Here is a 277,249-nt window from a genome sequence, read left to right on the forward strand (position 1 = left end):
CTCTTCACATGAGGTGGCCAAAGTATTGGAGTTTCAGCTTCAACATCAGTCCTTCCAGTGAACACCCAGGACTGATCTCTTTTAGGATGAACTGGTTGGATCTCCTTGCAGTCCAAGTGACTCTCAAGAGTCTTCTCCAATACCACAGTTCAAAAGTATCAATTCTTCGGCACTCAGCTTTCTTCACAGTCCAACTGTTACATCCATACATGACCACTGGAAAAACCATAGCCTTGACTAGACGGACCTTTGTTGGAAAAGTAACGTCTCTGCTTTTTAATATGCTGTCTAGATTGGTCATAACTTTCCTTCCAAGGAGTAAGCGTCTTTTAATTTCATGGCTGCATTCACCATCTTCAGTGATTTTGGAGCCCCCAAAAATAAAGTCTGACACTGTTTCCACTGTTTCCCCATCTATTTGCCATGAAGTGATGGGACCAGATGCCATGATCTTAGTTATCTGAATGTTGAGCTTTAACCCAACTTTCTCACTCTCCTCTTTCACTTTCATCACAAGGCTCTTTAGTTCCTCTTCGCTTTCTGCCGTAAGGGTGGTGTCTTCTGCGTATCTGAGTTACTGATATTTCTCCCTGCAGTCTTGACTTCAGCCTGTGCTTCTTCCATCATGTATGCCGCGTCTTTATCCATTCATCTGTCCGTGGACATTAGGGTGTTTCCATGTCTCTGTTCAGTTCAGATCAGTCGCTCAGTCGTGTCCGACTCTTTGCGACCCCATGAACTGTAGCACGCCAGGCCTCCCTGTCCATCACCAACTCCCGGAGTCCACCCAAACCCATGTCCATTGACTGGGCTATTGTTAATAGTGCTGCTGTGAGCATAGGAGTGCATGTATCTGCTTGAATTACAGTTTTGTCCCAGTTACCCAGGAGTGGGATCGCTGGACCTTATGGCAACTTTTATTTTTGGTTTTTTGAGGAACCTCCATGCTGTTTTCCATAGTGGCTGCACCAATGTGCATTCCCACCAGCTGTTGTCGGAGGGTTTCCTTTTCTCCACACCCTCTTCAACGTTTATCATTATAAACATTTTAATGGTGGCCATTCTTACCTGTCCATCACGCAGACTCTCGAAGAGTCTGGGCAGGTTTCTCGTAGAAGGCTGTGCTCTGTTTCAAATGCCGGTTGTTGTTATTTAACTTGTTCTTTTATCCTGCTTGCTGCCCATGACCTGAAGCGAGGTTGGGAGGGCTTTGGTGAGATCTAGGTTAAACCCTTTTGACAGGAATACCTCCTGTTGTGGCCTGTCAGGTTCTGTTCTTGGTGATGCTAAAGAGACCTCCTCATCCTGAAGGCCCGTTGCCCCCCCTTTGTAACTCACAGTCTGTGGGTGAGACTTCTGCACCTGGGAGATAAACCGCTGCCGGCAGCTGTCCCTCCGTGGTCTCCAGGGCATCAGTGGCCTGAGTCTGTCCTGTTGGGATTGCCACGTGGTGATTTTTCTCATCTGGACCTTCCTTCTACAAGTCTTAGCTGGTATTCTTCTGTCAGTAAAAGCCCTTGGCTGTTTTTAGTATCGCTCTTGTCTTGTGGATATTTGTTGTCATTCAGATGTTATAATCAATTACAAAATTAACAGATTTAATTACATTTTTGTAGACTACAGTAAGAGAATTCGCTTGCCATGAACATATGCCAGCTAAATGGTTGAGATGCTTGTTACACAAAAAATTCCTCTAATTTTTTTTGTTTTTTGTTTTGGTTGCAGTGCTGGGTTGTGGGGTCTTCGTTCCCCAGCCAGGGACTGAACCTGGGCCCTTGGCAGTGAAAGCTCAGGGTCCTGACCACCGGACCTCCAGGGAATTTCCTCCTCTAAATTGTTAAGAAAAAGAATTTTAAAACCCCAAAGACAATTAGACAAAGAATAGAACCAGGTGGACAATTCAGAGAAGAGGAAATGCAAATTGTTGATGACCATGGAAAGACACTTAGCCTCAGAGTAATCAGGGGAACGCAGATCTGAAGAGCAAGGTACTGGGTTCCCCCTTTAGAAGTGGAAACTGAGCTGATGACTTTTGATGCTGGTGAGAGTGGCAGAGTGGGCATTCTCATGTGTTGCTGGTGGGGGACTGGTCAGTGGGGGGGCGGGATTGCTGCCTCCTGTTTGGAAGGGTCATCAGGCATTATCCATGGACATGAAAATTTCATATTTTTCTTTGAACTCAACTCTTCTACTTTGGGGCATGTAACCTATGAAAAGAACATACATAGGTACACAGGTGTTGGTTACAGCCTTGCTTGCAGACATTAAAAAAAAAAAAGGAAGCAACCTGAAGGTCCTCAGTAGGGGGACTGGCTAGATGACAGATGGAACATACATACCGTGAAATATTGTGAGGCTTTAAGCGTGAGTGAGGCCCATGCCCATGGGCCGGGGATGGTTGCCAGCCCATTCCATGAGCAGCTGCTCCAGCTGCCCAGGCCGGGTGTTGTGGTGAAATGCTAAGTCCAGGTCCTAGCCCTGGGGCTCTGGTAGGGGGAGGGAACACTCATTCTGGAAGCTTCCATGTGAAGGAAAGAGAAGGGGGCCGAGGACCAAGGGCAGCTTTCTGAGCATGTTGTAAACGTGCTTTTTGAAAAGTGATGATATTTTAACATTTTTCTCTTTATTTCTTTGCACGGTGTCTTCATTGCTGCATGGGCTTTCTCTAGTGGTGTCTAGGCTCCAGGTTGCGTGACTTCTCTTGTTGCAGAGCATGGGCTCTAGAGCTCAGGCTCAGTTGCTGCTGCTAAGTCACTTCGGTCGTGTCCGACTCTGTGTGACCCCATAGATGGAAGCCCACCAGGCTCCCCCGTCCCTGGGATTCTCCAAGCAAGAACACTGGAGTGGGTTGCCATTTCCTTCTCCAATGTGTGAAAGTGAAAAGTGAAAGTGAAGTCGCTCAGTCGTGTCCGACCCTTAGTGACCCCACGGACTGCAGCCTACCAGGTTCCTCCATCCATGGGATTTTCTAGGCAAGAGTACTGGAGTGACTTGCCATTGCCTTCTCCGAGAGCTCGGGCTCAGTAGTTGTGGCTTATTGCTCTGCAGCATGTGGGATCTTCCCGGACCAGGGATCTAACCCGTGTCCCCTGCATTGGAAGGCGGATTCTCAACCACTGGACCACCAGGGGAGCCCCGGGAATGCGCTTTTATACCCCAAAATAAAATTCTAAAAAGGTTGGCAGAGTGCACATTTATTTGACTAGCCCCAGCCTGCTTTCTTCTTTCGGGTCCCACAGACCTGGGTTGGAAAGCTCTTGGGAGCCCTGCTCAGGCTGTGTAGTGACCCAGAGTGGCTGCAGGTGGGGGACTCTGGGCCTTCCGGGGCGGAGGGTTCAGCCAGGAGAGTGCAACAACCCCCCCACCCCCACCCCCTGTCCTTCTCACTCACCAGGTATTTCTTCCCTCACCCAGCCCTCATCCCTCACCCAGCCCTCATCCCCAGCTGGAACAGTCTTCCGTTTCTTCTGTTTCATTTTCTTTGTACAAAAGTAGTGTATTCTCTGCAGACATTTTAGGAAACAGGGTGAGACACACATTTCACAGACAAATAGAAAGAAACAGTAAAAAAGAAAAAATCACTGCAGGGCCTAACCACCAGAGTCGGCCTCTGTCATCATTTTAACATGTTCATTTTTCCCTCTGTTTTTTAAGACAGGTCCATGTTCCCTGGTGACTCAGCTAGTAAAGAATCCGCCTGCAATGCGGGAGACCTGGGTTTGATCCCTGGGTTGGGAAGATACCCTGGAGAAGGGAAAGGCTACCCTCTCCAGTCTTCTGGCCTGGAGAATTCCATGGACGGTATAGTCCAGGGGGTCGCAAAGAGTCGGACACGACTGAGCCACTTTCACTTTCTTTTCACTTTCTGTGTTACATACAATTTTGCATCTTACGTTTAAAAAAATGATCATAAGGGTTGCTGCTTTGCTAAGTAAAAGTCTCTGCAGACATCATTTTATTTAATTATTAATTTATTTTCTGGCCGTGCCACCTGGCACGTGGGGTATTAGTTCCCTGACTAGGGATCGAACCCGAACCCCAAGCACTGAGCCTAAACCGCTGGACCATCAGGGAAGTCCCCAGATGCTGTTTTAAATGGTTGTGCGATGTCCTACCGTCTGCAGACACAGTCGCTGAGGCCCTCACTTCCGTGTTGCTGGACACTCTGGTTGATTTCACTGTTTCAGAAGTGCTGGACTTCTTTGGGCCTCAATTTGTGTCCACGTCAGGGGGTCTCTGTTGGAGCCCCTGTGGCTTTCAGTGTGAGGGGCAGAGGGCTGAGCTTCTGGGGAAGGGGGCTCACACGCTTGCCAGCACGGGCCTCACGGACATAAACGTCATGCCTGTTAAGGGTTTGGTAGGTGAGAACTGAAACTTCATTTTTAATTTCTATTTCTTTAAGTCCTAAGTGAGAGTGAGCAATTTCCATGTAAATTGCCCATTTGTACTTGCTTTACTTTGTTAAGATTTTATTTATTTATTTTTTAAGTGACATCTGTATGCTTTGCATGCTGGCATGACGTTAGCATATTAGCATAGTCACATTTTTATCCAGGGGTTGATTTCCCTTTTGGGGGTTTCCCACATGGCTCAGTGGTAAAGAATTCATCTGCCAATGCAGGAGACACAAGAGATGTGGGTTCAGTCCCTGGCTTGGGAAGATCCCCTGGAGAAGGAAATGGCAGCCCATTCCAGTGTTTTTGCTGGAGAATCCCATGGGCAGAGGAGCCTGGAGGGCTACAGTTCACAGGATCCCAGAATCTGACACAACTAAGCACAGCACAGCATAGTCACGTTTTTATCCAGGGGTTGATTTCCCTTTAGCTGTATCTTCTCTTAGGGTTTTTTTTTAAACAATTTTTTATCACTTAGGACTTCACTTTTATGCCATAAATCTGTTGATCTCCTCTGTCTGTCCTTTAAATCCGAGGAGCCTTGTTGCAAATGGCATCTCTCAGGGCCTAGCACAGCGCCCCCTGCAGCTTGACTGAAGCTCCACAAAGGCAGACTTCATGGCCTGGGGGCTCCCCCCGCCCCAGCCCCCGCCCTGGCCAATCTGTGCTGGGGTGGGGTGGGGTCCACGTGGTTGGGGTGCGGGGCTTCTGGCTGAGGTCCGAGGCCCCAGGCTTCAGGGAGGAGGTAGGCTGGGTATGGCAGGCAGACAGGGGAGCACGGGCGAGGGCCCCCAGAGAGGAGGTGGAAGGGACCTGCCCTCGTGGGGTCTCCAGGTTCAGGATGGACGTTTGAGAAGATGGTTTGCAGGGACCCCTCCCACTCTGCCCTGCATGTCATCTGGCTGTGGCTAATGACAGACTGGGGAGAGGGAGGGGGTCCATCCGGGGCTCCTGGTGGGCTTTGCCCGTGGTGTGACTTCACGAAGCAGGGCGGCTCTGCCTGTGACTTTGACCCCCGCACCCTTCTCACCTCTCAGCCGATGGCCGCATGGGGAGGCTGCAGTTGGCCAGGCAGTCTCTAAAGCTCCCTCGGAAGTGGCCTCCTGTGAGCCCCACGTAGTCACCAGGGTTCCCTCGTGCTGTTTCATGGTGATGCTGTGGCCCAGGGACCCAGGCCTCGTAGCTGATTGCCTGGCAGGGCAGGGAGTTGCCAGCTGAAGACAGACGGGGGTAGAATTAGGAGGAAAGCCAGGTCTCCGATGCCCCTGAGGCATAGGCCAGGCCTCTCAGCCGCCGTGGAGATGTGTCTCATCACTTCCTACCTGCCCGGCGCCCTTAGGTGCGATGCCTCCCCCCGGCTCCAAGGATGCGAGAAGATCCTGGGCAGTGCTGGCACCTAGGTGGACAACGACCAGCTCCACAAGGTCATCTGTGAGCTGAAAAGAAAACGTCCCAGACATCATGGCCCAGGGTGTCGGCAGGCTGGCCAGAGCACCCGCTGGCTGGGGACCATGGCTGTCTCCACCGCCCCAGGATCTTCAGAAAGACGAGAAGGAGGAGCTGGAGGAGTCAGACATAGGGTTTGACTTATTCTACTAGAGTCTTGCTCCTCTGCAAATAAAACCCTTTTACTTTAAAAAAAAAGAAGAAGAAAGCCTGAAAACCAACTGCCAGGTGCCAAGGCTCTGATTGCCACTCCCAGTTCTCTGTGATATAAGCAGGCTGGTGGGACTGGGAATGCTTGCTGGTGCTAAGCAGAAAGTGTGCAGTTGAACTGGCTGCTTGGGGCTGGACAGTGGAGCCCCTGCAGGGTGGTGGGGACAGGGTGTTGCAGTGTAGGCCCTGCTTTTTTATCCTGTGTAATGGGAATTCAGATGCGTTTATTTATTTACAGGTTTATTTTATTGACATAGTTGATTTACGATGTTGCATTTCTGGTGAACAGCAAGATGATTCAGTTACACACATATACTCTTTTCATATTTTTTTACATTACGGTTTAGTACAGGATATTGCATTGATATTGATATTCCTCTGGAGGAGGAAATGGCTACCCACTCCGGTATTCTTGCCTGGAGAATCCCCATGGACAAAGGAGCCTGGCAGGCTGCAGTTCATGGGGTTGCAAGGAGTCGGACATGGCTGAGTGACTGAGCATGCACACCTTGAATATAATTCCCTGTGCTGTTCCCTTGCTGTTTATCCATTCTCTATCCCAAATTCCCATTCCTTCCCTCCCTCACCCTGAATTCAGATGCTTTTAAACTGTGGTCCATTAGACTCTCAAACTACCTGAGTCTTTATTCTTAATAGTGTACACTGACCCTCAGGCCCCCTTTCCTTGAGACCCTGAACTTATACATCTGTACTGGAGTTCCCAGGTCGAGGAGCACTCCTCTGTCTTGGAGCAAAAACGGTACAAGTATTTGAATACTGTATTGCATTTCCCCTTTATTAAAATATTTTACTTCTGTAAAGAAAAGATGAAAGCAGACTCATGAGCATGTTGATACTGCTGATAAAGGAATGAAGAGCTACGAACTGAATACATTTTAGAAACCTGTTGGACTGGAAGAGGCAGATTTTTAGCTCATGGGATTCGGCCGGACCGTTGTTCAGTTCTGAAGGAAGAGAACAACCTTTAAAGACAAATAAAATGCAGGACACATGTCTAAACGGGGATGAAAAGGCAGAGTGCCTCGAGGAGGCGTGCAGGTTGACCTTCTGAGGCCAGAGTCCCCTCGACCCAGCCCACAGTGAGGCCCACCCTACCCTCAGGGTCGTCAGAGGATTTTGAGGGATTTGGGGGTGCACGTGGTGTTCCTGTCCTCTTTGGGGGAAAGCTGCTGAAAGGCAGCAAACTTTTCTTGGCAGAACACATGGTCCTCAGTCGTGCTGCTTCTCAGCAGGGAGCTGTGTTTGTCTGTCTGGTCTCCCTTGGGGTTTTAGGGTGAGGTTAGGAGGCCAGTTTTTCTGGTAGTCATGTATGGATGTGAGAGTTGGACTATAAAGAAAGCTGAGCAACGAAGAATTGATGCTTTTGAACTGTGGTGTTGGAGAAGACTCTTGAGAGTCCCTTGGACTGCAAAGAGATCAAACCAGTCCACCTAAAGGAAACCAGTCCTGAATATTCATTGGATGGACTGATGCTGAAGCTGAAGCTCCAATACTTTGGCCACCTGATGGGAAGAACTGACTCCTTGGAAAAGACCCTGATGCTGGGAAAGACTGAAGGCAGGAGCAGAAGGGGACGACAGTGGATGAGATGGTTGGATGGCATCACCGACTCGATGGACATGAGTTTGAGTAAGCTCTGGGAGTTGGCGATGGACAAGGAGGCCTGGCGTGCTGCAGTCCATGGGGTCACAAAGAGTCGGACACGACTGAGCGACTGAACTGAACTAGGAGGCCGGTAGGGGGCGTACAGAGGGGACTGAGCCTTGCTCAGACTTGGTGGACAGGAATAAAAATGAAAAAACTGCTATCCAGTAGCTGGCTTGGTGCCGGAAGGCCTGTTTCCAGGTGGTCTTCGATCCTCCCAGCTTTCCATGGGGGAGGGGACGCAGTCCCTGGGGAGCTCTCTGACTCTGGCAGCTGGGGCAGAATTCCCCGGGGGGTCTGGCAAGGGGCTCCTTTCTGTGTAGAACCTTCCTCTGTGCTGGGCCCCTGGAGTCTATAGCGCCCGTATGTTTATTACATCCTCTTAAAGTTCTCGGTAAAGAATCTGCCTGCCATGCAGGAGACCCAGGTTCGATCCCTGGGTCGGGAAGATCTCCTGGAGAAGGGAATGGCTACCCACGCCAGTATTCTTGCCTGGAGAATCCCATGGACAGAGGAGCCTGGCAGGCTACAGTCCATGGGGGTCGCAAAGAGTTGGACACACGACTGAGTGACTAACAGTCGAAGTGCTAAGGAGGCTCCTTGGCTGGTAGATGGCCGTTTTCTCCGTGTGTCTCTTCACTTCGTACTCCCTCTGTGCATGACTCTCTGTGTCCAAATTTCCCCTTTTTATCAGGACACCAGTCATAGGGAGTGGGGCCCACCCGAATCCAGGAGGACCTCATCTCAGCTAATCCCATTTGCAACCACCCTATTTCCAAATAAGGTCACACTGTCAAGTACCAGGGGCTAGGACTTCAAAACACAGTTCTGGGGGAACCCAGTTCAGTCCACAACAGCTTTCATCAGATTTTCAGAGAAAGACATGATCCAGAAGGGCCTCGGGATCTCTGAGGTCAGTCTCTGTGGTCTCTTGGGGAAGAGATGGAGGGACTGGTAATCCACAGGCCTGAACTGATGGAGAACTGGCTCCCGGGACCGGAGAGAAGAGGGAGCCTGTGTGTACAAGCGTGGCCTGGGGCTTGGGGCCTCCAGCTCAATCCATAGGCCCAAGCTAATGGGGAACTGCTGAGGTGTCCAGCTGTATTGGCCACCTGCTGGATGCCAGCTCGGCGCCAGACCCTCCACAAACACATCACTGCATAGCAACTTCAGCTGGAAGGGGGATTATCCCCGGTTTACAGACTAAAAATCCCGAGACCCAGTGATGTTCAGGGGACTAGACAGATGTGGAGCCAGTAGTGGCCAGAGGCTGAATTTGCACCCAAGTTTTCTCGGCTCGAGAGCACATGTCTTGCCAACACACCCCTGTCCGTCTCCACTTTGGATCTGATCTCGACTGTGATTTATCTCAACAAACTGTCGCAGCCAGGGACCACTTTCATCAGCCTGCCGCCCTCCCCATAAGGGGAGCAAAAACCCGGGTGTGCAGTTTACGCTCAGCAGCTAAAGAATGTTCTTCATTCCTTCACTGACTCACTGATTCATTCAGAGAATCACCACGCGCCACCCGTGTGGCCCTGCTCGCCTCCCTCGGCTCAGCAGTCAAGGGGCTTCATGGACCCGCGTGACCGGCCACTGCCGGGGGTCCCCACGCCTTCCCGGGCGGCACAGCTGGCGGCCCCCTGGGCTGCAGGAAGATGTTTTGCTGCCACCTTGTGGTCAGGAAGACCCCAGCCGACTGTCAGCAGGAAGCTCGCCCTTGCTGGGCACCAAAAAGGACTTCCCCAGGCTCCTTGGCTCAGTGGCCTCAGCTGGGCGTGCCTCCACACTTATCAGTGGATCATCCGGCAAATATTTGAGAGGGACTAGGTACAAGGTTCCATGGGATTCCCGGGCCCAAGTCCGCCCTTCTTTCTCCCACCTCGGCACTGCCCCTCTGCACAGCGTGCCTTTGCAGGGGCTTTCTGTTTCTCCTGAGACATCCTGGGTTTAGTTGTCCCCGCCGCCCCCAGGCCACAGCTGCACATGCAGGCGCCCTCTTCTCTCAGGTCCCGACACCCAGTCCAGCACACCCAGCTCTAGAGTCGGCTCTCCTCCTTCTGACCTGCCTGTGCTCCAGGCTGCTCATTGCTCAGCCTCCAGGGACCCCTGTCCGTCCTCACCCAGGACCACGCCCAGGAATGAAAGAGATTGCGTCTTCAGTTTCCCCAGAACCTTCCGTGGGGTCTCTGTGCAACAGATTCAGCCTGGCATTTCTGATGACCTTAAGCACCAGAGAACTGACACGAGAGCTAGTTTTATGGGATTTCCGTTTGGTTGGTGTGGCCCTAGCCTAGAGCTTTTTAGGACTGTCCTACTTTCCTTTGGGCTGTGTTGAGTGAGCTGTTGGCTGTATCTCTTTGGAGTTGAGTCCTATGAGATGGAACACAGAGACCTTGTCCGTGTCCAGGGGCGGTGGCGGTGGCTGATGCAAACAAGGATGAGCGGTGTGCGCCTGCCCTGATCTCCTTTCTGGGGTATTTGTCTGGGCCGTTTATGTGCAGACCAGTGCCCTTCTCTATCTAATCTCCCCAAGTCAGGAAAGGTTTCTGGGAAGAAGTACGAAGGAGTCAGCCAGACGAGGAAGAGGAAGGTGTGCCAGGTTTAATTCTTTGTGGCTCTGCTGAGGCTTCGTTGCTGTGCCGGCTTTTCTCTACTAGCGGGGAGCGGGGCTCCTCTCCAGCTGGGATGTATGGGCCTCTCTTGTTGCAGAGCATGGGCTCTAGGGCGCACCGGCTTCCGGAGTTGGAGCACTCGGGCTCAGTAGCTGTGGAGCACGGCTTGGTTGCTCCAAGGCATGTGGGATCTTCCCGGGTTAGGGACTGAACCTGTGTCTCCCGCGTTGGCAGACGGTTTCTTTACCACTGAGCCCAGGGAAGCCCTAGACTCAGCATTTTGCCTAGACTGATTCTGCAGGTGCAGTGGGAGCCCAGAGCTGGTGTGTCCTCTGAGAATGGAAGGTGTTCTTTCACCTTCTGTACTGGGCACGGCTGCCTGCCTTCCTGGATCCTGTGTGTGTGTGCCTGTGTGTCTGTGTTTGTGTGTCTGTGTGTGTGTGTCTCTGTGTTTGTGTGTGTCTGTGTGTTTGTTGTCTGTGTGTGTCTCTGTCTGTGTCTCTGTGCATGTGTCTCTGTGTTTGTGTGTCTGTGTGTTTGTTGTCTGTGTGTGTCTCTGTGTGTGTGTGTGTGTTTGTTGTCTGTGTGTGTCTCTGTGTGTGTATATGTGTCTCTGTGTGTCTGTGTGTATGTCTATGTCTCTGTGTACGTGTGTCTCTGTGTGTGTCTGTGTCTCTGTGTGTGGGGGCCTTTTACTCTCCTATTCCATCCTGCTCCTCTTTGCCTGAGGGTAGCCAGTTGGGTTCTAAAGCAGCTTATCCCCCTGTTGGGCACCTTGTCCCCTGTCCCTCTTTAGTGGCCACTTGCCTCTGATAGCTGCTGTCCTGTGCGTGCATTTTCATTGGCTTGGGGAGAGGGTTTGGAATGAGCCGCCTTATTCTGTGAGGGAGGGGTCATCCCGTATGTGTGCGTGAGGGCAGACAGACTGATATGAACAAAGATAGGGAAGTTCGGCGTGTGAGGCTTAAACTTGGGAACGTGAGTCAGGATTCCTGGGTTGCATTCTTGTCTCCACGCCTGAAGGATCCTGGGAAGGGCTCTTCTGCAGAACCGACTATTATGTGGGGGAAATGTACCCCAGAGAGGAAGGCGCCATCCTCATCACCATTAATAACCAGTCCCAGGAAGAATCACCCCCCGGGGCCCCAGAGATCCAGCCCGGGACTTGGAAGTTTCCAGCTCAAGGTTCTGCAGGAGCACCCAGGATGGAGGCCCTGCCTTCCTCAGGCATTCCCCCACCCCAGCCCCCTCTGGAATGTGCCACTTTTATCTTGTACTTTGCTTCTGACCAGGACCGTGGAATTCTAAAGCTGAGAGGGACAGACATGTTGGGAGCTGGGTTGGACTGGGGCTGGAGCAGACCTGGGAGTATTATGTCTTCAGAGGGAAACGCAAGCCCCCCAACCTTGCCACTACCTAAACTGGTTTGTCCTGATCTGCTTGTGGTCCTTGTGGATTATGCTAAACTGGCCCATCTCCAGGACCCCGAGAGGAGTTAAACGGTTAGTGGAGAGCACAGCACAGCAACGACCTGCCCTCTGCCCTGTCCTGGAGGAAGCCCTGCATTTAATGAGTGCCTGGGACAGCCCACGAAGGGCATAGGTGCTTGGAGTCAGCCTCCCATAAGGTCTGCAGTCTGCAGCTTCAATTCTGCACTGCCTCTAGACAGGAGGAGGGGGAGCAGCGAGCTGGAGGAGGCGGGAGACTTCAGGGGCTCAGAAGTGAGTCACTCGTCAGGAGCAATACGGTTCAGGTCCCAAGGTTATCTTCTGCTTTTCTGCCGCCCTTGGGCAGGACAGCACTTATCCTAGTCCAGGTGATTTTATAGTCTTCAAGGAAGAAGATAGTCTCAGTCATTAACAGAAGAGCTGACTGAAACAACCAGCAACTCGGATTTGCAAGTTTCCCAACCTCAGACTGAGCCAAGAGCCAAGACAGGATCACCTCGTTCAGGCTCTGTGTTTTCCAGATAAGAAGCCCTCAGCGTAACTCCTGACTCATAATTTAGGCTTTTACTAGCTCCCACCCTGGTGGATTATCTTCTGGTTCTTCCCTGGAGAAAAGAGCGAATGGCCCGCTTCTCTCCAAAATCGAGCCCAGCGCATGGTGTGCCCAGGACTGTTATTTATTTGGCCTGCTCTTAATGACAGCTCCTCTCCTACCTGCCCCAACTGAGGAGGAGCCCTGGGCTGGAATTTCCTGTTTTCTGAGGGCTCGGGGGCCCCCGCCGCCGCCGTTCCCGGGTGTTCCAGGCCAGGCTTGCCACCTCTCTCGGTGCTGGGCTGGCTCCCGGCCTCTCCAGGTCTGGGCTTGCCGGCTTGCGAGGTGGAGGCGTTGAGGGACTCAGTCGGCCGACACCAGGTGCCCAGAGGCCGGAGGTCCGTGCGCCCCGGCCGCGGCCCCGGCCCGGGCCGAGCCCCGCGCCCCTCGCCATGGGCCTGGCCCTCGCCCGCGGGCCCTGAGCATGGAGCGGGGCTGGCCGCCGGCGGACAGCTGCAGCCGGGAGCGGCCCGCCGCCTGCCGCCGCGCCCTCAGCGTCTGCGACTCGCTGGACCTGCACGGCGCCCCGGCCGGCTGCGCCGCCTCCGCCCTGCAGGCCGCCCTGTGCGCTGCGCGCGAGCAGCCGGCGCGGCCGCGGAGCGTGTGCTCTGGCGGCCCGGGGCCGCCGCCGCCCCTCGCCGGCGCCCGCAGCCTGCTGCTCGGACTCCTGCGCCCGCGCCTCGGCCGCCGCGGCACCCCCGACGGCCGCGCGTCGGCTCCCGGGCCCGCGCCCAGCCCCGCGCCTAGCCCCGCATCCAGCCCCGCGCCGGCTCGCCGCAGTCGGCCCCGGGGCGCCCAGGCGCCGCGGCCCACCAGCATGACGTTCCTGGAGGTGAACCGCCTGGAGCTGGCGGCCGAGGCCGAGGGCGCGGGCGCGGGGCTGGGCCGCGCGGGCAGCTCCGGCTTCCTGCGGGGCGCCTCGCTCTGGAGCAGCCAGCGCTGGCAGGTGCTGCGCGGCGGCGGCGGGCGCAGCACCCCGAGCCCCCGGCGCGGCCTGTCGGCGCTGAGGAAGAGCTTCAGTTTCCGCCTGCGCCGCGGCCAGGAGATCCGGCGCGCCGAGTCCGGGCTGCTGCCCCGCGCGCGCACCCGCAGCGACGGCGACGCCAGCTCCCTGGGCGCCTTCCCCAGCCGCCGCGACCTGCTGCTGGGCACCGAGGCCCCTCGCGCCGCGCCCGAGCCCGGCCGCCCCCGCACCGCCGCGGGCCTCTGGAGGCTGCTCACCAGCCGCTTCCGCCGGAGGGAGCCCGCGCCCGCGCCCGCGCCCGCGCCGTCCGAGCCGCTGTGGAGCCGCCGGGCGGCCGCGGCCCCCAGACTCCTGGGCGCCCCGAGCGGTAAGGGGGCGCGCCCGAGCCTGGGTGTCCTCTCCGGTTGGAGTCCGGGCTTGAGGGCGGGTGAGAAACAAACCGGACTCCTACCGGGAGAGGTGGGCGTGCCGTGAAGGCGGGCGGGGCGCGTGGAGGGTCCGCCAGACGGGGCTGGACCTAGTGGATCAGCGCCCGGAAGGGTCTGGGGTCGCTGTTGGGTCCGGAGACGGTGGCTGTGGCAGAGGCGGGCTTCCCGGTGGGTCCCGGGCTTCCAGGTGGGTCCCGGGAGGGCGTCCCTCCCGTGGCCCTAGCGAAGTGGAATGAGAGCTGAACGGAAGGGCCCCTTTCTCACTTTTGGAGACCCAGGAAGGGGCCCCGGGACGGATGAGACTCACTCGGAGCCCTGCCGGCTCTGGGGGCGGGGAGGACTAGATCAGCAGCAGCTCTGGCTCGCAGGTGAGGCTCTCAGCTGCCTTTGGAGATGAGTTTAGGGACTGGACCCGCGTTGTAACTACTCTTGGAGGCGGCCTGGGGAGGGCGTGTGACCCCGCCCCCCAGAGCCTGGTCCCTGCGGAGCTGCCTGGAGCCGGCCCCAGGATGTCTGTGCCAGCCTAGAGGCTCAAGGAGAGGGCCTGGCCCTGGCAGGGGCTCTGGGAAGTGCCCGGGGTGAGGCAGGAGATGGGGATGGACTGGAGAGGAGGAGCGCTGGAGGCGGATCTCTGGGAAAGAAAGGGTGGCTGGCTCCTGAAGAGGAGGAGCCTGAGGAGGAGGCCCCGCTGGGAGGGGCAGACAGCGCCCTGTTGGACTGGCCTCTCACCAAACAGGGCCAGGTGAAGGGCTCCGCCCTCTTTGCTCACCAGGAATGTAGTGGGTGGCCCCACCCTGCGAGGGTGAGCTGTTCCTACTGGCTGCAGAGGCGGGCCCCCAGTCCAGCTTGGGTCTGGAGGAGACCCACTGGAGCGGCCTCTCACCAGGCGGGGGCGCCTCGCAGGGCATGCACGGTAGTAGCTGCCCACTCTGCTGGAGCGGTAAGAGGAGGGATCTGGTCCATCCAGGCTGTCACCCCGCAGTTCTGTTCGCAGAGCGCATTCTTGCTGCTCTAGGGAGCTGGGGCTTCCAGGCAGTGCTAGTGGTAAAGCTCCTGCCTGCCAGTGCAGGAGATGTAAGAGACGCGGTTTCAATCCCTGGGTCGGGAAGATTCCCCTGGAGGAGGGCATGGCCACCCACTCCAGTATTCCTGCCTGGAGAATCCCCATGGACAGAGGCTCCTGGCGGGCTAGCATCCACAGGCTTGCAGAGCGTCAGACATGACTGAAGCGACTTGAGCGTGCACAGGGAACTAGGGCGTGAGGGTGTTTTCTGGCTGTGGCCTTGCAAAGGGGCCGGGTCGCGGAGGAAGCCGGCGGTGTATGGCAAAGGGGCATGTGCCATCCCAGCCCTGACGGGTGGCCTTCTCTCCTGCAGACTCCTTTGTGAACAGCCAGGAGTGGACCCTGAGCCGCTCGGTGCCGGAGCTTAAAGTGGTGAGTGAGTGGGAGGCACAGGCAGCCCTGGGCTGGGGGTGCGGGCTAGAGTGGTGGGCCGGCGTGACTCCCCCGACCTCCCTGGCTTCCGGTCCCCTCCGTCTCTAGGCTCAGCCTCGCCCCGCGCCCTCTCTTCCCGGTTTCTCTTGCCTTTCCCATCCTTGGCGCTGGGCCATCTCCTCCCAACTAGATCAGCCTGTCCCGCTGTCCAGTGTCTGTCCAGCCCTCTGACCGCTGCTCCTTCCTCTCCTGCAGGGCATTGTAGGGAACCTGTCTAGTGGGAAGTCGGCCCTGGTGCATCGCTATCTGACGGGGACCTATGTCCAGGAGGAGTCCCCTGAAGGTGAGCGTTAACGGGCTGGCCCCGGGCCCTGCGGCTGCGCTCTGCCCGCCTCGTCCCTGTTTCCCGCTGTCTGTGCAGGGGGCTGCAGCTCCGTGTCCCTCTCCATCCTCCCATCTTCTCTGTTGGAAGCTGTGGGTCCCTTCTCTGTGTGGCCACCCCCCACCCCCCGCCGTGGTCTCGCTCTTGCGGCTTGGGGCCTGACTGCGTGCTCTGTCCTAGGGGGTCGGTTTAAGAAGGAGATTGTGGTCGATGGCCAGAGTTACTTGCTGCTGATCCGAGATGAAGGAGGCCCCCCCGAGCTCCAGGTAGCCCTGGCCCGTGGCGCCCCCTGTTTTTCGAGGTTCCCAGCTGGGACCCCGGCGGCCAGGAGTGGGATGGGGGTGGCGAAGCTCACCTGTGCCCAGGTGAGGGTGGTAATTCTGCTCCGTCCCCAACCCCCGCAGTTTGCCGCCTGGGTGGACGCGGTGGTGTTTGTGTTCAGCCTGGAGGATGAGATCAGCTTCCAAACGGTGTACAACTACTTCCTGCGCCTGTGCAGCTTCCGCAACACCAGCGAGGTGCCCATGGTGCTCGTGGGCACACAGGGTGAGCGGGCCTGCTCGCTGGGGCGGCGTGGCGGCTGTGGGTCCCCGTGCACCGGCATGAGAAAGCCTGGCCCCCAGCCCCCTGCCCTCCTGGTGCTGACCCAGCCCTTCCGGTGGGCCACCCCCGCTCCCCGACCCCAAGCAGGCGCCTCCTCTCTGCCCACTACATGCTGGGTCGCCCCCCAGCTGTGATCCTGCCGTCCGTGTGATGGCCGTGTCCCGCAGCACTCTTTGAGGTGGACACACAGAGAGGCTGGCTCATTTCCACTCAGTGAGTCGGCGGCAGAGCTGGAATGAGGCCCAGACCCCCATATTCTCGTGCTCCGAGGCGTCCAGCCCACTCCACCCTCTGACCAAACGGCCCAGCGTCAGCCAGCTGAGTCAGCCCCCGATCCCCCTCCGTCTCCAACAGACGCCATCAGTGCGGCGAACCCGCGGGTCATCGACGACAGCAGGGCCCGCAAGCTGTCCACAGACTTGAAGCGCTGCACCTACTACGAGACCTGTGCCACCTACGGGCTCAACGTGGAGCGCGTCTTTCAGGATGGTAACTCGGCGGGCGCCAGGCGCTCCCCCAGAGGGGGCCAGGCAGGCTCTGGGGAGGGGGCAGTTGGCTCTAAGTGGGGTTTCCCCCGCTTCCCCAGTGGGGTCACTGACTCTGCTGTCCCCTGCAGTGGCCCAGAAGGTAGTGGCCTTGCGGAAGAAGCAGCAGCTGGCCATCGGGCCCTGCAAGTCACTGCCCAACTCCCCCAGCCACTCGGCCGTGTCCGCCGCCTCCATCCCGGCTGTACACATCAACCAGGTGCGGCCAGCCTCCCGCGCTCCCTCCACCGCCCGCCCATCCCACCCCGCCGCGGCCCTGTCTCTCCATTCTGTCTGTCTGCCTGCCTGTCCCTGCCGCGTCTGGTCTCCCGCCTTGCGGTTGGTTTGAAAGCACTGGCTCGGGTCCCCTTAGCCTGCACACCTGGCCTGGCCTGGACCCCCCCTGTGCCCCGCAGTCCCTGCCCTCCCGCTCCCAGCTCCCCTCGCTGCTCCACACATCTCACCCTGCAGCCACTGCCGCCTAAGCATTTGCTCTGGTCAGCCGGGGTTAGCGCGGGCTCAGTACCCACCTCCAGAGGAGTCCCTGGAGGCCCGCCCCCTCCTCACCTGCCGGCCTTGTCCCCGTGTTTGCATTTAGAAGGGAAGCACACTACAAGGGCCGATGGCATTTGTGCTGCTTGGAGTCCGTTGTGGGGGGTGCCTGAGCTGGGTCCTGTCGTGTCCCTCCCAGATAACCCCTTGGACACCTGCCCGCTTCCAGGGCCTACTGCCTGATCAGTTCTGGGCCCTTGATATTCGGCCCGGGGCTTCTGTAACTGTGTTCCCGGACTCGGTCTCCCGCTCTGCGGAAAGCCTTGGGCCAGCACAGGCATGTGCGCTAAGTGGTCAAGTCCATGCTGCTCCTTTACTTCTTTGCAAAGGCCTCCCGGCCCCCAGCGTCCTGACAGCCTGGTGGGCTTTTCCAGGGACTCCCTCCCTTTACAGCTGTAGAAGATCTCAGGGCTCCCTTGTAAGAAAGGGAGAGCCGTACACAGGTCTTCTCCACCGTCTCTGATCCACTTGGCCTTGTAGCAGAGTCAGCTGTGCCCAGGGGCCCTTCCCTTCGTGGGGTGGCAGCTTGGGTGTTGGCCTCGGACCAGAGGAGGCTGCTGGGGCAGGGTGCATCCTCTACTTAGTGACCGTCCGGTGGGCCGTTGGGGATGGCCTTGTCATGCCGCCCATGGCTCCTGGAGCTGCCACCAGTGAACACCGCTGTGTGTGTGTCCCGCCGTCCTCTGCTTCCTCTGGTTAGCAGCCTTAGCAGCCTTAGTCGCTGTTTGCTCCCTGCCCAGCCCTCCTCCTCCCCGTATCTCACGCCCTGTCACACACACAGCCTGGAAGCCAGCCTCACCCTCCCCCAGGCGCCCTGAGCCCCACCCGGCCTCCCGCAGCCTCGGTTCTTTGTCGCAGGCCTGGGGAGCTCATCCAGGGTGACGTGTCACCTGGTGTCACGCCCAGCAGTGAGCCAAGACTCCGCGGTCTTGTTCTCTCCTGGCCTCCTGCTCTTGACTCCAGCCCTCTGCCTCTGATGCAGCTAGGGGCCCTAGGCAGGGGGTGGAGGGTGGGCAGCCCAGGGCGGTGACTGTGGTGTCCCGCGGGCCTCCAGGCCTTTGCTGCCCACCTCCTTGGTTAGCCTCCATAGGAACGGGCGGCCCCTCTGCTCTGCTCTGCAAGCCCCAGGCCCCCGGGTGCGGCTGCCCTGAGAGCCCTCTCTGTTCTCAGGCCACGAATGGCGGCAGCAGCGCTTTCAGCGACTACTCGGCCTCAGTCCCCTCCACGCCCAGCATCAGCCAGCGGGAGCTGCGCGTGGAGACCATCGCCGCCTCCTCCACCCCCACACCCATCCGCAAGCAGTCCAAGCGGCGCTCCAACATCTTCACGGTACGTGCCCACCCCTCCCGCCACCGACCAGGCAGGGCCGAGCCCCCAGCCTCCAGGACGCAGCACCTGCCCTCTCTGCATCCGCACAGACACGCGCCGCTCCTGGGGGGAGCTCCGTGCAGGCGTCCCTCCACCCCTCCAACCCTCCATCAGCACCCAGACTGTGATCCTCCTCCAAGCCGGCGGGACCGCCCCTCAGCACAGCCACACAGAGACCCTCCTCCCGGCCCCTCAGGGCTGTCCTGGCCAGCTGGAGGGCTCTTTGGACCCGTCTGTTCTCTTAACTCTGAGACACCCAGGATCCCGCCCTTGTGGACCAAGGCCCCGGGGTGGCTGGCCCAAGGCCGCAGGAAGCGGTAGATGGCAGAACCAGAGCAGGTCCAGGCTTCCCAGTCTGCCTGCACCCCACCCACCCCCCCGTTCTTTGCATCCCACCCTGCTTCCTCCCTGCCTGCTGCCATCGATCTGACAAAAGGCCCGAACGTCTTTCCCCAGGCCCCTGTGCCTCCCGAGTCCTGCCTCGGTTTCCCACACCCCCCCAGCCGCCCGCCACAGGCTCTGCTCTCAGCCTTTCCACGCAGACCCCCAGCCTAGGATCCTGTGTGCCTCCTGCCGCTAGGGCCCTGCCCGTCACCTCGCGGGGGCCCAAGCCTGCACCTGGCCCGCAGACACACTGTCCAGCCGGGGAGCTTGGCTGGACCCTCCCGGAAGTCGTGGGCCCGATGAGGTGGGTGCGCCACCCTGGGCAGACTTGCACGGGGAGGTCGCCCTGCCTCTCTGCGTCGCTCCTCATCCCGTTCTCCGAGCGTCGGGGCTCGGGTGTCGGTCGGTTGGTCCAGCCCCCGGCTAGGGTCAGGCCCTGGCCAGGCCCTCAGGAACCCAGCTCAGACAGAGCCAGTGCTCCCCAGGCCTTGCCCCTGCATCCTCGCTGTGCGCGCTTCTGCCTCGTCTGCCTGCCTGTCCCCTGTGGCCCTTCTCCGCGCCCTCCACCCTGCTGCTGCCGTGCGTCACCCGCCACCCCCAGCCCCGACCCTGCCTGGATTCACAGCTTCTCATTTCTGTTCACGCCTGCTGAGACACACAACGCCCCGGGCTGCTTGCTTGTGTGTTAACCCCCTGCGGCCGCCGTGGGGCACGTGGGCGCCTGGGTCTGCAGTGACTGCCCTGTGCCCGCGGTGCCCGCTCGCTGACGTCCTGCCCACCTGCTCCTCCCCACTCCCGCCTTCCTCCGCTGCTCGCCCAGCGCCTCCGTGCGCCCCGCCGCCTGCTCCTCCACGCTGCCTTCACGTGCGCCTCGCCGCCTCGCCGCGCCGGCCTCCACGGCACAGCCGCCCCTCCAGGCCTCTTTCATTCTTTCCATCTTCACTGTGGCGACCTGATTTTTTTTGTTTTTTTTCTCTCCATCGTTTCCATGGTGACCTCACTTGCGCCATTGTCCTTGAGGGAGCCTCCAGACGCGCCCGTGTCTCTCGAGGTGCCTCTCGGGACCTCCCCTTCTCATCGTTGCTGCTGGGGGTGGAGGGTGGGGGTTCCCCCCGTCCCTGCCTCTTGCCATCCTCTGGCAGAGCCATGCCTGCCCCTGTCCCACCCCCATGACTTTCCCGCTGGACGCGCCGCTGACGTCCCCCTGGTCTCTCCCCTGTGACTTAATGTCCTTGTATTTGACACTCCTCGCCCTGGTTCCCATCCTGGGTGGGGTGCCCGCCCCCCGCCCTCCTCTGGGCTCCCAGGGGTGCTCGGGTGGTTGCAGTTGGGGGGGCCTCTCTGCTGGCCAGCCTAGCTGGGACAGGCCACATGTGAACCGCGCTCCCCACGACTGGCTTTTCCGTCTGGGGGTGCAAGGTGCAGAGGCCACAGTGCCCAGGAGAGGCCCCCAGAGGGCGGGCACTGGTAGCAGAGATGTCCGTCGGCAGTGGCCCGCTCTCCCTGCTGGTCTGGCCGCGGCCCCCGTGGCCTGCTCCCTGGCAGCCTGGAGGAGCTGGGGGAGGGATGTGGGGCCCAGAGCGCAGAGCACCCCCTTCCCTGCACCCCGAGATGGACTGCCGGCCTGCAGCCTCTCCGCCGCCTCCTCCTCCTGCTTCTCCTCTTCAGCCGCCTCTCCTCCCCGGGCACCAGGGTTCTCTGCCCTCGCCACCCGCTGACCTACCGCGTGCGCGGCTCGAGTATAACTTGCCAAAAATCTCTATTCTTTCGATATTTGCAGATATGTGCCACTGTTTCCAACTTTTCATCAACAAAAAGGCCTTTCCAACTCCTTCCAAATTAGAAGACCAGGTGGTGACACACAGCACCTCTGGACATTGTCCCCCGTTGCGGGGCCGGGCCCTGGGACTGCTCTCAGATGAGAAGCGGCCGCCGTGCTCCCCACTCCAGAGACCCACAGGAACCTTTGTAACTAACCCCCACACCCCCAGGCAAGGCTAGGAACCGCTGGAGCGCCCCGCCAGTCCAGGCGGCCAGCCCGGCGGAACGCACGGCGCCAGGCTCTCGCCGCATGGAGAAGAAGGGAGCTCGGCCCCTGCCCCCGCCGGCCAGCGACGAGGCCCAGAGGCCGGGGCGTCCAGCGCCCGGCCGGCGGCCCAGCTGCTCCCGGGGGTGCTCCCCACCCCTCCCCTCCTGTGCTCCTTCCTGCATGGACTTCTCTGCTGTTCCTGCTCCGCTGGACGCCGCCGCCGCCGCCTCCTCCTCGCTGCGCTTGCCTTCCCCTCTCTTGGCAGCCCCCCACACACCTGTTTCCTAGGATCCGCTTCGGGCCGGGCTCTGCCCCAGGGACCCCGGCAGGGGCACAGGGCCTCCTCCGGCCGTCTCCTCTCTCGCTCGGGCCTCGCGGCCGCTGAGCTCAACACACAGTGCTGCCGCGTGTGGTGTGTCTGTGCCCGCGGCCGGCTCTCACTTCTGGACTTTGCTGTCCCCCCACCCCGGCGGTCGTGCCCCGTGCTGCTCCCGCCAGCCCGCAGCCTCCACCGTCCGCCTCTCCTGTCCGGGCCCCTTCCCTCCTCTGAGGCCCCAGCCTCCCCCGGCCCCCCGGGCTGCGCGCTCCTCACGCCCTTGGTATCTGTGTCCTCGCTCTTTTGTAAGGGGCGGGCCCGGCCCAGTGATGACCTGTGCTGCTCTGTACGGTCCCGTGTGTGAGAATAAACGCCCGTTGGAATACTCGTGGTCTTTGTTCCTTCCCAGTCCCGCCGTGCCCCCCGACCCCCTGCCCAGCCTGGCCCTGCCTGGCTGCTAGGGCCTGTCCAGGGGGAGGGAGGGATTCAGGGAGGGTGGGGTGCTAGCTGGGGATTTCAGGTGGGCAGCCGAACCCCTGCAGGCCCCAGGGCCCCTCTGACACGCCTCTTCTCTTCTCTTCCAGTCTCGAAAGGGTGCCGACTTGGACCGGGAGAAGAAGGCCGCCGAGTGCAAGGTGGACAGCATCGGGAGCGGCCGGGCCATCCCCATCAAACAGGTCAGCGCTCCCTTCCCCCTGGGGCTGGAGAGAAGCAGAGGGAGGCCCCGGCAATGCTGGAGGATGGCTCTGGAAGATGGGAGAGGCCAGCTCCCCAGGCCCCTGCCAGGCCTGAGCTGTTAACACACCCTGGGCAAGGATGGCAGGAACACTCACTGGGTCTGGCCCTGCCTGTTCACCCTCATCACCACCTGGGGGCAGCAGAGAGCCGCCCACCACCCTCAGCAGCTGCATTGATGATGGTGATTCTGGAGTTGCCCGCCCCTGCAGCAGGACTCGGTCTCCCCCACCTCCCTCTCCTCCCTCCCGAAAAAGGGAGAGAATTCACAAAAGAGCACTCTGAAGGGTATGAATTGGGGAGTACCAAGGGCTGGTCCCACCCTGGGTTCACCGGCCGAATCTTACCGGGTGAGCCTCTTGTGTTTGAAAAGAAGAAACTTAGTCCTGATATAGTCTCTGGAGTCACTGCCAGTAGGACCAGGGCACCCAGACTGCCTGTCCTGGGTGTCTCTGCTAGAAAAAGGCACTGAGTGATGGAAAGCGGTCTCTGGTGATGGAAGGCAGAGTTGCTTGCCGGTGTGCTGTGCAGGGCTGTAGAACCGCTGAGCTGGATGCAGTGGAGAGAGGAGGTGTCAGGTGAGAGCCTACTGGCCCAGGTGCCCCCAGGGACGGCCAGCAGCCTGGCGGTTAGCCTGCCGTGTCCCCAGGATGCTGCAGTTGGCAGCATCTTCTTGGGAGCTGGTGTTTAGAGATGCCTCGTGTCTTTGGGAGCCATGATGTCTGTGTTTGAGCTCAGAGTAGACTTGTGTGGCCAGAGGACCTGAGGTCAGCCTGGCCAGGGTCCTGCAATCAGGTCTGGCTGTCCAGTCTGGGGCTTCTGCGACCAGAATTGTGTTAGGGATGGAGGTTTCTGACCCCACGGTGAAGGGCCATGGCGAATGGAGAACCCTGGAAGTGTCTCAGGGCCCAGAGGACACAGTGGGGAGCACTGGGTGTGCTTCAGTCCTCCAGAAGTGTCACCGGAGGGATGCCCCACAGGGACCCTCCTTGGTGGGCGGGGAGATGGGCTGGGAGGATGGCAGCCGGCAGGCAGTCTCCTCCGTTTCGCTGTATGCACAGAACTGGCCCAGAAACCTGTTGATGGCATGTCTCTGGGGCTGTGCCAACCCAGGCCTCCTCGAAAGGCCTCTTGCCAGGCCAGGCAATGGGGACCTGCTCCAGGCAAGGGACTGTCACTCCCTGGTTTGTGGAGTGTGCTTTCTGAGTATACACACAGGCACAGGCAAACATTCAACAAGTGCAACGTTTCCCCCTCCCACCCATCCATCCTTTGAGATCAGTCTAGCCCCAAACGCACCCCGCTTTCTGGCTGGGGCCTGCCCTAATTTATCTGCTCCCTGAATCCTGCACAGGGAGGGGAAAGAGGGTCTGTACAGTGGGGGATGAAGCCCTGTGAACTTGCACCTGAGGCTCCAATCCCCCTGGAGGGGTCAGCGAGGTCACTTGAGGATCCCAGGCCCCCCTAAACTTAGGGATCCTCAGGAGGAGGGGCCTGGCCAGGAGGCTGAGCCGCCGCACCTGTCTCCAGCCGCCAGGGATCACACCGGGAGCTTTGGGATGTGCCTACTGTCGGGATGGGGCACCACCGTGCCCTCTCCTCTTGCCTGGGCTGGTGGCCATTCCTTGCGCCTCTCCCCGCTGCCCCGGCCGAGGCTCACCCCTTTCCCAGCCCTCCTGTCCTGCGCTTCTCCCGGTTCCTCATTCCTCCTCCCCCTGCTCCTGCTGGGAGTGGAGATTGCATTTCAGTTGCCATTTGCATTCCCAATCAATCCGGACTCCGCAATTAAGCCGGCTGGCGGAGCCGGGCGGGAGGCGGCGGGGAACGGGTCCTCTGGGGGCTGTCGCCCCCGCGTACAGCTCACATTCCGCCGCAGATTGCTTCCTGCGCCGCCGTGCGCGCAGCCGGCCTGCCCGGGGAGGGGAGCTGGCGCCCCTGGGGCGCGGGGAGGGCCGGGCCAAGCGGGCAGCCCCTGGCAGGTGAGCGGCGGGGCAGGGTGGAGCGCGGGGGCTCGGGCCAAGCCCCCCTTGCAGCCAGCCCCCCTTGCAGCCGCGCTTGCGCCGCCCCCGCCCCCCCGCCCCCCCCGTCCGGGCGCTCCTCCCACGCCCCCCGGCTAACGCGAGCGGAGCCTCATTCCCACGGTCTGGAGAGGGGCCGGTGGAGGCGGGGAGAGACTTGGGGCAGAACAGGTCTGCCCTCCTCCGCTGTCTGCTGCATCCTGACTCCTGACCTCCTGCTGGGGGGTGGGTGGGGGGTGCTCCGTAGGTGAGTCTGCGCTTCCCTTGCCTCCGAGAGGGAGGCCTAGGCAGTTTCCGGGACTTGGGGGATGTTAAGAGCTTGTGGGTGGCAGAAGGCAGGGTGGGGTGGTGGGTGGCCTGAGCCTGGGTGGACCAGGAGGGCACCCGGTGAAGGTGAAGGGACTGAGAAGGGAGCTCTGGCCATGAAGGGGTTTGGGACAGAGGCCCTGGTGGAATCTCTAGCAGAGGCTCAGGGAGCAGGTGGGAAGGTGGGGGGAATGGGCCGCCTCCCCTAGCCCCTCCCACAGCAGCAAGAGGAGCCTGGGCTGCCTTCTCCAGAGTCCGGCCCCCCCCAGTCCTCAGGGCCTGGGGTCCACAGTCAGCGGAGAGGGAGCGGCTGAGCTGTGTCCACATTCCTGGCCTGCGAGGGGATGGGTGCCACGCCCCCGAGGCAGGTCACCAGGGCTCCTTCAGGGACCACCAGACCGGAGCCCGCTGCCTTCCAAGATGTTCCAGCCACCCTGATGTCTAGGGGAGGTCTCAGTTCACGCCCCTAGTCTTCAGAAGCTCTTGTGAGGAAAGGGGACCAGCAGTGGCAGCGTCCTTAGACGGCCCCGCCTCCTCCAGCTGGAGGATGAGGGAGGAAGGGGTTAAAACACCTGTTGAAAAGTGGGACTGGAGGCCTCCACCTCCGGGCCCTGCTGTGGGAATCCCAGGCCACCTGCTCACCAACCTGGCCGTTCCAGGGCTGAGCCTTCTAGTAGGAGGCCTGAGCAGGGGAAGGTGTCCTGGAAGCGGAGTTTACCCACTCTCTGTCACACTGAGTCTTCTGACCCCCATTTCCAGCCTGCCTGAGGGCAGGGCACCCCCTCCTGAAGGAGAGGCCCTGGGCTCCTCCTTTGTGACCCCCTTGCGGGGCGGGGCGGCAGACGCTGGGGGACACTCATTGTGCTGCTCCCTCCTGCCACCAGCCGGGGCCATCCCGCTGTGGGGCTCTCCCCCGGGAGTGGTGCGTAGGAATCTCTGGGGAGCACTGCCTCTTCTCAGCACCCTGAGTTTGGAGAGGGGGCCCACAGGGGTGATGCTGGTCCGGGGGAACCTGCCGCCCGGGCCTGTCCGTGTCCCGCCCTGACCCCGGCTCCATCCTTGGCCGGTCCCCTGTGCCGGCTGCTGTTTCAGGAGCCAGCAATGGGCACGGGACCACCAGGGGTTGTCGTTAGGGGAGGGCAGCAGAGACTGTCCAGGCTGTGGGCGGTCTTCCTTGGTGGGGTCCTCCCCCCGCCCTCTCTCAGCACCTCCGACAGCCGCAGGGTCTCTGCTCACTTTTCCCCACCGTCTACCAGGGGTTCCCCCAGCGTGTTGCGGTGCCAGGGGAGGGGGTGTCAACGAACAACACTCCCAAATCCCGGACCTCGTGGGGCCCTTGTCCATCCTGGGGCCCATCCAGGCGCCACACCCAGCATCCTCTTAGCTCCCATGGGAGATTTGGTTGCCGATCTGGATGGCTGAAACTGCCCACTCCCTGCTTTGGGGAGACTGGGGTATTTGGGGGACATTCAGGTGCTTGTCTGCCCTCTTTTGGGGCTACCACAGGGGTTAGGAGGCCAGGGCCCCCTGAGGTCTCTGCGTTCCACCCCACCCCTGGAGATCCTGGGAGGCCGTCTAAACCCCCGCCTCCCATTGCGGATGTAGCCCCACCACCTGGGGTAGGGGCGCCGCCCCCACAGGACAGTGGTCCGCAGTAACTGGAGAGGGGGTCCTGAGTCCCGTGGATGGGTTGCTCCGGGCGGCCCTCCCTGGTTCAGCTTCCGTCCCGCATGGCATCTCCGGGCCCACACGCACAGTGACCGGGGAGGACGGGCGTGGAGGCCCACGGGGCCTGTGGGCACTGAGACCCTCCCCACGCCCTTTGACACGTGGGCCTGGCTCCCATCTCTGATGCGGCCTCTGTGTCTAGGGCATCCTGCTCAAGCGGAGCGGCAAGTCCCTGAACAAGGAGTGGAAGAAGAAGTACGTGACCCTGTGTGACAATGGGCTGCTCACCTACCACCCCAGCCTGCACGTGAGTGGGGGGCTCGCTGCACCTGGGGTGGACTGGGCGTGGGGGACCAGGCAGACGTGGAGCAGCTGGACTCCAGGGCTGGAGGGAAGCTCGCCTGAGCTCAGAAAGCCCTGCCCTTAGGAAAGGGGCCTAGCTTTGGGGGCTCGGGGGCCACACGGACCCTGAGGCCCAGTGCCCGGAAGCTCTGAGTCTTGGCTGGGCCCTTTGGAGTAACCCTACCCCCTGAGTGGTCGCCCCCGGGACTGGACTGGTGTGCAAGCTAGGTTCTCTGTCCTCCACTGAAGCTGTTTTAAGAGCTGGATCAGGCCCGTTTACATGGAGTTGCTCACATTTGGGGGGTGGGGAGGGGAAGGCGGTGTTGCCAACGCTCACCACACCAGGTGGGGGTGCCCCTGGGCTCCCAGGACAGTGGGGCACGAGAGGACAGTTAAGCCAGGGCTGCTGGGGGGAGCCTGGGGGCAGAACCGACCCCTTGGCGCGAGGCGCGTGGGGGCATGGGGCCTGGGCAGAGGGGTCCGGAGAGGGCAGGGCACGGTGACTGGGGGGTGCCCCCCGGGCAGCTCCCACACTCTCCCCCACTCCCCTCGCTGCGTGGCTCCAGCGCACAGCTGTCACTGGAATCCATCTCTGTCACCACCCTACTGCGGGCCTAATGAGTTCTCCCGCGAAGCCCCTCGAGCACAGCACGTGGGCCGGCCCCACCCCGGGCCCGGAGGCCCCCGGGCCAGTCTCAGAGGGGCCCCTCGCCCGCCCCTGAGTCTGCACGGGGGTTTTAGGGGGCCCGGCTGAAAGGAACTGGGGTCCACGCTCTGGCCGTAGCCCAGCCCCTCTGAGGGCAGCAGCCAGGACCCCGAAAAAGCCCACAGGCCTGGGGTGGGCCCGGGCCCTTCCCCTCGGCCTGGGGGGCCTCTCACTCCACAGAGTGGGAGCCAGTGCTCAGATACTGGCTTGGGGGGCCGGTTAGATGAGGGGCCTCGGCCTGGCGACCTCAGGGGCTTCAACACAGAGGCTCCTGGGCACCATGCTTGTCCCCACTCTGGCCTTCTGCTCCCCAAGTCCTACCTAGTCCGTGTGTCCTGCCGAGTCCATACATCCTGCCAAGTCCGTGCATCCTGTCCAGTCCATGCGTCTTGCTGAGTGCAGAGGTGGCAAGGCTCCCCACAGAGCCCCGATGAGGGGCACGGTGTCCTAGGAAGCATGGATGTCCCTCTCCCCACAACCCTACCCCCCGACCAGGAAGAGGACCGCAGTGTCCGCAGGGAGAGGGGCTGGGCCTCCTGGGCCCAGCGCCCACAACTCCTGCCCCAGCGCTTCCCGGCTGCGGGGCTGGGGGCCCATCTGCGGCCTCTGTCCCCCACCTGTGAGGTCCCCCTGCCTTCTCTCTCTGCTGCTTCCTCACTGTCCCCTGCTTCCTGCTGCCCTGGCTGGGACTCGTGCCCCTTGGGTGGCCCTGCACCCCAGAAGGAGGAGGCGAGGGCTGGGAGGGGGGTGTCTGGGGACAGGGAGGACGGGGCCCGGTGTTGTGTTTGGTGTTGGTGGTGGAGGGAAAGGGAGAGACCCTGTGGGATGGCTGTTTACACACACAACTTCCCTGGTGGCTCAGCTGGTAAAGAACCCGCCTGCAGGGCATGAGACCCCGGTTCAATTCCTGGGTCGGGATGATCCCCTGGAGAAGGGATAGGCTATCTACTCCAGTATTCTTGGGCTTCCCTTGTGGCTCAGCTGGTAAAGAATCTGCCTGTGATGTAGGAGACCTGGGTTCGATCCCTGGGTTGGAAAGATCCCCTGGAGAAGGGAAAGGCTACCCACTCCAGTATTCTGGCCTGGAAAATCCCACGGACTGTATAGTCCAGGGGGTCGCAAAGGGTTGGACACGACTGAGTGACCTTCACTTCACTAACTACCCAGAGAGCGGAGGCTTGGTAGGCTTTGCTGACTGCTCGGTCACCCAGCCAGTGGCTCACCAGTGACCTGGCCCCCATGACTTGGACTGTAAGAATCACCCAGAGTTTTCTGCTCAACCCAGGAGTGCCTCCCCTCCAGGCTGCCTGAGGGTCCCTGGAGAGGTACCCTTAGGGCAAGTTAGGCTGGCTGGGTGGCCGCTACGCTTGGGAACTGTGTGTGGTCAGTGTGCCGGGCCGGGATGTGGTGATGCTGGCTCCAGGCTGTCCCTGCTTTGCTAGGAGGTGAATCTAAGAGGCGGCCTGCTCCACAGGCGTGGTGAAGAGGCTGAGAGCGTGGCCTCCCCATCAGTCAGCCCTTTAGTCGCTGCCCTCTGCTTCTGGGCTCCAAGTGCACATCCTCCCCCAGCCGACGCCGGATGCCACGGGCACCTGGTCCATGCAGATGGCAGCTTCCCTGCCTGGTCCACGCTTCTCTTCTTGTCCAGGAGACCCGAACCAGGTTCAAAACCATGCTGACAGTGAGAGCACCAGTGAGGCAAGCCCAGGGTCTCCGTGCACGCCCCCCGGGGTCCAAGGTCCCTCCTGACGGAAGCTGCTTCGCTCCGTCCACTCCTCGTCTCTTCGTGTCCCTCCCTGGTGGCCGCCGAGCTCCTGTTGCCAGCTTCCCTGCCTCCCTCCCCCTTGGCCGTGTTTTCCAACCTGAGCAAACTTTCCAACCTGAGCAAACTTCCCAGCTGCCGGCAATGAGCAGGGACCCGCTCTCCCCGGGAGCTGTTTGCTCCCCTTGGAGGCACCCTCCTGTTAGGAAGCCGGCGGAAGAAGTTCCTCCGGGAACTCCGGAGGGCACACGCTCCCCCTACCAGGAGACTCAAGGGCAGGGGAGCTGGGGACTCATGTACCAATTGGCAGGCCAGTTGGGCTGGTGGGCCCCGGGCTGGTGGGACCTGAGGGGCGCGCGGAGGAAGGGCTGGTGGGCCGGTCTCGAGCCTCATGCCTGGTCCTCTCCGGGGCCCAGGAGAGCCCGCCACAGCCTCCCCCATTTTGCAGCCAGCGGAGCCATTCACACAATCACCTTCTGTTAATTCTATCTGCAACATCAATTAAATTGTTTGTAGAAACTAATTGAATGTGGCTTAATCACACATCTTAATAGCTTTCCACGCTCTGAACTCGTTGTTAATTCCAGTAATAAAACGAGATGAGAACGCTGGCTGGGTAATTAGCGAGGAGGCTGGGGAAGAAATTGCTGTTTGATGGTGGGTAATAAAGGCAGCCGTGGTGACCGCTCTCCCGAGCCGCCGCGGAGCTCCCCCGTTCTGCTGACGGAGGGAAACGCCCCGTCCGCTGCCGCCTCGCCAGCTCACCCACGGCAGTCTCCTTGGGGGGCCCAGAGCTGGTCCCTCACCCCCCGCCCCGGCTGACTGGGTGCTGGCCTGTCGGGTGGTCAGCGCTGCTTTCCCCCTTCCGTTAGTGTCTGGCTCTTTGGTCCCGAACGGAGTCCCTCCAAGCGGCTCTGGTTTCTTGGCCTGGGATCAGCTTCTCCCCACCTCCGCCCCGACCCGTGTCCCAGCCTGGGCAGCCCAGAGCTGTCGCGGGGCCTGGAAACTGTTGCAGCTGCTGTGACCTCCTTGCGAACTAGAGCAGCCCGAGCCCCGCCCCCGGGAAAGGGACGGCAGCTGTGTCTTCGGCCCTGCCAGCTGTTGACAGTCGTCTCGAGCTGAGATGCGACTGTGCGTGGGCACCCGGGATGGGATGCGTGCGGAGCCGATCGGAGGGCCGTGGGGGCCTGGAGTGCAGGGGGCCACCGGGACAGTGGGGTGCACCCTGTGTGCTAGGCAAGGCCAGAGGGCCAGCAGTGATGGGAATGGGGGTGGGTGGAGTTGACTGGGGAAGGGACCAGGGCATAGGGAGGGGCTAGGGCTGGGGACAGAGCCCTGGCAGCATTCAGCAGAGCAGGGGTGGGAGGTTGGGGGGGGGCCCTCCTGTGGTGGAGCCTGCCCTCATCTGCATCTCAGCGATGCTGTTCTGTGCTTCTGAGACACGAACCAAGCACCCTGGGAGCAGGGTATGCCCGAGGCCAGGCACCCAGCCCCGTCCCTCACCAGGAGGCCACGGATGCAGGGCAGAGCAGCAGGGCAAGGCAGGGCAGAGCTGCAGGGCAGAGCGCGCCTCCTCTCTGGCTGGTGGGGTCCCTGTGGTCCTTCTGAAGGACTTCCCAGGCGGCTCAGCAGTAAAGTATTCATGAGCAACGCAGGAGATGCAGGTTCGATCCCTGGGTTGGGAAGAACTCCTGGAGGCGGGCATGGCAACCCACTCCAGTATTCTTGCCTGGAGAATCCCATGGGCAGAGGAGCCTGGTGGGCTACAGTCCATGGGGACGCAAAAGAGTTGGACACGATTGAAGCGAGATAGCACGCACAGGCCTGGCTGGGCCTCCAGGAGTCGGTCCGCGTGCTGACATCGGGGTGCCCTGTCCTCCCGCTGGCCCCAGTGATTCCTTCAGGGAACGCCAGCCTGCTGGGGGCAGGAGCGGGGCAGGTACTGGGCTCTTTGCTCCCTCGATCTCACTCCTTTTCTTTGGAGACTCCCGTGTTCTCTTGGCTCCTTGGGGCCAGGTGACCCCTTTCTCCTCAAGGTCATCTCAGTCGTTTACAGGGTGAGGGTCAGCCCTGAGCCCCTGGTCAGCCCGCCCTGGTCAGCACTCTCAGTCGGCTCTTTTAAGCAGAGGACATTGTCCGTTTTCCCTGAAGCTGCAAGATGGGAAGGCAGGAGAACTCCTGGGGACAGGAAGTGATGTCCCGGTGGGTGGGGTGAGAGGGCTGGGACCTGGAAGGACACGCTAAGCCAGTGTCCCAGAGGCGCTCCTGACGACGGAGGAGTGGGGCCTGTCCAAGTCCAGCCGGTGAAATTCCCTCCAGAGTAAAGCTGGCACCACTGGCCTGGCTTCTGGCGCCTGGGGAAGGACTGCCCAGGAACTCGCCGGGGCCATGGATGAGGGAGTGGCAACCCAGAAGATCAGAGCAGTAGGGAGACCAGGCTGGACTGGGCGAGGTCTTAAGCAGAGGGAAGGCAGGGGGAGAGCAGGGGTAGGGCAGGGCTCCACTCTGCATCTCCCATCCTACCTCCTACCCTGCCAGGTGCCACCCCCGCCAGGGGCGAGGTGAAGACAGCAGGCATGATGGGGTCAGCACCCAGCCGCTCCTGCTCCTGGGGTCCCTCCCCGCCTCGTCTGCATGCAGCCCTCCTGGTGCTGACATGAAGGCAGGGCTGGTTCGCTCAGGGGCTAAAGAGGAGGTTCCTTGGGGACCTGAACAGGCTAGGCTTGAGTCTGGCCCTGTCACCTGCCGATTGTGACCTTGAGCAGGTCATCCGTTGTAAGGATAACCTGTTTTTCCATCTGTAAAGCGGGCACAGTAACACCATCATCCTGGGCCATCAGGACACTCTCGTGAGGCAGTGCGTGAAATAGAGACGTGATGTCAGCTGTCACACGCGGGACCCCTGGCACGTGGCTGGGCACCTGGCGCGTGACGTTAGCCCTGGTTACCGTTCCTGCCACTGGGATGTCCACTGGTATTCGGAACTGTGCACTTGTCTAACTGTTCCTCAGGACGGCAGAAAGAATCAAAGGCTTCCCTTTAACTATTCCACAAATTATCGTCAGGCACCAGGGCTTCCCTGGTGGCTCAGATGGTAAAGAATCCGCCTGCAATGCAGGAGACCCGAGTTCGAACCCTGGGCTGGGACAATCCCCTGGAGAAGGGAACGGCCACCCACTCCAGTATTCTTATCTGGAGAATCCCATTGACAGAGGAGCCTGGTGGGGAACAGCCCACGGGGTCATGAAGAGTCAGGACTGAGCAGCTTATACTCGTTCTAAGGACTGGGCGCAGCTCTAGGCTGTAAAAGTTCTCGAGGCCCCAAGTGGTGGTAGGAGCGTCTGCAAACAGGGCTGGGGTCCTTGGTGACCAGACACCCAAGGCCCGGGGCAGCCCCATCATCCATGTCCCCAGGGGCCTGTCGGTCCCTCTCCTCGGCTGTCCGGCCTCTCTCTGAGTCCCATCTCTGGTCAATACTTGGCCTCCTTTGCGTTGCCTCCTGAGCCGTCTTCCGTAAAGGAGCCCGAGCATCGCTCCTGGCCCGAGGCCCTCTGTGGCCCCTGCCCCGCTCCTGGCAGAGCCCCCAGAGCCACACGCGGGCAGACCTGGAGTGGGGGGTGCTGGGGGCTCCACAAACGTGGGCAGTGAGGGGAGAGGCCCAGGAGTCGGGAGGGTTGGGATGGAGTTTGCTGCAGAAGAGTGACCCGTCCTAATGAGTCTCCCCCGATCCCTGTCTTGTCCATGTGGCCCTAGGACTACATGCAGAACATCCACGGCAAGGAGATCGACCTGCTGCGGACCACCGTCAAGGTGCCCGGGAAGCGCCTGCCTCGAGCCACGCCGGCCACAGCCCCTGGCACCAGCCCGCGGGCCAACGGGCTGGCCTTGGAGCGGAGTAGCACGCAGCTGGGCGGGGGCACAGGTGAGGGGCTGCTGAGGTGGGGACGTGGGGCACACTGTGACAGGGGGGCCTGGGAAAGTAGGTGTCAGGGGGCTGCGCCCAGCCTGGGTCCTCAGGGCTCCGGGCAGGCTTGCACCAAGTGTCAGGCTTCAGGATCAGCCCAGCTAGCGCGTTGGCCAAAATGCAGCCCTCGTAGGGTCAGTAGGGAAAGTGGCCAGCGGACAGCCTGGCAGATCAGAGCAGGGACGGGTAGCCTCATGCCGACAGGTGGTGTCAGCGACCGGAATGGGGCAGGCGATGGGGCACAGGAACTGGGGCCACATCTCAGCCACGCTGGCCAAGCGAGCTGCCTGGGGTGAACCCCGTAACTGTCCTCAGTTCTGCAGTGCAGGGTGGGGTCTTTGTTCAGAGGCGTGGACGCCGCCCCGTCCAGCAGTCAGGAGAGAAAGACGGTGCGTGTCTGAGACAAGGGTCCCCGCCCTGCCAGGGTGCCACCCTGTCTGGAGGCGCTGAGGGGTCAGGGGGGTCAGGGGCACTGGCACCACTGATTGATGGGTGCCGGGCGTGCTTGCCCTGACGTTGAGATCGTGTTCGCATGTTACGGATGGAAAAACAAAGGTTCAGAGCGATTAGGTAACTTGTCTGTAAAATCCCCCAGAGGGGCTTCCTTGGAGGCTCCTGCTATGCAGGAGACGCAGGTTCAGTCCGTGGGTGGGGAAGATCCCCTGGAGAAGGAAATTCTTGCTTGGTATTGCTTGCAAGGGAAGCTTGGTGGCCTACAATTCATAGGGTTGCAAAGAGTCAGACATGACTTAGCAACTGAGTGCCCAAAATCCCACCAAAGTGGTAGAGGGGGGTTTGAACCTATATGTATGTGCCTGACTGGGGCAGCTCCGTGCTTCCGCTCAGCCTCCCCGAGCTCAGAACGAGGCCCTTGAAATGCGCAGAGTGCGCTAGTGGACGGAGGGGGCAATGGCACCCCACTCCAGTACTCTTGCCTGGAGAATCCCATGGGCGGAGGAGCATCCATCGGGGGGCTGCAGTCCATTGGGTCACACAGAGTCGGACATGACTGAAGCGATTTAGCCATGCTAGTGGACAGGTGAAGAGAGGGACGCTAAGGACAGGAAAACAAGAAAGATGGGCTGGGTGCTCGGAGCTGCGGGCGGGGGTGTGCCTGGAGGCGAGGGGGCGGGTTCGCTGGCCCTGGGACAGCCTGGGGTGGGGCCGGCCTAGGGCTTCTTAGGTGGCACCAGAGGGCAAAGGACACGGAAGTGGAGCCCTGCTTGCAGGCAGGCAGCAGGGGGGACAGCTGGCTGCTTCCTTAGAGCAGGGACACCCAGGACCCTGTGTCCTGCCACGTTCCCCAAAGGTCCCCACCTGGGGAGCGGAAGTGGGGCATGGAGCAGGGGTGTGGCCCACTCCCCCACGTCCCCAGCCGCACCCACCAACGGCTCCCCAGTGTCTCCGAACACGTGGCCGGGCCGCGCCCCCCACCCCCTCCGGGCCGCGCTCCCCCTCACACACACACACACCGCCAACGACCTCGCACACACTCACAGCGCCGTCTCCGCTCACCGGGCGATGTTAACAACTCATTATCTTTGTTACTGTAATTACATTATCCGCTGCTTTATGCAGAATTATCCTCCGAGGACTAATTGATGGCTCCATGTTTAATTCATTAATCATTAGCATCAAATTCGACAATTACAGTGCACACTGATTGTGGGATTGCAGACGTAATGAGGGGAGAATTAACAAAGAAAAGGGAAGGCAACCGCCATCCCTCGGGGTTTTGGGCTGGGGGGCTTGGGAGGAGGAGGTTTGGGCCTTGTAGTATCTTTGGGTGGGGCTGGGGTGGGGGAGAGTAAGACCTGGAACCTCGGGGGAGATAGCGAGGGGGTGGTGGGAAGTCCAACCATGAGGCTGCTGCTCCCCTGGAAGGTTTCCTGACCGGGCCTCGGGGGGCAGGGGAAGGCCACCCCGAGAAAGGCTGAGTTGGCAGGGACCTGTTAGGCGGAGCCGGAGGGGGCAGGATTCCGGAGAGCGGGGATCAGCATGTGGCTGCGAGGGGCTGGCCCACACGGGTGTTAATCAGCGCTTGCTGTGTGTCTGCTCCCGCCGTGGGTGTCAGGAAACACAGAACTCGCCCCACCCTGCAGCGTCCTGCGGGCCCCAGAGCATCGGTGTGACACAGCTGGCCTGTTCATTTCCCTTCTAGGGGCTTCCGCTCAGGGCTGCCTGGCCCTGGGCTTCTTGCAGACACTTGTTCCTTGCGCTCGTGGGGCTGGTCGGGGCTCCCTCCGTCAGGCTCATCCAGCCCCAGGGGTCTCTGCCCGTCATGAGCACCCAGCACTCGGCTGCTCGCCCCCACCCCGCTGTCCATGCAGACCCCTGGTGTGGCCGCTGGTCCTCAGACCTGCCGGCCGGCCGTGGCCTCCTGGCCTCAGGCCCTGCGGGATCTCAGGTCGGTGACTCCCCCCCCGCCGCCCGGCCATCCATGGTGACTGATGAGCCAAGGAGGACCCTGCCACCGGCCCCCGGCGCACCGTTTCCCCGGCTCCGCCGTCCTTCCCCCCGATGGGAAACGAAAGATTAATTTTCTGCAGCCCAACAGGATAATTACTAATACTAATTAGACATAATTACTTGAATTTGATACACTTATTTCTCGTCAGAATGGCAGCAGAGCTGAGGCACAGCCCACGGCCTGTGTGGCCTGGAGCACGGGCTTCGGGGCCTGACCAGGAGGGTCTCGGCTGTGATGGGGGGTCAGCCCCACTGTCCCCCTCCCAGCTTCTGGCTCTGCTCACAGGGCGGGGTGGAGGGAGGCAACACGACGTGTGCAGGGAATGAGGCGGGGCATGAGGTCTCAGGCCGGCCTGAGCCCCCACCCTAGTTGTCTGGCGAGCCTGGCACGGTACTCGGTGAACCCAGGAATGCCTCAGTTTTTTTGCCAGTGTCCTGTGGGCATTTCTCAAGCTCTGTCCCTACATAGCTGTGCTTTTAGGACGGCCTGTGGGCCACCCTTCCCCCGGGGCCCCTCCCTGTCTGACCCTTCCCCCCACCCCCAGGTACCCCCCACCCGGCCAGCAGCCCAGCCTGGGCCGGTCCACGCCCCGAGGGGCTGCACCAGCGCGCCTGCTCTGTGTCCAGCACCGACCCGTGGACTGAGGCCGCTGCCCTGCCCCCAGGTACGCAGGACCGGGTGAGGCCGAGAGGAGAGCGGGGTGCGCCCCCACCGCCCCGAACAGCCCTCCAGGGCTCAGCAGGGGGGCCAGGTGTGCCTGGGAAGCAGGGAGTCGGGGCAGCCAAGCCCGGGCCCTCGCCCGTGGCTGGCGCTGGAGACCCTGCCCACCCTCTGCCGGCCCCAGGCAGCGCTGGTGGCACTGGCATCGCCATCAGCCCCCCGTGCAGCCAGCTCATCAGCCTCGCCGCAGGCGGACGGGGAGGGAAGCGGGGTCGGGGGGGCGCTGGGGGCTTTGAAGGCGGGAAGAGGACCTGCAGACGAGATCAGGGAGTGGTCCAGACAGGGAGCTTCTCCCCACACTGCCCCTGTGACAGGCCGAGGCCCCTCCCCAACCTCCCCCCGGCCCTCGCTCTCTTTATGGGGGTCGCTGTCTGGACCTTCCTCACGTGGCTCTTCCTCCCCTTACCTCTCCCCTGCCTCTTCAGCGGTTGCCTCACGCTGACCCGCGTCCTGACCCTCAGCCCTGATCCATCAGTCAGTGCAGCTCAGCAAGGGTATAGACGGGAGGAGAAACCCCTCCCCAGGGCCGGTGCACCTGCCGCCTGCCCCCCCCCCCGACTCATGGCAGCAGAGCATCAGCTCCTCCCAGAGACCCTTCGCAGGTCCCCACTAAGCCCCCCGCCCCAGCTCAGACAGTGGGAGGGGCTGGCCAGTGCCCAGCCCAGGCCCCCCCGGGGATGGGGGGTGGAGGCCTGGCCAGGGCAGGTCACCGTCCAGGGCCCGCGCCGGCCTCCGTGGCCCACTCTGTTGAGTCTGGAAAGAGGCAGGCAGGCAGGGAGGGCGGGCACCGCGTGTCTGCTTCTAATGAAGTTTGACATTTAGTGGTGAGCGCCGGGCGGGGTGCGGGAGTCGGGAGCTTGATTAGCGCGCTCTAATTGACAGTAATTAGGCAGCTCCCTGATTGTCTCTAATTCTGCTATTAATTGTGAGGAGCTGGGAGTGTGATTGAGGATAAATTTGGTGCGGAGCTGCTGGGGTTTCAGCTCCCCACGAGCGAGTTCCTGGCCGCCTTCCGCCCCTCTGGGCTGCAGAGGCTGGCTTCCCCCTGCCTTCCCTCTGCTCTGCCTGAGTTTCCCACTCTCTCTTCCTCCAGGCCCGGGGCTCTGGGGCGGGGTGGGGTGGGGTTGGGGGGAACGGACGGGAGGGAGTCCTCCCCCTGGGCGGATGCCCCAGCTGTAGGTCAGGGTGCTGCCCCCTCCCCGCTTCCCACACGTCTCCCCCTCTCCCTCACCAGCCAGTGGCCCCGCTGAGGTGCTCAGCTCCAGCCCCAAGCTGGAGCCCCCCCCATCTCCCCACTCCAACCGGAAGAAGCACCGGAGGAAAAAGAGCAGCGGGACCCCCCGAGACGGCCCCAGCAGTGCTGCTGAAGGTTAGGGGGCCCCCCGAGGGAAGCCGGGGCACAGGAGGTGGGCAGGGGGACTTGGGGGTCGTCCTCCTCGAAACGTCACGCTCTCATACCCTCTTGTCTGTATTTGGTTAAGCACTTTCTGATAATTTCCTGTAAGAGCAGCTCCATAACTTCTGGTCATTTAGACCTGTTGTCTTAGGAAAAAAACTCCTTCTTCGGCCTAACTTAACCCCTTTCCTTGTGAAAATGTGGGCTTCCTTCGTTTAGTCTCTTAGAAGGTAAAAGACGGCAGGCTGCCAGTCCCATACCTCTTCCTGGGTGATACGGGCAGGACCTTGTTCCCTGAGTCTCTCATAGCGCCCGTCGAGTTGTTAAGCATCCGCGTGTGTTGGGCTGAGTCTCTCTCCTTAGTCGTCTCTGGGCAGAGGAACGCCAGCTCCTCCGGTATTTTCCGTAGGTTCTTCCTCCTAACTTCTCATTCATCACAGTGCTGCTTGTCTGGTTTTCCCCATGTCCTCGTCAAAGTGTGACTCTTCTCAGTGGCTGGAGCCCCTTTGGAAGTTTAACTTAGGTGGATGCACAGTTGCTGGGCTCTGCTCCCATGGGCAGGGGCAGGGCTGTGGGGAGGCCATCACTAAGGGAAACAGCGGCTTCTGCAGAGCCAGCCTGTGATACAGGGGTGCTTGGCGTTCATGGCCCGGGGGCCCATCTGGACCAGGATGATCAGGGCCGTGGGGTTCAGAGACGGTGGGGAGCGAGGTGAGGCGGAATGGTAGAGCCTGGGGAAAGAAAGGTTCCAGCTTTTGCCGTGAAGATGGTTCTGTTCAGGGCTTCCCAGAGCAGGAGCCCGGCCCCGAGGACTTCCTGAGTGGAGGAGCGGGTCAGTGTCACAGGGGCCACGAGAGGCTGCCCTGCGGAGCCCATGGCCTCGTCTCTGCAGCCCCCACGACACACTTCTGCTCGTCGGGAGCTGTGTGCCCCCCGGGGAGGGGTGGGGAGCGGGGGTGAGCATCAGGAGTGAGGCTTACGGGGATGGTCTGCTGGGGGCGCAGAGCCTGGAGCGGTGCCCCCACACTGCTGGGGGGTCACAGTTCAGCCCCCAGGGCTTGTGACCGCACACGTCTGCGGATCCCTGTCTGTTCACACGTCCCAGGTGGTCTGTGGAGGAAACGGAGGCTGCTCCCCACCCCTGCCCTCCCTGCCTGCCTGTGCCAGGGGAGGGGGAGAGGAGCCCGGCTCCCAGGAGCCCCACGCCGACGCCGTCAGGAATATTGGGTTTAATGAGCTGCAAAATGAGGCGGCTGCAGCTGACATGTACGGATGGTGCCCACACCCGCCTCCAACACCCCACACACACACGCACCCGCCCCCCGGCATTGCCTCCCAGCACCCCGGCGCATCTTCCCCAGACACTGGGCTCTGCTTTCTCCGGGAAGCACCCCTCTGACTTCCAGGCCTGTTCCTGGCCGCACCGGGACTGCCAACAAACCTTGCGTCCCCACCGTTTCCACCCAAGCTCCACAGGTGGCCGGGCTGGCAGACTGCTCTCTGCGCCCCCACTTCCCCCCTGCGGGGAGCCCCGAGAGCACAGTCCTCCAGGCCGGGACGGCGGGCGGGGGGGGCGGGGGGTGCTGCATGTGCACGCGACAGGGGCCCTGCCCTGACGGGTGTGCGCGCCCTGTGTGCCCGCAGAGGCCGAGGAGTCGTTTGAGTTCGTGGTGGTATCCCTCACCGGGCAGACGTGGCACTTCGAGGCCTCGACGGCCGAGGAGCGAGAGCTGTGGGTGCAGAGCGTGCAGGCCCAGATCCTCGCCAGCCTGCAGGGCTGCCGCAGCGCCAAGGACAAGGTGGGCGGGGGTGGAGGGGCGGGGCGGGGCGCTGGGGGGTGCCCCACGCTGGACTCCTGACTCACCACCCACCTCCATCCCTTCAGACTCGACTGGGGAACCAGAACGCAGCTCTGGCCGTGCAGGCTGTCCGCACCGTCCGGGGCAACAGCTTCTGTATTGACTGCGATGCCCCCAGTGAGTGCTGGGGCGGTGGGACTGGGCTGGGCGCTCCGGGCGGGGGTAGCTGGAGGGTGGGGGGAGTTCGAGGCTGGCGGGTGGCGCGGCTCCATCACGTCCTTTCCTCGCTAGATCCGGACTGGGCCAGCCTGAACCTGGGCGCGCTCATGTGCATCGAGTGCTCTGGGACGCACCGGCATCTGGGAGCTCACCTGTCACGGGTGCGCTCTCTCGACCTCGACGACTGGCCACCCGAGCTGCTGGCCGTCATGACCGCCATGGGCAACGCCCTGGCCAATAGCGTCTGGGAGGGGGCCCTGGACGGCTATGCTAAGCCGGGGCCCGATGCCTGCAGGTGAGGGCATGAGGCCCCGCCTGCCCCTGCTGGGCTGGGGGGCTGGGAGGCTGGGAGGCGGGCGGCTGTGACAGGACTGAGGGCTGGAAGGGTTAAACCCGGCCGTTACTCTGCTCGCCCGTGGGCCCCGGGGGTGCCCTCCACCTGTCACTCAGAGCCTCACGACAGCCGGCCCTTTCTCTGGCGTTATCAGCACGTCGGGGGCCGGGGCGGGGGGCGCATGCGCAGGGCCCTATGGGATGGTGGTGCAGAGGCTTCCGCTGAAGCGCCGAGATGCGGAGAATGGGTGGTAGATAGAGTTGTGCGTGGGCCCCCAGGGCAGGCCCCCGCCTCCTTTGTTCCTGCAGGGCCAGATAAGCTGCCCACCCCCGGCCCCCAACCCTGCCCACACCCTCTGCACCACCCGCTGCCCGCCACCGCCCTGGGTCCCTCGGGCTGGTCTTTGCTCTGTCCGGCCCCCTACCCCCCGGCTCGCTCGCTCGGTCCCCTGACCGCCCCCCGGCCTGGCCCTGCGTGTGCCCGCAGAGAGGAGAAGGAGCGCTGGATCCGGGCCAAGTACGAGCAGAAGCTCTTCCTGGCGCCGCTGCCCAGCTCGGACGTGCCGCTGGGCCAGCAGCTGCTCCGGGCCGTGGTGGAGGACGACCTGCGGCTGCTGGTGACGCTCCTGGCGCACGGGTCCAAGGAGGAGGTGAACGAGACCTACGGCGACGGGGACGGACGGACGGCCCTGCACCTGTCCAGCGCCATGGCCAACGTGGTCTTCACGCAGCTGCTCATCTGGGTGAGTCTCGGGGGGGCGGGGGGCCTTCCTGACCTCCCTGAGATCCGTCCTCCCCCCCGCCCCCCACCCGGGGTTGAACCCACAGCTTTCCTGCCAACCGTGGGAACGTGCTTCCTTCTGCAGTACGGGGTGGACGTGCGCAGCCGGGACGCCCGCGGCCTGACCCCGCTGGCCTACGCTCGCCGCGCCGGCAGCCAGGAGTGTGCCGACATCCTCATCCAGCACGGCTGCCCCGGGGAGGGCTGCGGCGTGGCCCCCGCCGCCGGCAGAGAGCCGGCCAACGGCACCAGCGCCTCTGGCGAGCTGCACCGCAGCCCCAGCCTCCTGTGAGCCCCGGGAAGAGGCCGGAGGGGCCAGGACTGACGCCGGGGCGCGGGCACCCACTTCCCTCCAGGCCCTGGGGGGAACGAGAGACACACAGGCTGAGACCCAAGGACCCGGGAAGAGTCTGGGAGGAGAGTGGACGGGAGGGTCAGAGGAGACGCCTGGAACTCCAGCCGCCGCAGGTGTTTGGCCCCTGCCCGGCCGCTGCGAAGGGACAGGATGCTTTGGGGGTGCTGTGAGAGGAGGGGAGCAGGACCTCACCCTCCTCCAGGTTCCTGCCTTCTCGTGCCAGCCCCCTGTAGGCCCCCGGACCTGGAGACGGGAGGCTGGGCGGGCCAGAGGTCCCATGTAAATGTGTACATTGCAATATTTATGTTTGTGTACATACTTGGTGTGTGTGTGTGATGAGCCAATAAACCAGACCGTGTGTGTGGGGGGGGCCTGGCTCTCGCCTTTCATCTCCCCACCCTTCCAAGAAAACACCCCCTGGGACTCTGCTTCTGCGTCCCTGTCCCCTCCGCTCTGCTGTACTTTGGGGTGCCCCTCCCCCCCAGCCTCCTCCGTGGGCTTCTCTCAGCCCCTCTCTTTCCAGGGATGTCGTTGAGTCTGTCAGCCGCCCCGGGAGGGGAGACTAGCCCTGTGCTTCCCACTGGAAGCTTGCCGCCGTTCCCCCATCACCCTCACAGAGGTTTCCCGTTGGCTTCCTTGTTTCCTCCGTATGCTGTCAAGTAGCCTTATTAATGCCACGCCTGTGCTGGCCAGAGGTCACCCACAGAGAGGGCAGGAGTCAACAGGGAACCAACCCCACAGCCAGACGTGCCGGGGATCACCACCCGGGAGAGTCTGAGGATGCGACAGGATGAGGTGGGGCTCGTGCCAAGGGAGAAGACACATCGCCGACAGCAGGACAGTCCCCTGGACTGCCCCCAGCCTCCCCGCCAAGCCAGAGGCAGGACCCGGGGCCCCTGCTTGTCCCTCGGACTGTCCCTCAGTCTCACGAGAAAGACGACCTGGAGAAAACTTCTGCATGTGCTCTTGAACTTGCTAGGTTAGGGTCCCCGCTCTTGAGGGAGCCTGCCGCCACTCTGCTGGTGGCCGGTGTGCATGGTGGGTGTGGCGGGCTGGCAGGCTCTGCGTGGGCACCTGCCAGGGGGAAATTAACCAAGTAAAGCTATTCAGAGAGAAAACCAGATTTTATTTTCTTCATCCACAGCCCCTTCCGCAAGGCAGATAAACGCCTTAAGCAAAGATAATAAGGGCAGAATGGAGACAGGGCTACGGGTATGTGTAAGATTGGGTTCCTGGGCTCGGAAAAATGCTAGCAGTAATCATCTCCTTAGGTTCCCTAAGGAAAAGAAGCCGCTTGAGAGGGTGAATAACTGCCTGGTATAGTTCAGGAGGCTGCAAAGGCAAAGCCAGAAAAAACAAAGGCAGGTGAGAGCCTTGGCTTTGCCAGTTCTCCTAGCCCGCCCCTCGCCCCCCCGCCCCAGGGCAGGGGCTCAGAGCAGGAGGACCTCTGCTCCTGCTCTCATCAGACCTGTGGCCAGGATTCCCGAGAGCACGGTGACAACAGATCCTGGGATCCTCGACCTCTCTGCCTGACCTCTCTCCTAAAGAGAATCTCACCCTGTAGGTTCCCTCTGCTGGTGAGTCCAAGGTTTCAGACAGCCTTGATCTAGATCAGGGTGGGGCTCGCCTGGGTTACATTTTTCTTGGCCTCCAACCTTCCTGGAATTTGGCCAAAGAAGAGAGAAGACCCTGGATGCGTGTCCCAGCCTGGGCGCTGTGCCGCCATGGCTCGAGACCAACCACAGCTCCAGGGTGCCTTCCCTCTGGCTGCCAGAGCCGCTGGGAGGGAAGGGCTGTCACAGTCCCACTGGGGGAGGTGGGCAGTGGACATGTGAGCGATGAGACGGCTGACCAGCCCGGAGCCGGGCCCCACAGCACGGTGCCCTGGGGCAGTGAGGGGGCTGGCCGGAGCTGCCCTTCCCTCCCCTTGCTCAACTGCCTCCCTCAGAGCCTTTTAATCTCAGTGGCTCAGGAAGAGGGCAGGTCCTGTTTCTTCCCAGGCGGGCCGGTTAACCGTGACAGCAGCTGCAGCCGGTTTCTCTGGGTACAGGACGGCAACCCGTCTTGCGAAGGCAGGGAAGCGGCCGACAGCTTCAGCTTGTCTCATTCCCTCCTAGACTACCCTGTGCCCTGCAGGCGTCCCTGGAGCCTCACGTCTGTCTGTCTGTCTCCTTCGTCCACCGCTCCGCTGTTCCTTAATTTGCTCGCAGAATCCCCACCCCGAAGCCTTTAACTCCTATCTCTGTAGCTTCCCCCACAGCACACACCCTCCCAGAACCACTAGACACACATTCCTGCCTCCTGCACTCTGCAGTGGCCCTCTCAAACGGAGGAGGATCTGGGGTCCCAAGCTTTGCAAACGGGGCAGGGTGGGTGGCAGGGGAGACCACCATCGGTGCCGTAAGCACAGAGGGCTGGATGTGGGTCTTCCGCTCCAGGCCCTCATGTCTGGAATGTCAGAGCGGCAGACGTGGCCTGAGCTGCCGTGTCCTCTGCACAGAGGACAGTTTCTGATGGTCGGGCTCCTGGGTGACGAGGGTGAGCCCGTGGCCTGCCCTGGGCCCTCACAGGCCTCACGGCCTCCACCTAGTCAGACATGGCCTGGACGCACCCCTCCTGAGAACGTGGGCTCCAGCACTTCACTTCCTCTCAATTCAAGAGCAAGTGAGTCCTCTACCCTGAAGTCAGAAGCAGCGGTGCCGGTTAGGAGCGTGAGATCTGGAGGCGGGAACAGTGGGCAGTGCGTGCGGGCGGGAAAGGACAGAAGCGGAGGTAGGTTACGTGGGGGGAGACGGTGAGTGCTGAAAGGGCACCTAAGGGTGCAGCGAGAGTTCCAGCTTTTGTCTCTTTGCACATCCTGCGCTGTAGACAGGCAAGGCAGTGCCCGCCCTGGGGCTGGGAGGTTAAACTGAGGCTGGAGGAGACACAATCTCCCCAGTCCCTCTGAAAGACAGACAGACCGAGGCGGAGAGCTCCATATATACAAACTTTACACAAAATAAATAAGGAGCTGTGACCAGCTTGGCAGGTCTCACCCTGGCTGCCTCCCACCCCTCAGAAGTGACTCTAGGGCATCAGTTGAAGGAAGGGGGACCCTGCAGGTCCGAGGTGACCCCTTTTAGTCCCAGCAGCTCCTCAACAGTGAGAACCCCTGAAGCCCAGGCCTGGGGCCTCTGGCATGGCCCCGGACCCAGAAAGGGTCCGCATCTTAGGTTGCCAGGAGGGCCCCCCAGAGCTGTGCCAATTGCCAACGGAGCCCCATCTGAGGGCAGGACCGCGGTGGGGGCCCCTGTGGTCCCCAGAGCCCAGCCCAGTGTCCGAGCAGACCCGTGCCTCCCCAGGTCCCCCGGGGGCCCCTCAGGGCCGGGCCCCCTGCTCCATCTGTTGGTGCTGGCTCCTCACGGCAAACCTGTTGACGTGCACGGGTATAGGAACCACAATCTTGGGGTTTCTTACGGGCTCCCCGGAGCGGCTGCTCACGTTCCCGGCTTTGATGCGCTTCCACTTGGCCCGCCGGTTCTGAAACCAGATCTTGACCTGCACCTCGCTGAGCTTGAGGGCGTGCGCGATCTGGGAGCGCTCGGTCAGTGAGAGGTATTTCTTGCAGTGGAACTCCTTCTCCAGCTCCAGGAGCTGCTCACTGGTGAAGGCCGTGCGGCGCCTCCGGCTCTTGCCTCCAGGGGCTGGGACTCCCATCGAGGGCGCCCCCTCCTCCGCTGCGGTCCCCAGGCCGCCCTTCAGCTTCGGTTTAGGTCCCAGGAGGGCCCCGGGACCCCCGGCAGAACTGTCCAGGAAGCCATCGTCCTCACTGTCCACGCCTGAGCCCTCTTCCTCCTGCTCACTGCCTGCCTGGTCTCCTGCGGGTGCCTCCAGCTTTTCCTCATCGGAGCTGTACACCTTCCCCTCTGCTGCGGGGAGTGGGGGCCAATGGGGTGGGGGTGGGGTGGGATCGGGATGGGGGGAGGCGGCACATGGAACCGGGGCCAGGCGTGGACAGCGTGCCGGCCGGAGGAGAGACAGACGTGGGGGGGATGAGACGAGGACACACAGGCAGGCAGAGTGGGAGGAGGTTAGGGAAGACAGAGATGGGAAGAAAGGTGTTAACCAGCAGACTTCACTCCAGCAAGAGGGCCCCATTCCCAGGCCCCGGACACCTCGGCCCCCACGCCTCAACCTCGCTTCCCTACTGCTCCCTCCCCGGCTCTCTCTACACCCCAGTGATGGGCTCCCCACTCACAGACCGCCCCTCCAAGCCCAGACCCTGCAGCTGCTTGTAGTGATGAAACAGCTGGAGCCGGGCTCGGGATCCTTTCAGTCGCTACAGGCAGGCGTGAGAACGCAGGAGGATTCACTTTTGCAGGACAGAGGAGGCCACCTCTGTTCTCCTCCCGGGACTCCACACCTCACCTCCTGGGAAGAGCCACAAAAGCCTCTCTAGTCCGCCCCCCCTTCCTTCCCTTTTTCCTGGAGCTGGGAATCTTCATCTCGTTTCCAGATGGAAACTTCGGGGTCATGTGATTCCCTCCTGCCCCAAAGTGGGATCCGGGAAGAGTTACCCAAGGACCCGAGAGTCAGGAGGTGTCTGTACCCTCACCTCCCCAATTCTCCATATCCGGACCATGAAGCCCAGACTGGGGAGCCCTCCCACCACACACACCACCTTCTTGATGGCCAGGTTTTTCTTCCAATCACTTAGCTCCCCCAGGACCCTTTCCAGCCTTCATTTTAAAAAGATGCCATCTCAAAAAAAAAGATGCCATCTCTTTTCCACCTTCCCTCTTTCCCAGTCAAGGCGGTGAGAAGCACCAACAGCTGCTTTCTGCCCAAGTTCAGAATCCTGGGGACCCTGAGCTCAGTGTCAGCTGAGAACCATAGGGAACACGGGAGGCCGAGGAAGAAATAGAAGTGCAGTGGGGGAGGGAAATACAGAGAGGAAAGGGGAAAAGAGAGATTCTGGCTCAGTAGGCTGCTGTTATTTGTAATCACAGGCATATAAACATTTTAACCCATACATAATTCTAAAATTTAATTCCACCGTTGCTCGCGTCACAGCGACATCTTTGTCAGAACCGCAGATAAGGCATGACAAGTGTTTTTTAGTGTTTGAGTTTTACAAAATCCCTCGTTTTCTGCCCAAAGGACCAATCAACAGGGGAACCACACAAAGTCAAAAAGAAAATCGACTGGTAGAAAGGAGAACGAGAAGAAAACATTAACCTGTTCACTGAACGGTCAGCCCCTCATCAGTGGAGCTCTCGGTGTGCAGGTGGGGGCGTGTGTGTGCACATCACCACGTGTGTCGCACGCACACTCCGAGGTCGAGAAGGTGACCCCGCTGACATTCTTCCTAGACGGGCCGTGTGCGCGCGCGCATGCGCGAGGCTGGAGTGTCTCCACGCTCCCCGCGGGGCGGCCCTACTCTCTCACCCCTGCCATCCGCCTGCGTCCCCGCACCGGCCCGCTCACTTTCAGCTCCCTTCCCCGACCCCAGAGCTGTCCTGAACGGATGCCATCCGCACCTGTTCCTTTTGTTCAGGAACCGCGTTTGCATTCTCCTTAGAGGCCAGGATCCAGCCCCGCCCGGCTCACCCACACCGTCTCAGTCCACGCGCGCGCGTTTCCACCCCGCCTCGGGTGGTGTCATTCCCGGGCCCTGTCTCTTCCTGGAGGGCTTCCTGCTTCATCCACCATCTCAAAGCTCACGTGGCACACCCCTTGACAGCCTCACCCAGGCCTTACTGCTCCCCTCGAAGGTGGGCTTGGTTCTCTGACAGCCCACCCAACTTCACCCACCTGCGCCCACCGGTGACTTGCCTCTCGGGGCTCACCTCCCAGCACCCCGGGCTTTCTCCCTGACCTAATCCCGATCCAAAATCGGTTTAATTTCTGCAAGACTCACATCCCTGGGTCTGTCTTTCATGTCATTAAGGGCCCTTTCCCAGGCCATCCCCACCTCCCCAGAATGCAAGTGTAACGTCCGGTGTCCCAGGACTTCTGGACCTTCTCAAGAGTCAGCTCCTCCCAGTCTGAACCCCTCTTCCTTCCCATCTCAGGTAGTGCTAATGCCCCCCACCCCACCCCCGTTATTCAGACCAGACCTTCACTCCCACCACCTATGACCAGCCCACCAGCAAATCTCAGTAAAGCCGCTGCCCAACTGACTTCTCATCACCTTCTCTGGGTCCATCTAGCCCGAGTCACCCTCCTCTCTTGCTAGTTCATCAACGTTTTCTCCTGCTCTGCCCCTCCCACCCCATTCCCTGCCCTTCCCCTGGGTTATTCTGTTTGGAGTACTAGATTCTTCACCTGGATTCTGGCACTGGCTCAGTCCCTGTCTCCTTCAGGTCTTTATCAACGAGACCTTACCTGATCTTCCTTTTTAAAATTAGACCTCCCTACGCTTCCCATCTCCCTTCTCTGATTTACTTGTTGCTATGGTATACGTAACCAACTTTATCCATTAATTTTTATTGGGTTTTCAGGCCTCTATCATGCACCAAGTGTGTGGCTCCTCAGACGCCAGACCTCCAGGCCTGCTCCCAAGGTCTCATTTCCCCAGTCAGGGCCGCGTGTCTGCCTGCACTCTGCGAGCCTTGCAAACACATTCCTAGGTCAGCACGGTCCTGCCCATGGGGAAGGAGGCTGCGGGAATGCGTCTGATGGGGCCGGGTGCCATGCCGGGGTCACCTGGACGAGGGCACCTGGCACCTCCCATGGGCCCCCGCCGAGGAGTGGCGGGCTGGCCCCTGACTTGCCAAATGCCGAAGTGGGGAGCAAAGCTAGCTCTGGCAGAAGGAAGTAAACAACAACAGGATGCCTTTGCAAGCAGTTGCTGGGCCGCCCCGCGTTAGGGCTCCCCAGGAGAAAAATGCCATTTTGGCCCCTAGGCCCGGGATCCAGGTGGGCACCCAAGGTGTCCTCCCCGCAGGATCCGAGCACGGTGCAGACAGACCTAGACTCACGAGCTCTCTCCTGCAGAGCAAACATGACAGAACAGCCGTGTGAAGGTTGCCTTGACGTTCCCTGCGAGTGTGGGAGCCCTCCCTGGGTGCAGGACCTCAGGCGCCACTGCCACTGCAATATGAACTCTGTTTTATTGGCTGACTCTTCCTACTAAAACATAAGTTCCATGAAGGTGGGCTTACCTAGTAGCTCAGCTGGTAAAGAATCCGCCTGCAACCCAGGAGACCCCAGTTCGATTCCTGGGTCGGGAAGATCCCCTGGAGAATGGAGACGCTACCCACACCAGTATTCTTGGGCTTCCCTGGTGGCTCAGCTGAGAAAGAATCCGCCTGCAATGCGGGAGCCCTGGGTTCGATCCCTGGGTTGGGAAGATCCCCTGGAGAAGGGAAAGGCTACCCACTCCAGTATTCTGGCCTGGAGAATAGTCCGTGGGGTTGCATAGAGTCGGACATGACTGAGTGACTTTCACAGAATCCAGGAAGGTAGAGATTTATATACATATATATATATATATATTGTACTGCTATATTCTCAGCATCTAGAAAGTTATTTGCACAGAGTAGGCACTGAAAAAATACCTACTTTTAAAATTTACTTTTATTTGGCTGCACCAGGTATTAGTTGTGACATGAGGGATCTAGTTCCTTGACCAGGGATCAAACCCAGGCCCTCTTCAACAGGAGCACGGAGTCTTAACTACCAGACCATCAGGGAAGTCCTGGATAAGTATTTGTTGACTGAAAGAAAGAAACTACTCCCGAGCACTTTCTGATTCTCTCTCTCTGTCCCTCCTTTCTCAAGACTCCCCTAAAATATTCCCTACAACCCTGTTTCTCTAGCCCAGCTCCGGACATAAGACATCCTCTCCATAAATATTATTCTCCCCACTTTCCAGTGAAAGTGAAAAGTGAAAGTCACTCAGTCGTGTCCGACTCTTTGCAACCCCATGGACTGTATAGTCCATGGAATTCTCCAGGCCAGAATACCGGATTAGGTAGCCTTCCCTTCTCCAGGGGCTCTTCCCAACCCAGGGATCGAACCGAGGTCTCCGGCATTGCAGGCGTATTCTTTCCCAGCTGAGCCACAAGGGAAGCCCTAGGCCCTCTGATCTCAGAGTCACTGAAGAGGAATCCGTGTGCAGTGGGAATAGGCAGGATCTTATGCTAAAGGAAATCAAGGGCAACCACCAACATCATTACTAAATCCTCTAACTTTTCATTTCTACTTTTCAAAACATGGTTTGCAGTAAACAACAATAGTAAGAAAAGCTTGTTAAAAGCCAGCCCAGTACTGCACTACTTTAACCAGATGCTACAAAAGGGCATAAACTCAGATTCAGGGCTTGAAGGATGAAATCATTTAGCACAGCTCCAAGCACCCAGGGGGTGTCTAATAAATCTAAATTGATGATGACTGAGATGAGGTTCCCAGGTTCCAGATCTGGCAGGGCCCTCCTGAGATCACATCATCCATCCCTCTGTCTTCACACAGATTCTGTGAAAGCCCACACAAGCAGGCCACCCCCAGCACTGCTTTTAAAGCCATACGGAAGCACAGGTTCACAACCTCTCTTGGTTACTTGATCCCAGTGGGATTCTGCGTGGTTGGGGAGGGGGGAGGGAAGAGGTTTTCTCTGAGCCTTTATAATCATGACATTGAGGGGTCTGATAAGCAACTCTTGGAAGGAGATGGCAGGGAAATAGAAGAGAGCAACAGAGAAGGGAAAATACTGCTAGCTCTCAGAGGAGAGGGTCTGGGACAGTGAGTGAGGCTGGGGGAGGCGGGGCAGACAACCAGGGGCAGAATAATCAGATGATCAGTCAGAGAAACTGAAAGGGCTGAAAAGTTTAGGGAGAAAATAGGAAAAAAAATCAGGGAGTTGCAGGGGGAGAGAGTAAAAAGCCTTCCAAAAAAAAAAAAAACCCAACAGATGCTGCGCCCTAAACACTGATGGATTTGGAGCCCAGCCACTTGTTCTTTGATCCGCCAGCACCGGGAACACTTTAGAACTCAAGACCCAAAGCAACTCGAAACATATTTCAAAGGACTGGCTGAACAACAGAGCGGTCCGACCCTTTACAACATCGCAGTCCGGAAACAGCCTCACTATTTTCTCATGAATTAGCTAAAAAATTAATGCAAACTCTTTTATCGAATTCATAACACATACTAAATAGTAAGCGTACTCAAAATTGCACATAGAAAAACGGCTCTGACTGAAACCTGACAGAAACACATCTTGTTGATAAAATTTCTATTTGCAAAATTTAATTCAGAATAATTGAACCTGGTGGATAAGATGTTCATAAAAGTAAATTTCTAACTGCAGATCCTGTATAGCTGGCTGATGTGAACCAAAAAATTTGATCAATAAAACATCATTAAAAATTTTACATGGGAAATAATGATCTTTGTGAAAAAATTTTGGGCAGAAGGAAAAGTGTTTCATTGGGAACAATCTGGCTGTGCTAGGTAGGATGGCCAAACAGAGGAGGTCTGTCCTTTGTGAGTAAAAGTGGCATTACTGGTTATGTAGGAGAACATTGATCTATATGTAAAATAGATAATTAATAAAGATCTACTGCATAGCACAGGGAACTCTACTCAATACTCTAATTACCTATATGAGAAAAGAATCTTTAAAAGAATAGATTTATGAATGTGAACTGAAGTGAAAATTGCTCAGTCATGTCCAACTCTTTGCAACCTCATGGACTCTACAGTCCATGAAATTCTCTAGACCAGAATACTGCAGTGGGTAGCACTTCTCCAGGGGATCTTCCCAACCCAGGGATCAAACCCAGTTCAGGCAGATTCTTTACCAGCTGAGCCAGAACGGAAGAAGATTTATGTATATGTATAACTAAATCTGGACATGGAACTGGACATGGAACAGCAGACTGGTTCCAAATCAGGAAAGGAGTACATCAAGGCTGTATACTGTCACCCTGCTTATTTAACTTACATGCAGAGTACATCATGTGAAATGCCAGGCTGGATGAAGAACAAGCTGGAATCAAGATTGCCGGGAGAAATATCAATAACCTCAGATATGCAGATGACACCACCCTTATGGCAGAAAGTGAAGAAGAACTAAAGAGCCTCCTGATGAAAGTGAAAGAGGAGAGTGAAAAAGTTGGCTTAAAGCTCAACATTCAGAAAACTAAGATCTTGGCATCTGGTCCCATCACTTCATGGCATCTGGTCCCATCACGTCATGGCAAATAGAAGGGGAAACAATGGAAACAGTGAGAGACTTTATTTTCTTGGGCTTCAAAATCACTGCAGATGGTGACTGCAGCCATGAAATTAAAAGACACTTGCTCCTTGGAAAAAAGCTATGACCAACCTATGCAGCATATTAAAAAGCAGAGACATTACTTTGCCAACAAATGTCCATCAAGTCAAAGCTGTGGTTTTTCCAGTAGTCATGTGTGGATATGAGAGTTGGACTACAAAGAAAGCTGAGTGCTGAAGAACTGATGCTTTTAAACTGTGGTATTGGAGAAGACTCTTGAGAGTCCCTTGGACTGCAAGGAGATCCAACCAATCAATCCTAAAGGAAATCAGTCCTGAATATTCATTGGATGGACTGATGCTGAAGCTCCAATACTTTGGCCATCTGATGTGAAGAGCTGACTTCTTGGAAAAGACCCTGATGCTGGGAAACATTGAAGGCAGGAGGAGAAGGGGATGACAGAGGATGAGATGGTTGGATGGCATGACCAACTCAATGGACACGAGTTTGAGTGAACTCCAGGAGTTGGTGATGGACAGGGAAGCCTGGCGTGCTGCAGTCCGTGGGGTCGCAAAGAGACACGACCGAGAGACTGAACTGAATGGATAACTAAATCACTTTGCTGTTCACCTGAAACTGACACAACATTGTAAATCGACTATACCCAATATAAAATAAAAATTTTAAAAAGAGCAACACTGTTTTCAGCTTGCTCCCTATGGGAAGGTCTATAGTCTGTGAAAAGTCTTTCTTTATCTGTCCAGGGGAAATGGCAGTGGGGCAGCTTGTTATTAGTAAACATCACGTCCTCCTGGTAGATGCTATTGTCCTGAAAAGCAGAAATCACAAGGTTTGAACCAAGATTACTTGTAGGGTCCACTCCAGGGGCATTGTCCCTCTGCAGAGAGCAGCACTCAGGCTTCAGGAGCGCCCTTGCAACGAGTCTTCCTTGGGAGAGGATGAGAAGCCCTAACTTGGGGCCAGAGACTCCGTGGTAGGTGTTCTCCAGTAGGAAGAAGAAATAGCACCAGGCACATGCCCCCTAGAGAGGGGTCCACCGCCGCCAAGGTCCGCGAGGACGACAGGCCTGGGTCACGAGGCAGAAGAGTCCCCAGGGTGCAGAACCACCTTAGACGCCAGCCAGGGGAACGCACAGAGCTTCTGCACCGCCCAGCCCTCACCAGCCTGCCCCGGTCCAGCAGACACATAACCAAGTCACTATTATCTGCTGAGGAGCCTCTACCCACTACACTCAGTTCTCGCTTCTCTTCCCTCCATTCGAAGAGCAGCGACCTTCACAGGCGAGTCTTCCCAGCGGCTCAGTGGTAAAGAACCCGCCTGCTAACGCAGGAGGTGGAGGTTTGATCCCTGACTCGGGAAGATCCCCTGGAGGAGGGCATGGCAATCCATTCCAGTACTCTTGCCTGGAGAATCCCATCGACAGAAGAGCCTGGCAGGCTACAGTCCCTGGAGTCACACAGAGTTGGACAAGACTTATCGACTAAACAACAACCCTCACATGCCCTCACAACCCTCTCTGGACAACTACCCAGTTTCCTGAACACAGAAGGATGGGGTCAAAGGGGGGGAAACCCAGGTCATCTCCCCAGAAAGAGGCATGTGCACACCGCCTTCATTTCACCATCGCACCCAGTTCGGAATTATTTCTCTGTTTGGAGACGGTCCTTTCTCCCATCCTTCATGGCCACTGGCTTGCTTTCCATGTGTCTTTCATTCATCCTCACCAATGTCATGCCCCGCTGTGCTGCTAGTCCTTGCTATACTTTTAGGTAAAATAAGGAATATTCACTTCCTCTCTCTCTCCACTCTCCCCGTGACTCTTCAGCATTCTTTACTCCAAATCCACATGAGAACTTCCTCTGTGTCACTGTGGTCCAGAGCCCCTCCCACCTTCTTGACAAGGTCACAGAGACTTCCCCACTACCGCCTGCCCACCCCAAGCCTGGAGCTCCTTTCAGGGCATGCTAATGCTACTCATCGGAAAAGACCCTGATGCTGGGGAAGATTGAAGGCAGGAGGAGAAGGGGACGACAGAGGATGGGATGGTTGGGTGGCGTCACCGACGTGATGGACATGAGTTTGAGTGAGCTCCGGGAGTTGCTGATGGACAGGGAAGCCTGGCGTGCTGCAGTCCATGGGGTCACAATGATTCAGACACGATTCAGCGACTGAACTGAATGTGGTCACTGCCACGAGCACCCTTGCATGACCTTTAACCTTCCCAAGCAATTTCACACTTAGTATTGTCATCTTCATTGGAGAAGGAAATGGCAACCCACTCCAGTGTTCTTGCCTGGAGAATCCCAGGGACGGCGGAGCCTGGTTGGCTGCCTTCTATGGGGTCGCACAGAGTTGGACACGACTGAAGCGACTTAGCAGCAGCAGCAACAGCATTGTCATCTTCAAGCAACTCACTGAAGTAGAGCTGGCCTAGTAGTGGTAGTAATGGGAGGTTAAGCACCTTATTTTCAGGTGGAAAAAAAAATGAATTTCAGAAAGATTAAATGATTCCCCAGTCACACCGCTAGGGACAGAGTTGGTCCAGAACCCTGCTCTCCTAAGTCTCCAATCAACTCTTCCTACTCTTCCCAGTAAGCTGTCTTCCTCCCTCCACTTGGAGGAGAAGTCCTCCCCAGACGCTTCATCAGATCAACAGCCTTCCTATCAAAGCCAGTTTAGGTTTAGACCTGGTGCTTATCAGGACCACTTATCACCTCATCCTCAACATCTTCCCTTAACATTCTCGGAGATGATCCTTAAAATCGCTGCAGGAGAGGCATCGCTCCCCGAATCTCACCTTTGACCTGTAACAGGCCATTTCCCCCTCATTCTCAAGACAAAATTCCCACCTGATCTTTGTCCTGTTTGTTTTTTCCATTATTACTGGTTTGTATCATATCACCTGAACATGGACATGGAACAACAGACTGGTTCCAAATAGGAAAAGGAGTACGTCAAGGCTGTATATTGTCACCTTGCTTATTTAACTTATATGCAGAGTACATCATGAGGAATGCTGGGCTGGAGGAAGCACAAGCTGAAATCAAGATTGCCAGAAGAAATATCAATAACCTCAGATATGCAGATGACACCACCCTTAGGGCAGAAAGTGAAGAGGAACTAAAAAGCCTCTTGATGAAAGTGAAAGAGGAGAGTGAAAAGGTTGGCTTAAAGCTCAACATTCAGACAACTAAGATCATGGCATCTGGTCCCATCACTTCATGGGAAATAGATGGGGAAACAGGGGAAACAATAGCTAACTATTTTTCTGGGCTCCAAAATCATTGCAGATGGTGATTGCAGCCATGAAATTAAAAGACACTTACTCCTTGGAAGGAAAGTTATGACTAACCTAGACAGCATATTAAAAAGCAGACACATTGCTTTGCCAACAAAGTTCCGTCTAGTCAAGGCTATGTTTTTTCTAATGGTCATGTATGGATGTGACAGTTGGACTGTGAAGAAAGCTGAACGCAGAAGAATTGATGCTTTTGAACTGTGGTGTTGGAGAAGACTCTTCAGAGTCCCTTGGACAGCAAGGAGATCCAACCAGTCCATCCTAAAGGAGATCAGTCCTGGGTGTTCATTGGAAGGACTGATGTTGAAGCTGAAACTCCAATACTTTGGCCACCTCATGCAGAGAGCTGACTTATTTGAAAAGACCCTGATGCTGGGAAAGATTGAGGGCAGGAGAAGGGGACGACAGAGGACGAGATGGCTGGATGATATCACCGACTCAATGGACATGGGTTTGGGTGGACTCAGGGAGTTGGTGATGGACAGGGAGGCCTGGCGCGCTGCGGTTCACGGAGTCACAGAGTCGGACACGACTGAGCGACTGAACTGAAGTGATGATGTCACCTCACCACTCACTATTTCTTTTATTTAAAAGTTTATTTTCGCACTTAAAGAACAATACTGCCCACTGATGGAAACAGTTTTCTCTCCCCAAATATTTATTTATTCATTTGGTTGCCTTGGGTCTCAGCTGTGGCACTCAGGACTTTCGCTGTGGCTTTCCTCCGTGATACTGAAAGGGAGTTCAAGGAACATTCTTTCCTTCCTTCCTGCTTGCCCCTCCTGTTCACTCACGGCACCTCCTTCTTTGACCACGATTCTCCGTCAGCTGCCCAGGGGAGTGGGGCTGTCAGTCACGTTTCTCCACCTTCACAGTGACCTGGAGCTGGCTGATCCATACATTCCCATCTCCTGGGGACTTGACTCAAGCTAGTGAGTCGGTTGGACTTCACATGTGCTATGCTCCACTGGGGTCCCGGCCTGGGATTATAAGAATTTAGAGTGGCTTACACTTGTGCTGTCCCTTCCCTTTCATCAGGAGAAAAGGGGGTGAAGGCAGAGAGAGGAGCCAGACCGAGAGCAAGACAGAAAGACCCAACAGCACGGCTTACATTTTTGGATCCACGTGAATCAATAAATCTCCATTTTAGTTTGATTAGCGAAATTCCCTGAATATTCATTGGGAGGACTGATGCTGAAGCTCCAATACTTTGCCACTTGATGAAAAGAGCTGACTCATTGGAAAAGACCCTGATGCTGAGAAAGACTGAGGGGAGGAGGAGAAGGGGATGACAGAGGATGAGATGGTCGGATGGCATCACCGACTTGATGGACTTGAGTTTAAGCAAACTCTGGGAGACAGTGAAGGACAGGGAAGCCTGGCGTGCTGCCGTCCGTGGGGTCGCAAACAATTGGACATAACTGAGCACCAGTTGTCACAAGCAACCCAAGGAGTTCTGATTACAGACACTGCTGTGACTAGAAGTGACAGGAGTCACACGACTCCAGGGAAAGGAAGCCCCCTGCCTCTCTCCCACACTCTCCCATCCAAAATAATCTCCCCCAAGAGACACCCAGGTCATCCCTCAAATTACTCATAATAGTGCCACCTAAAATTTCACAAGTTTGAAAGTTATTTGGACTTTTAAAAACCCTCCTTAATCCATCCAGCGTGAATTGTTTTAACCCAACAGCCGTGTTCCTAACACTGAGCTGAGATCAGACGTAGGAGGGAACAGGGATTGTGATGAAGAAAGACGTTTTCTGTTCATCTGTTTGCTGCGTTTGGTGTTACATTTGCTTTGACAGAGAGAAAGGAAGAATGGGCTCCCGGGACACAGCAGAAAGGCTTTGGGCAGCCATGTCCGTGAGGTGTCTACACAGAGTTTCTCACCAACATGCAAGACAGGAAAACTGAAAAGAGGGAGAAAGAGCCAGAGACAAAATCTGAAATCTGCCTGTATCAGAGGCACGCAGTGTGCTCTCCAGGCACGCCCCATATAGGCTAAGTCCTCGGAATACAAGGCTATTTTACCATCACTCCCAGAAGTATTTGTCCTTTTCAGTTCAGAGTGTCACCCATCATCGTTTCCAGTAAAGATGCCTTTTCCAACTTAATCCTCAGGAAAGCTCCCCATCCATTTCAAGCACGTGAACAATACCGATAATTTCTTGCCCACCTATTACTTTAGGAGGCTGGAAAACCGCTTCTCATTTAATCTTCAGATCCATGAGGTAAGGACTGCTGCCCTTTATTTTACTGGTGAGACAACGGAGACTGCAGAGGTTAGTCTTCTGCCGTAGGTCACAAAAGAGGTGGTGCTGAGATCGGTATCCACTTGACCTTAGCCAAAAGGCTGAGAAGCGATTGAGATCGGTATCCAAAACCTGTGTTTGTTCCTCCAGGCAACACGGTCGGTCTCTCTGTTATCAGTGAATGAAACAGCGGCTGAAACCCACTGTCACCCTGTCATAAGTCCTGTACCAGGGACATCCCCGACGGTCCAGCCGTTAAGAATCTGCCTGTCAGTGTGGGGGACATGGGTCCGATCGCTTGTCTGGGAACTAAGAACCCACATGCCATGGGGCACCTAAGCCCGTGGGCCAAAACCACTGAGCCTGCGCTCCAGAGCCCACAAGTCACAACTACTGAAGCCCGACTCTAGAGCCCAGGCTCCGCAGCGGGAGACGTCACCGCGCTGAGGAGCCCGTGCGCCGCAGCCAGGACCCAGCGCAGCCGAGAAACAGACAAACAAAAATTACCTTTTAGAAACCCTGATGGAGAAATAGCGCAGGGGACCAAGGGCTGAGCTCACAGCACAGCTGTTCTGTTTCTCACTCACCGTGGGGCACTTTTTCCTTCCTCAAGACATCCGATCAGTCACAACTGATCTCTGACGTTTCTGGCCCCGATAAGATCTACCCCACCTTTTATCAAGGGTTCTGTCATTCCATACGACAGCTGTCCGTGGCCTCCACTCAGGCAACACAGCCCTGGTCACAGATGATGGAGTCTTTTCCACCCTAGAGCCCAGCCCTGATCCCACCCTGAGATGTGGGCATCCGGGTGCTGTCTCCTCGGCAGTGACCATGACAGCTCAGCACTGAGAAGTGGAGTCTGCCACCCTGCCGACCCCTTGCTTTTTTTTTTTGTGGTGGCTTTTTCCCCCTATTTTAAAGGGAACAATTCACTAATAAAGGTATCCTTACAGACAACAGAACTGTCAAGCTGGAGTGACCTTAGAGGTCACCTAATTCAAACCTCTAATTTTACTGATGGGGAAGCTGGGGCACACAGAGGCGTGGTTTGGCCAAGACCACTCTGTTTCCACTCCCAGGACCTGTGCATGATTTACGGGATAGTTGTCATCCATCCCAGCGCAACCCAGGGCTTTCCAGGTGGCTCAGTGGTAAAGAATCCACCTACCAGTGCAGGAGCAGAGGGAGAAGCCGGTTCATTCCCTGGGTCAGGAAGATCCCCTGGGGGACAGCTTGGCAACCCACTCTAGTATTCCTGCCTGGGAAATCCCCTGGACAGGGGAACCTGGCGGGCCACAGTCCACGAGGTCACAAAGCACTGGGCATGACTTACTGACTAAGCACGCACGCTAACACAAAGTGCTTCTCACCTGCAGTCTCGGGGTAATTTCATCTCCCTCCCTCCTGGAACACCTGCATCGCTTCTCTTCCCATTGCTCCCAGTACACAGTTCCGGCTTATCCAAGACTTCTGCTTTAATACCTGAAGCTCCAATACTTTGGCCACCTGATGTGAAGAACTGACTCACTGGAAAAGACTCTGATGCTGAGAAAGATTGAGGGCAGAAGGAGAAGGGGACCACAAAGGATGAGAAGTTTGGATGGCATCACCAACTCAATGGACAGGAGTTTGGGCAAACTCCAGGAGGTGGTGAAGGACAGGGAGGCCTGGCGTGCTGCAGTCCAGGGGGTCGCAAAGAGCTGGACACGACTGAGCAACTGAACAAAAGCTATCATAATTGTCAGTCAAGGAATTCATCTCCCACTGCCCCCAGCTCAGGAGTTTCCAGTTTCCCCCACCCTCATTTTCACGGCGTGCTTTCTCCACACAACCCTGGTCTCTGTTAGTCTTGGCACCACCCTGCCTTTTGCTTCTAATAAGACACCTCCTCTCATCTCTGGAAGAGTATTCCTTTCCCTTCCGTGATGGGAAGGGAGGGAAGCCACTGCCTCCTGATGACCTGCTTGCTGTGCTGTCTCTTCCGACCACAGCTGAATTCACCCGTGAAGGTCACTCTTCTGTCACACCAATTCAAGCTTCTCTTTTCCTTCTCACTCTCCCAATTAGCACTTCAAAAGTTCTTCCACATGACTCTAAGCTGTGACTTTCTCCAAGAATGAGTCTTATGGTCAGTGGAAAACCCCAGCCTCTCCTCTCCCACTCCTAGTCCAGACCTCCTGCATCACCACTGCAGCACCTGAAGAGGGCACTCTCCACTCCGCCTTGGTTTGGAGGCAGGGTACCCCCTCATTCCCTCTGGGAAAAACGTCTCTCCCAGGGAGTTCTTTTCTTCTCACTGTTCCTCTTTAAGGGCTCTCTTGTTTGTATGTCTACCCCACTACTTGCACCACTGCTGCTTCCTAACTCCCAACCCGTTTTGCCGCAAAGATCCTTCTTTCTCTGTTATTTCCAAGGCAAAAATCCCTGCCTGTAGCTTCTCCCTCCAACACTACCCTCAGTGCCAATACTTTGCTCAGAATATTACATTCCTCCTCCTTTCCAGTGAAAACATTTGGCCCTCCTCATTCCGATTACTGCCTCTCCCCCACTAGTCCCAGCATAGACTATTCAAGCCCATTGCACGGAGTATAAGAATTATGCCCCAACCTTCTAGAATCTAGGCTTCCCTGATAGCTCAGTTGGTAAAGAATCTGCCTGGAATACAGGAGACCCCGGTTTGATTCCTGGGTTGGGAAGATCTGCTGAAGAAGGGATAGGCTACCCACTCCAGTCTTCTTGGGTTTCCCTGGTGGCTCAGCTGGTAAAGAATCTGCCTGCAATGCAGGAGACCTGGGTTGGGAAGATCCCCTAGGGAAGGCAAAGGCTACCCACTCCAGTATTTTGGCCAAAGAGTCAGACATGACTGAGTGACTTTCACTTTGAGAAGCTCCAGTTCCCTAGTTAACAGCAGAGACCCCTCTGTCTTCCATCCCTCCCAAGTGCTGCCTTCACTGAGGCACGAGGTACCTCAATATCCATTCCAATCCTCCCAATAACATTCTCTGTCTCACCCAGGGTCAACCAAAGGTGGCAGCCTGAAAAAGCCTGTGAACCCCTTCTCAGAACAGTGCTTTTAGGTGCATAACATAAAACACATAGGATTACATTCGGGAGCAATTATATAAAATACAGTTATCAAGTATTTTAAATGTATCTGAGATATAATCATTTACATTTCTTTATCAATTCATTAAACAACAAGATGTCTCCAAAAATTGTTAATTTGTATGAAATATCTGTGATCTCTATTGGCGACAAAAATCTCAGGTACTGTGGACCCTGCGATAGTTTCTGGCCTACCTTCATAATCACAGGATGTGCCAAATTTTAGTGAGAAGTTAGTAGAAACGTAGACATGAAAATTTTTTTCCACATCCATAATTAACAGATTTCCTCACAAAGGGTCCATGAAGTCCATGTTAACAGTCTGACTTTAAATTCTGAGGCTAGAAAGCCAAGCTTTTAGTTCTATAAAGCTGCAAGGAATGTTAAAAATCATCTGAACTAAAACTTTTACATTATAGGGGAGGAAACTGAAGCCTACAGAAGCGATAAGATTTTGAATTTCCTATAGGGTCTTAAGGGGCTTCCCTGGTGGCTCAGACAGTAAAAAGTCTGCCTGCAGTGCAGGAGACCCAGGTTCCATCCCTGGGTCGGGAAGATCCCCTGGAGGAGGAAATGGCAACCCATTCCAGTATTCTTGCCTGGAAAATTCCATGGACAGAGGAGCCTGGGGGCTAAATCCATGGGGTCGCAAAGAGTTCAACATGACTGAGCAATAAACACAGTGTCTTAAGGGCTTTCCTGGTGGCTCAGCAGTAAAGAATCTGCCTGCAATGCAGGAGCCACAGGAGATGCGGGTTCAATCCCTGGGTCCGGAAGCTCGCCTGGAGAAGGGAATAGCAACGCACTTCAGGATTCTTGTCTGGAGAATCCCATGGACAGAGAAGCCTGGCGGGCTACAGCCCATGGGGTCGCAAAGAGTCAGACATGACTGTTAGCGACTTAGCACGCACACATGCAGAGTGTCTTAAAACTAATGTCATAACAGACACACAGCAAATGTTTCCTGAACTGAACTCAGTGACTTGCCAAAGCTGTAGAGCTAATGACTGACAAAGCTGAGACATGAACCCCTGTGTCACTCCTAAATAGATGTCCATTTTCACTCACATGAAGTTAACGCAACATGTGCCTTTCTATAAACGTCAATGGAGCAGTCCATTTCCCTGTACATTCTTCCTCAAAATTTCTAGGAAAACATGCTCTCCATCACTCCCAAGAAAAATCTCCCTCCTGTGTCTAACAGAAGTCTCTGGTTCCACATCACATCATTCTTCCCAGTTTTTTTCTCCTGTGAGTAGATACATTCCAACAGGCATAACGGATACCTGTTGAGAAATTAGCTGATGGTGCGTCTCCAGCGCTCCCTGGCTCCGGCCAGGTGCGAGGCTGACCTCAGTCAGCACTCAGACATCATGCTAGCCTCCTTGCCCGATTTCCGTTATTATTGCGTCTCTACTCAGAAACTAGTGAATCTTTTTCTCCGTTTAGTTTTAGAAGGGAATGCTCGCTACCTGCCATCCCCCTCCCAGGTTAGTCCCACCATGTTCTCTTTTCCATTCCGTCTCAGCCGCAGGTGGGCTTTTCCTCCCCACGCTCAGCAGTGGCGTTATCTTTCATAACTCTCGCTCTGTTCGCGTTGTCGACCCAACGACACATACAGAGTGTCCACCATCCCTTAACTATTTGTTTTCAGGCAATCCAGCCCTTTCCCCCCTGAATGAATCACTGCTCTGAAACCCCTCCAAATCAGTTTTCTCCTGGATTTTCCCAAAGGGACAGCTCTTTTCATCATTCCCTAGCACAGCACCCGCTTCCCCCACCCTCTCTATGACATGTGGGAGCTCCACATTCTCAAGTCAGCTTCGACAGCTCGGTCAGAGCTCACACACCGTCACACGCAAGACCATCTCTGCCCATCCCACTCAAGGCAGAACTCTCTTCGTGTCTTTTGGGGCCAACTGTTCTCTTCCCTCTGCATTCCTAACATCGACAGCTTCACTGCCCACCTGTTTCAAAGCTCCTTTCCCCTCATCCCATTCACAGGACCCTTCTCACAATTCTCTGGATTTGATATGTCAGCTATGGTCCACATGAGGCTACAGACCCTGTGAAACGTGGCTGGTTTGAACTTGAGGTGTGCTGAATGTGTGAAACACACACTGGATTTCAGAGACAGCGTGAAAAGAGGATATCAAACATCTCATTAAATTTTTTATATTGAATAATGCTGAAATAATATTTTGGACATGCTGGGTTAAATAAATTATAAAAATTAATTTCGCCTATTTCATTTTACTATTTGAATGTGGCTAAGAAAATTATTTTAATTACATAAATGACTTGCTAGATGGCACTGCTCTGGGTGCTTCTGTTGATTCATATTTTTAAATCTTCCCTGCTAGTTCAAAATTCTGTTATCACTCCTATTAAGACATCTCTCCCAGTCATCCACATCGACTGCTCCCATGCTCCAAACTTAGAATTGCTTTCAGGGTACCGCTTTCAAATCTTTTCTGCCCCCATTATTTCTGTACACGGTATTTCTCTTTGCCTGCTAATGTAGCTTCTACCCTGCCATCAAATCATAATAAAGTTCTGCTTTCTCCCTCATCAGTTCTAGTGGGGCGCTATCGGTCTCAACTCTCAGGAAAATTTTTAGAAATAGTCCTTCTAATTCCCAACAAAAAGAACTTCACTCACCACCCTCCAAATTGGCCTATCTTCACTGTAATTTCATTAAAATGGATAGTAATTATAAGACACTAGACAAATATAAATTAATAACTTCAGACCCATGTTACCCATTCACAGTAGAATTCCTCCTCTGTCATTTTAAAGATGCCGTCCCTTCTCCAAAATCTTCTGTAATGATGTTCCAACGCCATTATTTGCTCTAAGAACCTCCTTTACTTCGTGCTAAATACTCTAATGCAATTTGCCAAGTGGAGAGTTTGCTTTCCCACCACTTTCAGCATGGGCCATGTGTCATCACTCCTCAAACTGATTGTACGTCTAACGTTTCTGGAATTGCTTTTTTCTTTTCTCAACTCTGTCGGGGAAAAAAAATCAAGACTGGGAAGGTGGACGTGAGTGGCGAGGTGAAGACGAGCCGGGAGAGTTTGCACCAAGAGGGAGAAGCAGCCGCAGTCACGAGGAAGCCCTCCCATTCATTAACCGTGCAGCTTCCGTCTGAAATCTCGCCTTCCTGCTCAGCCCCAGAAGCCCCACTGAGAAGCCTTTCTGTGCCTCTCTTCCTAATGGGGGATGACCTTCACGCCAGCACCTCTCAGAATTCTGCCTCTGGGAGGTCTCCTTCCCGTCCTTCTTAGCAAAGAAATTCCTTGTCGTTACTCCAGGAACGGCAAACAGCCCCCTCTCCTGCTTCCAGCGTTCTCCTCAGGCGGTGAAGCCCTTCTCTTCCTCATTCTGTATGTAAATTCATTCCTTGTAACTCTCAATATTGACGAATCTTTAAAAAAAATTACTCCTAGCGTTGAAACGCTCCCCTCTTTCCTACCAGTATATTTATTTAGCTCCTTCCCAGTCGTCTCAGAACAGAACTCTTGCACATACACACACACTTCTGGTCCAGAAATGCTGCCCCCCTTTTCGTGGAGCCAGCGCGAGAAAGCCCTTGCACGCGCGTCTCCTCTCCTTGCTCGCACTCTCGTTGGGTGCTCTGGGTAGCCAGTCCGCTCGTGTGCCCTCTGTGCCTCCGTGGTTCTCTCCTGTTCTTTCCTTTGCTTTTCTCCACCCCCATGCCTGGTGTTACTGTCAATATTCCACCTGCTTCAGAAAAGAGGCCCCACTACACAGATGGGCCAAAACAAGAAGTGGGGAGGACCTGGAGAGCAGGACGAGGCGCTCGCGCCCATGCTCTGGGGATGTGCTGCCCCTGCTCTCCTCCACGGGGATGTCTTCCTTTCCCCTCCGGCCCTCATCTGTCCCTCAGGTGTCCACTTCTCCTACTGCCTCCAAACCCCTTTACCCCTCAACGCCACCAGCCTGGCTCTCCTTTCTGTCTCAGGACTCCCCTGTCCACACACGCCATGGATCCTTCCCTCCTCCCGACCTCCTGTGGATCCTCCCCACCCCACCCCCTTATCTTGTGGACATCTCCTCCCACGTTCCAGCTGCTGCTCTACCATTTCCTCTGGATCCTTCCCAGGAGATGCTGCCTAGATTTCAGTCACTGGTTCCTCCTGGTCCAACCAGATACAAAAAACCAGTGGCTGAGTACCCCAGAGCCAGAATGCCCAGGGCTAAAGGGGGAAAGAAGAGGAAGACAGACTCTAGAGCAGCCCTTGGGGTCCGGAAGAAGTACTGGCCGTTTGGACAATTCCAAGGAAGGCCTCAGGAACCCCTCCCCAGGAACAGCTCTCTCCTGGTGAAGGACAAAGGGGGCTCCTGGCTCTCCTTGTCTCCACTAGAGTTCCCCCCCGGGCCTCCTGGGTCCCTTCCACCTGCTAAACTGGATGTGATGAACGGTTAAGCAGAGGTAGGTTCATCCTGATGTTAAAGAACTTGAAGCCTCAGGAACACCACACTTGCAAGCAGGCCCTGTTTTTCTTAAATAGGGCCCACCCACCAAACTGCATAAGCTGTGAGTCTCAGCATACCTGAATCTGCCTCTGGAGAGTGAAAGCTTTTCCAGCTTCTAGGGGTTAAAGGTCAACAGGGAGGCCTGTTTGGACTGATTCAAAACAGGGTTGTTTGAATACACCTCGCCTCTCCCGAGAGGTGATCCTCCTATGGAGGATCTGAGATCCCAGAACGACCTCTTAGCTGAATCTCACTGGTTCCAGGATCTTAGCTGGATTATGGACTCCCAGGCCTTGGGGCCACACCACACTCAGCCCGGCCTTCAGCCTGTCTCTCGGCCTCCCAGACCACCTCAGTCCACAGTGCTAGACCCTTGCTTGATTTCTCCAAGGCTTGGCTGTAAATCCGCCAGTTCAGAAGCGACCTCCACACCCAAGAAACACACAGGTCCCCCCACCATCAGCACCACTTTAAGACGCTCCCTTTGCCCCTGTGTTCCCAGGGCCCGGCCAGGGGTCAACACCACCGTGTCTGCAGAAGCCCTTACTGAACTGACAGCTGCCCCACTGCCCCCTCACCCGGGGGTCTGGCTAGTGTCCCCAGGAATCCCACACTTGCAGCTTCTCTATTCAGAGCAGAGGAGCAAGAGGTTCTACAAGCAGCCTCGGGAGCCGGGGCCGGAGGACTAGACCGCCGGGAGGCAAGCCGCTAGTCTGGCCGGGAGCACGGGCGAGTCTGCAGGCTCTCTGTAGGCGGAGCGGGCGGCGGATCTGGGACCTGAAGGTGGCTCCGCACAACGGCGGCGCATCTGAGGCTCCGGGACTCCGGGGGCTCTGAGCAGGTGCCGGAGCTCCGAGAGCAAGCTGCCGCCTGGGACTTCCAGGAGGACCAGCCTCCCGCCCGGCGCCCCGGTCGGCCCCGGGCACTTACCAGGCAGACTTGGGAAAGTCTCGGAGAAGTGGGCAGGCGGGGGCGCTGGGGGTTCTGCCACTTTCTCCCGGGCGGGCAGCGGCTCGTCGGCGTCCAGCCCGCCCTCCTGGCGTCGGCCGCCCGGCTCGGGGTGGTTTCGGGCAGCAGTGGCGGCGGCGGCGGCGGCGGCGAGCTCCGGGGGCCCGTAGAAGGCGTCGGGCGGCTCCGCGAAGCTGGGCAGCGCGGTGGTCAGCGCAACCATCGAGGGCACGGCCTGGCTCAGCCCTGCGCAGAAGGTGTTGGTCAGGCGGCCGGCGAAGGAGGCAAGCGGGGCGAGGGGCGGGAGGCCGGCGGGCAGCGGCGCGGGGGCCAGCGCCTGCGGCAGCACGAGGGGCCGGTAGGGCATGAACATGGGGTAGCCGGTGTACAGCAAGTGGCCGGAGCGCGGCGGCGGCGGCCCGATCAGGGAGTCGATGGAGAAGGCGGTGCCCGGGCCCCCGCCGCCGCCGCCGCCGCCGCCCCCGCCGCTGCCCCCGGGGGCGCCCCCGCCGCCGGCTCGCTGCATGGTGCCCGGAGCCGCGGCCGCCCCGGGGCGCTCCCCTCCCGGCGCCGCCGTGCGCCCCCGCGGCTCGGGCGCCCCGCGCGCGCACGCCGGGCTGGCTGCCTGGCTCCCGGGCCGAGGTGGCGGCGGGGCGCGGGCTCGGCGCAGTGTGGCTCCGGCGCCGCGCTCCTCTCGCTCATAAGGAGGGAGGGGGCGGGCAAGCGGGCGGGCTGGGGGTGTCGCCCTCCGGACTCATCCATCTTCCTCAAATTACGCTTCACTTCCTCCCTCCGCCCGCAGCCGCCGCGCCCCGGCTCCCGCTCCCTCCGCAGAGCCCGTTCCCAGCGGCCCGGCCGGCCGGCCGGCCCGGGACCCCCGCCCGCCCCCCGCAGCCCAACCAACTATTATTAATGGAGATTGATGAGGCCGGACGTGCCGCTTTGTGAAAGTTTGCGGCCGCCGAGGAGGCAGCGGCAGCGGCGGGACCCGTGCCCCTCCCTCCGGCCCGCCCGCCCACCGCCACCCCCCGCCGCTCTGCCCACTCGGCTCCGGGCGCGGACCGGGAGGCGGGCCCCCGCGTGGACCGAGCGCGGGGTGGCGGCCGAGGCGAGGGCGTGATCGGAGCGCCCCCCGCCGCTGCCCCGGGCCGGGCAGCCGCCCTCCGTCGGAGTCAGGGCCAGTCCCCCAGCGTGGCCTGCCGCCCGCCCCCCGACGCCCCCTCCCCGGTCCCCCGGGGCGGACCACGCGGCGGGCGCCCCCTCGGGCGGCTGGGCGCGGACGACAGGGGGCGCGCTCCTCCACGGTCCCGCGGCTCTGGACCGCTCATCTGGGTATGGGGTGGGTCCTTTTCGTCCTCGGGAGATCCGGTTCACCGTCGCCCCCGGCGGCCCCCTCGTCACTGGCTCCCCCTCATCCCCCTCCGCCGCGGACTCCCTGGGTCCCTCGCCCTGGCCTCCGGGGGCGATTTCCTCCAGTGTCCACACTGTGCCAAGTACTCACCGTTCCTCTCGCCCTGCTCCCTCCATCTTTCCCGCCCGTTCCGTCCTTTTCCTCCCTCCCGCCGTCTCCTTTCCCGCCCTCCTTTCTATCCCAATTCCTATTTGATGGCTCCTGTCTCTCACTCCCTGTCCCATCCGCCTTATTCTATTTGCCCCCTCATTTCTAGTCCACATCGGTCTCTTTTGTCTGTCTGTCTGTCCGGGTTTCCCTCCCTCGCTCGCTCTCCCTCTCTTCCGCTATTAATTTTCCTGATTGGCTCCCCGACTCCCGCGCCGCTGATGAGCCCTATTCATTCCCGGGCCTGACACTCTCGACCTGCCCCGGCTGATTGCTGGGGGCTGGCCCCGGCAGCGCTGATGAGCCCCAAGGGTCAGCGGCGCTAATTATCCGCTAATTGCAGATGACTCTGCTCACTTCCCCCTTCTCAGACACGGGAATGGCGCGCCTTTTACCCTTCGCCCCCACCACTCCTGATTTCCAGAAGTAGAGTCGTCAATCTAGAGGCAAAAGTCACCGGGCTTTGCTGCTGGATAGCAGCCTCAGGTCAGTGGGCAAGAAAGACTTAAGTCAGGAAAGTCACTGGAAGAAAAGTGACCCGAGCCTCAGGACGGAGAGCAACCCTGGCTAACTAAATGAAGGTCGCCTGCTCACTGTCACTCAGGTGGGGCCAGGGAGAGCTGCAGAAGCAGGCGAGTTTAGGAAGATGCAGTCTAAATAGAGGAACGTTCTCTGGTTCCGATGAGGAGGAAAACTCACACTGGAGTCTCAGCGTTTGGACAGAAGGCAAGGCAGGTGGGAACTCTGGATCTCAGGAAACTTGATTCACGTTGGGAGTGTCGTGTTGGCTCGTGTCAGGCTGATGTATTCAAGTCAGCACCCTGAAAGACGCTGTCACCAAAGAAGGACAGAAGAGGGTGCGACTTTCTTTGGTCATGCCTGACTGGCAGTGTATCAGAGAGGTCGAGGGAGAAGGGTGTGGTTTCCACACAGTCCTGATCTGTCTCAGGCTCTGTCTTGAACCTTCTCAGAGATCGAATCTGGAGGGACGATGTCGGCATGGAGCCAGAAGAGGTGCCTTAACTCAAGTCTGCGAACACCAATCACCACTAAAATACAAGGACAATCCTTGTCCATCCTCCTAATGGTGTCCAGAACCCTTTGTAGAATGAACCAAGTACAGCATGGTACCCACGTGGAAGACCAGACTTCAAAAGTGTATTAAAATGTGAGAGGCCAGTACTCGCTCGGGGTGATGACTTTACAGAGTTGGGTAGATAATAGAGGCTTACTGACTTTTGAAAAATTACCAAGGCAACTTTTGGGCTACAATCACTGAAATTAAAACTGGATGAGCATTAATACCACCAATCAAATACAGCATGAAGTAAGAGCCATTTTTAAAAAGTAACTACATTCACCTTTTGCATATGTAAGAAAACCACCAAACACAAAATTCCAAAAGTTCAAAAGTATATATACTGAAATCTCCTCCCTGACTAGCCCCCCCCCAACTACTTCCCCCAGTAAAGGGCTACTTTAGTAAGCCTGTCACTTTTTGATGGGATGAAATGGATCATGTGTTGTCAAGGATTCAAGGTTAAAGGCCCTCTGATCTTGAAGAGGTAGATCATCTAGTTCAAGCCAAGAATGCACTGCCCAGAACTACACTCTGTAAAGTGGAATTCTCTGCTCAAGCTGTCACAGAGCGTACAGGCTTAAAGCTTGTTGCCAACAAGTCCCATTGGGCCACCAACTCTGAAATAAGGCGTGTGAGACCTCTGGGGCTTTGTATGGCTCTGGTGTAGTGTGTGTTTGTGAGATACTGTACTTGGTAATCCATTTTTATCCTCAATCTGTTCCCTTGCCATACTGGGGTCATGAAGTGTGACTTCTGCACAGTCCTTGATATTCAGTAGCTGACTTAGAATAAAACCCTCACATACATAGTGGCAACTGAAGCAGCCCATTTCCTTTTCTTGCCCTTTCATGGACTGTGGAACTGAGGCTGCATGGTAAATGGAAAAGAGCACTGGTTGGATAAATTAAAAAAAAAACCTGAAGTAAAGTTTCTGTTCTGACTCCTCTCTGGGCCATGTGATCTGGGCCCCCTTTTGACTTAACTTCTCCATCCATGAGCGAGAGCAAATAATATCTACTCTGAGTTTCTCACGTGGCACATTGGTAAAGAATCCACGGGCAATGCAGGAGACGCAGGAGAGGCATATTCAATCCCTGGGTGGGGAAGATCCCCTAGAGGAGGAAATGGCAACCCACCCCAGTATTCTTGCCAGGATAATCCCATGGACAGAGGAGTCTGGTGAGCTACAGTCCAAACGGTAGAAAGACACAACTGAGCGACTGAGCATGCACCCTGTCTTGTCAGAAAGTCCTGCCACAATCACGTGAATATAAGGAAATACCCTTCAAAATGAGTTCTTCCTTCACTAACTGGACAAAGGAAAGCAGAGTGGTGGATTATGGACGTTCTTCCTATCAGTGGCTCTCCAAACACAGCTTCTAACTCTCCCATCAGTACCAAGGACAGAAGCTGTCACTCTCAAACCTGAAGGAAGCTGCCTCCTTTCTTTACTGAGAAGAAAACTCTCTGGTTCTCCTACCGAATCCCTGGACAGACCCGTATAGGTAAGCACCTCCCCTCATCGTCTAAAATGGAACGCTAAAAATGCTTCTTTGGCTGCCTACGTGCTGACTTGTCCCATCTAACTACTCAGCAATTGGGGAAATTCTCTACGGAAGAATTTTACTTTGAATCTACCCTCTCTGTGTGTGCCTGTGTCGACCTCCTCTGTCTGGCCTCCCGTTCACGGACTAGGAACCAGCACCCAGAAAAAAAAACGAAGTACTCTTTTAAGTCAAATCCAAATACACCTTCGCCTCCCTCATTGGCGGGCGAGTGTCCACTGATGGTGGGGAGCTTCGGGCTCTGTCCGCGGGTACCCTCTGGTGGCAGCAGCGCGCAACTGCGTCACCGCGAAAGAGGCGCGGAGTGCTGCAGCGCCCCCTGGCGTTAGTTCTGGAGACCTGCGGAGAGCAAAGGAACAGCACCAGGTGAGCCGTCCAAGGGGCAGCGCGCTGGGCGCTGTAGAGGCCTTCACTGTGAGTGCACTGGTTGGGGCGGGGGACGGTTGTACATGAGGGTCTTAAAGCCTAGCATACACACGTGTAGTTTCATGTATGTTGGCTGTATCCAGGTACTTGAACTCTGCATATCGTTGGGTTAAATGCGTGCCGATTGTGTGCCGCGCACGTGATACACGCGGGTAGGTTGGTGGTGGAGAGGTCCGCGCTCCAGTGCAGGGCGGAGGCCTCACGGAGGCGTGAAATTGGTTTGGAGCAAACACATTACGGAAAGCAATTACCGGGGAGAAGTTCTGGGCCCGCGGGACCCGCAGCCAGGAGGCTGAGGAGGAAGCTCCCTGGCTTGCAAGAAGTGTTTGGATGTCTAACCCCAGAAAGGACCTTCCTAACACTGCCCTGCTAAGGGGAGAACGTGCGAAGCTGCCCAGCAGCCTCCTGTATTGACCACTCCACACAGCCTTTCTTCCGTCATGCCCTACATTCTTTAAAGGCCTCCTGCATGAACCAGTGCTCTCCAGATATGGCCAGAAATCCTCCCCTTTCTTACCACTTTTGGGGAGGCACTCTCATTTCTGCGAAGTCTTCCCAGGACCCCCTGCTGCTCCTGCTCTCCTTCCTCCTTCAGGCCCTCAAATCCTGCTCCCACAAATCTTTTGCATTCACGACATTGCCCTTTGTATCTGAACTTGGTATTCACACACTTGTTTCTCAGACTAGATGGAAAATTCTCAGACTTAGGGTGGCAGCAGGTCTCATTCACAGCCCTGTATCTAGTGCCTAAAACCTGGGACTCAGGAAGCACAAAATGAATGACGTGGATGCAAATGAACTAGAATTTCCATCAAAATGCGTAAACAGGACTTTCTCAGCAAAGTCGTCCCCTTGAGAGTCAAGATTCTCTTGGGACAGAGCTTTAAATATTTTTCACATGCAAACACATGCATTCTACCCTATTTATATCCCTAGGCCTGTCCTCATCCTTGGATTCCAAATTCATAGATTTAAATGACCATGTCACACAGCTTCTTTGCGATCTGTAATAGGCAGTTCAAACTTAACATCTCCCAAACAGTCTTTCTGACTCCCCTGCCATCTGCCCCTTTCTTATCTTCCCCACCTCAGCAAATTAGTCCCACCGTCCATCCAGTGTTGCTCAGCCAAAAAAAGGGCGGAGGAGTCATCCTGGACTATGCTTTCCTTCAGCCTTCCATGTCCACTCCATCAACAAGTTCCATGGAGTCTCCAGAAAGGATCCCAAGTCTCACCCACTGCTTTTCCATCTCTGCCAGGGCTCCTGAAATAGCCTCTGAACTGGTCTCTCACCCTTCCTCCCTACCTCTTCCCTGGCCCAAGCCACTCAGCAGCCAGAGCCATCTTTCAAAATATACATCAGTTCATGTCACTTCCCTCTCTCCCTCGCCACTCACGTAGCTGGCTCCTCCTTGTCACTCAGGCCTCAGGTTAAATGTCACCTACTCAAAGAGGTGTCCATGTCACCTGCACTCAGCAGCTAATCCACTCTTGGACAATCACCAATGAAACCCTCTGTGGAGGTCTTATCACTGTGAAATTTTCCCATCTGTTTGCTCAGGGTCTCTATCACCGTTGGAGTGAACTTTCTAGTGGGGACAGGAAAGCCAGGCCTTTGTGTGGCCGGTGTCCTGCCCACGGGAGGCCCTCAAACCCCTGCTGAACCAATGAATGGAGTATGGGGCGTTCTGCCCAGGTCCCGCGCTGCGATAAGAAGGGGCTCCCCGGGACGGGGGCGGGGGAGGCCCCAAGCCGTGAGTGGAAGCCGAGCCTGCCCCAAACCGCTTCCTGACCTGTTTCTTCGCCTGCGCCCACTTCCCCCGGGAGGGGGCCCTGCGGGGTCTGGCCGGGTCTGGACGGTGTACAGCCTAGGGGCCAGGCCTCAGTCAGCCCCCGCCCCGACCGCTTGTGGGCCTGGGCCCCAGGCGCGGCCCCTCCCGTCCAGCTGTCCCCGAGCCCTGCAGCTGGAAGCCCAGGCGGGCCGTTCAGCCCAAGTCCGTGAGGCCGGTAGGGAATCAGGGCTTCTCGAGGTCGTCTAGGACTTCGCGCCTTCGGTGCCCCTCAGGCCACGCCCCCTCCGCCTCTCACCCTCTTGGCCCCTCACTTTGCTCCCTCGCTCCCAGCGACTGGTGGGAAAAGGTGCGAACTCGTGGGAAAAGGTGCGCATGCGCACTCCGGGCCGCTAGGAAATCTGTCTGGCGACCCTTGACGTCACGGGTCACCGTGCACTGGATTGGCTGCCCCGTGGCTCCAAGCAACACCACCTGTGGTCGCAGATGGGCCCCTGGCTGTTGGGGCTGCCTGTAAGTTCTTTAAATCCCGCGCCTGCAAAGACCCTCAGGGACCCTCTCCTTCCCTCTTGTCTGACAGATGCAGAAGCTTGCGTCCAGAGCAGGGAAGAGACGTCTGTTCCGCAAGTGAATGGCAAAGCTGGGACTAGAACCCAGGAGTGTTAGGTCTCAGCTCAGCTCCTGGTTGAAGGAGAGGCCGGACCCAGGTGTACATCCGACCTACGGGACAGGCGGCAGGCAGAGTTGTTTTGGCTTTTCTAAACCTGCATCTTTCACTCTCACCTGGCCCAGGGCTACTGCCATGCTGGCTGCCCTGTGTGCCCACCGCCGGTTATCTTCCTGCCCTGACTTCGCTGCCCAAGCCTGGGGCTGCCTGTACTGCCCTGCCCCACGGTATGCCCGGCCTCATTCCACAGCCTCATTCTCCTTACCCAAGCCTCTTTGCTCCCCCATCCTCCTGCTGGCTCTTTCGGGCCTTCTCTGCACTGTCTCACCTGATGGCTATTCCCCCTCATTGTGGCCAGAGGGGCAGGTTTGCCTGGGATCCCTCAGTAGCTGGTGGAGGCCAAAGGAGGCAGGTGATAGAGCTGGCACCATGGGGCAGATCCAGGGGGACCCCATAAACCTGCCCGTCTCGAGTCCCCGTGAGCCAGCCAGCTCAGAGGAGGGGCTATTGGAGACAGCATCCAATAACACAGGCCTGCATATTTTTAATGTGGGCACAGGGTTTGGACAGTCTGGAGGGGGCCTCAGGAGACCCCCCCTCCCCCAGGAGAGTATATACCATTTGCCATGAGTCCTAGCTCTCTCTCCATCAGATGTCACTTGGCCACCTGGTCCATCTGCCTCTCCTGGGGGGAGTGACAGCACTCCTCCCTGTGGAGTTGGGCCTCCTGCTGAGAGGGACACTTCAGCCTGAATCCATTCAACTCAGTCCTGAGTTCAGGCATGTGAGCAGTGGGCTGGCATCCCCTAGGGTCTGGGGCATCTACTTCAGACTCTTAGAAGGCAATGGACATCTGGAGGGAGAGGGGTGGATTCAGAGAGGTCCAGTGGTCTGGGGAGTTCTGTCTGGGGCCCTGCCCCCACGTTTATCTTGCCTCGGACCCATTTCTGCCCCTCCTCCCACCCCCAGCGAATGGGAAGGTCCACAGAGCCTCGGGCTCACCTAGTAGAGCACATCCTCGAAATCCAGCTGCAGGTAGCGGAGCAGGCGGGGCGGCAGGGGCAGGCGGGGCAGGGCATGGGGCAGGCAGGCCGCCAGGTGGGCACGGAGTGCACAGCGGCTCAGATGCTGCAGCGATCTGGGTTGCCTCACCAGGGCGAAGAGGGAGGAGTAGAAACGACGGTGCTTCTGGGGGCAGAACGAGGGGCTCAGAGGGAGCCCTGGGCAGGGGGCACCTGCTTCTAAAGTGGGGGCCAGTGGGAGTCTCCAGGAGCCTCTTAGAAGTCAGGAGCATTTCAGGTATTCACTCTGAGTTTTCTTTTCCTTAGTAACTTCTGTGGGGGCAGAATGGGGAGGACCCACAGGGCTTCCCTTTAGGAGCTGGAGGTCTCTTGGGGCAGCTGGAAGTCACTCTCTGGGTGACTGTGTGTTCAGGGTCCGAGAATCTGACCTGCAGAGTTTCAGGAGGCACCAGGCCCACGGCGTCCTCAGGAAGCTTCACGACACTGTAGGTGTTCATCAGGACCTCAATGGTCCGTGGGGACGTGCACCAGCGCTCCAGCACCTGCAGGGGGCAGAGCTGCGTCAGTGCTCCAGGGGTTACCACACAAGGCTGGTACCTGGCCAAACAGGCCTGGTGACCAGACAGCCAAGAAACAGCTATTGTGGGTTGAACTATGTCCCACAAGAGATATGCTGACATCCTGATCCCAGTACCTAGAAATGTGACCTACATAGAAATAGGGTCTTTGCAGATGTAATCAAGGTAAAAATGAGGTCATTAAGGTGGGTCCTAATCCAGTATGACCGCTGTCTTCATAAGAGAGAACGGACACACAAGGAGAATGTCATGTGATGATGGAGGCAGAGATTGGAGTGATGTGTCTGCAAGCCAAGGCATGCCAAGGATTGTAGACACCCACCCAATGTTAGGAGACAGGCCTGGCACAGATTCTCCTTCTGAGCTTCTGGAAGGAGCCAACCCTACCTACACTTGGGTTTTTTGAATGTCCAGCCTCCAGAACTGAAAGGGAATACGTCTCTATTGTTTTAAGCCTCCCAGTTTGCAGTACTTTGTTATGGCCATGACAGGAAACCAATACAACAGCTAGTATTTCTACTGTGCATATTTATGCTAGATATTTTCTTAGCACTTTACGTGTGTTGATAATTCTCAGCCCTGCAGGTTGGACTATTGTTGTCCCCATTTTACAGACAAGGGAAGCTGAGGCACACAGAAGTAACTTGTCCAAGTTGTGGTTGCAGCCATCCGAGCCCAGCGGTGTGCTCTTTGCCCTCAACTACTACCTCACCCTGCTCTCCTGTCTGCCTCTACAAGGCTCTGTGCTGCATCTTCCTGGGTGGGAAAAGGGTCCCTGACCTGAGGCTGGAGCTCCTGAGCAGACAGAAAGATCAATTATGTACAAGGCAGAACCCGCTGGTGCCAGGGGAGGGATGGAGATGGGGCAGGAGTGCTGGGTGGTCCAGGAGAGAGTAACAGAGAGACAAGCTTGGGTTGTAAAGGTGAGGAGAGCATTTAAGAAGAAGGAAAGAGGCCAGCAGACACCTGATGTGGGAGTCCACCTAGGATCAAGCTGCAGCCAGATTCATTCTTTCATCCTTCATTTAACAAATATTTACTGAGGGTCACTCTGGGCCAGCACTGGGGGACCCAGCCATGAGGAGGAGACACAGGTCCTTGTCAGCTGGGAGCTTCTCTTTCTGAAGGAAAACTTGGGATTTCCCAGTGTTTAAGAATCCACCTTGCAATGCAGGGGACACGGGTTTGCTCCCTGGTCAGGGAAGTAAGATCCCACATACTGCAGGGCAACTAAGCCTGCGTGCTCCAAGAACACATGTGCCTCAACGAGAGAGCCCGTGCACGGCAATGACTGAGCCAGCATGCCACAACTAGAGAATGCACGCACCACAACAGAAGATCCCACATGATGCAGTGAAGAGCCCGCGTGCCACGAGAGCCGACACAGTCAAATAAAAAAGTATCAGAACAAAAAAGAAGGAACACACAACACATAAATAGCCACTTACGTATACGCCGCTACAAAGAAAACAGGCTCAGGGGCTAAGTGCAGTCAGGAGGGCGCGGTCCTAGATGGGTGGTCAAGAAAGGCCTGTCTGAGCAGGTGGCCTGTGCTCTGAGGGGCGAGCCATGCTGGGAGGCAGCTTGTGCTGGGCCACCGACCCCACGGTCAGAAAGTCAGCCGTGCACAGCTCGGACACACATCTGCTCCATGCCTGCACATGATATATGTAAGCCGAATCGTGCTTCAGCCACTCTGTCTCTTGCTATTTCTCAGGCAGGGGCCCTGGACCTTTCGTAACACCTGAGAATAGCTGAGTGCAGTCTCTCAGGCAGCGTTCCTGAATGTAACCCCCTCCCATTGCTCACACTTGCATGTAACACTAGGGTCTCTAACATCCTGCCTGCAAGGAAAGGAGACCTTTCTGCCTGGCAGGCTGGGAGTGCTGCATGTGCTGGATGTTGCCGGGCAGTGGGTGCAGAAGGAAGGCCTTGTCCAGGGAGAAAGCATCTCATACACCGGAGGCCCTCTGCTTCTGTCCCTGCATCTGGGCAGTGCTTACCAGAACCGCCACAGCTGGAGCCTGGAGCAAGCCTCTTGGTCTCATTCTTCCTTAGAGCTTCCGGTAGGTTATGTATTACTTTCCTGTTCTTACCTGCTGCTACTGCTTGCCATTTATGCCAGTCTCTCTGCCCTTTCCAGGCCACTCTGGGAGTGCCCTCTGCCTGGAATACCTGTATCTTCCTCCTCCATCTCTCCAAGCCCTGCCCATCCCAGGTCCCACCCCCTCCAGGAAGCCTCCTGCGGCTATTCTAACCTGCAGCACTCTGTCCCTTGTCTAAAGATCCCCTACATTGGGATCATGCCCAACAGTTTCCCAAGTGCTTTCATCTACATTATTTAACTTTAGAAGAATACTGGCTAACTGGCGAGGAGCAGTATCTCGAGGTTGGGCCTTGTCCAAAGGGCTTGAAATATGTGACTCATTTGTTCTCACACTAACCTATGCAGCAGGCATACTGTGACATCCCTATTGTAAAGATGAGGAAAACGGAGAACTGGAGAGATTGAAGCAACTTGCTGATGGTCACACAGGTAGTGTCCCTGGCTCCAGAGCCTGTGTTCTCAGTTGCCATCTAGCTCACGGGGTTGCTGGGAGGACTGAAGTCCACGCATCTAAGGTAACACCCTTAGAGCAGGTCTGGAGCATGGTCAGGGCTGTGTTTGTTTCTACAGTTCCCACTAAGTTTAGGTCAAGACTGTATCACACACAAGGAACAGGGGTTCAAAGAATCCCAGGACTTGCCTAGAGTCACATGAACAAGCATCGCAGCCAGACCCTGGCTCCAGTCTGAGCACCCAGACCAGTATGGTGGCTTCTGCAGGACTGGCTGGGGGCTGACAGTCGTCACTGGTGGGTCAGGGAGAAGCTCTGTGCTGGAGGAAAGGCACCCCATCCAATCCCAGAGCAGCTGCAGGTTGTGGGAGGCGAATGCCAACTGTTTGATCACCTGGGATGCTGTGGAGCCCAGATGAAGGGACGCAGGGGGCACTTTGCTGTGCCGGCCTGTCCCCAGGGCAGTGAGAACAGAACAGGGCTGCAGGGGCGGGCAGTGGTGTCCCAGAATATCCGTTCGCTGCTCTGCCTTCTTTTCCTACCCCCTTCCCAAAGGGGAATCATTAGCTGTCAGAGCCACTGTCAGATTACCGGGAATTGCTCCTCTCCTAATTATCTGGTGTTAATAGGAGATTAATTAGTGTTAATTGTTGATTTCTTGTATTTTCCCAAAGGGGAGACCAATCTGCCGAACTCTCGGGCTGTTTAATTATTTGGCCTTGCTTAGGAATCTACACAGATACTTCTAGGTTTGTGAGTGAAGGGGAGAGTTGGGGATAGCAGGGGAGCGTCCAGGACTGGGCGGGGCTGGATGGTTCAAGCCCAGAGGCAGGACGAAGGATCTGCACGCAGCCTGCTGCCCTACACCCATCCTGACCTAGCCCCTGTGAGAACCAGGGTCCCCACCCCGGGGTCCAGCATCCTCCGAGATATTATATAGCCCTCTCCAGACACAGCACAGCGTGGACAGGGTCCCCTGCCGGGGCATCGCAGCCTGAACCCGCGTCGGGGATGTTAATGTTAAACATAAGGCAGAGATTGGAAATTGACGGTGAGTGTGTTTTCTTTGGTGCCAGCGTAACAGCTGCTGGTGTCCCTGGTGCATGTTCTGCTAAGCTCTCACGTCCATCTGCAGATGGTCAGGAGGCCTTGAAGCTCAAGACCAAGCTTATCACTCTGCCCCGGGCCAGTGTTTCCTGTGACTGGAGTTTCTCTCTGAATGGGTCCCACTGCCAGGCGGAGCTTCCTAAACGCTTCATTCATCCGCTGTCTCCCCTGAGGAAGAAACTAGCCCTTTTGGCCCCCATCAGACCTGACTCCTCCTGTCTTTTCAGATCCTTTAGAGTCCCGCCCCTCAGTTCACATTCATCACCCACGCACGTATACACACACGCACATGCAAACACGTGGATATGCACTGCACGCAGTGGATATACCTGTGCGCAGGCGCACTAGCAAACATTTCCCCACCTCCTGCTGGTGTGCGGTTTGCCCCCTGCTGGGCTGTGCTTTCTCGACGAATGAAAGACAAAGTACTGACCCCGGTCTGGAGCTCCCTGCGTCCAGAGCAAGCTGGCGCACCGGCCGGGTCTCCCCCGCCCCCACCTCGCTCTGGCGGCCCTCCTTCCGGCCCCAGCCAGTACCTTGGGGAGAGCCCCTGGCCACACGCGGACCGCACCGTGGTTGAGCAGCGCGCGCACCGTGCGCTCCGGGCTCTGGGCCAGGGCCGCGGCAGGGCCCTGCAGCGCGCAGTGCAGGGCCGTGTGTCCCCCGTAGTCCATGGCGTTGGCGCCGACGCCGCGGGCCAGGAGCAGCTCCACGACGTCTGCGTGGCCGCGGCGACAGGCCAAGTGCAGGGGCCGTTGCCTATCCTGGTCGGCGGCGTCCGCGTCGGCCCCGGCGGAGAGGAGCAGGCGGCACAGCTGGAGGCAGCGGGCCGTGGTGGCCTCGGCGTCGGCGGGGGACGTGCAGCGGGCGTCACAGGCGGCCAGCAGCGGGGTCCAGCCTTCGGCATCGCGGGCATCGGGGCAGGCCCCGCGTCTCAGGAGGAGGTCCGCCAGCTCCACGTGGCCCAGCCGGGCGGCCACATGCAGAGGGGTCTCCTCCTCCTCCTCCGACCGACCATCCACTTTTGCCCCAAACCTCAGGAGCAGATCGGCGCACCTAGTAAGGGCGAGACAGCCGTGGGGGAGGAAGACGGGCATGCAGAGCTTCACCCCTGCACGATTGCTGGTGTGAGCAAAGCAAACCCTGGGGCACCCTTGGGTGGCCCTGGTGCTGTCTGCCTGGCACTAAGATCCTGGCAACATTCTGCAGCATCTCCAGTGCCCTCTCTCAAGCCCCGTGCTCTCCGCAGGAGAAGTGCCCTAAACCCTGGATGGGAGCAAAGGTGCCAGCAGCCCTTGCTCAGTTAGAACAGGCACCTTCTGCGGGCACCACGTGCTCTGACTTCGTTCATTCCCAGGGAGGGTTCAGATGAGGAGACCTAGGCCGTGAGGGTGGAGGGTCTTGGCGGGTTCACACAGCCAGTGAGGGAAGAGTTGGCATTCCAGTCCAGGGGCAGCAGGATGGTTGGAGGGCTCTGCATGCTGGAACTGGAGTGGGGAGGGGCCTGAAAGTGGGCACACATGGAAATTGGGGTGGTGGGAGAAAGACCAACAGAACCAAAATTGGCCAGCCAGATTTGTGGCAAAACAGTCCTCTTAGAAGATTGTGTATTACTACTACTGCAAGTAATAGTAAGGGAACTCGGTCTCTTTGAGCTCCAGCAGAGCTGTAGAAAGGGGATAATTGCTAATACCTAGACCCAAGAGGTTGTTGTGAGTGGCGTATGAGGCAAAGCCTGAAAACCTATCAGCTGAGAGTTCAAAACAGCGATGGGCAGCGGAAGTGGGTGGTATAGATGGTGATGGATCATGGGGCTTATTATATTACCCTGGCCACCTTTCTACCAGAATGATTAAAAAGTATTTACTTATTGATTTATTTATTGGCTGAGCTGGATCTTAGTTGCTGCATGCAGGATCTTTAAGTTGTGCTATGCAAACTCTTAGTTACAGCACCTGGGATTCCCTGATCAGGGATCAAACCCGGGCCCTCCGCATTGGGAGCACAGTCTTAGCCACCGGATCACCAGGGAAGTCCCTCCAAAATAATTTTTAAAATATGTGTACTTAATCAAGGGGCTTCCGTGGTGGTTCAGATGGTAAAGAATCTGCCTGCAATATAGGGGACCAGGGTTTGATCCATGGGTCAGGAAGATCCGCTGGAGAAGGGAATGGCTACCCACTCCAGTATTCTTGCCTGGAGAATTCCATGGACAGAGGAGCCTGGCGGGCTACAGCCCATGGGGTTGCAAAGGTCAAACATGACTGAGCGACTAACACTTTCCCTTTGCTTTTTTTTTAAAAAAAAAGGAATGATTATCACCAAGTGTGATCTCAGGGAGCTGGGCTGGAACACAGGGACTTCACTAAAAATGGGGGACTTCACAGAATGGCATTGTCCGATTCCGTGGCCACCAGCCACATGTGGCCACCAAGCACTTACTGGATGGCTAGTCCTGACTGAGATGTGCTGTAAGTGCAAAGTACCCACCAATTTTGAAGACTTGGTACAAAAAAAGAATGTACAATATCTCATATGTTCTTTTTATATTGCTTCCATGTTGAAATGAACATTGTGGATACATTGTGTTAATTAAAATATATTATTAAAATTAATTTCACTTGATTCACAGATATGCTCATATTCATGGCAGCATTATTCACAATAGCCAAAACATGGAAGCAACCTACATGTTGCTTCCTACAAGATGCAGCCTTCCTATATCATGCAACCTTCGTGATGACTACAAGCAGTCATCAATAGATGACTGGATAAATAAAATGTGACATGTTCCATGGAATATTATTCAAGCCTTTAAAAGGCAAGGAAATTCTGTTACCTGCCTCAACCTGGATGAATCTGAGGACATTATGCTAAATGAAATAAGCCAGTCACAACAGGACAGATACTGTATTATTCCACTCACTAGAGGTGCAGAGACCATTCCAGTTTATAGAGTCCAAAAGTAGAGGGTAGTTGCCAGGGGCTTAGGGGAGGGGGAGGGAGTTATTGTTCAAAGGATACAGAATTTCAGTCTTGCAAGATTTAAAAGGTTCAGGGGTTAGATGGTTCTGCTGGTTGCACAACTGTGTGAATGTACTTTGTGCTACTGAACTGGACACTGAGTAACAGTTAAGATGGTAAATTTTATGTTACATGTAATTTCAGTTCAGTTCAGTGGCTCAGTCGTGTCCAACTCTCCGTGACCCCGTGAATCACAGCACGCCAGGCCTCCCTGTCCATCACCAACTCCCGGAGTTCACTCAAACTCATGTCCACAGAGTCGGTGATGCCATCCAGCCATCTCATTCTCTGTCATCCCCTTCTCCTCCCGCCCCCAACCTTTCCCAGCATCAGAGTCTTTTCCAGTGAGTCAACTTGTCACATGAGGTGGCCAAAGTATTGGAGTTTCAGCTTTAGCATCAGTCCTTCCAATGAACACCCAGGAACATGTAATTTACCACTATTTAAAAACGAATTTCACCTGTTTCTTTTTCATATCAATTAAAAGACACTTGCTCCTTGAAAGCAAAGCTATGATAAACCTAGACAGTGTATTAAAAAGCAGAGACATCACTTTGGTCCATATAGTCAGAGCTATGGTTTTTCCAGTAGTCATGTATGGATGTGAGGGTTGGACCATAAAGAAGGCTGAGCTCCGAAGAATTGATTCTTTCGAACTGTGGTGCTGTTGAGAGTCCCTTGGATTGCAGGAAGATCAAACCAGTCAACTCTAAAGGAAATCAACCCTGAATATTTACTGGAAGGACTGATGCTGAAGCTGAAGCTCCAATACCTTGGCCACCTGATGCGAAGAGCCTATTCATTGGAAAAGACCCTAATGCTGGGAAAGATTGAAGGCAGGAGAAGGGGACAATAGAGGGTGAGATGATTGGATGGCATCACCGACTCAATGGACATGAGTCTGAGCAAGCTCTGGGAGACAGTGAAAGACAGGGAAGCCTGGCGTGCTGCAGTCCATGCAGTCACAAAGACAGTACTTAGCGACTAAACAACAACAGAAAATTTTAAATTACATATGTGGCCCATGGTAGATTTCTATTGGACCATGCTGTCATAGATACATCTTCAAACATAATGAGTGAGTCAACAGAATCCTCTGAAGGCCGATGAAGTTAACAGGAGGGAGAAGGCCCAAAAAGGGGAGCCCAAGGGTCAAAAATTTGGGGCCATTCAGGGACAAGATGTGAAAACTGGCAGGTGTACAGTCAGTAGAGAGAAGACCTCCATTGCATGGACAGTTAGTGCACAGATCTGCCAAGCTTCCCTTGCTGGGATTCCAGACTCATCAAAAAATTGTGAGAACTTACTCTCTAAGGCCCCCGACACATAGGGCATAATTATTTGGGTCACTGTAAATGAATATCCCCTACAGTTATAATACAGGGTCACATTTGGGTATAGCCATCTGTTTCTTGTGGGTTTGGTTAGTTGGGTTCAGTCCCTGAGCCCACTGATCTGAAGGTGCCTGCCAACATGGAAACTCTGGACCTCCCAAGTTGCGAACCAGACCCTCCCCTCAAGGACAACCACAGGCTCCAACTGGGGGTCTTTTGTCCTCTATAGGCTGTCTGGATGACTGGACAGTCAGTCCCCCGAGGGCAGGATCGGGCCTCAGTTACAGGGCCATGTGTTGTACTTCTTATCACAGTGTCTGGGACGTAGGATAAGCTTAGAAAAATGAAAACCTTGACCACCTTCCCATAACATATCCACAACTTCCCCAATGCAGGCCATGTATCCAGGCCCTGCCACAGCCTGCCCCCGCACTGGGGAGGCAGAAACCCTTCCAAGCACAGGCCATCCTAAAGTCCACTCCGACCAGCTCACTGGCCCTGCCAGGCCCAGACAGGCCCCCTCACCCTCCCTGCGTCTGTCTCTGCCTCTCCCTTTGGAGGGGAGCGGGGTGGTCAGGGTGAGGGGTCACTCACTCGAGGCTGCCAGCCCCGCCGCAGAGGTGCAAGGGGTGCCTCCCGTCCTGGTCAGGGATGTTGGGGTCGGCTCCCGCCACCAGCAGCACATGGACGCAGGCGGCGTGGCCCGCAGCACAGGCCTCATGCAGGGCGGTCCGGCCCCCGGGGGCACTGTCGGGCCTCGCCCGCCGCCTCAGCAGCAGCCGCAGGATTTCCACGTGGCCCCGGCTGGCCGCCACGTGCAGGGGGGTGGTCAGCTCCTCTTCGTAGGTCAGCGACCAGAGTCCTAGGGAGAGATGGGGACACAGGACCTCAGAGCCTGGGCGGAGGCAAAGAGCTGCCAGGCAATGGGAGGGTGGGGGTGGGAGGTGGGCAGAGGCCGGGAAGCCAGAGCCCAGGGCTCCTTCCCAAGCTTCCCTCCCACCCCCCACTTGGAGCCCCGACTACCCCCCCATGACCCTGGCCCATACTCAGAGCGCGGATGTTGAAGCGGAAATCTCTCCATCGCTCTGGGTCGCTGGTATCAAAGATGGAATCCGGAGCCAGGCCATTGCTGGAGTCGGCCAGGATGCGGGAGACAGAGCCCACGTCCCCGGCCAGCACTGCCCGCCAGAAGGCCAGGGCAGGTCCCGAGGCCGTGCGAGTGACGATGGGTCCTAGGCCAGACTCCGGGGACCCTCCATGGGGCCTCTCCACCAGCCTGGCACAGAGGGCATGTCTGTCACCAGGGGGCTCGCCCTGCCCCCTGCACTCTTCCGGGGACCAGCTCATGAGGGCAGGGTGTGAGTGGCTGCGGGAGGGGGGCTCAGGGGAGGGGAGGCGGGGGCCCAAGAGGAGGAGGAGGGGGACGGGCCAGTGTCTCTGGGTCCTCGGCGTCTCTGAGCCTGAGCTGGCCACTCCCTGGGCATCAGCAGGAGCTATTCTGGGCTCCGCATGACTTGTCTCCTGGGCCAAGGTTTAGGCAAGCCTCAGGCTGGGAGGGAAACAGCCCCGGGGCCCGCTCCTTATCCTCAAGTGCTGGGTGCCACCGCGCTCGGACCCCCTGCCCTCAGCCCTGTCCGGCCGCCCCTCACCCCTCTGGCGGCTGCTCCAGCGAGGCTCCGCCGCCCGGCTCTCCAGCAGCAGGTCAGCCGTGCTGTGCGGGGGGAACAGCTCCTGCAGCCGTGCCAGGTCTCCCGTGTACAGGGCATTCTGCAGCGCCATGTCCGGGCACAGCAGCGGCGAGGGCCCAGGGCACTCCCGGGCTGTGTGGGACCGGGCCCCCCAGACCCGGCCAGCCGGGGCCGAGGGGAAGCACCCCAGACGGTGTCCCCGCTGGGGAGGGGAGCTCCTATTTCCGGGCATGGCCACTTTCAGGGTGAGAGCAGGACCCTGGGCAATGCTGCTGGCGGTTGGGGCAGGTGGGTGCTGGGCTGAAGCCAGGTTCAGGCCCTGGGGGGTTGTGGGGGGCGGAAGGGGCAGGGAGCACGCAGAGGCCACGCCATAAATAGCCCATCTATAGGCCATAAATAGCCTGGACATCCCAGCCTTGCCAAGGAAGGAGGCCTCAGGCTGGGGAATTAGGGAGGAGCCTGGAGGAGGGGGTCAGGGTGGAGCTCAGAGCTGGATGGGCGGCAGGGCTGAAGGGACCACCCAGATGTGGAGTCCAACCTGCAGTTTTCTGGGTGAAGGGAAAGGGAGCCCCAGGGCAGGAGGGTGCTGTGGCCATGGTGTGATGCCGTGTTGCAGGGGTCGGGGTGGGGGTTGATCCTAAGCTGCCGTCTCTCAGCCTTTCTCATCTGTCCTGTGCTTCGTGGTGCCAGCCTCCAGCAGCCCAGGCTCTGACTCCAGAGGGAGGGTGAGAGGGGCCCCTGCCTTCCGAATGTCACCAACTACCCCTGTACCTTCTCGCTCCCAAATGCAAGCTAGGGGTCTCCAGCAAATGGCAGAGAACACCTCCCCCTCTGAGAGGAATCCCCACCATGAGTGCTCTGCGCTGGGGACAGAGGACTCAGCCCGCGCACAGCCCAGCTTGGCGCTGACCCCCATCTCCCTGGGTGACTCCGGGGGTCTCCCGTGCCATCGCTACCTGGAAATTGAGGAGGAAGTACTCTGTCCATTGGGGGTACCTTAGGATAAAGAGACCACTTCCCCTGGGGGAGATGAAAAGGGGAGAAGGAAGAAAGGAACTCGAAACCAGCCCCCCGGGGGGCCCCCTGCCCAGCACAGGGCCCTCTTGGGCCGGTCCCTCCCTTGGCTCTCAAGACACGGGCCATGAGCTTTGACCTTTATTCACACGATCCTTACACAGCTTTCTTGGCGATCACCCTGGGGCTCCCACTGCTCGGCGGCATGGTCATCCCGAGCTCCCTAGGGTCCCCCTTGAAGCCCATGGGTGGCCTTCCGCCAGGGGCAGGAGGCTGTGTCCCTTTCATCCCCCACCCCTGCCACCGAGGGTCATAGGAAGGAGTGCAGAGCTCTGGCAGGTGGGAATGGGAGGGGTGGTGTACAGAAGAACAGCGGAGACCCCTCAGCGAAGATGCTGGGTCTGCCCACAGCCCTCGCCCTGCCCACGGGGGCCTGCCTTTCCATATCACCTTTTCCCCTAGAACCGTCTCCTCTTGCCCCTACTCCGATCCACTGCTGCCCCAGAGACACTCTTGTAGAAATAAACCCTAGAATAAAAGGGGCCTTGGAGATCCAACCTCTCCTCACTTCACTGAAGAAGGAAACTGAGGCCCAGAGACAGGAAAGGACCATGCAAGACCACTCAGGTTACAGCCGGGTCTGCTGGTCCCATGCTCCGGCTTTTTTTTTTTTTTTTTTCTTCTATCCTTTCTGTAGACCTTTTTCTCCTTCTTATCCTATTTTTCTCCCTTAAACACCTCTGGCTTCCCAGATGGCACTAGTACTAAAGGGCTTGCCTGCCAATGCAGGAGACATTAGAGATGCAGGTTCAATCCCTGGGTCAGGAGGAGTCCCCGGAGCAACCCACTCCAGTATATTCTTGCCTGGAGAATCCCGTGGACAGGGGAGCCTGGCGGGCTCCAGTCCACGCAGTCACAAAGGGTCGGACACGACCCAAGCGACTGAGCACGCACACACGAACACCTCAGGGAGGGAGAGGGCTGGGGAGCCAGGGCAGGGAAATGACAGCAGGTGAAGACACCAGGTGGGGTCAGAGGGGCCTGGGAACCAGAGCGGAGCTGGCGTATGAGCGGCGGGGCCAGGGGTGGGTGCGAGGTGGAGCAAGGCTGAGCCGGGCAGGGGCACAGAGCAAGGGGCGGGAAGCATGGAAATGAACAAAGGGAGCAGGTCCCCTAGCTGTCCGGCCGTTTATACCTCTGCCCTTCTCCGGTCCCCTCCTGGCCTGTGGGGCCCCACCCATCTTGTTCCTAATCTCAGACACCCCAGCCTCAGCATCACTTCCTCTTCTTCTTCTCCTTTGCCAACTTAGCTTCCTCAGCAGCGTCCTGGTCCTTGAGAAGCTTCATCCTCTTCTTGCCCAGCGGGGTCTTGAAGTACCAGTCCTGGGTTGCAGGAAGGGTGAAGGCGATGGGTCAGACCCTCGGTTCTGCTGGCTGACCTCACCCTTCCCTTCCGATGGATCTGTGATCTCCACGAGCAGGTCCTCTGCTCTCCTCTGGGGTCCTAGGGTTCCTGTCAGAGCCCTGGTTTCCCTTGCTTGCCACCGGATACTCTGGGCCACGGTCAGGGGCGAGAGGCCTCCTCCCCTGCCCTACAGCCCCTGGTCCTCCCCCGGCCATCCCCGGGGTCAGTGGCTGCGGGTGCCCAGCTGGCCCTGCCCACGAGTCCTTCCCTTCTGAGCCCCGTAGGGAGCAGACAGAGGGGTCCAAAGTGCGCTATGGGCCTGGGGGGACTTCAGAGGGCTGGCTCCCCCACTAACGTTGGTCCTGCCCCCCCCCAAAGGCCTCACCTTCAGGGACTCCTCCTCCTCCCTGTACACTGGGTCCAGCTTCGCCAGGGGCCCCAGGAACTCTGAGGTCAGGACAGGCTGCTTGGACAACTGCAGGAGCCGCCGCTCAGTCAGCACTGCCTGAATGGCTTGGAGGATGCAGCCAGCCGTGTAGCCATCGGATACCTTGGCCAGGGCACTGATGTCCAAGTGCTGGGTCCCCTGGACTCCCTGGGCCTCGATCATATGTCTCCAGAGCACTGCGTGCAGTTGGGGGTGGGGGGACACGGGGCAGGGAGAGGCAGTGGGCGCCTCCGTGTCTACAGAGGAGCTCTATGCTTCCAGAGGGCCGCCCGGCGTCCAGCAGCGCCCCTCCTCCCAGGGAGGTAAGGATCTTTCTCCCCACTTAACACGGCAAGTGAGACTCCGAGGACTTGAGCGGCCTGCCCACGTCTACACAGGTACCCCAGGCCCCGGCCCCAGGGCGGCTTGTCTAGTGGTCCCTCCAGAGCACCTGGAGTGGAGCTCAGGACTCAGAGCAGGGGCCGCCGGGGGAAGCGGGGAGCTCTGGCAAGGGCGGTCCCTCGACGCCCTCTCTGACCTGACCCCACATTCCCCAGCCTCACCATGAAAAAAGCGAAAAAGGGTTAGTCGCTCTGTCGTATCCGACTCTGTGCGACCCCATGGACTGTAGCCCGCCAGGCTCCTCGGTCCGTGGGATTCTCCAGGCAAGAATACTGGAGTGGGCTGCCAGTCCCTTCTCCAGGGGAATCTTCCCGACCCAGGGATCGAACCTGCATCTCCTGCATTGCAGGCAGATTCTTTTACCACCTGAGCCACCACGGAAGACCTGGGTTGGGAAGACCCCCTGGGGCTACCCACTCCCGCATCCTGGCCTGGAGAATCCCACGGGCAGAGGAGCCTGGCGGGCTGCAGTCCACGGGGTCACAAGGGGCCTCACCATAGCGAGACGCATAATCAGGCCGGGGCAGCAACAGGATGCGCTCATAGGTGCGGCAAAGGCCCCTCATCTCGGCCGCCTGTGGCCGGTCAGTGGTCCCGATCAGCATCACGCGGTCCCCGGGACTCAGCAGCCGCAGGGCCTTGCTGAGGTCCTTCTTTATTCGCTTCGGGTCCATCTGTTCCCGGGATGGTGGGGAGGGCGGGGTGGGGGGTGGAACAGGGACGTCGTCCTGGCTGCTAATTCTCAGAGCTCAGCCTCACAAGGACCGCGGTGGGGTGGGGGGCAGACAGGAGGGGCCTTCGGTCCCTCTTTAAGGATAAGGAAGTAAGGTAGGAGGAGGACTCGTCCGAGGCCGCATGGTGGGTGAGGTCTGGAGTGACGTGAACACACCCACGCCTGCCAGCCCTGCCTACAGGCTGTGCCCACCTCCTCCTCCTCTTTAGGGACCCGCTTGTAGAAAGTCTTCTCCGCATTCCCAATCCAGATCACAGAGGGCTGTAGGTACCGAGCCACCTGGACACATCAGAGAACAGAAGCCCAAGGTTAGATGTCCTTGGGGAAGGGTCCCCCTCCCCATCTGGTCGAACCCAGGGTCAGGGCTGTCCTCGGTCAGTGGCCAGCTTCGTTCCCACATCCTGCCAGGCCCACCTCTGCTCCTTTCCAACACCCATCACACCAGAGTCCCTGCCCTCCCTGGGGGGGGTGGTGGTGCAGGGGGGCTATGTATTCAGCTTCATCTCTGCCAAGAGAAGAAACTACCCTGCCTCCCACTTCCTTCCCACCTCCTCCCATCACTGGGGCTTGGGAAATTCACAAGTTCCCAGCAGGGACTGACTGGTAGGGAAACCTCACCAGCTCCTGAAATGACACCGCAGCTGGGTGACCCCCAACCGCCCTGCCGAGCCCACCCGGCCCTGTTGTCACAGTCTGAGAACTCGCAATGTCATCGGGAGACTCCCAGACCTTAAAGACCACGTGCAACAGCATCTGCACGCCAGTCTTGCCAGGGTATTTGCCCTGCAGGTTCTCTGGCGACAGGTCGAAAAGGTTGGCACCGGTTTCTGTGCAGACGGCCTTGACCAGCATTTTCTTGCCCATACCGGAGGGGCCCACCAGGAGGATGGAGCGGATGATGGGAGCCATGGAGTGTATAGCTGGGGAGCCTGAGAGAGAAGACCGAGGGGGGTGGCTAGGGGCCAGCAGGGGGCCGGAGGTGGAGACATTGAGTCAGGGGAAGCCAGGGGACCCAGGCTGGGCAAGACAAGGGTCAGGTCAGGCTGCACTCTTCTGCCCCAGGGCCTGGGCAGTGCCCCCGGGGGGAGGCAGCCTGGATGGAGCCTAATGGTTTAGCAAACCTAATTCCAAAGGGCTCCATGGGATGGGGGGTGGGCAGGGGGGGAGAGAGCGGGGTTCAGAAGAGAGCCTCCCTACTCCCAGTGCCCTTCTTCTTTCCATCCCACCTGTTTCCACGCCTGGATTTTGAAGGGATGGAATTAAAGGGCATGTGAAAAAGCCCTTCAGAAAGATCTGGCCTCTGGTTTGTTTCAGGGGGTAGGGGGCTGGTCTTCTGGGAACAGGACAGACTAGGGGAGATGCTCGGGACTGAGGGAGGGGCTGCAAATGTGGGGTCCTCAGCAGGTCGAGGGCCTGCCTGGCTTCAGGGTGCGACCTCCGGGGGGGCCCTGAGGAAGGCACGGGGGGAGCCTGACCCCTGTCCAAAGCCCAGGACAGATCCGCCTGCCTCGGCCACCCGCCCCTCAGCCCCACTGCCCCAGGGCCTGCCTCCCTGCCAGGCCTCTCACCAAGGCGCAGAATCCCGTACAAGGCCATGTTCTGCCGGATGTCAGCCAGGGAGGGCATAGGCAGCTTGTTTGCCAAGTTCAGGGCCGATCCGAGATAGAGGCATTCACCTGGGGATGGGAGGGGGGTGCAGCTGGAGAGTGGGCCCCGCTGGGGCAGTGCACGCGGGGAGAGGGGTCACGGTGGGGCTGGCAGTCGGCTTCGGGGATGGCCATGGCCAGGGGAACCACTCCTGGGTCCAGCCCTGGAGCAGGCGCTCGGGGGAGGTCTCACCAATGTAGTCTTTCAAGGGCACTGTCTCGCTCTTCTTTAGAAGGCCTAAGATGATGAGCTCTTCAAACAGGGAGTCCATAGGCCTGGCAGAGGATGGCACAGGGGGGCGCCCAGGACAAAGGCAAAGGGACACAGATTGGTGGGGGCAGTGCTACAGGCAGGACTGGGGGGCCAAGGGGGACTCCCCAGTGGTGCCCTGTCCACACTCCTGCAGTCAGGCAGCATTGGAAGGTACGACGCTGGCCCGCTGGCCCAGACGGCAGCGTGCCCCAGCCAGGTGCCCTGGGGTTTGAGTGGCGTGTGAGAAGGACCAGCACCCTCTGAGACCCAACGTGGGTGACACACGGCCTCTTCCTAGAAACCCCATGGAAGACGTACCCGTTCTCTGGCAGGGCTGGCCAGGAACGCAGCTGGCACCAGTGTGCTCGCATCACCAGGGGAGTGAGTAGAAAGGGACCCCTGGCAAGGCCCCCAAAGCCCCAGAGTGGGATGCCCAGGGGTGGTGGGGAAGTGAGGGAGGAAGGAGACACAGAAGGCAGGGAGTGTTTGGAACAACGCTCCACTCACAGCCCATCCTGAGTCTCCACTTTCAAAGCCCTTTCTTGAGCTGGAGTTCATCCTCCCGGCTCTCCTGGGATTTGGGCGGGGCAGGTTAAGGAGGATGGGGGCTCAGAGAGGTTAAGTGACTCCCCCAGGTCACACAGCCACAGAACCGGGCCCTGAAGGCAGATCTGTCCCGGATGAGGGCTCGCTCCACCCCAGTGAGGTCGGGCTCTGCTACCTGTCTGCTGTCAGGTCTTTTTCCTTCTTCTTCTTCCCGGGTTTCTTGCCTGCCTTCTTCTGGTAGAAAGCAAACACACAGGCAGTGGTCTTCCGTTCCTTGCCTCCCCCACCGGAGTGCCCTGCCTTGTTCTAGCCCCGGCCCCTCGTCTTGCCTTCAGAGGCTTCATGGGTCTTGTCTCCTCCCTGTCCACGGCCAGCCTCAGGTTCTTCAGCTCCTGACGCATCAGATCATCCACCTGGGGGTCAGCAGGGGGTGTGATGGGGTGACCAGGGCTTGGGGAGGACAGGTAGGAGGCTGAGGGTGGAGCTGGGGTCAGGGGGCCCTCAGGGAAGACCCAGCCCAGCCCAGTGATGGCAGCTGGTAGGGGTGGAGGGTTCTTTCGGAATGTCCCAACCCTGACCCACACCTCACTCACGCTTGAGCCTGGCATTCTCGTGGGCAGAAGCTCCAAGAATGGAGCCAGTCAGCTTTCAGTTCAAGCCCCAGTTCAGTTCAGTTCAGTTCAGTCATGTCCAACTCTTTGCAACCCCATGGACTGTAGCACACCAAGCCTCCCTGTCCATCACCAGCTCCCAGAGCTTACCCAAACTCATGTCCTCAAGTCAGTGATGCCATCCAACCATCTCATCCTCTGTCATTCCCTTCTCTTCCCACCTTCAATCTTTCCCAGCATCAGGGTCTTTTCAAATGAGTCAGTTCTTCCCATCAGGTGGCCAAAGTATTGGAGCTTCAGCTTTAGCATCAGTCCTTCCAATGAACATTCAGGACTGATTTCCGTTAGGATGGACTGGTTGGAACTCCTTGCATTCCAAGGGACTCTCAAGAGTCTTCTCCAACACCACAGTTCAAAAGCATAAGTTCTTCAACGCTCAGCTTTCTTTATAGTCCAACTCTCACATCCATACATGACTAGTGGAAAAACAATAGCTTTGACAGTTCAGTTCAGTTGATCAGTCGTGTCCGACTCTTTGTGACCCCATGAATCGCAGCACACCAGGCCTCCCTGTCCATCACCAACTGCCGGAGTTCACTCAAACTCATGTCCATTGAGTCGGTGATGCCATCCAGCCATCTCATCCTCTGTCATCCCCTTCTCCCCCTGCCCCCAATCCCTCCCAGCATCAGGGTCTTTTCCAATGAGTCAACTCTTCGCATGAGGTGGCCAAAGTATTGAAGTTTCAGCTTTAGCATCAGTCCTTCCAATGAACATCCAGGACTGATCTCCTTTAGGATAGACTGGTTGGACCTCTTTGCAGTCCAAGGGACTCTCAAGAGTCTTCTCCAACACCACAGTTCAAAAGCATCAATTCTTTGGTGCTCAGCTTTCTTCACTGGAAAAACCATAGCCTTGACTAGACGGACCTTTGTTGGCAAAGTAATGTCTCTGCTTTTTAATATGCTATCTAGGTTGGTCATAACTTTTCTTCCAAGGAGTGTCTTTTAATTTCATGGCTGCGGTCACCATCTGCAGTGATTTTGGAGCCCAAGAAAATAAAGTCTCTCACTGTTTCCATTGTTTCCCCATCTATTTGTATGAAGTGATGGGACCAGATGCCATGATCTCAGTTTTCTGAATGTTGAGTTTTAAGCCAACTTTTTCACTCCCCTCTTTCACTTTCATCAAGAGTCTGTTTATTTCCTCTTCACCTTCTGCCATAAGGGTGGTGTCATCTGCATGTCTGAGGTTACTGATATTTCTCCCAGCAATCTTGATTACAGCTTGTGCTTCATCCATTCCTACATTTCTCATGATGTACTCTGCATATAAGTTAGATAACCAGCATGACTATATACAGCCTTGACGTATTCCTTTTCCTATTTGGAACCAGTCTGTTCTTCCATGTCCAGTTCTAACTGTTGCTTCTTGACCTGCATACAGATTTCTCAGGAGGTAGGTCAGATGGCCTGGTATTCCCACCTCTTTCAGAATTTTCCACAGTTTGTTGTGATCCACACAGTCAAAGGCTTTGGCGTAGTCAATAAAGCAAAAGTAGATGTTTTTCTGGAACTCTTGCTTTTTCAAAGATCCACTGGATGTTGGCAATTTAATCTCTGGTTTTTCTAAATCCAGCTTGAACATCTAGAAGTTCATAGTTCACATACTGTTGAAGCCTGGCTTGGAGAATTTTGAGCATTACTTTGCTAGTGTGTGAGATGAGTGCAATTTGTGGTAGTTTGAGCATTCTTTGGCATTGCCTTTCTTTGGGATTGAATGAAAACTGATCTTTTCCAGTCTTGTGGCCACTGCTGAGTTTTCCAAATTTGCTGGCATATTGAGTGCAGCACTTTCACAGCATCATCTTTTAGGATTTGAAGTAGCTCAACTGAAATTCCATCACCTCCACTAGCTTTGCTTGTAGTGATGCTTCTTAAGGCCCACTTGAGTTCGCATTCCAGGATGTCTGGCTCAAGGTGAGTGATCACACCATCGTGGTTATCTGGGTCATGAAGATCTTTTTTGGCATGGTTCTTCTATGTATTCTTGCCACCTCTTCTTAATCTCTTCTGCTTCTGTTAGGTCCACACCATTTCTGTCCTTTATTGTGCCCATCTCTGCATGAAATGTTCTCTTGGTAGCTCTGATTTTCTTGAAGAGATCTCTAGTCTTTCCCATTCTATTGTTTTCCTATATTTCTTTGCATTGTTCACTGAGGAAGGCTTTCTTATCTCTCCTTGCTATTCTTTGGACTCTGCATTCAGATGGGTATCTCTTTCGTTTTCTCCCTTGCCTTAAGCTCAAGCCCCAGATCCACTGTTTAAAGTCTGCACAGGGGACTTTCCTGCTGGTCCCATGGCTAAGAATCTGTCTTGCAATGCAGAGGACGCAGGTTCAATCCCTGATCAGAGAACGAAGATCCCGCATGCCACGGAGCAATTAAGCTGTGCCCCACAACTACTGACCCCCCACCCACAACTAAAGAGTCCACGTGCTGCAATGAAACGTCTCAGGGGCCACAACTAAGATCCAGTGTGGCCAAACAAATTAAAGTCTGCGTGACCTTGAGCAATTCTGTGACCTCTCAGCCTCAGTTTCCTCACACGTGATGTCAAGAAAATCAAGGCGCCTGCCTCACGCGTTGTTGGATTGTGTGATCCAGTGCTCCCATGGTGGGTGACACAGGGTGGGCAGAGGATGGTGGGTGTGACCCTGGCACAGAGCCCCTCGCGTCCCCACCCTCAGGGCTGTGCAGAGGACCCCGGGGACCAAGATGCACCCAGAGGGAGCCAGGACTACGTAGGGCAGGCGGTGCCTACATGCAGGGTGCTACAGAGGCTGGCGGGCCGGAGGCTGGTGGGCAGCAAGAATGGAGCCTGATCCTTGGGGGCCCACAGGGACGCTCACCTGTATCCGGATCTCCTGTTCCACGTCTTTCCTCTGTTCCATCTTGAGGGTCTCAGAGTCAAAACTCTGGCTGGGAAAGAGGCTGTCAAACCGGTTCTTCCACAGATCTGCCAGTGCAGAGGCGTGTGTCTGGGATCCAGATGCCCACACACACTCACACCCACAAGCACACAGAAGCTCACACATGCACGCACGCACACTGGCCCAGCTCTCCTCTCACCAAGCTGCCTGGCACTTCCACCCGGACCGTAGATCGAGGCCTGATCCCAAGGTCTGTGGCCAAAGGATTCATACCCAAAGCCCAGGGAGCACACCTCACACCCCTCGGCCGTCACTTCCACGTCCCCACGCCCCCCACACATGGCACGGGCCCACTCTCCTGGGGACCAAGGTCACCCCAAGACCCCACAGGCCTGACCCCCTCTGCTCTCACTTGTGTACTCCTTGTGGCCGGCGTTAATCGCAGGGATGGATTTGGAAGGCAGCGCTCTAAGCATTGTGTCTGCTTCCTAGAACAGAGACATCCTCCGCTAGAAGCCCTCACCTCCGCGTCTGGGCCTGATCCTCCCAGACCCGCCTCCCGCCAGGAACTCTCTAAGACTCCGCACCCCGCCCCCTTGGTTGCAGCTCCAGGCGGTGCCTTACTCCCTTCTTGGTCTTTCCTCCCTTCTGCTTCTTCTTTTTCTCTTTTTCCTCCTTTTCTTTCTCCTTACTTTTCTCTTGTTCCTTTTGTTTGTTCTCCTGGACCTGCCCCTCCAGCTCCATCCTCACCTGTGACAGACACAGGAAGATGCTTCGGGGAAGACTGAGGAGGTTGATACGAGCCAGAGAACCCCGGGGCCTGAGCTAGGGGAGGACCCAGGATTCCCAAGGCCTCGCATCACTGGTGGGATCCAGGTGCTGAGGTCCAGGAAGAAGGGGGCTCAGTTGAGCAGGTGGGTGCTTGCTCAGAGCAGCTGCCCTCCCCGGGGGTCTCCATGGAGGTGGGAAGCTGGAGTCACAGTGCAATCATCAGACACGTTGCCTCTCTCTGACCAAGGGGGCCTTCTCCAGCTCCTTCTGGGGGCCCCCTCCTTTACCGCATCTGTGTCCTCTCCCCCAGCCCCCACCACCCTCAGCTGACACAAGGGTTACTCTCTCTAACCTCAGATTCCACCTAACACAGAAAGGCCTCTATTCCCACCTCCAGGGTACCTGTTCTGGAGTCTTGTCTGCAAAGATCAGGGAGGATCCACCTAAAGACTCATCTGGATAATCAGGGAATCGGCCGGTGAGGGCACTAAATGGACATAAGATGATCAGAGAGATGGATGGATGGAAGGATGGGTGGATGGGTGGGTGGATGGATGCATGGATGGATGGACAGATGGGTGGATGGATGGAAGGATGGGTGGGTGGATGGAAGGATGGGTGGGTGGATGGGTGGATGGATGGGTGGGTGGACGGATGCATGATGATGGATGGATGGATGTACAGATGGGCGGAGGAACAGAAGGATAAATGGGTGATGGTTGGGTAGATAGATGGGTGAGTGGATGGACGGAGGGGTGGACGGATGGAGAGGACGAGGGAGAAAGATGAAGGACAAGGAAGATGGGGGCAGGGAGTGGATCGTTACAGAACAGAGTAGGGAGACCAGGGAGGGGGTGTCCCTGGACACTTTCCCATCTTATTCTGGCATTTTCTCTACCGTCTGGGGAAGCAGGAAGTCACGTGTGGAGCTGTTCCCGCAGGCTGGGGGCCCCGAGTTTACACCCAACGTGTCAGCAGCATGTCAGGGGTTGGGGGGTAAGCTGGGGTGGGGTGAGGGGGGGTTCCCGGTGGGGGAGGGGGCGGGTCCACAGAGGCTGGGAACACTGACTGGCACTCGATGAACCACTGTCGGATCTGCTCCTTCATCTTCTCCTTCATGTCGGGCCCCTCCACCTCCCTGAGGTGTTCATGGGCCTTCACCACGGCCAGCTGGAACTCTTCCTCCTTCTCGGTCTGCCAGAGCCTGCGCACATCCGCTCCAAGGCTGGCCTGGGCCACAGGTTCCGCCGGGCTAGCGGAGGGGAGCTGGGGACATGGACGGGGAGGCAAGCGGCTCAGGGGTGGGAGTGGGGTGCCCCAGCACCCCCCATCCCTGCACACAGCCCCGCGCGCGCACACCCACCTGGAACAACCGGGCTTGCCTGCATCAGGAGAAATTGTGTTTGGAGCCTGAAACTCGTCTGTGTAAATTACCCTGATAATGAGTTTGCTAGAGGCATCCGGGCTGGCCCCCACCCCCGCCGCTCCCCCAGCACCCGCGCCCCCCCCAGCCTCCGGCCCCAGCCCCACCCCCACACCCAGCGCCCGTGTTGGCAGCCGCTCCGCAGCCACTTTCCCGCCTCATTGGCTCCCAAATGTATTTTAAATATCACTCTGCGCAGAGACAATTACTGAAAACGCTGAGCTCACACTGTTGATGGGCCCGGGCGGCCGGGCTCATTCCTCACCCACCAATCGTGCCATGGCCCTCTGCCCACCCCCCAGGCCCCCCCCCCCCGCCCCACCAAGACTCGACCTGGCCCTGGCCTCCTGGGGTCCAGCTACCCCGGTCATCAGCGAGCTCAGACCTCCTCTCCCATGTGGGGCTGCCCGGTCCCTCCCTCCTTCTGAAGCCCCCAGCCTCCCTGGAGCAGCCATCCCAGCCCTAGTCTCCAGTCCTTCTGCCTCCAACCCCAGCACCCCCTCCCAGTCCCTCCTCCAATCTCCCCTTATAGGCCAGGTTTTTGTGGCTCTGCCCAGAGCCTAGCGCCCTCCCAGGGATCACGGACCCTCACCCCTGCGGTGGCTCCCTGTCCTAAGTCAGTAGAGACCAGCTGGGGCCCGACCACCGCGGAGCAGAGGGCTCGGGTCTGTCTTCCCCTCCTGCACCCTCACCCCTTACCGCCCATGCTCCCCGCCCCCACCCTCAGCTTGCACATCCATGCCTCTGTCTCCTAGTTCACACTTAGCCATTCTGCCTGCAGGGCAGAGGAGAGGACGGAGTCGGGGATCCCAGAGCGAGTGGTGGGTCTGTGCCCCCCACAAAAGGCTCTGGGGTGAAGGGGGGTGTGTCCTCACCCCAACTGGGCCCCCCACGTGCTTCTCCCAGAGGCTGCAGGAAACCCACTGGCCCTGGGAACTGGCCTTGTGCCACTGCGGGGCCCACCCTCTGCAGCCTCTCCTGCCAGCTCCATCAAGGGCCAGGGGACAGGACGCTCTGAGCCACCGTCCCTCACCCCACCCCATGTATGACTTCCTTCCAAAGGACTCTAGGGAAGGGGGGGAGCGGGAAGGGACGTGGCTCGGCAGTGGCTTTGTGGTGACCCTCCACCAGGGTCCCCAGAACCCCCCAACCCTCGGAGGAGGGAGGTGTGCTCAGGGCTGGGGGCAGGACGCTCACCATGCCGATGAAATCCATCTCGGTTCGCCGGTCCTGCTGAGTGCGTTTCCTCTGCAGGTAACCCTTCCACACCTGGGGGACACATGGGCCAGGACACTCCCCACACTGCCTTTCTGCTGGGATGCCGGGTAGGAGGCAGAGCTCTGGGGAGGGCACCTCTAGGATACAGCTCACTGGCCACTGACACCTGAGCAGAGATAGCCCAGACAGGGTGGGGCCGGTCTGCACCCAGACGCCCGGCACTCTCAGAGCCCCCCCAGGAATTCCCTCTGTCTCATCTCCACCTTCTAACCTGCCTTTAAAAATATTTATTTATTTTCTTAGTTGCGGCACGTGAACTCTTAGTTGCAGCATGTGGGATCTAGTTCCCCAACAGGGGATCAAACCTGCTCCTCTTGCATTGGGAGTGCAGAGTCTTAGCCAACGGACCACAAGGGAAGTCCTTAACCTGCTGTGTCTTTTAAGGCACAAATCAGAGTTCAGACTCCACCTCCTCCGAGAAGCCCTCCCAACTCTCACTTCTCAGCATACTTACAGAATCTGGAGCAAATGCTTGCTTCCATCCAGGCCCATAGGCCTGCGTGCTGTTGAGACCATGCAGCCCCCCTAATTAACTCCTACATGTTACAAGGACACTGAGGCCAGAGGACATGGCCTCTCTCAGGTCCCAGGGCCATTCGGCGCAGAGCCGAGACCAAGGCTCGGTTCCCTGACTCCTCACCCAGGGCTCCTCTCCCAGCTCCTCTTGGGCCCATGGACAACCCAGTGCCCTGGGGAGGAGCATAGAGGGAGGCAGGGCCAGTGCCTCTCCGGCCGTGTGACTGAGACAGAGCCTCGGTGGGGGCTCCTGTCCAGGTTTTGTCTTCCTGCTCCCATGATGAGCACAGGAAAGGCCCCTGATAACTAAGGGCCTCACACAGTCTCCCCTCTGATGAGGGCAGTGGGGAACCTGGGACCTGGGATGCAGTGTTTCCGTACCCTCGATGTCTGGAGACAGGGACGAAAGGACTCGCTTTGACTTTCGGGCTGGGGGAGGATGCTCCAGCTTTGGGGCTGACCCTCCTTCTCCAAAGGCTTGTTTCAGCGAGCCCCAAGGGCGAAGACCCCCTGTTCACCCATGGGGCAGCCAGACCTGGCTACAGGATGCACAGCACCCCAGCCGGAGTCCCCTCATTTGCAATCTGAAAATCTATCTCGGTTGGAGAGGACATCTGTTCTCAAGGCTGCTGTCTGCTAGTTGGCTGGTTTGCTCTGGATTTGGGGGATGAAGTCTTAAGTCTCCTGTATTAGGCTGGAAAACAGAAGTTTTTGAGGCTCTGGGACTTGATAGAAGATGGGAGAGAACCCGACTCAAGAGAGAAAGCTCCAGCAGCCCCAGGTCAGCAGTCCTGGGCCTTCCTGCCCTGGCATTCTCTAGGGCACCTCCCATCTTATCAAGCTGGTGAGCCGGCTTAGCAGCACCTGGGGGCAGATCTGCAGGGCTGCCAGGAGACAGAGAGGCACACCTGCCGGGACAGTGGGGCAGCAGGTGGGGATCTAGAGATGGAGCTGGCTGTTCTGTAGTGAGGTGGGAGCTGGTGTGATGAAGGGGTGACCTCGGGCAGCCCAGACCCCGAAGACACCTGGAGTCATCAGTTCTCAGACTCCATGTTCCTCATCATGCTTCCTCTTGCCTCAGCTACCCGGAGGCTCAGGCTACAATTCAGTGACTCATTTCTTTGCCTTTCTTTTTTATTTTTTCAGTTATGACAGAATGATGACATTTACAGGAGACTTGGGAATTACAGAAGAGTTACATATGGTTCCACTACACGTTACAACTATTTTTTTTAAGTAGATAAACTAAGATTTTTAGCTGGAGCTTCCCTGGTGGCTCAGACGGTAAAGTGTCTACCTGCAGTGCAGGAGACCCGGGTTCAATCCCTGGGTCGGGAACATCCCCTGGAGAAGGAAATGGCAACTCACTCCAGGATCCTTGCCTGGAAGATTCCATGGACGGAGGAGCCTGGTGGGCTACAGTCCATGGGGTAGCAAAGAGTCGGACACGACTGAGCGACTTCACTTCACTCCTTTCAATATCAAACTCTCAAAAATTCATAGAACGAATAGACAGAAAAGCAGAAGGATATAGTAGGCCAGAAAAGCTTCTGTGACTCATTTTTCACCGTCTTACAAGTTTTGGGGATGATCGTCTACCCTTTTCTGCTGCTGTATTATGTCTCTTTCTCCCCTAGTTTTAAATTTTTATTTATTATTGTTATTTTTTAAATTTTTGGCCACACCATGTGGCTTGTGGAATTTTAGTTCCCTGAACAGAGATCGAACTCAGGTCATTGGCAGTGAGAATGAGGAGTCCTCACCACTGGACTGACAGAGAATTCCCTTTCTCCTCTGATGTTAATGATCCTTCTGTTTGGGGGTGCTTTTATGGCATCCCACTTCAAGTCTTTTGGGGGAGATGGAGAACAAACAATAAATAAGATACATGTTTATTACTGATGAAGGTCCCTAGCTTAACATGTAGTTGTGGGGCAGCAGAATCCAAGCGCCTGTATTTCTGTCATCAGTTGCTGAGCCAGGCAGGCTTCCTGGAGGAGGTGACTTTCCTCCAGGGTGCCTGGTGTAGGGGGTGGGGGGTTTTACCTTCTGTATGGTGATGGCTGCTTCGTCCTGACTGAACTTGAACCGACCTTCCTCCCGAATCTTCCGGTCTCGCTCCTCCTCTCTCCGAATCTCCCGCATGAAGGTGGCCCGGAGCCTGCCTTGCCTGGCCCGCTCGGCCTTTTGCAGTAGGATTATGGCCTCAGTCCGGCTTAATATTGGAAAGCTCTGGCCATAGCAGGAGCAAAGGAGGAGGAAACGAGGGAGGGTTTGCCATCTCCTTCTGGGAGACCAGTCCCCCAAAGACATGCTGGGGGTATGTCCCAGGGCAGCGAGGCGCCCGAGTCGTGTGTCTCTGCCTTGGTGCAGGAAGGTTACGAGGAGCTTAGCGCAGCCGTGATGGGGCCAGACCACCCAGAGTGCTCTCTGCGGCGGTGAAGGGCAGGACAGGGCCTCCGCGTCCTGAAGCGGGGAGCTCTGTTCCAGGGCGGGGGTGTCTCCCCGACTCACCCCCTCTGAGATCTCTGGCTTCAGTCTGGACAGCAGCTCCACCAGCATGCGTTCTCGCTCCTTCAGGATGCTGGACCGCTCCAGCTCGAAATACTTGGGAATTGGAACCTCCAGGTCTGCCTTTGGGGCAACACGGGAGAAGGAGATTTGGGAATAAAACTCCAGACCCTCTGGCCAACCCATTACCGCTTTCCGCTGCATGCACACCCCTGGGGCTGGCTTTCTCCATCCTAGAGCTCCGGGGTGGGAAATGTACAGATTTTGGGTAGATCACCCCAAGACTCATTCCCCTCTTCCTTTGACCCTGTCATGTGGCCAGAGTTGAATTCTGAAGGCCCATGGTAGGTAATGGGCAGTGGTCTCAGTCCTAGCTGTATACCTGAGTCAATTGGGACCCAAGTTCTTAAATGCAGGCTCCTAGGCCCTCCCTGGGCAACCACCTCAGAATGGCAGGGCCTGGAGAAGGTCTGTATTTTCAAGTCCACAGCTGGGTCTCAGGCAGCTAGTTGGGGAAACTTTGAGTCCTCCTTAGACGTGGAACATGGAGCCCTGACCTTGGGGCGGGCTGGAGGCCAGTGCAGAAGCGCTGTGCTCTGGGACTTGCTGATGCACAGACATCCACAAGGCTGCATCTTGTGAAAATGCAGAGGCAGAGTAGTGGTTTTGGGGTGCAGCCAGAGATTCTGCATCTCTAACAACTCCTATGTGATGCTGACGCTGCTGGTCTGTGAACCACACTTTGAGGAGCAAGACTCCAGAGGACCCTTTCCAGCAATCCCCTGCGATGGGGTTCGTGGATCCTCCTAGCCAGACAGAACTTCCAGCCTGACTCCCCAGCCACCCTTAACTACTTTTTTTTTTAAAGATTTATTTATTTATTTTGGTTGTGCTGGGTCTTTGTTGCTGCACACAGGTTTTCTTTAGTTGCCACAAGCGAGGGTTACTCTCTAGCTGGGGGCGCACAGGCTTCTCATTGCGGTGGCTTCTCTCGGGGAGGTCAGGCTCTAAGGCTCAGTTGTTGTGGCTCATGGGCTCAGCTGCCACATAGCACGTGGGATCTTCCCAAACCAGGGATTGAACCCGTGTCCCCTGCATTGGCAGGCAGACTCTCAACCGCTAGACCACCAGGGAAGTCGCACCTCCTAACTGAAATTCCCAAATCGCATCGTCCTATCTGCCCTGACCACCTTCCCTTGCAGGTGAGGCCTGGGGTGTCCGAGGAAAGTCAAGGCCACCTCTACTCCCAGCTGGCTGGGGCTTGGTTTGCTTCCACAAGGAAGGGGAGATCAAGGCTAGCCCTCCCTCCAGCTCCCTGCCCCCCGAGCTGGGGTGGGCGCAGGGCTTGAGCAGCCCGCGCACCGGGGTGAGCTTTAAGTCCTGCAGCACTTGATCCAGGCAGTGGGTCTCACACAGGTCGGCGCGAACCAGATCGTCTTTGAGCTCCAGCACGCGGCAGGCCACGCTGTCCAGCAGCCGCCGCAGCAGCCGCCGCTTCTGGGGCTGCACCGTCTGGTCGTAGAGAGTGTCGAAGCGGCGCAGCAGCCCCAGGTAGTACAGATAGAGCGAGGAGAGCCGGTACTGGAAGGACGGCCGCTCGTGCTCCGAAACGGCTTCCCCCAGCAGCGGCTCCCGGTCCAGCAGCTCTTCCAAGATCAGGTGGGAGGAGTCCCAGAGGCGCTGGTAAGCTCTGGCGGGGGGGGGGGGGGCAGGGGGCGCCCTGAGCCTCAGAGGGAGGGAGGGGGGCCGGCAGGGGGAGGGGTGGGCTCCCCTGAGGCGCCTGAAGACCTGAACTCGAGGCCCCAGGAGGTGTGATGCTAAGGAGACTCATGGCCCCGAGGTGGAGTTCCGGGAAGGGAGAGGCCTTCAGGGAACTGAGGTGGTGGCCCCAGGGAGACCCCCTGAGGCTTAGAGAAGCCGAGGAACAAGGGAGGAACAAGGAAGGTGACGAGTGGGCACTGCCCTGAGGGCCTCCTGCCAAGGGAGGGGCCTTCAGCGTCGGTGGCTGGTCCCTCCAGGCTGGAGGGACACCCAGCCGTGTTGCAATGGTCTAGGATGGTGGGCTGGAAGCGGGGGTGAGGGCGAACTGTAGAGAAGGGTGCTGTGCGGGGGGACTGTGCTGGAATCAGTAACCCGAGGGAAACCTGAGCGCAGGCAGGAGCGGCCAGGGTGGCTGTGTGCATGTCCGGGGTGCAGGTGGGGCCCACCCTCAGAAGCCCCTCTCCCACCGGCCTTGTCCCCAGCGGCCTGGCCCGAGGACCAGGGAGGCGCCACGCCCTTGTTCTCCCCTCCTTCACTCACGCCTCAGACATGGTGACCAACGCCACTCTGCCCTTTGTGAGCCTGTCCTGGAATCCACAGAGTCTGTGGTTCTACCCGGACTCTGCTCCACAAAGCCAGAATAGCCCAGTTTTAAGAGTTCTGTCCCATTATCTCAAAGTTCTAAGGCTGTGAGGGGAGGGGGTGCAGGTACATCACTGGGGACGCTTATCTCGGAGGACACCCCGGAGGTGGCATGCCAGAGGGCGTGGGCTCCCTTGAAGCAAGCCTTGGCCAGGGCGGACGATGGGGTCAGCCACAGCTACTTCCCTTGAGAGGATCAAATGAAAGAACAGGCTTTGTTTGACATCACCCTATAGAGCACACGGCCATCAAAGTGCAGAGTCCTACCCACTGGATCACCAGGGACATCCCCATGCTTCCCCCTTTAAGTGAGCACAAACACGCCTGTCTCCCTGGGGCCTGACCTCAGTTCGCATGGCTCGAGTGAGCTGTACCTGTGTAAAGAATGCAAGGAGCAGTGGGTGGGACTCAGTGGTGTTTGGGGGCTCCTTCTGAGCTCTCTGTGGGTTTCCCCATCACTGCTTCAGGCTCACGAGGACATTCTTTGGAAAATTCAAAGCATATCAGCCTGGCTCGGGTCTGCTGGGGTGAGCTTTCAGCTCAGTGTCGAGTGGGGAACGTCTGAATAAATATAAAGCAGGGGGCGAAGGACAGGGGAGGAAAGAGACGAGGCAAAGAAGATCGGGAGGGGAATCCACGTGTCCCCGGAGCTTCCAAGGACCTTGCCGAAATGCAGAAGATTCCTTTCTGCACTCTGAGCTGGGGCCCAGGATTCTGCATTCCTAACAAGCTCCCAGGGTGTTACAGAAACTGCTGGCCTGTGAATCACGCCTAGAGTAGCAAGGAGTATAAACACAGCGGGAGTAGGGAGGGGCTGAGCTTCCAGGCCGGGTCTCCTGAGCCAGTCTTTTCCCTGCCGTGGGACAAAAGCGTGGATAATTAGTTCTCATCGCGTGGCATCTCCACCATAGGCTTGACAGCGGAGGAAACATGCATGACGTATGTTGGCTCACAGTTCAGCCATCGTTACAGCGGGCCTTTTCAATATATGAACTTGAAGTTACAAAGGGAACGTAAAGGATTTTGGACTGTTCACACAATCCAAGCCAGCCATTCACTCCACCGCCGCAGAGGCTGAATTAGAGAGAAAAGGAGAATGTGGTCATGTGTTACGTAGTGAATCTAGGTGCGGGATGTACAAGTGGTTATGGTACTATTTTTGCTTTTTTCTTTTTTTTCCAAAATAAAATGGAAGAAAAGTTAGGAGTCTCAAAAACATTCTCACCAATTTATTCTGAAATTAAGGGGAAGAAAACCTTAGGGGAAAATAAAAACATCTTCGAGATCCCAGTAGGTTACTTCAAAGCTGGTTTGGGCCTTTCATTTTTGTCTCTTGTAGGTCTGTGTAGCCCCTGTGCCCAGCACAGGACAAAAATAATAGTCTTCTAGAAATGGCCTCACAGAACTCCTCCTTCAAATTTCAGGCCCAGAGAGGGCGTGATGGAAAAAGCCAGCCGCAGACTCAGGATTCTAACCCAGACCTCATTTCAACTAAGAACAAGACCGCTGTACATTTACAAAGAGTCACAGGTCACTCGTGGGCCCCACCCAGAAGGCAGGTTTTAAGAGGTATGAGGTATGCGTCAGTGTTCTTCCATCTTGGGGGTGTGACAAATAGTGACACCGTGCCCCACACCACACCTCACCTCCATGCATCCCTTTTTGAAATCAACACAACACAGAAGAGCAGTGCAGCCTTTATTACGGTCAGGCCCCGGGTCACTTGGAGCTGGTGTACTTGGTCACGGCCTTGGTGCCCTCGGACACGGCGTGCTTGGCCAGCTCCCCAGGCAGCAGCAGACGCACGGCTGTCTGGACCTCCCGGGATGTCAGTGTGGTTCGGCCCGAGTACTGGGCCAGCCGGGCGGCCTCGCCAGCCAGCCGTTCAAATAGATCATTCACGAACGAGTTCATGATGCTCATGGCCTTGGAGGAGATGCCGATGTCGGGGTGCACCTGGGGAAGCAGCAGGAGCAGTCTATTAACGGGGGGCTCTGCCTGATGCCACATGCCCCACCCCCAAGTTGGGGACCACAAGGCCGCCTCATCACCCTCTTTCTAGAGGCCAGACAGGTTACTACTATATCCAAGTTAAAGAAAAGGTTCTTCCACCTGCAAGAGATAAGGAATGCTGCCTCTTTTTTTTTTCCTTTCTTTTTCCATTTAATGCATTTGCACAGTGTTTTGTACCATGGATGCATCATAGTTTATATCACCATCCCTCTCTTCATGGACATTTAGGGGGTGTGCTTTAATTTTTGCTATTGCATCGTGTTATAATAAATACCTGTCTTTGAACACTTAACACTTGCACAAGCAAGTTGGTTATTCCTAGAAGTTCCTAGAGGGCTGGTGCACATAACTTGGTAGATCGCTAACCAGATTATTTTCCAGAAAGGGCGCACCTGGGACACACTCTCCACAGCAGACTGGGAGTGAGGAGACTGCGATCTGGGGCTGTCCTGTGAGTCCCTGTGGGACCTTAGACGAGTCACTTTCCTCTGAGCCTGCTTCCTCTTCTGTCACACCAGCTTTTTGAACTAGGTGATCTCTAGTAAAACAAACGGGAGGGACCTTATAACAATCCTAACACGTGAGCAGGCAGACACCATTTCTCTGTGAAAAGTAAAAGTAAAGTGAAGTCGCTCAGTCACGTCCGACTCTTTACGACCCCATGGACTGTAGCCTACCAGGCTCCTCCGTCCATAGGATTTTCGAGGCAAGAGGACTGGAGTGGGTTGCCATTTCCTTCTCCAGGGGATCTTCCTGACCCAGGGTCTTCCGAGTTGCAGGCAGACACTTTACCATCTGAGCCACCCAGGAAGCCTATTTCTCTGCGAGTGGGAGGGAAGTGACTGCTGACATACACGTCAGGCCAGTGGTGGAGGTGAACGAACACCCTGGCTCCTGGCCCGGCCGCTCCCTCTCTGCACAGCCTCTGGGGGCCGCAGATCTGACAGCAGGAAACCTAAGCCGAACCCTGGTCATCACATCCTCTTCCCTTGAGGTGGCCAGGGCAGCGGTCCCCCCATTGACCTGGGGGACCCGCTCAGCAGCTCTCTTCAGGGAACCCAGTCCTGCCCCAATGCTGCCCTCACAATTTTGGAGCTGAAAAGCTAGGCTAAGCTGCAGGGGGCTCACTAACACCGACTCCCACCCCACTTTCATCGGGACCCCGGAGTCTTCTCTGCTGCTGCCCTTTGGCCTGTCCACATGGTGCCAGGCCCACCCAGTGAGAGCACTCCTGGAGGCCCCTGCCGTCCAGTCACTCAAACTGCTTATGGGATTTCAGACCAGAGACAAGGTTCATGTCTGGGGTCTGGTCTCACAAGGGGGGAGACCCAGGGCGGGCCCAGCTCTGCTGAGCGGGGCAGAGCGTTTGAGGCCAGGTGGCCTGGGATCCTTCAGACATAGCGGTTGGGTGCCCTTTGGTGGCAGTGCGTGAGTCTCAGGAGTAGGTGGTCCTCACAGGTGCGCTGGGGGCTGAGTGTGGGTTAGGGTTGGGGCTTACCCAGAGTCAGGGCTGGCCGGGGCTGGGGGGCTGGGGTGACCTCCACTGCTGTCAGGTCACGTGACCCAGTCACCCCGCTGAACCCTTAGTACTGTACGTAGGTTCCTTATCTATAAGGTAGACCAACCCCTCAGCCAATCAAAGACGGAGCGCCGCCCACCTGGGGGGCTCCCCCAAGACCGCAGTTCACTGGAGCTTCCAGTTCACTGGAGCTACTCCTCGCTCCGGCCACGGCTAACTAGTCCCTCCTGTTTGGACCAGCACGTTTGACACCTGATCACCGTCAGCCCTGCACTTTCCAGTGATCTTTCTTTACTTAAACTGTCCCACCTGAGGCCCCACATGACTGTTTCGTCTACCCCAGAGCCCTGTAGCCTCTGGACCGGGGCGGGAACATGTTTGAATCGCCTCTTGCCCGTCACAGGCGCAGGACAGACTACTGAGCGGCCCCCTGGGCCTCTGAGATGAAGAGTGACCCCACGGGAGGGGGCACAGGGCCTCTGTGCAGGGAGTGAACTCCATCCAGGCCCTTCCCAGCTTTCGCCAGCCCCCGCCCCACGCCCATGTTGGCCCCCCACGCTCACCTGCTTGAGCACCTTGTAGATGTACATGGAGTAGGTTTCTTTGCGCCGGTTGCGCCTTCTGGACTTCTTGTCTCCAGGACTCCGGCCCCGCCGGCCCCCAGACTGCTGCAGCTGTCCGTGCTCGGCGCTCATCCTCCCGGTCCTCCTGGCGGCCTCCTCCCACATCTTGGGCGAACTTTTAAGAGGTCAGCTGCCCGTCCACCTGGAGGGGCTGGGGGCCAGCACCTGGGCGCAGGGGTGGGGCCGGGCCCAACCCTGTTCAGAACGTGCTCTGCGTTAATCCTGAAAGAGCCTAATGGCTCCTTCCTCTCCACCGCCCCCAGGATTCCATCTCTGAATAAGCCTCCACCGGCCCCCTTCCCCACCCTTCTGTCTCCCAGAATACTTGTAACACACACGTTAGAGTTCAGGCCGTGCACTCACTCAGCACCCATGCGCGCGCATGGATGGCTGAGTGCTGGAGAGGGAACAGGAGGCCCCCAGCACCACCCACCAAGTGCTAGTGTTATTCACTCACTCACTTTGTGACCCCAGGGACTGCAGCCCGCCAAGCTCCTCTGTCCATGGGATTCTCCAGGCAAGAACACTGGAGTGGGTCGCCCTTCTCCAGGGCATCTTCCTGACCCAGAGATCAAACCTGGGTCTTCTGCATTGCAGGCGGATTCTTTACCATCAGAGCCACCAGGGAAGACCCCTTCCCCTTCTCCGAGGGCCTACAGTTTAGCTGGAGAGATAAGACTTTTGCCGGAAACCATCAGGGAAGGGTGAAAGGGTAAAAAGTGTGTGAAATTGAGTTCAGAAAAAGTGAGGTCATCACAGCGCACCAAGCTGGGCTCCCTGTTGTTTGGCCGCTGCCTGTTTTACACGTGGTGGTGTACGTATGTCAGCGCTGTCTCCCAATTCGCCCCTCTCCCCTCCCCTGGGTCTACACGAGCCTCCTCTACACCTTTGGCTCTGTTCCTGCCTGCAACTAGGTTCATCTATACCATTTTTCTAGATTCCATAGACATGCATTAAAGTATATTTGCTTTTCTCTTTCTGACTTCTCTCTCTCTCTCCATATATATATATATATATATTTAAAGATAGGCTATAGAAATAGACGATTTAGAGAGAGAAGAAACCTCTGGCTTCAGGAAATAAATGGGGATTTGAAGCTGGTCTGGTATGACGTGTGTGCATGCACAGTTGTGTCTGACTCTTTGCGACCCCACGGACTATAGCCTGCCAGGCTCCTCTGTCCATAGCATTTTCCAGGCAAGAATACTGGATCAGGTTGCCATTTCCTTCTCCAGGGGATCTTCCCCACCCAGGGATCAAACCCAGGTCTCTTGCGTCTCCTGCATTGGCAGGCTGATTCTTTACCACTGTGCCACCTGGGAAGCCCCTGGTAGGGTGGGTACAATTTAACTGGGGAGAGAGATCTTGGTTGGGAGGAAAGGAAGGAAGAAATCAGTGGGTGTGCTTTCGGGCAGGCAGAAGATGGAGCAGAACCTGAGCCCAGACAGGTGAAGGCGGCAGGAACCACAGCTGGGAGGGCCTGACAGGGAGGGTGTTGGGGAAGGCGGACTGGAGGAAGCCGGAGTGAGAAACATGGGGTGCTCTCCGTGAACATGGGGCCCCTGTGGAAGTGAGCTATGAGGGAAGGGGGGAAAAAGGTGCTCTTCTCCAGAGAAGGCGGTCTCACTTTGCACCCAGTGTGACTATTTCAGGTCCCTGAATGCTGTGGTTAAGGAAATAGAGAGCAACAGGATAAGGCCAGGCTGTGGGGAGAAGAGGATTTTCCTAATAAAGAGGTGGGGAGGAGCCAAATGAGCATCACCTGCCGTAGGCGCCTGAGCACCCTCCACCTCACCAAGCCCCCATACCCCCAGTTCCCACCATTCAGCTATGGATGCGTGCTAGGGGTGGGAGGAGCAGGAGGGTGACTCTTGATCCAAACTAAGGCACTGATTTTAGGCACTTGTAGAAATGTGTATTTTATGGGATTTTGTAAACATTTTAAAAAATGTTGAGGCTGGCCTTTTTTCTGGACAAGCTGACCAGACTACTGCGTCCCTTCCTCCAGGCCTAGAGCCCCCATCCCCCTGCCCTGGAGACCCCGACAGACTTCAGCAGTTCTTCACACAACCAGGCCCTCCCTTGGCCGAAGGGCTCCTCATCTCTGTCCTCATGATCCTCCTAACCAAGCCTCTAGACACTCAGGACAGACTGACAAGCCAGTTTTCTCTGGGCCCCCGCCTTGAGGCACAAAGCAACCAGGCCAGGCCCCTGGGGGTCAGAGGGCAGAGTCAGAGTAGAGTCCCTCACTCCAGCCTTGGAATCTCGAGCTCAGCTCAGGCACTCACCTGATACCCTGTTCCCTCTGCCCAGGGCAGCTCTGGGACTCCATAGTCATCTGAGAAGACTCTACTCACCTTTCAAGTCAGAGCACCGATCCCAGCTTTCTGGGCAGCTACTCACGAGAAACTTCCCTCTCTTTTAAGGCTTCCTGTGTAGCCTACAGTCTAAGTTACAATTTAGCACCTGATTTATGCCTTTTTCATAACTTTCCTTCCAAGGAGTAAGCGTCTTTTAATTTCATGGCTGCAATCAGCAACCGCAGTGATTTTGAGCCCAAAAAAATAAAGTCTGACACTGTTTCCCCATCTATTCGCCATGAAGTGATGGGACGAGCAACCTAGATAGCATATTAAAAAGCAGAGACATTACTTTGCCAACAAAGGTCCATCTGGTCAAGGCTATGGTTTTTCCAGTGGTCATGTACAGATGTGAGAGTTGGACTGTGAAGATCGCCGGAGAAGTGATGCTTTTGAACTGTGGTGTTGGAGAAGACTCTTGAGAGTCCCTCGGACTGCAAGGAGATCCAACCAGTCCACTCTGAAGGAGATCAATCCTGGATGTTCATTGGAAGGACTGATGCTAAAGCTGAAACTCCAATACTTTGGCCACCTGATGTGAAGAGTTGACTCACTGGAAAAGACTCTGATGCTGGGAGGGATTGGGGGCAGGAGGAGAAAGGGACGACAGAGAATGAGATGGCTGGATGGCATCACCAACTCGATGGACATGAGTTTGAGTGAACTTCAGGAGTTGGTGATGGACAGGGAGGCCTGGCGTGCTGTGATTCATGGGATCGCAGAGTCGGACATGACTGAGCGACTGAACTGAATTGAACTGTCTTATTGGCTTTCCCATCAGATTGTGAGCTCCTCGGGGGTTTAGACACCATCTGGGACTTTGTGTTTTACTGTCTTAGAAACCATGGCTATGTATGTTTCCCCACCAGAGGAAACAGGGATGGTTGCTGAGATTTCAGAGGTGAAGGAAGGCAGGAAGCCTGGTGGCACAAAGGGTGGATGTGCTATTAAAGTTCAGGCTATGCAAAACCCTGGCTTGGAAGTCTTGATAAAATGGATACAGCGCTAATGAAAATTAAGGCTGTGGACAGGTTAACATCACAAAACTTCTTGTATCCCACCAGGAATACAGCAGCAGCAGCAGCACTGGGGAACTCTCAGCAATCTTAATTCCTGGTCTCACCTATACCTACTGAACCAGAAACTCTGAGGTGAGACCCAGCTGTCTGTGATCCAATGAGTCTTCCAGGTGATTCTGACGCACGTTAACGTTTGTGAACCACTGACCTAAATAAAGGCATGAGTTCAACTCAGAACGGAAGAGAGTTCTTCCAGCGCCCACAGACAGTCCTCAGTTTGCATCCAGCCCACCGACTCCCGCCCCAGCTCGTGCTGAGGGCAGGTGAATGGTGGCACTGCAGGGAGGAGCAGGAAAGGACCAGAGACCCAAAGAGGAAGGCGGGGACCATGGCTTCTTCTTTCTTTATTGGACGCTTTGTGGATGTCACGCAGGTCTAAAAGTTACACCGTTAAATAATTATTTAAAAACCGACCAGGATTAAGGCCCTAGTCCAGAGCTCCAAACCAGAAGCAGAAAGGAATGGGGGCGGTGGGCTGGGGGGGGTATTCCTCCAACATCACCAAAACCCAGAGAACGAGGATCCTAAGCTTTTTCACAGGCCGACCCGGGGCACGGGCCCGCGGGCTGACCCTCAGAGGCCTCTGGCTGCATCACTATCAGGTCAGAACCAGCGAGGAGCTGGTGGAAACAGCCAGCCGAGTCCAGACGTAGACACAGTAGCTGGAAGGACAGGAGACGGACAGGTCCTGTCCAGCTGTAGATAGGATCACAGAGTGCAGCTAAGGCAGGTGGGGGCAAGGGGCTGGGGAGCAGTATTGCAGCAATGCAGGATGTGGCCCCGGGGGCCCGGCCCGGCCGGCTGGCCGGCGAGGCCTCACACGTTGTGGGTCCGCCTGGCGGGCTGGGGCTCCTCGCCCACCAGCTTGGACTTGAGGTGCTCCTTATAGGCGAGGATGTCTCCAGGCCACTTGGTGATTGTCTGCTTCTCACAGACCCAGATTTCCTGTGCAACCTGGAGAGCAAACCCCAGACTTAGTCACCCTGGCCAGCGCCCTTCCCACCCCGGCCCAGGAGACTGTTCCCAGCGGAGTCTGAGAAGAAAAAGTCCGTAAGCTCCCACCGGCCCACGTCCAGCTCCATTTTACCCCCTCAGTCTTCCTGGGGATGGTCTAATCTAGACACCGTACCCAGCAGGGGGTGGGGCCTTCCAAGCCAGAACCCGCTGGTCACCCCAACTGCCGGCTCCTCAGCAGAACCCAGACCTGTTCAGGGCCTCACTCTCAGCTTCCTGCGCTCCAACCCGTCTTTCTCACAGCTTCAGAGAAATGACCAGCAGCTTTCTCCCCAGTGACAGGCAGGAGCCCTCTGTCTAATCCAGAGTCTCCTTAGTACAACACTATTTCTAGGCTGAAGAATCCCGGAAACAACAGCAAAAGCACCCTGTTCGCTACTCAATTCCCTCCCTGATTTTGGTCAATGATGCCAAGTAGGCTAACAGCCCCAAACAGCTAATGAAGAATGAAAGTGTTTCTGTGAAGGCTTTCTGAGTTTCTCAGAGAACTGTAAGAGCTAGTCCTCTCCCCGCTACTCCCTGCACCCTTTTCCCAAACACGGTAACGTGAATTCAGTGTCCCCCACCTGCCATGGGCGTGTTATACCCCAACCGCCTCCCAGCCAGGAGTCTCACCTGCTGGATGAGTCTGAAGTCATGGCTGACCAGCATCATACCGCCCTCAAAGTCATTGATGGCATCTGCCAGGGCGTCGATGGTCTCAATGTCCAGGTGGTTGGTGGGCTCATCCAGGAAGAGCATGTGGGGGTTCTGCCAGGCCAGCCAGGCCAGACACACTCGGCACTTCTGCCCATCAGACAGGTTCCGGATCGGGCTCACCTGCGTGGAACCACGTCACTTATGAGGTCTGGGGTTGCCCTCCCCATGCATCAAGACTCACCTCTCCCTGTGGTTTCTCTGTTATCACACAGAAAGCGGGGCTCAGGAAGACCCAAGATCACACAGTAAGACAGTGGCACCCTGCCAGTCCCTCAAGGGCCTGAAAGGGACACACCTGGAAGCGCCTGAAGCCCTGCCTCGGCGCAGAGTCTTCACGCCGTGGAGCCGTCAGGGGACCTGAGTCTGGACCAGAGGACCCTGTGTTCTAGGTCTCACTTTCCCTTGCCTTTAACACCATGGCCCACCCTGCTGGTCTGGAGGCAAGGGCATGTCAGGGGCCAGCACGCGACCCCCACCCTCCCTGGAGACTTCAGAGCGCCAGGCCATAGCCACCCAGAGCAGAGGAAGCATGGACGCCCGGCCCATGCCACCCAGTCGCCTGGGGCCCTCCCGCCCCACTTCCTGACCTGTTGTTTCCCAGTAAGGCCGTAGCGCCCAATGATCTTCCGCATTTCCTCCTTCTCCTTGATCTCGGGGTAGCATTTCATCATGTACTCCAAAGGCGAGAGGTCTAAGTCTAGCTGCTCTTGTAAATGCTACAGGGAAAAAAAAAAAAGAACCCACCCAGGTGTGCCTGGAGTTCTTCAAAGGCAGCCTGCTGGGGTACCTGCCACGTACCGTCTCTCTACCTCTCCCCGGGCAGCTGCTCAAGACTGCAGGAGCACCCAGGAGCTGACCTGGGCACACGCAGCCCTGCTCTCACACCCTGGGCAATTCCCCGCTCCCTGCCAAGACTATACCTGATGGTAACGCCCTATCTTGACATGAGAGTGTTTTCGGATCATTCCGTCTGTGGGCAGTAGCTGCGGGGAAAAAAAAAAAAAGAGTAGACAGTGGGAAGATAAGCACACAGACAAGCAAACCTGGTCAGAAGCAGAGAGGCGAAGCAAACATACGTTCACACCGAGCAAGACTCCACTTCCAAAACAGAACCCACACCACCACCTCACAGACTGCTCTTCTGGCCACTCAGAGAAAATACACCAAGACCGATGTTCTCAGGGGAGGCAGAGACACCACACGATCCACTGGTGTGGTGGACTACTCTCCCAAGCACTGAACTAGGACAGAGGACTCGCAGGGGTCCAACATACACTTTCTACAATAAAAACGTTTCTAAATGCACAGCCGCTCCTGTGTTCTAAATGCTCTGAATGAAGACACGGCAAGACGGTGAGAACAGGCCTGGGTTGTCTCTCACAAGCTCTCTCTCTCACACACTCCTTCTGCCAGTTTTCTCTAAGAAAATGCCCCAAACATCACACTGGCCAGTGATGACCCGGCCCCCAGAGGACGGCTCACTCATCATGAGAGCACGCAGGCCCTCCATGACTAGTGGCCCCTGCATGCCGCCCCCCAACCCGACACACTGGCATCCAATGCTGGAGTCCCACGTCCCCACTTGGCACCATACCTCTCCAGTTAGCAGCTTCAGAAGAGTTGACTTCCCTGCTCCATTGGGCCCCACCAGAGCCACTCGGGTGTCGAGATCGATACCGAATTCTAGATTGTTGTAGATGCAAGGCTGAAGCAGGCGGGGGAGAGAAACAGATCCAGGGGTAGGGTGAGCAGTCCAACTGCCAGAGCAATCTCACTGAGCCTCCAGTCACCACTAGAGGCGGTGGGAGTGAGGAGGGAGGAAGCTCCCATGGCAGCCCCGTACCCACTGCCTCCACCCACCAACGCAGCTGAGCAATGTTCCCTCCAAGTACTTGAAGGGGACCCGCACTCCTCTAAGGCTCTCAGTGAGGCAACCCAGGCTGCCAGGCCTGAAAACTCCCCAGCACCACAAGGGTTAGTAGATGCGGTCAGCAAACAGGACACTCTTCTCGCCAGCTTCCACCTTGTAAAATGTACCCAGGCCTCCCAACCACACCCAGGTACTCACCCCATCTTTTGTATACTTGAAGCTGACATTCTGTACCATAATAACAGGTGGAGGGATCTTGCCACATGGTGGGAAATAAAAGGACAGCGTCTAGAAAGAGGATAAAGAGGTGTTTATCAAGTCAGGCCCGCCCTCACCCATCTCACCTCAGGCCGCCTAAGTCCACCCAGCCAGGCCCTACCTTGTCGCTCACAACCCTCTCTGTCAGTCCCGATGCCATCATTTTCTGTAGCGTCTTCTCCTTGCTCTGGGCCTGCCGGGCCAGCTTGGCACTGCCATGACCGAACCTAGCAATGTAGTTCTGAAAGAGTGCAGAGAGGGGCTTGCGTGCGGGCAGGTACCCCATGATGCATCTGAAAAGAGGGCAAAGGACTTCTCTAGCCCCTCACCTCCCCAGAAACCTTCCGTCAGCTCTCCCGGAGGAGGAGATCGTGGCCCTACCTTCATGTGTGCGATCTGATCCTGCTCCCAGTGAAACCTCTTCATCTGGTTCTCTTCCAGCTCCAGCCGCGTCTTCACATACTGATCGTAATTACCCTGCAGGAAGACACACCGGGTGAGATGGGCAGCGTTAGCCTCAGCTCTGGGTCAAAAGGGGTTCAAGATGGCACCTGACTTGGCCCTAGCTATGAGGTGATGCAGCAGGGGAAGAGGAAGTGCATTAAAGAAGCATATTCTGAGACTTCCCTGCTGGTCCAGCAGTTAAGACTGTGAGCTCCTAATGCAGGTGGCCAGGGTTCAATCCATCATTAGGGAACTAGATCCCACATGCCGCAATTAAGACCCAACACGGCCAAATAAATAAATATTAAAAAAAATAAAAGAAGCAGTATATCTGAATCTAGAAGCTGAGGTCTTTCCAAACTGTGTGCCTCTCCTTCCTAGAGCGGGGCTCCAGACGAAATCCTCGGGTTAGCCGTAAAGACACCCACAGCCCAGGCAGGAGCCCTGAAAACCACTGTTGTACGGATCATCAAGAGGCTCACAGCCTTCCAAGGGCACGTGCATCCCCTCCCCACCTGGAGAGGCTGAAGCCCCAGGCGAGCCACAGAAACTGCCTCCAAGTGGGAAGACACCAGACCAGTCAGATTTAGGACCTGGCAAACCCTGCACTAGGGACTACCGTGGTGTCTATCTGCAAACACCCAGACTCAACCTAAACATCCATCAAAGAGTCTGACAAATAAGTTACAGGATAGCCATACAATGGAATACCATGCAGTCACTGGAAAAAAAAGGGGACAATCTAAATCTACTCATATGGAAAGCTGTCCAAGACATATTAAAATTTAAACTCAACTGACAGAATCGCGGTATGTGTACATAGAATTTTTTTACAAATGCTTGCAAGTACATGTGAAACTTCTGAACAACTATGCAAGAACTATTAATACTCCTCTGGTGAGTACAACTATGAATAAAGAGGACTTCTATTTTTCATAAGCAGCTACTCAAGAAGGCAGAGGGCAGCAGGGCCTGCCTGGGCCCCATGAAGAGGCAGCCTTTCTGCAAAAGGCAAACATACACCCCATGCACAGGCTGCCAATCCGTGGCCTATGGCCTGAAAGCAATTACTCTGGGACTAAAGCAAGACAGGCTGCAGAAGGCCCTGCCCACATCTTTTTACAGTAACAGGCAGAAAAGGGCTGCTCGGTCAATTGTGCTTAGAGGAGAACTCCGGGGAAGCAGCCAGCGCAGAGGGCGCCGCGGGGGGGCGGGCGCTCACCGTGTAGTACTTCAGCTTCTTGTTGTGCATGTGGATGATGTTGGTACAGACGCCGTTCAGGAAGTCCTGGGAGTGGGAGACGAGGACCAAGATGCGCTTAAAACTGCAAAGCCAGAGAGCCAGTCAGGCAGGAGCTCAACACGGTAGACAGTTCACAACAGGGGAGCTGAACGTCAGGCCCAGGAAACCTTCATCCTTTCCCACCCTTATGCCTGAGCATTCTTTAGATTTCCTGGCCAATTCCCAGCTCTCAGCACTTAAGCTGCCAGTGCTCAATCTATGTGTAAGAACACGAGACGTTTTTCAAAGTGTGGTGAGGCAGTCGAAACTCCTTAAACTTTTGTTCTTTCAAAAGAATGGAGTGGAGATGGCAGTAATGGTGATGGTAAGATCAAAGAGTGCCCAAGCACCCATCAACACATCTAAGGCCAGAGCGGAGAACTGGAGTGGGCAAGGCAACAATCACCGGGCTCTCTTTTCCATCTTACTGTCTTCAGAGCTCAGGTGGTAAAGAATCTGCCTGCGATGCAGGAGACCCAGGTTCGATTCCTGGGTTGGGAAGATGCCTTGGAGAAGGAAATGGTAACTCACTCCAGTATTCTTGCCTGGAGAATCCCATGGGCAGAGAAACCTGGCAGGCTACAGTCCATGGGATTGCAAGAGTCAGACATAACGTAGTGACGAAACCACTCCTTTTTATAAAGAAGGTACCAGGTCACTGCAGAAACCATGGAAAGCCTTCTTCTAGAACTAGGGCAACTTTCCAGGTTATCTGGCTCTCAAGCAAAGGACCACAGCCATATGGGCTATTTTTCTCTTTGTCAGTACATCATGATCTTATACCCCTGTTTATATGATATAGATACAATTAAGAAAAAATATTATTTTTAATAAAGATGCTGTATTTTAAACAATAGGAAAAAAACCAAAAATTCATATATTTCAGACTAAACAAAAGCTAACAAAATGGTCTGTCCTAAAGGTGGTTACTAGGCTTTGCCAGTGGGTCAGTGGTATAGAACCAGCCTGCAATGCAAGAGACATGGATTTGATCCCTGGGTGGGGCAGATCCTCTGGAGAAGAAAAATGGCAACCCACTCCAGTATTTCTGCCTGGAGAATCCCACGGACAGAGGAGCCTGGCGGGCTAGAGTCCATGGAGTTGTAACGAGTCAGATACGACTGAGCGACTAAACAAGAACAAAGGTGGTCACCACCTTTCAGTCTGGTCTTCCCTCTTGCTTCACTTCGCTCCACTGCTCACTGCTCTAGTATCACTGTGGATCCTGGGCTGCCATCCCCCCTGGACTCTGCTCAGCCCCTCCCTGAGGAGCTGCCCACTTGCCCCCAGCCCCGCCTCTTACGTTTTTAGCTCTTCTTCCAACCACACACAAGCATCGAGGTCCAGGTGGTTGGTGGGCTCATCCAGGAGCAGCATGAAGGGCCGAATGAAGAGGGCTCTGAGACAGGAAAGGAGACAGAACCACTGCAGGCTACCGCGTGCCGCACGGGAGGGGATAGCCTGCCTGCTGCCTGCAGCTCTGCTCAGGCCTGCACTGAGTCCTGAAATCACTCAAGGCTCTCTACCTCAGACAAAAGGTGAAAGGTAGGAGAGAAACCAGAGATGAAGGGTGGGGGCTAAAGAGCAGAAAACAGAGCTGAGAAGCAGAAGGAAGATGTAGCTCGGACATAAAGCTGCAAAAGCTCGTTATGAGTCCACAAGTCTCTCACACTGAGGGTGGTGACCATCGGGAGACACAAAAGGACACAGAAAAAGTATACTGCTAAAAAGCATTCAGGTGAAACCTAACTGGTGGGTTTGTTAGACTCTAGCAAGGAGGCCCAAGGATGTTCTTTTCTTAGATGGCATCTCAAGACAGGAGGAACAAGGGGACAGCTCTGGTCCGACCCCTGCAATCACATCTGCAGCACTTTTTAGAAACCAGGTTTCCGGACATCTGACTCCAGCACAGATGTGAAGAGGCCAGGAAATCTGTGTGTGTAAAAGTTCCCTAGTGAATCTGAGGCTACAACTCCTTGCCGGCAGGTAAAATCAAGGCTCTTATGTTCCAGGGCACACTCAGGCAACCTTGCTGAAACAGTGTATCAGGTCTCCCCAAGGCTCTGTGCAGAGATGGGTGGGGGAAGGAACCACTTATGTGACTGGGGACTTCTTGGGGGATCGGTGCGGAAATGACAGCCTACAGAAACTGGTTCTGGGTCGGGTCAAGAGAGGGCAAGAAGGACAGATATCCTAGCAGCTGCCTAACAATTTATACAACAAGAATTAGAAAGGCTGAAGCCCAAAAAGGGGGGAGGGGAGGGGAGTCAAGAGAAAAGAGACAAGACCTATCCTCCCATTTACCTAGAGTTGGTCCCAGGATTCCTGAACACGGTCCTGTAAGTCCAACAGGGACCACGTGGGTCAGGAAGCTCACTCCTTGGCTCATGTACATCACCCTCACCCCTCTACACTGGCAGTATCTGGCATGGACTGACCACTGACCCCTGTTCTAAATAGTTCTGCGGGAGAGAGCATTCAACCCTGAGAAGAGACAGGGTGCCGCAGAGGGCGGAGCTGAGGGAGACGCACCTGGCGAGGGCAACCCGCATCCTCCAGCCCCCGCTGAAGTCTTTGAGCTTCTTGCGTTGCATGGCAGGCGTGAAACCCAGTCCGTGCAAGATCCGCGAGGCTCTCATCTCCGCCTTGTCGGCATCCAGCTCCTCCAGCCGCTCGTAGAGTTCTAAGAGCTTCTCACACTCTGCTGTGGACGGTGCGTGGCCAGTGAGGCTCTGGGGCCTTTCCCAGGGGGAAGCCACCCCACGCCCCTGGGTCCAGAGCCCTACCGTCCTCATGAGCCAGCCGCTCAGCCTCCCTCTCCAGCATGGCTCGCTCCGTGTCCACTTCCATCACACACTGCAGCGGCGTCTTGTCACTAGGGGGCATCTCCCGAGTCAGGTGGTAGATGTCAATGTGCTCGGGGATGGGCACTTCGCGTTTCCCAATAGCAGAGAGCAGCATGGACTTTCCTGAGAGGGGCAGGTGATAAACAGGCAGAGAAGGGGATGCTCAGCACAGCTCTGCCTGTCATTGACCTATATCAGTCCCTCCACTCCAGTCAAACCAAGTCAGTTCAGTCGCTCAGCTGTGTCCAACTTTTTGCAACCCCATGGACTGCAGCATGCCAGGCTCGCCTGTCCATCGCCAACTCCCGGAGCCTACCCAACTCATGTCCATCGCGTTAGTGATGCCAACCATCTCATCCTCTGTCGCCCCCTTCTCCTCCCGCCTTCAATCTTCCCCAGTCAAACCAAGACCTCCCCGTCTTTTGAGTCTTTTCTTTCCTTTTATTCATTCAAATCCTATGACTGCCCCCTCCACGGGACACGGTTCTGCCAGGTCCTGTCCCAGCCCTCCTCTGTGAAGTCTGTGCACCTACAGACGCTTCCCACCCGCTCCCACCCACTTCTCCAGCACCTACTGCCTGCAACGACTCACGTGGTACTCATCACGTGACTGCTCTGTATGGGTAGGTGGGCACATCTGGCTCCCACCCATACTGCAAATGCCCAGCGTTGTACTCAGCTGGTGCTAAGCAAACACTTGCCGAGAGACAGATGAGCCAAGGAGAGATACCCCCCACCTTGCATTCCAAGGGCCTCACCAATTCCATTCAAGCCAATGAGGCCATAGCGACGGCCTGAGTTTAATTCCAGTTTGGTATCACTGAGCAGCTCTTGACCATGGAAGGTGAGGGAGAGGTTGATGATATGGGCATCGGTACTGTTGGGGTGAGAGGCGAGGACGCCAGTGACAGCTCGAGCAGCAGCTTTCTTCATTTCGAAGTCCTCCAGCTCCTTGGTCAGCAAATCCACTTCTGGGGACAGAAGAGAAAAGCAATCTGGGAAGAGGGTTGTAAGACACGCTAAGCTCTTACACAAAAAGGCATGTCTTAGGGCATCTGCGTGGCTCAGTCAGAAGGGCATCAGACTTTTACTGTGAGGGCTGAGGGTTCAGGTCCCTGCTTGGGCATTTGTGGCTTTTGCCCTTCTTTAAGTTACCACATATTAACACATAAAAATCCAAAGGCTGAATGAGGCGTGTCCTGAAGGACCAGGGCACAAGATCAGGTTGAGCTGACTCAGATGTTTCACAAGCTTTAACAGGGTGTACATTACATGTAGTTCAGCCCTGGTATCCTGCTTTAATGGACGTTTTTTACTTCGCAACTTGTCCTTTTAATTCTAACTTCTCTTGTTCTTAGATGATATGACGCATGGTAGCAATGGCTAGACCCATTCCAGTGTTCTTGCCTGGAGAATCCCAGGGACGGGGGAGCCTGGTGGGCTGCCGTCTATGGGGTCGCACAGAGTCGGCCACGACTGAAGCGACTTAGCAGCAGCAGCAGCAGCAATGGTGAGAACTCCAAATCGTCCTCCGTGAGCGTGTATTAAAGAATCAGCTGTCGTTGTTCAGTCGCTGAGTCATGTGTCACTCTTTGTGATCCCCATGGACGGCAGTCCGTCAGGCTCCTCTGTCCATGGGATTTCCCAGGCAAGAATAGTGGAGTGGTTGCCATTTCCTTCTCCAGGGGATCTTTCCAACCCAGGAATCGAACCCATATCTTTTTCATGGGCAGGTGGATTCTTTAGCACTGAGCCATCAGGGAAGCCCCCAGATTAGTATCAATGCCCCAGAGAAAGCAGATGCTACAGAGGTGCAGTTCTCTTCCTCTACAACCTAGAGAGCTTCCGGGTGCTAATTCCAAGAAGCTATACTGCCTGGAAGGGACCAGTACGAGAAAATACAGAGGGGTCCAGGGCAGTTTTGACCGAGGAGAGGAATTTAAAGTCTCCTTTCCACACAGTTGAGTCACGAGGCTTCTCATAGGCCCATTTTGTGCCAATCCCTGTTTGAGATCTTGAGAAGACAGTGTAGAGAGAAGTTTGTGATCTAGATAAGGAGTTTTAGTAAACTTTTTCTTAAAAGGCCAGATGGTAAATATTTTAGGGTTATAGCCCTAGTAGCAAAATCACAACTATTACATAGGTATATCCATTACCATCTGAAACATAACCACGTAAAAAACGTAAAAAACATTCTTAGCCTGGGAGGGGGTGGCTTACAAAAAAGGCTGGCCACATTTGGCCAGCTGCCTGCTTTTGTAAGTAAAGTTTTATTGGGAGACAGTCACACCCAACATTTTCATGTTGTCTATGGCTGCTTTCCACCACAATGGGAAAGCTGAACAGCTGCATCGGAGACCATATGGCCCACAGAACTGCAAATATTCACTATCTGGATCTTTACACAAAACGTTTGCCGATCTCTGGACTGTATCTCCATGTACTCAGGCAAGGAGATTAAAATTAAAGGAAAGCTACACAGCCAACCCTCTGTATCCACAGTTCTGCATCCAAAATCATGTTTAATCCAAACGTGGATTAAAAAAAAAAACACACTCCACAGAGTTCCAAATGGTAAAACTTGAATTTGCCACACACTGGTAACTATTTCATGTATTAATGCTGTATTAGGTACAGTGAGTAATTTAGGGATGTGCCAGGTTATATGCAAAGACTACATACACCATTCTATGTAACAGTCTTGAGCGTCTGTGGATTCTGCTATCCACAGGCATCCGGGGACCAACCCCCAGCAGACACCGAGACACAGCTATACAACTTTTCTCTTGACCTTTTCCAGTTTATTGAAGGAAATGACAACCCACTCCAGCACTCTTGCCTGGAAAATCCAATGGACAGAGGAACCTGGTAGGCTACAGTCCATGGGGTCGCAAAGAATCGGACACGACTGAGGGACTTCACTTTTCCAGTTTATGGCATCTATGATCTAAGTCATCTCCTGAGCTTTAAAAGACTTATACCTCACTGTCTTGGCCTATAGCATCCTAAAAAACAGGCTCAAAAGGTAAGTGAACAGCACTGAATGAATGGAGAAAGGATTCTGGAACAAACTTCATCAGAAGGAATACTGCAGACTTCACAAGCAGCCCCTTTCTATTCATTTCCCAAACAAGGGGACCAGATGAACTCCAGAACCCATCCTAAATAGTCTCAGATCCAAAAGAAGGTTGAGTAGTTTGTCAGAAGTCACTTTCTTTGATATTTCTTGATCTTTCCATATCTCACTACCTAAAGAAGACCACGCAGCAATGGTAACTACCAGGTTGGAGAATTAAGTAATTCCAAACTCAGAGAAGAGAGCAGAATCAGTCTTGTGAGAGAACAGATGATCCATTAGTTATGAAAGCAGAAATGACCCTGGGTCCCTGGCAATAAGAAATATTTCCAAAGAGAGAGCTGGAAAAAAAACCCAGATTTTATATTTTTGAACAGTAGCTCCCTGAGGAAGCAGAGTGAAACCCAAAGCTCACTTATGACTGAGTCAGGAGTAGTACAGCTGGGTTTGCCCTGACAAATTCTGGTTTTCTAGGGACAAATGCAAAGAAGTTTGTAATTGGAACTGTGGACAAGAGCCTCAAAGTGAGATTCGGCTGTCTACTTTTCTGACTCCCAGAAAGTCCTAAGAATTGAGGCTTAACCCCTGTTCCTGAGCCCAGAGGGAACCCTTCTTGACAGATCACAATTCAGCCCACTTGTTCCCTTCCGCCATTCTTACCTTCCCATCTCTCCACTATCCTGGTCAGGAAGAAAACTGCCTGACTTGACTGCACTAGTCCTCCCTCATAATTCTTATTTTGGAGACAATTCCTACCATTTAACTCTCTCCTCGCAATCATTTTAAACCCTTTTTTTTTTGGAATTCCTGTCTCTCTGTTGCAACTTACATGAATAATTCTCTCCTCGTGCAACTTTACCTAGTATCTCTGTCTGCAAGGGTAATCATGCAAAATAAAGAAGTATCACCCAAGACACAGTCCCCGCACTCAAAGATCAAACAATCCAGATGGAAAGACAGATACAATGAAGGTAATGCTGGAACTCTCATGTAGGTTCAGTGGTTGGGACTCCATACTTCCTCTGCAGGGGGCATGGGTTGAATCCCCTAGTCTAGGAACTAGGATTCCATATGCCGTGTGGTACCGGCCAAAGAAAAAGCAACCCCAGAGATACTGCATGTGTGTGTGTGTGCGCTTGCACGCTCAGTTGTGTCCGACTCTGTGACCCCATGGACTGTAGCCCACTAGGCTCCTCTGTCCATGAGATTCTCCAGGCAAGAATACTGGAGTGGGTTGCCATTCCTTCTCCAGGGGATCTTCTCGACCCAGGGACTGAACCTGTGTTTCCTGCATTGCAGGCAGATTCTTTACCATCTAAGCCACAGGGAAGCCCTGGATACATAGTACAGAGATATAGTGAATAGCAATATTATTAAGGTCAGGCTTGACGGGGAAAGATGTTACCACCTTGAGCTGGGCCCTAAGAGAAATGTCAAATGTAGCTAGTACAAAAATTAGAGTATAAGAACCTCAATATGTAAGTGGACAGAAACATGGTGACTATTCAAAGGCCAACAGTAGTCAATAGAGAAGGACTGTTCAGAGAGCTTTTTGGGGCAAGGAAGAAGGCTGGGACAGACAGCCAAGAGCCTGGAATATTCTTTATCGCACACTTCCCTGTTTCCCCACCTAGACTGCAAGTTACCAGAGAAAAGCCATGCTTACAGTTTCTCAATATTCAGTGATCTTGTGTCTAACACTTGAGAAGCGCTCGTAACAGAAACGCATCTCTTTCCTGGGAAAAACCCATAAAACAATTCACATGTTTCTGTCTTGCTGGTACAGTCACTGCCCCAGGAGGACAAGGGTATCATGTGGCAAACAGCTTGGCACACTACCTCCATGTGTAGAAATGGAAATTCAGAAAGCGGCAGGGAACTGACCTCCAAATCTAGAAGATAGGGTGGCAAGGCAGCACAACTCTCATGTTTGCTCACCACTGTGTATGTGAGAACTGTGTTCAGTTTTCCTGATCAAGCTCCAACCCTACTGATTCGGTTCATCAGGTAAAGTTTCATGGCATCAGATACTTTCTGGCGCCTCCAGCATCCCACCTCAGACCCCAGCAGGGGCATCCACTGGGTCCCAGCAACCATTCCAGGAACCCACCTCTCCCTCTATTTACCTGTGGTCTCTCGGCCATTGGCCTCCTCATTTCTCTCCTCTGCCACCTGTGGCTCTGTGATGGCATCTCCGTTTTCTTCATGTCCTTTTCTGGGCCGCTGTCGGGCTTTGGCAGCTTCCTTCTTTTTGGCCGCCTTCTTCTTAGCCAGGTCGGAGGGCATGGTGATGAACCACAGGGAAACCGTTACTGTTCTTCCAGAAAGCCTGAAGGAAGGCAAACACCCCCAAATTCTAAACTTCCGCACACTGCCTGGGCTTTGCGCTCCATCCGTCTCAGGAATTCCCTAGCAAGCTTCTGATACCCAGCTCCGCCCCAGCCTAAAGTCGCTCCCAACTTTTGTCAGGGTGTCTCCAGCCGGTTCGGCTTCTCTGCCGCTCTTCCCATCTCACCAGCTCTTCCCTCGGGGCTTTGTCCACCAATCCCCACGGACGGCCTCGCTCTGGAGACGCTCCTCCTTTCCGGGCCTCCACGTGAGGGACCGGGTTCTGCCCCTCGGCACAGGTCCCCGGTCTCCAGTTTCCCCACAACTTGGCGCTCCACGCTCCGGCCGGCCGCCTCACTTTCCCGGGCTTCCTCCCTCCCGTCAGCCTCAGGCCTCCTCCCCGTCTTCCCCCTCCACACCACCCGGCCGCCGAGCCCAGCTTCTCCCCGGGGCGCCCTCGTCTCCCCCCCCACCCCCCGCTGTGAGTCCCCCCCGGAGTCTCTTCATTCGCCACCCACCACCACCCCTCCGAGCCTCCCGCAGCCTCCGCCCGTCAGCTTCTCTCTCTCGGCCCCTTCTCCTCCCTTGCAGTCGCCTCCATCCCAGCCCAGTCCCTCCTCCCTCTTCTCGATCCCCCCACCTCCGCCTCACCCCCTCACCGGCCGGCACCCTCCCCCGCCCCCGCCTCCTCCCAGCGCCCCTTCCCCCAACTCACTGGGCCTCGCCGCTCGGCCTCTGTCGCAACAGAGCGGCTTCTTGAGCTCCTCCGCGTGCGGCCGGCTCACCAGCCAATCACGGCCTCGCGCGGCTCTCGTCGCGCCGCCGCGCAGACTCCTGGGAAGTGTCGTCCTCTGGCCACCGCTGCCGAACCTGAGACCCGCTCCTCGAGAACTACCGCGGATCCCAGGGGCCTCGCGGGCCGGAGTGACGTCATCACGGTGCGCGCGACTGACGGGGACTGGAGTCTCAGAGCCCTCTCTGCTAGCGGTCCGCTTCGGGCACCGGAAGCGGCGAGTCCCAGTTTTGCTCCTCGGAGGAGCGGCTGGGCCATCCCCGGCTCCCCCGCCTCTGGAATAGCTGAGGGGTTATGCGGAGCTACCGGCTTCATGAGGGCCGCCAAACCGGCTCAGACAGCAGGGCGAGCGACTACACTTCCCAGCAGGCGTCAGGCGGAAATGGGTCGAAACAATGGCGGGGGTGGGACGGGGAGAAGGTTGAGCCGACCGTGAGAGAGGGCCGGGAAGACGCTCATCGCTTCCAAGAGGATGCGAAGAACAGAATTATCCCTCCGTGAAGGAAAGGCGTCCTCATTCCGTGAAACAGAAGCTTTAGAGGCTGGTCCAGTGATAACCAAACTTATGACGGTGCCGAGCGTCGTTCCTGAATCGTCGCTACTCTACCTACCCACTGCAGAACTTGTTAAGTTTCCATCCAAAACCAGTAAGTTTGATGGGAAGAGCCCTAAAGTGAAAATCAAGACTTCGGAGTTTACCTTTATGACGTTACTTGCCCGTTATTTATTTTTTTTTCTTTCTTCCTTCCCCCTCGTTACTTTTCATAGTTTAAAACCCCTTACGGACTTCTCATACCCTGCAGTAAGCAAATCCTAAATGTATGTCTATCAAAACTTCTCCAGGTTTCTGATCAGTAGTGCTTTCTTCAGGGACACGGCTAGAGGGAGCAGAGGAAGCTGTTATTTCCGGCACTGGAAACTGCAAATCTTAGTTTGCTTCTCGGCTTTAAGCGAAGCACCTGATACCAAAGTAGACCCCCCCCGCCCCGACACTTTAAAAAAAAGTGAGCTCACTTCACTTCCTCATAGAATTAGTTTTCTTTCTCAAACTTGATGCTCCAGTAGAATCTAATTACTTGCGTTTCTGAGGTTCAGTTCAGTTCAGTCGCTCAGTCGTGTCCGACTCTTCGCGACCCCATGAATCACAGCACGCCAGGCCTCCCTGTCCATCACCAACTCCCGGAGTTCACTCAAACTCATGTCCACAGAGTCGGTGATGCCATCTAGCCATCTCATTCTCTGTCGTCCCCTTCTCCTCCCGCCCCAACCTTTCCTAGCATCAGAGTTTTCCAGTGAATCAACTCGTCGCATGAGGTGGCCAAAGTATTGCAGTTTCAGCTTTAGCATCAGTTCTTCCGATGAACACCCAGGATTGATCTCCTTTCGCCATGCCATTTCACACCTCTTGCCTTTAAGCATGCCTTTTCCTAGACTAACCCTCACCAGCGTGTGACTCAGAGCTAGATACTAGAGTTGCAATGGTGGTACGTCATTCCCTGGTCTCACGGCGCTTACAGTTAAGAATGCCAACTAAAAGTTATTGCTCACCATCCGGTTTTAGAACGATGAGGTCACTAGCTACTGCAGTCATGGAGCGTCCACACACCTTGAAAAGAATTCAGGACAGAGATCAGGATGAGGCACTGTGCTCTGGGGAAAATTGACAAAACAGACCTTCAGATATTTTCTGGGGAAGATTTTATGAGCCCAGTTTCTTGCATCTTCTCATGTCTAAAAAAGTAGAGACATCTGCTCTTTGTGGCTTGGAACAACGTTCTGCCAAAATGTGTGCTTGGCTGCACATACCCCTTCCCCCCACCACTTTCACCCCTCTCCTACTTCTTCAGAGTAGTTACCCAGAGCTATCTGAGAGGCTGTCTCCTGGGCTATAGTCCTCATTAGGCCCCCAAATAAAACCTAACTCACAACTCTCACATTGTGTATTTTTTTTCAACCAACAAGATAAAAAATTTAGAAAGGAAACAGATCATGACATGTAAGTAATAAGTGCCATACGGGCCAAAGCATTGTTCTAGGTAGAGATATACAGACAGCAGTTAACTGCTTGCAGTGCCCTTCTTTATGAAACAAGGAAGTTGTATATGATTGCGGTTCACATAAAATTACTCATGCAAGCACCTAGCCTCCTGGGAGGTCTACAATATGCCTGCGTCTCCCAGCCTCATTAAGATGCCTGGTCACAGGCAGGTTTCAGGTTACAGAGACTACATAATTATATTCCTTCATTTATGCCATCACATTAAATTCCCCAAACAGACTCTAAAGTGGGTATAAATACCATTTTACAGATTGGAAATAAAGGCACAGCACTATTAAAAAAAATAACACTGCTGGTAGGAAACAGTACTAGTGTTTGAAGCTCAAATCTTCTGGTACTGGGAACCACTCCAGCTCTGTAGAGTGACTTGGGATGGCAAGGACTAATGAGTTACTTCTCTAAATCTACCTGCAGACCAACCAATCATGTCCATGATTTCCCATAAATTAACAGTTGCTGGGCAAAGTCTCCTCCAGCACAGTAAGAGTGGCCTAGAAAAGTTAGAAGTTCTGCCATTTTCATCCAGGGTTTAGGTCTCTTGCAGGAGACAGACCTGGGCATGAAGGGAAAGTTCAGTTCCGTTTAGTCACTCAGTCCTGTCCAACATGCAAACATCTTGTCTTCTGTTGTTCCCTTCTCCTCCTGCCCTCATTCTTTCCCAGCATCAGGGTCTTTTCCAGTGAGTCAGCCCTTGGCATCACGTGGCCAAAGTATTGGAGCTTCAACTTCAGCATCAGTCCTCCCAGTGAATATTTAGGATTGATTTCCTTTAGGATTGACTGGTTTGATCTCCTTTCTGTCCAAGGGACTCTCAGGAGTCTTTTCCAATGCCACAATTTGAAGGCATCAAGTCTTTGGCACTCAACCTTCTTTATGGTCCAACTCTCACATCCATACATGACTACTGGAAAAAGCATAGCTTTTTCTAGACAGACCTTTGTTGGCAAAGTAATGTCTTTGCTTTTTAATATGCTGTCTAGGTCATATCTTCTAAGGAGAAGAAATTTCATGGCTGCAGTCACCATCTACAGTGGTTTTGGAGCCCAAGAAAATAAAGTCTCTCGCTGTTTCCATTATTTCCCCATCTATTTGCCATGAAGTGATGGGATCAGATGCCATGATCTTAGTTTTCTGAATGTTGAGTTTTAAGCCCGCGTTTTCACTCTCCTCTTTCACTTTCATCGAGAGAGGCTCTTTAGTTCCTCTTCACTTGTGCTTCTTCCAGCCCAGCGTTCCTCATGATGTACTCTGCATATAAGTTAAATAAGCAGAGTGACAATAGACAGCCTTGACGTACTCTTTTCCCAGTTTGGAACCAGTCCCTTGTTCCATGTCCAGTTCTAACTGTTGCTTCTTGACCTGCATACAGATTTCATAAGAGGCAGATAAGGTGGTGTGGTATTCCCATTTCTTTAGGAATTTCCCACAATTTGTTGTGGTCCACACAGTCAAAGGCTTTGGTGTAGTCAATAAAGCAGAAGTAGATGTTTTTCTGGAACTCTCTTGCTTTTTTGATGATCCAATGGATGTTGGCAGTTTAATCTCTGGTACCTCTGCCTTTTCTAAATCCAGCTTGAACATCTGGAAGTTCTCGGTTCACATACTGTTGAAGCCTGGCTTGGAGAATTTTGAGCATTATTTTGCTAGCGTGTGAGATAAGTGCAATTGTGTGGCAGTTTGAACATTGTTTGGCATTGCCTTTCTTTGGGATTGAAATCAAAACTGACCTTTTCCAGTCTTGTGGCCACTGCCTAATTTTCCAAATTTGCTGTCATATGAGTGCAGCATTTAAACAGCATCATCCTTTAGGATGTGAAGGGAAAAGAAATGAGGAAATAAGAGGGAGAGAGATCAAAGGAGAAAAGGCCTGGCTAAATATGAAAATCACCGAAGGTCAGTGCTGGAGCAGCATCCAGCCTCTTCATTTAAAATACAAAGAAACTGAGACCCAAGGGAGGAAAGGTTTCATCCAGAGTTACCTAGAAACTTAGTAACTGAGAAAGGTCTCGAACTTTGCTGTTCAATGTGGTAGCCTCTAGCCAGATGTGGCTATGGAGCCCTTGAAATGTAGCTAGTCTGAACTGAGATTATGCTGTAAGTATGAAATATGCTTGAGGTGGGGGTGATTTTGAAGATTGCATGTGGATAGCAAAAAGACTAAAATATCTCAGTTTTTATATTGATTACTCTATATGCAGAGTATATCATGGGAAATGCCAGACTGGATGAAACACAAGCAGGAATCAAGTCGGATGGGAGAAGTATCAGTAACCTCAGATACACAGATGATACCACCCTTATGGCAGAAAGTGAAGAGGAACTCAAAAGCCTCTTGATGAAAGTGAAAGAGGAGGGTGAAAAGGTTGGCTTGAAGCTCAACATTCAGAAAACAAAGATCATGGCATCTGGTCCCATCACTTCATGGCAAATAGATGGGGAAACAATGGAAACAGTGAGAGACTTGATTTTCTTGGGCTCTAAAACCACTGTAGAAGGTGACTGCAGCCATGAAATTTCTTCTCCTTGGAGGAAAAGCTATGACCAACCTAGACAGCATATTAAAAAACAAACACATTACTTTGCCGACAAAGGTCTATCTAGTCAAAGCTATGGTTTTTCCAGTAGTCATGTATGGATGTGAGAGTTGGACCAGAAAGAGGGCTGAGTGCCAGAGACTTAATGCCTTCAAATTGTGGCATTGGAAAAGACTCTTGAGAGTCCCTTGGACAGAAAGGAGATAAAGCCAGTCAATCCTAAAGGAAATCAATCCTAAATATTCATTGGAAGGACTGATGCTGAAGCTCCAATACTTTGGCCACGTGATGCCAAGAGCTGACTCACTGGAGAAGATCCTGATGCTGGGAAAGGTTGAAGGTAGGAGGAGAAGGGGACAAGAAGACGAGATGGTTGGATGGCATCACTGACTCAATGGACATGAGTTTGAGCGGACTCCAGGAGATGGTAAAGGACAGGGAAGCGTGGCATGCTGCAGTCCATGGGGTCTCAAAGAGTTGGACATGACTGAGCAACTGAACAACAATGTGTTCAAATGTTAATATTTGTTAATATACTAAAATTAATTTCACCTGTTTCGTTGCTTTTATTTTTTTAAAGAAATGTGGCCACATGAAAAGAAGTTTAACATCACTAATTATTAGAGAAATGATACAATGAGGTATGACTTCACACCTGTCAGAAGGGCCATCATCAAAAAAACTACAAATAATTAAACTCTGGAGGGGGTGTGGAAAAGAGGGAACCCTCCTACAGTGTTGGTAGGAACGTAAACCATTGCAGCTCCTATGGAGGACAGTAAGGAGGCTCCTTAAAAAACTAAAAATACAGTTGCCATATAATCCAGCAACCCCACTCCTAGTGGGAAATGGCAACCCACTCCAGTATATCTTGCCTGGGAAAGTCCATGGACAGAGGAGCCTAGTGGGCTACAGTCCAAGGGGCCACGAAGAGTCGGATACGACTGAACAACTAAACAGAGCATAGCCCCAGAATATTTAAAATTTACATATATGGCTCACATTATATTTCTAATGGACAATGCTGGTCTGGAACCTAAAAGCCATTTACCACCTACCATGTGCCAGTGTTGAGGGGAGATCAAATTGCAGTCAATCTGAGAGTAAGATCAAAACACAGTAAAGGGGAGCCCTGCTGCTGTGTTCCATCCCACGTGCCTCCTAGAATGGCTTCCTAACTTAACCAGCCCCAATGTTCTCTTTTAATAAGAAACTCTTCAAATAACACCTCTTTTCCTCTTTTGAAATAAAGTTCATTTGTGACAACCTAACTACACACATAAGTTTCAAAAAATTACAGTGTAATGATAACAGAAGAAAGAAAAGGAAATCCTTTACAAGTTACTTCCCTATGCTGGAAAACACCATTAGTCACTCACTTGTTACAAAATGGTAACAAGTACATTCCGGGGACAAAACTGAAGTACAGGCTTCCTTCTATTGACATGATAGTTACATTCGTTGAAAATTCAGCACAGGTTACAACCCTGCAAAATTAGTTAATTGTTACATATAAAACAGGCTCAGAAAGTAGATGAGTTTAACCGTTTTTTCCCCTCTAAAATGAATGTTCATAGGACATTTGGAAGCTGCATAGAACAATTCTGCTGCTGCTGCTGCTGCTAAGTCGCTTCAGTCGTGTCCAACTCTGCGACCCCATAGACGGAAGCGCACCAGGCTTCCCCGTCCCTGGGACTCTCCAGGCAAGAACACTGGAGTGGGTTGCCATTTCCTTCTCCAATGCATGAAAGTGAAAAATGAAAGTGAAGTCGCTTAGTTGTGTCCGACTCAGCGACCCCATGGATTGCAGCCTACCAGGCTCCTCCATCCATGGGATTTTCCAGGCAAGAGTACTGGAGTGGGGTGCCATTGCCTTCTCCAGAACAATTCTAGTGCCATACAATCTTAAAATGTACATGTAGCATTCTCCCCTCAATTCTTTGACAACAAAACTGCCTTCCTGCATTTTGAAACTGCCCCCGAGGAATCTGCCATCCTGGGTGGGAACCCACCATAGTTGCTTGAAGGCCCACCTGCCTTCCAGCCTCCCTTAACCTGTTTTCCCCTCACTCAGCAGCCTTAGGTGCTTTGGCCTTCCTAGTTCTCTGGGCCAGTCTTCCTCTTTCTCCCCGGGTTACGTACTGAATTTTGGATCGCAGCATTCCCACATCCTCAGTCTATTTCTTCCTGCCGCATTTCTCCACTGAGTCTTTACTTTTCTGCACTAGGACTTCGGACAGTTTGTAATTTCGACCTAAACTTAAACGTTTATTTTTATTTTTTGTCAATGTGTGTTTAATACCCGTCTCCAACTGAGAGCAGGGACCATGCCCACCTCTTCGACCATGGGTCTGGAACTTAGTAAGCAAACAGCAAACATTTCTGAAATAACTTGAGTAGGTGATGGGGCTCGGGAAGCCCGCTGGGAGCAGTGGCCCAAGGAGGTAGAAACGCGCTCATCGAAGGGGAGAAGAGTGTTTTCCTAGGTTAGAAGGGAGTCGAGGTTGAAGATCTGGGTCACCTTCGGATTCAGGCTGGGTCCGCTCGCATTAGGGGCTGCGGAACGCGCGCCGGCTCCGGGCGGAGGGCGGGCGGGGCGAGCTCCTCACCCACCCCGGCCCGCAGGCGGCGCCGAGGGGGGGGCGGGACGACCATAGAGAGCGCGGCGGCGGGGCGAGCGGCCGGATGCGGTCACCATAGAGACGGGGCTGACAGCGAGCGGAAAAGGAAGCAGTGGGCCGGGCTGTGAGGTGGCAGCGGCTACGGCGGCGGAGCCGGCGCTTCGGCGGAGCCCTGGGGTCTGTTCTCCCCTTCGCGTCCTTCCCCACAACCCTGCGAGGGGGCGTCGCTCCAGAGGGGCGGCCCCAGCGCCACGTCCGAGCCCCCCGGAGCCCCCCGGGACCGGCCGTAGCCCGGCCGGCGGCCGCCCCTTGTACCGGCCCGCCGTCGCCCCCCCGGCCGCAGCGGCCTCCCCTCGGCGGGTTCCCGGGTGGTCCCCCGGGGTCCGCCGCCCGGTCGAGCCTGAGAGCGGGGTCTTTGGCCTCCTCTCCCTGCGTCGCCCGAACGGAGCCTCCCTGCCCCGCTCCCTCTGACAGCCGAGACGCAGCCGGTTCTTATTTCTGCTGCGAGACGAACGGCCCAAGCTCGCCCTGGGCCTCCTTTCTTAGGCCTGGAGCTGGTCTGTAACGGCTGAGAGGGAGCCGTGGGGCGGGGAGTGGCCGGGCTTGACAACCGAGCATCCGTCCGCCCGCGCCAGCTGCTTGTCGTCCTCTCGCTTTGCTTCGGGTGCCTGGGGCCCTGGGAAAAGCAGCCACCGAATCGCTCTTGACAGCAGCCGGAGTGGCTTCTCACCGGCCCCCTGTGTCTTCTGGGAGGATGGTGGGCAGCCTCGGGCTCTCAGCACCGGGGATTCAGAGACCAATGCCCTGCCCAGCAGCTCCATCCGCCTTTGCGCTCCTCTGAGAGGCTGTCCTCCGTGCTGAGTCACCACATCCCCCCACCTCATTAGGTGGGGCAGAACGTCTGTGCGCGGTGCCAGTGGCTCCTGACTGCTCCTGACTTCTGACTGCCGTGAGCAGGCCTTCCTCTGACCCGAGTGTTTCCTTAAGGCGGGTGAAGAGAGTAGGAAGGCCTGGGCTCCATCTCTGTGACTGCCTGGGGTCGGCAGCCCCTTCAGTGAGTGAGTGAGATGTATGCCCCTCCCAGACGCTCTTTGAGAAAGGCCTGTGGACTCAGGTTCCTCTAGCTGGACGCTGGTGTTGTGATGGCCAGTGTGCTTTTCCCTAACCCCAGCTTTATCAGTTGCCGCCATCTCCCTGCTTAGACCCTGTCACCAGATGTATGCAGTCCTTTTGGGGTTAGGTTTGGCAGGACCGAGTCTTGCTTCTTCCTCTTCTGGACTAGAGGACCTACCGTTAGTAGGTGAAATTGATTCTAACGTTTACTGCCATTTGGACTGAGGGTTAGAACCAGCACCTTGACAACAGAAGACCAGGCAGGAGTTTCTTGGGGATCCTGGGTCCGGAAGCAAACACAACCTTGTTCTCTCGTTGACCTCATTGACCCCAGGCTCTCTTGTTGAAAGAGCCCACTGGTCACTGATTGATCCCTGAGGCTGTGCCCTCTGGGGCACACACATGGCAGGGCCCACCGCCATGCGGCTGAGCTCAGTTTTGGCTCTGCTGCGGCCAGCACTGCCCCTCATTCTAGGGCTGTCTCTGGGGTGCAGCCTGAGCCTCTTGCGAGTGTCCTGGATCCAGGGGGAGGGGGACGATCCCTGCGTAGAGGCCGTGGGGGAAGCCGGAGGGCCACAGAGTCTAGACTCAAGAACTCAGCTTGACCAAAGCAACGAAGACTTCAAACCCCGGATTGTCCCCTACTACAGGGATCCCAACAAGCCCTACAAGAAGGTGCTCAGGTGAGAGTTAACATGCGTGTGTGTACATCGTCCCCACACCCCACTTCAGGGCTGCTCCGAGTCCTTGCCTCCGCATCCTATCCGTGGTCACCGGTAATCGTCGTTAGCCTCCCTGAAGCAGTTCTCTGCCTTATTTTCCATCATGGTTCCAGTTTTTTTTCCCTCCTCCTCAGGCCTGAGAAAGCCTCACCCACTGGTGTTAAGTTAGTGGTTGGGTGTTCTTCAGCAGGGCAGAAGTTGCATCTAATCCATCCTGGGTCCACCTCTCCCCGAGATCAGTTCCAGTGTCAGCTGCTCAGTAGACACTCTCCAGTAGCTCATTAGTGTTGATGAGGAAGTCTCCCCCTTCTCTTGTCTCAGCTCCGACTCACTAATTCCCGGGGGGAGGTATACGCTGGACACGCTGGGTTCCTAAAGATTGGGGAGTTTACTCTGGCCCGCTGGTCTCCCTGCAGGACTCGGTACATCCAGACGGAGCTGGGCTCTCGCGAGCGGTTGCTGGTGGCTGTCCTGACCTCCCGGGCCACGCTGTCCACTCTGGCTGTGGCTGTGAACCGCACGGTGGCCCACCACTTCCCCCGGTTGCTCTACTTCACTGGGCAGCGAGGGGCCCGGACCCCGGCAGGGATGCAGGTGGTGTCTCATGGGGACGAACGGCCAGCCTGGCTCATGTCCGAGACCCTGCGCCATCTTCACACGCACTTCGGGGCCGATTACGACTGGTTCTTCATCATGCAGGACGACACGTATGTGCAGGCCCCCCGCCTGGCGGCCCTGGCCGGCCACCTCAGCATCAACCAGGACCTGTACCTGGGCCGGGCGGAGGAGTTCATTGGCGCCGGCGAGCAGGCCCGGTACTGCCACGGGGGCTTCGGCTACCTGTTGTCGCGGAGCCTCCTGCTTCGGCTGCGACCACATCTGGACGGCTGCCGCGGAGATATTCTCAGTGCCCGGCCTGATGAGTGGCTTGGCCGCTGCCTCATCGACTCTCTGGGCATCGGCTGTGTCTCCCAACACCAGGTGACAGCCCTTTCAAGTTAGTCCCCGTCCCCGACAGATTAGCAGGGACCCAGCAGCTGCTCTCAAGGCTGGGGGCTGCTGGCTCTTTCCTCGCAGCTCCTGGGGCAGTCGTTGTGCCCTCCCCAGCCCCAATCGCCCCCTCACTCTTCCTTGCCCACCTCTGGCAGCCTTAGATCCTTGGGGCCGTCAAAAGTGGCATCTTGTCAGGGACCTCCTGAGCAAGCCTGAAAAGTGTCCCTTCCTCACCAGTCTCCCCCCATCCCCTCGCCCTCTGCCTTCCCCCCGACACCTGAGAGGTCTCCAGTGACCTGGGAGTGCCCTCGAGGAGACCGCTCTCCTTGAGGAGGAGGGTGGCCCGGAGCCTCCCTGTCGGTTGGAGAAGAGGGGACAATCCCAGAGGGGCCCTCCTCCCTGACTGCAGTCCTAGCAGTCTCTGTTGGTTCTCAGCTCTCATTCTTTGGAGAAACAGCAGGATTCTTTGGGAGACGGGGTCATCCTAGTTGCCTAGCGAGCGCGCTCTTTTCCAAAATCCGGTGAGAGTAAGGCGAAGGTTGAGGGGACCCCAGAATGAGCTCCTATGCCCTTCCCGCTGCCTCGGCGGCCCTGGCAGTCACAGGCATGAGCGCCAAGGGCGGTCGAGGGTCGTCGGGCCAGGCAGTTCCTCCCTGTGTGGCACTGATTGGTTTCATGGTCCTCCAGGGGCAGCAGTATCGCTCGTTTGAACTGGCCAAAAATAGGGACCCCGAGACGGAGAGAAGCTTAGCTTTCCTGAGTGCCTTCGCGGTGCACCCTGTCTCCGAGGGAACCCTCATGTACCGGCTCCACAAGCGCTTCAGTGCTCTGGAGCTGGAGCGGGCCTACAGCGAAATAGAACAGCTGCAGGTGAGCCGGGGGCCCAGGGTTGCAGGTCAGAGGGTGCTTCAGACGTCTGGGCTCACGGATGAGCAAGAGGGGAGGCGGGGCGAGGCAGGAGGAGGCTGGCTGTACTGACCGAGCCTCAGTGAGAAGCACCCGAGAGAAGGGGCTCCAGGGGCTCTGGGTGAAAGCTCCTGGCACGATGTGGCTTCACTCGAGGGGATCTGCAGGAGAGCTCCAAGGAGCGGGCTTGGCACCAGCAGGGCTTCTCGCCTCTCCACCAAGGAGGCTGAAACCCCGCAGTCCCTGGACTTCTAGCACTGTCCTTAAAACGCTCAAGGGCAGAAGGTAGAAGAATTCTCTAGTTCATGGCAGGGACTTGTCCGAGGTGGGATCCAGGTGAAAACAAAGGTCTCCTTCTGTGAAGAGAGCATGAGTCCTGTGAGTGAGGAAGAGAAAGGCCGTGGAGCCCCAGACGTCAGGGTCCCCTGCCCGCCACAGCGGCGCGGCCGCTCCTCCTCCCCCCAGCGCGGTGTGCGGATGGTGGGTCCGTGTGCCCCTTACAGACAGGCTGTCAAGTACAGGCCGTTCAGCGCCAGGCTTCAATGAGCATTGATGGAGTCCGGACGGACCTCAGAACTCAGGACGCTGGAGCGGTCTGGGGCCCTGACTCCCTCACCAGGCACTAACCGGGCGTCCCTCCCGCCCTAGGCTCAGATCCGGAACCTGACCGCGCTGACCCCCGAGGGGGAGGCGGGGCTGAGCTGGCCCCTCGGACTCCCAGCCCCCTTCACGCCACACTCTCGTTTTGAGGTGCTGGGCTGGGACTACTTCACAGAGCAGCACACCTTCTCCTGTGTGGACGGGGCCCCCAAGTGCCCCCTGCAAGGGGCGAGCAGGGCAGACGTGGGCGATGCCGTGGAGACGGCCCTGGAGCAGCTGAACCGGCGCTACCAGCCCCGCCTGCGCTTCCAGAAGCAGCGGCTGCTCAACGGCTACCGGCGCTTCGACCCGGCGCGGGGCATGGAGTACACGCTGGACCTGCTGCTGGAGGCCGTGACGCAGCGGGGGCACCGGCGGGCCCTGGCACGCAGGGTCAGCCTGTTGCGGCCCCTGAGCCGCGTGGAGATCCTCCCCATGCCCTACGTCACCGAGGCCACGCGTGTGCAGCTGGTGCTGCTGCTGCCAGCTGCCGAGGCTGCCGCGGCCCCCGCATTCCTGGAGGCCTTTGCGGCCGGGGTCCTGGAGCCCCGAGAGCATGCCTTACTCACCCTGTTGCTGGTCTATGGGCCGCGGGAAGGGGGCCGAGGGGCCCCAGACCCATTCTTGGGGGTGAAGGCGGCAGCGGCCGAGCTGGAACGACGGTACCCCGGGACGAGACTGGCCTGGCTCGCCGTGCGAGCGGAGGTGCCTTCCCAGGTGCGGCTCATGGATGTGGTCTCCAAGAAGCACCCTGTGGACACGCTCTTCTTCCTCGCCACCGTGTGGACCAGGCCGGGGCCCGAGGTCCTCAACCGCTGCCGCATGAACGCCATCTCTGGCTGGCAGGCCTTCTTCCCGGTCCACTTCCAGGAGTTCAACCCTGCCCTGGCACCACAGAGACCGCCCCCCGGGGCCGGCCCGGATCCCCCGTCCCCTCCGGGTGCGGACCCTGCCCGAGGGGCTGCCGGAGGGGGCAGGTTTGACCGGCAGGCTTCGGCAGAGGGCTGCTTCTACAACGCGGACTACCTGGCGGCCCGAGCCCGGCTGGCCGCCGAACTGGCAGGCCAGGAAGAGGAGGAAGCCCTGGAGGGGCTGGAGGTGATGGATGTTTTCCTCCGGTTCTCAGGGCTCCACCTTTTCCGGGCCGTGGAGCCAGGGCTGGTGCAGAAGTTCTCCCTGCGGGACTGCAGCCCTCGGCTCAGCGAGGAACTCTACCACCGCTGCCGCCTCAGCAACCTGGAGGGGCTGGGGGGCCGCGCGCAGCTGGCCATGGCCCTGTTTGAGCAGGAGCAGGCCAACAGCACCTAGCCTGCCCAGGGCCCCACACCTCCACACACAGCCCCTGCCGGCTCCTGCCCGGGAAGGCAGGCAAGATGCACGAACAGATGGGAGAGCTCGCCACTGTGTGTTTTTTTTAATAAGAAAATGTTATTAAAAGTGTCTTCTGCCAAACTGTTTTTAGGTCTAGGAAAAATGGGAGTGAGGAGACTCTGAGGGAGCGGGGTGGGGAGCTTCCTGGAGGGACCCACTGCCCTCTCCCTGCCCCCCCAATCCTCCTCCTCCCACCCCAGTTGCCAATGACCACACGGCTATTATCAGGTAAATGACCTTTAATCCAGCCCCTGCTTCGCCCACAAGGCCTCCGGGGTGATGGCCAGGCCAGAGGGGACAGGGCAGGGCCAGGTGGCGCCCAGTGGCACACGTCCCCAGCATGCCTAGGTGTTGCGTACGACCAACGACTGCTCCAGCTCCTGCCTGCGCTGCTGGATCTGTAAGGAAAGGAGAGCAGGCTCAGGTGACAAGTTGCTGGTGAGTGACAGGATGGGCCCCACCTGCCTGGAGGAGCATCTGGGAGCAGGGACGGCTCCACGTGGTGAGGGGCAGTGTGGGGGGTTTGGGGGTGAGTGGGGAGCCGAAGGGGGCGGGGGGTGGGGGCCACACCTTGCAGTAGAAGTAGCGGCTGACGGCCTCCTGGGACCAAGGCTGGTGGTAGAACTCAGCCCGGCGCTCCTCCTCGGGGTTGCCCGCCACGTCTGTCATCACCTGGGAGGGAGCCGCGGGGTCATCCTGAGCCTGGACACCCCCGCACGATGTTCACTGTCTTCCCGGCATGCTTGTCTCCTACCCAGCGTTCCCCGAGGCCCCCTTCACCTTGAGGTCCCGGCTCTGGGAGCGGAGGAGGTCCTGGATGTAGCCCTTGGGGTCTCTGGAGAAGCTCAGCATGAAGTCCCTCTGGATCTTGAGCTGGTTGATGGACTCAATCGTCTCGTGGATCTGCAGGTAGAAAGCCACGTGCTCTCACCTGGCCAGGCTGAGGTCGGAGGAGCGGGGAGGGGGCATGGCAGGGGGCTCGCCGCTGTCCCCGGAAGGGCAGTCCCTGGGAGGGGGGCGCAGGTGGAGCTCCAAGTGCCAAGGGCAGGCCCCCTCCCCTTCCACTCCCACATTCTCGGCCTGCTGTGTCTGCGCGTGTCACTATCGGGTCGCCGTCCCGTCTCAGCGCCGGGCTCCGGCCCCACCTTACTGTCCAGAGCACTGATCTCCTGCTGGTTGGCCGTGGACAGCAGGAAGCTGCTCATCTGTCCCTTCAGGGGCTCCTCTACCTCCACGTCAATGTCGTAGCATGCTGTCTTCTTCTGGTCCGACGGGTCCACGCTGCCAGGGAAGGCCAGCCCTTGGCATCTGTGCTGCCCTGATGGAGGCCTGATGCTGGCGGGTGGGTGGGCAGGCGGGGGGGCAGGACCACCACAGTGACTCCCAGCTCTGAGGAGCAGGGTTGGGGGGGGCGGGCCTCACCTGATGACGTGGTTGATGACAATCGGGTCAGGGGGCAGCAGAAGTGCTGTGAGGCGCTGGGGAATCTCAGAAAACTTCAGCCGGGGACAATCAAAAATCTGCAGTCGGAGAGAAGACGTTCCCTCTGCGCTTGAAAGAGCCTCCGTTTGGAAAAGGCCCCCCCCCCCCCCCCCGAGCAGCCAGCTCTCACCGGGGAGGCGGGGGCCGGCCCTGGGCCTGAGGCCTGCTCCCACCGCTCACAGCGCAACCCAAGCTGCTCTACTTCACACCTCGGCCTCGGTCTCTCTGTCTCTGAGAGCCAAAGGCAGGGGCACCGATCTCAGGGGGCTTGTTAGAATTAAATGTGTCAGTTACACACGAAGTGCCCGAAGCAGCGCCTGGCGCGCGGTGAGTGCTCAATAAACATGGACTGTTGTCTTCACCGCTCGAGTCTACCTGTGGTGTTTACTTTAAAGGCACATTAATAATAATCCCTAGTTTGGTAGAATCACTTCCACAGCAGTTTGATTCTCCTAACAGGTGTGGTGAAGATAAGGAACAAGGCTCCAAACAGCCAAGTGATGGGCCCGGCGTCTGGACCCAGGGCTAGAACCTGGGGCCCTAACTCCAGGAGCCAAGAATCCGCAGAGCGGCTAGCTTTCTAGGGTTCCCGATCTGCCTTAGCTGGGGGGGTGGGCTGCAGCACAGGGCGGTGTCATGGCAGAGCCCGGATGGGAAGCACGGTCTCCGGCTCTGAGATCACTCCCGAGGGAGTCAGGGAGGCAGGGTGCTGCTCCTGCGCAGAGGCCCTTCCCCGCCCCGTGGCCCCAGGCTCAGGGGGGAGGCCCTTCCCCGCCCCGTGGCCCCAGGCTCGGGGGAGGCCCTTCCCCTCCCGGTGGCCCCAGGCTCGGGGCAGGGGGAGGGCACCTGCTGGAAATACTTGTCGCCGTTGATGTACTCCTTGTCGTGGGAGTCCTGCAGCCGGTTGGTCTTCACATACTGCCACAGCGCCTGGACAATGGCTGAGCGGCTCTGCGTATGCAAGCCCAGCAGCCGGGCCAGGCGGGGATCCAGTTTGAACTGGGGAGGCTGGGCCAAGGAAGCCGTGAGAAAATCAGACAAAAAGAGAGCGGGAGGGGCTCGGGACTCAAGGGGCTGAGGGGCCTGGGCTCCTTGGACACAAGCTTCTGGAGCAGGCAGGGTGGAGGGGAGAATGGGGTTTCTCGGGGCATATAGCTTGCAAGCCAAGGCCCACCCCAGCTAGGAGAAGGGTACAGGAGGCGGGATGCTGGGTGGGGGGCGGTGTCTGGGGGTAAGGGAACGCACCTGGTAGTCCAGCATGAGGAGCAGCGTGCAACGCACACTTAGGTCCCCCGGCCTCTTCACCTGGAACCCGTCCGTCTCCTGAGTGGTGGGTGTCCGGTGCCACTGTCCAGGGGTAGGAGCTGAGTCACCTCACAGGCCTGTCTGAGCTGGTGGGGCCTTGGAGCTCTGGGTGCAGGACGGGGGGCTGGGGGAGGGGGTCCCCGATCCAAGTCTGCGCCACTAATGGGACTGCCTTCTAGGTTCTTCCAGGACTGTGGTCTGTGGCCGGTTCAAGAGCAGGAGGGGTCCGAGTCTTTCTTACCTCCACTAGGTGGTTGTCAGGGCCATAAAGGTCTTTGTCCAGCTCAATGACCAGGCTCTTGAAGAAGGAAGAGAACTTCCGCTTCTGCTTGCTGGGCTGTGGGAGAGGCACGGACCGTGGGCGGAGAACAGGGCCCACGGGGGCAGAGTGAGTTGGGAGTGGGTGGGGGCTGGTTGGGTAGGGCCACACAGTCAGAAGCAGGCCTGGGCACGTCTCTTTGGACCACCCTCCCACAGCCAGGGCTGACTTCCCCAGCCCTTGGTGCCCACATCCAGTACTGGCCTCAGCTCAGCCCCATACCCACCCCAGGACACCTGGAGAGACCTGGGCCAGGACGTACGTCATCCAGGAGCTTCCCCTCCACCCGCAGCTCCCAGGAGGCAATGCTGCCGTCAGAATCCTCGGCATCGGGCTTTGCAGGGTTAAACGTATTGGAGATATAAAGACGCAGCTTGCGCTTTTGCTGTACAGATAAAGAGTGTCATTCGGAGCCAGTCCCGGGGCCAGCCCCGGCTCCTCCCGCTCAGGGACTAGTCCCGCGCCCTCACCCCACCCCAAGCCAAGGCACCTTCATGGGCCGCTTCAGGGCCTCCTGGATGTCCACCCGCTTCCTCATGATGGTCTGGTCCAGTTTCCTCTCAAACGCCAGGAGGTCCATGTAAGCCTGGGACTCCGGGACCAGCTCCCGGATCTGGAAGCAGGGAGGAAGCAAGGCAGGGAACCAGGGGCTTAGCCAGTCTTGCAGGTTGGAACGTGCGGGTGTCACGTGGCCCCAGGAGTGTGGGAGTATGGTGGGCAGGAGCTGGCCACATTCAGGGCAGGGAACTTGGACAGTGCAGACGGGACCACTGAATCCAGCCATGAAGGCCTGGATATTACAGGGATTTTGAAAACTTCTGCTCCCACTAGGGAGAGGCATGCGTTTCATCTCTAGGGGAGGCCGGAGCAACCATGGAGGCCAGCAAGTGCTTAGGGCTTCACCTGCTCATCCTGTCCTTTCCCATGTCACACAGCCTCTGGGTTCCCCGGGGCGTCTGTGAAGTGGTCAGGGGCCCCTGGGGTCCCTAAGACAGGAGATGTCGCGGCTTGGGCCTACAGTGACACCTCACCCAGATGTTCTGCTCCAGCTGGGGTCTCAGCCGTCCTCCAGGTCCTCTTACGCTGCTGGGCCTTCAGGCCAGCTTCTGTTCCCTTCGCTCCTCTGCCAGCCTGTGGTCCCCGAGCTCTCAGCCCCTTTGTCCCCTGCCTTTATGCTTCTGCAGACCGCTGGAATTCAATCCACAGCGCCCCCCAGACCCAGGATCCTACCCTCTCTGGCTCTGCTTCTCCCCTCTGCCCCACCCCGTCCTTCTGGCCCCGGGGGAGCCTCATTTTTTAATTAGCTTTTTAAACAAAAAAAGTGAAAGTGACTATGATGTTGAAGCGCTGATCCTAAGGGGGGAGGGGCGGAGGCCCCGGGTGGTGGTGGTTGGGGGGAGCAGGGGAGAGGAGGGCGGAGCAGCAAAGGGTGGGGGGTGGGGTGGGCTGGGGGCTGCTGTGAAAGGCACTCACCCTTTGAGGGAGGATTTTGTCAGCCATCTTCCTCCTCTTGGCACTGTACATTTTTTAAAGAAAAAACCAGGTTACCATGGCGACAGATCTGGGAGTAACGAGGCCACCTGCTAAATTATCCCGACATCTCAGCCCGCCTGGCTGGGGTTCCCACAGCCCGCTCATCTGCCCGCCGGAGGGTCTACACCGGCCGTGTGTGGCTCTGTCCTCTCACAGAAGCAGAGGTGACGCCGTCCTTTCTCTAGTCTGGGAGCCCCTTTTCTGCCCCGCCACATCCCCAGGGCCAAAGAAATTAGACTTAGAAGGGGCTCGGAGCAGGGGCGCTGCAGAAATGTTTGGGGAAAGCAGGGCAGCGGCAAGGACAGAGTGGGGGATGCATCGTGAGGACTTATTTTTCCTCCGCTGAGAAGGGGCGCACAGTCCAAGGTGGCTGAGCCGGTGGGGGGGGAGCCGACCCCCATGCCCCCTCCCAGGAGCAGGAAGTGATGGTGTGAAGCTGGTGAGGACCAGCACGGCAGCCACCCTGGGCTAGGAAGGGAACCCTGATGGGCAGGGGGTGCTCAAGCCGTTGGACCACCTGCCAGCAGGGCCCAGGGACACACCCATAGGTATCCAGAGAGAGTGGGTATGGATGTTCCCCTCTGGGGTGTGGCTGGTGGGCTGGACCTGGGGTAGCAGCTGGGACTTGGACTCTGCTGGATCAACTAGCCGCTTCCGACTCCCAGAAGCAACCCCAGAAAACCCTTGGCGAGAAATTAGAACCCAGCCTAGGGAATGGCTGCATACTGCCCCCGTGTGGTGGTCTCAACCACTGCCCCCGTCCCTGGCCAAAAACGTATTCAAGGCTAGACAAGCAGGTTTCACTAAAGGTCTGGTTTGTTTTGAAGAAACTATCTCTGTGAAACTCTCCAGTTGTACAAGATAAATCAGGGACTCTGATTCTTTGCACTGACTGTGCAGAGAATTCCTCATGGGCTTCCTATAAATGGTGAATTTTCCTTGACATGTAAAAAATATTTTAATAATGAGATAAAATCCATATTGTACCCTTTATATGACTCCATCTGGTGTGCAAAAGGAAGCATGTGTGTTTGGCTAAACAGCAAAACCCAGAGGGGTATCTCCCTTGCCAGGCACCAGCAGGGGCTTTTGGGGGTGCCACCGGCTGGCTCAGACAAGGAAACTGGCTGGCCCTTGGTGGCCTGGGGGCAGACCCAGTCCAGAAGACAGACCATGGCAACCCCTCAACATTTGAGTGCCTAAGAATCACCAGAGAGCACCAGCGGACAGAGACTGCCTACCCACGGGGCAAATCCCAGGCTCTCCCACCACTGGCCAGGGATTCAGATTAAGAAGATCCGGAGTGGGGCTTTCGAGGAGTCAAGCCAGAGGGGCTTCTGAGGAAGGCGCAGTGGACAACCGCTGGGAAACACAGTCTAAAGCTCGGCCCTGAGCCCTGGTGCCACAGCCCCGCCTCCATCCCCCGAGAGGGGACTGGGGTGCAGAGAGGGACAGAGCAGGTGACAAGGAGAAGGGCGCGACGGTCACCGCCTGTCTCCACGGTGTGGGCACACAAAGGAACCGGGCCAGTGCCCCCTCAGCCCACCTCCTGGGAAAGCATCCCACCCGGGACGCCTGCTCCCTGCTGACCCCTCTCCGCCCGGGCTTCCCACCCCGTCCCTGCGGGTCCCGCGTCCGCCCCTCCGCGCTGGGCACACCCCCCACCCCACCCCCGCTTACCTGCGGCTCCGCGCGGGGGCGGTGGGCACCGGCTGGCCCTGGCTCTGGGCCTGGCTCTGGCCGGGCGGGGGCGCTGCTCGCTTGCGGGCGGGCTCCATGCCCGCGGGGGCCAGGCCGGGTCGCACGGCGGGGCTGCCCATGTACGGGGAGCCCGGGGGGCCCATGGGCGCCCCCTGGTGGGGCATCCGGGCTCCAGACGGCATCCCGGGGCGCTGGGGAGCGGGGTGGGGGGCGTGAAGCAGACACAGGCGCCCGGCGGTCAGAACCAGGGCTCCGGGCTCCAGGCGCGCGGAGCTGCGTCTCCCCCCCGAACCCCGAGGCCCCCGGCCCGTGACCCTGCTGCCGACGGCGCGATGCCGATGGGGCTGGGAGGGGTGGGGAGGGGTGGGGAGGGGTGGGGAGGGGCGGGGGCGCCGGAACCGCGCGGCTTTGGCGGAGGGGCCGGGGGGGTGGGGGTTGTCTTTGCGTCTCGCTGCAGGAAGCTAACTGAAGCCAGGCAACTTAACTGCACAGGGCATCGCCAGCCTCGGATTTGCGGAAGGTGCCGCGAAGATGAATATTAATGGCGCCTTTCAACCTTTTCAAAGGATGCTCCTATCCACATGCTCCTCTGCAAGACGGACTGAGGGGGCCTTCTATCCCCACTTGACGGATGAGGCAACCGCGGCTCAAGGAGAAAGGCAACCTAGCCAAGGTCGTGCAAGGCCCTTTCCTGAGGGGCCCGGGGTTTGTGCTCTCTCTGCTGCTTTCGTTTAGTTCAGGGCTGGGCTCTCTTGCTCCGGATTTCTGCCGCCTGCCTTCCCGTTTGCCTGCTTCCCAGTCCATTTCCAGGGCGGTCCTGCCTTCCCTGCCTTCAACCCACTTTCCTCTCTGGGCCCCTGCTTTTGACCCCTCGGTCCCAATCCCCGCCCCCTTGCTCTGATTCCCAGCCTCTACCGTCAGGGGCTTGGCTAATTTAGCCCACCCACATAATTTACTCTCAAGGTGAAGGCTTGGAGGTAGGGCTAGAAGCAGCTTGAGGGGCTGAGGTCAGACCTCACCAGGATTCTCCCATGGGGGGAGGCAGTGATGAAGCTTAACTGGTGATGGGTGGTCCAGAGGGCTTGGGTAGGTCAAAAGGATGGACATTTTCTCTTATATCCATCTCTCCCTTCCTGTCTGCCTGAATCACCAGAGATGGCCCCATCCTACAGACCACAACTACTCCCCACCCTACCCCAGTGAGTTCAGAAGTCTGGGTTCCCAGGGGGCCACGGGGAGGCAGGGGAGGCAGGTGTGTTCCCTTGCCACTACCCGGGTGCTCAGCCGGGATATAGATGACAACCCAGCGCATCGAGTGAAGTGTTCCACAGACTCATAAAACCTCTATTGTCCCCGTTCCAGAAGAGGGGCTGGGGAGGGCCCAAGGGGCTCTCAAGAGGAGGGTGGCCAGGATGTGGACTGGGACCAGGAGAGCAGGAGGGAGATCAGGGAGCCACGGTTGCAAACCCTGTGCCCCTGTTATACCGTCTGAGCACCACCCACTCCACCCCAGGGGTGCAGCTGCTCCCCAGAACAGGGAGGCACCCTGCCCCTGAGCCTGGTGAATCTCCTCTCACTGTCCCCCCCTTTCCCAGTCCCTCCTGCCCTGCGCTGTGTCTAACCCTAACCTCCAGCCAGCCAGCTGTCTCTGCCCGTCGCCGCCTCAGCAGTGAGACCTGCCTGTCCATGTGTCTGCCTCCCCCACCCCACCTGACCCTGTCACTCACACCTCCAGTGTGGTGGCCCAGAATGGAGCCCAGGTCCACCATTCCCCGCCAGCAGAGACAGGGCACTGGGAGTGGGGCTCAGGCCACTGAAGAACTAAAGCACTGAGTTGACTTAAAAAAAAAAATCCACGTGTATAGACTCTCTTACTCCTAGATGGGCCTTTTTAAAGGGACACCCCAGACAGCAAGATCAGGGCTGGGTCATGAGGCTAACCAACATGGGGACCCGTTGGAAGTTAGCCCGGAGACCCATGGGCCTGGAGGACAGGCTGCTTTGGGAAAGCCCCTTTCCTCATCAGCTGCTCTCCCATTTAATGAGGCTGGTGGTACTCAGTGATCTGCTAAGGAGGCCCCAAGAGGGAGGCCTCCAGAACCCCTAGAAGGCTGTGCTGGCCACCAGGGATGGGTGACCTGCCCGAAGGGCCAACATTCTAGGGGCTCTGGCCTCTCTTATTGAGAACGTGCCTTCCTTGGGGTCACAACCAAATTTGGCCATAGTAAACCTGACTGCTTCCTTTCTGCCTGGCTTCAGCACCAGTGGCCGTCCCAAGTCCTGGAACCTCTGCCTCTCCTATGCCACAGCCCTTCCAACCCGTCCCCACCCCCTTGGGCCCCCTGGGCTCTCTCAGGCTCCTGGTGGGCCTTCTAAGCCTGCCCCTTTGGTCTCCAGGCCTCCCGTCCCTGACTCCAGCTCTTCCTTCACACCTTTGAGGCGTTAAGGACATCAGCTTATGGTGGTGGAGGCTGCCAAATGATCCTCAGACCCCTTAACCTGGGGTCTGCCCCTAGAGAGGGCCTCTCTCTGGCCCCAATTGGCAGAGGCCAGGGGCAGAGCCCCAGAGCCCTCGGCCGGGGATGCAAAAGTGGTTCAGCCCCAGAGCTTCCCGCTCACAGGGCCGCCAGGGTCACCTGCTCCTTGCTCCCGAGACACTGTCCCAACGGATGAACAAGCAGCGCAGCGAAGCCAAGGCCCCCCACCCCCCACTCCCAGTGCAGGGGCAGCACCTGGGCTCCACCAGGAAAAGAAAGGAAGACAACCCATCGGGTTGTCCCCCCAGGGGACCCACCCACCCACCCTCACACTTTGGGGGAGACCGTCCCCAAGTTCCACCCCCAAGTCCCTGACAGGAACCCATGCAAACGCCTGCCTTCCCCGCCCCGGGGCACCCATCCCCAGCCAAGCCGCCTGACGACGTGTTCGGGCGCCCCCGGGGCGCCCGCCGGCACGGGGCTGGGGCCGGCCCGCTGGGCCGCGGCGCTCCCGCTAGAGGGGTGGGGTGGGGTGTGGGGGAGCGGGAGCCCCCTCCCGGCCCTTCCCGACCTTCCCTCCATTCAGCCCGAGCCAGCTCGCTCGCCCTCCCCCGCTAACTTTTCCCCCACTCACCACCCCATGGACCAGAAACTCAAAAAGTTTGCTTTTCGTGGCTTTGCGCGCCCCTCCGGCAACTTCGTCCGCGGCCATCGGGGTGGGCTCAGCGGCGCCTCTCTCTCTCTCTCTCTTGCTCTTTCTTTCCCTTTTCTGCCTTTTTTTTTTCCTCCAACTCTCCCCTCTGAGTCCTGCTGGGCTCTCTCACACTTCTACTCGAGCGGAGTGGGGAGGGGGCCCCTTCAGGGCTGCCCTGACGGCCCACGGCCCACGCCGCCGCCGCCGCCGCCGCCCGCCCGCCGCCGCGGCTGCCGCATTCCTGCACTGATAAGACAGAAATAGTCCGGCGGCCCGGGGTCCGCCTGTTGACTCGGCGGGGACGGAGAAGCCTGCCTTTCCCAAGCCTCGCCGGGCCCAAACAGCGCAGATAAGCGGCGAGGCTCGCCGGCCAGCGCGGCTCCGGGCCGCTGGGCAGCGGCGCCGCCTGCCCGAGGCCGCCCGAGGGCCGCGGGGAGGCGGCGGCGGCGGCGGCGGAGCGGAGAGGGGACGCGAGGGGAGGCGGCCGGGGGGCTCGCCGGCCACCCGGCCTCTCTGGCCGCAAATAGTTTCTCGCTTAGGGAATTCGCCGTTAGGGAACAGGCCGGGAACAGGCCGTTCCAACTTTGCCCCCAAGTGGCTCCTGCCGCATTTCTGAGGCCCTTTTCCCCAGAGACCTGGCAGGCCAAGTAGGGAAACATTTCGCTGGGAAGGAATCCGGGGTGGGTGGAGGGGGTGGTGGTGGGGGGCGGGAGTCGAGCCCGGAGGAGGCCTTTCTCCGGCACCAGGCGGCCGTGGTGGGTGTGCCCCGGAGGCGGTGTGCCCTGCAGTCCATAGATGTGTGCGCCCTTGTCTCACCGCTGAGTGTGTCTGCACCCTGGTGTGGGCACGGCCGGCGGCCGTGGGTGTGGATGTTTACGTGCGTGCACAGATAAATGCCTCCTCTGTGTGCCTCCCTCCACCGGAGCCTCCGGTGCGCGCGCGCGCGGGCGGGCGCGGGTGCGTGTGTGTGGCTGGACACGGTCTGTGTCTCCCCGCTCCGGGTGTCTATTTCGGGCTGTGTGAGTCTTTGTCTCTCTGTGACAAAGTCAGGGCAGTAGGGGAAATTTCGGAGAGAGGGAGGTGGGCCAGGCTCGTGAGAACGGGAAGGGAAGCGGTGGGGGCAGGCAAGGAAATGGGGTGGACGGATGGGTGGGGAGGGGGAGGCCAGCGCGACCTGACGGCTTTGCAATGGGGTGGGGGTGGGGTGGGGCGGGGGACCCGCAGGAGCTGGGGCACTGGGTACGGTAGGGCCATCCTCTGGACCCCAAAGAAAACAGGGGTAGGGGTGGGGCCGTGAGGGAGCCCCAGAAGGGGTGGTGTGGAGAGAACTGGGGTGAAGGAGGGACAGGAAACAGGAGAGGCAAACCCTGTTAGTCCCCAGGCTGGGAACCCTGGCCCCGCCCACGCCCCAGAGGCCACACCCTTCTCCCCGCCTCCGGGAGGAAGCGCCCCAGGGGCTTTGGGACCAGAAAGGGTCAAGTTTATGCCTCCCGGGGCTGCACTGTCCGTACCCAGGTGAGGGCGGGGCAGGGCCCTGGGGAATTTGCTGGAAATTTTTATTCTAGGTTAGATCCTGAAGACCCAGCGTGACACTTTTTTATTCGAGGTTAGATCCTAAAGACCCAGCCTGACCCTCAACCCTTCAGAAAGCCGTCAGAGGTCGGGACCGAGAAACCAGGGAGTGGCTCTACCTAGGGAGGTGTTTTTTTTTTTTTTTTTTTTGCCTGCAGTCTGATTTCATTGGCCCCCTTGTGCTTCTGGCTGTCACTGTCCATTTCAGCGCCCACAGCCAATCCCCTGAAAGGCTAGAGAAGGCATGTGGTCCAGGCAGCTCCTCCTCTACCTTACCAGGGACCTAGAGAGCCCCTTCCTACCACACCTCTACCCAGGCTTCCCCCAGACCCACACTCACAGATAATGAGTCCTGGTGGGTGGGAATGGGTGGGTGTTTGCACTGGCCACGAAGGTGGCTGCTGGTAACCTGGGGAGGTAATCTTTCCAGTCTGCCTGCTAACTTCCAAAACCCCTCACTCATTCCCATCCCCAAGCCTCTGCTCCTGCTATTCTTTTGCCTGGAATCCCTTAAAATGCTTCTCTACTTGTCCCAATCACGTTCATACCTTAAAGCCATCTGGAGCCCCACCTCCTCCAGGAAGTTTTCCTTGGTTCCACTTCCGTGCACAGATCTTTCTGTTCTGTGAATGCCCATTACCATCTACCCTGGCCATAAAATGGCACTTTGCTGACTAATGTCTCATGTGCCCTGAGTTTCATGTGTGTTATGTAGTTTTCCAAATAGGCTGCATCCCCATGAAATCTGGGGCTGGTTTTCAGGCCCATTGTCTCTCCTGTGCCTGCACACAGGGACTAGACCTGACCAACGCCTTCTAACACTTGCAACCACCCAGAGCTCAGTGGGCCACTGGATGGAGCTCATCCTCTGCCTCTTACCTGAAGGTGTGAGTCAGCAAGGGCACCTCACCTCCTGGTGGGTGCTCCTAGCGGGGACATGTGACACCTTGGAGGTTCGGGGGAACAGGGACAAGGGCAGACACCTCTAGTTCTGTGTAAAGCTTGGAGCTCTCAACTCTTGGGGAGGCCTTTTGGGGAAAGAAGACAGCACAGGAGGTGGCTGGGCACAGTGGGCACACTTGGCATTTATGAGGGGCTGGTTTTGGTGGTGGGCGAGACTGAAGGAGGTGGTCAGGCCAAGGAAGGGATCTGGTGGTACTGAGGGTAGGGCCACTCAAGTCCACAGACAACACCTTCCTGGGCCACCCCAGGCCCAGGGCCTTGCCCTGCAGCCCCCTTTCTGGAAGGCATCGTTACCCATACAGAGACAGCAGATATATAGTGCATATGTGCCCCCCAGGGCACAAGCACAAAACGCAAAGGCCAGAGGAACAAGGAGTCACATGAATTTGCACCCACAGGCACAACTCGATTCTGCCCACTCACAAGGCCCTCACCAGCAGACAGCTTTTCCAGGGGCAACCCCAGGTGTGCCCCCCACCCCCGGGACGGGGGCTGCCTTCAGACCAGAAAGCAGGCGCGCCAGTGTAGATGTCTTCGGGCCAGGACTCCCATCTCACAAAGGCCAGCATCCTCAGGGCTCAGCCCCAGAAGGGCGCTCAGCAAGAGCCATGCCGCCCGCTGGCTCCTGCTTCCTGCCCCGGGTGGGCAGGAAGGCCCCGATTTCAGCGGGCAGGGTGCCCTCCTTCCCGGCTCGACGCGGCCGATGGGCCCAGGCCGCGCTCCGGGCAGGCCGCGCGCGTGTCCTCCCAGAGCCGGAGTCCCCCCTGCCGTCCCCCCATCTCTCCTTCCCTCGCCGAAGCACCACCAGCACCAAATGGCAAAGCGCGTCTCCCCGCGCGCGGAGATGCGCCGCGGCCGCCGGGACGGGCTCGGCGGCCTCCCCGTCTCCACACGCCCGAGCGGGGCGGCCGGCGCTGGGGTGGCTGGGGGTGGCCCCGGCCCCGGCCCCGGCCCGGCCCGCGCCGCCCTCCCTCGCCCTCGCCCGCCGGGGAGCCGGGCAGCGGCGGGAGCCGGCCCGGGCATGCGCACTGCCGCCTCCCTCGCGGTGAAGGTCAGCCCGGGGCCTAGCTGCAGGACTCAAAGGCGGCCAGGGGTGGGGGGGCGGGATGCAGCCGAAGGACTTTAACCCCTTCCCGGCGGGAGGATGGCCACCGAGGCTGGGCCGGGGTGCCCGGAGGGTCCCACCCTCCCGTCTCCCGCAGGGGGTCCCCGCGGCGGGCACACGGTTAGGGCGGGGCGGAGGGGGCAGGACGGGGAGGAGGGGCAGAATGGAAAGAAGGAGGCTAGGAGAGGAGGGAAGCCTATCGGGAGGGGAGGACGGTGAGGGAGGAACAAAGGAAGCCAGGCTGGAGGGGGAGACCGCGTTCCGCCGCCCTGTCCCCGTGTCCCCAGCTATGGAGGTCTCCTTAGCGCCATGAAATTACCCCCCAGACTGTGTGTGCGTGTGCGTGCGTGTCTGTTTTCTGTGTTCTGGCCCACCCCTAAACCCAGCTTCCACTTTCTCCGCTGGTCACTGAAGGCCAGGGCATGCAAGGGGTCCGAGAGGCAGCTCTGATACAGCCGACCTGCCTGACCCAAGCCCCAGGCCCCCAGGAAACCCTGGCTAGACCCCAGGACCTGGCCCAGTCTCCCAGGGCTGGGCCAAGAGGAGTCTACACCTTACGCCCCACCTCTGGTGAGGGGCTTCCTCCAGCCAGTAGGCAGGACCTTGGCGGACCAGACCAGGGGCATGGCAGGCAGAGTCCTCCCCCTCCTCCTGGCTACTCCCCTCAGCCCTTCTGAGGCCAGAGCAGCCTCCCTCCTCCTGCAGGGATTCTGGGCCCAGGACCTGCTCTCCAGAGGGGCTGGCCGTCTCCACGGAACTTTGTCTTTCTGTGTCAGTTTTGAAAACACACACAAGAGAGACAAATATGATAGAAAGAAGCAAAAAAAAAAAAAAGTAGGGTGCCAAGACCATCATGTGACCGTGGGCAAGTCACTGTACTTCCCTGTTCTCTGGACCTCTGCGGCTCAGAGGGAAGGCTCACCTGGGATTCACAGCGTGTTCCCTCACTCCCCTCAGGGCCACCATTAATCAGGTCGGGCTTCTCCGGTAGCTCAGAACAGTAAAGAATCTGCCTGAATGCAGGAGATGAGGGTTCGATCCCTGGGTCGGGAAGATCCCCTGGAGAAGGGAATGGCCACCCACTCCAGTATTCTTGCCTGGGAAATCCCATGCACAGAGAAGCCTGGTGGGGCTGTGGTCAGTGGGGTCGCAAAGAGTCAGACACAACCAAGCAACTAACACTTCCACTTCCTGTAGCAAAAAGCAAGCCACACTGGCCTGGACCCATTCTGTGAGGATGGGTGGGTCTGTGGGGTGGTGTTTCTCCAGGACCCGGAGGGGTGCTATCACTGCCCCAGCTGGCTCCCACAGCCTTGGGGGTACAACCCAGGGCATAGCTCTGCCAGGGTAGGGGAGCTGCAGGTAGGTATCCCACAGAGCCATCCTTGCCCCCTACTCATCTTCCAGCACCCATCTGTCTGGATAGATTGAGTGGCAAAAGCAAGAGGGCTCCAAGCAGAAGGGGGCTTCTCCCTCTCTTTCTTGGGGAGTGGGGATGTAGGTGCCTACCTCACTGAACAGCCTGGGGAGACCCACTCACACCCCCGAGGGGCTGCAGCCAGCAGTCTGCCCTGCTGGCACCCCGGCCGTCCTCTTTCTTGGCGGACAGGGGCCCCATCCAGCACTTCTGATTCCCTCTCCTGTTTGTCCCACAGCTGGCACCAGGAGGAGGCGCTGGTGGCCAGCACCCCAGCCCTCACCCCAGGAAGCTAAGCTCTGCCACGGGGCTCTGACCGGGGGTTTGGACGGAGTCCCGTGAACCACAGCATTCTGAGGCTGGAGAGGTCACCTGAGTCAAGAAAACTGGTACCAAAAAAACACAATCACCTGTACTCCCTTAAGGGGGTGTTTGGAAATCAAGCCAAGTGGTAGCAGTCAGCGCAGTGTGCAGATAAAGTGTCCAGGGGAGCCACCCAGCACCAGGTCTCCAGACCTCTGAAACTCCCTCAGGAGGGGCGGGGGAGCCCTGCTCACAGGGTCTGAAAGTGTCCCTCTCCTCTTAACACTAAGGGGCCATTCTGTCCTGGTGTCCCTGGGCCAGGGTGGGCGGCTGCCTTCCTGCTGTAATGCCCTTTGTGTGCCCACTGTGTCCGGCGTCGCTGAAAGGCCCAGACTCCCCTCAACTCCTGCAGCCTGAGCCCCACAAGGCTCTGTGCACCCCTCTTCCGCAGCCATCTCCCAACCCAACTCCTTCTCCGTGTGGTCTGTCATAGGAAAGTGTCCAATATACTCAGCCATTTCTGTGAACATCCGTTTTACCTTCTTGTGGCAGAAGCCACTGAGTAACCACTCCCCCTGAAACGTTCTGTGCAGGGCAGTGGTTTTCGCAGAGTCCGCCTTGCCACTGGCCTCCAGGTGGGGTAGGGACCCTCCTTGCCCCTCGCTGCTGCTGCTTCCAGACCCCTGGCTTTGCATCTTACCTCCACGGCGCCTTCTTTTCTGGAGCATCCTAGCTCCTGGCTCACAGCCATTCCCTCTGTCACCCCTGACCTCTTCCTGCTGCTTTCCCAGGTCCTCATGGACAATCCCTCCCACACAGCAGGGCTCTGGGTTCCTCGGCCGCCTCTCCCCCAGCAATCCTCCGCCCTCCCTCAGTCACTCATGCCAGCTTCACCTCTTGGTTCCTTGTCATTCCAGCCCCACCACCAATGTCAGCCTTACACCCCACTCTCTGACCACCATCTCCCTGTCCAGCTCCCTGACGTCCAAAGCCTGTGATGCCACTGGAACCACTGGTTCGTTTCTCTGACCCGCACCCCTCATCACAAACATACCCTCTTACACTTACTCTTTCTTATTTTTAGTTAGAGTACACAAATTACCACTATGGTTTTTCCAGTAGTCATGTACAGACGTGAGAGCAGGACCATAAAGAAGGCTGAGCGCCCAAGAATTGATGCTTTCGAACTGTGGTGTTGGAGAAGACTCTTGAGAGTCCCTTGGACTGCAAGGAGATCCAATCAGTCCATCTGAAAGGAAATCAACCCTGAATATTCATTGGAAGGACTGATGCTGAAGCTGAAGCTCCAGTACTCTGGCCAACTGATGCAAAGAGCCGACTCATTGGAAAAGACCTTGATGCTGGGAAAGACTGAGGGTAGGAGGAGAAGGGGGTGACAGAGGATAAGATGGTTGGATGGCATCACTGACTCAGTGGGCCTAAGATTGAGCAAACTCCGGGAGATGGTGAAGGACAGGGAAGCCTGGCGTGCTACAGTCCATGGGGTCGCAGAGTCCGACATGACATAGCGACTGAACAACAAAAAATATATATAACATAAACTTTACCACTTTAACGTCCCTTGCACATATTTAAGAGTTAAACCGGTTTTATCAACTCCTCCCCCGCACTGCAGGACCTGATGTGGCTGGAGAAGACACGCCACTGCAACGACCTGGTCCCACTGTCACTTCTGGAGCTCGGACTTCAGCTGGCCTCATCTTGCCCCCTGCCCTGCCTTCCCCAAACCATCAGGCCCTTCCCCACTGTCAGTCCCCTGTGTGAGTTTTCTTCTTTCTCCTCCAACCTCCTCCTTCTGCTCCCTCCCAGCTGATGCCCTTGCTTCTCAGTTCCCCGAGAAAAGCTTCTGAAGAACTTCCAGAGATCCCACCATATCCTCCCACCTCCTGGCAATCGCTCCCCTGGTTCCTGCCGCTGAGTTCTCTGTGCTCCCACCTAAACCCGGCCATCCCCCTGCATATGAGCTGCTGTCCCGCGTCTGGCACACTCCGGGCCGTTGCTCCAGCACTTTAGCCCCGCGCCATGTTCCTCTTCCCTGCTCCACAGTCATCGCTTGGAGATCTCGTCCATCACGCAGTCTCAGAGCTGTAACCACCTTCTCTATGTTGACGCCTCCCCAGGTTTCCCTCCGGCCTACTTTCTCTCCCAGCCCTTAGACTCACGCAGAGTCTGCTCACACACTGTCAGTCCCACCTGGACCTTGACTAGATCTGCCCACAACGAAACCCCGCTCTCGCACCTCAAACATAGCTCGCTACCCACCCTCTTCACCCTGCTTCCCACCGCTCCAGCCTGCAAGCTGGGCACATCCTGGAATCCTGTCTTTTCGTCCCATCCCACAAGAAGGCAAGTCTTGTTGGCTCTGCATCCAGAACCCAGTGCGTCTCACATCTCCCAGCCTGCTCCGATCCATGAGCAGTGAATAAGCTGGCTTCCAACCTGGCCCCCGGTGGTCTACTCTCAACGCACAACCAGAGGGGTCCTTTAGGAAAGGGAGTCAGATGCCGTCACTTCTGCCCCCACAAACGCGCCCCCATCTCATTGCCACTGAGGGCCAAGTCCTGGGGTTCCCAGGACCCAGTCCCATCGCCCCTCCCCGCTCCCTCTGTGTCCCTCCCTCTTCTCTCCACCCCAGCCAGACACTCCAGGCCCTCGACACTCCTGAAGCTTGGAGCCTGCTGTTCCCTCTGCCAGAAACATGCTTCTTCCAGCTAACACTGTCACTTGTCTCCAAAGTCCTTGTTCAAATGTCCCCCTCTCAATGGGACACTTCGGTCCACCCTGTTAGAAGCCTCCCTTCCCCCATCCCTACCCCCACACATTCTTATCTCTTTCATCCTCCTGGGTTTCTTTCCGAAGTCCTGAACACCTTTCTCTGTCCTGTATCATCTACTTTATTATGTTAGCCTTTCTCTTCTCTTTCCCCCATTAGAATGTAAGCTCCGCAAAGGCCAGGATCTTGATATCCTGTGTGTGGATAAATCCCAAGTATCTGCCACATGGCAGAGACTCTAATATCTCAGGTATTAGGCGCTCAGTCGTGTCTGACTCTTGTGACCCCATGGACTGTAGCCTGCCAGGCTCCATGGAATTCTGCTGGCAAGAATACTGGAGTGGGTAGCCATTCCCTTCTCCAGGGGATCTTCCCAACCCAGGGATCAAACCCAGGTCTCCTGCATTGCAGGCAGATTCTTTACTGACTGAGCCACCAGGGAAGCCCCAATATCTCAAAGGTGTGAGTAATGAGACCCCACTCCAAGTCTACTCAGGATTTCCAGCGTGTTTCCAAACGCTGGGTGATGTTACAATCTGTGCTTGGGGTTAGCAGGATTAACAGCAACAACATCAGCTCAAGCACTTTCATTAACTGGTCTAACTGACAGGTCTAATTGTCCTGTGGGGGCTGGGATTCCCATTCTAGAGATGAGGAAAAGGAGGCGCTAAGAAGGTATGTGACCTGCCCAAAGCCGCTATGCTGTTCTAGGGCTGGGACTGCAGAGCGGGTCTCCCAACGTCAAGGTCCCTCCCTGGCTTCTCTCCTTCACCTCAATCTGCCTCTCTGATGTCCCTTCATGGAGAGCCTTCCTGCTGGGGACACACACACACTCCTCCACCTTCCCCAAACACCTGTTTTTTAAAGAAGGAAATCAAGATCCCCAGAGGCCTGCACATTTAAGCTGAATTACCCTCAATTATCTTTTAAAACACACTCTCCAAAAATCTCAAGCAGAATGTTTCAAACATTGGGAATATAAATTCCAGAAAACTTGCCATCAAGGTGTCTAAAATTCATGTCAATGTGTTGGAGGAAGTTGCATTGGTTCCTGTGTATGAATTACCTTTTAGCCAAAAAAATGAATCCTAGTTAAACTCTGAACGAGCCCCTGGCTCCTCACTCCTGTGGGTGGATCAGTGGGCCCTTCAGGGGCTTCTCCTGGCTGGAAAGATGGATGCACACACGTGCACCCATGGAACTCCTGGCTGGGATGCACGCACATGGTCTACCATGTTGGGGTGGCTCCCTGTCCCCCAGGAATCACCCCAGGTGCTTCCTTTGGGAACATGTGGCTACCTGCCCACAGGCCGTGGGCAGCCCCAGTGCCACCTCATCCTGCCTTCCTGATACCACTTGATGGTCATGGGTGTGGAGAACTCAGAGGGTCCGATCTGGTCTAAGAAGGTAGGAGATATGATCTGAGCAAAAGGCAGAAGTCTTCATCTGTGTGCAGAGGGCCCGAGGTTTCTTGGGGAACCAGGCAAAAGTATGTGGGATTGAGAGACGATGGTCTGGGAGGCCTGCCTGTGATAAAGGATGTCATGGTCAAAGCCAGGCTGGGTCCCTCCCATGGCCCCACACAGCACACCCCGGACATCTCTGGGGCTCGAGCAGCTGCTCATGAAGCCCCACCATGGGGTAGGCAGGGGGAGACAGAGTGGGTGCTCTCAGGGCCTGGACCTGATTGGGGCATGACTCCTGGTTTCCACAAACCTGTGTAACAAGGCCAGCAGGTGCCCTCACCCCGCACCTGTATAGTGAATCCCCTCCAGGTAGCCCCTCAGCCTGCCCTGACCCATGCCCTTCTCCCAGATCTGGGCACTTGCCTGGGCCACAGCAAGCCACTCTGTCCTGGGCCAGAGCTGTGACCACAGGGCCTTACTGCCCTGCCCATCGCTCCATCTCTTCTGGGGTCCTGTCCTCCCCCAGGCCCTGAACCCACTGCCCTGGGTGAGGTCTCTGCAGGCTCCTCGGTGTGATGGCTCCAATCTTGGACTCAAGAATGGGGCTTCTCACCTCTGGCACTGTGGACATTTAGGGGCTGGATAATGCTTTACAGTTGGCTTCCCTGGTGACTCAGATGGTAAAGAATCCACTTGCAATGCAGGCAATGCAGGCTGGAACCCTGGGTGAGGAAGATCCCATGGAGAAGGGAGTGTCTACTCACTCCAGTGTTCTTGTCTGGAGAATCCCATGGACAGAGGAGCCTGGTGGGCTGCAGTCCATGAGGTCACAAAGAGTTGGACACGACTGAGTGACTCACACACACACAATGCTTTCCTGTGGGGGCTGTCGTGTATTGTATGATCTTAGGAGCATCCCTGGCCTCTATCCAATAAATTCTACCAGTACACTCCTCTCCCCACCTCTAGACACTGTCCTTTGTCCATGGAGGTTGAAACTGCCCAGGGTTGAGTATCACAATTCTAGAATCAGACAGTCTGGGGTTCATGCCTGGCTCAGCCTCTGCATGACCATAAATAAGTTCAAGTCACTTGACCAGTCTGAGCCTCATTTTCCCCGTCGGCAAGACATGGAGCGCATCACCTAATTCATGGTGGATGTGAGGATTAAAACAAGGTCTATACGTGGGCAGACAAGCACAGCATCTGGCACAGAGTGAACTCTTAATGAATCGCCTGCTATTACTAGCTTCCGATGCTAAGCCTGCCGGACCTTGCAGGCTTGGCGACTGCCTTACCTCTGGGTCCTGTTGCCGACCACCCACCAGCTGGGGGACTGCTGAAAACAGAAGCTCTCAAAGCCCTCAGCTGCGGGCCATCAGGAGTCCCATGGAGGGTAGCCAAGAGGGGTCGGCCAGGCAACTATTCACAGTGGCCTGGGAGTCACAGGGGAGTCTGGGTTCCACCCAAACCACTGGAAGCTTCTTGGAGAATGACCATTAGTACACAGCATGGGTCTGACATGAGACCCGTGTAGAAAGTGGTCAGGGGAGGGGCTGCAGTGGAGGAGGGAAGGGAAGACATTGAGAAGCGACCACGAGTAGTGAATCAACTGGAAGGAAACCCAAGAAGAACCAATAAGGCCGCCTGTCGGGTCCAGGGAAGCTGAGGTTTGGGAGCTGCTGATGGAGGCATCTGAAGGACACATGGGGCCTCCCCCCAAGCCCCCGACCCCTGCCTCTCCACTGCTGGCCCCTTCGTGTGTCCTGTGAGCCCCCATAATATGACGTCTTGTACTAGAAACTGTTGATTCACACACTGGACACAGCCTCGGCCCCCAGGACTCTGAGTTTGAGGACTGAGTGGGAACGGACGGGGCTGACGGCGTGGACGGCATAGGAGATGGAGAAGCGCGTGGCATCTCTTGCCCCTGACGGCCAAAGCCGCAACATGAGGAGGGCGAGCGGAGGACCAGTGCACCCCACCCAGAGCTCCGGTCTTCCTTGCGGAAAAGATCAGCAAACGCCCCCCGAGAACGTCCTCCTCAGAGGGACTGCGACCTGCTGGGGCAGCTGGGCTTGGTGGAGGTGGTAGGGCCACCAGCAGCTGCAGCCAGGCCCCAGGGTGATGGTGAAATCTGTGAGTTTCTGGGAGCTGCACCCAAACCCTGGTGGGGACAGTGGGGGCACCAGGGCTGAGCAGCGGCAGAGCTGCTTGAGGATGGGCTGTGGGTACCGCTGAGCCAGGTACCCACAGGGTACCAGGCTGACCACATATCTGTGGAAAAGAACTGCTGGAGGCCTTCCGCTACCTCCGCGTGTTCCCACGCAGAGCCAGGTGCGGAGCTGGTGTCCAGCAGCCAGGAGGCCCAAGGGGGTCCGTGGTGGCAGCAAGTTAGACTGTCCCTCGGGGCCCTGGTTCCTCCTGTGGTGGGTGTGACCCAGGTCACCTCCTGGAGGTTCTGGCCACCCAGCACTCATTCTCTCCCTCCTTATAAGGCAGGACGCCACCTTTTGAAGGGGCTTCCCTGATAGCTCAGTTGGTAAAGAATCCGCCGGCAATGCAGGAGATGCGGGTTCAATCCCTGGGTTGGGGGGATCCCCTGGAGAAGGGAATGGCTACCTACTCCAGTATTCTTGCCTGGAGAATCCCATGGACTGAGGAGCCTGGCAGGACGGTCCACAGGACCGCAAAGAGTCAGACATGACTGAGCGACTGAACCACTGCCGCCACCACCTTCTGAAGGCAGCTCTGAGAGTCCCCTGTGACGGGCAATGGCGTCCCCTTCTTCCACCCAATTCCTTTGCTGGAGACCTAACCCCCTACCTCAGAACACCATCTTTAGAGATAAGGTCTCTAAGAAGGTGAGCGAGGCAGAATGAGCTGGGTCACGAAGGCGTCCCTAATCCGATAGGCCTGGTGCTATAAAACCGGGGCGGTGGCGACACAGACAGGCAGGCACGGAGAAGACAACGTGGAGACACGCTGGAAGGCAGAGGCCTACCAGCTGCGGAGAGCGGCCTGGAGCCCAGCCTTCTCTCACAGCCCTCGAGGGAAGCAGCCCTGCCCGCGTCCTGGGCTGCCAGCCTCCAAACTGTGAGAGAAGGCATCTCCACTGTTGAAGCCGCCCCGTCTGGCGCTCGGTCACGGCAGGTCTAGCAAACTCATCCTCTCAACGCCGCTCCCCGCTATTCCTTGGGCTCCACGCCCCCCTACCCAGCCGCTCCCCTCACAGCCTCTGGTTTGCCTGAAGCCACGGAACACAGGGTGCTCAGAACAGTGTGCTTATATAAACAACGAGGTCCTACTGAATAGCACAGGGCGCTACACTCAAAATCCTGGGATAAATCATAATAGAAAAGTATATGAAAAAGATGGGAGTTCCCTGGCGGTCTAGTGGTTAAGATTCTGCGCTTTCACTTCCTTGGTCCAGGAAGTAAGCAAGCCATGTGGTGAGGCCAAAAAAAAAAAAAAAAGGATGTGTATATATGTGTAACTGTGCTGTTCAGCAGAAATTAACACAACATTGTAAATCAATTCTACTCCAATTAAAAGGAAAAAAGAACGATGTGCTTATGAGCACAACACAGGGCAGGACCTGGGGGCCGGCAGGCCCGAGTCTGTCTTCATCCCACCACCAATTGACAGGAGGACAAAGGGCCAAGCTCTCTAGTCTCAGTCTCTTCATCTCCGCGACGGGCTCAGCATCATCTCCCCTCTCTCGTTGCGTTATTGTGAGTAGGAAAATAGAAACAAGACGACATGTGAAAATCATCTCTAAGTCACAGAGGACTGAATGACGTCCTCAGTGTTCACAACATACCACTCTCTGGTAAACACCCACCCTACTTTGGGCTTGTACTGAATTTCCTGTCAATTAAAAACTTGACTCCCTTTCTACTCTGTGACAAAACATATCTCCCCATCCCCTACTTGTAAAGTTGCTTTTTTGGACTCAAAGATATTCCTCTTGTAAGAAGTAACTGGGTATTCCAGCTCGAGAGCTTTTTGGTCGCAATCCTCTCATCCAATATATTTCCCCCCCTTGCCAGTTGAGCATCATTCATAAACCCAGGAAGTGGGACCGTCTCTCTTCATCCAAGTCTTTATGGAATGTACTGAAAAAGGCACAGGACAAGTCCTCTCTCCAAACGATCTACACCCTTTAGGCTTAGCCCTCAGTTGGCAGCAAATTTACTCTATCACAGTAATACCCAGTGATGTGCTGCAGTGTCATGTTGGTAGTTTAAAATCAGCTCCGGTAGGAGTATTTATACCACGGAAATTAGCAGATGATACAAATCAGATTTCAGCTCCCCCTTCCCACCCTGTCAAGGGCCAGTTGTAAAAATTCACTAGCACACTGCATTCAGGCCACCTGTGTGTATCTTACTCAAGCTACTGGAAGAAACTCTGTCAAGTTGTTTGGGCTCCAAATGAACACATGAATCTTTATGGAGCTTAACAGCAGATAAAACGATTCAATATTCCTGATTTAATTTGGTTCTTTCAACATCCCAGGAAATTAAAAGTATGGCTTTTGTGACCCTTTGGGCTGTAGCCCACCTGGCTCCTCTGTCTGTGACATTTTTCAGGCAAGAATACTGGAGTGGGTTGCCATTTCCTTCTCCGGGGGATCTTCCCGACCCAGGGATTGAACCAAGATCTCCTGCATTGCAACAGATTCTTTACCTGCTGAGCCATCCGTGAAGAGGTTTACTATTAGTGAAAAGTGAAAGTGAAAGTCGTTCAGTTGTGTCCAGCTCTTTGCAACCCATGGACTATACAGCCCAAGAAATTCTCCAGGCTAGAATACTGGAGTGGGTAGCCTTTCCCTTCTCCGGAGGATTTTCCCAACCCAGGGATCCAACCCATGTTTCCCACATTGCAGGCAGATTCTTTACCAGCTGAGCCACAAGGGAAGCCCAAGAAGACTGGAGAGGGTAGCCTATCCATTCTCCAGGGGATCTTCCCGACCCAGGAATTGAACCAGGGTCTCCTGCATCACAGGCAGATTCTTTATCAACTGAGCTATGAGGTAACCCCTTATTAGTATACCCATTTTAAAGATGAGTAACACAGGTTAATGATTGACTTAGAGCTAGACCGCCAGTAGGGGCTCAAATGCTCATGTTCTGATCTCAAGGTCAACGTTCTCTTCCGCTCACCATCTGACTGCTCCCTCACCCCTGCTGGTTGTCACAAGCATCCTGAATTCGTCCAGCATCCCCTGCTCTGGTTTACAACAAGGACAAGTCGACAGAGAGCATCTCCAAGACCCCAGCCCTTCCCATCAGCAGCATATCTCTGAGAACTGATGAATGATGCTTCTCTGCCTGGGAGAGGGTCCTTGAGTGTTTGACAAGACTTCGCATTTTGTTTCTGATTCACTGATGACAGGAGGCCACCTAAAGTGACAGCAACCCTTCGTGCCGTGTGTCTCAGACTGGGGCCCCCTGAGAAATACCGATGTGACTTCACCGATGAAACACTTCAGGGTTCAGGGCCTGAAGGTTAGAAGAGATGACAGGTGACAGGTGACAGGGTGAGGAAAGCTCGAGGTGGATGCTGCAAGCTGAGAGCCAGACAGGCTTCATTCAGCCCACAGTGCGTCTCAAACACTTTAAAAAAAACCCCTTAAAAGTGGGAAGCTTTCATATAAAAAGCCAGATTCTCAGAATCTCTTAAAACACTGGAAATCTGGCAGCACAGATGGAGTTGAGGGGCTCTCTTTCTGAAGGGGTGCAAGCTGTGCAATCTACGACATCCTGTTCCCTATTTTAGGGGTTGGTTGAGCCTCTTACACCCCTAGGGCATGCATGTGCGTGCGCGCTAAGTCATGTCCAACTCTGTGACCCCATGAACTGTATAGCCCACCAGGCTCCTCTGTCCATGGGATTCTCCAGGCAACAATATGGAGTGGGTTGCCATTTCCTCCTCCAGGGGATCCTCCCTACCCAGGGATCTGAACTGGCATCTCCTGCCTTACAGGTGGATTCTTTACCACTAGCGCCACGTGGGAAGCCCATGTCCCTAGAGACCCAGCAATCAATGGGAAGTAGGGTGGATCTTGCAGACCATGACAACTAGCCTTTGACCCTGGCCTCAGGGTGCTGGGGTGAAAGGGGTCATGGTTTGGGTCATGGCCCTTCTGAGGATGCAGTGGACAGACCCCAGCTGGGACTTTTCCCTGACCACTGGGATGTTCCCTTGCCCCTGTGTACCTCAGTTTCCCATCTTACAAGTGGTGACGATCATATTTAACTCACAGGGTTGTGGTGAAGATAAATCAGTTAAGCCACAGGAGAGTCTGCAAACCGCAGGTTGCCCTAGTCTGACCCCAGCCTGCTTCCCAGACTTTCCTCCTGACGTCGCAGCGTTGGGCCTCAGGTGCTGCAAAGAAAGTGGGGGTTGTCCACCCCCCAGGGGGTGTATTTTCTAAGACTTTTCTCTTGAAGGAACGGCCCTGGGTAGAATGGGGGTGAAGGAAAAAGCGAAAGCGTGAGTGGCTCAGTCGTGTCTGACTGTTCAGGACCAAGGACTATAGCCCCCCCGCCCCCAAGGCTTCTCTGTCCATGGGATTCTCCAGGCAAGAATACTGGAGTGAGTTGCCATTCCTTTCTGGGGGGGGGAGGGCGGGGATCTTCCCCAACCCAGGGATCTTCCCCGACCCGGGTCTCTTGCATTGCAGACAGGTTCTTTACCATCTGAGCCACCAAAATAGGGGGAGGAGTGATAAAATTGGGACTCAGAGGGGAAACTGAGGCAAGAAAAAGCAAAAGCACATGGCGCTTCCGGCTGGTGGGGACAGCGGGGAGTGAGATTCGCAGACCGGCTGGACGTCAGCCTCCCCTCCCTCTACTTGGGCCGCCCAACCGGCAGGACCCTCCCCCGCGCTGGCAGCACCTCTTCCAAGCCCACCCACCTGGGCCCGCTGTTGATTCAGCTGCGGAGACTGGAAGGAATCTGTTTGCAAGCCCAGGACAGACAGGGACCACAGGGCTCTCTCTCCTGAGCTCTACCGTCTCACTTTTTTTTTTCCCAACTAAAAAACGTCATGAAAGGCCATGAAGGCAGGCCTCCTAAATACTGCATCTGGCTGGACGGCCAGATGCTGCTGGAGACATGGCGGAGGCTCACAAGGTAACCGCACCTGAGTTCTCAGAACCGGGTCGGAGATGCCCTTCTTGCTGGGGGCTTGGCGGGGTGCGGAAAGCCCCCGGGGCTTCTCGTTGACTCCAACACAACGGTGGCAGAGCACAGTGGGCTGGAATCTAGGGAGACACGGGTCACCTCACCAGTGCCCTGGGGTCTACAGACGACATTTGGAGCGGGCACAGTGCCCAGCATCACGTTTTAATCCAGCGGTGATGAGGGGCCGAGGCCAGCCACGGCGTGCGGACCTTGAGCAGAGAGCTCGGTCTGCAGCATTGCACTGAATCTTTCTAGTCGAGGTAGTAAGCCTCGTCTTACCTGCAGACGCTGAGGCTGAGAGCTAAGTGCCTGACCTGGGCAGGGGCCAGCAGAGTTCAGTCTCTAAGGAGGCCTGTCACGGAAGCAGAAAAGGGGTCCATCCTGTCACTCCAAGGGCAAGACCAAGGTTGCAGGAAGAGCCTCCCTCACCGCAACTGAAGAGGGATGGATTTCCTGGATCAAGGGAACAGGTTCTATCGGCGAGGGACTGCCCCAGGTGTGGCCCATGGAGCAGCTCAGCTGTCGGCAGGTCAAGGCGGGCAGGCCGGAAAGGCCCACCCGTGGGCTGTGGGCATTTGAGAGGGTGGGGCCAACAGTGCGGGGGCTCTCGGGCTTCTTTCCGGGTCAGCTGTCAGGGCCGCCTGCGCCCTCTTACTGCCTTGTTCATCTGCTCATTCATTCAAGAAAGTTAGAATTTCCTGGCGGCCCAGTGGTTAGGACTCTGCGCTTTTCACTGCTATGGCCCGGGTTCAACCCTTGGTCGGGGAACTAAGATCCCCCAAGCTGCATGACCACAAAAAACCAAACAGTTTTGTGTGTGTGTGTGTGTGTTCCCAGCACTATTCTGAACAAGAACCTGGCAGGCTGCAGTCCATAGGGTTGGAAAGGGTCACACATGACTGAAGCGACTTAGCATGTAGGTAAGACATAAGAAGGTGGAGCTTTACACCTCAGGTGGGGAGAGAGTGCCCCTTGAAGAAGTGGTATTTAAGTCAAGACTTGAACGATGCTTTCAACGATGCCATCCAGCATTCCCTGCCAAACAGTTGCTAAATCCCTGGCATCTGTGTCTAGCCCTCAGAGGGTTCAGGACCTGGGGTAAGGTGTGTGACTGGTCCCTCCCTGTACCCAGGCTCACCTGTAGGGCACATGTACTGATGGTGGTGGTGGTTTAGTCTCTAAGTCGTGTCCAACTCCTGCGATCCCACGGACTATAGCCCGCCAGGCTCCTCCATCCATGGGATTCTCCAGGCAAGAATACCGGAGTGGGTTGCCATTTCCTTCTCCAGGGGATCTTCCCGACCCAGGAATCAAACCCGGGTCTCCTGCATTGCAGGCAGATGAACTGATGGAGGTCTTTATTTTCCTATGAGAATAATCCCCTTCCCCAAGAATATGACTCTGTACTTGATTTCTGATTTTAAATAGACTTCCCTGCATACATTGGAAACGTTGTTGTAAATACTAACAGGCAGGGCATTCTTCCAGTTGCTCTCAATTTTATCTCTGGATTGAGCACAGTCAGCAGGACTTAAACGGCCGCGTGATGTTCTGTCAGCCCTCGACTGCGCCGAGGAAACTGCTGTGGAATTGTTGAGGACGTCGCTAACACTGTCACACAGGATTCCTCTCACGTCACCTCACGGGAGACACTTCTTGGGGTCTCCGGGCCAGAAATCACGGTCTTTGGGGGCAAATGGTTAGGTTTTGGTCTTACAGGCGAGTGTAACTGCTTACACTGGCCCTGTTACAAGTGTAACATTAGCACTCAACACTGCCCTGTGACTCCGGCCTCCTCCCGCTCACCGCACCCTGGGCCGCAGCGCCCCCTCCCTGCCCCGCGGCCCTCTGCCCCGGGCCCCTCACTCTGTGTGTCTTTGCAGACCACCTCAAGCTCTCTTGGAAAGAGGGAGTGCATCCTTCCTGCCTGCCTCTCCCCTCCCCTGCCCTCCCCTCACAGCATACTGCTCCTCACTCCAGGCCCCAGAACGTTCTTCCGTCTGGAAAGAAGGCCAACACAGGAGATGATCCAAGTTTGTTACATTCCAGTAAAGGCACGGACGGCCACAGGCTCCTGAGACGATTTCTCACATTTCCTGGAAGTGAGTTTGGGTCACAGAGAAATGGGTTTCACAGCTTAGGAAGTGGATCGAGACGTGGGCCAGGCTGAGGATCTCCCACACAGCCATGGCTGCCCCCGCCAAAGTCTCCCTCAGCCATGTCCCCAAGGCGCCCGGTGAGGTACTGGGGGTCAGCAGGTCCCACACAGCCATCGCTGCCCAGTCACCCTTGGCCGAGTGTCCCCCAGCAGCAGCTGAACCCTCTGGCGCAGTGATTCAAGAGGGCTCAGAATCCAGCCCAAATCAAGGGCCGTGTGCTCATCCTGAGTGTCTGTGGCTCTGGGTCCCCCGGTGACACCTCCCCAGGTGACACCTCAGCTCATTACCTCTGCTGCTCACAGCTCACTGACAACCAGCTCTCACTTGCAATCACACCGCGGGCATTTGGGGTGAAGATAGCTCCAGCTGTTGCACGCCCGGCCCGCCTGCCCACCCCTCGTGCCGTCTAGACGCTGGCATGGGCCTGTCAGCATCCAAATGACAGCACGTGCCTGAGCCTCCGGGCGTCAAACCCAGCTCCCTGCCTGCAACTGCATATGCAGAATGAAGGCCAATTTTATGGTAGTGAAGTGAAAGTCACTCAGTCGTGTCCAACTCTTTGCGACCCCATGAACCGCCATGGAATTCTCCAGTGGGTAGCCTTTCCCTTCTCCAGGGAATCTTCCCAACCCAGGGATCGAACCCAGGTCTCCCGCATTGCAGGCAGATTCTTTACCAGCTGAGCCACAAGGGAAGCCGAATTTTTTTTTTATGGTAATGAGGACTCCAAAATATAATGCCAGAAGCCCCGCAGCACCTCACTCCTCACCATCTTCATCACGTGGGGAGGTCGAAGCGCCCAACTCCCCAGGAGTCTTGACTGAACCCTCAATTCACTGCATGACTGGGGCCACTCGGGGACCAGGGATCACTAAGGTGGACTCACTGCTCCCAGAGCCTCCAGACCCCCGGGGATCTTCTCAAGCCTCCCCTCCCTCTCCACCCACTCCTTCAGCTAGGTGACCTCCTCTGGTCCTCTGGGCAAGGCCTGGGACAGCCCAGGGCACCCACTTACTGCTGCTGGGACCCCCTTAGGGATTATCTCAGTGCACCCCAGAGCAGCTGCAGTTCACGAGGATTCACCACGTGGAGGCCTGGCTCTGGGGTACCTGGGAACCTCGGCTGCCTCCCCATCAACCAGCCCCACATTTGACCTGGCCTCCACCTTCAGATGCCCCAGAACTTCAGAGCTGCCTGGGAAGAATGTATTTAGTACACTATCTCACAACTTTACAATCCAGCCCCACAAGCTAAGGAACCCATTCGCCCTTAACCTTGGCGGTGGTTAGGTTGCAGGGTAGGGGGTCAACCTTTGCCTGGGGGCCTTGATGAGCTGCGCCTGTGGCCAGCACCAGGTCATGGCCTCTCTGCCACCCAGTGCTGCTCCACCTCTGGGCCAGCTAGGCTCCCCCTGCCCCATACCACCCCAGGCACAGCCTACCAGAGGGGTGCAGGGCAGAGAGCGGATAGGACTGCCTTGGACTCCAGAGCAGTCAAGGCAGGAAAGCAAGCTCCTCTGCCCCTTCTGCGGGAGGAAAGGCTGAGACTAGCGCTCTCATTTGGTCCACCCCCTACCCTCGCACCACCAGCCTACCCCACTTTCCTGTGCTCCCAAAGTGAAAGTTGCTCAGTCCTGTCCGACTCTTTGCGACCCCGTGGACTGTACAGTCCATGGAATTCTCCAGGCCAGAACACTGGAGTGGGTAGCCTTTCCCTTCTCCAGGGGATCTTCCCAACCCAGGGACCGAACCCAGGTCTCCTGCATTGCAGGCATATTCTTTACCAGCTGAGCCACCAGGGAAGCCCGCCTGTTCTCCAAAGCCTACTTCAAATCGCCCTACTTAGGGCACTTCCTGTGGGACGGCTGGCCAAGTCTGCTCCCTCTGCTGGACTGCTGGCCTGAGGGTGGGGACCGGGTCCTCACACCTCCAGGGCCCCCAACAGCACCTAATCTGTTACCAGGTGATGCCCACTGGTGAGGCTGGACTGGGAGAGCTCAGACTGGGCTCCAACCCCCTCCCGTGGATGGTCCAGGCTCTGCTCTGCTCTGGGGCAGGCAGCCTTTCCACGCGGTGCCTCAGTGCTTCCTTCTGGACCAGGGACACCACACTGGGACTAGCCAGGCTGTCCCCCTCTCTGCCACGCTGCCGGGGGGAGACTCAGGAGGATCCAGCTCATGTGCAATGGGCCTAAGAGCACCCCTGAGCCTGGGGCCTGCCTCGTGTCAGCACGGGACTAGCCACAACCAGATACCCAACAACAGGATGCCACCATCACCCCTCCTGCCCCAAACGAAGTCCTGCCTGGGGCTCAGAAGGCTTGTAGATGTGCGCCCTAGCATGTCCGGGGGTAGGTTTCCGGGGCCCAAGTTGTGCTGGAGCTCAGCAGATTCCCCTTGGCTGCAGAAAGTGTGTGTGTTTGTGGGGTGTTACGGGCGCATGTGAGCACTCACAGGTGAGGGGCACGGAGGTCTGTGTCTGGGGGGGTCTGGGCACAAGCCAGGAGAAAGGAAGAAGGAGGAAGTGGGACAAGCCAGAGCCCCCAGACCATTTCCACATGAGGCAAAAATTTGGCTTCAGGCTCACGTGTCCCTGGCTCCAATGGCCGTGCCAAGGCAGGGCCCAGGGATGGCAAGAGGTGAGGGACACGGAGCAAGATGGGGCGGGGGGTTGTGGGTAGGGGGAGCTGGCAGCAGGGTCTGGGCAGAGGCTCCGGCCTTCTCAGGGCATGTGTAGAGGCACCACCAGGAGCCAGATGGGGGCAGAAGTGGCAAGAGGGGGCCGTGGAGTGGAAGCAGAGGCCCAGCCACTCCAGGGCTGGTGGGGAAGGCAGAGCCTACCTGTACCACGGCGGGCGGGTGCTGAAGGCCTGCGGTCATAGGTGGCAGGGTCCTGCAGCGGGGGACTCATCCAGTGCCCCCTCGGTGCCCGCGCCCAGAGCCTACCGTGCCTGCAGCACCAAGGGCCATTCTGAGGAGGATCTGAAAGAAGAGGGCAGTGGGAGGGGCGGCCCAGACCCTGAGCACAGAGCAGACTCATAGTGGGCCCGAGGAGGCAGGGGAAGATGCCAGGGGGGCCCCACGTGTGGGCCATTCCCTGGCACGGTCTGGGGAGGGCAGGAGGTGCACTGAGTGGGAGCCAGCCCAGCTGGGTGGTTCCCTTTTCCTTCTCCAGGGGGTCTGTGTGGAAGGACCGGTGTGAGAGCAGAAAGCTGTCGGAGGCCAGGTCCTCCCGCTGGCAGAGTTGGGAGGATGAGAGCAGAGGATGCAGGCAGAGCCCGGGCCCTAGCAGGGGAGGCCAATCTGGGAGGCTTGGCAGAAGGGAAAGGAGGACCGTGAGCCAGGATGGGAGCTGGATGCCTTCTGGAGCTCAGGCCCACCCCAAGGGAATCCTGGGGGCAGCCAGCAGGTAGGGCTGACCCAGCTCACACTGAGCCCTCCCTGTGCGCGCAGCCTTCCTGGCTTCACTCCCACGCGAGAGCAGGACAGTTGGGAGTGAGGGTCAGAACCGGGGCAGATGGTGGGGTGTGGGGGGCAGTTTGGTAAGTATGGAGGGGGGCTTGAGAGCAGTTGAGGATCACGTGTAGGTGGTGTTGGCCGGAAGGGTAAGGAGGAAGGGGAGGCAATGAAATGGGGACGATGCCAAGAGGGGAGACAATACCAGGCCAGGGCTGGGAGGGGGTGACCTGCAGGAAGGTGGGAGACAGCAGGACAATCTGAATGGGGGACAGGTGTCCAGGCCGGAGGATGCCAAGTGGGGAAGGTGCCAGGCAGGCAGTGGGCAGGAAGGGAGGTGTCAGGCTGAGGAAGGAGGGCAGGTGCCAGGCGGGGAGTGGGGAGGAGGCAGAGGGTGCCAGTCAGGAGCGCCACGAGGAAGTGCCAGGCGATGGGGAGGGGGTGGGTGCCAGACATGGGGGAAGAGAGGAAGGTAGCAGGCAGGAGGGTGCCTGGCAAGGGGAAAGAGGGGAAAGACAGGGGAGAATGGGGAGGTACTGGGGGGAGGGAACGATGCCAGGCAGGGGTGAGGAGGGGCGAGAACGCTAGGGGAGGGATGGGAGTCTGCCAGGCACGGAAGGGGTGCGAGAGAGGGAGTGGGGGAGGTGCCCGGCAGGGGAGGGAGGGAGTCAGGAGTTGGGGGGATCAGGAAAGAAGGAGGGGAGGAGGAAGAGGCAGAAGGCGGCTGCCAGGTAAGGGGAGGTGCCAGGCTGGGGAAAGAAGGGAGGTGCCAGCCGGGAGGAGGTGGGGGACAGGGAGATGCCAGGCCAGGGGAGGCGGGGGGAGATGCCAGGCGTGGGGGGGCCAGGGATGCCAGGCCGGCGGGAGGAGAGGAGAGAGCAGGCGGGGTGGGGGAGGAGGGTGCCAGGCAAGGGAGGGGGGGTGATGTCAGCCCAGGGAAAACGGGCACCGACAAACGGAGGCCGGGGCGCCGGCGCAGCGCGGCCCGGCGGCGTCTCCTCAGGGGCCTGGGGACCGCGCGGCGCGGGTCGCTCACCTGCTCCCCCGGGACCCCGGCCCGGAGCGCGGCCGCTCGCCTCCCGCTCGGCGCTCGGCTCGGCCCGGCGCCTGCGCCGCCGCTGCAGCCCGGAGCGGGGGAGGCGCAGGGAGCGTCTGCAAAGAGCGAGCGGCTTAATAACGAGTTAGGGATCGGAGCGTACGGCGGCGCCCCGTGCATCCGCGCTTGTGATCGCCCGGCTCGCAGGCCCGTCGTGAGCCCCGGGCTGAGCACCGATGCGCCGCAGGTCTGTAGACGCGCCCGCTCCTCCGCGGGCTCACCCAGACCTCCTGAGCATCCCGAGCGATGGCAGGTGGTACCCACTCCAGGACACACACCCACACACATCACACACACACACACACACACAACACACACATATCACACACACACACCACACCACACACACACCACACACACATCACACACACAACACACACATCACACACACACACCACACCACACCACACATCACACACACACCCCACACACACACACCACACACACACCACACACATCACACACACACAACACACACACAACACACACACAACACACACACACACCACACACATCACACACACAACACACACACACACCACACACATCACACACACACACCACACACATCACACCCACACACCACACACATCACACCCACACACACCCCACACACACCCCACACACACACACCACACCACACACACACCACACACACACACATCACACACCCCACACACACACAACACACACATCACACACACACACACCCACACACACCACACACACACACACCACACACACACACACCACACACACATCACACACACACACCCCCACACACACCACACACACACCACACATACACACTCCCCCACACACACACAACACACACATCACACACACACACCCACACACACAACACACACACAACACACACACCACACATCACACACCCACACCCACACAAACACAACACACACACCACACCACACACACCACACACACACAAAAAAAACACACACCAAAACACACACAACACACACATCACACACACACCACACCACACACACCACACACACACACACACCACACACAACACACACACATCACACACACACATCACACACACACACCACACACACATCACACACACACACCACATACATCACACACACACCACACAGACACACACCACACACCACACACATGCCACACACCACACACACACTACACACCCACACACCACACACACATCTCACACACACACACCCCACACACATCACACACACACACCACACACACACCACACACAAACACCCCACACACACATCACACCACACACACACCACACACACTCACCACATACACACCATACAAACACACACCACACACACACCACAAACACACACACACCACACATATCACACACACACACCACACACACACCACACACACACACACCCACACACACACCACACACATCACACACACAACACACACACACACCACACACATCACACACACACACCACACACATCACACACACACACCACACACATCACACCCACACACACCCCCCACACACCCCACACACACACACCACACCACACACACACCACACACACACACACCACACACACATCACACACACACCCCACACACACACAACACACACATCACACACACACACACCCACACACACCACACACACACACACCACACACACACACACCACACACACATCACACACACACACCCCCACACACACCACACACACACCACACATACACACTCCCCCCCACACACACAACACACACATCACACACACACACCCCCACACACACCACACACACAACACACACATCACACACACAAAAAAAAAAAAACACACACCAAAACACACACAACACACACATCACACACACACCACACCACACACACCACACACACACACACACACCACACACAACACACACACATCACACACACACACCACACACACATCACACACACACACCACATACATCACACACACACCACACAGACACACACCACACACCACACACATGCCACACACCACACACACACTACACACCCACACACCACACACACATCTCACACACACACACCCCACACACATCACACACACACACACCACACACACACCACACACAAACACCCCCCACACACATCACACCACACACACACCACACACACTCACCACATACACACCATACAAACACACACCACACACACCCCACACACACACCACACATATCACACACACACACCACACACACACCACACACACACACACCCACACACACATCACACACACACCACACACACACATCTCACACACACACACACCACACACACATCACACACACACATCACACACACATACCACACCACACACACCCCCCACACATCACACACACACACACCACACACACACCACACCATACATCACACACACACACCACACACACACCCCCACACACACACCACACACAGACACACATACACCACACACACACACCACACACACACACAACACACACATCACACACACACACCACATACACATACACACACACCACACACACACTATACACACCATACACATATACCACACACACAACACACATACACACCACACACATGCACATACACATTACACACCACACACACACATCGCACACATACCACACACACATGCTGGGACAGGCTCGCACCAATGTCCCCCACCCCATTATCCACTCGCACATTCATGGTCTCAATCTGAGTGAGTGAGTGAAAGTTGCTCAGTTGTGTCCGACTGTTTGCGACCCCATGGACTATTCAGCCCACGGAATTCTCCAGGCCAGAATACTGGAGTGGGTGACCTTTCCCTTCTCCAGGCCCTGGGATTGAACCCAGGTGTCCCGCACTGCAGGCAGATTCTTTCCCAGCTGAGCTATCAGGGGAGTCCCAGGGTCTCATGTAGGTCCCTCCCAGCTCTGCTCCTCTCTCTGCAGGGACTCTGGAAGCCCAGATGAACCTCTCTGCTCACTCCCCAACCTTTCTATCTCTGTGAACCTGACTATTTTGAGAACCTGGCATAAGCGAAATCCTACAATAGTTGCCCTTAAGCGACTGACAGTTCACAAGCATAAGGACCTCGAGGTTCTTCCATGTGGCACAATGTGTCAGAATTCCCTCTCTTTTAAGGCTGAATAAGATTCTGTTGCCTGCCACAGAGAAAGACAAACATCATGCGCTATCACTTGTACGTGGAACCTAAAAAAAATGATACAAGTGAATTTATTTACAGAACAGAAATAGACTCACAGACACAGAAAACAAATGTCCGGTTACCAAAGAGGGTTGCTGCTGCTGCTAAGTCACTTCAGTTGTGTCCAACTCTGTGTGACCCCATAGACGGAAGCCCACCAGGCTCCCCCATCCCTGGGATTCTCCAGGCAAGAACACTGGAGTGGGTTGCCATTTCCTTCTCCAATGTGTGAAAGTGAAAAGTGAAAGTGAAGTCGCTCAGTCGTGTCCGACCCTTAGCGACCCCACGGACTGCAGCCTACCAGGCTCCTCCATCCATGGGATTTTCTAGGCAATAGTACTGGAGTGGCTTGCCATTGCCTTCTCCGACCAAAGAGGGTGGGGCGTATAAATTAAGTTTGGGATTAACAGACGCACACTATATAAAATTCAATCGTGAGTAAGTGAAATCTGGGGTTGTTTGCTGTAGTACTGCTTGAATACCAAGAAATTGGAGATGTCTAAATGCTCATTGACAGGTGACAGAGTAAACAAATCAGGTGACAGGTGTGAACATGGGACAAGATAAATACACTGCTCAGTGAATCTATCCAACAGTAGGGAAACCCTCTGTGTACTGATAGAGGAGGACAGAGAAGAATCTCAAAGACAACACAAGAGAATGAAAGAAAAGTGTACAGAACGGTGTGCAAAGTGTGCCTAAATGTGTGATGTGTGACATACGTGCTCATGAGTGCACCACTATGGACACGCACAAGTCCTCTAGAAGGATCCAGGAGAAAATGGGCACAGTGGTGGCCTGTTGTGAAGGGCTGGAGGTTGGAGTGGAGGGACGTTTACTTTCCATTCTATTTTCACTTGTAGCTTTTGAATTTAGACTATTTTACCCATTCAACAAATAAGTAAATGCTTACAAAAATCATCTGTATTGTCTGTTAGACTTTTAATATTTTCCGATCACCTGCTATGTAAAATCAGACCAGGAACCCACGAAGCCATTCGAAACCTTCTGTCTGTGTATCTTGCTCAGGAGTCCTGCATCTCTTCCTGGAGCTGGTATTACTGTGGGCCTGGTTCTGTAACAGACTGTGGGCCAGGGGTGTGAGACACCTCTGGGCCATATGGGGGATGAAAAGTGAAAGTGTGAGTCACTCAGTCATGTCCGACTCTTTGCGACCCTATGGACTATAGCCCACTCCTTTGTCCATGGGATTCTCCAGGCAAGAATACTGGGGTGGGTTTCCGTTTCCTTCTCCAGGGGATCTTCCCAATCCAGGGGTGGAACCCAGGTTTTCAGCATTGCAGGTGGATTCTTTACCATCTGAGCCACCAGAGAAGCCCCAGATGGGGGATGAATACATGTAAATAGATAGCTCAGTTGGTAAAGAATCCACCTGCAATGTAAGAGATGCCAGTTCGATCCCTGGGTCGGGAAGATCCGCTGGAGAAGGGATAGGCTACCCCCTCCAGTATTCTTGGGCTTCTCTTATGCTCAGCTGGTAAAGAGTCTGCCTGCAATACAGGAGACCTGGGTTCCATCCCTGGCTTGGAAAGATCACCCAGAGAAGGGAAAGGCTACCCACTCTGGTATTCTGGCCTGGAGAATTCCACGGACTGTATGCTGTATAGCGGGGCTGTAGAGAGTCGGACACGACTGGGCAACTTTCACTTTCACACCAGGGAGAAGGTCAAACTGTGACACAGTGCAGTCCCAGAGGCCAGTCCCAGTGGTGGAGGGGACAGAAAGTAGGACGGAGGATGCCAGGGGCTGGGCAGGAGGAGGAGTGGGCAGTTAGGGTTTAATGGGACAGAACTGGTCTTGCTGGGTGAAAAGAGCCCCGTGGATGGGTGGTGCTGATGGTCTCACAGCAAGGGGATAGTACTTGATGCCACAAATCCTTCCACTTAAAAATGGTTAAGATGGTAAATTTTCTTTTGTTTTTTTTTTTTAAACACAAGTAAAAGAAAAATTAATGCTGCTAGGCAGTAAGAAAGACGTGTTTCCCCACCCTCAGCACAGGGATCAGGTGTTCGTTCTTTCCAGCCATCCTGTAGGATGGACATTATTATTTGTATTTATAGAAGATAAAGCACGAAGCTCTGGGAGGTCAAAGGATGTGTCCGAGGCCATGTAGCTCATACGTGGCAGAGCTGGGATTCAAATTCACCTCCGGCTTCTTCCCACGCCCTGCAGGAAACCCTGGGGAAGGGGGTATGGGGGTACATTCACAGAAGAGGGGGTCTTGGTGCTGAGTTTTGAGAAGCTGAGCACTGCCAGCCCACCATTTGTGCAGGAGCAGGTGAAGACCCGTGTCCAGGGCAGGGTGTCTGGGGTGCTTGCTCAGGAGTTTGGGCTTTGGCAGGACAGGGAAAGTACAAAGCTTCCAGAAATTGCTCTGAGATTTAATCAGATTTTTTTCTGATTTAGTGTTTTTCTTTTCTTAAAGAGTTTTCCCTCAATTGTATAAACTTCAGGCCCCAGGAAACCTGGCTGAGCCCATATAGTGAACTGTGAATGTTCCTCCTTTCCTGGGTAACTTTTATTTTCTCTAGAGTTCATACTTAGCTTGAGCCTGCTTTATTTTTTTAGAGCTTTTTTCTTTTTTTTTAAATTTTGGTCACACCACGTGGCTTGCGGGATCAAACCCCAGGCCTTCGGTAGTTAGAGCGAAAAGTCCTAATCACTGGACCGCCAAGTAATACCCTAGGGCAATTTTAGATTCTCAGCAAAATAGAGCAGAAAATACAGGCAGTTTCCTTATACTCCTTCCCCCGCCCTACCTAACACACAGCCTCCCTTGTAACCAGCATCTCCCACCAGAGTGGTTAAACTTGTTACTACTGATGAACACACACACACTGACACCTCTCAATCACCCAAAGCCGGTAGGTTACCATCGGGGTCACTCTGGCTGCTGCACATTCTTTGGGTTTGGATAAATGTATGACAACATGTGTCCAGCATCACAGTATCATCCAGAGTAGTTTCACTGCCTAAAAATCCTCTGTGCTCCGTCTCTTCATCTTTCCCTCTCCTAACCTAACCTCTGGCAACCACTGATCTTTTTACTGTTTCTCTCAGTTCAGTTCAGTTCAGTTCAATCGCTCAGTCATGTCCGACTCTTTGCAACCCCACAGACTGCAGCCCGCCAGGCCTCCCTGTCCATCACCAACTCCCAGAGCTTGCTCAAACTCATGTCCATCGAATCAGTGATGCCATTCAACCATCTCATTCTCTGTCATCCCCTTCTCCTCCTGCCTTCAATCTTTCCCAGCATCAGGGGGTCAGTGAGTCAGTTCGCATCAGGTGGCCAAAGTATTGAAGCTCCAGCTTCAGCATCAGTCCTTCCACTGAATATTCAGGACTGATTTCCTTTAGGATGCACTGGTTGGATCTCCTTGAAGTCCTAGGGACTCTCAAGAGTTTTCTCCAACACCATGGTTCAAAAGCATCAATTCTTCGGTGTTCAGCCTTCTTTATGGTCCAACTCTCATATCCATACATGACCACTGGAAAAACCATAGCTTTGACTAGACAGACCTTTGTTGACAAAGTCTCTGCTTTTTAATACACTGTCTAGGTTGGTCATAGCTTTTCTTCCAAGGAGCAGCCATCTTTTAATGTCTTGTCTGCTGTCACCATCTGCAATGATTTTGGAGCCCCAAATAATAAAGTCTGTCACTGTTTCCTTTGTTTCCCCATCTATTTGCCATGAAGTGATGGGACCAGATGCCATGATCTTAGTTTTTTTAATGTGGAGTTTTAAGCCAGGTTTTTCACTCTTCTCTTTCACTTTTATCAAGAGGCTCTTTAGTTCTTCTTCACTTTCTGCCATAAGGGTGGTGTCATCTGCATATCTGAGGTTATTGATATTTCTCCCTGCAGTCTTGATTCCAGCTTGTGCTTCATCCAGCCCAGAATTTTGCATGATGTACTCTGCATATAAGTTAAATAAGTGGGGTGACAATGTACAGACTTGACATACTCCTTTCCCAATCTGGAACCAGTCCATTGTTCCATGTCCAGTTCTAACTGTTGCTTCTTGACCTGGATATAGGTTTCTCAGGAGGCAGGTAAGGTGATCTGGTATTCCCATCTCTTTAAGAATTTTGCACAGTTTGTTGTGATTCACACAGTCAAAGGCTTTGGCGGCGTAGTCAGTAAAGCAGAAGTAGATGTTTTTCTGAAACTCTCTTGCTTTTTCAATGATCCAGCGGATGTTGGCAATTTGATCTCTGGTTCCCCTGGCTTTTCCAGCTTGAACATCTGGAAATTCATGATTCACGTACTGCTGAAACCTGGCTTGGAAAATTTTGAGATTACTTTGTTAGTGTATGAGATGAATGCAATTTGAACATTCTTTGGCATTGCCTTTCTTTGGGATTGGAATGAAAACTGACCTTTACCAGTCCTGTGGCCACTGCTGAGTTTTCCAAATTTGCTGGCATATTGAGTGCAGCACTTTAACAGCATCATCTTTTAAGATTTGAAATAGCTCAGTTGGAATTCCATCACCTCCACTAGCTTTGTTCGTAGTGATGCTTCCTAAGGCCCAACTTGACTTTGCACTCCAGGATGTCTGGCTCTAGGTGAGTGATCACACCATCATGGTTATCTTGGTCATTAGGATCTTTCCATAGCTTTGTCTTTTTCAGAATGTCATATAGTTAGATTCATACTAATTAGCATCATACTAATAGAATGTCATATAGTTAGAATGTAGCCTTTTCAGATTGGATTCTTTCATTTAGTCATATGCATTTAAGCCTTCTCTTTTTATGTCTTCTTATGGCTCCAGTACTCTTGCCTGGAAAATCCCATGGATGGAGGAGCCTGGTAGGCTGCAGTCCATGGGGTCGCTAGGAGTCGGACACGACTGAGCGACTTCACTTTCACTTTCATGCATTGGAGAGGGAAATGGCAACCCACTCCAGTGTTCTTGTCTGGAGAATCCCAGGGACGGGGAAGCCTGGTGGGCTGCCGTCTATGGGGTCGCACAGAGTCGGACACGACTGAAGTGACTTAGCAGCAGCAGCAGCAGCATGGCTTGTAAGCTCATTTCTTTTTAGAATAATACTCCATTGTGTGGATGTACCACAATAATAATTACTTTTTCAAAAAAAATCATTGTTTGCTTAGTTTTCTACATATTTGTCATCAAATCAGGAAGATCTCCTGGAGAAAGGAATGGCTACCCACTCCAGTACTCTTGCCTGGAGAATTCCAGGGACAGAGAAGCCTGACGGGCTACCATCCATGGGGCCACAAGAGTTGGACACGACTGAGCAACTAACACACACACATCATCATTACCAAATCTATCCCAACGCTCTGCAGACTATCTAAAATTCTCAGGGCATTCAGACTCTTCAGGCTCTTCTGGGGCTTTCTGACTGGTTCTACCTGCACTGGCTGCCAACAGCTGGACTCTCCCTTCACCTTAATCTTGGCATTTCTCTTCATCTCTGTCCTTTCATCCATTCAACAAGTAGATAACGAGAGCTCACTGCATGCCCGGCATTGTTTTGGGGACTAGGATACAGCAGTGAATAAAATGAACCAAAAAGTGTCTTTCCATTTGGAGCTAGCCTTCAGATGAGACAGATAATGGGTATGAAAAATGTGTGAGCTTCTTATTCCAGGCATGCAAATTTGCCTCAATCCAGAAGAATCCATCAATGCAACCTACCACATTAACAGGCTAAAGAAAAATCACATGTACGTCAGTCAATGCAGAGAAAGCACTTAATAAAATTCAACACCCGTTCATGATTAAAAAGAAAAACTCTCCAAAAACTTAGAATAGAGGGACCTTCCTCAACTTGATAAAGAGCGTTGCAGCACACCTTGAGCTATCAGTGCCCTTAATGGTGAGAGACTGCTTGCTTTTTCCCTAAGATCCAGGACAAGGCAAAAATGTCCACCCCTGTTACTTTTATTCAGCACACTGCTAGAAGTTCTAGCCAGAGCAACAAGGCAAAAAGAAAAGAAAAGACATAGAGATTATAACAAGAAATAAAAGTATCCCTATTTGAAGATGACATGATTGTCTGTACAGAGAATTCCATAAATATTTTTTTAAAAATCCACAAACAAACCCACCTCCTCGAACTAATAAGTGAGTTTTGCAAGGCCACACATTATAAGATGGCTTTAAAAACTCAATAGCATTTCTGCATACTGGCAATGATCATGTGGACATTGAAATTAAAAATACAATACCATTTATGATTACTCAAAGGTGAACATATTTAGTGTAAGTATAACAAAACATGTGCAGGATGTATATGCTGAAAACTATCCAATGAAGATGAAAGAAGTCAAAGAAAACGTAACTCAGTGGAGAGACACAGCATGTGGATGGTTTGGAAGACTCAGCATAGCAAAGGCATCAATTCTTTCAAAGATAACTGATATTTAGGTTAACTCAATTCCTATCAAAATCCCAGCAGGAGTTTTGGTTGACAGAGAGAAGATTATTTTAAAATTTATGTAGAAAGGCAAAGGAACTAGAATATCTAACACATTTTTGGAAAGAAGAATAAGGTGGAGAATCACCCTCCCCCATGCTGAGCTATAGTGATCAAGACTGCATGATACCGACAGAGGGGTACGTAGGTAGATCAATAAAACAGCACAGAGGATCCAGAAATAAACTCACACAAGTAGGCTCCATGAGTTTTTAAAGTTTTATTTATTTATTTTTGGCTGTGCTGGGTCTTCGGTGATGTGTGCAGGCTTTCTCTAGTTGCAGAGAACAGGGGCTACTCTCCAGTTACGGGTGCAGGGGCTTCTCTTGTTGCGAAGCACAGGCTAGAGGGCTTGGGCCTCAGTAGTTGCAGCTCCCGGGCTCCACAGCACAGGCTCCACAGCTGTGTCACATGCGCTTAGCTGCCCCACGGCATGTGGAATCTCCCCGGACCAGGTATCGAACCTGTGTTTCCTGCAGTGGCAGATGGATTCTTATCCATGAGCCACCAGGGGAGCCCTGCTCAGCTGATTTATAACAGAAGTGTGAAAGCTATTCAGTGGATAAAAAATAACCTTTCACCAAATGGTGTTGGAACAACTGGACATTCAAAGGCAAAAAAAAAAAAGAATTCCATTTAACTCTCACACCTTATACAACATTAACTCAAAATGGATTACAGATTTAAATGTAGAACATAAAACTATAAAACTTGGGACTTTTCTGGTAGTCCAGTGGCTAAGACTCCATTCTCCCAAAGCAGGGGATCTGGGGTTCGATCCCTAGTTAGGGAACTAGATCCCACATGCCTCAACTTGGAGCAGCTAAATAAAAAAAGTGCAAGCAAGCAAAAACCAGTTTCAGTAATTAAAAAAAAAAAACTATAAAACTCTTAGAAAAAATGTCAGGAAATCTTTGGGGTCTAGAGCTAGGTGAAGAGCTCTTTGACTTGACACCAAAGGCACCACCCATAAAAGGAAAAATTGATAAATATTTTAAAAATTTGCTTTTGAAGGACTCTGCTAAGAGGATGATAATAAAGGCTAAATGGTAGGAGAAAATATGTGTAAATCACTTATCAGACAAATCCCTAGTATTCAGGCTACATGAAGAGTGCTTCAAACTAAGAGGTTTAAAAAAACAACACCCTAACAATCCAATCAGAAAATGTGCAAAAGACACGAACAGACACTTCACCAAACAGGAAGTAAGGGTGGCAAAGAAGCCTATGGAAGGCTGTTCACTGACTCTAACCATTAAAATATACACCTATCAGAATGGTTAAGACAGAAACTAGTGACAAAACCTAATGCTGGTGAAGATGTAGAGAAACTGAAAGACGTGCCCACCTATCACCGGTGGGAATGCAGACTTGTCCCCTGGAAAACAGTTTGGCTGTTTCTTATAAATCTAAACATGCACTTAACACAGTCATTGCACTCTTGGGCATTTATCCCAGAGGAATGAAAACTTATGTTCACCCCCAAATCTGCCTGTGAATGTTCATAGCAGCTTTATTCATAATAGCCCTAACCCGAAAACCACCAAAATACTTGGGTGGGTGAATGGTGGGTTAAACAAACAGGCACAACCATACCATGGGCTCCCCCTAAGCCATGGAAAGGAATAATCTATTGTTACCCACAAAGGTCCGTCAAGTCAAGCTATGGTTTTTCCAGTGGTCATGTATGGATGTGAGAGTTGGACTGTAAAGAAAGCTGAGCGCCGAAGAATGGATGCTTTTGAACTGTGGTGTTGGAGAAAACTCTTGAGAGTCCCCTGGACTGCAAGGAGATCCAACCAGTCCATCCCAATGGAAATCAACCCTGAATATTCATTGGAAGGACTGATGCTGAAGCTGAAGCTCCAATACTTTGGCCACCTCATGCGAAGACTGACTCAATGGAAAAGACCCTGATGCTGGGAAAGATTGAAGGTGGGAGGAGAAGGGGCCGACAGAGGATGAGATGGTTGGATGGCATCACCGACCAGATGGACGTGAGTTTGAGTGAGGTGGTGATGGACAGAGAAGCCTGGCATGCTGCGGTCCATGGGGTGGCAAAGAGTCGGACATGACTGAGCGACTGAACTGAATTGATTGATACCTACAACTATACAGGTGACACTAAGGATGATTATGCTGAGTGAAAAAAGTCAGTTTCAAAATGTTACTGTGTAATTCCATTTATATAACCTTCTTGAAATAACAAAATTATAGAGAAGGAGAAGAGATTACTGGTTGCCAGGTGTTCAGGAGGGGATGGGGATGGGAGGGAAGTGGGTGTGGCTACAGCAGGCAGCTGGAGGAATTCTGAGGTGATGGGGAAGTGTCCCGTCTTCACTGCTGTGTTCAGCTGGGTAACAACTCCCAAAGGTAGGCCCATTCTAGTACCCAGAAACTGCAGACCCTGCCTTCTTTGGAAAAAAAAGGTCTTTGCGGATTTAATTAAATTAAGGATCCTGAGATCAGGAGATTATCCTGGATTATCTGCGTGGGCTTCAAATGTCATTACAAATGTCCTTATGAGAGAAAGGCAGGAGGAGATTACACATGCATGGGTGTGTGCGGGCACGCCCACGCACACACACACACAGGAGAAGGTGGCGTGAAGGCAGAGGAGAGGATGGTGCAGTGGACCAGCCACCAGAGCTGGAAGGGCAAGGAGTCGGTTCTCCTTAGAGCCTGGGACGCGGCCAGGCCCGGCCTACACCTGGCTTAGGGCTTCTTGTCTCCAGAATTGTAAGAGAGCGCATGTCTATTGCGTTAAGTCACCCAGGTAGTGATAAATTTTTTCCAGTATCCACAGATAACTAACACTATTGTGTGTTATATGATAGTTTTGCAAGAGGTTACCAATGAGACAAATTGCAGGATAAACAGGGCCTTTTCTATATTATTTCCTATAACTGTGTGTGAATCTATAATTAGCCCCAATCAAAGAGTTGGACACGACTGAGCGACTGAACTGAACTGAACAGTTTAATGGGTTGCTCAGTGGTAAAGAATCCACCTGCAATGCAGGAGATGCTGGTTCAATCCCTGGGTCGGGGAGATCCCCTGGAGAAGGAAATGGCAACCCACTCCAGTATTCTTACCTGAGAAATCCTGCGGACCGAGGAGCCTGGCAGGCTATAGTCCATGGAGTCGCAAAGAGCAGGACATGACTGAGCAACTGGACACAAAAAGTTTAATTAAAAAATGACAAAACAGGGGATGGAGATGAAAAGTTTGAGGCCTGAGCAGTGGCCACAGGTTGTAACCATGAGGAAGCCACTGGTGAATTTGATAGTAACAGCCTTGAGGGTCCGTGGGGCAAAGGGAAGAAGAGGAATTACGGACACAAGTATAGACAATCCGTTAGAGAAGTTTTGCAGGGAAGCAGTAGCTGGAGGGAGAATTGGGTTGAAAAGCCTTCTTGAAATTGGGAGAATTAGGACTTTGCTGGTGGTCCAGCAATTGAGATTCTGTGCTTCCAATGCAAGGGACGCAGGCTCAATCCCTGGTCACGGGACCGGCATGTCTTGAGGTGCAGCCAAACAAAGAAAAAAATATAAATTGGGAGAGTTAACAGCATGTTTGTAGTGGATGAGAAAAGAGCCAGTGGAGGGAAAAGTGAATGATGCTGGGAGGGAGGGAACGATCTCTGGGACAACATCCTTGAGTGGGCGAGGGGGAAGAGCTTGGGTCACTCATCTGCAGCAGGACTCCAACCTTGGGTGGGGGTTAGCATTATCTGGGAGCATTTAAAGACCCCAGGCCGTACCCCTAATGCATTAACTCAGGGACTTGGCAGAAGACGGGGGTGGGGAAGGGAGAGTTTGGGAGCACGGAGGCAGGTGGCTGGGCCAAGCAAGGGTGGGAGATCTCTTCTGACCACTGCTGCCTCCTCGGTGAAACGGGAGCAAACTCATAACATGGTGATGACCAGGTCTGGGGAAGACGGTGGAAGCCAGCGACGGAGGCAGGGTGGAGGACAGGACCAGAGCGGGAGGGAGTTGAGAACAGAGCTCAGGGTCCTGGAAGCAGCCTCTATCTGTGGATATTCCAAGTATCGGGAATTAATGGTGGAGCAGTGGTGGACAGCGTGACGGTGAGCTGGAAGGACGCTCTCTGGACCCCAGTACAAGTGGAACTAGGGAAGCTCTACCATCGCCTTCATGCTTCAGCAAAACTGAGCCAGCTACCTAAAGATCTCAAACATTGTGTCAGCATTCCTGTTTCTTGTATCCCATATCATCCTCGTTTAATCCCATCTTTGGGTGGTAGTTTAATTCGTCAGTCTTTATTATTACTATTATTGCCAAGACTATTGCAGGAGGCTCCTTACTGATGTTCCTGCTTCTAATCTTGCTTTGGCCACCTCATGCGACGAGCTGACTCACTGGAAAAGACTCTGATGCTGGGAAAGGTTGGGGGCGGGAGGAGAAGGGGACGACAGAGAATGAGATGGCTGGATGGCATCACCGACGTGATGGATATGAGTTTGAGTGAACTCCGGGATTTGGTGATGGACAGGGAGGCCTGGCGTGCTGTGATTCATGGGGTCGCAAAGAGTCGGACACGACTGAGCGACTGAACTGAACTGAATCTTGCTTTATTCCACTTGCTCACTGACACCTTCACTTCTCCACAATTCCTCCAGAATAACTTTGTGAACCACCAGATGTGACCCGGTCCCTTCCTTGCTTAAGACTCGGCCATGACTCACCATCCCTAGCGATGCTGATGACTTGCCATGCCCGGCGCTGCTCGAAGTTTTTCTCATGCCTTCTTTAATCTACTCCACACAGTCACCCCAAAGGGGTGTGCTGTCATTATCCTTATTTTTATAGGGGATGAAACTGAGGCAGAGAGGTTGGCGAGCTCGTTGCGGGCATGTAAAGCTGACCTCATCACAGTGCATGGAGCCTCTCAGGCTTGATCAGCGTCCCTAGGCAGCTTCATTTCTTATCGTTTCCTCCCACCTTAAACTGTATGCTTCAGTAAAACTGAATTACTTAAAGGTCCAGGATCACTCACACCCCCAGCAGGAAGGACATGACACCAAGAGAAGGGTTAATTGAAGAAGGTTAATGAAGAGCCCGTTTATGAGATGTGGGCAGGGCTAAGGAAGCAACGGTTGATGATAAAGCATCCAGACACTAGCTGCAAGGGGGACCAAAGGGGCAAGGAGAGTCGGCGATGCTGTCAAGGCCACGTGGGGTCAAGGCTAAGGGAAAGGGTTGGCCAAGAAGGGGCGGTAGGGACACGCAGCCGCTGTCAAAGTCGTGATAAATCCCCTGACCTGCCTCTCCTGCAAACCTTGGAGTCCATGCGGTGCCTCCACTGACCACATCCCACTAGAAGCCGGAAGGTGAGGGAGTTCAGATGATACGGTCCGTCAAGGTCAGCCTCCTGGGACACAGAGCAGGAGGACAGAGGACGCATCAGGAGGGCCAGAGAGGGTCCTCGTCCTTTTCTTCCAGGGATAAACCCCGGGGTCCCCACCAGCAGACACAAGTCTCCTCACCCATTCATCACAGCCGAGCGCTGTCCCCAGTCATACTTCCATAAGAATAGGGTTGGAGGCCCACCCTGCCCTGAACAGAAAGTAACAGGAAATAAGGGAGACAGGGAAAGTCCACTCGCTGCTCACAGGGCCTACGCTGACGCGCTGAGCTTCCTCTCTCCACCGCCCTGTCCGTATTTCCCTTGCCTTCTGGCAGGGTGGGCCCATCCTTCCTTCCCACAGGATTGGAGTTCTCCTGGTCCTGCCTTTCTTTTCCCTCTTTCTTTAAAAAGTTTATTTATTTTTGGTTGCGCTGGGTCTTCGTGGCTGCGAGGGTTTCTCTCTAGTTGCGGTCAGCGGGGGCTACTCTCTAGCTGCAACGCCTGTGCTTCTCATTGCAGTGGCTTCTCTTGCTGCGGAGCAGGGGCTCTCGGTGAACAGGCATCAGTAGTTGCAGCTTGTGGGCTCAATAGTTGTGGTGCATGGGCTTAGTGGCTCTGTGGGGTGTGGGATCCTCCCATACCGGGGATCGAACCCGTGTCTCCCGCACTTGCAGGTGGAGTCTTTAGCACTGAGCCGCCGGGGAAGCTCAAGTCCATCTTCCTTGAGTCACCAGCTCCCCCCTGACCATCACCTTTGGACAGAGGAGACTGCGGGGCACTCCAGCACACCCTCTGGTTCAGACACCATGCCCCATGCCCTGTTCTGTCCCGGTGGTCCAATTTCCCCCAGTAACTGTGACCAGTCAGCCCGACCAGTATAGTGGACTCCTTCTATGCATGCTGGTTCACTTGAGACCCATCCCACCTCTCTGGGGATGCCCTGTGAGAAATCAGCCCCCGAGTATTCTGGCCGCGGGGGAAACAGAAGCATATGCAGGTGGTGTCCCCCCGAGGAGACACCGCACCCTCGAGACAGGCGCCCGGCAGGCTGCCGTCCTGCAGCAGCTGCCAAAACTGAGCCTTCGGGAGTCCACTCCCCTGCTCATCCGAAGAGCTGCGGCCGAGGGCGACCGCCACGGCACACAGCCCCGTGACTCCCTGGGCATGGACTCAGTGCCACGCGTCTTGCACTCTACAATGAGTTCCTTGGTTGGAGAGGATGTTGTGTGGGTTACCATGGCAATGAATGGGGCATTCTGAAAATCTGGGGCTGGCAGAAGCTCTGCAAGCGGGGAAGGCAAGTCTGTTTCTGGAACAGGACTCCATTCCTAAGGGAACAGACTACCGCTCCCTCCCGTGAAAGAACAAGACAGATTATCAGGCTGCTCCGCCATACTGGGGATCCAGCGTTGGTCTTTGTTAGTACTTGTCAGCTGGGGCCCCGGTGGAGATGATATTCGTATTGGCCATAATGAAGAGAAACTACTGAAAAAGCACTGGGGTGAGAGGGCGGGGAGACCGGTGCTCACAGGCAAGCCTGGTGAATGCATGATGAATTCGCAGATCGCTTCCTCAGCCTGACTACCGACAGCCTCCTCTGCCCCGATGGGAACTGGCATGGGGCCTTCGTGTCTTCACCTGGTGCCCGTTCTGGGACTTCTGTCCACGCAGCTCTTCCCTGCATTTCCTGGTTGTAACCTTTCAAGCCTCCCGACCAGCCAGCCAAGCTACTGTCCGTCACTCATCAGTCAGTGTAGATCCACAGCCCCAAGCCACCTCTCCTCCAAAGCAAAGCCAGCGATCAGATTGACTGGCCAAAATGGGAATGCTGGGAGGCTGTCCCTTCACCACTGTCTTTCAGGACTATCCAGGAGTGGGACTGACTGCAGTGGTCAGGCACTTCCATTTGATGGTGGCTAACAGACTGGTTCCAAATTGGGAAAGGAGTGCGTCAAGGCTGTATATTGTCACCCTTCTTATTTAACTTAACTGCAGAGTACATCATGCAAAATGCTGGGCTGGATGAAGCACGAGCTGGAATCAAGATTGCCGGGAGAAATATCAATAACCTCAGATATGCAGATGACACCACCATTATGGCAGAAAGTGAAGAGGAACTAAAAAGCCTCTTGATGAAAGTGAAAGAGGAGAGTGAAAAAGTTGGCTTAAAGTTCAACATTCAGAAAACTAAGGTCATGGCATCCGGTCCCATCACGTCATGGCAAATAGTTGGGGGGAAAAGTGGAAACAGCGACAGATCTTTACTTGGGCTCCAAAATCATTGCAGACGGTGACTGCAGCCATGAAATTAAAAGACACTCCTTGGAAGGAAAACTATGACAAACTTTGACAGTGTATTAAAAAGCAGAGACATCACCTTGCTGATAAAGGTCCGTATAGTCAAAGATACAATTCTTCCAGCAGTCATGCATGGATGTGAGAGCTGGACCATAAAGACGGCTGAGCACTGAAGAACTGATGCTTTTGAACTGCAGTGCTAGAGAAAACTCTTGAGAGTCCCTCGGACAGCAATGAGATCAAACCAGTCAATCCTAAAGGAAATCAGTCCTGAATATTCAGTGGAAGAACTGAAGCTGAAGCTGGAGCTCCAATTATTTTGACCACCTGATGCAAAGGGCCAATTCATTGGAAAATACCTTGATTCTGGTAAAGATTGAAAGCGTGAGGAGAAGGGGACGACAGAGGATGAGATGGTTGGATAGAGTCACCACCTCAGTAGATGAGAGTTTGAGCAAACTCCGGGAGACAGTGAAGGACAGGGAAGCCTGGCGGGCTGCAGTCCATGGGGTTGCAAAGAGTTGCACATAACTGAACAATTGAACTTCACAAAGACCCCTGTGAACAATAGTTTAAGTTTCCCTCCTCCACTGTGTAGGCATTGAGAGCTTCTCGTGAAGCAGCAGAGAGAATAATTCTCTGTTGTGTGAGCCACCCTGAGTTTACGGTGATGTTTTCCAGCAGCTAGGAAACAAAAATTACCTTCCTAAGCCTTGGTTTCCTCATCCACAAAATGCCTGGAGGCCCCCTATGGGTGGGAGAAGAGAAACCCCTGGGAGGCTGGGCGGAGCTCCCCAGGGCCCAGCCCACCCCTCGCCCACCCCCTCTCTCCATCCACACAGATGCAAGTCCACCCTATGGCCTCCGCCCCATGTGACCCAGCTGGCCAGAGCTGGTCCCAGGCAGCAGACCCGAGTACTTCTGATCGACTCAGTGTCTCCCCAGGTGGCTGAGCTGCAACAAGCTTCCTGGGGCTCCCAGGGCCTCCGTTTCCCATCACATGGGCCAGGGGCTCAGGGAAGCCTGGAAGGAGACTGCAGCTGAGACCAAGGGGAGACAGGAGCTGAGAGCAGAGGACGGGGTGCTGGGCAGGAGTCATGTCAGGTTGAGCAGGTCAGGTGAGTCTGCCTTGGGGACAACCCACCAGCTCGTCTCACCCGAGCAAACCCTGTTCACCCCGAGCTGGCACCCACGCCCCCAGAGCCCCCTGGCCTGCCCGCCTGTGACCTGCCCGGCCCTTGATGGTCTAGGTCTTCTTGAGAACCTCCGTTTGGCCAGGGCAGATGTGGCTCTGTCTCCTTCGAAGCAGCTCCCTAGCACCCAGCACATAGTAGCGGCTTGTCAAGAGGACAAATGAGAGAGGCCGATCGAACGGGAACATCACCAAGGAACACACTGAGCTCAGCCTTGAGGACGGTCTCCTCGGAGCTTCAGGGCGATTTATACCACTGTCCCCCAACATGGATGAAGATTTGCACCCGGGAAAGGGGAGGTCACATGCCCAGGGTCAGCCGGCTGGTCAGGTAGAGAGCTGGGCCTTAACCCTCCAGTCCGGCTTTGGAGCCCCAGGCAGCATGCCAGAGGAGATGGGGGACAAATATGACTCTTGCCACCTGTCTGTTTCCTTGAAGGGACTGGCCCTGAAATGGGGGAGACCAGGGAGGGTGGGGCAAAGGAAGGGGTAGCGCTGGCCTGTCCTCCACTGTGGTCAGAGTTGGGGAGCAGCTCTGGGAGGGCGCCCGTGGCGGTGCAGCTTGGAGGTGACACGGTCAGTTCCTCTGGCACACGACCAGAGAAGGGAGCCCCAGACCTAAGCCCTATGCTGTCGTTCAGTCTCTCAGTCGTGTCCGGCTCTTTCCCACCCCGTGGACTGCAGCGCGGCAGGCCTCCCTGTCCATCAGCAACTCCTGGAGTTTATTCACACTCATATCCGTTGAGTCGGCGATGCCATCCAACCATCTCACCCTCTGTCGTCCCCTTCTCCTCCCGCCTTCAATCTCTCCCAGCATCAGGGTCTTTTCCAATGAGTCGGCTCTTTGCATCAGGTGGCCAAAGTATTGGAGCTTCAGCATCAATCCTTCCAATGAATATTCAGGACTGATTTCCTTTAGGATGCACTGGTTGGATCTCCTTGCAGTCCAAGGGACTCTCTAAGCCTCATGAATCGCGCTGAATTTACGGGAGCAGATAGGACAGCCCCAGAAGGCACTCGTCGTCCACCCTTCTCCCGCCCTATCCAGCTGACCCAGCTCTGCAGGCGTCCACATGGGGAACTGGGGGCCCTCTCTCTCCGCTTGCCCAGTGCCTTATGCCCTGTATGGAGTGCCCACTCTTTCCTCACCCAGGAGGTCCCTGCCCCTAGCCCCAAGCCTCAGATTCCTGATTCGGGACTTACGTTCGTTCAATGTTTATAGTAATGATGTTGTGACTACGATTTTTTTTAAAGCGTTCTCATTTTATGGAGAGAAATTTACAGATGACATGATTGGATGTCTGGGAGTTGCCTTGAAAAATAAACTGGGTAGGGAGGCATGGGTGGACGGGTAGGAGAAACTAGATGAGCCTTCGCTGTACGATTCCGTCTCCTTTGGGATACATTTGAAAATTCCACCGGAACAATTCTCCCCTGAGGATGCGGAGGCTAAACTGAAGGTGTGCACCCCTGAGACCCACCTGCAACCCTCCAGCGGGGTTTGAGCTGGGCGTCCAGGGAGGGAGTGGCGGGGATGCGCGGGCTCTGTCGCCACCTGGCGGCCGTCTCGGGACAGACACCCTGCAGCCCTTTCTGGGCCTTCAGGAGCATCCTGGCAAATTGATGTTTGGTCGCTAAGTAGTGTCTTTGTGACCCCATGGACTGCTGCACGTCAGGCTTTCCTGTCCTACACCATCTCCCGGAGCTTGCTCAAACTCATATCCTTTGAGTCGGTGATGCCATCCAACCATCTCATCCTCTGTCGTCCCCTTCTCCTCCTGCCCTCAATCTTTCCCAGCATTAGGGTCTTTTCAAATGAGTCAGCTCTTCGCATCAGGTGGTTAAAGTATTGGAGCTTTAGCTGTAGCATCAGTATTCTAATAAATATTCAGGGTTGATTTCCTTTAGAATTGCCTGGTTGGATCTCCTTGCAGTCCAAGGGACTCTCAAGAGTCTTCTCCAACACCACAGTTCAAAAGCATCAATTCTTTGGCACTCAGCCTTCTTTATGGTCCAACTCTCGCATACATACATGACTACTGGGAAAACTGCAGCTTTGACTAGACGGACGTTTGTAGGAAAAGTGATGCCTCTGCTTTTTAATATGCTGTCTAGGTTTGTCGTACATTTTATTTTTTTTTCCTTTCTGCCACCTTCATTTGCTCTGGATTTATGAATCGTCTTGCTTTAGCTTTTGCTTCATGCTCCATAGGTTTATCACCATTTTATTAGTAAATTCTAATCAATTTACAAGTCCTAAAAAATTCAGATGCTCTATTAATTTCCGTATGTTGAAGAGTTTTTTCCTGGTTCCTTCTGCCCTGCTCTGATATAAATGAACTGGGATCGTGGCCTGGTGCCCACCTGGTGTCCTGGATTTGCCCTCTTCTTGCTTGGGTGGAGGCCCATTTCCTGGATCCTCTTTCTTCCTTTTTTGTTTTAAATAAAATATTTATTTATTTGGCACTGCGGGGTCATAACTGCTACCTGAGGGATCTTTGACTTTTAGTTGTGACCTGTGGGACCTTGAATTGCAGCATTCGAATACTTAGTTCAGGCATGCGGGATCTGGGATGGAAGCTGGGCCCCCTGCTTTGGGAGCACAGATTTTAGCCTCTGGATTACCATGAGAATCCTCAGGATCCTCTTTCTTTATTGTGTTAATTTCCCATTTGGACTGAGCACGTCCTTCACTAGCTTTCTGAGAAAGAGTGTGTGAGAGGTAAAGTCTTGAGACCACACACCACTCAACGTGTCTATTTCCTCCTAACCAACAGGATTGGATGGTTAGACGGCATCATCGACTCAATGGACGTGAGTCTGAGTAAACTCTGGGAGATGATGAAGGATACGGAAGCCTGGCGTGCTGCAGTCCATGGGGTTGCAAAGAGTCAGACATGACTGAGCCACTGAATAACAACGATCCTTGGTAGCTGAGCTGGGTATATAAATGCTGTTTGGGAATCACTTTCCTTTAGAGTTTTGAAGGCATTGCTACTGCCGGATGTAGATGAGAAATCCGAGGCTATTCTGATCCAGGACCTCTCCTATGAAATCTATTCCTTTTCTTTCTGGAATCTTTTAGAGTTTTCTCTTTATCCATAGCATCCTGAAAATTCATTATGATGTGCTTTTGAGGGGGTCTGATTTTACATCATATGGGGCATTTAAGGTACTCTTTGATTATGTATTTCATGACCTTCAAATCTTGGAATTTAGGAGAGAAAATAAAATTAGAAGATAAATCCAGACTCTCAAAATTGCAGTTCTAGAAACAGGGAACAAAAAATATAATAGGAGAGAGGCTAATTTGTACAAATTCATGAGCATTTTCCAGAACTGAGTATTGTACATCTGTAAATGAAAAGTCCTTGGAAGTACTCAATCTGATGAATGAAAAAGACCACACAAGCCGTGTTCTGGAGACATTTCTTGGCTTGTATATTTGAAGCTGCATTTAAATTTTGCATAGAAATGATCCAGAGCTCCGTCTGCAGTTTGGGCACTTAGTGCCATGGCTGAGATGGGGGAGAATTGACATTGCTGGTCTGCAGGTAGATGCCTCCAGGAAGGCTTCACGGAGGAGGTGAAACTTGAGCTGGACCGGAAGGGGTGGGTGGGCAGAGAGGAGCACGAGGCGCTCCACATCAGGGAAGCACTGAGCTCGGCCCAACCCAGCACGCTGTGCATGCCTGCAGAGGTGACTGTGTCCTGCGGTCAGGAGGTGGGCTGGCTGGGGTATCAAGGGAAGGGGCGGTGGGTCGCGATCACAGAGGCCAGTCTGATCTGACTGTAGTAGAGCCCTGTCCTTATCTGAGATTTTTCCATGGAGAAAACAAAGGCCTTGCTGTGTTCCACCCAAGTCCAGTCACAGCAGAGAGGCGCCGGGCAGCGGAGGCTGATAAGCCAGTAGAGGTTCCTCCTAGAACGGAAGGGCAGTGGGTTCTGCTTGTGTAAGTCACCTTGGGAGGGCTCTCCAGACCCTTCCTTCTCTCCATGACCCTTCTCTCCCCTGCGGAGTCAGAGTCTCAGCACCGGGAGAGATCTTAGAGTCCCCCACAGACACTGAGCAGAGGCCAGGCAGGGCACAGGGTCTGCCCAAGGCCACGCTGCTCAGTAGAGGCAGAGCCGAGCTGAGCTGAGCTGAGCACTCCGTCTCTGGACTCCCCGCCCGGGGCTCTCTCCTCACACCTGTGCCCAGGCGCTCACAACGGGAGCGGCAGCCTCTCAGCTGAAGGTCACCTGCACTCAGCTGCTCAACCTTGAGGCTTCGTGGGATGTCTCTCTGGAGAAAGAGGGAACAGTGGGCCGCGCAGAGAGGTTGCTGTTGGCAAAACTTGACACCAGAATCTGCATTTTAAGCTCACGTTGAGGACACAAGCGCTAAAGGCAGTTGGGTCCACTCTGCCTGTGCCCCAACACAGCGTACCGCTGCTCTACATGTTCACTTCGTATTCCCCGGGTCAGGGCGTCCTCAGGATGACCCCCCAGCAGAGGGCCTGGAGCAGCCAGCTCCCAGGGAGACCCGGAACCAAATGAAACATGCCTTCAGTTCAGAAATGACTCAGGTGCTCAGTGTTGCATCAAGGTTGCTATTAAGCAAGGTACAACGGTACTTACCCTGTGAGGTTGGGGTCAGCTCCTTAGAGGCTGGGGTCTGAGGACACTGTCTTGGAATATGGGGTTTGGGGGGGTGTCCCCTATCCTTCCTGGTTTGTGAAGTGATCTCTGACCACTTTCTTTCTCCGGGAAGGATGAGTCATTCTTGGGCTCCCCAAGTCCCTGCTAATTTAATGTCATTTGCATCTGCAGCCTTTTAGGTTATTTCACTTGTAAATTTCCCTCAATAATTCCAGCTACTTTCAGAGTCCTGATTGCGGCATTTAAATTTTTTAGTATTCCCTCCACCTCCCTCAGAGACGTGGGGGCCCAGCCGTCATCAGGGCAGCCAGGGAGGCCTCGGGGCTCTACCAGGGTGGTTGGAACAGAGGCTCTGAGACAAATGAGCTGCAGGAAGTGGTGCTCACCGCATTGCTCACCACATCCAGGGACTGTGCCACGCCTCACCCGCTGGTGAAAACCCTCCTGGGGAAGGGCTCCCACTCCACGGCTCGTCACTTGTGGGAGGTTTTACACATCCACACTTCTCAAGTGCTAGCCCTGAAAGCTGGTTCTCCCCCCCTGCACCCCAAGATTCATTCTCCACCCTTCCTGTGTGGCTGGGTCTCAGGGCTGCACCCCAGGGGCTCAGAGTGTCTGGAGCCTCAGGATGACTGCTCCTCTGGGCGTCCCCTTGCTCATTTCCAGCCCTCACTGGGCTCCACTAACAGGACGGCCCGATATCAGGCCTGGGTGTCACCATCCCATTAGGGCGCCTCTTGGGGCAGCTGGTTGCCTTCGCCCTGCCCACAGCTCTGGACGAGCACTGCTATGCGGTTGTTGTAAACCCACCTTCTCAAAACTTAATGTCATAAGAGACCTTTAGAAAAAAAATTGATTGACTGGGCTTCCCTTATAGTTCAGTCAGTAAAGAATCAGGAGACCCCAGTTGGATTCCTGGGTTGGGAAGATCCCCTGGAGAAGGAAATGGCAACTCACTCCAGTATTCTTGCCTGGAAGATTCTATGGATAGAGCAGCCAGGCAGTCCATGGGGTTGCAAGAGTCAGACAAGACTTAGCGACTAAACCACCACAAACACCATCACCAAAGATTGATTTATTTGGCTGCACCAGGTCTTAATGACAGCACGCAGGGATCTTCACTCTTCTTTGGGGTCTAGTTCCCTCACCAGGGAGGGAACCGGAGCCCCTGCTTTGGGCGCCCGGAGCCTTAGCCCCTGGACTAAGGCAAGGCCAATAATTGACTTTTTTATTTTTAAATGCCTCTGGGTTCTGCGAGTTGGGAACACAGACGAGGCAAAGAGAGGACTGTAGTCCCTGCTCCACCGTGTCTGGGACCTCAGTTGGGAAGCCTGGGGGACTAGGGCGACTCGAGGGCTGGGGCTGGAATCACGCGGAGGCCACCTGGCTCCCTGCAGGTCTGAGGGTCGAGGCCTGTGGTCAGCCAGAACTCCGGCACAAGCCTCCGGGTGTGGGCACCCTGCATAGCCAGCTCGGGCTTCCTCACAGCATGGCACCTTGGCTCCGGGAGGGAGCAACCGAGGGGAGCCTGGTGACATCCTAGGCGTTTTGTAACCTCACCTTCCCAGTAGCATAGTGTTACCCTCCCCCTGCCCCGCCATGCCACACCACGCCCCTTTTCCTCTCCGCCAGGGGAAATAAAATTTTTGAATAGAAAATAACGAACAGATTTTTGGATTGTTTGATAAGCTGATTAATGAACTGTATGAACATATTGGAAAAGAATGTGACTTCCTTGTCAATTTGACATGAAATGCTGACCTTGATAAATGACGAAATAAAACTCGTAGATTGCTACTTCAGGGAGGCCATCCATGACTTCAAAGGGTTTTGAAGATTAGTCACTGAGCGAAATAATTCGAAATGCCCTGAATTCTTACAGCTTGTATGTAAAACTTGATAGTGTGTGGGCAAAGTCACTTCAGTTGTGTCAAACTCTTTGTGGACTGTAGCTGGCCAGGCTCCTCTGTCTAAGGGATTCTCCAGGCAAGAAAACTGAAATGGGTTGCATTTCCTCCTCCAGGGAATCTTCCTGAACCAGGGATCAAACACAGTCTCTTATGTCTCCTGCATTTGCAGGTGGGTTCTTTACCACTAGCGCCATCTGGGAAGCCAAACTTGATAAAGATTTTCTTAAACGCAAAACTAATCCTTAACATTTACACCGATTGTTACCAACAGTGGGTGGTAAAGATGTCTTAGTCAGGGTCCAAACTGAGGCAGAAACCTCATCACAACTTAAACAAGAAAGTTGAACATAAAGAATTATTTTACTGACACCATATACAAAGATCAACTAAAAATGGATTAAAGACCTAAAAGTAAGACCAGAAACCATAAAACTCCTAGAAGAAAATATAGGCAAACACTCTTTGACATAAATCATAACAATATTTTTTGGGTCTATCTCCTAAAGCAAATGAAATAAAAGCAAACAAAAACAAAACCTACAAATGGGACCTAATTAAACTTAAAAAGCTTTTAGCAAAGAAAACCATCAGCAAGATGTAAAGACTACCTACTGAATGGGAGAAAATATTTGTAAATGGTATGACTGATAAGGGGTTAATGTCCAAAGTATAGAAGCAACTTATACGGCTCAACATCAGAAAAAAAAAAAAAAAGCAGCACGATTAAAAAGTGGGCAGAAGGCCCGAATAGACATTTCAGGAAAGAAGACATCCAGACAGCAAAAAGACACGAGAAGATGCTCAACATCGCTAATTGTCAGGGAAATGTAACCCACGATGAAATATGACCTCACCCCTGTCAGAATGGAAATCTGCCGCTGGAGTGCCAGAGCAACCATCCACAGGGAGATGTCAAGTCTTAGAACCTGCCCCAAAGCCACGGGAGAAAATGCCTGGGCTAAGCTGTTCGAGGTTCTGCTGTTCGAGGCAGAACCCAGAACTGCCTGAGGACAGTGCCTCGGTACCGAGGGAACTCCTGACTGCCGGGCATCAGGGGACCTGAGTGCTGCAGAAGCCATAGGTACTGCTAGAAAAATCAGACCTGCAGAAGTTGTATGTCTTGCAGGAGCCAGATGCTCGGGGAGTCCCTATGCTACAGGAGCCGCCACCGGGAGCGCTCGGAACCAGGAAGGGAAACCTTTCTCATTCCGTGTCCCTCCAGCGCCCTCTCCTGGCAAAGTCACGCACAGCCGCTGGCAAGCAAGTATTTCCAGTTGAGTTCAGTCACTCAGTCGTGTCTGACTCTTTGCGACCCCATGGACTGCAGCAGGCCAGGCTTCCCTGTCCATCACCAACTCCTGGAGCTTGCTCAAACTCATGTCCATAGAGTCAGTGATGCCATCCAGCCATCTCATCCTCTGTCATCCCCTTCTCCTCTTGCCCTCAATCTTTCCCAGCATTAGGGTCTTTTCAAATGAGTCAGTTCTTTGCATCAGGTGGCCAAAGTATTGGAGTTTCAGCTTCAGCATCAGTCCTTCCAATGAATATTCAGGACTTATTTCCTTTAGGATGGGCTGGTTGGATCTCTTTGCAGTCAAAGGGACTCTCAAGTGTCTTCTCCAACACCACAATTCAAAAGCATCAATTCTTCGGCGCTCAGCTTTCTTTATAGTCCAACTCTCACATCCATACACGACTACTGGAAAAACCATAATTTTGACTAGATGGACTTTGTTGGCAAAATAATGTCTCTACTTTTTAATATGCTGTCTAGGTTGGTCATAGCTTTTCTTCCAAGGAGCAAGTGCCTTTTAATTTCATGGCTGCACTCACCATCTGCAGTGATTTTGGAGCTCAGAAAAATAATGTCAGCCGTTGTTTCCATTGTTTCCCATCTATTTGCCATGAAGTGATGGGACCGGATGCCATGATCTTAGTTTTCTGAATGTTGAGTTTTAAGCCAGGCTTTTCACTCTCCTCTTTCACTTTGATCAAGAGGCTTTTTAGTTCATCTTCACTTTTGCCATAAGGGTGGTGTCATCTGCATATCTGAGGTTATTGATATTTCTCCTGGAAATCTTGATTCTATCTTGTGCTTCATCCAGCTTTGCATTTCACATGATGTACTCTGCATATAAGTTAAATAAACAGGGTGACAATATACAGCCTTGATGTACTCCTTTCCCAATGTGGAGCCAGTCCGTTGTTCCATGTTCAGTTCTAACTGTTGCTTCTTGACCTGCATACAGATTTCTCAGAAGGCAGGTAAGGTGGTCTGGTATTCCTACCGCCCATTCTTTTAAAAAAATTATCTTATAAAATTCTCTTTAACAATTTTCCACAGTTTGTTGTGATCCACACAGTCAAAGGCTTTGGTGTAGTCAATAAAGCAGAAGTAGATGTTTTTCTGGAACTCTCTTCCTTTTTGGATGATCCAACAGATGTTGGCAACTTGGTCTCTGGTTCCTCTGGCTTTTCTAAATCCAGCTTGGACATCTGGAAGTTCTCAGTTCACATACCTTTGAAGCCTGGCTTGGAGAATTTTGAGCATTACTTTGCTAGCCTGTGAGATGAGTGCAACTGTGCGGTAGTCTGAGCATTCTTTGGCATTGCCTTTCTTTGGGATTGGAATGAAAACTGAGCTTTTCGAGTCCTGTGGCCACTGCTGAGTTTTCCAAATTTGCTGGCATATCGAGTGCAGAACTTTCACAGCATCATCTTTTAGGATGTGAAATAGCTCAGCTGGAATTCCATCACCTCTGCTAGCTTTGTTTGTAGTGATGCTTCCTAAGGCCCACTTGACTTCTCATTCCAGGATGTCTGGCTCTAGTTGAGTGATCACATCATCATGGTTATCTGGGTCATGATCTTTTTTGTATATGGAACTATGGACGGAGGTTCGTGACACTGTACAGGAGGCAGTGATCAAGACCATCCCCAAGAAAAAGAAATGTAAAAAGACAAAGTGGTTGTCTGACAAGGCCTTACAAATAGCTGAGAAAAAAGAGAAACTAAAGGCAAGTATTTCCAGGGTCAAGCTTAATAGTTTTTTTAGTAGTCATGTGGGGATGTGAGAATTGGACCATAAAGAAGGCTGAGCGCAGAAGGATTGACGCTTTCAAACTGTGGTGCTAGAGAAGACCCTTGAGAGTCCCTTGGACTGCAAGGAGATCAAACCAGTCAATCCTAAAGGAAATAAATGCTGAATATTCATTGGAAGGACTGATACTGAAGCTCCAACACTTTGGCCACCTAATGCTAAGAGCTGACTCATTGGAAAAGACCCTGATGCTGGGAAAGATTGAGGGCAAGAGGCAAAGTGGGCAACAGAGGATGAGGTGGTTGGATGGCATCACTGACTCAATGGACATGAGTTTGAGCAAGCTCCGGGAGATGGTGGAGGACAGGGAAGCCTGGTGGTCTGCAGTCCTTGGGGTTGCAAAGAATCAGACATGACTTAGCAACTGAACAACAAACTTAGTTACTTATAGGAGGACAATGAAGGGCTACTGGGAGGTAAGATGCAATAAACTGAGAACTGGCACAAAACTGAGAGAACTTTATCCACTGCAATGGAGGTTAGGCCCTCTTTCTAATTCCCCTGATAAGACCCTTGTCATTTAAAGAGTTTGCCAAAGAACTTGTAGCCAACAACTAAGGAAAGAAATGCTACAAAGATGTAGCAGATAATTAATAAAGATATTTTATTTTTCTGGGTTTTATTATGTTTGTGGTAGTTTTAAACTTTAAAAAAAGTTAGTAAAATATTTTTCTCAATCTAAATATTTACTTTCATTCCTAATGTTTTATTTGTAGTTGTGTTATTTTTCTTTATGAAAAATAATTTTAGAAAATTATATATATTTTACAGTTCCCTGGTGGCTTAATGGTTAGGATTCCAGGTTTTCACTGCGGGGACCTGGGTTCAATCCCTGGTTGGGGAATTGAGATCCCACAAGCCATGTGAGGCAGTCAAAAAAATTTAAAAATTAATTAAAAATTATATATATTTTTTCAATTTTATTGCCTCGCAGCATTAAATCATGTCCGACTCTTTGCCACCCTGTGGACTGCAGCCGGCCAGGCTCCTCTGTCCATGGGATTCTCCAGGCAAGAGTACTGGAGTGGGGTGCCGTGCCCTCCTGCAGGGGATCTTCCCGACCCAGGGATTGAACCACGTCTCTTACGTCTGCATTGGCAGGTGGGTTCTATGTCACTAGTGCCTCCTCTCCTACATTATAAATTCCTTGAGGGCAGAGGTAGGGTTAAAGCTGGGAAACTTAGAGGGGCATCCAGTCTACTCCCCTGCAGACAGGAGGACAATTGAGGCCTACGGGGCAGGTCTCCTGGGTGTCAAGTTCAAGCCCTTCTCCCCAGTGTGTGGGGATGGGGTGGGAAAGGAGGGCAGGGATAGACGTCAGGGCAGCCTGGGTGGCAGAGTCAGCACCCCATCCCCCCTCCATTCTGGACACTAAAATGTGTTGGGAGCAGAGCCCTAAGGGGCTGGTCTTCAAACATGGGCATGGCGGGGTTTCTGTGAAAGGCCAGTGGTTAGGACTCCACACTTCCAATGCAGGGGGTGCAGGTTCAGTCCCTGGTCAGGGAACAAAGATCCCACGTGCCATGTGGTAGGGCCCCCAAAATGCGAGGGCGTGGCATGGCTGGGGACGTGTAATCAAAGTCTTAGCAAGGTCCTGACAATCCCAGAAGCAGGCTGGGGCCAGGGTCATGACGATAGTCTTAAAGGAAATCAACAAGTCAAAAGATATGAACTTAATAAAAAAGCTTAATAGTCTTCATTAAAAAACAAAGAAGTCTTCATTTTCCCTCAAGTTTTTGTACCAATATCTGTTTTCACCAACAAAGTACAAAGAAGTGCATTTCCCAGGTTGGAAAAAAGTTACTTTCAGGCAGACTGATTGTCATCATAGCAACATAGAATTAAAGCAGCTTCCTACGGGGTTGGGCTTCCCTTGTGGCTCAGTTGGTAAAGAATCTGCCTGCAAAGCAGCAGACCTGGGTTCCATCCCTGGGTTGGGAAGATCCCCTGGAGAAGGGAAAGACTACCCATTCCAGTATTCTGGCCTGGAGAATTCCATGGACAGTCCATGGAGTCACAAAGAGTCGGACACGACTGACTGACTTTCACTTCACTTAAAAGACTCTACAGAATGCAACTCCAAATTTAGTGGAGATACTAATATATTTTATAATGAAACTATCATGCCATTCTCGGCTTATGTATGCGATGATATCTAAATACCATGACAAGTTGATAGCGAAGTGAGTGAAAGTTGCTCAGTCGTGTCCGACTCTTTGTGACCCCGTGGCCTATCCAGTCCCTGGAATTCTCTAGGCCAGAATACTGGAGTGGGTAGCCTTTCTCTTCTCTAGAGGATCTTCCCAACCCAGGAATCAAACACAGGTCTCCCACATTGCAGGCGGATTCTTTACCAGCTGAGCCACCAGGGAAGCCCTGAAGCGACTTGAAGTGACATGACTGGAGCGACTTAGCAAGCACGCATGCACAAACATGTGAAAGTATCAGTCGCTCAGTGGTGTCCAACTATTTGCTGCCCCATGGCCTGTAGCCTGCCAGGATCCTCTGTCCATGGAATTCTCCAGACAAGAATACTGGAGTAGGTACCCATTCCCTCCTCCAGGGAATCTTCGAGACCCAGGGATCAAACCTAGGTTTCTGGCATTGCAGGCAGATTCTTTCCTGTCTGAGCCACCAGAGAAGTCCATATATAAACACATACCTATGATCAATTAACCCTTGACAAAGGAGACAAGAATATACAGTGGAGAAAAAGACAGTCTCTTTAGTAAGTGATGTTTGGAAAGTTGGACAGCATGTAAATCAATGAAGTTAGAACATTCCTTCACAGCCTACACACAAATAAACTCAAAATGACTTAAAGACTTTAATATAAGACACAACACAATAAAACACCTGGAAGAGAACACAGGAAAAACATTCTCTGGCATAAGTTGTACTATTATTTTCTTAGGTCAGCCTCCCAAGACAAAAGAAATAAAAACAAAAATAAACAAATAAGACCTAATCAACTTATAAGCTTTTACACAGAAAAGGAAACCATAAACAAGACAAAAAGATAACCTACAAAATGGAAGAAATATCTGCAAATGATGCGATAAGCGAGAACTTAACTTCCAAAATATACAAACAGTCCATGCAGTTCGATATTAGAAAAACAAATAACCCAATTAAGAAATGGACAGATGACCTAAACAGACATTTCTCCAAAGAAGACATACAGATGAACAACAGACACATGAAAAGATGCTCAACATCACTAATTATTAGAGAGATGCAAATCAAAACTACAAAGAGGTATCACCTCACACTAGTCAGAATGGCTGCTATCAAAAAATCTACAAATAACAAACACTAGCGAGGGTGTAGAGAAAAGGGAACCCTCCCACGTGGCTGGTGGGAATGTAAGTTGGTGCAACCCCTATGGAAAAGAGCATGACATTTCCTTAAAACACTAAAACCATGGATACCGTATGATCCTGAAACCCCATTCCTGGAAATACCGCTGTAACTTTAATCAGAAGTGATACATGCACCCAGTGTTCACAGCAGCACTGCTTACAGTACGTCAGACATGGGACAGCCTCAGTGTTCAGTGTTCTTTGACAGATGAATGGGTAAAGACGACGCCACGTATACACGCGGAGATAGAGAGAAAGAGAGTCATGCTGGACGACCCCTCAGTCGAAAACAGAGTGAGCCAGTGCCATTTGCAGTCACGGATGGACCTAGAGATGAGCATACCAAGTAAGTCGGACAAAGGCAAGTACCAAGCAATTGCATTTATAAGTGAGATCTCGAAAACTTACACAAATGAACTTATTTAAGAAGCAGAAATAGACTCAGAGACATGAAACGCAAACGTATGCTTACCAAAGAGGAAGAAGGGATAAATTACAAGTTTGCGATTAACAAACACGCACTTACTGTATCTAAAATAGATAAACAGAAAGGACCTACTGTGTACTCTAGGAAACGATATTCAATATCTTGTAATAACCTCTAGTGGAAAAGAATCTGAAAAAGAATATATATATATATATATAATATATGTACATAACTGAATCACTTGCTGTATGCCTGAAGCTAACACAACACTGTATATCAACTACGTGTGGGCGTGTGATAAGTCACTTCAGTCGTATCCAACTCTTTGCGACCCTATGGACTGTACCTGCCAGGGTCCTTTGTCCATGGGATTCTCCAGGCAAGAATACTGGAGTGGGTTGCCATTCCCTTCTCCAGGGGATCTTCCCAACCCAGGGATCAAATCCACATCTCTTATGTCTCCTGCATTGGTAGGCGTGTTCTTTGCCACTAGCACCACCTGGGAGGCCCAAATCAACTATACTTCAATTTTTTTTTTTTAAAGCCTCATTCTCCTTATTCCTACAAAAGGCGCACCTGTCATTTTCAGAGCTCTGAACCGCTCGGTGTCCCCTGCACGGTTGCGTCTCTCTGTGCTCCGTTCACTGAGTCTTAGGCTTTCTGAGGCCTCCATGGCTATGTCTTCAGCATCTGTGTATGAGCACAGATGTCTCACAGGGTTGTATCTCCAGCCAAGATCACTCCTCTTTTATTTATATTCTTCCCAGATATCCCTCTTGCCTGTCTCAAACACATCTCCAAACTTTATGATCTCCAGAATCGAACTTTTGAGTCCTTCCAAACCTCTCCCTCCAGAAAACAAAACTGAAACAGGCTCGGGTCTCTTCCAGGGCCTTGATTCAGTGACTGGCACTGCTGTGCAGCCATCCAGAAACATGAGCGCAACCGTGACCCCGTCTCCTGCCCACGTACAATCGCCCATCCTTCACAGCCCCTAGAAGGGCCGCTCTCTGGTTGTCTCTGGGTTTGACTTGCTTTTCTGCCTTCCTACCACACGCTGATTCTCACATACCAGCAGATTCTTGCTCCCAAGGGGCAAGCAGGCTGTGCTCCTCGAGGCTTGGCTCATTTCTCCAGCTGTGCCTGGCATTACGTTCCCTGTGTTCTCTTTCTTCTGACCACGCTGTTTCCTTCACGGGGCTTCCTCTGGCCACAGGCTAATCTCCTCGTTGAAACTGAGTCCTCCTGGAACCAAGTTCCCTTACTGAGTGAAGGACTAATCTCTCTATCCAAAACTTGATTCCTTTTCCTGTCTCATTTCCCTTCAGGATGGAATAGTATTAAAGAAAAGGAAGGGATTGAAACTGAGCAGGACTTGGCAGGGCTTCTCCTGGTACAAAAGTCCCTCTGTGTCCCCCATTTCTTGTTTATAGGGAGAAAAAGTCTTCAGTGTCCTAGGCCTTCTTTCCTCGAGTTCCAAAGAGCAGGCTCAAGCAGTTAGCGAACAGGACAGTAGAGTCACAGGACTCTAAGTTCCTCAAGAAGGAACAGGGATAACAATCAGATGCCTATCTTTGAGTGCTTTTGCAGAAACTAAGATCCCCACCCAGTGGAGGGTGGTGACCACATGCTGGCCGCAAGCACCAGATCCCAGACTGGTTGGAACCAGGAGGTTGATGATTGAGATTTGCAACATCACCTGGTACCTCACTACCAACCGGACGAATGTCCGTGAACTGATCCTGCATTCTATGACCCTCGCCCTTAGCACTGTCTTTACAAACTGTTGCCTGAATGCCATTGGGGAGTTTGGGTGTTTTGAGCATGGTGCTCTGCAAATAATCCTATCCTTTACGACAAACGCCCGTTGTGAGAGTTTGGCTTTCTGCATCACGGGCACACAAGCCTTTGCTCTGTAACGTTGTCTGTAACATACCTCCTTCTCTGCTTGGTTAACCTCTGCTCATCCTTCAGATCTCTGCCCAAGCATCGCTTCCTTCCCCCCCACCCTTTAAGCTGGTCGGCTCAGGCTAGGTTGTTTTGTTATTTAGTCACTAGGTCGTCTCTGACTCTTTGTGACCCTACGGACTACAGCATGACAGGCTTCCCTGTCCTCCACTATCTCCCAAAATTTGCTCAAGTTCATGTCCATTGAGTTGGTTGCTATCTAAGCGTCTCATCCTCTGCCTTTCCCTCCTCCTTGTGCCTTCACTCTTTCCCAGCATCTAGAAATGAAAGATGGCCCCTATGAGACTCTCTTGCAGCTAGTGTTTCTGCAGCTGACCCAAGACTCACAGCAGACACATCCATGGGAGGCTTGGGCAGACCAGCATAAGGTAGGAGTGTGTGCAGGGAGCTTGAAGCTTCCAGCGGGGCAGCACATACATGAGGTTCTTCCGGAGTGACTGGGGTGGCCCTTTTGCTGTCCAGTGCCAGAGAAGCTAAGTGGCAGGTGGCGCTGATAGGGGTGATCCCGGTAGAACAATTCCATGGTCTCGCTGGACATTTTCCTTGGTTGTGACATCCCGGGTTGCTTTATTCCTGATGCTGTTCAGCACCCAAGTCTTGTTCTTTGACCCTCTTGAAGGTCTTAAGAGCTACCAAATACACTGTAATAACCCCCTTCTAGAATATTTTATCCCTAAAATTGATTGTGTGCTCTGCAACTGAGAACACTGGCACAAGAGCCACCAAGGTCAAGATGCTATTTAAAGCTGTGGGACTGGACAAAAGCCGCTGAGCAGCGTCATCGGAGTCCATGAATTCAGGTACATTGCCTACATGTGAAATTACACAAGGAAAAGAAATGTTAAGAACGTACAACTTGACTTGCTCCTTTATCTTCTTTCATCTGAGTAGTCAGCAAATACTGTATGTTTCCCCATCCAAAGCATTTGCATCCAGCAGAAGTCCATGAACTCTAAGCCACGTCTATATCTCTTCCTACCTGAATCATTGCAAAGCCCCCCAGACCCCTCGCTTTAGTCCTTCCTGCAAGTGGTCACCAGATTGGTCTTACTTATGTCCCTCCTGTCTTGCCACTCTTTTGCAAATGAATAAGAAAAGCTTTCAGATCTCCTAGACTATAAAGTCTAGATTTCTCTTTTAAATTTATTTTTCACTGAAGTATAGTTGAATTACAATGTTGTATTAATTATTGCTGCACAGCAAAGTGACTCAGTTATACATATATACACATATTCTTTTCCATTATGGTTTACCATAGGATATTGAATATAGTTCCCTAGGCTATACAGGAGGACTTTGTTGTTTATCCATTCTATAAATACCAGTTTGCATCTGCTAATCCCAAACTCCCAATCTAACCCTCTTCCGCCTTGGTAATCACCAGTCTATCAGTCTATTCTCAGTGTCTCTGCTTTTGTTTCACAGGTAGGTTCATTTATGTCATATATTAGATTCTACGAGTAAGTGATGTCATTCAGTCACTAAGTCATGTCCAACTCTTGGCAACCTCATAGACTGCAGCACGCCAGGCTTCCCAGTCCTCCACAATCTCTCAGAGTTTGCTCGAATTTATGTCCATTGAGTCAATGATACCATCTAACCATCTCATTCTCTGTCACCTGCTTCTCCTCCTGCCTTCAATCTTTCCCAGCATCAGAGTCTTTTCCAGTGAGTTGGCTCTTCGCATCAGGTGGCCAAAATATTGGAACTTCAGCTTCAGCATCAGTCCTTCCAATGAATATTCAGGATTGACGGTTTGATCCCCTTGCTGTCCAAGGGACTCTCAAGAGTCTTCTCTAGCACCACAGTCTCCTAGGAATGACTAGGAGACATTTTTTTTTCTAGTCAGTCAAAAGTGAGAGGAAGCTAAGGGGTGGGGCTTCTGGATTAGCTATGGTTTTCCAGATAAAAATGGACAGAGTTAGTTGACACACTTTTCATTCTTAGCCCTTCCCTTTTCTTTTCATCTGGACCGCAAACAATGCCTGGAGGTGCCGCTGCCATCTTTTATCATTGGCATAAAAATTGTTAAAAGATAAGTTTCAGAAAAAAGTAAAATCATGACTCAATTCAGATATAAAAATGAACATATGTTGAAGATTTTATTGAACACATGGGTGAACTAAGCAGATGTTATATGGTTCCGAGAAGCACAGATTCATATGGAGGAAAGGAAAGGAGTGCTGAAATGAATGGAAAATGGAGGTAAATCTGGTTTTCCACAGGGTGGGAGGCAAGACACTTGAACCTCTACCTTAAAGGGCAGAATCTGCTTAGTTATAGATTAAGAACTCTGCACGGCTATTAGTTGCCTACAGTTAGAGCTGTGGAATAGCTGTGTGCATCTGATCAGGTGGAAAGTTATGAGAGGGTAACAGGTAGGAAGGCTAGGGGTCTCCAAGCAGAGGAAATAAACTGCAAGTGGCAGATATATATATATTTTTTACTTCTCTATACAAAATTAAAAGGAGGCTTCTTTTAAATTCTGTGTTGTCATGACAACACCTGCTTCTGCCTGAACTTAACTTTTCTCAAACCTTGAGCTAACCAATGCACTTTCCCTCATAGAAGTGTTCTCTTAAGCTATGTTAATAAAACCATGCATTTGCTTGGAAATCTGCCATTCTTTAAGATTCATGTCAGTTGTTTTATGGCTGGGAATGACTCACTTTGTGCCAATGCTATCTCAAAGTACATGTTGTGGGAGAGGGGCCTGGTGCAACTCTCTCAGTCTTGAGGTGATTCTTTATCATTGCAGGTGATTCTCCTGCCATGCAGGAGACCTCGGTTCGATTCCTGGGTTGGGAAGATCCCCTGGAGAAGGGATAGTCTACCCACTCCAGTCTTCTTGGGCTTCCCTTGTGGCTCAGCTGGTAAAGGATCTGCCTGCAATGTGGGAGACCTGGGTTCGAGCCCTGGGTTGGGAAGATCCCCTGGGGAAGGGAAAGGCTACCCACTCCAGTGTTCTGGCTTGGAGAATTCCATGGACTGTATAATTCAGGGGGTTGCAAAGAGTTGGACACAACTGAGTGACTTTCACTTTCACTCTATCTGATTAGTCCCTTGGACTGCAAGGAGATCCAACCAGTCCATTCTAAAGCAAATCAATCCTGGGTGTTCATTGGAAGGACTGATGCTAAAGCTGAAACTCCAATACTTTGGCCACCTCATGCGACGAGTTGACTCACTGGAGAAGAGTCTGATGCTGGGAGGGATTGGGGGCGGGAGGAGACGGGGATGACAGAGAATGAGATGGCTGGATGGCATCACCGACTCGATGGACATGAGTTTGAGTGAACTCCGGGATTTGGTGATGGACAGGGAGGCCTGGTGTGCTGTGATTCATGGGGTCGCAAAGAGTCGGACACGACTGAGCGACTGAACTGAACTGAACTGAACTGAACAGATATATAACTCCTTGCTAAAAACTAGCAAAGGGGGCACTCTTTCTGTCCCCTTCTGATATCTATGTCAGAAGCTTCCTCTATCCATTTTATACTTTAATAAAACTTTATTACACAAAAGCTTTGAGTAGTCAAGCCTCAACTCTGGCTCCAAATCAAAATCCTCTTCTCCAGAGGTCACAAATCCTGGCATAGCTCACAGCTCGCAGCCACAACCTTTCATACTGGGGGCTCATCCGGGATCTTTAAGACAGGTAAGGATGCTTGGCGCTCTAGTTCTTTGTTCTCTTACTATACGCATTTTCTCCTGTACTTTACTAACTCCGTGGTGTGCCTGTCTGTGAAAGTGGCATCAAAGAGATGTGGAATTGACCACGAAGTGAGCGTTGAGCCCTGCTTTGCGGTTCTGTGATGCCTCGTAATGACTGAAGGCAGCCCCAAAAGGGGAGCCTCGTTGGGGGTTTATACCAACCTGCCGATGCCAAGAGGCATCCAACATCCCTGCGAGGGGAGCGGCCAGACCTGGGCAAAGCATGGGGACTGAATTTTCCTTTCTCAGTCAACATTTCCTGGTGTCTTTGACCATTTAATAACTGCCTTGGAAATGGAAACTACTAACCTAATCTGCCGAATCATAAACATTCACAGGACTCGTGATCTGTGCTGTTACTGTGCACCTGACTTAGATCCCAAGCTTAGATTGGTAGTAACGAAGCACCTAGCCGGGTTGAAATTTACAACAGGAGCACGTTTGGAAGCTAGGTGGCGCTCTAGCTCCAAGAGCATCTTTCAGGCTAAAAGTTCCTCACATTGGAAGTACAGCAGTTCCTTCCTTTGCTAACACTAGCTCTTAGTGGACCGGAGGAGGCTCTCTGGTAGCTTTTGTCTCAACTCCTTAGATATTCTTTCTGTTGAATCTGTGGGAATGAACTGGAAGGACTGGCCCTAATAACCTGAAGACAAAAATCACTTTTTCCTCACTGGCCGGGCCTTCACCATCTCTTTTTCTATCACTTATACAGGTGTAGTGATGCTCGGAAGGGACATCTTGGTTTTACGTTGGTCCCCTATGATTTAACAGTCTTACTGTGATCAGGAATAGACTCAGGACCATGCACAGGAACCCGGGAGATGAATGTTTCTCCTGGCAGTCTAGCTTGGGAAGCATTCTGGAAGGTTACTCTGATTGCACCTTGGGTGACAACAGAGGTAGGCAAAGGTTTTAATGGTGAGGAATTGGACATCAATCTGGGACATCAATCTACCCCTGATGCATCTCCACCCCACCTTGGTGGTAGAATGGGGAGGGATGATGATGGGACAGCTGCGCTGATAAGGGATAGGTTAACTCTGGCCAAGGAAGGAAGCTTAGGGGGAAGACCTGTCTCCACCCCCATCTAGAGCAGAGAGGAATGCTTCTGGAGGAAAAGGGCAAAGGAACTGGACGCTGCTTTTTTCTCTCTTACAGATGGGACTTAACAATTTCAGCCTTACTCCTTTGAACTGTATCCTGAAAAACTGGGATAGATTTGATCCCCAGAGCTTAGAGAAGACATGATGATCTTCCCATGTGATATTGCACGACTGTGGTATTCACTGGAGGATGGTGAACAGTGGCTGGTTGGAGGGTCTTTTAATTATAATACTCTTTTACACTTTCTAATAGGACCTGAGATCCATCTTCCCGGCCCATATTTCCTGAGCATCAGGGTAACTCTCTTATCGGATCTCTCCATACCTTTTTACAGCTTCTATCATTTCTAAGGATGAAGGAAATTGTGTATTCCCAATCAGATGGGAACAAAGTTCCCTGTCCACCTGCTTGCTTTCTCTGCTCCTTCCACTCTCTTCTCACCCAGCCAAGATGCTGAATAAAAAGACCAACTCTCCAAATAGCAGTGAAACTGAAAACCTACAAGACCAAAGTGTGAATCATCACTCGAATTCCCCCCAAATTCTAGTTTATAACCACTCGGAAATTTCCATTTATAAATAGAAAAAATCAAGAATGAAGTTATTTTCTTTTAAAATCCATTTTCCCATCTATAAAAAAATTAGTTAACTACATAATTTAACCCAATGCATGTATATTGCTCTGATCCAAACAACTATAAATAAAGCTGAACTGCCAAAACTTCCTGTTTCTTTTTGGTTTTTCTAGGAAGAACCAATAACATTTAGTGTTAAATATCATGGTCATGCAAAGAATGTTTAAGGATTTTCTGTTTTCATTCCATCAGAAGTAAGACCAGTTATGCAGAAGTCCCCTGATTCTTTATCACCACGGAACCCATCGCAACCAAAATGCAAACACAATTTAAGAATTCTTCATCTCAAGAAATTGTAGTTGAAGTCACTAAATGTCAGTATTAGGAATAACAGGAAGGAGGCAGATTAGTAAAGAATAGTCAGAACAATAAAAGTTGAATTATTGGGTCAAAGAGAATATGCATTTTAGTTTTGATAGAAATGCTAGTGTGTGTGTGCTCTGTGCTCAGTCATGTCCAAATCTTGTGACCCCATGGACTGCAGCCCGCCAGGCTCCCCTGTCCATGGGATTTTCCAGGCAAGAATACTGGAGTGGGTTGCCATTTCCTCCTCCAGGGGATCTTCCCGATGCAGGGGTCAAATCTGTGTCTCTTGCCTTGGTAGACAGATTCTTCACCATCTGAGCCACCAATCTCAGCTAACTGCCCTCCTAAGATGCTAAAACTGAAACTCCAATACTTTGGCCACCTCATGCGACGAGTTGACTCACTAGAAAAGACTCTGATGCTGGGAGGGATTGGGGGCGGGAGGAGACGGGGACGACAGAGAATGAGATGGCTGGATGGCATCACCAACTCAATGGACATGAGTCTGAGTGAACTCCGGGAGTTGGTGATGGACAGGGAGGCCTGGCGTGCTATGATTCACAGGGTCACAAAGAGTCGGACATGACTGAGCACCTGAACTGAACTGAAGAGCTGTACCAGCACAACCTTCCCCAAGGAAGGCATGAAGATTGCTATCGCTACACAGCCTTGTCACCATAGCATGTCCTCCACCGTTTTCAGTCTGAGAGGTTAAAGGTGAAACTTTGTTATGGTTTCTAAAATTGTATTTATTTTTTTAAATTTTTGGTTGCACTGGTTCTGTTGCTGCATGTGGGCTTAGTTCCTCCATGTCATGTGGGATCTTAGTTCCTGAGCAGTGATCAACCCACATTCCCTGCACTGAAAGGCAAGTTCTTAACCACTGGACCACAAGGGAAGTCCCTGGGTGTAGTTTTAATTTATATTTAGTGTCTCATCATGAACGAGATGAGTCATTTTTTGCATATTTACAAAGCACTTCAGTTTCCTTTTCAGTGAATCATATTTTAGTAACTTTTGCCTAGTTTTCTGCTTTGGTCTTTTTCTTATCAAATTGTGAGAGTTCTTCATGTATGGTTTTGGAATGGAAGGCAACATTTCCCCCCATTTTGCTCTTTGTCTTTTGCCTTAACTAAGAAGTTGATTTGGCCCAAGGTAAAGAACTTTAATTTCAAAGATTTCTAAGTGTTTGTGTACTCAAAGGAGGCTGCAGAGCCACGAGACTCTTATTCAGAAAGACACAGAAATCAGCCAGCTTCTTAATAAGCACTGCTGGGCCAGTGGACAACATCTGCATGTCAGAGGAGGAAAAAAGGGGAACAGAAGTTGCTCTGTGGTATGGGCAGAGTCCTCCCCGTGGGGGCCAGGAAAATGGGCACACAGGGCCTCTTTGGGAACATGTTGTTGTTCAGTCACTCAGTCGTGTCCGACTCTTTGTGACCCCATGGACTGCAGTACACCAGGCTTCCCTGTCCATCATCAACTCCTGGAGTTTGCTCAAACTCATGTCCATTGAGTGGGTGATGCCACCCAACCATCTTATTCTCTGTTGCCCCTTTCTCCTCCTGCCCTCAATCTTTCCCAGCATCAGCATTTTTTCCAATGAGTTGGCTCTTCCCATCAGGTGGCCAAAGTTATTGGAGTTTCAGCTTCAGCATCAGTCCTTCCAATGAATATTCAGGGTTGATTTCCTCTAGGATTGACTGGTTTGATCTCCTTGCACACATTTCTCTCCACTAAAATGGACTTAGGCACATATCCCATCCAAGGCTTCTTCCCCCAGGGGGCAGAAGGGCACCAGGAGGAGGAGTCGTGCCTCCCTCTCCTTGTGGAAGGTGTCAGAGAGTTTGCAAAGCCTCTTTCAGACAGCTTGCAGCTTCTGGGGTGATTCTAGACCCAACACTTTGTTTCAGGATATGTTTGTGCTTGGGCTAAGGGGAGGGTGGCGCACTGATGTAATCTTCCCCCATGAGGTTGAGGTTGGGCAGCTTGCCTAGATCCCCAGGGTTGAAGTCAGTTGCCCCATGCAGGGCCCAGGACAGTGCTAGAGCAGGTCCCAGGATGGGCCTTGCTGCTGCCCAAGCAAGCTCGGGCCTTGGGTTTGGAATGGAAGGACCAACAGTCTCATCTGGGCAAGAAGTTTCTGGGGTCTGCCGTGGGCTCTATCGTGTTTTCCCATTCTTCGGTCCGGTCCTACCAAATGCAGATCTAACCATCTATGGAAGCTATGCTACGACCTATGCTCAACCAGCGGGCTCTGCGCTCCATTAGTTCTAGAAGTTCTAGACATCCCTGTCTTACGTCCTCACCTAGGCACCGGACACAGGCCAGGCCAGAGGGTTAGATGACTGAGTACAGGGGTGGGCAAAGCGCTTCGGGAGCAGGCGGATTGCCACAGGTCCTGTCAGCAATAGCATGTGGAGACAGGCCAGCAAAACTAGCAGAGAAGTGCGAGGGCAAGGGGCCGAGAAGTTCACCAAAGCGGAGGCCAGGACCAGGTGATGCACAGCGAGATGAAAAGCTGTACTTTTAGAGGGGTCATCACGTTAGGCCCAGTCCCGGAGTCGGGGGGCGGGGGCGCACCCAGCTGCAGTAAGTCCAGACTTTCCCGCTGTGAGGGGAGAAGGGGCTTCCTGCAAGGTGCTCTGGCCTCTTTCGAGGATTCTGGAGGAACGAAGCCAAGCTCAATTTCCTCAGAAGTCAGGTAAACTGGGCTGGGCCAGCGATCCCGCCCAACACCGCCTTGGCCCATAGGGGCGCGGCCCGCGGTCCCCAGGGTTGCGGGCTGAGTCTTTCCACAGCTCTGGGTCGGGGGTCTTCCCGCCGGCCCCGCTCCCGCCCCCCCCAACCCCTGGCAAACCCCCCGGACGGTCTTCGCCCAAGCTCCTTCGTGCCTTCCGCTCTGCCCCACCCACATCTGACCCGCCAGGCTCTAGCCCCGCCCCTCTTCCCCGCCCCTGGCCCCGCCCCCACCAACCCCGCCCCATCCTTGTCCCACCTTAGCCCCGCCCACAGCCTACCCACAAACCCGCCCGGCCCCCTCTTAGCCCCGCCCACACCCCTGCTTCTCGGCCGCGCGGGGAGAGCGAGGCGGGGCGGGGCGGCCCGGTGGTGGCTGCGGCCTCGGCGGCGGGGGCGGGGCCGGCCTCACCCGGAATGAAAACAAACGGCGGCGCCGCCGCATCCGGGCACTCGGTAGGTCGCGGCTGGCGCGGCCGTGGCGCAGGTGAGGAGATGGCGGCCGAACGTCCGGTCCCTGACGCGGGTCTCAGCCGCGCCGCCAGGCGCCCCAGCTGCCCCCGGGCGTGACCCCGACGCCGACCCCGTCCGGGCAGCGGCGGGAGGTGGGCGCCCTGCGCGGAGGCTCGGCCGGGACCGGGGGCGGCGGGGCGGGGCGGGGCTTCTGGACGCGCCGGGCCCTTCGCCCGGCCCTGGGTTTGCTCTGGGCTGTCGCGGGTGGTGGGTATTTAAAACGAAAGATTGAAATGTTGTTTCTGGAGGGAGGCAGAGAAACATATGTATATGTTAAAATTACTCACTAGCCACATAACAAGCTTGAGTCGTAACATTGTTGTTCCAAATATGCCATTTGGGATTTATTTGCAACCAAAGACAGATTTTTCTTTGCTGTTTAATGAGAAAACGCGGTTTATTTTCTCCAGCCGTGACGATCTGATTCTGTATGTTTCTCAACGTCTTCCCACACTCTTTATTTTTTAATAGATGATTCTTATAATAGTCTAAGAGAAAAAGTACTGTATTCTGAATAAGTATGTGTGTGTATATATGTTTTAAAACCTCTGGATAAAAGCAGCATAGATCGATTTATTTTAAAAATGAAAGTGAAATGTTACAGGAATGATTTATGCCCTTTCACTTTCGGTTAAGAGCAACAGTATTAGTGAATTTCTGCTTTTTGGCGGGGGCTGTGACACCGAACATTGTGTGGCATGCCTGAAACTCGGTTTTCCAGTTAATATTGAAAACTGATTTATTAAACCATTTCCCCTTTTGATTTGAGTTAAAATACATATCCTCGTTTTTTTCTGTTGCCCATGAGTGAAGTTTTTTAAGTTTCAAGACAATGGTTTAATCTTTTTCTCAAACATTAAGTGGTGGACTAGAGACCCTCCTTGCTGTGTATTTGCTGGTGGGTGGAGTGTGGACCACACACTAGGTTTAGGAAACCCTATGAGACTTCCACTTGGTAGTTACTTGGATTACAGAGAACTGTGCATTCAGCCTTCTAAAATAGTTTGGCTTCCGTGAATGGCCCTTGAAATGGTTACCACCGCTCACAAGTGATACTTCATTGGGAGTTTCTGAACATTTATGAGAGGGGCTTCCCCGGTGGCTCTGTGGTAAAGAATCCGCCTGCCAGTGCAGGAGACTCAGGATATATGGGTTTGATCCCTGGGTCAGAAAGATTCCCTGGAGGAGGAAATGGCAACCCACTCCAGTATTCCTGCCCGGAAAATTACATGGACAGAGGGGCCTGGCGGACTACAGTCCAATTTTATGCATGAGAAGTGGTTTATTAGTGCTTGAAAATCTGGGGTTCTTTCTTAGGTTACCTGGTTTCATACATCCCTGTCTTTGATGTGTTTTCTCCTTTTTCCCTTCTCCCCGCTATCCTGATTACCCTCTTTCTTGCCCACAAATTGATATAAAGTGGATTTGAACTTTTCTTTTTAAAGCACTTGCTTACGGAATACACTTAAGTTGTCAAACTTGATTTAGAAATCAGGTGAATTGAGTTTTGGGGAGTGTGGAATACAGGCCCTGAATAGGAAAAAGAAAGTTGCTCCTCTGGGTTATGTTATCTCTTACCTACTTTTTCGCTCTCTGGAGCGGGTCTCCGTCCTTCAGGAGCTAATCACCTTTGGCTTTGCTCCGCTCATCTGACTTGGCTGCACTGCCGCATCAGCTGTTTCACTGGCTGGCAGCCTCGCCCACCTTTGAAATGCTAGTGCTAGTGAAGGAGGCATGAAAGACTCCACTGCTGTGTGAGCCCAGGACAGAGAAGCAGCCGGGACTTTGTGAGAGACGGTAGAATGCAGTCATCCAGGGCTGTGGGCACAAGTCCCAGGACTAGTTATGTTGCTGCCTGATCTTTCATCCTTGAGCGAGTCGTTTTACAAACTTGGGCTGTGGTTTTTAATGTGTAAAATGATGACCCAGCCAGTATTGATTTGAATAGAACGTGTAGATCTGCATTTATGCTTCTATCAGAAAATATCATGCAAAACTTTTCTAGCACTGTAAACACTAAATTTTTAACTTAATTCTATTATTTTTAAAAATATTTGCTTATTTTGGTGGGCCCAGGCCTTAGTTGTAGCATGCAGATACTTTGTTGTGGCATGTGGACTCTGGTTCCCTGACCAGGGATGGAAACCAGCCCCCCTGCATTGGAAACATGGAATCATAACTCTGGACCGCCAGAAAAATCCCTAAATTTTCAATTTTAAAATTTCAGACATAGAAAATGTATATTATTGATAGTTCATGGTTCAAGCTAGCTTTTCTTCATATTTACCTGCCAGGGTGATTGCTCTTTTGTGTTAAAATAGCCAACATACAGAGCCACTGTATATTGGTAAATTCTTTACCACAGAGCCACTGTGTTGAGTTGTTTAAGTTTGCTACTTTAAGGATTTATCTTTCTTATTTTATCTTTCCTCTTAGAGAGTAATAGCAGGTTAAAAAATAGACGGGGCTTCCCTGGTGGCTCAGTGGTAAAGAATCTGCCTGCCAATGCAGGAGACGTGGGTTCAATCCCTGGGTCGAGACGATTCCCCTAGAGAAGGAAATGGCAACCCACTCCAGTGTTCTTGCCTGGGAAATCCCATGGACAGAGGAGCCTGGCGGGCTACAGTCCATGGAGTCGCAAAGGATTTAGAGATGACTTAGACTCGGACACGACTGAACGACTTCACTTTCACTTTTCACTTTCATGCATTGGAGAAGGAAATGGCAACCCACTCCAGTATTCTTCCCTGGAGAATCCCAGGGACAGCGGAGCCTGGTGGGCTGCCGTTTTTGGGGTCGCACAGAGTCGGACATGACTGAAGCGACTTAGCAGCAGTAGCAGTAGCTATCTAAAACACACAACACACCCAAGAAATGGAAAAATTACATACTTACTACATATTAGCAACTTTGAAACATGTATTCTTTTGTAACATATAATTGGATATATGATACATATTTCAGTCTGTATGTAATATACATACCTTTTAGAGAAGTTTGGAGATCCAGCCAGTCCATTCTAAAGGAGATCAATCCTGGGTGTTCATTGGAAGGACTAATGCTAAAGCTGAAACTCCAATACTTTGGCCACCTCATGCGACGAGTTGACTCACTGGAAAAGACTCTGATGCTAGGAAGGATTGAGGGTGGGAGGAGACGGGGACGACAGAGAATGAGATGGCTGGATGACATCACCGACTCTGGACATGAGTGAACTCCGGGAGTTGGTGATGGACAGGGAGGCCTGGCGTGCTGTGATTCATGGGGTCGCAGAGAGTCAGACACGACTGAGCGACTGAACTGAACTGAAACCTAGTCTAAAGTACTTTAAACTGGCCAGGGAGGAATGGAGGAGACCTCTTGCTTACTCACAGTATGTTGCTGCTGCTGCTGCTGCGTCACTTCAGTCGTGCCCGACTCTGTGCGACCCCATAGGCGGAAGCCCACCAGGCTCCCCCATCCCTGGGATTCTCCAGGCAAGAGCACTGGAGTGGGTTGCCATTTCCTTCTCCAATGTGTGAAAGTGAAAAGTGAAAGTGAAGTCGCTCAGTCGTGTCCGACCCCTAGCGACCCCACAGACTACAGCCAACCAGGCTCCTCCATCCATGGGATTTTCCAGGCAATAGTACTGGAGTGGCTTGCCATTGCCTTCTCCGCACAGTATGTTAGGTAACTTATAAAACACTTTGAAATATAGTGTGGAGTATCATTGATATACTGTTTTGCTTTCAAGGATGGCACAAAAGAAATATCTCCAATCAAAATTGACCCAGTTTTTAAGAGAAGACAAAATCCAACTTTGGAAACCTCCATATACAGATGAAAATAAAGAAGTTGGTTTGGCATTGAAGGTATTTCTCTTTTAAGATGTTAATAATTAGCAGTGTTGTAAGTCTCCTTGGTAAGATTCTGAAGTCACCAGAAATTGCCAGGCACAAATAGGCTTTCAGTATAACCAGAAACAATGGTGATAAACAGATTCCCATATTTTACTAGCAGTTGGCAAGCTTATTTTTGTTTAAGAAGATTTTATTTATATGAGAACGTTTATCTGATTATTTTGGCATGTGCCATTTCTAATGCTTTGCAGTGTTACCTAAGATGATTAATCTGGGTGTTGTGCTGGCGGGGCAGTGCCAGAGGCAGAAGCTTCGTGTGTGACGTGTTCCGGGTTGGTGTTCTGGACCGTTCTCTGCCCTCCTGGTTAGCGTGCTCAGCTGTGGAACACTGTTTCCCTCCCTAGCTTTGTTTACACTATTGGCTATCTGTTGATTTTTCCAAAATACATTTTCCTAATAATTGTACCTAAGTTTTTTATGGTCTCATCAAAAACGGCCTCAATTTTCCTAAGTGAAATTTCTAGAAACTGAGGTTGGCTTGCCTTTCTAAGTTGAGGAACATTATAATAATTTCTGAGCGAAATCTCACCATGTTGGAATGTCCTGGAACATACTGCTTTTGTTTTCTCAGTCTGAGTGTGTTGTGGTAAACTGTAACCTCTGTCAGGGGGGAAGGGTTGTCAGGAGGGCATCGCGTTGTCCTGTGCTGTGACGCAGTGATGCGCTCAGGAGGTGACTGCTGCGTCAGGGTCTTGGAGTTCTCTCTCTCCTGTTCCTGACAGGACTCTCATTTTTTTTTTTTTTTTTAATTTTACAAGGCTTCTCTTTGCAGACCTTTTCTTCTGAATTTGCTTGTTACAGTCTCTTGGCTTGGGAACTAGGTGGGTCTGTGACTTCTGTCCCCAGCTCCTGGCACAGAGCTCCTAACATCCTTGGAATTCCCGAGTGGCGAGGCTGATAAAAGGGGCAAGGGAAGAAGGGAAACCACCAGCTGCTGCTGCAGTCTGCTAATGTAGAAACAGCAGTGGTTTGGTACCCGGAGAGCCACCGTGGATGTGGCGAGAAGTGATTGGACTCTGGATATATTTCCAAGTAGAGCCAGCAGGTTTTGCGGGGAGATTGGATGTGGAAAATGAGAGAGGGAAAAGGGTTGACTCACCCAGCTGGAGCCTGAGCTCCTGGTGGAGTACAGTTGCCATGGATTGAAATAGGACAGCCCAAAGGAGGTGAGGAGGAAGACCAAGTTCTCAGTTCAGTCGCTCAGTCGTGTCCGACTCTTTCCCACCCCACGGACTGCAGCGCGCCAGGCCTCCCTGTCCATCACCAACTCCCGGAGCTTGCTGAAACTCACGTCCATTGAGTCGGTGATGCCGTCCAACCATCTCATTCTCTGTCGTCCCCTTCTCCTGCCTTCAATCTTTCCCAGCATCAGGGTCTTTTCCAATGACTCAGCTCTTTGCATCAGGTGGCCAAAGTATTGGAGCTTCAGCTTCAGCATCAGTCTTTCCAATGAATATTCAGGACTGATTTCCTTTAGGATTAACTGGTTGGATCTCCTTGCAGTCCAAGGAATTCTGAAGAGTTCTCCAACACCACAGTTCGAAAGCGTCAATTCTTCGGCACTCAGCTTTCTTTCCAGCTCTCACATCCATACACAACTATTGGAAAAACCATAGCTTTGACTAGTTGGACCTTTGTTGGCAAAGTAATGTCTCTGCTTTTTAATATGCTATCTAGGTTGGTCATAAGTTTTCTTCCAAAGAGCAAGTGTCTTTTAATTTCATGGCTGCAGTCACCATCTACAATGATTTTGGAGCCCAAAACAATAAAGTCTGTCATTGTTTCCATTGTTTCCCATCTATTTGCCATGAAGTGATGGGACCAGATGCCATGATCCTAGTTTTCTGAATGTTGAGTTTTAAGCCAACTTTTTCACTCTCCTCTTTCACTTTCATCAAGAGGCTCTTTAGTTCTTCTTCACTTTCTGCCATAAGGGTGGTGTCATATCTGAGGTGTCATAACCTCTGCATATCTGAGGTTATTGATATTTCTCCTGACAATCTTGATTCCAGCTTGTGCTTCATTCAGCCTGGCATTTTGCATGATATACTTTGCATACAAGTTAACTAAACAGGGTGACAGTATACAGCCTTGATGTACTCCTTTCCCAATTTGGAACCAGTCTGTTGTTCCATGTCCAGTTCTAAGTGTTGCTTCTTGACCTGCATACAGATTTCTCAGGGGTCAGGTAAGGTGGTCTTGTATTCCCATCTCTTTAAGAATTGCCATAGTTTGTTGTGATCCACATAGTCAAAGGGTTTGGCATAGTCAATAAAGCAAAAATAGATATTTTTCTGTAACTCTCTTGCTTTTTTGATGATCCAGTGGATGTTGACAATTTGATCTCTGGTTCTTCTGGCTTTTCTAAATCCAGCTTGAACATCTGAAAGTTCTCAGTTCACATATTGCTGAAGCCTGGCTTGGAGAATTTTGAGTATTACTTTGCTAATGTGTGAGATGAGTGAAATTGTGCGGTAGTTTGAACATTGTTTGGCATTGCCTTTCTTTGGGATTGAAATGAAAACTGACCTTTTCCAGTCCTGTGGCCACTGCTGAGTTTTCCAAATTTGCTGGCCTATTGAGTGCAGCACTTTCACAGCATCATCTTTCAGGATTTGAAATAGCTCAACTGGAATTCTATCACCTCCACTAGCTTTGTTCATAGTGAAGCTTCCTAAGACCCACTTGACTTCACATTCCAGGATGTCTGGCTGTAGGTGAGTGATCACACCATCATGGTTATCCAGGTCATGAAAATTATTTTTGTGTAGTTCTTTGTGTATTCTTGCCACCTCTTCTTAATACCTTCTGCTTCTGTTAGGTCCCTACCATTTCTGTCCTTTATTATGCCCATCTTTGCATGAAATGTTCGCTTGGTGTCTCTAATTTTCTTGAAAGTGAAGTCGCTCAGTTGAGTCCAACTCTTTGTGACTCCATGGACTGTAGCCTACCACGCTCCTCCGTCCATGGGATTTTCCAGGCAAGAGTACTGGAGTGGGTTGCCATTTCCTTCTCCAGAGGATCCTCCCAACCCAGGGATTAAACCTGGGTCTCCCACGTTGTAGGCAGAGGCTTTACCGTCTGAGCCACCAGGAAGTAATTTTTTTGATGAGATCTCTATCCCGTTCTCCTTTTCCTATGTGGAACCAGTCTGTTGTTCCATGTCCAGTTCTGACTATTGCTTCCTGACCTGCATACAGGTTTCTCAAGAGGCAGGTCGGGTGGCCTGGTATTCCCATTCCTTTCAGAATGTTCCACAGTTTATTGTGATCCACACCCGTCAAAGGCTTTGGCATAGTCAATGAAGCAGAAATAGATGTTTTTCTGGAACTCTCTTGCTTTCTCCATGATCCAGCGGATGTTGGCAATTTGATCTCTGGTGCCTCTGCCTTTTCTAAAACCTGCTTGAACATCTGGAAGTTCATGGTTCACATATTGCTGAAGCCAGGCTTGGAGAATTTTGAGCATGACATAGGAAAAGGAGTACGTCAAGGTTGTATATTGTCACCCTGCTTATTTAACTTATATGCAGAGTACATCTTGAGGAATGCTGGGCTGGAAGAAGCACGAGCTGGAATCAAGATTGCTGGGAGAAATATCAATCACCTCAGATATGCAGATGACACCACCCTTATGGCAGAAAGTGAAGAGGAACTAAAAAGCCTCTTGATGAAAGTGAAAGAGGAGAGTGAAAAGGTTGGCTTGAAACTCAACATTCAGAAAACAAAGATCATGGCATCTGGACCTATCACCTCATGGGAAATAGATGGGAAAACAGTGGAAAACAGTGTCAGACTTTATTTTTTGGGGCTCCAAAATCACTGTGGATGCTGATTGCAGCCATGGAATTAAAAGACGCTTACTCCTTGGAATGAAAGTTATGACCAACCTAGATAGTATATTAAAAAGCAGAGACATTACTTTGCCAACCAAGGTCCGTCTAGTCAAGGCTATGGTTTTTCCAGTGGTCATGTATGGATGTGAGAGTTGGACTGTGAAGAAAGCTGATCGCCGAAGAATTTATGCTTTTGAACTGTGGTGCTGGAGAAGACTCTTGAGAGTCCCTTGGACTGCAAGGAGATCCAACCAGTCCATTCTAAAGGAGATCAATCCTGGATGTTCATTGGAAGGACTGATGCTAAAGGTGAAACTCCAATACTTTGGCCACCTCATGCGACGAGCTGGCTCACTGGAAAAGTCTCTGATGCTGGGAAGGATTGGGGGCAGGAGGAGAAGGGGACGACAGAGAATGAGATGGCTGGATGGCATCACCGACTTGATGGACATGAGTTTGAGTGAACTCCGGGATTTGGTGATGGACAGGGAGGCCTGGCGTGCTGTGATTCATGGGGTCGCAAAGAGTCGGACACGACTGAGCGACTGAACTGAACTGAACTATCCCGTTCTATTGTTTTTCTCTGTTTCTTTGCATTGATCACTGAGGAAGGCTTTCTTATCTCTCCCTGCTATTCTTTGGACTCTGCATTCAAATGGGTATATCTTTCCTTTTCTCCTTTGCCTTTCGCTTCTCTTCTTTTCACAGCTATTTGTAAGGCCTCCTCAGGCAACCATTTTGCCTTTATGTATTTCTTTTTCTTGGGAATGGTCTTGATCCCTGTCTCCTGTCAGGCACTCTTATCAGATCTAATTCCTTGAATCTGTTTGTCACTTTCACTGTATAATTGTAAGGTATTTGATTTAGATCATAACTGAATAGTGATTTTCCCTACTTTCTTCAATTTAAGTCTGAATTTGGAAATAAGGAGTTCATGATCTGAGCCACAGTCAGCTCCCGGTCTTGTTTCTGCTGACTGTATAGAGCTTCTCCATCTTCGGCTGCAAAGAATATAATCAGTCAGATTTCTGTATTTACCATCTGGTGATGTCCATGTGTAGAGTCTTCTCTTATGTTGGTGAAAGAGGGTGATTTTTATGACGAGTGTGTTCTCTTGGCAAAACTCTGTTAGCCTTTGCCCTGCTTCATTCTGTACTTCAAGGCCAAATTTGCCTGTTACTCCAGGTATCTCTTGACTTCCTGCTTTTGCATTCCAGTCCCCTCTAATGAAAAGGATATCTTTTTTGGGTGTTAGTTCTAAAAGGTCTCGTCTGTCTTCATAGAACCATTCAACTTCAGCTTCTTCAGCATTACTGGTTGGGGCATAGACTTGGATTACTGTGATATTGAATGGTTTGCCTTGGAAACAAACAGAGATCATTCTGTTGTTTTGAGATGGCATCCAAGTACTGCATTTCAGACTCTCTTGTTGACTATGAGGGCTACTCCATTTCTTCTAGGGGATTCCTGCCCATAGTAGTAGATATAGTGGTCATCTGAGTTAAATTCACCCATTCCAGTCCATCTTAGTTCACTGATTTCTAAAATGGCGATGTTCACTCTTGCCATCTCCTGTTTGACCACTTCCAATTTACCTTGATTCGTGGACCTAACATTCCAGGTTTCTATGCAGTATTGCTCTTTACAGCATCGGACTTTACTTCCATCACCAGACCAAGTGCTTAGTTTTGGGTAAAACAAGTCTGAGAGTTCAAGGTCGAGGTCTCGGCCAGAGGTATTCTGGAGAGAGTTGGTGGTATATAGATGTGGTTTGAAGCAGTGAGCCTGGCTGACATTCCTAAACAACAAGTAAAGGAAGGAAAGTTGTCTAAAGGCTGAGTCCTGGGTCACTTCGGTGTTTAGAGTTTGGAGAGATGACAGGAGCCAGGCGGAAGGGGTAGCGAAGGAGCAGTCGAGGTGGAAGGAAGCAGGAGAGTGTGTTGAAACCAAGTGAGGAGGATGGAGAGTCCTCTGTGTCCAAGGCTGCTGAGAGGTCAAGTTCAGGTAATTGAGGAAGGGGCTTGGTGAGGGGGAGACACTGAGCAATTCTGACAAGAACTTCAGAATGCCCTTGTAGAAGCTGACCGGCGAAGAGTTGAGATTTAGAGGGGTTGGAGATGTCGAATGTAGATTGCTCCTGTTCAGTTTTTTTATTTTCTAATTTACAAAAGGATTCACTGAAGGATTCCTTTAAATTTGCCTTTCCTCTTGTATAAATATCTTTAATAGACCCTGGCCACTTAAAGGCTGAGGAGTAAGGAAATGCTGACATGTGGGAGCCAGTGCACTTGAAGATAGCTCATAATTGAAAGTAAAACCTGTTTTATTAGGGCTATAATTAGCATCCTTGAGAAGGCCCTCTGTCCCATGGGAAAATTACCCACATTGAGTCAGGCAAGCACAGGTACCCTGGTGACCTGGCCTGTGCTCTCCTGCCCAGAGGGAACTCCCTGGTTGCTTAGCTGGGCTCCGACCAGAGGCGGGATCCTGGGCTTTGAGGTCAAGGCGTACAGATGCAGCTCTGCCGCTGCCTGTGGGCGTCAGCGAGTTGCGGGAGATCTCTGGTCCCACTTTCATCACTTAGGAAATGGGGGGCGTGGTACCTCCACGATTAGGTTGCTGTGAGTGTCTGAGAGAATATGTGTCCAGCACCTGGCTGATGTTTATTAGATGTAAGTCCCAATGTTAATGGGCTTCCCTGGTATCTCAGCTGGCATAAAGTCTGCCTATAGTGCAGGAGACCTTGGTTCCATCCCTGGGTTGGGAAGAAGATCCCCTGGAGGAGGGCACCACTCCGGTGTTCTTGCCTGGAGAATCCCTATGGACAGAGGAGCCTGGCAGGCTACCGTCCGTGGGGTCACAGAGTTGGGCCACCACTGAACGACTAAGCACAGCCCCAGGGTGAGGGCAGCTTTCAGGATGGGGCTACTTGCCTACAAGACCAACTTTGATTAGAAGCATGGAACTTTCCGCCCCACCCTCCTGCAGCCTCTGGGGAGGCCAGAGAGCAGAGGAGAGCACGCTGGTCAGCGGGGCCAGTGACTCGGTCAGTCACGTCCGTATAATGGCGCCTCCGTAAAAGCCCTTCAGTGACGGCTCGCAGGAGCTCCAGATGGGCAGACACGCCTGTTGGCCAGAGAGGAGCACACCCCCAGGGACCGAAGTCCCCTGGCCCTGTACTCTGGACCCATCCAGGCTCTGCCATGTGTGCATTTCCATCTGGGTGTACATTCGTTCTCTTCGTAATAAACTGTAAAAAAAAAAAGGGGAGCATTTTCCTGAGTTCTGTGGAGTTTGTTCCAGCAAATTACCAAACCTGAAGGGGCGGGGCTTGTAGGAACCCTCAGCTGCATAGCCCAGTCAGACAGAAGTGTGGGTAACCTGGGGACCTGCTTACCTGCTGCCTGAAACGAGGGCAGACCTGTGGGATTGAGCCCTTAGCCTGTGGCGTCTGCCTCTGATTCACGAACTCCATCGTTTGTGACTGAGTAGAATTGAATTGTAAGATATCCAGTTGGCGTCAGAATTGATTGGTGTCAGAAGGGGTAAAAAAACCTTCACAAGGTAATTGCGTTTGTGTTTTCTAGAGAATTATAGAAAGTTTTTTTTAAGTATTTTTATTGAAAAGGCTTCTGTGTTTTCCAGAGATTAAAAATAATGTATACTCTTGGGTTGGAAAAAACTGTATGTATATAATTAACTACAAAAATGATAAAGAGTTGTTTTCAAAAATACATATACATATCACCAGTATTGGTGTTTTCTTCCAGTCATTTCCTATGTGATTGTTTATTTAAAGTGTGTATTATAAATAGGTTTATATTAATTTTTTAAAAGATATTCTGATCTGCTTTGTAACTTTTGTATATCAAGAACGTCTCCCTTATTAGAAATGTATACTTAGACCATCATCTAACCTGAGTTGTTCTCACAAATTAGAAAAGTTAGAAGCTTTTCTGTTTTTTGTTTTTTGCCCACAGTCTGAAGTGGTGAACAGTTCAGTATTCCTTAAGATAATTTTGTATTGATATATACTACAGTCACATAAGTTGCAGCCTACCTTTCTTTTCCCCCAGCATAATCCCAACCATTTTTATTTTCTCTAGGGAGGCTGTTTTCCTACCCTTCGTTTTTGTTTATTCCTGCATCCTCTCTAAGCTCTGTGCCTCTCAAGCTGTCAAGCCACTGTCTAGATTTCACTGTAATAGGGGTGAACACCACTCATCGGTTTTTTCCTTAGATTCTTGTGTGCACTGTTGTGTATTTTGCTTTTTTGTGTGTTAGTACTATATTGATCTGTGTTTTGTTTTCAATTTTTCTTCATAGGACCTTGCTAAGAAGTACTCTGACAAGCTAGAATGTTCTGAAAATGAAGTAGAAAAGATAATGGAAGAAATACGTTGCAAAGCAATCGAGCGTGGCACAGGAAATGAACACTTTAAAACAACAGGAATTGCCACAATTGAAGTCTTTCTACCTGCCCGGTTAAAAAAAGTAAGTCGGTTCCCCAAAGTTACATAGTTACTCATGCTCGGTTACCTTAGTGACGTGATTAAATAAATAATGAGTTCTTTCTTTTTGAAGTTACAATCCAAAGATAAAATTCTTTTAAGTTACTTTACATATTGAACATTAATAAACCTAAAAGTTAATTTTATGGATTCTTAAAACTGGAACATCTACAAGGTAGTCTGGGCTTCAGGCATCACATTCTTACATTTTCTAGAGTTTGAACAAACGTTTAGCAGAAATGGGGAATAAAGATTACTTCAGGTTTTCTGAAACTGCAGTCAGTAGGACACACCACACTGGAATTCATCTTTCTTTTTCTTTGCCGGTGGAGCCAGAGCGCGGTCAGCTGAGCGCCCAGGCGGGGCTGCCATGACTGGAGCCGCCTTGTGTCCCAGGCGCGTCCTCAGTAGTTGAAGTCCGGAAACGTTACGGAGGCAGGGCACCCAGAGGGGGCTGCGCCTCCAGAGGGGGCTGCGCCTTAGGACTGGTCAGTGTCCGTTAGTCTCAGAAGAGATGAAGATAGTGTGTGTCAGAATTGCCCTGTGACCCAGCTGTTTTACTCCAAGAGAAGGGAAAACTGTATCTGTACAAAGACTGTACCAGAGCATTTGTAGCAGCTCCGTTCACAATGGCCTAAAAGTGGAAACAGCCCTAATGCCTGTTGGTGGATAAATGGGGTGCACCCATAAAATGAGTTATTCAGCCATGAAAGGAGCAAAGTACTGATACTCTGCGATACCCAAAAACATTTTGAAAGAAGCCAGACACAGAAGACCACATACCGTGTAGTTTCATTTATATGAAATATCTAGAATAGGCAAATCCATAGAGAAAGAACATATGTTCATGGTTGTCTGGGGTGGGAAGCGGGAGGGGTTAGGAGGATAGGGCATGTTTGGTGAGGAGGTGGCGAAAATGCTCTGAAATTTTATTATGGTAACAGTCGTACAACTCTGTACACGTACCAGAAACCATCGACTCTTATACTTTAAACAGGAAACTTTAAGATGTGCAAATTACATCCCTGTGAAGCTGTTACAGGTTTCTAGGAAGAATAAAGAATTTGATGAGAAAAAGGACATTATATATGTATCTACCTCAGAATGCCAGTTCATGATTTTAAAAGGCAGTATGTATATACAGACTCCTCTGCTAGTACCAAGTACCTGGAAAAGCAGACCACCGATCAGAAAGCTGATTGGAGAGTGTGGAATCCGAGCAGGTGATTTGCGTAGTCTGGTCCTTGGTGGCCCTAGTGATTGCATATTTCCTTCTGAAGCCCAGCTGTCAGGGAAGGAGAGGTGCCGAAAGCTGTCCTGCCGCTGCCTTCTCGGTGGGTGTGGTGGGTGCTCGCCAAGGTGGTCCTAGTGCCGAGGTTGTGGGGTGGGTCCTCGTGGAGCAGAGGCAGTGCCCTGGAGCAGAACAGGACCTGCCCTGCCCCCAGCAGCTGACTGCCCCCCAGAGGCAGAAGCCCTGCCTGTGGGCCACACTGCTGCCCCCGCAAGGACTTCCGGGTCACAGGGTCAGGTTTTGTTCAGTAGCTTCCTGCCAGGCACGTGTCCTTTTAGTCCTTAATCAGAGAGACCTGCATGTTTTTACATCGTCTGATATCAACTTGTCTGGTTCCCAAAAGTGTCAAGTTCATGTTGTCTTCTTTATATACAGGATAGGAAAAACTTGTTGGAGACCCGCCTGCACATCACTGGCAGAGAACTGAGGTCTAAGTAAGTATCTGTGTGCCTGTGGCCCAGGGGCGCTCAGCTCCCTTACACCCACTCGTTTGGTCCCCCTTGTGAGGCACATGTGAGTCTCTCTCCCAGTGGAGGGGAAACTGAGGCTTTGAGGCTGAAGGGCTTGTTCAGGCTCACACTGGCATTTAAGGGCAAAGCCAGGACTCGTACCAGTCTCCTTTACTTCCCAGTGTGACTTGAGAGCTGGTGGGAACCCTGGAGGTGTGTACTTGGTCCATGTTTGAATCAGTGCGTGATAGAAATAGGAGGCAGCCTGATACTGGCCGTATCATTAGTTTTGAATTTTATGCCTTAATGCACTAATGGCTTGCTGTGATGTTCAGTGAAGTAGTTTGGACAGTTTCAGGCAGTTGGCCCATCTGTAAAAAGGAAAAAAAAAAAAAACGGCCCGTCACATTCTAGTGAAACTCTGACTTTTGAGACCTGGTCAGTTGTTTGATCTCCTTGAACATTTCTCAGTGGTGAGTGTTTTGATTGCCTCCAGGGCTAGGCAGTCTGTGTTTCCCCAGCTGATTTTCCTCATTTTCTTCTTGGGTCTGCATCAGGGCAGTCAGGGCTGCGTTCAGGAAGCCTCATCCACTCAGCCCACAGGGAGTGGAAGAGTGTGCGAACAACTGCCCCTTTACGGGCTCCTGCAGGGGGACCACAGGAGGTGTCGGGATGGGCGTTCTCCTCTCCTGCAGCTAGGGCCCTCCTGTTCAAACGGACACACAGCACCAGTGGTCTGTGCTTCACGAGGGACCAAGCCGCAAAACAGATCGTTTACAGAAGGACATGGTCTGTGACACAGTTTCAAACAGCCGTCTAGTAAGCTTGCTCTATCTGAAGTAATGTTTGTGCATCAGGAGAAGAATGTCTAAAATAGCTGTCACAGTAAAATCTGTTTAGTGGATAATACATAACCAATTGGGTTATCTATCGTTCTCTGGTTTATTTTACAGAATAGCCGAAACCTTTGGATTTCAAGAAAATTACATCAAAATTGTCATAAATAAGAAACAACTTCAACTAGGTATGCTACAGCACAGTATGCAGAATTTTTTAAATCAAGTTGCTAGAGAAATACTGACTTTGTATCTTTTTCCCCCTCACTCTTCCTCTGTTCAAAAATTTGGGGTGGCTTTATATATATAATGCAAAACCAGTTACTTTAGAGGTTGATGCGCAGTGGCAGTCTGACGGAATGCTGCAGGCCTGAAGTCTGGGGGTGCTGAAAGTGAAATAGCACTTCCTCTCTACCTGAGTGAGCACGGCAGGGGCTGTGGTGGGGAGCACTCCCTCAGAGAGCCTCAGGTAGAGCTCTGTCATGAGAACTTGAGGGACTGAAGAGGTCTGGCGTGTCTTGAGTGTGGACGGTAAGGAGAGACTAGTGCTTCTTAAGGATGGAGGAGCAGGCAGAGGCCACGTGGTAAAGACAGTAGTGGTGGTTCTTAACCAAGGGTGATTTTGCCATGCAGGGGACATTCGGCAATGTCTGGAGACAGGTGGTGCTGGTGGTAAAGAATCTGCCTGTTGGTGCCAGTGCAGGAGATGTCAGAGACACGGGTTTGATCCCTGGGTCAGGAAGATCCCCTGGAGAAAGAAATGGTAGCCCACTCCCGTACTCTTGCCTGGAGAATCCCATGGACAAAGGAGCCTGGTGGGCTACAGTCCATAGGGTCGCAAAGAGTTGGACAGGACCGAAGCAACTTGGCATACATGCATAGAGACGTTTTTGGTTGTCATGACTTGGTCGCAGGGGGCCAGAGGAGGCTGTACTCATAACAGTCAATGGGAGGACACCAGGGATGGTGCTGAACATCAAGGCACAGAAGAGCTCTTATCCAGGGACTTCCCTAGTGGTCCAGTGACTGAAACTGTGTGCTTCCCGTCCAGGGGGCCTGAGCTCAGTTCCTGACCGGGGAACTAGATCCCACATGCCACAACTGAGAGTTCACATGCCATAGCTAAGACCCGGCACAGCTAATAAATAATCAAACAAAAATAGATAGTAAAAGACTTGCCAGCTCACGATGCCAGTCGTGCAGCTGAGAAAGCCTGGATTTGAATCTCATTCATATTAGTGTTTCTCTCTAGGGAGACGGAGGAGGCGATGGCAGCCCAGTCCAGTCTTCTTGCCTGGAGAATCCCAGGGACGGCAGAGCCTGGTGGGCTGCCGTCTGTGGGATCGCCCAGAGTCGGACATGACTGAAGTGACTTAGCAGCAGCAGCAGCTCTAGGGAGGTGGAAAGCCATTGATGCTGGGGAGTAACCCACAATTATATTTGTGTTTCAGAGGTCACTTTGGCTGCAGTAGGGCTGTGAATATGAAGGGGACACGAATGGACTGGGGAGCCCAGTTAACTTCTGGAGGAGTTCAGGCGGGTGCTGGGTCTTTGGTTTCCAGTAGGTTCCCGTGACCTCCAGAGAGTCAGGTCCACATCCCAGCCTGGTTGGAATGTGGCCTCCCCAGCCCAGCCCTGTTCTTCCTTTCCAGCATTCCCACGAGCCATTCCTGTGGCCTCTTTTAGAGATCATTTCACTGGCATCTCGTCTCTTTGTTAGTTCTGTTTGTGGTATCCTTCGTTGTGCAGAAATCTTTGATGTTATCACATCCATCAGTTTTTCACCTTATTGTTTGTGTTTTAAGAAGTTCTTTCCCCAACCGCAGGACCACACGGTTAGTCTTCTACAATTTCTTATATGAATGAAGTCTTTAATCTATTCAGAGTCTCCCTCTATATGTAAAAGCTAGGATCCAGCTTTATTTTTCTCCCAGTATCTCCTACTAAATGTGCCTTCAGTAAACAAGCTTATTTTTTGGTATCCTCTTTATCAGGGCTGTGTTTCTATACTTCCTGTTCTTTTCATTTACCTGTAGGTTTATTCCTGAGCCAGAGCCATAGAGTTGTTTGTGTGTGTGTGTGTTTTAATTATTGTGGCTTTGTGGTAGTTTAAAATCTAGTAAGATGAGTGCCCCTCATGGCTTTTCTTTATCAAGGTAACTTGGCCACTGATGGATCTTTATTTTTCAGTATAAATATTAGAATGGTTGTCGAGTTTCTGAATACACATATGTACGTTTTTGTGTATATGTATGTATGTATATGAAGGTATGTTCAACTAGAGTTTTCCAGAAATGTTCAAGTTTATGTTGTGGTTCATAATATTATTTCATTATTTTATTAATGGTTGTGGTCTGTATTCACCCTTTTTCATCTTGCTTATTTGCACTGTGACTTTGTTAGGTTTGCATGTTTAATTTTTTTCATGGAGCCAGCTTTTGATTTTGGTAATATTCTGTTTCACTGACTTTTCACCTCTGTCTTTCCTCCCACCTTGTGTCTGAGAGCATGGACAGTAAGTGATTTATTCAGGGCCACGGGGTTGAGAAGGGGTGGAACCCAGGGTGTTTGTTTTCACCAGCTCAGTCAGTCCGCCCTCCCAGTGCGCTCCTGCACTCTGGCTCCTGGCCCGTGGCTGAGAACTGGATATGTCTCTAGCTGGAGGTAGGAGAACTCACTGCAGGACTTCCTCAGTTTCCCCTTATGTTGCCAGCAGAGTGCTCTCTCCAGAGTAGATTCTCAGACTGATTGCTTTAGTTTGATTTTAGGATGGGAGTAAAGAATTAATATAGTCAGCTAATTTCACTGACTGATTTGAACCCATGCTTAACAGTTAACGCAGTTAAACAACCAGATTTAAGCACATTCTCACCAATCATGGCACGGTGGTTTGCGAGGGCTAACGCAGGCTGAAGAATTCCATGTGACAGAGAAGGTGGCCTGTTATCCAGTGCACCTAATGACTCTTTATAATACGGATTTCTGATCGTGACAGGGGAAACGCTTAAGGAGCAGGGAGTGACCCACAATGTGAAAGCTATGGTTCTGGAACTAAAACAGTCTGAAGAGGACGTGAGAAAAAACTTCCAGGTTGAAGAAGAAAAGCAAAATGAAGCCAAACTAGAGGAAAAGAGAATTCAGAGGACTAAGAGAGGACTGGAGATCCTTGCGGAGAGAGGTACACAGAACTTCAGACTTCTCCGCTCAAGTCCTCGAAGCGGGCGGCGAGAGTGGGCTGGGCTCGAGGGTGGAGAGTTGGGGGGTATCACATTTCTCATTGGCCTTTCTTTCCCAACAGTCTCACATTTTTTAATGTCCCCATCACTGCTTTTTAACCTTGAACTAATGGAGTGTTTCTTGGGTTTTTGCAGCTGAGATGGTGATGGATCCAGAAGCCACACCATACTTAGACATAGCTAACCAGACGGGCAGATCAATCAGAATCCCTCCATCAGAGAGAAAGGTAAGTTCTGTAAGAAACGTGTGGCTTGCTCTTTGATTTGCTGTCAGAACAGAAGTGGATTCTACTTATTTTGTCTTGGAATGTTACATAAAGGACTAGAAACAGCTTTCTGTCTCCAGTTGCTAAACAGAGAATGTAACCTACATATGATGCGCATCTCATTTGGCTGGCCCACCTGGTAAGTTCAGTGCAGAATGGCAGGAGCAGTGGCTTCCTGTGACAGTGATTGTCGCAGTGTAATTTATTTTCCTCGAGGCCACATTCCCTAGGAGATGGATCAGAATGGGAGCCGGGGGCTGCGTAGTTGGGAAAAGCGTGACAGATGGTTCTTCCGCTTCTTCCCTCTGGCCCCGCAGCCCCGCTGTCTAATTGGAGTAAGGGGAGGCGGCTTTACCTTAGAGCGTATCCAAAGGGGTCTTTCTAGCCGCATCTGCAACTTGGCTCGTGACATCAGTCTCTGAGCTGGAATGCAGTAGCTTCTTACATGAAAAGCTTTAATGGCTGTGGGTCAAGTTGATTTTAATTTTTCATTCTTTAAAGGACATTTTTGAGTAGTTTTCACTGTATGGGTTACGTTGTTTAAAGTTAAATTTTAATAAGAGAACTTTGTAAGACTCACTGAGTTGATTTTTTTATGGTAATTATTTTCCCACTGCAAGTATTATATCCTCATATTAAATGATAATATTTAGATCTTTGTGGAAAACCTTTACAATATTTATATAAGAATTCAAATTAAAAATATTAATGAATTTTAAGGAAATTTGGATTGTCTTAGAAAAATTGTTTCAGAAATGCTACAGTTGACAGATTCTTCAGAGAAAAACCCAGTTAAGAATAGAAAGTGAAATGAATGAATGAATGTTCTTTCTAAAAAGGATACAGTCATTACTGGCTTTTTTAAAATATGTTTAGTCTTATGGATACTAGAAATAGACCCAGATCAGCAGATACGAAAATAAACTGATGGGAACAAAAGGACAGGTACATTTAATGTCCCTCAAAGGGACAGACTCATTAATTGGAGTTCTTGTTTCAGTGTTTAAATGAGATGAAGCTTTAATTCTGTTTTCCTTAATTTTGGCTTTTAGATTCAGTTGTGATCTTAGGTTTTTTTGTTTGTTTTCACGTTCTTTGATTTCTTTAGACTTAATCTGCTTTTAATATAATTTGTTTTATTATAGTTTAAAGTGATGTTTTTTCAATCCTTATTTTTCCCTAGGCCCTTATGTTAGCTATGGGGTATCATGAGAAGGGCAGAGCTTTCCTGAAAAGAAAAGAATATGGAATAGCCTTGCCTTGTCTGCTGGACGCTGACAAATATTTCTGGTAGGCACTTTTGTCCTTGGTGGATGCCAGCTTGAAGGAGGGTGGCAGTTACACGTAGCACCTTCCCCGCCCCATGCACTTTGGACTTGAGGTTTTCCCCCCAGGACGGTTAATGTAGAAGAATAGTTGTGATGCAGACTGACTGGTGAACTGTTTCTCCCCATCGTATTTCTAATTGATGACTACAGAAGTTTATATACTTAAGCGCTAATTTTTTTTTACAACAAGCACGTAGGATTTCATGTCAGTTTCTTACGATGCGTGCCCGCCTGAACTACGACTGACTCTGCGGTCCCCGTCAGCTTTTCGCCTGATGGTTTTGGTGATCATTCTCCAAATCCGTTGTTTCATAGGGGCTCAGAATGATGATAGCTCATTATTCTTCTGCATTTATTGCTGGAATTCATTTGAAAAATACTTTTCCTCATCAGTCGCTTGGTTCTCTTGAGGTACAGTTTGTACAGAAAGACAGAACAAAATGCTTGGTTCTTTCTCCTTATTGTTTTCAGCATAAATGAGTGGCTTCCCTAGCATATTCTAAAGACGACATCACTGGTGAGGCTTCCCTGCCTTTTTTTTTTGTCAGTATGAGCTCATGGATTTTAACACATTTGATGTGTTTCAAACCTTAGTGCTTATGTTGGTCTTCAGTGGGCAGGTGGCCCTGCAGCCCTTTGCCCCGATGCTGGTGGTCTGCGTACTCTCTGCTGTCTGTTGTCCAAAACTGGTCCAGACTCACGCTGGCTATTTCCTGCCCTAGCACTTTCTCAAGGGCTCTGGTGCCTCTTAATGGGAAGTAGTACTGAGATGAAACATTTGAGAGAGAGACTTGATGTTTGCAACGGTCAAAAGGTAATGGCTTTAGTGTTATTTTCTTTTCCATTTTGAGAAATTCCCAATATATACAGTTTACTTCAAGAAGATAAATGTTGGTATTTTTAGTTTGCCAGCTGTACAAGTAGTACCTTGTGTTTTAAGTGAACCAGCTTAAATGTAGGCATAAAGGGGGATTTATTTTCTAAAATATTTGGGAGGCAGGGAAGTAACCAGAAGGGGGGCTTGGTGCCTCTGCCATTTGCTTCCCCTGCCTCTTTGTCTCTGCTTTTATCTGAATGTCAGCATTATTCTCTTCTGCTACAGGCAGTGTAGGCTGTAAGTTAGTCATTAAATTCAGATACATTTTTTATTTCCTTCCACAGTTGTTTCTAACTTTTTGTTATGGAAAATCTCAAACATATATAATAATAGAGATTAATATAATGAGTTCCCATAGACTTTTCATTCATCTTCAGCAGTTATCAAGACATGGTTGATCTTGATGTGTCTATGTGAGCCTTTCTGTTTTTGTTTTTTTTTTTACTCTGGAAAAACCCTTGAAATCATTTTCAGGTCTCAGGGAACCCTTGAAAAACAATAATAACTCTCTTTTCAGTTCACAGTACATTCACACGTTCAATCAGTAGTACATATAATCAATAATAATTGTCAGTGCCTTTTTAAGTAGAAAATGTTATTTTCTGGGGAATCTGTTTATTCAGGCTAGCTTACTAGCATACTTTCTGTGTGAGTTCCTGCTCTTCGTCAAAGGGATCCACTCTTAACGCAAGGCAGCGTGGAGATGGAGGAGACGTCCCCTGTCTCCTTTCCCCCGTGACGTCTTCCTGCCTTCTCCCAGCAGCTCGAGTTCTCTCCCAGCTCTCTGTTGCACATCTCGGGGTGTGGTATGGAGCGGGACTGAGGGCAGCTTCTCTCTCACTTTGACCTCGAAAGGGGAGTTCTGCTCTTGGCCAGGATGGAGTGGCAGGACTAGTTTCCTCTCCCCTGCCTCAACTGAGACATGGGGCACACTGTATACAAACAGTGGTTTTCCGGCGATGCGGGGCAGTGGTCCCTGAGGTGGGGAGCACTCAGTGGTCAGCTCACTGCCTGGCGTTCCCAGACCTCAGTGTGGGGAGGAGAAACCCAGGCAGGGCCTCCTGGTCTTCCCCGAGTGCAGAGCTGGAGCTCAGGGAGAAGGGAGCTGCCCGAGGGAGAGCATGGGTGAGTCCTGAGGGCAGCCCGGGGTCTTCTGCTGGGTGACGCCAGCACACGCCTGAGGGGACTCCATCCCCCGTAGAGAAGTCAGTAGGGCGTGGCCTCAGAAGAAGGCCTAGTGTTGCCCTCCAGACTGCTCTGGTCCCACCTAACAAGGCATCTCACCACCACCTTAGACAACATTCTAACTGCATCCCAAGCAGCAGTTAATGGTGCTTACTAGCTCAGACTGTAAAGCATCCGCCTGCAACGCAGGAGACCTGGGTTCAATCCCTGGGTTGGGAAGATCCCCTGGAGAAGCAAAGGGCAACCCACTCCAGGATTCTTGCCTGGAGAATTCCATGGAGAGATGAGCCTGGTGGGCTACAGTCCATGGGGTCACAAAAGTCAGACATGACTGAGCGACTAACACACACACACTCTGAACCCAAGCACAAGATATGAAAAAAACTGCATGCAATCCAGTTCCTTGCTGCCAGTAACAAAACTATAAATGACTTTTTAGCCAACTTTCCTTTTTAAAAAAAAAACAGATACTAAGCTACCCTGGTGGGTCATATAGTAAAGAATCCACGTGCAATGCAGAAGACCCAGGTCCAATCCCTGGGTCAGGAAGATCCCCTGGAGAAGGGCATGGCTACCCACTCCAGTATTCTTTTCTGGGGGGTATTCTAGGCTGGGGAATCCCATGGACAGAGGAGCCTGGTGGCCTACAGTCCATGGGGTCACAAAGAGTTAGACACAACTGAGCGACTAACATTTTCCCTTTCACGCTTTAGCTTACCTTTCTTGAAATTAATATCTTCATGTAAATTTTAAAGGCAAGTATAGTAGATTTCTATTAAATAACTGACTTAAGCCCAAATGTGATTTTATTTAAATCAATGTTATATGTTGATTTTAATGTTTTTAACATGAAAATTTATTGGCTATAGACTATTAAGTCTACTAAAGCAAAATCAATAAAACATACTCTAAGACACAATTTTATAGCAAGGCATTACATTTCTGAGTGACATGATCAAGTTCATATGTAGTCCTAACAATTCCAAAATTATTATATAAGGTGATACCATCTCTTTTATAGTAAGGCCGCTATGTGAATAAAACGTGTTATTTTTTTAAAACTGAAAGAATGAAGTGACCTTCACATGAGTCCTGTTCCTGGGTCTTGGTTTTGGTTTTGGCTGCACAGACACTCTGTCCTGGGTCAGACGTGTATGGGCGATTTTATTTTTAACTGGAAGGAGGGAGGCACTTTCTGTCCTTGCTCTCAGTGCGTGTTAGACACGAGTGAGCCTCTTCACGTGGGTAGGACTTTGAAAGCCGTGCTAAATGCCGGCTGCTTTCCTGAGGACAGCAGGGTAGGCTTCTCTCCCAGAAACGCAAGGTGTCTCCAGGTAGATCAGTCAGTCTCACCTGGAGTGGAAGGTTAGACCACTCAGGACCATGAACTTCTTCCTCTCCCCTCAATGTCAAGTTCTCAGGCGAAGCAGAGACTCGCAGAAGGTGCCCCTCCCCTGGTCAAACAGCTTTGTGTGTGCGTGTGTGTAAAAGATGGTGTGTGTGTAAAAGATGGTGTATATGTTGCAGAACATTCACAAAGATGAAATGATCCAGCAAAGCAACCACAAACAAACAGGAGAATCCTGCCCTGAGTGGTTATTCTTACGCCCTAATGGATTATCCAATGTGTACCCTGGCATGTAAGCATTCCACTTAGGAGACTTCTGCTTTTTTTAAAGCGTAAATGACAGAGCGCTTTTGTTTTTTTTTTATTTTTCCCAAGCAGATTTTGATGGGCAAGATGTGAAACAGTCTGCTTTTTAGTAGGAGACCAACAAAAACAGATGAGATCTCTACAGTTTGTGGATGTGTAGTGCATGGTTCCATATGTTTTACTTTTCTTGCCGAAGGGGGTTCAAACTTGAGATCTAGATTTGCATTATGAATTTCTAAGATAATCACAGTCTGAAGTCAAAATAAATAATCTCAAAGTCCATCTGTGTCAGCTGTCCATCACCTTGTCTGTCTGCTCCCTTTGTATCTGGGTTCAGCACTGGGCCCCAAGATCAGCTAGGCATTCAGAGCCTGGCATTTTTCTGGATTGCTTTTCTCCCACCTTAATGTGACTGGACAGGAATGCCTTTTTCAGTTTTCATCCGTTGAAGCCTTCATAGTAAGAGGGGATTTTTTTTTTTGGTGTGCTTTTTAAAGCCTTGATTCTCACATTGGCTGTCTATTAGAATCACTTAGGGGGATTTGGACTTCCCTGGTGACTCAGTGGTAAATAACCCACTTGCCAACGCAGGAGGAAGGAGGTGCAAGTTCAGTCTCTAGCTCGGGAAGATCCCCTGGAGAAAGGGAATGGCAACCCACTCCAGTATTCTTGCCTGGGAAATACCATGGACAGGAGAGCCTGGTGGGCTACAGTCCAGGGGGTCACAAAGAGTTGGACACAACTGAGCAACCAAACAACAACAACAGGAGGAGGATTTTAGAAACACACCATCCAGGCCCCACCTCCAGAGGCTCTATTACAGTTGATCCAGCATCCGTTTGTTGTTGTTTTTTAAGACAAAAACAAATGGAAAAGGAAACAAAAACTTCTCACATCCTGGTAATTCTAATTTGCAGTCAGAGTTGGAAACCACTGCTTTAAAGCATGGTCTCCTCATGTTTGCTGAGGGGTACTGATCCAGTGACCCTTATTTCTACTTCCCGCCAGGCGTCTTTCCCCTCATAGCAAGGGTGTGTGTGTGTCCGTCTGTCTTTCTCTTCCCCTCCCAAGGCAGACGGTGTTGAGCTTCTGTTTCTGAACCCTCACTGCTTTCTTTCCTCATTGGAAGAATTCAGATTACACGCAGAGTTCCCTTCACAAACACTGAGATCTCTGTCTTAGTCTTTGGAAATACACCAATAACTGGAGGGAAAAAATTCCAGTAATTCACAAAAAAGGGTTTTTAAAGCTGCTCGTCAGTGATGTCATTCCCTGCCTCCTTGGCAGCGAGTGCTGCAGAGAGCTGCTGGACACGGTGGACAACTACGCGGTGCTCCAGCTGGACATAGTGTGGTGCTACTTCCGCCTGGGACAGCTGGAGTGCCTGGACGATGCAGAGAAGAAACTGAAGGTGGCCCAGGAATGCTTCAAAAAGTGTTACGGAGAAAACCATCAGAGACTGGTCCACATAAAAGTACGTTGCTGTAATTCATTTTAGGTGTTGCTGAGCCCTTTTCTAGAGTTTGAGTTTATTCCTATTAAAGTATTTAGACTGCTGTCAAAGGTGATTAAGCAATAGTAGTTTTCAGCGAGCTCTTTTATTTTGTTTTTGTATCGTTTGACCATGCCATGGGGCATATGGGATCTTAATTCCCCAATCAGGGATCCATCCCATGCCCCTTGCATTGGCTGCACAAGTGTCCTAACCACTAGAACTCCAGGGAAGTCCCCTTCAGCTATATTTTAAAGGGATTGATAAACATTTTAAAAGTTAGCCTATGACTTTGGTCTTTGCAGCATTTAGCCCAGAAGTGACACAGTTTTCTAGTCATACAACCCCATGGATCACCCTGACTGAGAGATCTGGTGGCTGTATTAAGTAGAATTTTATGAAGGATTTAAATACAGAAAACAAACACTTTGAACAGGATCAGCTCACGTGAGTGAGTCACGGCTCCAGAGCTAGGCTTTACATAATGACTTTTCTCAGGTGATTTCCACGGGTCATCAGAATTCTGCTTGGGAATCACAGGGCAACACAAGATACTCCTGGTTTGGGATGTTGCATACTTCATCCTGCCCAGCGGGGCCCTGGCCTGTGTGCCTGGAGATAGGGCTTCTGATGGGGACGTTAGTGCCATTGTCCATTGCGAGCTTTACTTTTGCCATCATCAACAGGGAAGATAGAGTTTAGTGACGCCATTTTGCCCCTGTAAAGATGAAGGCAATTATAAATGTATTATAGACCTATAATGAGAAATTAGTTTTATTCTTTTTTTCTCCCAATAATTTTAGGGAAATTGTGGAAAAGAGAAAGTCCTGTTTTTAAGACTTTACTTGCTTCAAGGCATCCGAAATTACCACAGTGGAAATGGTGAGGAGGCTTACGAATATCTCAACAAGGTAAGCAAAGCGGGCTCCAGAGTCAGAACTGCCCTCACCTACTGTGTTTTAGTGGTGTGTGACTGGCAGGCCACGCGCGTCTCCCTCCGCTTCCCTCTCCTTCACGTACGCCGTGAACATATTTGTGTCTGTGAGTGCAGGCAGGATGCTGTAATAAGGAAACCTTACCAAGGCAGTGGCTTTTATTGGCCCCAAGTTACCAGTCCTCTTCTGGCTGTCGAGGTGAGCCGGGTTGCTGCTGGTATGGCTGCCAGGGTGGCTCCTGTCAGAGCCTCTTCCTGCCAGCAGAGGGCGCAGGAGAGTCTAGGGCGAGGCGACCCGGTCATTTCTGCTACAAGGCCATTGGCTGCACCCAGCTCCACTTCAGGGGACTTCATTACCAAAAAAAGAGGAGAGAATGGATCCCAGCCCCTCCCATGGTCCTCGGCCTATTTTCTCATGCTACCCTGCGTGTAAGTCCCGTGAGCAGAGAGGGTGTTGTCTGTTTGCACTCGCACTGGTTGACAGTAGGTCACGTTTAGAGTTTTTATCTAAACCGTAATTTGCATTGGGTACAACCCAGTTTCCTTTAAGTGCTAGCTTTGTGTTCAGCTTTAATGTTGCTAATGGTTACATGATCCTTATATTTTTCTCTGTCCATAGGCATGTCAACTCTTCAAAGAGCTGTATATTGATCCATCCAAAGTTCACAGTCTGATGCAGTTGGGATTTAGTGCCCAGGAAGCTCGGCTTGGCCTGAGGGCATGTGACGGGAACGTGGACCACGCGGCTGTCCACATCACCAACCGCAGAGAGGTACCGTAGCATGGTCCCGGCAGCGTCCGGTGAGGCCCCAAAGCGCCTCAGCTCGGACATAACAGGGTAGAGACAGACAGTCCCACAGCAGGTATTAACAGGGAAATCTTCATCTCTTCAGACTGGGAAGTCAGGAGAAAAATTTGTCTTTTTTCTTGCGTCAGTTTTCGACAGTAAACGACGGTTTCCTTCGTTTTGCTGTGGTGGCAGGTAGCTCGCAAGTACACTCTTAACGACTGTAGTCGAGCGGTCCTCTCTCTCTCTCTCGCATAGTGTGCTTCTGGAAGCCGTTTCAAAGGGGGCTGTGTTTCCTCCGTTTTACCCTTGCTGTGGTGGCAGGTACTTGCAAGTACAGTCTTAACGACTGCAGTCGAGCGGTCCTCTCTCTCTCTCTCTCTCTCGCACAGTGTGTTTCTGGAAGCCGTTTCAAAGGGGCTGTGTTTCCACCGGGTCATGGTTACAGTTCAGGGTGTCATTCTTGCCTAGAAAAATGAGTCAGATCATACGAGCAATTAACAATATGTTATGAAAGCAAAGATTCAAAACTGTAATAATTTAAAACAATTAGAAATAAGTAGTTTTAAAAAAGAAACTAGGATTTGGAGAGTTGAAAGGATTTTTACTATGTCTAATATGCTGGTTTTACAAATGAGGAAAACAGGCTCAGGGGTGGACTTTTCTGGGGTCATGGGTCACGTCAGTGGCAAAACCTGAACTGAGGCTTTGGTTTTCTTCTGTACTTTCTAATTCCCGTATGAGAACAGCATTCTGAGTTTTTACAGAAGGTTCTGAAAAGCCAAGACATAAAAAGTGGTAAAAGTTACCACTTCGCTTCCTAACTTTTTATAAGTAGCAAAAACAAGTTTTTTTTTTTAAATAGTGGTGTCCTATTGGATGTGCGTTTAATGAATTAAACTATAAGCCCTTGGAGAAAATAAAAACAACAATGGATATATAACAGTTGACCTTGCTCACTCTTCCACCCATTGAATGTGTAGTTTGGATGCTTTTGGTTGAAGGCAACAAATTCAGACTGGCTTAAACACCCAGTGAAGAGGGTGCAGGAGAAGTGTACTGGCCTGATTAAGTGTGAAGAGCCAGAGGCGGGCTGGGTTTCAGGTCCGTTTTAGGGGCGCTTCGCCCTGTCCTGAGTTCTGGTTTCTGTCTCCCCACCTCCTCTGTGTTAGCAGGGTCATTCCATCACAGCAGGAGCAGCTCCCAGAGCCCTCAGAGACCTCCTGAGCTGCTCACTGATTGGCCACCCTGGAGCCAGTCGCTGTGGCCAGGGGCATGCCACAACCTGAGTGGTTTGCACCTGTCTCCCTCATTTAGGCGGGCAAGGGCCTCCCCGGGGAGCTGGTCAGCCTCCCACACCCTTGGGCGTGCTAGGGTAGCTGGTGGGAAGAGTAGCTCCGAGGCCCATATAATGTGAGCTCCGGTGAATCTGCCGTCCTCTCGGCTCCTGAAGCTCTGAGTTTGAGCATCTCACTGAGTTGAGGGTAATATGTGATGCCTAGAAGTTGGACTTTCTTGTGCTTCGTGGCCCTGAGTTCAGGCCAGCTTCTCATCTGGCGAAAACAGCAGACTAATGGAATTGAGGCCACTTACAGCGCTGACGTGTTAAGGGCCTGTGAGAGGCCGCGTTGCAGCCTTCCTAAGAGACGTGCGCTCGTTTGCCTGGACGTAGCCATGAGTTTAGAACCCAGGTCTCTCTCGTAGCATCTGACTTTACTGTGTCTCCAGAATATTGCTGTGCGATACTCACTGTCATTTCCTTGGTTTATTTTCCTAATCCTAGTGTAAGGAGGAATAGCGTATATCTGTGTGGTTAAACGGAGAAGGCAATGGCAAGCTACTCCAGTACTATCGCCTAGAAAATCCCATGGATGGAGGAGCCTGGTAGGCTGCAGTCGTGGGGTAACAAAGATTCGGACACGACTGAGTGGCTTCACTTTCACTTTTCACTTTCATGCATTGGAGAAGGAAATGGCAACACACTCCAGTGTTCTTGCCTGGAGAATCCCAGGGACGGGGGAGCCTGGTGGGCTTCTGTCTATGGGGTCGCACAGAGTTGGACACGACTGAAGTGACTTAGCAACAGCAGTAGCAGCAGTGTGGTTAAAAGAGAACTGACTTAGACATTTGTGACTAAGGGAAAAGTCTCTGAGGCCCCAGCTTTGTGTCAGCTCTGAGAGAGAGGAGGCCCGAGGCCCGTGTCTGCTGGCTGGCCAGCAGCGTCTTCCTCTGCTTGAGGTTCCTCATGCTTCTTAGCCTTTGAAATATAAATGAAAGAAGCTGGAATTGAAAGCAGAGGATGAAGCAGGGTAAAGGCATTTAACGCTGTGTGTATGTGTGAGTGCAAGTCGAAATGTGAGCGGTAAGAATACTTCTGCTGGCCCGGGTGGGTTTTGTGGGGAAGCAGGAGAGGTCAGCTTGGATGCGGAGCTGGGGTCTGGGAGCCGGGGCCGCCTCTTTGGGTTCGAGGTGAGGCCACTGCAGGTTCTGAGTAGGGGGGGAGCTGATGGGCCTGTGCAGAACGCCTTGGAGTGGGGAGATGGCCTGGAGGAGGCATTAGAGGACATGGTGGAGGCGCATACAGAGTCCAGGTGCAGTGGGGGCGCTGGTCTGCAGAGCTGCGAGGCTGTCCTTGGCCTGGTCATTCACAGGCGGGTTCTCTGGTGCTGTAACCAGGAGAGTACAGGCGGGGGTGGTCTTCATCTCTGGAAACATCTGGGGCAGTCCATCCTCCTGGTCCCGCTGCCAGCTGGGAATGCTTGGTCTGGCGCGAGGAGTCCCTTCTTTTCCTGGGCGGTGAGGCTGTGATCCCACTCTGAGAATATAGAAGGGACCCTTGTACTTGGGCTGAGCCGTGGAGGTAGGAACAGATACATCAGAGGAGAAAAGGCTGTTTTCTCTGCTGTCCTCCCCACGCTGGGCCAAGGACTGACCACGTCTAGAATGTACAGGAGGCCATCTCCCAGCTCTGTGGTCTGTGATAGCCTTGACTGGGTCACCCAGCTGTCTTGAGAAATTTCTGACTTCTCGTTGGCAAAATGATGAGGCTGGATTCAGTTAGTGGTTTTCAAACTCACTTTATTTTTTTTAAGCAGCAGAAATCCTTTTAAAATGATACTTGTGGGAATCCCCTGGCAGCCCACTGGTTAGAGCTCTGCACTTTCACTGACACTGCTGGGTTCAGTCCCTGGTCGAGGAACTACGATCCCACAAGCCCAACAGTTTGGCCAAAAAAATAAGTACGTGCAAAAAAAAATTTTTTTTAAATACAGGCATAAAAATAAAATGACACTTGTTTTCAAAACAAACTCAGAACTCTCTTGATTAGGACTGAGGTAGGAAGAGGAGAAGACAGTGATCTACAAAATCACAATCCCTAACCCGGTGACTTTGCTGTTTTCCTGAAGGAACTGGACCAAATAAAGAAGGAGGAAAGAGAGAAGAAAAGACGCCGCCTGGAGAACATTAACCATTTGAAAGGAATGGGCTACTCCACGCGAGCAGCCAAGCAGGCACTCCATCAGGCCGGCGGGAACCTGGAGGAGGCCCTGAAGGTAACCCTCCTTGGCCTCTGGCCTCTCAGAGCAGCCTAGCTCACGGCCGAGGTGCTGTCTCCTCCACTTTCTCATCTAAGCGGCTCTCTGGTCCTTTCTGGCACCAGGAGCCCCGCCGCTGTGGTCTGGCTCCTCCTCATTCCTGGTCTGGATCTAAGGGTCAGAGGTCTCCTGCTCGCACCCAGTGGCCGAGCTGGATTGCTGCGCCCCACCCAGCTGGGGGCATGTCCCTGATACGTCAGGGCTCCCAGGGTGAGAACTCCGGTGAGGTTTCTGGTTGCAACAGAAGGAGCTTCACGGTAACGTGGAAGAAGAGAAAGGTGGTTGAAGTTTCAGTGTAGTTTTTTTTTAATTAAAATGTTTTATTTGAATATCTAATTTTATCATATAGTCAATAGTACATGTTGGCAACAGGGCATTTTAAAGAAATCCTCAGCAGTGACTCAGAAGCTTGGGGTCCAGATGAGTGGTATAACTCTGCCTGGGTCCACATCCTTTCTGATTTGTGTTCACAGAGCAGATGGGTACTTAATGAGGGCAGGCACTGTGCGGACTTCATTTCCTCCAGGTTCCTAATTAAAGAATAGAATCTACTTTTCTAAGAAAAAAGTAAATTCAATGAGAGTTCAGCTCTGAGAGTTTGAAGCCTGTACTCTTATATACTTCTATAAATTTTGATTTGTGTTTAGAGAGCAATAAAGTTTATATAAGAAAAAAAAAAGGCGAAGTGGGGTGAAGCCCCCGCCTGCCCTTGGGGAGCCCACAGATGGGCGGAGAGCACAGTGGGGTCAAAGCAACCATGTGGGACCCCCAGCATCTTGGGGGAGCAGGACTGCAGGCTGGGTGGCGGGGATCACGGGATGGGGCCCAGCAAATGGAGGAGAAGTGGGGGCAGCTTGAAGTGCTGAAGCACTTTCATTTCTCTGACTTCTCAGAGAAATAAGAAATATTCCAAATATATGGAGTGACTGATGGGGCTCAAAAACAGTTTTTAATTATACAGTCAGTTCAGTCCAGTCACTCAGTCGCATCTGACTCTTTGCCACCCCATGGACTGCAGCACGCCAGGCCTCCCTGTCCATCACCAACGCCCGGAGCTTGCTCAACTCATGTCCATTGAGTCAGTGATGCCACCCAACCATCTCCTCCTCTCGTCTCCTTCTCCTCCTGCCTTCGGTTTTTCCAGCATCAGGGTCTTTTCCTTTAATTACACAAATAGGACATAAATACGTTTGATCAATGTAGAACTATGTAGGTCAAAAGGGAAATTCCCCAAAAGAGCTTTATGAGGTTGAGAGTATCATGCAACAGAAATCCAGGTCTGAAGATCTCTGATCTTCTCCATGACATTTTAAACCTAGAGCACATCACCTTCCAGAGAGAAATGACATTAGCAGGCTACCCTGGACTGCTTTGATAGCTTTCCATTTGTAGCTTTTTACGACCTTGTCATCCCTAAGGCTAAGCTCTAACAAAACGTCTGTTTCTGTTTCGAATCCTCCTGCCCACTCTCTGAAACCCTTTCCTGCTTCCTCAGATGAGACCTTTTTGCCTGAATAATCTTGTCCATCCTTCAGACCTCGACTCAGACGGGGCCCCTGGCAGGAGCCTTCTCTGAACAGCAGCCTCCTCGCCAGCCCCGCCTGGTCGCGGGTCCCTTTCCTCTGCTCCCGCAGCACCCTTGGCCGCGTTCGCCACACTTCCCTGCACCTGTCTGTGCGTCCTACAGCTGCGTCTGCTCAGCACGCGACAGGTGCGCAGTCTGTGCCCGAGGGACTGAGCAGTCGTTAGCGATGAGCAAAGGGGATTCCTGTGTGTTTTTAGATTCTTCTCCGTAATCCTCAGATGTGGTGGTTAAATGATTCAGCTCCGGAAAGCAACAACCGTCAACAAAGTCCTTCTCAGGAAAACATTGACCAAGTAAGTGAAAGTGCACTGCGCCCCCTCCGCAGGTACCGCCTCGCGTGGGACTGGCTGGGGTGACAAGGTTGGTGGCCCGGTAGGGCCGAGTCCTTGGCTCTCGGGGCTCCAGGTGTGCCCAGGCCCGCCCCAGGGAAGCAGAGTACGGCATTCCCTTCAGAGTAGGAGACCCAGGAAGCAGCGCAAAGGCGTGCTGCGGGCTTTCTCCTCCTGTACGCACGCCTCTGCATGTGCTGACCCGTCTCTGACCGCCCGTCTCCCTGCCTGTGACCTGCGAGGCTGTCACTGTGGTGACTGCCCGGTGTGGGCCCGTCCCATTAGCCTGCCGGCAACACTAAACCAACGAGCCTGGTCACCAGGTGGACGGACAGCACGTCCTCTGACTCCAGCCGGCGGCCTTTCCGAGGTGACTGCCCGACACGGCTGGTCCAGGCCCCTCTTCCTGCCAGCTGCCCCGTGCACACGTTAGTGCAGGAAGCCAGTGGTCCAGGCGTGCGGTGGGTTTTCACCTCTCCCCCGCCCCCCACCGCCAGGCTCGGGCTCCCCTGGCCCCGCGTCGGGGGCGCGTCTGCTCCGAGCGGCGGGCCCTCCGCATAGCCGCCGCCTCCCTGTCCTGCAGCTGGCGTACATGGGTTTTGACGAGGTTGCGGCCAGGGCAGCCCTGAGGGCGTTTAGGGGGAATGTCCAGCTGGCGGCGCAGACCCTGGCCCACCACGGAGGGAGACTGCCTCCTGGCCTGCAGCTCTCAGCGGAAGACTCTGCGTCCACGCCGTCCACATCCCCGTCCGACTCTGCAGGTGGGTCCGGGGTCTCAGAGCATCGAGTGGGAGCCGGCGGGTGGAGGGCGTGCCTCATTGGGGCCTGAGCGGGGAATGAGCAGGGCGTCCCCAGACGCCTGCCCCGTGGGCCGCTCGGCACTGTGGCCCGTGAAGGCGCAGCTGAGGGCCAGCTCAGTCTCCGTGGACGCTCCTTTCTCCTTTCTCCCTGAGCTCTCGATGCCCACACCTCTTTACTGCAGGCACCTCGAGCGCCTCAACAGACGAAGACATGGAGACAGAGGCTATCAATGAGATCCTGGAAGACATCCCAGAGCACGAAGAGGATTACCTTGACTCAACTCTGGAAGACGAAGAGATTATTATTGCAGAGTACTTATCCTATGTGGAGAGCATAAAGTCAGCAGCAAAGAAAAACTAAGTGACGAATCAGAGATAACTTTTAGGTTTCTGCTTATAAATATTCTATCGTTTTGAAGGTGTAATGCAGGTCGTCTTCTTTTTTACTGATTTTGCTGCAGAGTGCTGCTTCCTCGGGTGTAGGAGGGGCAGGCAGGGAACAGGAATGTAGAGAGTGGGGGCGTGGGACAGGGTGCCGGTCCCCAGGGGTGGCCTTGGGAACTGAGCCACCGCTGGCCTGACCTTGCTGTCGCCCGCTGCCTTCAGGTTCTGCGGCCCGAGTGCCACCCTCCCTGCTCATATGGCTCCCGGGGAGGGCTGCAGGAAGAGCGGCTGGGGAGGGAAAGGTGGACGTGTCTCCCGCTCTTCCCCTCACCCTGCACTCCTGCCCTCTGGAACCCACTGCTTGGTCGCCTCCTTCCCACTGCACAGCCTGCCTCCTGCTTCACCCTCTGCCGCTTCCTGAATGTGTCCCTTAGATCCTCAACCATTCCAAGCGCTTTGGGGGCCTTTTAGGGATGAGTTGGCTATAGCAGCCACACCAGACTATGGCAGAGGCCTTCAGCCTGAAACAGCAGTGTTTTTTGTGCTTAGCTTAGTTAAGTGGAAGTTCCCCAGTGGCTCAGACGGTAAAGAGTCTGCCTGTGATGCGGGAGACCCAGGTTCATTCCCTGAGTCAGGAAAACCCCCTGGAGAAGGGCATGGCAACCCACTCCAGTATTCTTGCCCGGAGAATTCCATGAACAGAGGAGCCTGGCAGGCTACATACAGTCCGTGGGGTCACAAAGGGTCGGACACAACTGAGCGACTAATACTTAGCAAAGTAGGCATCTGAAATTCCGGGTGGAAATTCGGAGTGTATATATATTCAGAATTCTTCGTCACAGATATAAAATCTTTTATTAAACAGAAAAATCTTAAATGCCAGCCAAAGCAAATTACTTTTCATTAGCATTCTTAGATGCAGTGCTGTCATAGTAAATCCATTGCTGGCTGAGATGCCTATCAGATTTAAGATATATTTTCTCCATGTCTTTGTGGGGGGTTGGGTATAATACAGAAGACTCTTTCTAAAGGTATGTAGTTATTAGCCTCTTAACGACTCAAGTAACCGTTCCGAGTTGACCATGCCTTCCTCTGTAAACGTGTTATTAAATGAAGACCCTCCCCAGCACCAGGACACAGCTGGGAGAAGCCTGTGTTAAAAGAAACACGTGCCAGGTGTGTTCCCAAGACTCTCCCTGCCCCGTTGGAAGCGCCATGACTGAGGGCAAATGGTCACACAGTTGCCGTTGAGGGGCTGGCTGAAGTGCTTCCGCTTTTACAGAAATCATAAAGCTTGGACAGCAGGCCAGTGTGAATGGGTGGAAATCTTTTCTTGTCATTCTTTCAAAAATGGATGATACAAGTGAAAATAAAAGACGGAAGATACATTCCAAAATTGTCAGCCTAACTTTGCAGTAAATTACTCAAATTCCCAAGCTGTTTGAGTGATGGCAGTATCTGGGTGGTCTAGAGCTTCATTTAGATTCGTGATGTCGGCTTCCATTGACTTCCTGTGAGGATCATCAGTGGCTGTTACCAAAAGGCCAAGTGTACAGAGGCTGTGGGATGCGGGGAGGGAGTGGGGATGGTGGGGGGTGCTTCCTCACCTGATGGCCAAGGCCGTGAGGGGGTCCCAGCCTCATGTAAGACCAAGTCAGGCTTGGATTTGGGGCCTGGGTTGTTGTGTGTGGCTCACAAGGCCCTGGGCGTGGCCGGGTGTAGCTTCTCATTTCCTCAATTGCTGCTTAATGATCATGGAGAAGGCTAGGGGAGCCTAGCCACACGGGCAGGTCTCGTGCTCCACTTGCGTGTGAAGAGACAGAGAAGCCCGTTCTGGAGCTCAGGACAGCACGGTGTGCGCTGTGCACCAGCAGGGCTGCCCATCTGCACGCGCTGGCAGGCATTAGTGCTGGCTGTGCCTCTAGCTGGTCATGTGACACTGACAGGCTGGTGATCGAGCATGGCTTCCTGCTCTGGGAGGCAAGAGAAAGAGCAAAGGACGTTTGTGACGAAAAAGCTGTTAAATTGAAGGAAGGGTGCTGAGCCTGAAATCACAGAGGAGACGGGCTTCGCGGGGGGGTGGTTCTCCTTGGAGAGTCAGAGGGAAAGGACGCTGCGGACCTGGGATGAGTGAGATTCCAGTGGGGGTGGAATGGACTGAGTGTGCCGTGTTCATGACGTCACGGGGGCTGCCCTGGGCCCACCGGAGGGTGCGAGACTGAGGTTGGAAAGATAGCTGAGTCCAACTGCAGAGCACCCGGAAAGGCGGGCAGGGGTCTAGACGTGAGCGGTGCCTAGTGGGGCCGTGGAGGGCTCCGAGCAGGAGTGGGATGGCCGGGCCTGTGGGCCGAGGGGTCAGCCGGAGGCTGCGGGACACTGTGGCCAGAGCGTGCTGCCCGCGGTCAGATCCAGTCCCATCACTTACAGGAAGTGCTGCCTGTCCTTGGCTCTGGTGACACCACCACGTCCTGTCCCTGTTTTCCCGCCCATAAATCCTGTAAGTACTTCCTGTCCTTTCCCTGCCCAACTAAAGGGATTTATCAGAGGCAAGAATATATCACCAAAGGCAAAGAAACAGCCTGTGGTTATCTGGTCTTCGTAGCTGTCTCAGTTCAGTTCAGTTCATTCGCTCAGTCGTGTCCGACTTTTTGCGACCCCATGAATCACAGCACACCAGGCCTCCCTGTCCATCACCAACTCCCAGAGTTCACTCAGACTCATGTCCATTGAGTCAGTGATGCCATCCAGCCATCTCATTCTCTGTTGTCCCCTTCTCCTCCCGCCCCCAATCCCTCCCAGCATCAGAGTCTTTTTCCAGTGAGTCAACTCTTCACACGAGGTGGCCAAAGTATTGGAGTTTCAGCTTTAGCATCAGTCCTTCCAATGAACACCCAGGACTGATCTCCTTCAGAATGGACTGGTTGGATCTCTTTGCAGTCCAAGGGACTCTCAAGAGTCTTCTCCAGCACCACAGTTCAAAAGCATCAATTCTTTGGCAGTCAGCTTTCTTCACAGTCCAACTGTCACATCCATACATGACCACTGGAAAAACCATAGCCTTGACTAGACGGACCTTGGTTGGCAAAGTAATGTCTCTGCTTTTTAATATGCTATCTAGGTTGGTCATAACTTTCCTTCCAAGGAGTGAGCATCTTTTAATTTCATGGCTGCAATCAGCATCCACAGTGATTTTGGAACCCAAAAAAAAAAATCTGCCACTGTTTCCACTGTTTCCCCATCTATTTGCCATGAAGTGATGGGACCAGATAGCCAACCTTTTCACTCTCCTCTTTTACTTTCATCAAGAGGCTCTTTAGTTCTTCACTTTCTGCCATAAGGGTGGTGTCACCTGCATATCTGAGGTTACTGATATTTCTCCCAGCAATCTTGATTCCAGCTTGTGCTTCTTCCAGCCCAGTGTTCCTCATGATGTTCCTGCATATAAGTTAAATAAGCAGGGTGACAATATACAGCCTTGACGTACTCCTTTTCCTATAATAGCTTCCTCAACATCTAGCAAAGCCCTCTTAGGTTGCTGAAATGAAAATAATAAAACTGATAAACCTTTAGCCAGATTCATCAAGAAAAAAGGGGAGAGGGCCCAAATCAGTAAAAATTAGAAGTGAAAAAGGAAAAGTTACAGAAGTACAAAGGACTGTAAGAGACTACTCCAAGCAACTGCACAGCAATAAAATGGACAACCTAGAAGGACTGCGCAAGTTCTCAGGTACAATTTCCCAAGACTGAACCAGGAAGAAACAAAATACAGACAGACGAATTACAAGTACTAAAATTGAATCTGTGATTTAAAAACACCCAACCAAATGTTTTTGGAACCACCGACTCGATGGCCATGAGTTTGAGCAAGCTCCGGGAGATGGTGAAGGACAGGGAAGCCTGGTGTGCTGCAGTCCATGGGGCAGCGAAGAGTCGGACACGACTGAGCGACTGAACTGACTGAGCAAAGTCCACGAGGAGATGGCTTCCCAGGTGAATTCTACCAAACATTTAGAGACGCGTTAAACCCGTCCTTCTGAAACTATTCCAAACTGTTCCTGCAGAGGAAGGAACACCTCCAAACTAACTCATTCTATGAGCCCGCCATCACCCTGATGCCCAAACCAGAGCGCGCGCGCACACACACACACAATTACTGACATACAGTTTACCCAAATAGATCATGCAGTATACATGCAAAATAGTTTGCCATTTCTTACTCTTTTCTCTTGGAGAGGCAGGCTGGAGAAAAACGAGTGAGGCAGCCCACTGTAGGATTTGCTCCCAGGGGCTGTTTCTCCGGGTAGAGTGAGGGAAGATGCACATGGTTGGATAAGATGCCAGGCACGCGCGCTGTCCAGCCAGGAAAGCAGCATCAGCTGTGAGCACCAAGGAGCGAGCGTCTGGTCACTCACGCTGCCTCTGTCAGCAACGCAGTCCGAGAAGGTGACTATAGATACCAGCACAGGTGCTCAAGGGGGTTCTCTCTGCCCGCCCTTCGTGGAAGGAACTTCAGCTTCCCAGAAAGCCCTTCAGGACTGGGAGGGCCTGTCCTTGGCGGCTGCAGCCTCGGGCTCTGGAGAACCGCTAGGAAGTGAGCACTCCCAGACCCGGCGGGCAGAGCCCAGGGACCCCTCACCTCTCCTGGGTGCCGCATCCCACCTGAAGAAGGCGGGGTGATGCTGCTTCTGTGGGTCCTTCTCACCAGCCAGCCTGTTCTGGTGGGGCCCCTGGCTTCCCAGTTTGGGGGTGTGGCCCTGAGGTAGTGCCGCGCTTTCTACCAACCCTGGAGTCAGTACTGTTATCTTTTCATATGGCCAGAGGGTCAGCGTCCTTACCCACCAGGCATGGACCTGGGCACCCCGGGGTGCACCTGGCATCAAGACACTGGCACACCCACCTCTGTGCATCAGGGGCTGCCTCTGCCCAAGCAGGCTTGCCTTTAGCAAGATGCTCAGTTCTCAAGGGGCTTCCCTGGTGGCTCAGAGGGTCAAGTCTACCTGCAATGTGGAAGACCTGAGTTTGATCCCGGGGGTGGGGAAGATTCCCTGGAGAAGAAAATGGCAACCCACTCCAGTATTCTTGCCTGGAAAATCCCACGGACGGAGGAGCCTGGCGGGCTACAAGAAAAACGTCGCAGAGTCGGACAGGACTGAGCGGCTTCACTTTCACTTTTCAGCTCTCAAGGGCGGACACTGTCTTCTGCAGCATTTCCTCCTCCTGCAACGGAGGCCAGCCAGGGCTGGGCCTGGAGGGCACTGCGGATGTGGAATGTGGGCGGCTCCTCAGGGTCCTTAGAGCCTGAGGCCCACTGCTCCCTTCTCCCCCTCTTGGCGGGTATTCCGGCGGCCTCCCCTGCGCGCTCCCAGGGCCTGCCTCATCCACACCTGAAGGCAGGGGCCGCCTCTGTGCCGGCGGGAGGAGCAGCGGGCCCCCGCCGTCACCCAGGCAGGCCGAGGGGCTGACTCCTTGCCCCCTGGCCTCCCTCCTGCCACCCCCCGACTCAGGGACACTGGAGGGGCAGAGGACTCCATCCCCCGGGGCGGGGGGCAGGCCCCAGCTTCGCGGGCACTCTCCCCTGAGAGGGAGCCGGCCTCTGTGCAGAACAAAAGGCGATGTACCACAGGCCCTTTCAAGGACCTGGAATTCATCCTTCACAAGCGGGCAACCTGCCAAAGTAACGACAGGCCGTGGGGCTTTGTCTTGGGCGCGGCTTGTGGGATTAGCTCCCCGACCGGAGATCGAACCCAGGGTCCCGACCGTGAAGGCGCCCGACAGTCAGAACCACTGGACCGCCGGCGGAGAACAGCTGTCCGTGCCTGTTTTGAAGCGTCCGTCTCGCTCAGCAGAAGACTTGGCTTCCGGGGACCTCGGGCGCCCGGGGCGGCGGCTGCAGACCCTGAGAGTGGCGGGGGGTCCCGGCAGGGCTTCCGCAGGCCCGCCGCGCCGGCCGCTGCCCTCGGGGTCCGGGGTCCGGGTCCCTCCTCGCGGGGCGGGCGTCAGGCCGGCTGCAGGGGCGCGGCGGCGGCGCAGCCCACCTTGTTGCTGAAGAGGCGCGGGAGGCTGCGCTTGGGGGCGGCGGCGCGCGGCGGCGGGAGGCCGCGGACGTCCCAGAGGCGCAGCGCGCCGTCGTGCGAGGCGGTGTAGAGCACCTGGCCGTGCACCTGCGGGCGCGGGGCGTGGGCGGCCGGCGGCGGGGCCCCCGCGCGGCCCGCCCCGCGACTCAGCCCTTCCCCTCCGGGGCGTCCCACCAACCCCCGCCAGCCGGCCGCGGGCCCGGGAGACGGCGGGGCGCCTACCTGGATGCAGTTGATGACGAAGGCGTGGCCGCGGAACACCCTCCGCAGCGCTCCGGACTGGGCGTCGAAGGCGCGCGCGCGGGCGTCCCCGCTGCCCGTGAACACTGTGAACACACGGCGCCGCTGGCCTCGCGCCCTCGGCCCCTCGGGGCTCCGCGGGGCGGGGGGCACGGAGAGTGACGGGGACCTCGCCCGGCCCCGTCCGCTCGCCTCCCGGGGATGTCGTAATTGCAAATGGCGAACAGCCCAAGCCCCTTGAAAGGAAGGAGGCAGCACCTTCACTGTCTTTAGTACGGTTCCCTCAAGGTCAGCGTGGGGAGCGGGGGTCCCGAGGCGCCCGGTGTGGGCTGCAGCCGGCTCTGCTGGGCTGCGGCGGCCCCACCGCCCTTGGGCTTCGGGTCAGCCTGTCCTGTCCTGTTGAGACAGAAATGGCTGGGCCGACCTGAGTTTCTGATTTCAGGAGGTCTGCGGTGGGGCCTGAGAACCCTGCAATCTAGCCAGCTTCAAGTGACGCTGGTGGAGGTCAGGGATCCCATTGAGAGCACGGGCCAGAGGAACTCCCGTGTCCACTTACTACCTTAGCCTGGGTTCTCCCGGAAGCTGACCTTGACACTCGGATTTGAATGCAAACAGTTAATCAGGCAGGGCATTCCAAGAAGTGGGGAGAGAAACAGGAAGGCCTCCCCATGCAGGTGTGTTAGAGAAGGGGTGGCCCGTGTCTGAGTTGTCCCACCTGGAGGGCACCGGGCTCCTTTTCCATCAACTCCTAGTCGTCCTCGGCCAGAGGACCTCAGTGCTGCAGCAGGAAGTGCCCCTGAGTGTGGTACCCAGACCACCTGCTACAACCACCCGGCGGCCGACGTGAACGGCAGGAAGCACCCTCGGGGGGCTCCCTCTTCTTGGGATTTCTATTCCTTATCCCGCTTCCTGTGTCACTTGCCCATTCCCAGGTTTTCTGCATCAGTGAAATGTGGGCCTGAAAGGGAAGTTTTTGTTTGCTGGCCTTTTCAGCTCCTTTCCCGCCTTCCCTTCCACCAATGCACTTGGTTACTGGGCATCCTGAGTGTGGGAAGAGGGTCTGGAATTTGGTCTGATTATCCTGCAGCCTGATGGCAAAGACCACGGGCCAAGTTCCTTAACAGCCAGCCGGCAGCGAGCAAGTAGGGTCTATGGGATCTGCTGCAGCGGCACGTTTCATTCCAGCTGCTGCCACAGGGAGGCGCTCTGGGCAACGTTCTCTGTAAATTAGAGACCCTGGCAGGAGCAGAGCCATAATCACACTTAGAGCCTTGGACCCAGAAACGGGAGGGAAAAAATCATCTTTGTGCATGAGACACCTAAGTCCTGAGGGCATCTTGGGCACTATTTTTGGAAATCCGCTCTGTCTTCATCTAACACCTGTGCTGTGAAGTCCACCTGAATTTTCCACTGTGACTCCGCCTCCAGCCCAGTCCGCTCCGTCATTCCTGCGCTAGAGGGACGGTTCTCAGCTCCACGTGGGGCTGGCTTCTGGCTGTTGCTGCTGCTGCTGTGTGTGTGTGTGTGTGTGTGTGAGAGAGAGAGAGAGAATAACTGGGGAAAGGTGCTGATGGAAAAATATAACATTGGGGATCGTTTTAGGAAAGAAATGTCCAGGAACATGGGCCCCACTCCCATGTAGGAGTGTTCAGGTCATGCGTTTTGCTTTCCCAGCAGGATGCCAGTCTTCTGGGTGTGTCTGGGCTGTAAGCATGGCAAGCCACTTGGACAGAGTGCTTGTTGACTACCCAGTAAGCCACTCTACCCTTCTTTTCTTCCAAAATACCCCTGATTAGTCCTGGCAGCAGTATCCCCGGTAAGAGGTTTTGTTATTCCATCTCTTTTGTAGGCAGTGGTCAGAGAGATGTGTGCAGAAGTCTTGGGGTGGAATTTCCAGAAAAGATCTTTAGAGGGGGTCTACCCACCTAGAAGACACATCCTCTTGCCCTTTCCTCCTTTTCTTCCTGCTTGCCTAAAACATGATGGCTGGCACACCAGCAGCTCTCTTGAACCACGAAGCCCCCCCTTAAAGATAGATGATATGTACTAAGGATGATGAGTGAGTGAAGTCGCTCAGTCGTGTCCGACTCTTTGCGACCCTGTGGACTGTAGCCTACCAGGCTCCTCCATCCATGGGATTCTCCAGGCAAGAGTACTGGAGTGGGTTGCCGTTTCCTTCTCCAGGAGATCTTCCCAACCCAGGGATCGAACCCGGGTCTCCCTCATTGAAGGCAGAGGCTTTACCATCCGAGCCACCAGGGAAGCTCACGATGAAGCAAAGTGAATAAAGGAAACGCGTGTCTAACAACTTTGTGAAGCCGCCTCCATTTCAGCCTAGACTGTCCGTCTCTAAAATTCTTCTACCTGAGAGAAGAATAAACCACTGTCTCATTTAAATTCCCAGTTATCTGGATTTTCTCTTATCAGTAGTCAAACCTAATGTCAAGTGAAGATAAACCCATGCGCCCCTCAAGTCTGGCTGGAGTTAAGCAGCGTCACAATCTCACTCGAGAATTAGAATGACCCGCTCTCAACCTGAGGGTCTCTGAACACGCAGGTCGCTGTACATCCTAGTGGGTAAAGGTGGGGAGAGGCCCCCACACCCTTATTTGGAACTTGTTTGGCTGGAGGAACAAACAACGAAGGAGGCCCGGCTGCCACTCCTGGCCGCCACCCAAACCGAGCTGCAGCCGAGGCTCAAGGAGGGCAGAGTGGAGTCAGCGGAAGCAGAGAGGCCTGGATGAGAGCGGACGTGCTGGGGGGTGAGGCGTGACGGGACAGGCAGGCCGGGGCTCTGGGGAGCGTGGGGTCACTTACAGGTGCCCGCGTGGTACTTGAGGGCGCTCACACTGTGTCTGTGAGCTGTGAACGTGCGCACGTGCTCACCAGTGTCTGCCAGCCAGCACTTGACCGTCCTGTCGGCGCTGCCCGAGTACACGTGCCGGTTTACCAGCTGCGGGCGGGGGGGGGGGGAGGTGGGAGGGTTGGCACCGGACACAGCGGGCCAGCTCAGAAGCCGCTCCAGGCCTCTCTGTGTAAGCAGGGAGGGGCATGTGCAGGTCTCAGTGGAGAAACTGGACGAGCCAGAAAGGCCCCTGCCCGGGGTCCCACCCAGCCGCCCACCCACCACCGCCTCTGCAGGGCAGTGGGGGTCAGGCGGGCTTGCAGGCATCGGACAGACCTGGCTGCAGAGCCTCGCTGGCCCTTGGCCAAGTCACTGACTCTACTCTCAGCCGCTTCCCCCACAGTGAGGACCACGCCAGCCTCTTCCTCGTGGGGCTCAGACCCAACCACGCAGCGCTCAGCACCCTAACTGCTGCTGCTGCTAAGTCGCTTCAGTCGTGTCTGACTCTGTGCGACCCCATAGACGGCAGCCCACCAGGCTCCACCATCCCTGGGATTCTCCAGGCAAGAACACTGGAGTGGGGTGCCATTGCCTTCTCCGACCCTAACTGCAGGGGCCAGGAAATGTCGACTGCCGCTCCTGCCATTACCACCAGGCGTTTCTCATTAGCAGTTTCCTACTGAAGAACAGCCTGGCCCCCGGGAAGGTCATAGGAATCCACCTGTAGCTACTGCAGGTCCTGGGATCGTCCCAGTTGAGAAAAGGGCTCCCAGGGCCAGGCGTTCACGCTGGACTTCCACTCTAGGGAGGGCACGTGGGAGAGAGAAAGGTCTAGAAATAACCTGACTGGCCGTGGCAGGTGTGAGGTAGCCCTCTGCTGGGACCAGAGCTGGACACCCAGGGGCCATCACGGAGGTCCTGGCCCCCTGCCCTTGGAGACAGGCTTCCCCAGTTCCCGCGTGACCCCCCCGCTGGAGGGTGCTGCAGAAGGTGAGGAACGGGCCGGGGAGACAAGGGCAGGGGGGCATGAGGAGGCGCCGGCGGGTGGGTCCCCGCTGCCATCAGCTGGCTATGGCACCAGGTCTCCTCCACTTGGCAGAGCCCAGGAGGAGGGGCAGGCGACAAGCCCCGGAGAGAGCCAGGGACTGCACTGCTGGGGCCTGGAACCCTTGGAGGCTTAGGGAAGAGAAGGTCCTTCTCCAGGGGCAATGGGTGGTGGGCCTAGAGTGGTGGGCGGTGGTCCAGAGTCCTCCCAGTTCAGCACATGCTCCCAGCTCCGCCACCGCCCACTCCTGACTCAGTGTCCCCTTATTATCTCCTTGTTTAAACCCTGGAGGGTAGGACTCTGGCCCGGCTCCTCTTCCCACCCCAGCCACCGCACAGGTCAGTCTTGGCCTTGGGAATCGCTAAGACAGAGGCTTCTGGGGGTTTCCTGTGGACCAAGTGGGCGACCAGCCTGGCCTGTGCCTCCCAGGCCCTGCCCTGCAGTCCTGCTGGGGCTATGACCGGCCTGGTTAATGGAGCCTGGCTTCTGGCTTCTCTTAGTGGCGTGCACTCTCTGAGGACAAGGCCGAGGATGACACCCGCATGCCCAAGCGCTCCAGCAGGACCCAGAACCTCACCCAAGTCCTCTCCATCTGCGCCACCAGTGATGGTGGCAGGGCTCCTGCTTGGTGCCCCGGCCTGCTCTCGGCCTTTCGGGGGACCCCCCAAGCCCTGTCCATGGAGTCTGGGATGTGGCCGGCTTCCCCAGGGTCCGGTGTCCTCACTGTCCCTAGAGGACCCTGGACACACACCGTCTTCCCCTTTACAAGTCCTCTCTGCCCGGGAGGTGCCCCCAGGTGGATCCCCCTCGTTCCTTATGGGAGATCTGCCCTCAAGGGCCCCTCCTCATACTGCCCAGCACCATCTACCTCCTGCCCCTCAGCCGATCGCCACTGGCCCCGGTGTTTCCTGACTGTCCCCCAACTGTGTCCTTCCTAGAGGCAGTCCCAGACCTCCAGTGACCACACTCTCCAGACTGCCCACTGGGACTCCCAGACCTCTCAAGGGGAGCGTGTGAGGTGGAGACCCCAGTGGTGCATCTGGACCCCACGGCCTTCACACCTCTGCCCCCTCCAGTCCACGAAGGAGGCACAGAGGGTCCACAGTGGCTGCGGCAAAGGGAGGATGCCTCCTGCTCAAAGGAGGAGTCCTAATGATGCAGGGCCTGGCACATGTGCCCCAGAACCAGCAAGCAGGGACTTCCCTGGTGGCACAGTGCATGGGCATCCACCTGCCAATGCAGGGCACATGGATTTGATCCCTTGTCCAAGAAGGTTCCACTTGCCATGGAGCAACTAAACCCATCAGTTCAGTTCAGTTGCTCAGTCATGTCCAACTCTTTGCTACCCCATGGACTGCAGCAGTCCAGGTCTCCCTGTCCTTCATCAACTCCCGGAGCTTGCTCAAACTCATGTCCATCGAGTCGGTGATGGCATCCATCTCATCCTCTGTCATCCCCTTCTCCTCTAACTAAGCAACAACTCCTGAGCCCTCATGCCCAGAGCCTGTGCCCCGCAACAAGAGAAGCCACCGCAATGAGGCCCATGCATCGCAACGGAAGAGTAGCCCCTGCTCAACGCAGTAGGTGAAAGCCCACGTGGAGCATCAAAGACCCAACTGAAAATAAACGCATGATCAATTAAAGAAAAAAAAAAGAAAGAAACCACCGAGCAGCACACTTTCAAACCCTGAGCCCAGAGGCTAAGCTGGCGGACGCCTCACGGCTCGCTTGGGCTGGTTTCCCGAAAGGACCCCCGGGGTGGGTAGCAGGGGAGACCAGGGAGGCTCCAGGCAGATGGACAAAGCAGGAGGGGCCTGAGTCTCAAGGGCCGGTCTCGCGAGACTGGCGGCAGCCAAGGCCACTCTGAGGGACAGGACCTGGGGCCAGCTCCCTGCGGGGTGATCGCCCAAACGGAGAGCAGCTCGAGGCCCGCAGGCCTGGGGGTCCGTGCCCATGGTTCTGGGGTGGGGGGCAGGCCTCACCCTCCCCTCGGCTCACGACAGGCCTTGTACCGGAGCAGCGGGAGAAAAGTGCCTGGGCCAGGTGGTGCGCAGGGCCAGGTGCAGAGCATCATGTGACCCCGACAGGCCCTGAAAAGCTGCTTGTTAAAAGCCCAGGTTACACGTTCAGTCCTGGGTTCAAATCCTGCCTCTACCCTTACCGGCTGGGAGACCCTGGGCAAGTTGCTTAACCTGTGCTGAGCCTCTGTCTCCTCGTGTACCAAATGAGAAAAATTAACCTCCATCGTAAGGATCAATTCAATCATGTCGGCAGCCTGGTCGAACCCAGGAACTGGAATGTACACCTAAAAGGCAATAGCAACCCCCTGCCCGGGGGCTTTTGCAGAAAAAGAACGGAGTGCCCCCAACGATGCTGCCGACGGTCAGACAGGCACCCCATCACCCTTGGACTGCCCCACACCTGATGGCATCTTTTCTGTCCCTGTCTGGCTGTCTTTGAAATATTTCTTTAAAAAGATATGAAGTGTTGTAATCCGTTTTGTACACTTTCGTGTGTATTACATTTTACAGATTTAAATATAAAAAGAACAAAGTATTTCAAAAAGATATCGACTAAGCATGACAGAATGTTAATATCTCATTTCAGAGGTGGCTACACAGCGTCTGCTACGCTTCACGGTTCAAATGTTTCACAACTAAAAATTTAAAAAGTGTAACATATGAAGGGACAGGAAAGACTCCACTTTCTCTTTCTTCATAAGGACCACCCGCCCGAGCCCAGACCCTGGGAGCTTCTGGGAAGAGTTGGGGTAAGGGAGCAGTTCCCCTTGGTGGTCGGTGGGCTTGACCTTGAATTTGCTACCTGGAAGGGAGCCCTGGCCTCTGCTCTGGGCCACCTTCTCCATAGGAGGCCCGTGCACAGCTGGCTCCACCCCGACCTGGCTTCTGGAACCCTCTGGGGCCAGCCTGCTTGACCCTGGATACACGTCCCCTAGTGAAGGGGAAAGGCAGAGGCCCCATGGGGCTTGGCCCATTTCTCGGGCCCCGCCTCTGCTCCCAGAAGGTTCTGAGTGGGCTGCAGGCGGAGGAGGCTACGGTGGGTACCACATCCATGCAGGCCCATGGCTCAGAGGCAGGTTCATCTGTTCTCCTGGCTTCTGAAAAGGCAGCCCACAAGTTTATCTCCACACACAGAAGGACCTGACCAGGCACAGTGTATATACGGCAGCCCCCCAGGGGGTTATACTACAATAAAAAAATTTTTTTTAATTAAAAAAATATACCAAGCAGCCATCTTTCGGCTCAGCATTCACGCCCCCATCACCATGGTCTTCCTCAAGCAAGGTTTGAGTTAGAAAGACACCGTTTGTATTAATACAATCAAAGACACTTGGTCGCTCGGGTTCACCAGGGTCAGAGGTCATTCTGTCCAAGCAGAGTGGAGACCTTCTCTACTCCACTGGTCCTGGGGTCCCAGGACTGCCCTTCACCCCCAGAACCCCAAAACGGGCCTCCTGGCCCGGCTTTCCATGGGACGGCCACACGCTGCTTCCTGACACCTCGAGGGCACCCCCAGTGCTGCCCTGGTGGCTCCTAGAGCCTCAGTGTCACCAAGCCCTGAATCCCAACCTGCTCATCTCGGGTGTGGGAAGCCTGGAGAAGGGAAGAGGCCTTGGCCACAACCGGGACCAGGATCACCCAGACCCGGATATCTCGGCAGAGGGAGGGACCACATCCAGCAGATGTGCTCACTAAGTGTGGTCAGCGCATCCCCAGAGGCTCCAGAGCAAGTATCACAGACTGACAAGAACAGGCTCCATGGCAGGCACCGTGTCTGCGTCGACTCAGGAAATCCTCATAAGCGCCCAGGGGAGACATAGCTCCAGGTCCGGGATCCCTGATCCAGAACACGGGACCCGAGGTGTTTCGGGAGCTCTTGCACTTGAGGAACACCCTCGTGTTTCCACAGCAAAGTATATGCGTGTATTCCCAGAAAGTGGAATAAGCTGACCTACCACCAGTCTTGTGTCTATTTGGGCCAGGCTTTGCCGCCAAATGAGTTTTGATGCCAAGTCTAAGGAAAAAACTTCATTTCTTTTGGGAACCTCTGGATTTAGGAATTATGGACCACAGTTGGGCTTCCCAGTGGTTCAGTGGGTAAAGAATACCTCTTGCAGGCAGACGCAAGTTCAAACCCCAGGTGGGGAAGATCCCCTGGAGGAGGGCATTGCAACCCACTCCGGTACTCTTGCCTGGAGAATCCCATGGAGAGGGGAGCCTGGTGAGCTATACAGTCCATGGGGTTGCAAAGAGTCGGACTTGACTGAAGTGACTGAGCATGCATACACAGACCACAGTTTGTGGGTAGACCTGATCCTCATCTCACAAGGAAGGAAACAAAAATTCATGTGTGGAACAGCCCTCACCCTGTCCCTGTGAATGTGACATATTTGGAAACAGGTCTTTAAAGAGGCAGTTAGGACCTGCTGGTGGTCCAGTGGTTGGGGCTCCATGCTTCCACTGCAGGGGACGCAAGTTTGATCTCTGATTGGGGAACTAGAATCCCACACATTTTGGGGCATGGCCAAGATAGATGTAAGAATAAAAAAAAGTACCCTGAACATTTATGGGAAGAGCTGATGCTGAAACTCCAATACTTTGGCCACCTGATGCGAAGAGCCATCTCATTGGAAAAGACCCTGATGCTGGGAAAGACTGAAGGCAGGAGGAGAAGGGGACAGAGGATGAGATGGTTGGATGGCATCACCGACTCAATGGACAGGAGTTTCAGCCAGCTCTGGGAGTTGGTGAGGGACAGGGAAGCCTGGCGTGCTGCAGTCAGTCCATGGGGTCACAAGAGTCAGATAGGACTAAGCAACTGAGCAACAACTTTAAAAGAGGTAAGTAAGCTAAAATGAGGGCATTAGGGTGGAACCTCATCCAGTGTGACTAGTGTCCTTACGAGAAGAGGAAATGCAGATGCAGAGGGAAGACCGCATGAGGATACAGAAGGGCCATCTACAAGCGGAGGACAGAGGCCTCGGAAGAAACCGACCCTGCCACACCCTGCTCTTGGACTTCCAGCCTCCAGAGCGGTGAGCCAACCCGTCTCTGTTGTTCCAGCTGCCCCATCTGTGGTTACTTTGTTACACAGCCTGAGCTGACTGGTGCACAAGGTGTGGCTGCAGCTCTGAGCATGACCCAGGGAAGGTGCGGGGGCCCCAGCGGTCAGTCAGGTCTCACCTCCAGACAGATGACGGAGCCCTGGTGCTCCCGGAACACGCGCAGCTGCTGGCCGCTCAGGATATCCCAGGCGCGGACGGTGGCATCTGTGCTGCCTGTGAAGGCCGTGCGGCCCGGCGCGTCCAGCACGAGGCAGAGCACGGCGCCCGTGTGGCCCCGCAGCGTCTGGTGGCAGCAGCCGCTGGCCACCTGCCACACCTTGGCCGTGCCGTCCGTGCTGCCTGTCACCAGGAGGCCCCCGGCCGCGGCCTCCTCCACGCAGGCGGCCCTGGTGTAGGCCAGGGTCAGCACACAGTTGCGGTGACCCCGGAACTCCCGGGCCACCTGCCCCCTGTCCACGCTCCAGGCGCGGGCCGTCCGGTCATAGGAGCTGCTGAAGAGCTGGTTGTTGGCGACCAGGATCCTGGTGGTGAGACAGGAAGGGTCATGGGTCAGGTGGCAAAGGGCTGCCTGGCAGGCCGGCACAGGGTCCACTGTGGCTGGTGACTGACGTGTTCAATCACCAGCCACAGTGGGGTCGCAAAGAGTCGGACACCACTGAGCCACTTTCACTTTCATTTCTGAGGCGCGGTGGGTTACAGTCTGAGGGCTGGCTGGTCACCTGAGACGGGACCCTTTCCACCTGCCCCTCCTCTGTCGGCCCTTCCAGCCGCCCTCAGCCTCACCAGAAGAGTCGCCCCCAGGCCCACTCTTCCTCAGTCACAGACTTCTTTCTTGAGATAGACCGCTGCTGGGAATTCCCTGGCGGCCCAGTGGTCAGGACTCTGAACACTCATTGCCGAGAGCCTGGGTTTGATCCCTGGTTGGGGAACGAGGACTCCTCAAGGTTCGAAACAACAACAACAAATATATATATATATATATATATTTAAATAAATAAGTGGGACAGCACACTGGGCAGAGGCCAGCAGTAGCGGAGACCCAAGTCCTCATCCCCGCCCTCCTCCACCCCTGCCTGGCCGGGTCTGGTCTCCCAGGTCCCGGGTCCCCACCTGCTCTGGCTAAGTGGGGGTGGCAGCTTGGGGGAGGGGAATCAGCGCTCAGCCGCAGGAGGTGGGGCTGCAGCTCTCACGGGGTCCCCACGGGGGTCCTTCTCCTCTCAGCACCATCCTGACTCAGTGTGACACCTCGGCCTTTCTCCTGTCCTGTGGGAGCATCCGTCCGTCGGGGGCTGTTAATGACCAGGCCAGCCCTCCATTTCCACCCGCCGTGTGCGGGACCAGCTGGCCAGACAGGTCCCACCCGGCCCCAGGCTCCACGAAGCCCACACTGGCTGAAAACAGCCTTCGCTCCCTGTCCCCTGCAACCACGGCCCCCACGGTGCCTGGCCGCACATTCCTTGCCCCGGAGAGGCGCCCTTCCCGGCCCCTGAGGTCAGGAGGGCCCAAGGGCAGGTGCCCAGACTCCAGCTCCTACCAGACAGTCCCTCAGGGGGCGGCGGGGGGCGGTTTTGAGACGGCCCCAAGTTACAGAAGTACTGTCCAGCCGATCTGATCAGCAAGGAATTTTCATGGCTCAGCTCAGACCCAAACCTGATACATTTTTGGAAAAACTCAAACCTCGGTGAGAAGGAGCGGCTTGGATATTTTCAACAGCAACAGGGAAAGGAGAGGTTGAAAAACACCCTCAACTCCCTCTGCAGAACAAGCCCCATTCTGTTCCTCCTCCAAGTGCCCGGTCCAGCATCAGGCACTAATTAAGCCGTTTCCGCTGGAATCTGCTCCCATCGGTAGGAGCTATAGCCTCCAAGGCCTTTCCCTGCACCCAGCTGTGGGCGGTTGTGCTGCAAGGCCAGTGAGGATGTCCAGGCACTAGTCTAAGCGTTGGTGATGCCTCCCTGCCCTCACCTCTGCCTCCCAACCCGCCCCCCCGACCCCCAACACACACACACACCTGCAGCCCTGGGCAGTTGGCACTTGTCACGCCCAGGGACACTTCTGTCCTGGGGCTTCCATTGCCCTGTGCGCCTGGCCGCCTCCCCACATGTCCACATGTGCTCCCCACAGGAGCTAAACTCCTCCAAGGCAGGGGCCCCACAGCCTACATCTCGGTCGCCAGTCCTGACCCCCCCAGCCCCACTGACCTGTTCACGATGGATGTGTGTCCCCGAAACACCTGCAGACACTGCCCGGTCAGCACATCCCACTTCCTGATGGTGCAGTCAGCGCTGCAGGTGAAGGCGGCCTCATCCTCCAGCTGGCAGAAGGTCACATAGCTCTCATGTCCTGCAGACAAGGGGAGGACACGTGAGCACTGCGGGGAAGGCCTGCTCCCTGAGCGTGTTTGAGACGTGGAGGAAGGGAAGAAAGCAGCTTGCGGGCAGTGTTTGGGCTGAGTCCAGAAGGGACCAGCGCTTCAAAACAGTGCTGTAACTCTGGGAAACTTTCAGGAATCGTGGGGAGCCAGGAGCAATTCAGGGAGCACTCAGCCTGTCCCAGAATCCTTCCTCCCTCCTCTCCTTCCCTCCTCCTTCTTAACCATCTTCTTTTAGTCTTTTTAGAAGAAAATATTTATTTACTTATTCACTTGGCTGTGCGGGGTCTTGGTCACAACACGTGGGATCTTGTTCCCTGACCAGCGATGGAACCCTGGGCTTCCTGCACTGGGAGTGCAGAGTCTTAGCCGCTGGACCACCAGGGAAGTCCCTCCTTTTCTTCAGACTTTTCGGCTCCTTGTATTTTCTCAGTCATTCAACGAGCCCCATGTTACAGAGGCAGGAAGAACAGAGGCCAGGGGCATGGTCTTTGGAACGAGAGTGCCCAGGAGAGCAGCCTGTTGCTGCTACTGGCTGCTGTGGGCAAGTTATCTCCCTCTCTGTGCCTCGATATCCTCACCTGAAATGGAGAGAGTGTCGCTGCCCGAGTCAGCGGGCTGCCACGCAGGCTGTGTAAACGCTAGCTGTGAGCTGTCCTTACGTTTGGGGAGAGACCCTGGTAGGCAGAACACTGGCCCCAAAAAGAGCTGGTTCCTAATTGCTGGAACCTAGAAATGTTACCTTTCTTGGAAAAAGACGCATTTACAGATGCAACTCATTAAGGAGGACCTTGATGTGGGAAGATGATCCTGGATATCAGGATGGGCTCTACATGCCTTCACAAGCATCCTCATAAGAAGGCAGCAGGAGTGCTCAGGACACGGAGAAGGTGTGCTGAAGAAGGAGCAGAGACGTGAGGCTGCTGGCCCTGAAGACCAGAGCGATGCAGCCACAAGCCAAGGGATGCAGCAGCTGCCAGAAGCTGGAAAAGTAACCGCATCTCCCTGCAGGTTTTAGAGGAAACTGCAGACACCTGGATTTCGTCCCAGTGACACTGATTTTGGGCCTCCAGACTTGGGACAGAATAAACTTGTTTCAAGGAAACCCAGTGTGATCATCAGTCACAGCACCCACAGGAAACACATACAGATACAGGGATAAGCAAGAAGCGTCCCCTGCAAAGACTTTGCCAGTAAAGGCCCGTCTACTCAAAGCTATGTCTTTTCAAGTAGTCTGTATGGACGTGAGAGCTGGACCATAAAGAAAGCTGAGCACTGAAGAACTGATGCTTTTGAACTGTGGTGTTGGTGAAGACACTCCCTCGGACTGCAAGGAGATCCAACCAGTCCATCCTAAAGGAGATCAGTCCTGAATACTCACTGGAAGGACTGATGGTGAAGCTGAAGCTCCAATACTTTTGTCACCTGATGTGAAGAACTAACTCATTGGAAAAGACCCTAATGCTGGGAAAGACTGAAGGTGGGAGGAGAAGGGGACGACAGAGGATGAGATGGTTGGATGGCATCACCGACTCGATGGACTTGAGTTTGAGCAAGTTCCGGAAGAGAGTGAAGGAAGAGGAGGCCTGGTGTGCTGCAGTCCATGGGGTCGCAAGGAGCTGGACACGACTGAACAACAACTTGCCTTCCAGGAGAACAGCCAGCCCAGAAGGAGGGACAGTTGGCCAAGCGCGTGACGGGTGCAGGGACAGTGCATGACAAGGGTCAGCAGAGCAAACGCAGGGAGTGGTGGGTGAGGAAGGGTCTCTGCGGTGTCTGTCCAGAAAAGAGGAAGTGTCTGGGCAAGGAGATGGCACACACCAAGCAGGAGGGGCCCTGGGGGCCAGGACTCAGGCGCTCAGCAGAGAAGATGGATGAAGCAGGCAGAGCGAGGGTGGAAGTCTGGGACGGAGCAAGGGCCATGCAGCCCGGGGTCTTGCCGAGTGCACCTGGCCATCGCTCTTATGGGGCAGTCATCCGATCTTTCGGCTCTCACCCTGGCTGTGGGGTTGATCTTTACGCCTCGAGCCTTATTATGCAGCCCTGGGGACCCTTGATCCCTGGACACAAAGGAGCCTGTTTTCCAGGTAAGCGTTTGCATGTATATACATGGCTGAATCCCTCCGAGGTTCACCTGAAACTTTCACAACATTGTTTATCAGCTGTGCGTGTGTGCTAACTTGCTGCAATCGTGTCCGACTCTTTGCGACCCCATGGACTATAGCTCACCAGGCTCCTCTGTCCATGGAATTCTCCAGGCCAGAATACTGGGGTGGGTAGTCCTTCCCTTCTCCAGGGAATCTTCCTGACTCAGGGGATTGAACTCAGGTCTCCCACATTGCAGGCGGATTCTTTACCGCCTGAGTCACCAGGGAAGCCCTTAATGGCTATACCCCAATACAAAATAAAAGTTTAAAAGAAAAAAAAAAAAAAGTGTTTCCATCTCGAATATAACCACGTCCGACAGTAAACTGAAGCTGACTCTACTGGAGGAGAATTCAGGGACCAGAAAAATCAAAGGAATCAAAGGAATGTGAGACCTCAGAGCTCTGTCACAGACGAGGCAAGCAGTGAGCTCAAAACAAGAATGATGTGAGGGGCGTATTTACGGCATTAAAGATTTTGATCGAATTTTAAAAATTTCCTCTCAATGTCTGGTATCAATTAGACAAGGATTTAAAACCTCCTGAGCAGTTTTGAACTGATTCTCACTTCTTTTTTTTTTTGGCCTGGGATTCAAGCTTAATTCCTCTTGAAAGAACCCAACTTCCTGGGTTCTAAGAAACAGAATTTTTTTTCAAAAAAAGTAAGAAATAAACATTTTCTTGGATAGCATATACCAGGCCTCTAGGAAAACAACATTCGTGAATTAAGTAAACATGAGATTGTCTCCATCAAAGTGCACGTCAGTTTAAAAGTCGAGGGCAAAGTGTGTTTGGCAAAATGCGGCCCAGCTTTCTGCCAACCCCAAAATGTTTATATAGCATTTGAGGATTGTCAACGTGCTCTCCCCGAGACCGGATCTGCCGTCAGGAGGGGTTGGGAGCACTCAGCACCGAGACAGGGGTCCCCCAAAGCCCACCAAGATGAGGAGGGCCCCCCCAGGGCACCACCCCCAGCCGAGACTAAGACTGAGGTGCTTAGTCCAAATCCTAAGCTCCTTCCGTCCCGTCTCAGCAGCTTCTGACAGCAGAAAGGCAGAGTGCAAGTGGACCCACCAACCAGGCCAAGGGAAGCACTGGGCCCCCAAGGCTGGCACCTCGGCTCGAAGGGACTGTAGCCACTGACCAAGGCTGTGAGGGTGGGGCCGCGCCTCTGATCTGCAGAGGGGGAAACGACGACGGACACTCGACTGCAGATCAACAGAAGTACAAACAAAGGCTTAGCTCATCTCTGAAGCTGGGCCAGGCTGACCCTCCACCCTCTTGGGGGGCCTGGCCGGGCTGGCGGGGGGCCCTGCACCGGTCAAGGCTCTTCGGTGCTCTCACCCTTTTCTGGCACCAGACACCCATCTCACACCCAAGGGAGCCCTCCTTGCGGGAGTCCTTGCCGCACCGGGGCCCTGGGGGCTGTGAGCGAGCCCCTGACTGTAACCCACAGACTAGAAGCCACGGAGCAACAACAGGGCCCCATCACCCCGGCAGGGTCAGCGAGGATGCAGGAGGGAGGGGCCCTTGCGTCCCCGGGGACCACAGAGCCTCGGCCATGAGCTGTTGGAATTGTGCAGAATAAGCAAGAAAGGCAAACGAAAAATAAATGTTTTTGAAGGGCTGTAGAATGCAGATAAAATGCGGTTATTTTGTTCAAGAGAATATGCTGAGGCTCAGGGTTTCCTGCCAAGGTAGTTGGCCCTCCCGGCCTCCCGGCTCGCACGCCCTTGGACATGCTGGGGGGTTCAGAGTCGAAGTAACCCCTCCATAGGCAGGAGCGGCTCACCCCGCTGGAGACCAGGGTCTGCAGGGGCAGAGGGGCCCGGGGCGGGCATGGCCCAGCTGAGCTCGCCTTCAGCTCAGCATGACAAGCGCTGCTGCCCCTGGAGTCTTCCATCTGTGCCGTGGGGCCCCCTGCCCTTCTCCAGGCTGCTCTCTGCGGCCCCCCCTGGGGGTTCCCTGAACCCCTCTCTGGGGGTTTCCTGTCCCCCCACCCCCCACTGCCATCAGGGTTCAGACAGCTCCAGGAGGGGCCCCCAGTTCAGAATGTGTCCCCTGAGGCCCGCAAACCAGGCTCCTGCCTCCCTGGACCATGGCCATGGCCACCTGGGGAGGGTCAGCCCTGCTGAGACCCAGGTTCTGCGGTTTCCCACACTCTGCCCACATTTTCAAAGTCCCTTCATGAAACTCTCCGTGAGTGACCATTTTGGAGAGGCCACTGGTTTCCTGCTGCTGCCTAAGCACGGAAGCTCTGGCCAGAATGGACAGGGTCTGACAAAGCCACGGAGGACCCCTGCGTGGGCCACACGCCCCCCAGGCTCCCACCCCCATGCTGGTCTCTGTTGCCACCTCAGGGCCCATCCTGAGCCCCAGCTTCTCTGGCCCCGCAACCTCAACCAAAATGCTGTCTGCTCCCATCCCATTCTCCTTGATCCGCACCCATGGGGGAGCTCTCCTCCCCAGGACATGGTCTCCAGAGAGCTGGAGAATGAGTCGCCAGTGTGGGCTTCCTTCCCATCTGTGCTGAAAACCCAGGGCTGCTTTTATACGGAACGTTCCCTTGACCGGACAAAGCTAAGAACGATTTTGTTTCTGTCTGAGCATCTCCCCTGGGGGCCTACGTGCCCTTTTAAAAGCACATATGAGATGACTCAGCAATCCCACTTGTGGGTATGACCCAGAAGGAGGGAAAGCAGGGCCTGGGAGAGAGATTTGCACACTCGGGTTCACAGAAGCATCACTCACAAAGTCAATGGAAGCAGTGAAGTATCCGAGGACGGGTGACGGATAAGGAAGATGAATTAGATCCACATGGGGGAAGAGGGTTCTGCTTTCAAAAGGAGGGACATTCTGCCCCATGTCACAGCCTTGGGGACACTGAGCAGAGGGAAATGCACCCGTCACAAAAAGACAAAGTAATATGTATAAAATAAAAATATAAAAAGACAAATTCAACTTGCACAAGGAACCCATGGGGATCAGAGTCCCTGAGGAAGAAGCAGAATGGTGGGAGCCAGGGGCTGGGGAGGGAGAAGGGTGTTATTGTTCAGTGGGGACAATGAAACAGTCCTGGAGGTGGTGGGGGTGATGGCTGCATGACATGTGTGAAGTTTAGTATCTCTGAGCTGGACATTAAAGATGGTTAAGATGGTAAACTTTATGTTACATGGTTTTTTTTATAACAGTTAAAAATTGTCTCAGTTCTGGGCCCGCCTGGGACGAGAAGTGAACCCTGACTGGCCCAACTCACCGAGTTCCTGCTCATCTGAAGTTCAAGCACACAGCCCCTCAGTTAAGTAATCTAATCTGCAAACTCCCCGGGCTGGGATCCGAGTCTCTGGCACCTCTGAATCCGACACAGGCACCCAGTGCAGTCAAGCCAACAGGCAGGAGAGGGGACTCACAGGGAGGAGCGCAGAGGGCGGGCTAGCCTCAGTTTCCTCATCTACAAAATGGGATGATACAGGGTTGTGAGAAGCAAATGCGGAAGAGCTTTGGAGCCGGCACAGTTCAGGGCCCAGGGGATGCTGTTTCTCATTTTGTGCATGAAGGGTAAGTCAGCAAATGCAAGGAGCTAGGAGCTCTATATTCACTGGCTTCGTGCCTACCACAACCCTCTGAGGTTACGTAACTATTCTTATCATCCCCAATTCACAGATAAAGCAACTGAGGCTCGAGAAGTTATGCAACCAGATTCAGACCCAAGCTGCCTGGCTTCAGAGCTCAGGCTCTGGGCTGTCAATGGCCCTTTCTGCTCCCTGGCAGCAAGCAGGGGCCATCTAGATGGGCAGGTGCCCACCAGGCCTCCAGTGGAGTGTGCTGCTTGTCTACATGGAATGGAAAACAATCACCACCACCATCACGCGAGAAGGTGCCCTTAGCAGGAAGCTTGCAGGGGAACAGCCATCGTGGGCTGGAACCTCAGGCTGGGTCCCTTACTTAAGTGAGAACAGAACAGGACAGGAACCTCCACTGGAGAAAACGCTGTTGGTACCACTGATCCCGTGAAGTGCCCCAAAGACGTAGGTACCCAAAGGGGAAAAAGAGGGAAAGGAGAAGAATTACAGTAAAAACAATTCTTCCCTTTACAGAAGGCAAGTAAGCGTTCTCTCTCACTGCCAGCTCACCAATTACATTTGAAAGCCAGTTCAGGGGTTCACAGTTTCTCGGGGGCAGAGCTGCTGCGGGAGGGAAGCTCAGGGGACTGGTTTTGCAGCCTAGTCTCCAGGGCTCCCCACGGGTGACAGTGTGCCCGCCGAGCCTCTGCCACCAGGTACTGCCCGGCCCTTCCTCTCTTCCCACACCCTGGCACAGGCTCCCTAAACCCTGCAAGATTCACAGAACAGCCTCTGGCTCCCAATTGCTTCTGCCGCCGTGAGCTTGTCTGCGAAAGGAAACACAAGGTAGGAGCTGCCAACCCCGTCTGCTCTGCCCAACAAACCCAGGAGGGTGTCCCAACGGGCTGCCCCTTTGCTGCCTTCGGGGGGCCCAGGGCTGTGCAGGGAGCCAGTTCCCACCCCGATGCGGCAGCTTCCACGACAGGAGTGGAAAGAGCCTGGAGCTGGAGTCAGGAGACCGCCAGGGAGGGCACGGCTGCCCTACAGCTCTGTCCTGGCAAGAGTAGGGCCAAGGGCGAGAAGCCTTCCCATCCAGCTATGTGACCCTGGACAGGCGCTGCAACCACCCTATGCGGCGCGGATGTTGACAACAGCACCCGCCTCACGAGGTGAGTGTGCAGAAAACACTGTGCAGCATGTTGGTAAATATCCGCACCTCCAGTCTGTCTCATCAGTGAACTGGTGTCAACATGGCAGCGCTATTCACTCCAGCCGAGGCAAGGGCACAGCCTAAGTGTCCATCGATGGATGAATGGGTAAAGGTGTCATACATACATACAATGGAATGTTACTCGGCCTAAATGAAATTTAGGACTTCCCTGGAGGCCCAGTGGCTAAGACTCTGCACTTCCACTGCAGAGGGGGTGGGTTCAATCCTGATACGGGGGCTACCCTGGGCTTCCCTGGTGGCTCGGCTGGTAAAGAATCCGTCTGCAATGCAGGAGACCTGGGTTTGATCCCTGGGTTGGGAAGATCCCCTGGAGAAGGGAACGGCTACCCACTCCAGTATTCTGGCCTGGAAAATTCCAAGTCCACAAGGTCACAAAGAGTCGGACATGACCGAGCAACTTTCACTTTCACTTTCTTTCAGGAGAGCTAAGGTCCCACGTGCCACGGGGCAGGGCCAAGATTTTTAAAAACAGAATGAAATAATGCCACCTGCAGCAGCACAGGCGGGCCTAAAGAGCATGGGACTAAGCAAGTACAATGCGCAACCGCTCATGCGTGGAGTCTAAATACAACACAAGTCAACACGCCTATGGGACCAAAGTCAGACTCACAGACACAGAGAACAAAGGAGAGAGGAGCAAAGGAATGGAAGTCTGGGACTGGGGAGGCAAACTATTACATATAGGACGGCTAAACAACACGGCCATGTGGTATAGCACGGGGAACTGCAGTCAACATTCTGTGACAAGCTATAATGGAAAAGAAAATGAGAAGGAATACATTTCAGTCTATATATGGTACCACGGAGTCAATGTACTGTACAGAAGAAATTAACACAACATCGTAAACCAACTATGCGTCAATAAAATTTTAAAAATTAGTAAACAGGGAATTCCCTGGAGGTCCAGCAGTTGAGACGCTGAGCTTCTGCTGCCCAGGGCATGGGTTCAGTCCCAGGTCAGGGGAGTAGGGTCCCATAAGCCTTGCCTCAAAGCCCATAAATAAAGAAATTGGTGTCAAGTCTAACCACCTCACAATTGTGAGGGTTAATAACAGAAGAAAATATATACTTAGAAGAGTATTGATAAAATATAGGAAACTAAAACATCACATCTTATTAACACTTCGCTGATCCAAAAAAAAAAATACTACGGTGGGGGGTGGAGCTGGCAAGTCCTTGCTTTCCATGGGGCTGGGGGCCACACAAGGATCAACGCAAACTCAAAATGAGCCTCTCACAAGTCATGTCAGTGGGTGCAACTGTGGGAAAAGGAAAGTCCCCTCCGTCCCTGGCAATTCCTGAAGTGCGAACCTTTATAACAGGAGACTCGATCGTGATGGAAAGGATCTTGACAGCAGCTTTCTCCCTTGACAGCGTTTTCCTGTCCATGGGACGGCCCCCAACTAGCCCCCAATCAGAGAGTCCAGGTGACCTCACTAAAAGCCGTGCTGGTGTCCTTGGGGATGAGCCGCCGGAAGGGCCACTAAAGAGCGTGTGCAGGGGACTCACCAGGACAGAGCTGGGTGAGGATGGCAGGGCAGGGCTGGGGCAAAGCCAGGTGCCCATCAGGCCAGAATCACTCCTGAGAGGATCGGAGCAGAAACTGGCCTATAAACTGAGCTCCTACAAGGGCTTCCAGGCCCAGGGCTCCCCAGGCCAGCTGACCATCAGAGCCACCTTGCAGGGGCTTCCTGGTGGCCCTGGTGGTAAGGAATCCACCGGTCAATGCAGGGGCCACGGGTTTGATCCCTGGTCCGGGAGGATCCCACATGTCACAGGGCCACCGCTGAAGCCCCCTAACTCTAGAGACCCTGCTCCCCAACAAGAGAAGCCATAGCAGCAAGAAGCCTGAGCACCACAACGGGAGAGTAGCCCCCGATCGCTGCAACCAGAGAAAAGCCCGCAAGGAAGACCCGGCTTGAGTGTGCGCCAAGTAGCTTGTCGTGTCCGACTCTCTTCGACCCCACTGACTGTAGCCCGCCAGGCTCCTCTGTCATGGGATTTCCCAGGCAAGAATACTGGAATGAGGTGCCCTTTCCTCCTCCAGGGGATCTCCCCAGCCCAGGGATGGAACCCATGTCTTCTGCCTTGGCAGGTGGGTTCTTTACCACTAGAGCCACCTGGGAAGGCCACCACCACCAAAAATAAAAGAAAGAAAGAAATGCCAACTCTAGAGTCCCACCCCAAGGGCTCAGTGAAACCCAGACGTGGGAATCTGCATTTCTGAAAGCCCTCCAGATAAAAGTGTCACGCTTGGGAAACAATACCAACTGGATTTAAATTTTCCAACAGATCTACGTCTGGCCAAGTGTGTGACTGTCTGCGAGTGGTGGCCGACTCCCCACTATCCACACTGCCTCCCAAAGAGCAGGAAGCCCCAAACTGCACCCCTCCGGAGCTTTGAAACATTTACCCTCACTGCTCTTGTTTAAAACTAGCAGGGGCAGGAGCAGCCAGTCCTGAAGCTAATTTCCTCCCTGTGCCTACAGGAGTGGGGGTGGGGGGTGCCGGGCAGGCCACCCAGGATTTGCTGATTGTGGTGGAAAAATCCGCGGTGACAAACAACTGCGGCACGGCAGGCAGCCTGGTGCCTCTGCCAGGGGCTTCAGGGGCCACTCAGAGAGCGGAGGGGCCTGGCAGTCCGCGGCTGCAGGCATGTGACAGGCCCCCCGGGGGTCGGGGGGAAACACCACCTCCCCTGCAGTAAGTACACAAATATAAATCGGTACGGGTGTATCCGCAGGGCTCTCTTATGAAGCAATACTTATGCCGATGTGTATCTCCTGCTGTTTCATGGCGTTTCCGAATTGCAGATGAGACCAAGCAGCGAGAGAGAGCAGGGCCGGGTGGTCGCATGAGGGAGGGGGTTTTCGACTCTGCCCCTCCCCACGGGGTGGGGCTGCATAAACCGCCGGCAAGCTACTAAATAAACCCGGGGCCTCAGTCTCCCCGCCTGCACAAATGGGCTAAGAGTACTACACCGTGCGGACAGCACCCCCGCCGCCCCAGCCCCCGCTGTGTCCAAAGGCTCGGGGACAGGAAACGTCCGGCCACAGGTCACAAGGCCTGCGAGAGAGAAGGCAGGGCGACACTCAGCTCAAGGGGCAGAGCGCGGTTTCTTTCCGTTTGTCACCACTGCGGGGATAGCAGTGGTTTCACCCCGCTGTTGACCGGACACTGCGCCCCCGCCGCCGCGCCGCTCGCCTCGCTGGCCGGGATCGCGGCCTCTCTGCACGCCCACCCTCACCGTCCCCGGGGGGCTCTTCCACGAGGGTCCACGGTGGGCGCGAGCTGGACTTGGGGGAAGGGGTCTTCGGACAGGTCAGAGGCTGGCGAGCGGCGGACAGGAGGGCAGAGCGAGCGGTCGGAGGACGCGGCCGGGCGGGTCTACCTTGCAGGAGGGCGCAGCACGTGCCGTCCGCGGTGCTCCAGAGCCGGGCTGTGCCGTCCTCGCTGCCCGTCAGCAGGCGCTGTCCGTCTGGGCTCAGGCTGAGCCAGTTGATGCCCCCGCGGTGGTCGGCGCAGACCCTCAGGGCAGACCCTCCGCCCCCCATCCCGCGGGTGCGGGGCCCTCGGAGGAGGCTGCGCGCCGCTAAGGAGGGGCCCCTCGGTGTCCTCGCGGCGGTTCCCTGCGGCTGTGTCCCAAGGCCATCGCGGGGCCTTCGGCTCCGGGCTCCTGCGGAGGCACCCGGCGCGGGTGAGGCGGGGGACCCTCGCTACCGTGCGCCCACCCGGCCTCCCGGCTCGCTGACTCGCCGGGGGCTGCGTCCCAGAGGGCAGGCCCCCTCGGGACTCCGCGTAACGGGCGAAGCAGCAGCAGCCCCACCGACGCGGAAAGCCTCCCGCCCCGCGCCCCCCGGGGGAGACCGCACCCACCTGCGCTCGGTTGTCTCGGGGAGCGCTGGAGAGCGCGGGGCGCCGGGGACCGGTGAACCCGGGGAATGAAGCGCCCCGCGCGCCCTCCTCGGCCAGCGCCGCGCGCTCCGGGCGGCCGAGTGGCGAACAATACAGTCCAGCCAGGCTCCTCCTCAGAGACCACCCCTCAACCTGTCCCCTCCCACTTCTCGGGCCTGCCCTCCCGCAGCACCCACCCCGACCGCCACTCCCGGTCTCTCAGGACCGACCTTAGCCCGCGGTCCCCGTGCCCGCTCCCGGGGACGCTGCGGGCCGCTCCGCGTGCGATCGTCCGGGCTGCCCGGCCTGAGCCTCGGGGCTCCAACCCTCGCCGCCCTTGCCTGGACCAAAGGCCGGGACAACGAGGAGGAGAGGGTGGACTGCAGGGTCAGGGTTGGGGAGACACGCACCGGGGAGCTCACTCAGGCCTGCGGCAAGTCGGCTCCCTCCAGGCTCCTCGAGGACCCTGTATAGGCACTTTTGGGGGCACCTGGGGTCTGTCCTCTTTGGAGAGCGCCCTTAGTCCGCCTTAACTGGGGAATCGCGTGCAAATTCCGTATCCTAAGGAAGTCCCGCAAGGGGACGGGGAGTGCCCAGCTCCCCCAGGATCGATCGGCAGCCTCTGACGGTCCCCCGAGGTCTCGGCAGGGATCCCACGTCCCCGCGGCAACCCCGGCCGGCCGCAGCCCCCTGCAGCGCGGGTCTGCAGTTTCCCGTTAGGCCGTTCCGGCGCCGGCTCCGCGGGGGGCGGGGAGGGTCACCCCCGCCACCCCGCCCCACAACACACACTCGGATCCTCCAGGTCCTAGAGGTAGCAGGATTTCCCGAACTCTCCAGGTCCCTTTAGAGAATCTAGCCCGGAAAATTTCAGATGGGCTTTGTGTTTGTGTGATTTGGGGGATGCGGGGCGGGGAGTGAGGTGGCTTTGGAAACCTAACCCTCATCACGACCTCCAGACCTTCTCCCAATGATTCACCGTGCCCAGACTCCGAAAGGAAAACCCCAGAATGGGATCCCATGGCGCACTGGGCCATTTATTCTCCACTGGTAAAAACCAGAGGAAACCTATTCCTTCTTTCCCCAGATTTCTGAATCACCATGCAGTTGGGCTTAAGGAGAGGGAATTTACTTCCTAAGAGACAGGGGCTAGTGAAGGGTCTGTGAGGGGGCTTTGGAGTACTATTTGAAGTTGTTGGGAAAGACTGGTGGGGTGGGTTGAAAGGAGAAAGGAGCCTGCTGGGCAGGAGAGAGGAAGGTGGAAAGGGCAGGGATGTTCCCAAGGTGGACCCTTCAGAAAGGAGATGCCCAACGGGAGGAAGGAACGACTCTGGGGGTCCCCACTGTGCAGAGAGATGGGGTAGAAGGTGGTCGATGACACAGGTTCAGCTCATGAGTTCACCTTGGGACCCGCGTCCTTACAGGGGCCATTGCAACACGCAGATGTGAAGACTAATGGCATCTGGCTGTACTGGTATGGCCTACCGGTGAGGTTAGGACGGGAGGGCGGGAGTCATGGGCATGCCTGAGAGCTGCAGCCCTTGGGGAAGATGAGGTGAAGAATGAGGAGACAGAGGCTTCCCTGGAGGTCCAGTGGCTGAGACTCCACTCCCAACGCTGGGCGCCCCGGGACTGGAAGGACTGATGCTGAAGCTGAAGCTCCAATACTCCGGGCACCCAATGCGAAGAGCTGACTCGTTGGAAAAGACCCTGATGCTGGGAAAGATTGAGGGCAGGAGAAGCAGGAGACCACAGGACAAGGCTGTTGGATGGCATCACCGACTTGATGGACAGGAGTTTGAGCAAGCTCCGGGAGACGGTGAGGGACAGGAGAGCCTGGTGTGCTGTAA

At 54.2% G+C, this 277,249-nt stretch overlaps 11 protein-coding genes across 33 annotated transcripts; 4 read left to right on the forward strand and 7 right to left on the reverse strand.

Annotated features, from left to right (window-relative positions):
• Positions 1-12,042: 12,042 nt before the first annotated feature.
• Positions 12,043-42,070, forward strand: AGAP3 (ArfGAP with GTPase domain, ankyrin repeat and PH domain 3). Of its 6 annotated transcripts, XM_055421554.2 has the most exons (18): positions 12,063-13,701; positions 15,139-15,197; positions 15,453-15,540; positions 15,760-15,845; positions 15,984-16,125; positions 16,537-16,671; positions 16,799-16,926; positions 18,429-18,587; positions 21,940-22,032; positions 26,285-26,389; positions 32,646-32,814; positions 35,871-35,990; positions 37,281-37,415; positions 39,087-39,241; positions 39,328-39,418; positions 39,533-39,755; positions 40,281-40,536; positions 40,660-42,061. In XM_055421554.2, the coding sequence occupies exons 1-18, from the start codon at positions 12,795-12,797 to the stop codon at positions 40,864-40,866; spliced, it is 3,258 nt and encodes a 1,085-aa protein (XP_055277529.1). In that variant the 5' UTR covers positions 12,063-12,794; the 3' UTR covers positions 40,867-42,061. The 6 variants fall into 6 exon arrangements, with proteins under 6 accessions (XP_088690891.1, XP_088690888.1, XP_088690889.1 ...); XM_088834762.1 differs by having other exon boundaries at positions 12,057-13,701; positions 39,328-39,755; positions 40,660-42,070; XM_088834763.1 differs by lacking the exon at positions 35,871-35,990 and having other exon boundaries at positions 12,058-13,701; positions 39,328-39,755; positions 40,660-42,070.
• Positions 42,071-42,499: 429 nt separating this feature from the next.
• On the reverse strand, positions 42,500-65,789 carry GBX1 (gastrulation brain homeobox 1). The gene is made up of 2 exons (XM_055421558.2): positions 65,246-65,789; positions 42,500-44,837 (listed from the first exon to the last, which is right to left on the reverse strand). The coding sequence occupies exons 1-2, from the start codon at positions 65,787-65,789 to the stop codon at positions 44,287-44,289; spliced, it is 1,095 nt and encodes a 364-aa protein (XP_055277533.1). The 3' UTR covers positions 42,500-44,286.
• Positions 65,790-66,885: 1,096 nt separating this feature from the next.
• ASB10 (ankyrin repeat and SOCS box containing 10) lies at positions 66,886-84,304 on the reverse strand. Of its 4 annotated transcripts, none has more exons than XM_088834767.1 (7): positions 83,616-83,992; positions 83,020-83,339; positions 82,568-82,835; positions 78,152-78,671; positions 73,801-73,914; positions 73,353-73,538; positions 69,669-69,806 (listed from the first exon to the last, which is right to left on the reverse strand). In XM_088834767.1, the coding sequence occupies exons 1-6, from the start codon at positions 83,891-83,893 to the stop codon at positions 73,353-73,355; spliced, it is 1,686 nt and encodes a 561-aa protein (XP_088690893.1). In that variant the 5' UTR covers positions 83,894-83,992; the 3' UTR covers positions 69,669-69,806. The 4 variants fall into 4 exon arrangements, 3 of the variants coding, with proteins under 3 accessions (XP_088690892.1, XP_088690893.1, XP_055277534.2); XR_008685310.2 differs by lacking the exon at positions 83,020-83,339 and adding an exon at positions 72,969-73,203 and having other exon boundaries at positions 69,671-69,806; positions 83,623-84,304; XM_055421559.2 differs by lacking the exon at positions 83,020-83,339 and having other exon boundaries at positions 83,623-83,992.
• Positions 84,305-84,915: 611 nt separating this feature from the next.
• Positions 84,916-102,440, reverse strand: DRC11L (dynein regulatory complex subunit 11 like). Its single transcript, XM_055420211.2, has 19 exons — positions 102,430-102,440; positions 101,491-101,818; positions 100,132-100,251; positions 99,664-99,849; positions 97,021-97,092; positions 95,470-95,666; positions 94,803-94,887; positions 94,254-94,379; positions 94,042-94,117; positions 93,609-93,715; positions 90,417-90,500; positions 90,263-90,321; positions 89,482-89,564; positions 89,211-89,318; positions 88,372-88,571; positions 87,835-87,921; positions 87,406-87,583; positions 86,466-86,704; positions 84,916-86,058 (listed from the first exon to the last, which is right to left on the reverse strand). Exons 1-19 carry the CDS (start codon positions 102,438-102,440, stop codon positions 85,951-85,953), a joined length of 2,454 nt encoding a protein of 817 aa, XP_055276186.2. The 3' UTR covers positions 84,916-85,950.
• Positions 102,441-104,250: 1,810 nt separating this feature from the next.
• H2BK1 (H2B.K variant histone 1) lies at positions 104,251-106,758 on the reverse strand. Its single transcript, XM_055420334.1, has 2 exons — positions 106,627-106,758; positions 104,251-104,487 (listed from the first exon to the last, which is right to left on the reverse strand). Exons 1-2 carry the CDS (start codon positions 106,756-106,758, stop codon positions 104,251-104,253), a joined length of 369 nt encoding a protein of 122 aa, XP_055276309.1.
• Positions 106,759-110,452: 3,694 nt separating this feature from the next.
• ABCF2 (ATP binding cassette subfamily F member 2) lies at positions 110,453-124,811 on the reverse strand. 2 transcript variants are annotated; one of them, XM_055421565.2, is made up of 15 exons: positions 124,658-124,811; positions 123,741-123,943; positions 119,297-119,509; positions 118,479-118,661; positions 118,225-118,396; positions 116,996-117,091; positions 115,633-115,735; positions 114,348-114,443; positions 114,088-114,207; positions 113,907-113,996; positions 113,433-113,543; positions 112,759-112,821; positions 112,426-112,554; positions 111,755-111,958; positions 110,453-111,079 (listed from the first exon to the last, which is right to left on the reverse strand). In XM_055421565.2, exons 2-15 carry the CDS (start codon positions 123,898-123,900, stop codon positions 110,942-110,944), a joined length of 1,878 nt encoding a protein of 625 aa, XP_055277540.1. In that variant the 5' UTR covers positions 123,901-123,943; positions 124,658-124,811; the 3' UTR covers positions 110,453-110,941. The 2 variants fall into 2 exon arrangements, with proteins under 2 accessions (XP_055277540.1, XP_055277541.1); XM_055421566.2 differs by lacking the exon at positions 124,658-124,811 and adding an exon at positions 124,130-124,344.
• A 7,261-nt stretch (positions 124,812-132,072) lies between these two features.
• On the forward strand, positions 132,073-137,763 carry CHPF2 (chondroitin polymerizing factor 2). Of its 2 annotated transcripts, XM_055421563.2 has the most exons (5): positions 132,073-133,745; positions 134,201-134,378; positions 134,484-134,765; positions 135,465-135,647; positions 136,332-137,763. In XM_055421563.2, exons 1-5 carry the CDS (start codon positions 133,465-133,467, stop codon positions 137,628-137,630), a joined length of 2,223 nt encoding a protein of 740 aa, XP_055277538.2. In that variant the 5' UTR covers positions 132,073-133,464; the 3' UTR covers positions 137,631-137,763. The 2 variants fall into 2 exon arrangements, with proteins under 2 accessions (XP_055277538.2, XP_055277537.2); XM_055421562.2 differs by having other exon boundaries at positions 134,201-134,765.
• Positions 137,764-137,914: 151 nt separating this feature from the next.
• On the reverse strand, positions 137,915-170,707 carry SMARCD3 (SWI/SNF related BAF chromatin remodeling complex subunit D3). Of its 5 annotated transcripts, none has more exons than XM_088834768.1 (13): positions 147,145-147,736; positions 144,013-144,224; positions 142,273-142,315; positions 141,290-141,412; positions 141,026-141,184; positions 140,722-140,817; positions 140,421-140,522; positions 140,022-140,183; positions 139,116-139,213; positions 138,740-138,974; positions 138,474-138,596; positions 138,264-138,365; positions 137,915-138,091 (listed from the first exon to the last, which is right to left on the reverse strand). In XM_088834768.1, exons 1-13 carry the CDS (start codon positions 147,220-147,222, stop codon positions 138,038-138,040), a joined length of 1,587 nt encoding a protein of 528 aa, XP_088690894.1. In that variant the 5' UTR covers positions 147,223-147,736; the 3' UTR covers positions 137,915-138,037. The 5 variants fall into 5 exon arrangements, 3 of the variants coding, with proteins under 3 accessions (XP_088690894.1, XP_055277542.1, XP_055277543.1); XM_055421567.2 differs by having other exon boundaries at positions 138,839-138,974; positions 147,145-147,727; XM_055421568.2 differs by having other exon boundaries at positions 138,839-138,974; positions 141,062-141,184; positions 147,145-147,723.
• Positions 148,945-154,131, forward strand: LOC129552795 (uncharacterized). Its single transcript, XM_055421571.2, has 2 exons — positions 148,945-150,790; positions 152,500-154,131. Exons 1-2 carry the CDS (start codon positions 150,268-150,270, stop codon positions 152,601-152,603), a joined length of 627 nt encoding a protein of 208 aa, XP_055277546.2. The 5' UTR covers positions 148,945-150,267; the 3' UTR covers positions 152,604-154,131.
• Positions 170,708-213,477: 42,770 nt separating the features above from the next.
• Positions 213,478-248,311, forward strand: NUB1 (negative regulator of ubiquitin like proteins 1). Of its 3 annotated transcripts, none has more exons than XM_055421575.2 (15): positions 213,478-213,609; positions 217,369-217,486; positions 225,696-225,863; positions 227,547-227,605; positions 228,574-228,644; positions 231,452-231,634; positions 231,828-231,919; positions 233,142-233,248; positions 238,290-238,476; positions 239,298-239,405; positions 240,048-240,200; positions 243,623-243,769; positions 245,594-245,689; positions 246,309-246,486; positions 246,708-248,311. In XM_055421575.2, the coding sequence occupies exons 2-15, from the start codon at positions 217,370-217,372 to the stop codon at positions 246,884-246,886; spliced, it is 1,845 nt and encodes a 614-aa protein (XP_055277550.1). In that variant the 5' UTR covers positions 213,478-213,609; position 217,369; the 3' UTR covers positions 246,887-248,311. The 3 variants fall into 3 exon arrangements, with proteins under 3 accessions (XP_055277550.1, XP_055277547.1, XP_088690895.1); XM_055421572.2 differs by having other exon boundaries at positions 213,588-213,727; XM_088834769.1 differs by having other exon boundaries at positions 213,588-213,727; positions 245,615-245,689.
• On the reverse strand, positions 244,963-276,126 carry WDR86 (WD repeat domain 86). Of its 7 annotated transcripts, none has more exons than XR_008685315.2 (9): positions 275,385-276,126; positions 274,900-275,184; positions 264,401-264,542; positions 262,318-262,720; positions 256,110-256,176; positions 253,206-253,459; positions 251,993-252,164; positions 251,127-251,285; positions 244,963-250,344 (listed from the first exon to the last, which is right to left on the reverse strand). XR_008685315.2 is itself a non-coding variant. In XM_055421585.2 (7 exons), exons 2-7 carry the CDS (start codon positions 275,060-275,062, stop codon positions 252,906-252,908), a joined length of 1,113 nt encoding a protein of 370 aa, XP_055277560.1. In that variant the 5' UTR covers positions 275,063-275,184; positions 275,385-276,126; the 3' UTR covers positions 252,766-252,905. The 7 variants fall into 7 exon arrangements, 4 of the variants coding, with proteins under 4 accessions (XP_055277560.1, XP_055277557.1, XP_055277551.1 ...); XR_016037097.1 differs by lacking the exon at positions 244,963-250,344 and adding an exon at positions 250,613-250,906; XR_016037098.1 differs by lacking the exon at positions 244,963-250,344 and having other exon boundaries at positions 250,613-251,285; positions 253,206-253,309; positions 256,041-256,176.
• Between the last annotated feature and the right edge of the window lie 1,123 nt (positions 276,127-277,249).

Source organism: Moschus berezovskii, chromosome 3, assembly GCF_049115385.1.
Source record: "Moschus berezovskii isolate FMDL1 chromosome 3, NW_MosBer_1.0, whole genome shotgun sequence".
In the NCBI taxonomy this organism is placed as follows: Eukaryota; Metazoa; Chordata; class Mammalia; order Artiodactyla; family Moschidae; genus Moschus; species Moschus berezovskii.

Bases quoted from the DNA above. Each gene is read 5' to 3' on its own strand.
- SMARCD3 (XM_088834768.1), bottom strand. From the start codon at position 147,222: ATGGCCGCGGACGAAGTTGCCGGAGGGGCGCGCAAAGCCACGAAAAGC. The intron at 141,185-141,289 runs GTGCCTTGGCTT...TTATCTGTACAG, and splicing joins CCCTGAAGCGGCCCATGAAG to CAAAAGCGCAAGCTGCGTCT. The intron at 138,597-138,739 runs GCCCTTGGCACT...TTCTACCTGCAG, and splicing joins AGTGGAAGGGGAGGGGGCCT to ATCCACGAGACGATTGAGTC.
- NUB1 (XM_055421575.2), top strand. From the start codon at position 217,370: ATGGCACAAAAGAAATATCTCCAATCAAAATTGACCCAGTTTTTAAGA. The intron at 217,487-225,695 runs GTATTTCTCTTT...TTTTCTTCATAG, and splicing joins AAGTTGGTTTGGCATTGAAG to GACCTTGCTAAGAAGTACTC. The intron at 238,477-239,297 runs GTACGTTGCTGT...CAATAATTTTAG, and splicing joins AGAGACTGGTCCACATAAAA to GGAAATTGTGGAAAAGAGAA.
- GBX1 (XM_055421558.2), bottom strand. From the start codon at position 65,789: ATGCAGCGAGCCGGCGGCGGGGGCGCCCCCGGGGGCAGCGGCGGGGGC. The intron at 44,838-65,245 runs GTAAGTGCCCGG...CACTCCCCGCAG, and splicing joins GACTTTCCCAAGTCTGCCTG to CAGAGGGGAAGGTGTACAGC.
- WDR86 (XM_055421576.2), bottom strand. From the start codon at position 275,062: ATGGGGGGCGGAGGGTCTGCCCTGAGGGTCTGCGCCGACCACCGCGGG. The intron at 264,543-274,899 runs GTAGACCCGCCC...CCTTGTCTGCAG, and splicing joins GTGCTGCGCCCTCCTGCAAG to GACATGAGAGCTATGTGACC. The intron at 262,721-264,400 runs GTCAGTGGGGCT...TCTCACCACCAG, and splicing joins CACACATCCATCGTGAACAG to GATCCTGGTCGCCAACAACC.
- LOC129552795 (XM_055421571.2), top strand. From the start codon at position 150,268: ATGTCTTCGGGCCAGGACTCCCATCTCACAAAGGCCAGCATCCTCAGG. The intron at 150,791-152,499 runs GTCAGCCCGGGG...TTTGTCCCACAG, and splicing joins CCGCCTCCCTCGCGGTGAAG to CTGGCACCAGGAGGAGGCGC.
- CHPF2 (XM_055421562.2), top strand. From the start codon at position 133,465: ATGGCAGGGCCCACCGCCATGCGGCTGAGCTCAGTTTTGGCTCTGCTG. The intron at 133,746-134,200 runs GTGAGAGTTAAC...GTCTCCCTGCAG, and splicing joins CCCTACAAGAAGGTGCTCAG to GACTCGGTACATCCAGACGG. The intron at 135,648-136,331 runs GTGAGCCGGGGG...CTCCCGCCCTAG, and splicing joins GCGAAATAGAACAGCTGCAG to GCTCAGATCCGGAACCTGAC.
- ASB10 (XM_088834767.1), bottom strand. From the start codon at position 83,893: ATGCCCGGAAATAGGAGCTCCCCTCCCCAGCGGGGACACCGTCTGGGG. The intron at 73,915-78,151 runs GTACTGGCTGGG...TGCCCCCTGCAG, and splicing joins GGCCAGGGGCTCTCCCCAAG to GTGCTGGAGCGCTGGTGCAC. The intron at 73,539-73,800 runs GTCAGATTCTCG...TTCTGCCCCCAG, and splicing joins TGCCTCCTGAAACTCTGCAG to AAGCACCGTCGTTTCTACTC.
- DRC11L (XM_055420211.2), bottom strand. The intron at 87,922-88,371 runs GTCTGGGAGTCT...TGATGTGTCCAG, and splicing joins TGTTGCACGTGGTCTTTAAG to GTGGCTCGGTACCTACAGCC. The intron at 86,059-86,465 runs GTGAGGCCTTTG...CCTGCAACCCAG, and splicing joins AGGAGGAGGAGTCCCTGAAG to GACTGGTACTTCAAGACCCC.
- H2BK1 (XM_055420334.1), bottom strand. From the start codon at position 106,758: ATGAGCGCCGAGCACGGACAGCTGCAGCAGTCTGGGGGCCGGCGGGGC. The intron at 104,488-106,626 runs GTGAGCGTGGGG...CTGCTTCCCCAG, and splicing joins TCTACAAGGTGCTCAAGCAG to GTGCACCCCGACATCGGCAT.
- ABCF2 (XM_055421565.2), bottom strand. From the start codon at position 123,900: ATGCCCTCCGACCTGGCTAAGAAGAAGGCGGCCAAAAAGAAGGAAGCT. The intron at 118,662-119,296 runs GTGAGGCCCTTG...TGCCCCTCTCAG, and splicing joins CATTGGCTTGAATGGAATTG to GAAAGTCCATGCTGCTCTCT. The intron at 114,208-114,347 runs GTAGGGCCACGA...GCACTCTTTCAG, and splicing joins ATCAGATCGCACACATGAAG to AACTACATTGCTAGGTTCGG.
- AGAP3 (XM_088834762.1), top strand. From the start codon at position 12,795: ATGGAGCGGGGCTGGCCGCCGGCGGACAGCTGCAGCCGGGAGCGGCCC. The intron at 26,390-32,645 runs GTGAGTGGGGGG...ATGTGGCCCTAG, and splicing joins CCTACCACCCCAGCCTGCAC to GACTACATGCAGAACATCCA. The intron at 37,416-39,086 runs GTTAGGGGGCCC...GTGTGCCCGCAG, and splicing joins CCCCAGCAGTGCTGCTGAAG to AGGCCGAGGAGTCGTTTGAG.